Source organism: Plectrocnemia conspersa, unplaced genomic scaffold (genome assembly GCF_051122295.1).
Source record: "Plectrocnemia conspersa isolate PC_06_02 unplaced genomic scaffold, ASM5112229v1 ptg000003l, whole genome shotgun sequence".
Classification (NCBI taxonomy): domain Eukaryota; kingdom Metazoa; phylum Arthropoda; class Insecta; order Trichoptera; family Polycentropodidae; genus Plectrocnemia; species Plectrocnemia conspersa.
This window is the reverse complement of record NW_028277167.1, coordinates 2,806,552-3,029,512: the sequence shown is the minus strand read 5'-3', so window position 1 is coordinate 3,029,512 and position 222,961 is coordinate 2,806,552. Positions and strand designations below refer to the sequence as shown.

Below are 222,961 nucleotides of genomic sequence, written 5' to 3'. Positions count from 1 at the left end.
TAAATTATAAAAAATATTTTGGCAGATAGTCAAAATCATTTTTTTCAGTTAGTATTTATTACAATTTAATCGTCAGTATTTATATTATATGACTGCACACCTCAAGGTCAGTTTTATGTTGACAGATGATGAGCATAATAATATATGGTCAATATTAAGGTGCTTTGGGCACAACTTTTATTGTTGGGCTCACAACATTATCAGAAATCAATACAATATGCTAAGCGTGTTCTCCGCCGCCGCGCTGTCGTTATTCCCTCTTCGCTCGTTCCTCTGAATACCTTTGTGTCCTACATACAATTAAATAGATTTGTTGAGCGTTATTCATGGGGTGTTCAATGTTCTGACCAACGCTCGCCCGAACAACAGTTTTGGTGTAAGCGATATATTTTGTAAAATATATCTAAACTAATAATTTATTGCTTATTTATATACATACATAAATGTTAAATTATTTTTTTATATATTTTTATTCTGACGGTATGAATTTTTTATCGTAACCATTTGATCTTTATTCTGAACCTGAATAATATAATGATGACCATTCATTATTTAAATTCTAATCGTACTATATTTTTATTTTTACCATATACTATTTTTATTCCAAGCATTTGATATTTATAATGATCCTGAATAATATAATTATGAGCAAAATTTGATTTTTCTTCTGACCCAGAGTTGATTTAAATTCTAACCATTTAATTTGTTGCTAAAAAAGACGCAATTCACCAAAATTCAATTCAAGAAAAGCTTCATATATTCGTTCATGATTGAAAATTGCTGTCCGGGGTGAAAAAAAGAGATAAGGAGTGACTCATTGATAAGTCATATAAATAAATATATGAAGTTCTGAAAACCCTTTTCTCCTTTGTCAGATATCGCACATTTTAACTTGCATTACTAATTTTTTTTTAAATGAAATGGTATGATTTAGCGGGAGCAAAATCTAATTTGGGACATCACTGCGCTTTTCTTGATTTTTCAATGCAAAAGTTGAATTTAAAACCTTATACAGGATATTATTTTATTAACTTTGGATGTGCTTACTTAAAATTGCCAAGGTTGAAATATTATTTTCTTCGATTGAATTTACTGTAGACTAAATCTTACACATAAAAAACACTTTCATTTATTTTGATTACCTTGTAAACCTCCCTCTCACATTTAAAGCAAACCAGCATATTTAATGCCATTGAACTTGTTTTCGTGAGCCTTCAAACGCATACCATTGAGTTTATCTAACTTTTGCTGCATCTCTACCCTACACATTACATAAAAAAATATTAAGTTAATCTGCCGTTGGTCGCGCGGCGGCGCAGCGCTCACCCGGGCGGAGTTTTTAATGCTATGTCTTTGTATGAAAGATATAAGTTTATGGAGCCGTATACTTTCCTAGAATTCTTTTTTAATATATGCTCAAAAACAAGCAATTTAATTTTGCGTATTAGTTGTGTTGCATCAAGATCGATTCATATTCGTATTTTAACTGAGCTGCATGTTTTTTTTTATTATAATTATTATTTACTTTATTTTTAATTATTTTTCTTTAAAATGTATTTTATATAAAAAATATTATTTTAAAACACTTGAGGTATAATAATTTTTTTTTATTGTGCTGTACTGTTTAGTAAAAAAAATATGATAATAAAATGAAATATTGGAAAAGTTGCTACTATTTCAGTGATACTGATACTTCAGCAAAATGCTAAAAAAAAACAAGAAATATTTGAGCAACTGATGGCACTGCTTTAGAATGTTTTAAAATTACAATTCGATACAGTAGTTTATACTAATACATGTTTTTAAGAGCATTGCGATTTTATGAAACCAAAAAAGGGATAAACTCGCACCGATAAGAAAAGTATTTTATGAATTTTCAAAACTTAAGTTTGATATTTTTTTTTATCGAAATTTATATTTTATTTTATTTTTAAAGCATTGAAATACAATAAAAAAAATATATTTAATTATTCTATATTATAGCTTTAAACGATAATAACGGAGGGGGCTATACGTTCAAGCGCGACCAACGGTAAGTTAAATGACATGTTTTAGTTTGATATCTAAATCAATATTTACTACATCAGTTCCTAATAAAGTTTTTATGCCGTTCCTTTCTCACTTAGTACAAAAGATATTCCGTCTCTTTCTATCGTATTAAAATGTAATAAATGGGTGCTATTTAACAGAGAATTATTTTGAGATGTGCATTAAAATAAATACTTTGTTCCATAAAACGAATTGTTTGTGCATTTATGAAAGGTAAATCTTCTAAGAGAAAGGATTCGTTGCAATGGGTGTTTATATCAATCCACAAGCAATTCGTTTAATGGAACAATTATTATATCACACTATAATTTATGTTTGTTTAAATATATAATAATAAAATTGTTACATATAATTGTTAAAAATTCATATTATTTATTGTTTGTTAATTAACTTAATTTTGTACATTTTTACTAAAAGACATCACAACTTCAGTATTATTTATTTAATGTAAATATTACTCTTTTATAAGCAATTTTTGGCTGGCGAGTGCAATATATATTTTCTACGTAAAAATGCATTGAAAACAGGCCATTCACCGTACTTAAAGTATTTTTAATTATAATTATAATATATGTAAATTAAAATTGATTTTGGTAATACAAAAAAATGTGCCAATTTATTATATATTTTACTATAAGTAAAAGTGTTCCTTTTAGAATATGAAAAAAATATTAAATATGTATTTTATGATAATTTTATATGTATGTAAAAATATTTATATTGTATGAAAGGAAATAAAAGATATTGTATCAAATAAATTTGTTTTATTAAATTATTTCATTAATTGTATAATAAAAAAACGACACTACCATCACACAAATGAGGTATTATATAAATAACATAACATCATCTTAGTCATCTTGTATTTGAACGTTTGTCTTTTATATATTATATTGATTTACAAGACATGAAATAGAAATAAGATGACGATAAATATATGTTCTTTAAAAATAATTAATTTAAATACATAAATTTGATTTTTTTACATGATAGCAATAAAATAGAGCATATTGCGAAGTAATACATTAGTCATATTTAAAAAAATATGAGCTTTAAATTAAAATAATTAATTCATATTATATTTACATTTCGTTACAAATTTGTCCTAATATTGTGTGACAATTTATTAACATTGTCTTAATTCGCGTTTATAGCTATTTCACAACAACAATCGATGAGTCAACGCTAAAAGAATTATTAATACTCTTTATTAAGCAAATTAATTTGGCCTAAGTTGCATATTTCTCAATATGCATAGATCGCGAGCCGTCGATTTTCTACCGCCGATGGTTCCCATGTCGTATAGCCTTAAAAGTAGTCCGGTGCTGAAGAGCTCCGGCATGGACTTGACTAAAGTCGGCACCAACTCGGTGGGTACGCCTTGAAGAACAATTCTAGCTCGATCGTGTCCGCAAAGAACGATGAAGTTTAAAAATTGGAAGATAAAGTGAGTTTGAGGCGAAACTTCTCCATCTCTACCGGCCAGCTGTGAGAATACTTTGAACATGTCTTGCAAAGCGGATTGTAGAGGCTCTTTGAGAATCACGCTCTTCTGTCCGCTGCTCTGCAAAGGTAAGGTGCTAGCGAAGAGAGTGCTGCTTTCGGTCGTATTGTCGTTCAGTCTCCTGACTTTGTTCGTCGGACACATCGCTTCGATATCTTCGATTTCTTCGTACCGCTGCCTTTTTTTAGAACTCTGAGCGGCCGGATTAGAGTGACTGTATTCTAAAGCGGCGTAGATGCAATAAACGCAAAGCTTAGCTAATATGGACGCTTGCGGCTCCACTAGATTTTCGCACTGCTGACTATTGTATAAATACTGAGGTAATACTTGTAAGAGCAAAGCTTGAGTGCATTGCTCGATGTTCAAATGAAACAGAGCGAATGCTAAGTCCACGGCTCTGTTGAGATCTTCCGAATATTTGAACTTTAAGACTTCTTTCACCAGATTAGTGACGAACCAGGTAGGTCCTCCGGTATTGAGCAAGCTTTCGAACACGTGGGTGGATTCAATATGAAGCCAGCCTTTATCTTTTACGCCTTCCCAAGCTGACGACAGCTGTTCGGAGATCGGCAATCTCGAGACGATACTGTGACTCAATGTCAATACTTTATTCTTAGAAGCGTTCGGCGGATGTACGTCGTACTGCATTTTTCTGATTATTTGGAACATCAATACTGATCTGTCTTTGAAATTGTCGCTCTGACCTAATTCTACTTCGCTTAACGGAGTCAAAAACTGTTGCACCATGTTCATCGGTTTCAATAAAGCGTCTTGATGAACGATGTGCATGTAAGAGCATAACCACGCCGAAGCGCAGACTGCTAAAGAAGCCATCTTTTGTCTCAATACGTCTAAGATCCGTTTAACATCAGTCGCCGTAATAGATCCTTGCTCCCAAGCAAATAAGACTTCTTTAATCGCACCGCAGACGTTGATACAAAGATCGTGGCATTTGAGTTGACTGCCTTTAAACTCGTACTCGTTGGAATTCAACTGGCAGAGTAATATATCGACTTTGGAAGAGTCGCATTTGTGAAGCATCTGATCCGGTGATTTAGGAACGCCTTTTTCGACCATACAGTCTCTGATCCATTGCTCGAAGAACGAATCTCCGCCTTCGTCTAAAACGGCTTCGGCGCCGTACTGCTGAACGATAGCGCATAGAATCAAAAACGTGATGTCGAACAGCATGGCTTTCGACTGCGAAGCTTTTCCGATCTCTCCGCTCGACTGCAACGAGCATTCGTTGAATTTGATCAACTTCGAAACGAACTGCTTGAGTTTACCTTCGACGGTGGCCACGGCCAATATGACTTCTAAGCTCTTCCCGCCTAAGACTTGACAAAGCATACTGTATAGAGCGTCTTGGATCTTCATGAAGTCGGCGCTCATCGTCTTTAAAATACCGGCAAGCGTCGGTTCGGCTCTCATTATGAACGTAGGCAACGATCCTTGCAATCCGGCCGGCTCTAACTTCTGTAATCTATTATTAGTGACCTCTCGCTTCTGACTGAAATACGTCATATGATGTTCGGAGACGAGCGATAATTTATTTAGGCCTTCTAATAAAGATTGAACACAATTACATGAACACTTTGAGTCGATGATATCTAATAATGGACTGAATTGCAGTAACAATTCGAACGCTTCTACGATATCGGTATCTTCAGTGGCGACGACTGAGTGTAATTGTTGGATGATTTGAGGTACTTTCAAGAACGTGAACGCTCCCCAGATGGATTGTTTCGATGGACTTCCGCTCACGTCGTTTAACGATATTAAAGAAGCTCTCATTAGTTCGCAGTATAATCGCGGCATTTGATAGCCTTTGATGCGCTTAACCATCAATAGTTCGTTGACGAAAACTTGGGTGTCGGCGTTAGGATTAGCTAGTAATTCGATCGCTAGTAACGATTGGAGGCAATACGTGATGGATTCGACTTTTTCGTTCAAGGGAGTGAATTTATCTACCTCTAAATAGCATAATTTTTTCAAGGCTTCTTCGATAGCAACGTTGGATTTGAACTGCGTGTTCATCATCACTAACGAGTTGATCTCTTGGCATTTCTTGATGATCTCGGCGTACTGCTCTTGATCGTCTTGCCTAGCTAGGTATAACATAGCTATTAAAAAATCAGAGTTTACGATGCAGTTAAGTAACAAGGCTGGTTTTTCGAACAGTTCCAAGTGTGGAGAATGAGTAGGGTTGGAAGTGGGATATTTGCTTAGCGTATAATGATAGACTTGTAACAACCAATACGCGATGGATAAAATCGAAGGCGCTAGAAGTCCCTCTTCGAGCTTGCCTTTGCAGGTGACGCCGTCTAAAATGCTTTCTACAAAATCTAACAAGCTGACGACGCAATACGGCTTATGGAAGGATTCGAATTTGGCTATTCTTTGCAAGACGGCTGCGTACGAGACTAACTGGGCGCTCAGAGAGTGTCTCAAGTACGAGATTACCAGCTGGTTAGCTCCGCAGCCCACCATGGCTTGCTGCAGGATACAATCCGCCAAGTTGTACACGTCTCCGCTCACTCCCCTCGGCAGGATGGTCTTGATGTTGATTCCCCATTGCAAGTCGGACCATCTTTCTCGCCAGGCTTTGAGCAGAAGGGCCTTGAGAGAACTGGTTTTGCTGGTTGTCTTCGCTTCCATCTTTAGCAGCACGAACGGTTTACGCATCTTCAGTCGGTCGACGACGCGTCAAACCCTCGATGTAGACATTTTCAACGATTCGGCAATTCAATAAGTGAAAATAACGGTATATCGGTATCGGCTTGGGGAACCGTCAACAACCGACTGACAGGTTATGTACGACGCGACTGCGCATCGTTACCGCGCATACTAAGCCCCCTACACTTTCAACACCGTGCGACGATTCTACGAAATAGTGCACCTGTTACTTAGAAATCGCCGATTAAATAGATAAAAACTAAAATAATATTACATTAAACTGATTGCAACTTCTATTAAAACAGACATAGTAACTAAGCACATTTAAATTATAGACTTTTTTAGGTTTGTATATGCATAATACAAATTAAATATTTTTCATATAAACATAAAAAACAATAGAATATTATTATTAAATGTGTATTATTTTCTATTGTTTCCATATCGACGTAAAACAGTGGCAATGTTTTTTCTTGTAAAATGTTGGAGATATTTCTTACTATATGTCCTTCATCGTTTAATTATTGTTTTGAAAATTCCTGGTCGTATGACAAACGTAAGTTTTTAATACTACTCTCTAATTTTTTTCTGTTTTTTTATATAAATGAAATTCTTTTCTTTCCTTGAATGCATTTACGGTTGTGCTACATTTATCTCCAGTTTTTAATTATATTTTAACTACTTCATTGTTAATTGTCTTGATAGTATTTATATTTCATTATTATTGAGTTTAATAACGTTAGAAAATTAGGCATCGTAAGGTGTCATCAACCGTTAAGCCTCATAATATGTTTTTTTTGTATAATTTATGGTTGAAAATATTAAAATAATTTATGGCATAAATATGTGTTCTCCACATATTATATTAGCAAAGTGCGAAATAACGGTAAAAAATAACGGGCAAAGGGTTAATTATAGATTTTAATATGTGGAAGCCCAGATTTGTTATGGCCAAAACTTGGCGGCATTTGAGTAGCACTGGCGTGACGGTTGTTCTCTCGACTGGCAATCTTTAGTCGATTCGGACGCGCGCGATGTACTTTGTAAACCATGTAAATAACTCGTATCATCAATAATACATTACTGCAGCGGCTCAATCTGTGTTTAATTGCCACCCGTCACCATCCCGTTGCCAAAAATATTTATTCCGTTGTCTTCTTCGTGTTTATTGTATCTTTTTCTAATTTGTGCTTTCCCAAGCCAGTAATTGTTTATTTTGTTTGAACTAGATGCTCTTTCAGTGATGTCATTTGGGTGGATGCGGCAGATGGGTGGCAATTAGACACAGATTGAGATGTTGCAGTAATGTTTTATTGAATTACGAAGTTGTTTACATGTTTATGTACAGAAGTACCTGGGCGAACGCGCGACACGCGTCCGAATCGCTTAAAAATTACCAGTGGAGAGAATAACCGTCACGCCAGTGCTACTCAAATGTCACCAAGTTTTGGCCATAATAAATCTATGCTCCCACACTAATAAAATTAATCATTTCAACTTTTCCATTTTAGGGACGGTGATGGTGACGGGTGGCAATTAGACACAGATTGAGCCGCTGCAGTAATGTTTTGTTGAATTATTTGTGGTGTTTACATTGTTACAAGGTGGACGCGAGACGATGCGTCCGAATGCGTAGAAGATTGACACTGGAGAGAAAATTTTTCACGCAAGTGCTACTCAAGTTCCAACCAGTTTTGGCCATAGCAAATCTAAATCGGCCCCCATACCATATATAGTATTATATTAGGTTATTCGAAAATTAATATCGCTTTTTCATATTGGTACGTTTGGATGATTAGTTGCGCTGTGCCTATCGTTGTGTTAACACGTGTCATGTTATTTTTGGGTTTATCAAAATTCGGGACATCCATTTTTACAAAAAAATAAATACAAACCACCGATTCGCGGTGGTAGAATTTATACCAACCGAAGATTTTTTTCGATATTGCATGATATTTGAGTTTTTAAAAATATCTCTTAATAGACCTCGCGCTCCACCAAAACTCTATTATCAATTTTACAGGGCAATACATCAATAAAATACACAAAAAACTATTGCGTATTGACAGTCCATGATTCGGAAATAAAAAGCGTTTCAAATTTCATCATACATTGATATTTAGCAGTGATTCGAAGACATTTTATGTTGAGCCCTTTTTAAAGTAAGCAATATTTTTAGCAAGAAATAAATTGATAATTGATAATATTTTCGTTCTACTCACACTATATTCACAATAAGTACTATAAACACAAAATCAAAAAAATAGGAACCACCAGTTTCTTTCGAATCTGATTTTTGTCAATAACTTTGACTATTATACTTCCTATCCTTAACATATATATATATATATTTTTTTGGATTTGAATAAATTACTCAGGGCGTTTTCTACAATGTTTCGTTTTCGTAATGATAACATATTTGTCCACCACTGTTTTTCTGTTTAAAAATGCGGCAAAACTCTTTAGCGTTTTTAAAATACTTGAAATCATTTTTTATAATGTCAATGAAAGATTAAATAACAGTCCTATATAAATTATATTTTTTCTTTGTATGATATATGTTTTTCACAACGAAAAAAATCACGCGATGAGCGATGCATTTTGCATATTTATTATTAATGACCGAATGTATATGGGGCGCAGATCTCGATGCCGCGGAAATCAAGAACAGTCAATAGAATTTGTAAACGTAGTGTTTTGCTTCGCGATATAGACAATACAAAACGTCAAAATATCACATTTATTCAATTGAACGCCGTTCTTTATCGGTCAATTGTCAAAAGATATTATAAATAAAATGAGTTTCGCTGGATACAAAGACGTGATCGAAGAAGGAGACACCGTCATTTTGTATATGAGCAATAACATGCATGCGATTGACGTTTATCCTGAAATAAAAAATAAAAAAGGAACCATGGTAGAGAACGTCTTCCAATCTACGTTTGGAGCCTTGAAAGTGAAAAGTTTAATCGGAAAGAAGTACGGGAGTAAGGTACGTCTAACGAGCGCCATGCGCATTTTGAGGTTATGTTTACTTTGACAGCTGCCGGCTAAATTCACGCCAAAGGTATTTTAATGCATAAATTTCAATGTACTGTTGAGTTTTCTGTGGTTTTGAATAGATTTTTCAGTGTTTATTACGACATAAACAAATGTCATTGCAGAAACGTCAAAATATTCGCCGCCGCTTGTACGACGCTGCAGTCTTAACAGCTTATTTTGTGTCCATGTTATTTCCAATATTTTCGGAGAGTTTTACTTTTTTATTACGTACAAACGTTTTAAATATAATACACATAACATTTATAATTATTTTAGGTAATAACAAATTAATACATTTTAATTATTTTTTCTTATCTTTTTGATTCAGGAATTAAAAAGATGTGAGAGGGAGATCCATGATTTATTTTGATAAATATACAAACTTTTTTGCTTCTCGTTAGCATGACGCCATGTTCGAAAACACCAGTTGTTACTTCCCAGTACATTTACCGGCTGTAGAGTCGGAGTCGAAGTCACGGAATCGTGGTATTTTTGGGGGAGTCAAAGCCGTAATTTTTTTTACACATATCATTATAATCAGTTAATAAATGTGAATTAGGTAGACGTAACCTTTTTATTCCTAATGATTTTTAAAATCCTTTTTTTTTAATTTTTTTTTATTTGAAAATCATTGACAATATTTTTGTTGCTATAAATTATATGCTAGTAAAAAATAATCTTATTAAAATCGGAGTCGGAGTCGGTTTCCTGTTCCTGTGGTCTCACTTGTGCGCATACGCATGCTAACCAAACAACGTTCGCGCGTGTATAAATTTAATATATAGAATGAAAATCCATATAAAATTTTATGGTTATCAAATTTTACAGTTACGAAACGTCCGTTTGCTGTTTGAACCCAAACCTAAACTAAACGAATATAATAGTATAAAGGTAATGATTTGATTTGTTTTGGGTTTGAACAGCATGGAAAACGCAGTGGGAGGTAGCAACTGATATCTTTCGAGCGTGGCACCGTGTTAATTAACTTGTACCACTTTTTAATATATATTTTGCAAAATAAATATTTACACTAAATTTTTTTCAGTAATATTTTTATATGTTATTAATAAGAGATAAAAAGTGGTATAAGAAATATTATCGTTACTTATTTTTTATTTAAGAATGATCGCAAAATAATTTTAAAGCTATAATAAACGGGAGAAATATAATTTAAAATTATGTTGCACTTTTTTGTCACAAAGATAACATAACTTGATTGCTTTGTGTATTTCAACAATGACAATATGCACGGACATATATTAATCTAACTTTAATTTCCGAACTCTTTTTAAAAAAACACAAATTTAATATTGACTATTTTTTTTTATTAATCAAAAAATTGATTTATTCCTTTATTTATCAAAAATAATATCAAATAAATGGCCGCCTCAGCTATAAGTTAGCATATATTGGTTTTTGTGATCCAGCGTTTCGGGGTTATCCCTTGATATTGATGAATTGTTCACATTGTTAATACAAGTATATCAAGTACAGTTTATTCAAAACCTAATTCAATACATTCAGTAAAAAATACATAAAATTTTATTAAATGATATGTCTAAACATCTATTGCAAAAAAATAATATTAAAAAATATATGATAAAAATGTCTTGAATTCAAACTTTAAATACATATATAATATTCAGCAAATATTTTATAATATTATAATTTCTTTTGATAGTGATATAATAATGTACAATATTATATATTGTATTGTTTGTAAGCTTTTATTGTTGTTTGTTGTTTATTTGTTGCTTAGATCTATATGTAAAACATGTTTACAATGATTATTTTAGGTCGACTTATCAAATGGATGGGCACACGTACTCCCACCAACTCCAGAACTTTGGACTCCAACTCTTCCTCATCGCACACAGATCATCTACACTCCAGACATCAGCATGATTCTGCACCAGCTGGAAATATGTCCAGGAAAAGTAGTGATTGAAGCAGGTCATTATCATGTACATGCATAATATGTATGAACAATAATTTTATCGATTTTTCATGTGATAACAGGTACCGGAAGCGGCTCCCTTTCCCATGCGTTTATCCGATCAATCAAGCCGAATGGACATCTGTATACTTTCGATTTCCATGAGAACCGTGTCGCGGTGGTCAAAGAGGAATTCGCGAAACACGGCCTGGAGAAATACGTCACGGTAAATCTTCGTCTAATTAATTCAATAATACTTCAGTGGCGGAACTTTCATTTTAGACTCCTATACCAAATCATAAATTATTTTTCCAAATAGTTTTATTAAAAAAATTATGTAAAGCTAATTTTTTATATATGAATAATCAAATATTAGTAAATTAATTATTGTTAAATAATGTGCGATTGAAAATGCAAAAGAAATATAGCCGCTTCTGATGTTTATTAAGTTATATTTACATGTGTATTGGGAGATGCCGATCGGCGAGACACCGATCGACGGAATGCTCTTTATCGCGGGGGTAAAATGAATTCCATTCATTGATTGATCTTTTCATCTTTCTCTACTTATTATTTTTTATTTTGAATTTCGCATCAAATGATTTTTTTCTGAATATAACAATAAAGTTTATGTGGTCTTTTGCTATGTAATTTCGCCACTATTTGCCGTTTGCTTAGAAAATTAATTCTATTGATCTTTTCATATATAGGTCCAGCATAAGGATGTCTGCGAATCTGGCTTCGGTGAAGAGCTTAACTCAAAAGCCGACGCGGTGTTTTTGGATCTTCCTCATCCGTGGCTGGGCGTACCGCATGCTGTTAAGGCGCTGAAGGAGAAAGGTAAGGCGATGAATTGCCTTTAAATATCAATCATTCTTTTGTAAAGTATCAATCTGGCGAATTGCATCACATTATTGTTTGTTCCTGAACAAAGGGTTCCCGATGAATCGACTCGATTGCTTTTGTGATAAACCTTCCATTTATTTAACCTCCGCGAGAACCGAAAAGGCAAATGGTTAAAGTCCTTTTACTCAAGTAGCCTACTTTATAGACGATTGTGTTTTAAGTCTAGAGCAGCGGTTTCCAACCTGGGAGGCGCGCCTCCCAGGGGAGGCGCGGACTATTGCCAGGGGAGGCGCCAACATTTTTTAATGAATTATTTTTTATACCATAATATCTACAAATGAATAAAACTTGATATATTAACGTAACAGTGAAAATTCAGTGCATGAATGTTAATTTTTTTACATTTACATATATTTAATTCCTATTAAAAAAATTATCTGGAGCGGAGAAATTTAAAAATGGCGCGTTTGCAAACGCTCTGTTTCGGTAATACACAAAACGACCGCTAGTTGCATAAAACAATAACCTCAAATTTAAATGTCACTCGTGTTATATTGTTTTTTTTAATTGTTTCTGACGTGATTTCTTGTTGAAAATAATCGTTAGTATATTTTAAACTTCATTTTTTTTTATTTAAACTATCATTGATTTTAATTTATATCAATAAAATATTTTTTAGACGAATGGATAAATTTTTGAGTGGTTACAAGAGAAAAGTCAACAATAATGAAGATACTGATGCTGATACTAGTGGGAATAAAATCAAAAAAGTACAAGGAAGTAAAGCTCCCAAGAAAAGACAATACAGTTCATCCTATTTATCATTAGGATTCACCAATGTGTTTGTTGTGTTCGAAAGTTTTGGCTTCAGATAGTATGAGACCAGTCAAATTAAAACGGCACCATGAAACTCTACATTCTGAATACGTTGATAAGTCCATAGAATATTTTGATGAAATTGGATGAGCTTAATAATCAAAAGCAAACGTTCAAAAATATTCTTTCTGTATCACCAAATGCATTATTGGCTTCGTACCATGTCTCTTACCGAATCGCAAAATGTAAGAAACCACATACAATAGGAGAAACTCTAATATTACCAGCAGCTATTGATATGGTTCGAATAATGTTCGGCGAATCATATGCAAAACAGTTGCAACAAATTCCGCTTGCTGATAGTACAGTCGGAAGAAGAATCAATAATATATCTGAAGATATTTGCGATCAATTAGTTTCTCGGCTGCGTACTTCGAAATTCGCCATACAAGTAGATGAGGCAACTGATATAGCTAATGATGCCCATTTAATTGCATATGTTCGATATGTTGTGGAAAATAATATATTAGAAGATATATTATTTTGCAAACCCATTCCTGGAAAGACCACATCCATTGAAATTTTTAATATAATGGACAGTTTTTTTAAAGAAAACGACATAACGTGGAGTAATTGTATTGGACTGTGTACTGACGGAGCTCACTCAATGTCCGGACACAAAGCAGGTCTTCAAGCATTAGTTAAAAAGAAAGCACCACATGCTATCTAGACGCACTGTATGCTTCACAGAGCAGCTCTAGTGTCAAAAAATATGAGCGAGGAACTTAACAACATTTTTACAAAAATTATAAAAATTATAAACTACATTAAGAACAGTCCTTTGAGATCTAGGCTGTTTGCAAAGTTGTGTGTAGATATGGAAGCTAATTATACCTCACTTCTGTATTATTGTGATGTTCGCTGGCTATCTCGTGCAAAAGCGATTCAAAGGGTATTTGAACTCAAAGAAGAAATAACAGCCTTTCTCGAAGAAAATCACCACGAAGAGGCACATTTGTGGACGAACGATAATTTCCTTGTTAAACTTGCCTATTTAGTTGAAATTTTTGGAAAATTGAGCAGTTTGAATAAATCAATGCAGGGATCACAAATGCATCCACTTGTTCAAAAAGACAAAGTAAAAGCTTTCATTAAAAAGTTGAAGTTATGGAAGTCAAATTTACAAAAGAATGAGTTGGACATGTTTTCACTGTCAAAAGATTTCTGGGCCACAGCCAATATTGAAACAAGCAAGAATCTTTTTATTGAACACTTGGATGGTCTAGTGCTGCATTTTTCAAATTATTTTAAAGACCTTGATTTCTCAAAGTTTTTGTGGGTACAGAATCCATTTATCGACGATGAAAACGACAAATTTGAGCTGACAACCATTGAAAAGGAAAAACTTATAGAATTATCATGAGATAGCCTACTAAAACAAAAGTTTCAAAATGAAACCTTAATTCAATTTTGGATGAATCTTAAAGGAGAGTATGAATCTTTGTATTGCAAAGCAATGCAAGTGCTTCTACCGTTTGTAACGTCGTATTTATGCGAAACGGGCTTTTCGGCACTGGCTGCAATGAAAACTAAATATCGCAACAGGTTAGTAGTCGAAAAAGAGATACGAGTGGCACTCTCCACATTGCCCCCAAGATTTGATAAGCTTTGTGCTAATAAACAACAACAACCGTCGCATTAAATTTTTATGCGATAGATGTAGTTGGTTTAATTGTTTAAAAAAAACTTATATATAAAAATAAATATACACGTATGTGTATGTTATAACTAAACCTTGTTATTATTCTGTTAATTGTGGTTTTCAGTTTATTTTTGTAATAAAGTTTTTATTATTTAAAACGTGTCTATATTATTTAATCTATTAAAAAAATAAAAGGTAAGGGAGGCGCGGAAAATTTTTTTTTTTTTGGGGAGGCGTAGTAACAAAAAGGTTGGAAACCGCTGGTCTAGAGAGACAACATTCCTTCTTTTGTCCAAAACGACAAAACAGAACGCTCTGTTTATGGTCATTCTTATTACACGTTCTGTACGCAAATAACCGGTCAAGTCGAAAAGATTTCCTTATGTATTCATCAATCATTCTGTCCCCAAGTGCCACATATGTTAATATCGCGGTGAGCATTCCTCGTTTTATTATTTCATATAAAATAACTATTACATGACTGAATTTATGACTTGCGTATACCATGCGTTGAATTATCGATTCTATCGCGTTTTGAATCAGGCTAAATTGGACGTTGATCGGATAAATGTAGCATAAATTTAGTTATACGTCAATATAAAGTTATAACGCCCTAGAGCAATTATACTATTCAATAATTATATGGAGCTGTGAATTTGATCTAGTTGTGGATAATAATTAAAGACAATAATACGGGAATATCGATTAAAAAAAACAATTAAATATATCATAATATCAATATTAATATAAGTTTTATTTTAAAGCTTTATTAATATAACTAAGCATAAGTGAAAGTGCGTTTATATAAGTTATATGCATATGTGTCCTGTCCCTTATTTGATTTAAAGTAATATATAAATATGTCCTGTATATGATTTATATAAAGTCTTCAAGTCGTTATTATGTATCGATTTAAACTCTTACGATTCAGATGACTGCTTAGTTAGACCTGATAGAATGGTTGAAGTGAAAAATGGCTCTTTTCTCCGACTTCTAAGGGTCGTCTCAGTCAATTTATCGTAGCTACATTTGGTATGAGTTTGACTAAACTCTCGATAGTCCAAATGAAGCTATAAGTGAAGTAATGATAACGAGAAGTTAATACAGCTGTGTGGCTTATATACTGTCAAAGAATGGGGGGAGTAAAAAATATCTAGTCCTCGAATTTTTAACTGATGCAGATACTTCGGGGAGGAACTAGAATATTTGATTTGTCCGATACATTAGCGTTTTCAAATGATTATTTTGAATCAATAAATATTAAGCAGCAAATTTTCAATTCAGATACACTTTTAGTGTTCTACGTTATAATGCGGTGATTAATAATTAATTGGAGGGGCACAAATTTAGTCTTATGATATTTTTAACAGATTTTGCGTAACTAATGACGCAACAAATAAAAATGTTCCAGACAATTCCATTTATAAAAAAAAATAAAGTACTCTCGGATAGTATAAAATAACGAACTACCTGTCAGGTTTAACGCGAGAACCGTTGTTTTAGTATATTAGCGGTATATTTTGTGAAACGATTTTCAGTTTAGTGTTTTTGTATGCATTTCTGTTAGTTCGTGGCCTTTTTATGTTGCAGCTGAGCTTCGAAAATTCATCATTTAAATATCTTATGACATAAATAGCTTTCACAGATGCTTTGTATTAAATATAAACTGACTTTTTATGATTCTTATTTTTCGAGAAATTTGGATATATAATTTAATTTAAGTAATATACAATATGTATTTATATTATTACAATATGTGTCTCTATGTATTATAGAACATATTTTCACTGATTTCGTTTACATCAATTTGGATCAATATTTTTGGATAGTAATTATAGTATAATTTAAATATAAACGAAAAAATTTGCTGAAAATTTAAGTTTTTAAATAAATTTGTCCAATACTAATTTTATGCTTGAAATATAAATTAAATTGTATGTATGAATTTTACGAAATACTTACTTTTTAAGCAAGCCTAATAGTAATTCGGCGATTAAAAGCACAATGTTCTTATTTTTTCACATTTTCATTGATGGTTGATGTGCGTGACAAAATGCGTTCTCAACCACAAACTACGCTGCCATTTTTTTCTTTCTTCTTTTAAGAAATTGATGGCGCATCTCCGATGCTTCGCACAAATACTAACATAACAGTTGCCCCCGGAAAGGGACTCGCGACCTCCTCGCCGCAAGTTGGTCAGCGTGGCCGGCTTCGTGACATCGCCATTGTTTCTTTGCCTTGTGACGCGGGGCGTACGTCAAGCACAATTGCCACCGGCCGCTCATTGCCTTTTGGCGAACAATGCAACACTTGTGACGCGGCCGTTGCTTGTCACACGCGAGAAGTCGTTCAATCAGACCCGCGGGGGAGACCCCTTTGTATCGGTGGCTGACGCTGATATTCGCAATTTCGCCATTTATGCCAGGCTAATGATGGAAATAATGCGGCCGCCGCGACGCAAAGTAATGAGAGCAATGTCGCTCTTGGACGCGTAACGAGCCGCCTTCGTTTGAATACACTCAAAGTGACTTTCGTCACGATGTGTGTGTGTGGCTGGAAGTTCCGCTAATCCAGGCGGATGCTGGGACTTTGTAACCGTGCGCCGTAAGTTAGACGCAACGACTAATTAGAACGCGGAGGACTTGTAGGCCGTAACTCGGACGCAATATGAGCTGGTGGGCATATCAATTGCAATTGAGAGCCAATGGTGGGACTTATTCCTGCTCTTCTAATGGAACGCATGATCTTCTGTGTGCTGGGCCGCTCAGAAGTTATGGGTTCATTATACCGTGGTATGGAAATTAGCCGAATTTATGTGGTTCTGGTGTGATGAAAGACCCACGATCCTCAATGTAACTATTATGGTTCGTCTCTCATCCAAAATAAATTCTCAAAGTTTGTATATGTCGTGCTTTTTTAATTTTGTTTTGATTAGTTCTTCATGTTGTTTTTTATCGTAGTACATTTTACACATATTAGAGTACGCTCGGGATAAGGATGCCGGTTTGTTATTGTGTGCGTGTACATGTATACGAGAGGGAGAAGCGATGTAGCGTGTACTTCGTTGTCTCGCTTTCTCTTTTAAGGACAGTCGCTGATTCGTCAACGCTGGTATTCGTCATTAAAGTGCAGTGTGGCACAGAAGTTCGATCTTATCTAGTGATTTATCTTAAATAATTTTGTGTTGATATTGGTTTAAAACCCAGATATGCCCACTGTCCCATGGGTAGGTCACTAAACTCGTGCCACTGTTTTTTATTTATAAATGAAATTTTAAGAGAACAAATTTCTTGGGCATATCTGGGTTAATTGATATCAAGGCTTCAAATATACACTGTAAGTTATTCGTTCTCTTACTCGTGAATTAAAATATTTTAATTATTTTTCCATTAATCCGTACGTTGTTGGTTTTTTTACACTATTCTCTGTAAGACTTAAAAAAGTGATTATTCTTATCGTTGCGCCAATGATAATTTTTTAATTTATTCATTGGACTCTAATGATTTAATAGAGTCGTCGAGCCATTAAACAATCTGCGAATAATTTCTTTTCCCATTTTATATCTTTTTGCTTTTGAAGAATAGCTAAAGACTTCATTATTTTTTTGACTAGTGAAAGATTTTGAATTTTGCAAATATTTAATTAATGAACATCAATGTCTGGTTTCTTCGATTATATAATATATTTTTAATTGTCCGTTGAAATTTTCAGCTTAGTTCAGATGTATGTATGTTAAATAAACATATATTTTCTATTAAAATAAAAAAATTAAATATTCTGAGCAAAATTGTTTTGAGCCACACAGTTCACGCACACAAAAACAAACCGGAATCTTTATTCCGAGCATACTCTAATTATATTAAATTGTCAGTTTTTATATTAAACGATCATAACTTATAATAAAAGGTTAGTTTTTTTTATATTATATTTTGACAGCTAGTTAAATGAAATTATTTAGTCAATATTAGTTAGTTTTATATTTGATGCATCAAATGCAATACGTAAGGGATTCACTGAAGTTTTGGAGGATGATAAATAAATACCTGTGTACTCATAAATAAAATTTAATCATCAGTTGATAGAAATCTTAGATTTCTAATCAAAATCTAATAAGGCGATGGAGAAGTACATCCTCTTGATTAGATAGTTATTAAATAGGGTTAATGTAGAATCTGATCCATAATACATTGTATTATGTATTATCTGCAAATGGTATTTTGCTTTTATATTGCAACCCATTTAGATCTAAAGATTAATGCAATCTTTTGAACTTAAAGGCATTCCTAAAAACACCATTCTAGTCTTACATATGTAGCATATTTAATGTTAAGTTTTCGAATTAAAATTATTGATTTTCTGTTATCTACGAATATCTGAAATACAGAAACAAGGATTTTTTATTTTTTTTTTAAATAAATACATAAAAATTATCCTCAATAACTGTGATAAAGATCATGTTTACCTGAAACCGTGTAGCAGAATCTTCATTTGGTAATTGAAAACAGGTGTTATGGTAAATATAAAATGCCATGCATTTAATTACACTTTTCGCGCCTATTGGAATTTATTGGAAAAGTGGCACAAATTAATGGGATTCAGTGTGCGTATGCACGTGAAATATAGCCGCGCTATGATTCGAACGACGCTCGTATATCAATTTATACGAGTTGCAAAGCCAGTATTTATATTATAAATTCGAACGTTGATTGAATTTCTCAATAACTCTTATGCATAAATCCAATATCGATCCGAGATGAGGAGGTCTACAATCTAGATCTCTAGATAGTTGCCTTTGAATAAAGCGTCCATATTTAATCAATGACGCGGATCTAGTTTAAACCATACGTCTCTATCTCTTGTTGTGTTATGTATTGTATTTTAACGCTCTAGCGAAACGAACGATTTATAATAAATTAATGTATACTTTAAACGTAAAATTATGAGCTGATTTTAAATTTAAATTTTGGCACTGGTTGTTGTGGCAGTATAGAGATTATAATGCTGCTTTATTATTATTTTTTATAACTAACCGTGTGGGAGGATTATAAGGAAGAAGTCCACTTGGCTATCACACTTTATCGATCTAGTGGCTCGAGCCAGGACTGCGATCGACCTGGCCATTGAGCCGTTTTAAATGAGACAATATCAATCGGAACAAATATACCAGAGCCGTTGGTTTGAGATATTGTGAACTGGCAGGACATTACATGAAACGATTATCTTGACACTGGCCGGCATTCCTGTGGCACAATTTCTTATTAGATCTCATTAATTCAGTGAAATACGCGATCAATTAACGACCAGAGATGATCGTGGGTGTGTGTAATCTCTCGAGCAAAATCTCATCGTACTCCTACTTTACAATATGTTGATCATAGACTGTATTTAAAAAAAATTAAATTTGAAAGAAGCTGTGAATATCGTAGCGTCTAGAAACTTTTTAAAAATCAGTCATTAAATAACATTTAAAAAATAAATTTTATAAGTGTGCTCTTGCCGAATAAGGTTTAGCTGATACTTATTCGTAAATACATAGTTCTTAAAAAGTCCATATTTAAGAATACATTTTGATTGATTAATGTATTGCTTATAGATGTTTTTATTCCTGTGTTCTAGTGTCTGAAAAGGTTTAAATACAAATAATGTAATTTATCTCTACATTTTTAACCCATTAAAAACTTGTAGTACTTCTTAAATTCGTTAAAATAATATTGATTTTAATATTATTTAATGTTTTAATTTTAATATGTAGTTTATATTTTGTTATTAGGTTAATATTATGTTTGATTGTAGTTTAAGGTTTTAATAAACGTTATTAGATTTCTACTTTGCAATCATTATACAGGCGGCCCTCGACTTTCGCACATAATTGGTTCCTGAAAATGTGTGCGAATGTTGAATGTACGAAAGTCGAGGGAAGTAAAAAAAATTGAAATTGTGTGTATTTTAAAATATTTATTTATCAAGTAAATATAAGATGTTTAAGACACGTTTAAGTGGGGTTTGCGGGTGTTTCCTTTGAAAAGTTATCAAGAGTTAACTGTTTTCCACTATTCTTTTTCTTTTCTTCATATAGTATTTTATAACATGCTATGTTTTTATTGATCGCCCCACGCACTTGAGATATGCGTTCTCCATTGGGATCACAATCTTTCATAATATTTAAAAATTTGTCAAGGTGCGTGAAGGCTTCATTCATATTTTTCATTGTTAAAGAGTTTTCCAAAATAAACCTGTCTCATCTACATTAAATATTTGGCTAGAGGAATATTCTACATTTTCAATAAATTTCGATAGTTAGGAAATAATTTTTTTGCAGCATCTTTATCCGCATCAGTTGATTCTCCAGTAAATTTAATATTATGAAAAGAATACCTCATTTTAAAATTGAAAAACCAAACGTTACTTGCTTGAAAAACCGTGTTAACATATTTTTTTAATCTATCCTTTCAATCTTTGTGCAAACTAAGAGCTTTTGCTTGAATAATTGAAATACTCAGAGGGAAATCTTTTTGATGTTGGTCATCGATCTACGATGACAAAGATTTTCCATTTCATCCATGTTTTTTTTTGCTGTTTTTTTGGAAACATATCATTAAAAATTGTGGAAATATATCTTTATTTTCCACAATTTTGAACGTATTCTTTAATTATATTTTTATTTTGCAAAATTAAAGATATCGTAGACCTGTTTGTATTATACGAACGTCCGATTGAAGCAAAAGATTCACCGCTATCAGAACGTTTTTAAAAAAAAAAATTGTTTTTTTTTAAATGTGCGAAAGTCGAACGTTCGAAAGTCGAGGGCCGCCTGTAACTATTTTCACTTTGATATTTATGTACATTTGTATATAACATGATTATAAATGTATTGCTGATATCAGATCTAATTAATCAGATTATTATATAAATGGTTCAATTATTATAAATTACTTTCGAGAATATTGTCACACAGTAATGTGTGCAACAAATCTAAATTTAGCACTTCGAGCGCTAGCGTTTATTATCCGACGCCTATGCAGGATTACAGACATCAGCCGCTCTACTTATCTTCTACAGGACATCTATAATTGCTTCTGGTATGAGTGCCTTGTACCGTCTTACCCTAAAGCCAATGGTGGGCGATCACGCTGGGACGTTGGCCTATTATTTATAATTGAAAGTTTGCACGGCTGTGTGTGTATTGATCATATGACAAAGTAGAAAGTAAATATTTTTTATTATGATTAGACGTATTAAGGAACATATTATTTAACACAAATCATTTTAGAGCTTCGAATCGAGGACGAATTAGTAAATAAAAAATTGTGTTTTTTGTGTTTCGTAGAAATGATGGTCTGACCAAATAAAGTGCAATAACTAACTAAATGCTGTGTAAGTTAGACACATTAAAGTCAGGGTCCGGAAAATTTATTGCTCGCAATACACCATCAGGAATTTACCGCCAGCAATCAATCGCTAGCAATTTACCGTCGCGTAAATTGATCGAATTATATGTAAAATACGCTAGCGATCATTTTTTTTATGTTATAAATTGTTCTGGTAAACTGTTAGCGACTAAAAACTAATTTAAAATATCGATATGTAAAAGCAACATATTTCTATAAAATACATATAGAGATTGTTTCATAATAATTTTTATGTAATTTTGTTTAAAAAAATTATATCAAAATTTGCGATATATAAAAAAATTGTAGTTGTTCATGATCATATACATACATGTATAAAAATATATCATATATTTAAAGTTGATTATATTTATAAAAGCTTTTAAGAATACAACTATTTATAGCTTCTGCTCTAATTTAAATAAAATAATATTTTTTTATATGTGATTGAATCTGGTGGTAAAAGATATTTTATAAACATACTGTATAAAAAAATATATTATACCAAATATTATTCATCATATTAGCAGCACGATAGACCAGTCGCTTAAATTAGTGATTTCTACGTTTTCTAATTTCTATCGTGTTTGGTAAATTAGAAGTAGTGACTTTTATTTAAATATAATTACTATCGATCTTTGCAGATAATATTTTTCTAGTTTTAGTAAATTTCACGGATAACGCAGTTATACAGTATGATAATATATTTATTAGACAATAACAAATAGTCTGTTTCCGCCCCAAATCAATAAATTTGCTCAGATCTTCGAGAACTAGAAGTGACTTATTAGGTATTTATTTTCTAAAGTCAAAACACTTCCGAACCCTATCACTATTGCCATTTAATTCAGACACCTTCCTCAGTTACTTAATCAAAATTAAGCACTTCGATTCTGACTTGAAATTAAGCAGAGTTCAACCGAATTCTCATTTATTCCAAGGAATGCTCAAATAACCCTTAAAACATTGAGAAAAGTAACCATCCGATCAGATCTTGCTAAACAAACAACCGAATTCTCTATTTTTGATATGACATATAATATGTATAACCATATTATATATTGATTATTGTAAAGAAATATAGCCATGTTTCAAAACTATTTTCATAAATAGCGTTTAATTTACAATCAATTCAATTTATGTAGATAAATATATGTTTACTCATGATATTAACAATATCTCTTTGCTTTGAATGCACGTCCTGAAAATGCCAGGGTTGACACTGCAAGTCATAACCGAATCAGTCAGGGCTTCGCCCCTTGGCAACATCCCAAAAGGAATGCGACCGTGAGATGCGATCTTTGGCGATATTTGTTGTACGCCATGTCTACGAGTGTCCGATCGCTATCCGAGGACGGCCATATTTGTAAGGGCCGGACTTAGAATGTCCGGATAGAATAAGCATGTGCCCAAACTGATACCGATCTGAGAGCGATAAATAAACAAAGCGCGTACTGCGATGCCGATTCGAGCCCAATAAAGCATCGGCATTCCGGTCAAGCGGACGTATAAATTATTTACAATCAATACTTCAACGATTGTGAATGAGTAATGTGTGTGAGAGGTGAAGCGATTTTGATTGGAATTCAGATCGAACGAAAAATGTACTTAAATAGCAATTTCTATTTGTGTTTCAATGCAGTATTAAAGAGATTCTATCCTGGTATTTATCGATGATTTTATATCAATTTTAAATTTATGTTAAAAGACTCTTTATGGTGACTAACTAATTACTTTAACATTTAATACATATTTAAGAAGACTCACTGATTTAAAAATATTTTTATTAATAATATTTAATATAAATTATTAATGTATGTATATTTTTTATTTATCAAAACCGGATTTTTTAATTGATGATACTTCCTAAATCATAATTAATTATAATATGTAGAATTGATGCTACTACTTTTACAACTTTTTCTTTGTGATTTAAGAACTAATTTTAAAAATAGTAATGAAAATATAGTAAAGTTTTGAAGAGTTATTATATTAACTTCTACGCAAAAATTTTAGGCTAAAAAAGTAATTCAGATATTGTAAACTATTTATTGAATTACATTGATTGTTTGCATAAATCAATACTTTTGATTAATCCTACGTTAACATAAAGTGAACGTATTCAAGGATGTTTACCCTCAGAATTGCAGAATCATATACATAAATATTTTTACTGTTTCAATTCTGAGTTAAGTGATATAAAATCAATCTATTGTAGGCCTTAGGAAATACGACAGAAAATGAATTTAGGCATAATTCAATAAGTGACTAGGAATATTCGGGAAGCATTTTAACATTAATAGGGGACTTTACATTTGCAAGTCTTTTATATTTTTAATTTTATGATTGATAATCAGAATTTAAGGACACTGTTGCTGTTAATTAATATATGTATATAATAAATATTGTATACAAACTATAAATATAAAATAAAATTATAAATCGTAAAGCAAGATAATATTTCCTTCTTCTTAATGTTTTTAAATTATAAATGGTTCTACTTTTTTTATTATTCTATATTTAGTTGCAGCGAGTTTTAATTTGTTCTCTAGTTATATAGATTTAAAATATTTCTGCACCATCAAAATTTTCTGCAGTATTACTGCTTATACTATTATTCAAATATTTTTTGACAGTTAAAAAAATGTTTGCCAACCTAATAAGTATAATTAATTTCAACCTAATTTAAATTTTAAAACACTGGAACACTAAAACGGCAGGTAGCACAAACTGGAGCTAAACGAAAAAAAATAATAATTTTGTTTTTGCTCTTGAAAAGTGTATGAATAGTATTAGCGTTAAAATAGTGGTCCGTGTATTTATACTTGATCTGGATGTGAAATAAAATAATAATTAATTATAACAAGTTTTGGACAAGTTAAGTTGGAAATAGTGAACACCCCATGAATAACTCATAGAGCGTTCACTGTTCTGACCAATCTGTTAATACCATTTGTACGTCATCATATTTATAGTTGTAGACTTTTTTGGCATTCTAAATGAATATAAACATCACTATAGTTAATGATTAATTTATTTTTATTTAATCAAATACTATTTAGTCTTGTTACGAAAAACACCACTAAAGCGTTACTATCTATTTTAGCCAAAGCACGAAATAGGCAAAAAAAATTCTGCCCAATTCACGCATTCGGCAGAAATTTAAATAAAATTAAAAAAGTGTGTTTTTTTAGCTAATTTTATATATTTATTTTAGCTGGCCTAATCTACCATCTTGTTTAAAATTCACAACTATTCAAAAAATCCTAAAACAAAAATATTCCTATATAAAAAATCCTCAAATGAAAAGGCCACAATTTTTTGTATTATACATGTAATAAAATAACATACAAATTAAAAAAAGAAACCATATTTTTTATACAATTACATATACAGAAATATACCCAATCCTTGCTCAATGCTCCTCTATTCATCTAGAAATAATTATGATGAAAACGAAATTTATAACTATACTTTTCATTAACTTAATGGGTATAGATACTTATACACTGATTCATCCATATTATATTACTGTTATATATTTAGTATTATTACAAGTTATTTAATTCAAATTCATAGTTTAATAGTTAGTCATAAAATGAAAGCATCTTCCCTTGGATAGCTATAATAAAAACAGTTAAACTTAACGAGCTTTATTTCCCAATGTAGAACATATATTCTTGGAATAACCGACACGTTCACATGGTATTAAAAAAGCAACATCACCAGTTATGATACAGGACCTATTCAATTAGCGTGCAAATGTATGAAACAACGCGTGGGCAGATCCTGACGACTCTTTTTCCCAAGTTGTCCTTATCGGACGTGTCTCGGTTTATCGTTCCCAGGGGGGTTTTTGTGTGCTTATTATAACCGTAACTGTATCAGGTGTTTGCGGACCAATAACCATGTTTGTTTAAACTGTCGTAAATTCTCTTATTATTTTATTCTGTATCGCATTCTTTCGAGGTTTATACGAATGTATACAACTCAATAGAGTATGAGTGGTTTTGGACGGTGTATAAAATGGTATCGAATAATAAATATATATATAGTATGGAGGTTGAAAATTCAATGATTCACATTTATTCGCTTAAATTAAATGTATATTCCTCAGCCTTTTTTTATGCAATTAAAAGCTTGTTTAATGACTCTATTATCCATTTACACAAACTTAACATGTATTCGTAATTTATCAGCACATATTTATGTGTAACAAACGCCGCTCCATAATTTATGGCCATTGTTGTTCCCGATCCGTGTGAACGCGGATCGAGCTTAGGAGCTTTCTGGCAACGAGCTTTGAAGCTCGTCCACGTCTCGCTTATATAAATCTGGTTTTAATTGGCTCGAAGCATCTTTGGATGAGAAGCTCGTTCGTTAAACGGAGGCTTCGCATCAATTGGCCGACGATAGGCAAAGTGTCGTTGCCATTGTGACACGGCGGCGTTTTCACGACTGGAAAATATATTCTGCTCCTGTTTTGTTTAGAAATCAGCGACAAAAACACTACGTTGATTATGTTTAATGTCAAATAATTAAGAATATGTGTTTTTATTGGGCATGGGTATTCCTAAGTTTCAGTGATATGTTTATTTGTGCAAAAGCGAAAAAAATTATCGCAAACTTATCATATAAAAAATTTAAAGCAAAATAAAGTAATGTCTATGATGAATACAGTTAAATGTCATTCGCCATAACTGATTAAAAAATTTGAATTGTGTTTATTGAACACGTTCTCCAATTTTAGTGATCTCCAATTGGATTGTGTAATTACCACTTAGCGATCACTTCACGATCGGAGTACGTCAAGTGATAATTACACGATCGTAAATATAAAATAAACGAGAAATTACTAGCTGTGATGTATTTTGACAGTAGAAAAGTTGACAGATTTATATTAGATATTTTTTTTACTAATGTATTATTAATATTATAATATTTTGGTTCTTAAAAAAAATTTTTCATTTCTTATAGAAATTAAAATGTTATATTTTATTTGTTATAACTCAAAACAAGTATGCCAAAAACGTGTACTGTACAGTTATTTACATAAAAAAATTTTAGAAAATTAGTTTATTTCTATGATTTTGTAGGAGGAGATATTTTTTTAGGTACGCTCATAAAATATTTTGCGATCATAGATATAAATAATTTCAATAGCAAAATCTTCTTCTCTTCATTTGTAATTTTGTAATGTCAAGGTTTCGAATAACCCCTAAACAATGAGACTATTCATTAATATTAATATTGTATTAAAATAAATTGTATGAAATCCATATTCGCACTCGTTCGACATTGAACCAAATTTCGCGATGACGCAATTCGCGCTACGGGTCAAAAACTATCTGTCCACATTCTTGCCGCTTAACCATGGTTGTGTTTAATTTTTGCCTTTGGTGTTACGTATATTAAATTAGCCATTGCTCGGTGGATTTATTCGCCATCAGCCGTTTATGGCTCGCCGACACCGTTCCTTATGGCTTAATGGCCGAGTATCGACAACGAATATTGGCTATCGCTTTTCATAACAATTTATTACAGTCATTGTATGCGAATGCGACGTACATAAGTACATACATGCATATAATAAGCAAAGCCTTGCGGTTAAATTAAATTAAAATAAAAATATCATTAAGATAATTTTATATAATGGTTATTGACGGGTTAATATTTAACATATTTTTGCAGTTTTTCTATTGGTGTAGATACTTTTGTACAATTTTGCGTTAAATATTTTTTTTATAATAAATGCAAATGATGTGTTATATCAATTCTCAGACTTTAAAGTTTTTATTGACATAAAAAAACTCATAAAGTAAATCTGTAAATTTAATCTTTATTTACCGCATATTCTCTTCTAAAACGTATTTTTAAAAAATACGTTATAGAGAAGCAAGAAACCTTCCAATAGGCTTTGTTGTGAGGTACGCGTTTCACTTCGACTATCCGTCAGTTATTTGCGTTCTTTAGTTAGCAGCATTCTTGAATCAGGATCTATAATTTTAAATCCCCGAATAACCAAATTCTCACTCTTAATCAAAAAATGTCAGAAAAGGTTCGTGATATACCTTTATAAAAGGATATTTGGTTAATATCCGTTCGCATCATAAGATTCCCTATCGATCTCGATGGTTTACCGTTACATTCTAATTAGAATCCACTACTATTTGCCTCTCAGCCATACACCGTGGGGGTGTTACCCTGCGCTTCTAAAGAAATATTTACCATTTTATTTTTATTATATAATAATGCTCTTTTCTTATAATAAATAAAAATATTTTATTGCTTTTGGAAACAAAAATAATAGGAATACATTTAATATTGACTATAATAATTATATTTATTTAAAATATCGTTAAACTTCTGCACAAAATTAAAAAAAATCAGATACATAAGTAATAAAATTATGGAATGAAGTTAGTGGTATTGTAGGCTAATCAAATTTATTCATTTAACAATCCAGAACTGACGCCGATCCCCTAGAAATAAAAGTGGAAGTGGTCCCGCATGCAACGAAGAAAGAGATAAAGCATGCTCTTTCGTGTAACGGTACTTCGTCCAGATGACATGGGAATCTTATGAAGCTATCCGTTCTTGTATTCCAGCGTTTTCGTTTAAGAATCGTCGAGATACAATTTAATGAGTTATCTCAGAAAGTTGTATGTCGCTGATCATTACCTTAAACTATTGAAATATGCTATAAACAAATTATTATCGAGGAATTCTAGTTTAAAATTCCGGAACGTCGTCAATAATCACGATCACATCCTCTTTTGATGCCCGTTAGAACCAGGACGTCGGTTCCAGCTGACTCGCTTATTGCTGTCGCCATCGTGCTCCTTAATACACTAGCATTGCACATTGATCTGCTTAATATATTAACGCATAAACAATTTTTTGCTTCAGATTTTGTTAATTATAAAAAAAATAAATCAATAATATCTGAAGCAAAAATTTGAGCCACGGTAGCAGACTCGAAATTTTATTTATAAAAATGCGCTATTATAAAAAAATGGTCCAGCTGCGAGGTGACATCTATTTAATATAAATTATGATACACATATGTATCCAATGCGCAGACTTTAATTTATTTAACCAATTACAGGCGGCCCTCGACTTTCGCACATAATTGGTTCCTGAAAATGTGTGCGAAAGTTGAATGTACGAAAATCGAGGGAAGTAAAAAAATTGAAATTGTATGTATTTTAAAATATTTATTTATCAAGTAAATATAATATGTTTAAGAGGCGTTTAAGAGACACGTTTAAGTGGGGTTTGCGGGTGTTTTCTTTGAAAAGTTATCAAGAGTTAGCTGTTTTCCACTATTCTTTTTCTTTTCTTCATATAGTATTTTATAACATGCTATGTTTTTATTGATCGCCCTACGCACTTGAGATATGCGTTCTCCATTGGGATCACAATCTTCCATAATATTTAAAAATTTGTCAAGGTGCGTGAAGGCTTCATTCATATTTTTCATTGTTAAAGTGTTTTCCAAAATTAACCTGTCTCATCTACATTAAATATTTGGCTAGAGGAATATTCTCCATCTTCAATAATTTTGGATAATTAGGAAATAAATTTTTTTGCAGCATCTTTATCCGCATCAGCCGATTCTCCAGTAAATTTAATATTATGATAAGAATACCTCATTTTAAAATTGTAAAACCAACCGTTACTTGCTTGAAAAACCGTGTTAGAATATTTTTTTAATCTATTCTTCCAATCTTGATGCAAAATAAGAGCTTTTGCTTGAATAATTGAAATACTCAGAGGGACATCTTTTTGATGTTGGTCATCGATCTACGATGACAAAGATTTTCCATTTGATCCATGATTTTTTTTGCTGTGTTTTTTTGGAAACATATCATTAAAGATTGTGGAAATATATCTTTATTTTCCACAATTTTGAACGTATTTCTTAATTATATTTTTATTTTGCAAAATTGAACATATCATAGACCTGTTTGTATCATACGAACGTCCGATTGAAGCAAAAGATTCACCGCTATAAGAACGTCTAATAATTTCCATCTTTGTCTTGAATCGTGTGAAGTTTATGAGTCCTTGATTTATTTTTGTTCGTATCAACACAAGTTTTTTCCGTTTCTCACTCGTGTTTATATTTTATTAATTTTTTTTTTAAAAAAATTGTTTTTTTTTTTAAAAAGTGCCAAATAGCGAATTGTGCGAAAGTCGAACGTCCGAAAGTCGAAGGCCGCCTGTAGTGCAAAAAATTAATTATTTACCCGTAAAAAATGTTTTAATTAAAAATTAGTAAATGATTAATAATGATTATTTTAATAATTTATTAATTATTTTCATAGTCGTTAAACTTTTTGAATATTATAATTATATTCACAAATGTTTTTCTAAGGCGTAAAAAACATTTTTTGTTGTTGAGAAGGAGCGTCTCATTGTCTCGCATTTTGAAACAAAATAATGGCGCATAAACGACCATTGATTTTGGAGCGGCACTAGTCACTCGGGTATATTGAGAAAGAAAAACGATTACCGGTATTGCTCAAGTATAAAAAATGTTTCATTTTAAGATTTTTTTAAAATTTAATTTGAGATAGTATAAAATAATATTTTATGAATATTCGATCAACTATTCGAATATTCATATAGTTAAAAATTAGGAGAATAATTCAAATAATCAAATATTCGATTGCGAACTCTATTCGCAACCCTTCGAATCAAAACATAATTAACTGATTTTAATAAGTTTGATTCTTGCAATTTTAAATGGTTAAATTTGCATCACTCGAATATAACCCATTTAAAAAATCTACGACACCATCAATATTTCTTCTAGAATCGACACCATCGGTAGGCATTTCAATGCCTACATTCAATAACATTGCATTAGATGATATCTTAAATATTTATTCTAAATATATTCTATTTTCCGCTTTGTCCACCACGCCTCATAAACATCCTGCTGCGTCCGTCTCCAATAAATTTCTCGTCGCCTCCCTTCCACCCTTCAACCTAACCGGCTGCGTCTATAAAAACATCACGTATGAGCTCAAAGTATCGCCTTTCGCCTCTGAATCCTCCGCCATCAGCCCTCCATCAAGTGGAAGCTGCGCGCAAATCTTCATTCATCACAAACCGTATCGCCGTTCGCCATCTGCATGAGAGAAAACGCCACCGGATGATAGTCGGCCGCTCAGCGTCGGCTGACTTATCGATCGGTAATGTAATAATTAAACTGCATACCACCCACGGTTGAATTGTACCGCTTTCGTGTTTGATGTGATTATTAATAATATTGTTTTTATTACCGATCATTCGTGGTACAGTAGTGGTACTATTGCTTTAATGTGTGGTACTCCCATCTCTTTCTCAAATATATTTATTCTTCTTCTTTGTGGCTCATTCTATCACTCCCACATATTATATAGTTACTACCCGTACCGCTACTTGCATCCGCAATAATTCAGAAGTCCGGACCTCTACACAGAGGTCCAACAGGTTATGCTCTCGGGGCCACCGCATTCATTCACACCCGGCAATATATTCCCTCTAGCATGCCATATGACCGTCGTTGTAGTACATATTGCCGATATTTATTAGCGCTGCCGGCCCACTACTGTTCCGTCTGATTTTTTCGCAAATGTAACACAAGGTCCGCGAGAACTGACCCATATATCGTGTGACTCACACGCGAAACGAGTTTGAAACCCGTGAGCCTCAAGATAATTTTCGATGCAAACAGATTGATTATTTGATTTGGTATCTATATGTTTTAAAGAAAAAAAAGTTTTAAGACATTTTACAATGTGGACAAATTTATATAAAGTGCCACAACCAGTACTGACACTTGGGTTAAAGGTTATGCTACCTTAGGATAACAAATTGCTATTGTAGAAGATACTCTGTCTGTATTGTGTATCTTTGTGTATGGTAGCTAAAAGCGGAATGTAACGATTTATAACCACAAGGAGAGGTCGCGTAATGTAAAATGTATTTATAAGGTTTTATTTTTTTTAGAAAAATAAAATAGGTTATGATGTAACGCAAAAATTAAATTAAGGTTGCTTTTAGATATTTTATGAAATAAATTTTTAACTATTTTGTTGTATTTTGCAATGCAAATTTTTATCTAACAAGCAAACCAAGTTGATTATGACAGAACTGGTAACATATTCTTACCTTGAGGTCCTATACTCTCATTTAAAATACATACAGAAAAAATGGACATTTAACCATATAATGTACTTCTTTGGTACTTCTGTAATCGGCACATTGAACATTCCTCGTACATCATTCGCACTACACAAACGCGATATTTACGACGAACTATTTATCCCCTTCAGCCGTAAATCATAACCGCATGAAACGCGAATAACTATTCAAACATCGAATTTACAAGAGCATTATTTAACTGCCGCAGAGTACCATTAACTGCTTTGTTGTATCTGCATATTTCGCATTTTTTTTAGTCTTTGACCATGCGGGGGTGGAAGCGTATGCACAATCGAACGGTGTACAAAACGAGAGCGTTATTCGTTTTGATCGGTGTTAAATCGCCGACGTATTTATTTGTACCCAATATCTCGAGAGCAGATCTCGGGATGCTGTGTACGCAATAAATACGGTCGGTCTCACCAGATAAATTATGACGCTTTTTGCCGCTCCCGTGCTTTGTTTTAATATATTGTTACGAATGCACGCACGTGCCACTGTAATAACACGCTGCGAGTATATAGTAAAATCTGAGATATTTAGTGAAATCGCTCTAAAGTCGATGTTAAAGATAAAACCCGAATAATTAAAATAGCGCCTTTGAGATACACTGCAGATTTCCGTATATATTGACATGAAATTAATACGATTTAAGTGCCTTGTAAGATATCAAATGTTGGCTATCTACTAGGATGGGCTCTTTCTAAACAATTGCTAAAATGTTATTTTTGTCTTGGATGATAAGGTACATTGTCTAATATTTTTGGGGATGACACATCGCGTGATAAGATATGAAACATGCGTCTGTAGACCTTCATTTTGAAGGTTTCTAGATGCGTGATCTTATTTTCTGTGAGCGTCCTTATTTTTACTACATAAAAAGTAACCTTATCATAAATAGCAAACTCATAAAACATGCAAAGAATCTTTTTCATCCGGTGATTATTATGCTGGCTTTCTTGATCCGGCGTTTTATCTCAAGTGTGTGGACAAATATTTGTCTAAAGCAGCGATGTCCAATCTGAGGCAGTCAATATTTTACACGTAAACGTCATTAAATAAATTATCCAAGGAGAATAAAAATTCATAAAACTTTCCAACACGCGAATTAAGCCAATTTAGTGCATTATTGCTGCAGTAGAAAAAATATTAAAAAATTGTCAAATCAGTCAAAAAAATGCGAAAAATTCTTTTAAATGAAATTTGTTCCACTGATTGCTAAACATTGTTTCTAAGAAGTTTGTATATTTCTTATCAGCTTCGGATGAAATAACAGAACGGATACGGCTTAATATGCCCAACTATTTAATATGAACTATTTAATGTCAGTTTTTATGATACAGTTAACGCAATAAAAAACAATTTTTTGAAGCATCGTCAGTTTAAAAATTATCTTTAAGAACTAGAATCTGAGTACAGAGATTTAATTTTTTACTCAAAAATTTAAGTTGCAGAAAATGTTTCCTAACATACATGTTTCTTTACAGACTGGTGAATATAAATTGATCACAAATTGTTAGCAAAATATAAAAGCATTTATGGAAAAACACAAATTTCATTAATGGCAAAAAAAAAGTCAGTTAAAACCAAAAAAATATAGTTCATTTTTCAATTAAAATAATTCAATAGGAACAAAATTTTTTTTTCTGAATTTACACAAGAAATTACTAATTTATATTTTTAAAGAATTTCATATTTAAAGAATTATGAAAATATGCTCAATATTTTATATGTCTTTTTGAAATTATTGTGGAATCAGCTATAATAAATTTGCAGATGGAGTTATTAGACCTTCAGTTATCCTTTGAATTAAAATACATATTTGGAGACAATGACAAAGTTTTATGCTAAATATGTTAAAAAACTTGTAATAAGCTGAAATTGGAACAACTTATATGTTTGAATATTATTCGCAAAATTAAAGATAATTGAATTTAAGAGTCGTAATTGATTGACAGAAATTTTAAAAAATAATTATGGTTTAGAACGTCAAAAATAATAAAACATATGAATATTAAAAATTTGGGTGAGAAAATTGGATATTTATATGATTTATAATATATTAAATAAAATAAAATTAATATAAACAATATTTGTATAGATAATAATATTCAAAATTATATAATATTATGGACAATGTAGGGACGGAATAGCGTAGTCCGTAACGTTTCAGACTAGTAACTCTAAAGTGGTGGGTTCGAGCCCCACAGCGGCACTCGAATTTTTATTTATAAAAATTGGTTATAAATTATATTACATATAATAATTTTTAATTAATAATATAGATGTCACCGATTCATTAGCACTTAATACTTATGTGTAGGTATTCATTATATCTGATTGACTTACTCAGTTGGTAGAGATTTACCCCGTTATAACACATTGGGCTTACACCCGTCAGGTTAGAACGGAAGACTTAATACAAATAATAATGTAATATAGAAAAAAATATGGAATAAGTTATTATTTATTATATATTATATATTCAATTAAAACTTATATGTAATTATGTGTAATACTATGAATATAGCAAACATTAGAATGAGGTTATTAAAAGTAAAACTAAAAATGGGATTGTAAGTGTATACAGAAGTGTTAATATATATAATCAATTACCGAGAGAAGTCGTGGAATACAATTTCATGGTAATTTTCTCTGCACGGATACAACATCTAGATAATAGTATATTATTCTAAATAAATAATGTTATGTATTTTAGAGAAAAATTAGACATTAGCTGAATTGTATGCAAATATTAGGAGGTGTCTATATTATATATTTAATAACGCATTTTTATAAATAAAAATTCGAGATCCCCGGCAGCAGTACTAACCCGGTCCCAGCTGCAGTGACATCTATTGATTATAAATTGTATAGCACATAATATAATAATTTATAATTAATAATATAAATGTCACCGATTCCCAGACTTTCAGTTTAGTGGTTAATACTTACTTGTATGTATTCATTATGTCTGATTGACTTACTCAATTGGTACAGATTTGCCCGTTGTAACGCATTGGGCTTACGCCTGTCAGGTTACAGCGGAAGAGTTAATAAAAATAAATAAATTATCAATGATTTATCGAATCTCATCTCCATAACGGATCTGAATCATATTGTACATGTTTTCATTGTCAATATTTAACAATATTCTAAAGTCAGAACGAAGTCAGTTCGAAGTTTAAGTAAAAAGATATGATATGTAAAATATAATCTGCTATAAAAAAGCAATTTTCACTTATTTTAAAATGTCAACCACACTGAAACAATCATGAGAATAATTTAAACACTTTATTATTATGCTTCTAAAAATACCATACCAGCGGCACATATTGGTTTAACGTCGACAGTTCAAAGGCGATAATGAAAAGACAATATCGCCAATGAACCGTTCTCTCAATTCTCTCAATTGTGCCGAATCCATATTTATTTTTTTCGCATTAGACCCCCGTCGGGAAAGCCGGCCAGAGGTCCGGCACTTAACGGACAAAAAGCTGCTCTCGACTTGCGCAACTCGATTGTTATGCGGACCGAGATATGCTAAAGAGATGGAAAAAAAAACAATTATATAAATTTTCTGCGTTGCAAACGCCGAGTGTCACAATCGATAAGGGTTCAGCCCTAAGGCCCGAGATATAATTGTTATTGTTGGCCGTAATGGAATTTATTATAAACTAGTTAGTGGACCGGTACGATATGGATATGGGCTATTAGAATATGGTCAAGTTGATATTGCTGAATGAATGCTGTATTATTATACGTATACTTAGTTACGAGCCATAACGGCATTTGTTCGAATGTGCATTATTATTATAGCATTCGAAATGCTAATTTATTTTGACTCGCAGTTGTGCGTATTGGAGAAAGCTAGATTAGATAATAACCGCTTGGGGTTTTAGTGAGGCGATTTATCACGTTTACGAGAAAATAATACTGTTTTAAATTGAGTGATGAATATAACGTTAAATGCAAGTTTTAAGAGTAATTACAATTAATTGACAATGCGTGTAATTAATTTATTAATTAAATTATGCCTAACAAAATAAATAAATGCGAAATTATTTATAATATGCGGAATAAATGTTTTTTCATTGACATTTATCTAAATAAATATTTTAATAATATTTTTCAACTAAGATTTAGATTTTTACTATTAATATAATTACTTTTTTTATAATAATATCTTTTACGATTTTTTCTAAGTACTTTTACTCTAGTAAAACAAGTAGTAGTATGTAACAAATTTATAATCAGAAAATACTAGTCATTTTGCAAACATTTAAAGCATTTTTTCATATTTTAACAGCTTTCTGTAAAGAGAAATCTTCACTTATCTAAATATATATCTACTATATATGTAACGTAAATAGCCTAAAAAATTTTAATTTTTTCAAAAATATATAAATAATCTTAATCAAAAATAATCTTCCGTTGCAACCTAACAGGCGTAAGCCCAATGCATTACAAGGGGGTAAATCTGGGTAAGTCAATCAGACATAATGAACAAGTTGGTAATAACACCAACAGACTAAAGTATGGGTATCGTTGACATCTATATTAACGATTATATATCATTATGTGTAATATAATTTATAATTAATAGGACCGGTTCACTCATTTTTCATCGGTTTAGCTCATTTTTATAAATAAAAATTCAAGTGCCGCTGCCAGGACTCGAACCCGAAACCTCAGAGTTACTAGTCTGAGACGATACAAAATGGGTTATTCCATCCTTAAAAAAAATACATTTTTTAAATAATTGAATGTCTAAAGACGCATCTAGAGATAGAGTTTACCATATACTAGTCTTTTTCAAAATGTTTATTAAAAAAGTATACTTAGAACGAATTACAGAATTGCATATTTATTTAGAAGTATATTTTAATTAATTAGATATATGTTATTCAATTTTAATTTAATTTTAAAATATGTTTTAACCGAATACATATTTCAATTATTTTAGATACAAATATAAAATGTATCTAGGGGTAAATTTCACATTTCTTTTTCGTATCCCGAGTGGAAAATAATGATATTTTTATGTATTTATAAATATTTATGTAATTTTAAGATGAAATCTTTAACATAATCGAAACTAAAATCCGTGTTTTTTGTAAAACTTTAACTAATTAATTAAATTAAAGTTAATAAATGGTAATAACAATTTTTAACCACAAAGACTTAAAACTTTTAATTTGTTCGTATTAAACAAATATACAAAATTAATTTTATGGTTTGAAAATTATTTCACATTAATAATTCTCAACCGAATATATTTTAGAAATATTTTAAAAATACATATTTCAAGTAGTTTTTTAATTATTTACTTAAATATATTGATCATATCATAAAGTAAATAAAAATATATTTTTTTTATATTTTTCAAATATTCAAATACTTCTTTTTAAAATTATAGTAAAAATAAAATAAAAAACTTTATTTGTATGGTTCTAAATTAATTATTAAAATATAAGTTTTTTACACTTTTCCACAAAGATTTAATAACCTGATTATAATTTTTTTTAAATTTATACTAACCAAAATAAGCATTTTAATTAAATTTGCTGTTTTAAACATATTTTAAATTATTAATTTTTATAAAAATACATTTTTGAAGTATTATTTATATTGGTCGTATTTTTATATTTGAATGAATAATATAATACTTTTATTAAAGAATATGATTTTATAATTCTACTAAAAACAAACTAAAATACCTAGTTTTAATATCTAGGTGTATTAAATAATAATTGTAAATTTTGCTGTATTTTATATTATTAAAAAAATTAAATACTGTTATTGTAAAATATTAAGTTAAAATTTTTTTTTTTGTTAGAATTTATTACAACTTTATCACGAAACCTAATTATTAAAACTACTTTATCACAAAGGTTCAAACAACCATATATTAATTATTATTTCTTAAGTTTTAAAAATGCTTTTAAAGTTTTAGAATTGCTATAGAAAATCTTGGGCTTAAATTTTTTTTGTGTAAATTTGGTGTGTTTTCACACGATAAACATATGTATATATTATCAAATTGAAATAATGTTTTAAAATATCGATTTTCACGTATATAATTATATTTTTAATTTAATTTAGTTAATTACAACACGAATACAAAATTGCACTATATACTTTGTTTTAAATAAATTTAATATATACTGTAATTATTTATTCATGGCAAGCATTGATATTTCATGAGGAATTAAAAAAAATGTTATTCGCTATAATTCATTCGTAGTATTAAACAATTGTCAATTTGTGTAGAGTTCTTATTTTATCTGTGTGGCTGAATTGTCCAGATTAATTTTGTGTTCATAAGAAAATTATGAACACAAAATTTTCATACAGAAAAATTGCATACATAGATGATTGCGCACATGAAAATTCCATGTTTTATTTGTGATTTTATCTCTCCCACTACTATTTATATAAATTGTATCTGAAATTAAAATAAATTTTATTGTTTCCTAATCGAAATATTTTTTCTTTTTCTTGTATGTCAAAGTATCGATGACATTTTCAGAGTAAGTAAAGGATTACTATTGATTAATTTTCTGACAGTAAAATGTTAAAGTCATTAGCAAATGTTGTCGTTTCGCCTCTAGCTACGTAAGGCCAAGGACATGCTTCTAGTGTTTGTTTATTTGTTGAATTGCAGAAATAGCAGTAGTCCCTCGTATACATTGTTCGTTTCGGCTTCCGTTATTGAACGAAGCTGCCGTAAAACGGAATCGTGTTACGCGTAATTCCAATAAATACCCGCGTTCGTTTTGTAACCGCAGGGATATAAATGTTAAGTGAATTAAAACATTTGTCAAATGACTTTATCGGTCGGCAAAAATGATCTTGTATTTCATTCTACGCAATGGGGGCGACACTCTCAGCTCGAAAGCACTATAAACAAACGATTTAACGATCTGTGTCTGCGCATTGTAGTTGGACCGTTAAACTGTGCAAATTAAAATGTGTTAATGCACATTTTGCAATGTTTATGATAGTTCCTGATAATTATTTCTTGGGTAAAATACAGTACGAAAAAAAAAATACACCGGGAGACATCGACGAGTGGCTAAGCTCAAAAACTACTAAGACATGATTTGATTAATCAGTTAAATTGTTTAACATATAAAATTATTACTATAAATGTATATGGTTATAATAAAATATATTTATAATATATGTTTATAATAAAATATAAATATAATCATTATTTCATGATGCATTCTATATTAATTCAAAAAAATATTTTCTCCATTGGGTTTGAAGCTTTACCACTCATCTTTATCTTTTAGAGTAATTCATAAATAGACCAATATTATTTGGTTTATTAGATTAAATTTATATTAAACCCTTCATATTTTATTTATTTAATACAAATTTAAAAATATAAATAATGAAATATTTTAATTTGTATCAAATAAGTCAAATCAAAATATTGATGTTTATTATATACTGTTATCGCAACTTGATGTTTTATCGTGTTTATTTTATATCTAGAACGTGATGATATATTGCCCAACATCAAGATATTTTAATTATATCATTAAAATAAAATAGCTTTAATAAAACTTGATTATGCATAGTTTTGTGGTTGTTTTTTTATTGTATATCATATTATAATTAATGTGGTGCAATGATCAATGTTATGTATATTATGTGAGTCTCAGGTTTTTATCTTTAATTTATAAACTCTTAGATTACTTTTATAGCTAATTAATTATTTATAGAGTAGAGATTTTGTAGATAGTAAGTAAAGTATATCTAGTTTATAATTAATTTTTATGTATTATACTTATGTACATATGTATCTATACGTAACAAAACGATTAAGGATTATTAACAGTGCAAGATAAACTTGTTGTATTTTTTATTACAATTCCGCAGTCGCAATTGTGTTGTGAACATATTTTTTAACTACACACATCGAAAATGTGAAACGATTTCTCAGAAACAATCTCTACTATTATTGTTTAACAAACACGTTACACCATACATTATTCCGTATTATTACCATACTATAATTTTGTTTATTGTTTTACACGAAAAAACAAACACACAACCGTTCGTTTTTAATTGGATCATTGTGGTGCTGACGCATACATATTTTCAGTAGTACTGGTTTTTCTGGACTTTACTTATCTCGGGGTCACTCGGCCGTTTCATTCTTCCGACTTACGTCACACCGATTCGTGACACGCCCTGTGTGTGCGCAATGTCGAACTTATTTTTTTTGTCTCAAAGTAACAGAGACATAGCTTTTGTTACCGGTGAAATTTACAGCAAAATTAATGAAACTCTAGCTGTCCCATTTAAATTAGTAGCCAGTTGTGGCCGTTGTCCCTTTTCGTTTCATAATTTGTATTGTGTATCAAAACAAATTGCTATCACCGGTCGGTGTGTATATTATAAATATGAATTGTCTATTGTTGTAAATGAGAATTTATATCAACGCACCGCGCAATATAATGCGCCGTTAATTATCTTCTGGTCTGTATGTTGATGTCTGATTTATATAATTGTCTGCCGGTTGGTGATTACGATAAAATGTTGTTAATAACTAGTTTAAAAAATATTTTATTTTTTAAAATAGTTTATCATGTCACCATAACTACCGCTTGAATAACGAAAATAGTTGTCTTTTACACCACAAAATTATCAATTTATTTATGTAAGTTAAAACCATACGCATCATATAAAAGACAAGCGTCAACATTAGAATTCTTAATAACACAACCTTTTGTATAAGAAGACGCGCGCCAAACTAACCTCTTCTATATAGAAACAGCTTGTTTTAATTCTTTATATTTTTACCATTATTAATTTATTTTAAATTACCTTTATATATAACTACTTCTTTATAACAATATTAATAAAAAATGGTAGCAAACCTTCTGTAGTCTATTGTATATAAAATCTAAATTAATACTTGTTTCAATTTTTAATTTATTTAACTAAAATTGTTGTTAAAACACATTTTACGTGCTAATGAACATATTTTGAAAATATTAATTATATATTTTCTATATTATATTTTATCTTTGAGCTTTCAATTTATCCCATTCAACCCTATTCATATCTAGATCGTCGCGAAATTAAATCGTTAAGCGCACGCACAAAGCACGAATTAATGCGCGTTAATAAGTAATCAAAATTATCAAGATTATTATACATAAAACCAGTATCGGTTCACAAGATAAAGATATGATATGATTATTAGTATCGTTAACTCTTAATGGAAGTTACTGTTGCGTCTCGCGAAATTGCATACAATTTCGCAACGTCTTAATTGGCATCCCGATATGTTGGGCATGAGATTTTTTCGGTTAGTGAGAGATCAATAATGGCTTATAATATATATTTGTGTATGTGTTATATTTAATAAAAGGCGTAGTCGTTTTGCGTATAGATCATTCCCACGAAGCAATTTATGTGCATATCGAACGCCGCCGAGATAAATAATCATTTTGTATAGCGAAATCGAATGAGTAATTTGTAATCATGAGCAAAGTTGTTATTACTGATCGAAACTGTGTTACTTTGCCGGTTTAGATTATATATATTTTTTAAATTCGAATGTTGCATTCTAACATTTAACCTTTTGCACTCTTGTGGCAATGCTTTGATTACCATAATTTCTGGTTTAATTTTATTTTATTTGTAAAATAAAATTAAAGATCAGGTTATTATTTGTTCGTTTTAATTTTTTTTAAATCTTTTTATACATTTTATGAATGATTATAATATGATAAATCAAAGGTCAGCAATTTTAAATGTATCTTTATATGATTCTAAAAAAACACTAAATATAATTTAAGGCTAATTCATCGATTTTTCGGGTTTTAAAAAAAGTTAGCAATTATTGTTTTTTACCTAAAAAAATCAATAAAGTGTTCTAGTTAAAAAGCTAAAAAAATTTGATGTTTTACAAATTGTTGCTCTTGAGCTTGATAGAAGAAAACTTATTGGGAATTTTATTTTTATTACATATTAAAATTTGGTCGCGTGTTTTACTTCTGTATTTTAAATATTCAATGCAGCTAAATTTTTTAATATCAATTAGGTTTTTTTTTTAAATAATAGGTAATGATTTTATTTGATCATTTTATATGTATTGGAAATTAAAAATTAGTAAACTGGTATTATTATTCTACATTATGTTTAAAATATTCATGTATTAACAACAGGATGTTTAACGTTGGTAATACTTGATTTATATAGATATTCAACAGTTAATATGTAAATGGCTGTATTTATTATAAGTATTAAAATGAATGATAAATGATATAAATACAGATAATATTTCTTATGTAAGATTGATTTTTATACTATGTCAATTTTGTTTTGTATATTTATTTATACAATTATGCATTATTTTTCTCGAAAAATTATAATAAAATATGCAATACAACCAATTTCCATTTGTACACAAAGTTAAATTTAATTGTAAAATGTCATTAGCCTTAGCCTAGCCAGTTGCGTGTACTTTAATGGTTTATTGCGAAGATTGAGCGCAATTTTGGCATGACTAACGATTTCGACGCTTAACGACCGCCGGTAACGTTTTAATTGGTCCAGATATTTTATGAGTCATTCTAAATATTTTTACCAACTATGCGTATCCACATACCGGTGTCAAATGTCCGATCAATAATATTTTGATACGTCGGAAATATATTTGTGACTGATTGTGAACGCGAAAAAATGAAAGTCATTTGGAGCGCCGAATATGACAGGGCTATTAATTATTGACAATGTCGACGAAAAAAATATTTATTTAATGTGGTGCGTGTCAAAATGACACGGCATAATCGCTCCCAATGCTAAAATGTATGATATCATTCAAGAATAATTAATATAATGGATTTTATCTAATAATTATCATAATGGTATAATGTAAATTCGTTAATAATCACTAAGATGCGGGTGATAGATTAAAAGCTATTTAAAAGTTGTGTCACAATATTTATATTTGGAACAGTTTAATATTATTTCACTTAGCATACATTTAATTAAATTAAACTTAAATGGAAATATTTTATTTAGTACATTTTTTTTCCACATATTGTATTAAGATTTTACGGTAAAAAAATTTTGTTGAAAAACCGCTGTAATTCGACATTGTGCTCAAATTTATTATGCAAGTCTAAAATTACGTTGATTAGCTAATAAAAAACTTATTTTAGCATAAAAACATATAGTTGTCAAATTGAAATTCATTGACATTTTAGAACACCATATCATTTAAGTCTCTCAAAATACGTATTGATTTAAAAATTAAAACTTTTAGACTCCCTACACCGCCATTCAACCAATGAATAATCTAGTTTGTATAAACACATTTCATTTCTTCTAGACGGTAAAATATGCTAGTGATTATTTGTAGGCTATAAATGGTTTATGTAATAAATTGACGCGGCGGTAAATTGCTAGGAATTTTTTGCTGGCTGTGAATTGTGAATTAAAGGCGATAAAGTTTCCTTGATTATTTTATTTTAATATCATAGTAAATTGTAATTATATTCATCGTTATTTTTTTATTTACTGAATTGCCGCTTATGTAGAATTATAAAAAATGCACATATATGTAGGTATATTTTTGATATATTCGTAATTGAATAAAATCTTATTTAAAATTATTAGTTATATATGTTTATATGAAATTTTATTTTAATAAGATTTTTTGTATTGGCAGTTGGTTTTGACGTAGAACGCTCTCTTAAACAGAAATATTCTGTGTTTTATCTTTTTTCGTACTTCTTCATTAGATTCTCATATATTTTCTGCTCTTACTTAATAATTTCTAGTCACACCTACAGGCGGCCCTCGACTTTCGCACATAATTGGTTCCTGAAAATGTGTGCGAATGTTGAATGTACGAAAGTCGAGGGAAGTAAAAAAAATTGAAATTGTGTGTATTTTAAAATATTTATTTATCAAGTAAATATAATATGTTTAAGAGGCGTTTAAGTGGGGTTTGCGGGTGCTTCTTTTGAAAAGTTATCAAGAGTTAACTGTTTTCCACTATTCTTTTTCTTTTCTTCATATAGTATTTTATAACATGCTATGTTTTTATTGATCGCCCTATGCACTTGAGATATGCGTTCTCCATTGGGATCTCAATCTTCCATAATATTTAAAAATTTGTCAAGGTGCGTGAAGGCTTCATTCATATTTTTCATTGTTAAAGAGTTTTCCAAAATAAACCTGTCTCATCTACATTAAATATTTGGCTAGAGGAATATTCTACATCTTCAATAATTTTGGATAATTAGGAAATAAATTCTTTTGCAGCATCTTTATCCGCATCAGCCGATTCTTTAGTAAATTTAATATTATGCAAAGAATACCTCATTTTAAAATTGTAAAACCAACCGTTACTTGCTTGAAAAACTGTGTTAAACTTTTTTTTAATCTATCCTTATAATCTTTGTGCAAACTAAGAGCTTTTGTGAATAATTGAAATACTCAGATGGACATCTTTTTGATGTTGGTCATCGATCTACGATGACAAAGATTTTCCATTTCATCCATGTTTTTTTTTTGCTGTATTTTTTTGGAAACATATCATTAAAGATTGTGGAAATATATCTTTATTTTCCACAATTTTGAACGTATTCTTTAATTATATTTTTATTTTGCAAAATTGAACATATCGTAGACCTGTTTGTATCATACGAACGTCTGATTGAAGCAAAAGATTCACCGCTATCAAAACGTTTTTTTTTTTTAAAAATAAAAAAAAATGTTTTTTTTTAATGTACGAAAGTCAAACGTTCGAAAGTCGAGGGCCGCCTGTAATTAGAGCACTAAAACTGTTCTTCTTCACTTTACCCTCTAACAAACATTGCTCTCTGTGCGAACAGGGGGACGGCTGGACCCCAAATCTGTTAAAAAAATTTGGCTACTGATTAATTTTCCATTTAAGATTTTTAAAAGCACAAAATAAAAATATTTATTTATAGACAGACATATATTTATCTTCATATACTATATTTATATTGACTTTACAGAATAATAAGTTCGGGTAGTATAATTGCCTCAATTGGTTCAGTGGTGACGCTTCTTTTCTCTTCTTATTCTACATTACAATCGTGAAATTCTCTTGATAGTTTATTATAAATATATATATATTTTAGTCACTTGATAAAATTACGTTTTATCCACGCTTACGATCTTATTAGTATTGTTAAAAATACAAAGTTTTTCGGTTTTCGTACAGTATATTTGTAGTAGAGTTTTAATTATTAGTATGATATGACAAAAAAACATTAAAAATGGGGTACTAACGTACCCCGCTTCGTCCAGGATGGGTTACTAAAATAAAGTCTAGTACAAATTTTTGAATCTACCGTTACGATGTTACATACGCCAAAAAGTAATTTATTATTAATATTAATAGATTAACTAATTGTAAAAGTATGATTGATAGATTAGAATGGTTGAATGTTCAAGAAATATTGAGTATGAATGTTTTAGTATTTATATATAAGTTAGAAAATAATATTTTCCAAAAATATTTTAATAAGTATTTAATAAAGATGTACATAAATATAATACTAGAAATAAAGAAAATTTAAAGATAATTAAGTATAAGAAAACGAGTACGGCTAGGGGAATTATGTACGGAGGTTTTGATTTATATAATAGTCTTCCAAGAGAAATCCGAAACAGCAAAAATATAACGGGTTTCATAAATGGAATAAAAAAACACCTTCGTACATATAGAAATAAATTATAATATTAGGACTTTATTATTGTATATTTTTATTTTTTCTTTCTGTTATGTATTTTTTATATATTTTTATATATGTTTACTAAATTTGTTAAATGTAAAGATTAGCTATTAAGCTAAATAAATTAATAAAATAATAATAAATAAGTACATTCATTAGACAGATTAGTAGACAAAAATAAAGAGTCCTATTTTGCCCTAAATCATATGCTTTAGAACAAAACATCGAGAATTAGAAGGACTATTACATTAGACTTTCCCTATAAGAATTTTAGTCTATTTTAAACGAGTTGAAAAAGCATTAAGTATGCTATATGTATCAGGGATTAAACTACTATTTAGTACAGAAACACAAAAATAATAAATTTTGCCCAAAAATTGAGGATCTTTAAAAAATTAAACAATATAGAAAAATACTAATGATGCAGCTAAAATAAATATAAGCCGAGTCATTGTATTTTTTGTGTAGAAAATATTATTTAATTAAATATTAATTTAGAGCATAAAAATAAAGCTGTATGTGTCATAAAAATGCGATTAAAATTATTTAAAAATTTCTAATGATTTTATAAATAAGCGTATGTAAATCGAGCGTAATTAATAATAAACATCTTGTTGTACTTTGTAATTATCAAATAATTACACATAAATCACAATCTTAGTCTATTAGGCTTTAATAATTTATGCGTTTATTTTTTAATGAACGAAACGTTTCAAGCAATTCAATACAAAGTCCACAAAAAACAGCCTCAAGTACGATTAAGATTGATCTAAGTGTCAATCGCGTCATGTTAGAAATTAATTTTCGACTATGGACAACGTGTGAGTTATATTTTTTTCTCGATCAGCGATTAGCAAACATTTTCGCTATCGGTCTTATCAAGATGTGACATAGAATGCGATATTGGGCTACTCCGTGGGTGGCGTTTGAGGACCGCTGGTGTCCCGTCGATAAGTGTTAAATTAATCGCCATTTTTTAAATTCATCTCCAACGAGCGGTAGATCGACTCGTTAGAGTGACCGTCATTAAATCAGATGCGACTCGCGCTATCCGACAGATACGAGTCGATCTAATGTAATGGACCTCCGGGCGGGTTGTGTGTATTGTCAACGTTTTTGCGACGTCCACTGTGAGAAGGCGTCAATGAGTTGCCGACGTCAAAAGGAGCCGCTTCTTGAGTTTTTACACCTGTTCTTAGCTGTCCGCACTGTATTTATGTGTGTAAGCGATGCCAAAGTGGGCAATAGACCTTATTCACTGTGTCCAATCCGTACTCTATTAAGGCTATTTGCTGTGTTATAAACCGTTTAGTTGTGTAGCAGTGTTGTTTGTTTAATAAATGATAGAAATTAACTGTATCAGCAACTTGCGTTTAACTATCTAGAAGAATGATTACTGCAAATATTCATATGTAAATATAATGAAAATGTATTAATATTTTTATTGTCTTTCTACTGTCAATCCAAATTATATTATAGGTCTAATATAGTGTTATAATTTTGCCGGATAGTGAAATTGCGATATACAGGCGGCCCTCGACTTTCGGACATAATTGGTTCCTGAAAATGTGTGCGAATGTTGAATGTGCGAATGTAGAGGGAAGTAAAGAAAATTAAATTGTGTGTATTTTAAAATATTTATTTATCAAGTAAATATAATATGTTTAAGAGGCGTTTAAGAGACATGTTTAAATGGGGTTTGCGGGTGTTTTCTTTAAAAAGTTATCAAGAGTTAATTGTTTTCCACTATTATTTTTCTTTTCTTTATATAGTATTTTATAACATGCTATGTCTTTATTGATCGCCCTACGCACTTGAGATATGCGTTCTCCACTAGGATCACAATCTTCCATAATATTTAAAAATTTGTCAAGATCCGTGAAGGCTTCATTCATATTTTTTATTGTTAAAGAGTTTTCCAAAATAAACCTGTCTCATCAACATTAAATATTTGGCTAGAGGAATATTCTCCATCTTCAATAATTTTGGTTAATTAGAAAATAAATTCTTTTGCAGCATCTTTATCCGCATCAGCCGATTCTCCAGTAAATTTAATATTATGAAAAGAATACCTCATTTTAAAATTGTAAAACCAACCGTTACTTGCTTGAAAACCCGTGTTAAAATCTTCCTTTTACGATGTCCTTCCAATCTTTGTGTAAACCAAGAGATTTTGCTTGAATAATTGAAATACTTAGAAGGACATCTTTTTGATGTTGTTCATCGATCCATGATGACAAAGATTTTTCCATTTCATCTATGTTTTTTTGCCGTGTTTTTTTTTTGGAAACATATCATTAAAGATTGTGGAAATATATCTTTAATTTCTAAAATTTTGAACGTATTCCTTAATTAAATTTTTATTTTGCAAAATTGAACATATCATAGACATATTTGCTAGATTAATATGCAGCAGTCATTTTTTCTGATAAGGTATAGACTGTTGCATATTTACTCTTTTCAAAATGAAAAACACTTAACACCTAAATCGCTTGAAATAGTCTTTGTAAGTAAACGTAAAGTAAGCTGATATTGTTTGCTCTTGTCGTTTAAACATGTCCATATAATTCAAAACATTTTCCCACTGCAATGGGAACTGCTCTCGGTCACGCACACCGAGAAGCAGCTGTGCTTTTCAAATACCCTGCGCCACCAGAGTGCCTTCAGAGACCATAACCCCAGGTGCTGCGCTTTAAGCAGAGGCCATGCCCCAGAATCTTTTCCCCCGAGCGTAAAAAATATCGCTATAAAACAATTAAAATACAATAATAATTTACAAATGTAACAACTAATTAAAAAATATTATTTTATATATTTTTTGTAGTTCAGAATATTTTATTACTTCAAGACTATTTTATAGTTGTCTTGAAGTAATAAGATATTAATTATGCGGAATTTGGTGCTTGCTTTTATTTTTATAAATACCTTTTTTACATAAATTATTTTTAAAACAAAGCAATTAAAAATGTGATCTTACAATTTATGCAAAAATACATATCTGTTTTTGCCGTAGTACTACAGTAATATCAAAGATCATGTAACTACTCGGTGCTAGATCGGATGGTCGAAGTGAAATTAGTTGTTTTTCTTGGTATTTTAAAGATCGTCTCGGTTGATTCAGTGTAGCTATTCTTTGTACTAGATAGTCTTCAAATCATATCAAAGATCGAGTTATACTCTTGAGATAAATGTGACTATTTGATGCTAAATCGGAGAGTCGAAGTGAAGCTAGGTGTTTTTTTTTGTATTTTAAGGATCGTATCGGTCAATTCGGTGTAGCTATTATTACTTTAGAGAACATTAAACCCATATAATGCATTTTAATTATTTATGTAGAAATTAAGTAGTACGTGAGATAGAGCGCTTCCTTGTCGCACTCCAGAGCTAACTTGCGATTGCAGGCAATTATAGTTGGACAGAACGACATCGATAGGACCAATCGACTCATTGGCTTCGATTTGTATGGGCAAAAAAGAGTAAATTAAAGTACTCTGCAGAGAGGCAATCGCGTCCGGTTACCGCCGCCCGTTATTTATCGCCGCAAACAAGATAAATAGGGAAGATTCACACGCGATAGATCGGGATGAATCACGAGATGCACCTCAAGACATTGTACACGAGAGCTAGCAGATAAAAGTCAGGTGCTAAATTAACAGCGATAAGCTTTTCGTAAGAGCAGCGTCACGCCGAGAGCCGCTCGTGGTTTTTCTTAGTATCAAACGCAACGGTAACTGATTAAATAAATAATGAATTTGATATGCAGGATAGTCTGGATAATGACTAAGTGATGATTTAGTATATTTATGAAACAATGCATCTCTTAAAGTTATTGTGTAATATTTTATAATAATGACAGACATCTACTAGAGAAAAACTATATAATAAGTTAATTTATTTGAGATGATAGGGAGTTGTTATGGATTTCATAGATTGCGATACTAATATTTTTTTAATATCTAGGTGTCAAAAAAGGCTCTCTTCTGTATTTTGAATAAACTAGCTCAAGGAATAGTATGTCGTATTTGTCCTAATAATGTATAATCAATGATTCGACGGATTTGAATGAGAAAAAGTAGTTGTAGTCTATATTAATTTATTTAATAATCATATTAGCTTATGCTTAGGATGTTTAGACACTATTTCACCCCGACTGATGTAGATTGCCTATTATTCCGAGCACACGCACGCATTAGTGTGAAAGTTCAGTGTTTGCGCTCATATAAGGTCGGTCTGATCTCTATGTGGATTTTTGCACAAATGCAGCGTGTGTATGCGCAGACATAATGCTCACTATACTTGCGATAAAGATTAGTTAGTAGCTTGTAAGAGATTAGACTGGGGAAATTATTTACATGACATTATAGGTCCGGACGCGACCTGCATGCCGACTCCAGGTGTACGCTCTTTGGCTGCTGATGGCTACAGGGCGATCGTAATTTGAATGATGGTGATTAGTGATTTAACTTTTACTGTAAATGCTATTTTTTTCTTTTTAATAATTTATATTTTACGTCGGTCATTTAAAATAGAGTCACAGTAAAAAATTGTGGATCAACACTATGTACAACACTTTATTACCATTTTTAAAATAATATTCTTCAAGTCTAATAAAATAGCCGTTTAGTGTCGCTTCTAGCTTATTATTTAAAGAAGTACTTGCCACTAAAAAAAATAGTTTTCTAGACGGATCGAATTAGAGAATTAGGGTAGCAAATCGTGCTTTAATTCATAGATCTTTTAAATTAAATAAAAGTGCGATATCATTATAAAAAAATATGTTTTGTTATCAAATAAACACATAAAAAATATGCATTATGCTTAAACTCTAAAGTCGGAATAGCGTAGTTTGAAAGTTCTAGACTGGTAACTCAGAGGGTGCGGGTTCGAGCCACTGCATTATAAAAATACGCTATTATTATAAACCGTCCCCAGCTACACAGATTAATATATTTTTTATTATTTTTTCAGGTAGATAATTATAAGAGAACTTTTAATATCTAATATGTACGATCTAACTCGCTTTTATTTATTTAATACAATATCCATCCGTGAAAATAAGAAAAATTAGGTAAACCTAATCTGTGATAATCGATCGGAATTTATTCTGATCTCTCAGAATAAATTCCGAAATTAAAAAAAAATAAGTTCCATATGGGATTCGAATCCATGTCTTTCAGGCCAATAGTCAAAAACTCATATGATATCACCGATTTTCAGACTGAAAAGTCTAGTGCTTAGTAGCATACTCATTATAAAAATTATTAAAAAATATTTGTAAATAATTATTTGCCTCTTTTAAGCAGTGCTTTTAAAACAGTCATTATACTGAAAATATATCTAAGATACCCGACTAAATAATAAAAGTATTACAATAGTTAAAATGTGAATGTACGATTTGTGCAATAAATTACTATTGCTGCTTTTGCGATCGCAAGATATTTTTGTTGTTACTTCATCTAAATTCGATTTCAATGGAATTATCTAATATACGCAATAGTGTCATATTTTATGATGTTATTAACTTAAGTGAATAAAATATGTGTTGATGTTACAATTATACTCAAAGTTGGGAACGATATTAATTTGTCAATAAGAAACTTATATAAGTTTATATCAATGTTCTGTATATTTTAACAATAATTTGTAACCATAAATAAATATTTCGCTAAATGCTAGAAATATGATCCTCTGTTTTTAAAAATATCTTTGTTAAATATCAAACATAACAAATCACTACTTTAGTGATTTATTGCAAAGAAAAGGTAAAGTTTATTAGTAAATTCTATTTTAAAATTATTTTTAATGAAGCAATGCAGTTATTGTATTATAATCTTCGTATACTTAACTTATCTATATATTTGTTAAATTGTTATGGTCTTAAATTTTTAGCATAACTTTACATAAGAATAACTATATGTAATTTATATAGTATATTATTACATATTCTCGAGTTATTTAAGCAATCGTAGACAGTTTGTAACCTATGGTGGCCGATTGTCGAAAGAATATTTTACCCCTCGGGGGCTCCTCAAGGATCCAATCTGGGCCCTCTGCTTTTTGTGTTATTTATTATTGACGTAAATACAGCAATTACAAATTCAAGTTTTCTTCTGTACGCAGATGATTTAAAATTATATAAATGCATTCGATCTGTTGTGGACTCCTTCTCTCTACAAAGTGATTTAGACTCTATGGAGATGGGCTTCCGTTAACCGTCTGCCCTTTAGTGTCGAAAAGTGCCATACTGTGTCATTATCTCGATCCCATTCGCCATCAGCTTATTTCCACCATCTCGGAGGTAACATTTTGACTAGAGAAACTTCCACTAAAGATCTCGGAATCACTTTCGAGAGCAAATGGAAGTTCTCTCTACACATACACGACGTCTGTGATAAATCTTCCAAGATGCTCGGCTTTGTTATGAAGAATGCCTTTCACTTTGACGACCCGTCAGTTATTCGCATCCTCTATGACACCTAAGTTCGTAGCATTCTTGAATCGATATCTATAATTTGGAATCCCCGAATAGCCAAATATTCCCTTTTAGTGGAAAAAATTCAAAAAAGGTATTTAAGATACCTTTACAAATTGGTTATTATCCGTACATATAACCCAGCGCCTTTCTTTTAGGAGCGTTGGGATACGATTCGCTGAGCTCCCGCAGAAAGTTGTATGTCGCTAAGCATTTTTTCAAATTACTAAAAGGTGCTGTCGACAATCCAGCTATTCTCGAGGAATTCCAGTTTTGGGTTCCGGAACATTTTCGAGAATCACGATCGCGTCCTCTTTTGATGGCCGTTAGGGCTAGGACGTCCGCACTTGCCGACTCGCCTATAGCTGTGGTCATCCGGCTTCTTAATACGCTGACATTACATATTGACCTGTTTAATGTTAGCTACGAAGAGCTGATCCAGTTTGTATCATTTAAATTTAATATTTTATAATTTTTTGTTATGTTTAAGTATAGTTATATTTATGTATATATACGTTTTTTTATGTTTTATAAATTTAAAATTTGTTTTCGGACATCGTGGCGCATTGGGGTAACCTGTTAGGCCACGATGGTCTTAATTTAATCTAAAATAAATAAATATTGAAGCTTTATAGTAAATCTCCAATTAGAGAAACACTATTTTGGAAAAATTAGAGCATAACTTTTTCTGCATATATTACTTTTGGTGTGTAGCAGTAGATCAAAGTTATATTTTATTATAAATATACGGTTTAAAAATGTACATTTAGTTGCTTTTTATGAGCAATAGTTAACAGATGTGGCACCTATTTTGTTGCTTATTATTATTTTTTGGTAAGAATAAAAAATGCTTGTTCGTTTGAGTCTTATAAAGCCGTACCAGTCCGTGAGATTTTAAGGCATATTTTAAGCTACAGTAAATAAATCACGAAAAAAATCTGATGGCGTTATACATTTTTTACCATATCATTCCTATAAATCTTGTTTTGCAATACATTAGTAAAATTGTATGCTTTTACAACAAACTATAATATTAATCAATTTAATATTTTAAAGTCGTTAAAGACTAAACAGTAAATGTTTTAGGCATACTACCGAAATATATTGTATATATGTTATGCTACAAACTCTAAAAATAGATTTTAAAAAGTTAAAAATTAAATTATTTGTATGATATTACTATTTATTTTTAAATAAATAAACTATTACAGTTTCACGTAGCGATTAGAAAATGGGAGTCATGTTCGTTTTCTGCACGTTTTCTAACCACCGTATTAGTTGTTGCGTCGACCCCAAAAATCTTCACCGGCGAATGCGAAGTTTGCTTTATCGACTATCTGTGTTTTCCCTCGCCATGTTGGGATATTGTTACATGTTGCTGGTACAGAATTTCGCCATCAAACCTCCTCTGCCAAAGATGCGGTTGCGGAATAGATAACATGGGAAACAATATAAACCACACGAACAACCCGCTGCCGTTCTTCATTAGCGCTCCTATATGGCGTTACACGCGAATCTACTCTTAATACCATTTACACCGGATACAAACCAAAATATGCATGTTAAACTTTCTTTATTTATATATTTTATACAGAAAAAAGTTTAAATATAGTATGAATATTTTCATAAAGTAATATATTGAAACTAGAAAGCCCTAATTTTTTTCGCCTTTCGCTCAGTCGCTTCCTTAATCTTGTTCTTGGTCTTCAATTGTAAGAATCAAAATTTGAGAAGTTGATGACGGGCGTTCTTCTGTGCCTGATTTTTAAGGGTTGTGAAGTCAGTCTTGCTGATCCTCTGAAACGTATTTTTGCTTTGATTCTCGAGACATCATCATTATATAAACTTAAAAAATGCGCAAAAGTCACATTTGTTAATAAAAGAATGACAAATTGTGCATAACTATGGTATCCGGAAAGTTTCCAAGTATCTTTACTTGGAAAACGTGATTTTTTTGTTTGAATATCAATTTAGTTATTAGTTTTAAATATCTTCTTAAATCTCAACATGTAAAATTAGATTAATTCATAATTTTAATAACGATAAATAGGATGGTTGTATAGAAATATATAATATCAGCTATATGATTTTTTTATGTATTAATTTAATATGTATTTTATTTTTAATTATTAATATATATACATATAATCATATATTTAGATGTTTGTTCAATTGTATGTTAATTTAATTTAATTTTTAATAATTATAGTCAGGGCAGCTAAAAGCGAACTCTGGCCCTGAGAAAACGATGTTTCCGGACCTCATGATAAAAATTGAATTTTATATATTTTTTAACACCGTTATGTAATTTCTTGAATAAATAATAATAAGTGCGAGTTAACCCTTTCCATGCTACAAATAAACATAGAAATTAGCTACTGTTGAGACATATTTTATTCAAAATATTTTAATTAGGCATTAAAAATTATTAAAAATGTCTACTCATAATATTTACCTGATAATTAGTAGTGTTTTTTTTTTGATGCTCAGTGACTTTTTATAATGAGAGTCGAATTAAGTACATCTAAACCGAATTTTGCCTAATAGGAGAGTGCAAAAAACAATTATCTCTTCTCAGAAGTCAAAAATTCACGTCAAAAGCAATAAAATCGTGCCGTCGCCGTCACAGTGGGAACGCTCGTTACCGAGCGTTCCCACTGCGACAGCGCCGACACAATTTTATTGCTTTTGACGTAAATTTTTGCCTTCTGAGAAGTGATAATTGTTTTTGCGCTCTCCTATTAACCAAAATTCGGTTTGAATGTTCTTTGATCAGCCCTCTTATATTAGAAGTCCATATAATAGTTTTAAAACATAATGTATTATCGAAATGCAGACAAACTATGAAGCAATATGTGAGATGCGATATCTGTTTGTACTATTCTTCCGCTTATTTTCCCCTGAGAGATGAGTTGCCTTAGTTTGAATATTGGACTCGAGGTTATAGACATTTTAGAGCAGCATATTAGCGCCTATCAATTAAATTATATTTTCGCTAGTAGAAATATATATTTACTGGTGAAAATGTATTCCGATTTGATTTTACTGAAATGTCATATTTTAAAAAATATTTTCGGGATAGATTCGAGACTGTTTTCTCTAGATTTTCTTATGGGAATAATCACATGAAACTTAATGTATTATTTATTTATTTTGCTGCATTAAATCCAGTTGTCAAATTACTGATAATACAATCTATAATAACATTAAGTTTATGTAATTTATCTTGTTCTGTTGTTGTTTTTTATTTTTTCTTTGCTTCTTCCTGAATTTCCAGATCGAATACCTAAATTTACTGCTGCTAATTTACATTCATTCAATATATCTTCTCATGTCTAATATATTTTAAATGTCGAAAAAGCAATAATCAACCTTAATTTGCAAACAAATTTTAACACAAACGGAGCCGCGTCAAGAAACTAAAATCTGTCCCTTTGAATAATAATGTTTATTGTGAAAGTACTATTTAAAAAGTGGGTGCTTTTGAAGGCAATGTTCCGCTCCTTTTATTTCTTGTATGTATAAAAATCATACCTTTAAGCGTTTACTCTGTTGTTTATTTATTTATAAATTTAGGAAAATTAATTATTTTATTACGTATAAATATAATTATTTTTTAATTATTTTAATTTATTGTAATATATTATACTGAAAATAATGCAATGTATTTCTATATACTATATATGAAATAATAATATTTTTAACTCCACGATATTCCCAGGTTCAAAAAAGCCTACGATGTGCAATATTTACTATATAAATCCTTTTTACAAGAGCACTTTATTAGTTCTAATTATGCAGTAGATCATTTATATTTTAAGCAAATTATATTCAACGAATTGGTTAAACCCAAATTTAAAATTCTCTCATGACAGTATTATAATATATTACATTTCAATCTTGCATTTATGAATATTTGTAAATAGTAAAAAAATAATCTCGAATGCGCTTTCAAGTAAAAATTATCGAAAGGCAGTATTATTATTAGCTATTAAGATTACAATAAAATGATGGTAATTTTCTAGTATCTGTATAAAGTTCATGGTTATTTGGAAAACATGATTTTTTCATTTTATTAACAATTTATTTATGAATATATTCTTAAATCTTTATATGCAAGATTAAATAATTTATAATTATAATAACGATAAATAAAATTGTTATGTACTTTAAAAAATTGGAACTAGTGGTCGGTGAACTTTCATAGAATCCATAAATGTAAACCAGTTGCAGTGTTATCGCTCCTGCTAAATTGTTTAAAATAATTATCAATGTATAGTATACTTAAAATATTTGTGAGAACATTCCAGAACCTTCCACTAAAAATTTAGGAATCACTTGTAGGTTCTCTCTACATGTAAATAACGTCTGCGGTAAATCTTATATAATATACTCGGTATTGTTATGAGGAACTCATTTCACTTTTTTGTTGTAAATTCGCTAAAAGCATAATCAAGTGTCCAAATAACTGATCGTTAATGAAATATAAGTGAATTTTAGAAAATATGTATGTTAGATAAATAAATATGAATCTTAAAGAGGTTTGCGTTATATTGTAGATAGTGTTTATACATTTTTTTTTAATATTACTAATAATTTATTAAAAGAAATTCAGGCTAATGTTAGTGTACTTATGTATAACCACTTTTAGCATATATTGAGGGGGTAAAAAATCAAATTAACACCGTGCGTGTTCGCAAGGGACACCTGAGGAATTATATCATTGGGTTTCACTTATCGGTTAACACTGGCTCGGCACCGACGCGAAGCCATTATGTTTATCTTAATTGCTTCTTGTAAAATTCATGTAAATCTAAAATGGCGATTGACTGTTGGCGAAATAGAAAGTTAATCAAGAGCCTATCGCGCGACTCTTTCGACGACGTCATAATTAAAAATGCGGTTTGCTGACTATTAATCGACATTTAATTGTCGATGATGGATACGATGAATTAATGAAATCTCATCTGGGGCGTTTCCTTTGGAACGCTATGCAATAAATAATATATATTTGATTCAGTCAGATCGCGGTTAAATGGATGCAATTAAGATACGATTTTTATAAATAACTATGTATGTATAAAATTTAACAATTCCCCTAAAAAACATAGGTCTATCTTTATTTGTTTATTAAATAAACAAACCATATAATTTTTGATTATTTAATAAAAATAATAAGTACACTTTAAATTAAATCGTTATTATTTTACGCGAAAATTGCTAACTCTATTATAAAATCTTTAAAATGTTTGTATTTTAAATATTTTTTCTTGTGTAATATATATCGGGTTCATCAAATAAATCGTCCTTTAAATTCATAGCGTACATCAGGAAACGATAAATATTTTTTCACAATTATAATTTATTTATTTATTTTTAGTCTATGGATTATTATATTTAAACCCATAATAAATTTTTTTTAGAACAGATATAAATGTTAAAAAATCAGTAAAAGTAAAAATCCATGTTGTTGATCAAGAAAAATGTGATTATATTGATTTAAAGTTTACCATGTATAATCTTTTTTATGTATTTTTGTATGAATTTTTATTTGTAGGTATGTGTGTGTATTTTATTAGTATGTATTAATGTATTATTAGGTCATTATAACGCATTGAAGTAACTAGTTATTAAATTGGCCAGATTTTATATAAATTCTTAACCATCAATGTTGCATACAATAATTTATGTAGTGTTCTTATATCCCTTATCCGCATCACTCTCGCATAATAGCACATTTTCACATAATTCCGCGAATAATCTCTCACGGATCGTAACGCTTCTTTTCCCAATGCAGGGTCTCGCCCCACATAGGCTTAAGTGTATGTGAGACGTGCCACATCGTCTTAAATATCAATAATGCAACTCCGTCCGGCGTATGATTAAACTCGGCCATTGTGTGCGCGTGTTTACAAGCGTAAAGATCCACCGATCGTTTACCGGCGCAGCCTTCTTAATGTGCAAACTCATCAGCGGCGAAGCCTTAACAAGTGTTAAGTGCAGGTCCGTTTGCCGGGAACGCCCTCGGTACAGCCTCGGCTTCTCTACCGACCGAGAGATAAAAAAATGTATACGCGAAACGCAACGAGAGACCGAGAGGAGGATCGCCTTTTGAACTTTTAAGTATCTGTGTAATAATGACGGGGTCTCGTGGACCCCGGGGTGGTTTACGGGCGGATCTGCTCGCCTTTGAACGGATCTGGGTCGATCTCAAGATACTTTTTTGGAATACAATGTATTGGATTTGAGAGTATATGTAATTTAATTAATCTTATATTTGTTGCATTTATTGCAAAAGGATTGTAATGTATATTTTTTATCATATACTGTTAGAAAATTATATACCTTATCATAACTGATAATTTTCAAAGGTTTATGTCATTTTTTTTTAACTATTACTAAACTGCTCGCAGTGTATGATTAAAATAGCCGTGTAGATTGACATTTATATTTTCTATCTGAAATATAAAAACAATGTTTCTGTTGTATGAAAATTACGTTAGGAATAGTGTTGTATATCTGTAGTACTAAGAAGCTTAGATATATGATAAGGAAATGAGTAAAATGTCGTTATTTGATACTAAAATTATTTTATAAATAGCTGTATAAAACTCTACGCTTAAGCTTAAAAGGGAAGGTTTGGGTTTTTCGCTTCTTAAAAATTGTCAAATAATTTTATTTTCTTTTTTGAGAATATTACTGATTTTTATAGATTTTCATAAAGCTTTTTCGGGTTTCTAACCCTGAAGGGTGTGACTTCGCAGCCAATAAGACGCAGGTAGAAATTAGTGAGAATTTTATAAGACTATGATGGGCGAGATCGTTATTCTTTGAGCGGTGGTAGAGAACCTGGCGCAGGGATGATGTCCGTAAAAGATCCTTAGAGTTCTGGTTGGTTTTCCATTGATAGTATTGCGGAGGTTGATCCTTCTCAGGATGTGAGCGTTCATGTCCAGACTCTTCCAGTGTCTGTTGGTGTCTCCCCTCTCTTTAACGGAGACCAGGCTTAAGTATTCAGGGCTGCAAATCTTACTGATCAATCATAATCATACAGCAATCATCTTCTTAGTGACATTATTATATGTTGAAAGTGACATTTGCTTGATGGACATCTCCAAGGAATGTTGTGGCCTTATGCTGCTTTTTGTCTTCCGGTGATATATTGTTTTCTGTGACCGTTTTGTAACAAAAAATATTCATTTAATGCACAGGAGAATCCTTGCGTGTTTTTTTTATGGGAAACACTAATATTTTTTATTTGTAATGAAGGCCTTTGTGTGATTCCACTATAGTTTAGTTTATTCTTATTGACGAATGATTATTTTTGGTCACAGATTTTTTGTAACAAAATATTATTTTTAAATGTTGTACAATAGCTGTAGTTTTATACCACTGCATAAAAAAGGGTGGAGCTGTGCCAGATGTTTGAAAATATGGTTTCTTGAAGGGTTGGAAGTGTTTACCTTTAACTTTGCTTTATTAAATTAAGAAACACATTAATAATCAGATAAAAAAAACCGCTCCGCGTGGGAATCGGCAGATTGTAAAAATATATGAGGGCTTTCCAAAGAGTTACGCCATAAAATTCGTGGCGGAAAATTTGCCCGACGGACATTTCACTGAATGAAAGTTAAGTTGTTGAATTTATCTTTAATTCGAAAAAATAGATCTTAAAAAAATGTCTAAAAATCTGTACCGAAAAAAATTATCACGCATATAAAATATTCAATGAAGCATAAATGCTGAGCATTAAAAATTAAAAAAATGTTTCTAACTGAAGTGTCCGAATAAAAGGAAATTGAAACGGTAGCTTTTAGGCTTATATATATATCATATTGACGATTCTTTGTTATTAGCTAATATATTAATATTTTATTAGAAAACTGAAATCTAAAATGCGAAATTAAAAAAAAGTCTGTATCAAACAACAAATTTGACTGTAATTGATTAATTTCAATTTTGTGCATATAAATTAAAAATATATTTAAAAGATTCAATGGTAGTATATCTCACATATGTAATTTGCTTTCTAAGAAGTGTCATATGCTTAGGCATTTAAGTTAACAACCTTTGTATATAAGGAAAACGTTTATCTACAATAGTAATTACCCGTAATACTTTATAGGTAGAATAACACTATAAATAAATATATTGCCACACCGTAAACTTAAAACACTACTTATTATAATTTGCATATTGATTAGTATGTAAATTATAATCTTTTTTTACAGGAGTCAGTAATAAAAATATGATAAACACTCATCATAGTAGAAATATACAATAATAATATATTAGCTCATCCAGTTAATTAACGTTAGATTTACGCTGATCGGATATTGGAACGAATCCCACGTCTTTCATTAGCGTTTTGACATATTATAGAAGTGAGCTGCCATGCATAAAAGTTGAACGATAAATATAAGCGCAGCCCGAAACTGTCAAGCTTAAAGCTTTTCCCATTGCCCTCTTACCAGGATGGGGCGTGAGTTTACATATCACAATGTGACAATCCGACGCTGTTAATTATTCTTAACTGTTAACCGTTCCGCGGTGTGTCCGCAATTAACGTTTAATATATCAACACGTGGATTAGCCGCCTTTTATCGACCGTTAAAATTCTTTCATGTGATCGGGGGGTGGAGCATTTGGAATTGGCAAAACCTACCTATAGGAATTTTTACTTTTTTGCCTACTTAATTAGGTTCTTGGTGAGTGTTAGACGAGTTCATATTTGTTGTTTCTTTGTATGAAACAATTTATCTAATTTATTATTTTAATTTGGTGTTATTAGTACAGTGGAATAGAAGTGAAGTGCTGGGCAACTTACTTGCTTAATGCAATTATTTAGCTTATATAGCTAATTGTTTATACACTAAACAAATAGAATTAAAACATACATACAAATAAAATGGAACATAAATATTAAGAGAATAAAAAAAAATGTTTCTTTATTCCATTGAAGAAACCTGCTACATTTTTGCGAATTGTCCTAGAAATATTTTTACACAAATTCACACCTCCTAACAATATTCTGGATGTACTCATTTTCTTATACCTATTTATTCTTACATTATATTTATTTCTAGTATTCAATCTATGTATATCTGTATTTCTTTCTTAATATTTATTAAAATACTCTTGTAACATATAAATTTCTTATAAATTAATACTAAAACATTTATCTTTAATATTTCTTGAATATACTATTGCCCTATTTTGTAATTTTTAGAACATCGTATTATCTAATTTATTAAGCATATCTAATATTATAATTTAAGTGAATTATTTTACTAAAAAGAGAGTTGAGAGTTGATGTATTGTATATGAATGTTCAATAAAACTTTTTTGTTTAATGAACATCATGATGTATTGTGGAAACCTGTTAAGTCATAATAGTCAGATTTGTAATTGAAAAAGAAATCGAAAAATAATATTTTACTATATTATCATTTTTTAAATAATTAAATACGTGTTGTAGCTTTGATTTCATGATCTTTTTATTGGTATTCTATGATTAATTTTAATAAAATTTAATTGTTTAAATAATAAATATATACTTTTATAGTATACGTAGCTCTGGGGATATATCGCCGCCTCTCGAAAGGATTTCCAGCAGGCAGACATTATTAAAGGGTAGAGATTATGCCTAAAATAAAGTATAACGAACAAGATCGTCCAACGCAGCGAATGAGATAACCTTTGAAAATATATGACCATATTGCTCTCATTATTTAAAGGTTCCAGCTATCATCCGTGGCAATCGCAAGTTTCTCGTCTAATAACGCGAGCCAATCTCCATTTTTAAAGCCGAGGATTAGCAGTTTGTAATTAGGACTATATACCTCTCTTTTTCTCTCGCATTTTTTTTCTCTTTTTCCCTACAACCTACTATGTAACGCTATATAAAAATAATACAAAACACGTGTTTAGCGATATCGATCGCTAAGAGGTGATGGGAAAGTTTTTCTTAAATAGAAGAGTATGATGATATTAATAAAAAATGTAAATGTTGCGTAAATTTTGATGCGCAGGTTTGGCGCTTTACTGTTCGTCGATATCTTTTCTTTGTATATTTTAAATTAAGCTTAATAATTAGGTTATTAATATTAAAATTCTGTCTGTGTTTAATTAAATAGGTATTAAAAATAATAAATAATAGGTCTGGCTTAATTTCATAGCCATTCTTCACATTTTACTATTTTAGTTTTTTTTTTTAAATAATTATAATATATCACATATCGGCAACTCGCTACGCCTCTGCTCTGTACTCTTATTTTTTCTCATTAAAAAACGTTAAGACTCGTTTCCGTCCAGAGCTATTAATTATCGTCAGCTGTGGGTGGCTCTGGAGATGGGAAACCACCTTCTCGGTATCTCACCGAGATCGTCCGCGAATAATAGCGCTCGAGGTTCTCTACACAAGTAACCAACCGCCGGACACTACCGTTTCTCTGCACTGCTATTATTATTATTATTATTTCATTCATCACCGCACGCCGAATTTAACTTTCGAAGTTAACTGATCGAGCATCGACGTTCTTAACTCTTATCGGCGGCTTAAATCTGAAGCGAAAAGGACCGAGTAAATAAATAAGAGCGGAGTCATTGTTTCAAAGTCGCGCGCCCCTGACAGTGACTGACCAGCGATCCAATCAGTGACATAATGCGGACTGACCATTGTCCGGTCATCTGACTTATTCAATCCTCGAGATGACTCTGTCAATCATTCAGGCCCCTCAACAATGGACGAGTTGGAGAATGCATTGTGTTGGAATTATACGGTGTGTGTGCGATAAACGTACGGCGATGAAAACGATCAAATTGTCACACAATAAAAGTGGTCGATTTGATATGGTAAAAAGGTTTTCAAAATGGAATCTAAGCTAGTGCGAATATAAAGAAATATGTACAGTTAATAAAATATTTATACTAGGTAAAAAAAGGATCTCTTCAGTTATGATTAGAAAACAATCTTGTGCTATTTGATGTAGCTATTTTTATGCTTATGTGAGTGCATTAGTTCTAATTACGTGATATGATTATTTTGCCACATTTGCCATGCTCTTTCCTGTTACTTTATATTACCAGCCGCATAAAAATCTTCACACAAGTGTCGTCAATTACAGTTACATAATAATTATAAATCTCGAAAAGTTCATTTGTTGTACCAGTCATTTCTAAACAATCTTGCGAAACGCCATCTCTCAATGAATTCATTAAACATTTATTAAACGAACACCGTGGGCAAGACATGAGATAATTAAAAAGCACACCAGATTATCAGTTGTGGTTGTGTATTAACGGTCATCATTAATCACCGCGTGCGCGTTCAATTTGAATAAACAATCAATTTTGTGGGGTCGCTAAATTGTGATTGGCGCCTCATTAAATTGTTTGATCATTAAGAGGATGGTTGGTTTATGATTGAAGGCTCGACGTCGAAGGCTTTGACGGGTAGTGATTTGAAACATTGGCCTCAGAAAGTTTTTTTAATTAACAGGGGAATATGATGATCTTTCAATCATTATATTATTAGACTATAGAATAAATAATAAATATTAGTTCCAAAGATTTTAATGTGAAATAATAATCAGTCTCTAGTTAGTAATTAGACTTGAGAGATATATTTATTGCGCTAAAGCTGCTTAAAACTTTTAATAGCATCAGGATCTTATGATTGTCATGTCAAAATCAAAAAAACAGGCATACTTGTATTCCTTAAACCGAGTCTAAAATGTTGGCCATCCCTGACATATCTGACCATCTCCCGAGCGGCGTGTCGTCGCTCATTCATGAACAAATGTCACGGTTGTTCGGCGGCGACGTATCATTATCACGTGGAGAATATCTTAATTTGCCGTCCGTCGTCTCCGTCACGCCATGATCCTGGCTGCAGGACATCATCATCATCTCAAGTCCTTATCGATGGTCAAGATGCTGCACGGTGCTCGCCACCACGCTCGAAAGATAAATAATTTTGTCATGACGTCGATGAATCGACATCGGCACATCGTTTCATACATATTCATAATATGCATACGACGCAATAAACTTATTTAATATTATAGGCTTTGCATATTTAATTATCGCTGTCTTTGCGTGCGGTTTTGCTTAATTAAAATTTATTGCATATATATTAAATATTTATTCTATTTTGTATATAAAATTATGAAAGATTAATCGATGAGCCACCTCTTTTCTCATGGTGGCAAAAATTTTATTTTTAGTCATTTTTAAGCTTTAGCTTAATTCAATACCCTAGCAATTGCTTCTAAATTAAGTTTGAAAATCTATTTTATTAAATATAAACTATTGTAATAGTTTATAATGCATATTATAGTTATAATAAAATTATTTGAGAACCGTCGTCGTTTTCGTATGATTTATCCACGCACTTTTGATCCGCTGCCCTGTCTCGGGGCATTCGATGCTATCATCCACCCGATGATAATCTCGCAGCGCAAATCCATCAGGAGGTTGTCGATGATCAGGCCTCGAGGGCTCCATGGGTGGAACACCCTAGCCCCACCTCGTTGAGCCGTACATCATTCGCCCTGTCATCGGCAAAAGCCAAGATGAAATTCCCTTCCATCGATGAAATTGCAATGCCCTGTCCACATTGCCGATATTAACCACCCCGAGGATATAACCAAGGTACGTGATCTATTAGATCGATTTTCAGACAAGTGTACATCTTATTTAAAGTTGAAGGAACACATAATAAATTATGGACAGACTGACGCTACATCCGATCCTAGAGTGACCTTTGCTGTAAACATGCGGTATTTTTAGTCATTATGTCTTATAATAATTAATAGTATTTAAAAATTTGTGCTAGGAAAATTTAGAAGATTTATCCCTGAGCTCAATTCATTTACTAATTATTTTATAGGAACCAATAAGTTGACAGATTCTCAGATTCTCAGGCACTTTTGCGTGTCTAGCACTCTATCTAGTACATGGTTTAATTCCAATTCGCATTGTCTTGAATTTTATGTAATTATATTAAGAGAAAAGCATTAAAAATACTTGTACGTGCTGGCGAGTAAAATAATTTAAAAAAACATCACTATATTTCTTAAATCCCCATAATCAAACCTTATTTTATTTTATTTTATAAATCCTTGGGATTCCACAGATTTGAAAGGCTTATATTATATTATATAAATCCTAAATTTAAATATTTGATTGTTATTTTAAGGCAAAATAGATTAGGTGTTCATAATTTATTTACATGTATTAATAAAAAAAAATTATTGCACATATTTGCCTCAAAATTAAATTGAGTAACTCTTTTGTAATCGTTGATAATAAACAGCTGTTTTTTTTTCATAGTGTTATTAAACATAATACAATTAAATATTTTTGATTATTTAATTAAAAAACTCTAGTAATAAAATTATATATTTTTTCATTAAAAAGGTAATACTGTAGTTGCTTTAGTAGTTATCATCGTAGTATATCTGAAACTTTGTGCTTTAACTGCAATTTTTTCTGAAGTGAGCTTCAAATATTTATTAAAAAATAAGTTGTGCTTTAATTGAAATTTTCTCAAATAATTATTGGAAATTAAATATTATTTTTGTAATTTCTAATTCTTATTCTGATCAATTAAATCCCTAATTATACAGTTCCCTGGTTTTAAAATGTTTGTTTATGACTATATAAAACCTTACTTAGTAATTTAAGAGCTTTATTATACAATGGTCTCTTGACTTAAGAGATTAATTCCTTCCGTGACGTAGCTCGCACATAAAATTACTCGTATGTCAAATTAATTTTTCCCATAAAAATAAATTGAAATGCCATTAATTAATTTTAATGGAGAAAATTGAAAAGAATTTATGACAAAAAAAAATAGAAAATACATACGACCTAAATTAATAATAAATTATTATTTTTAAGTTACACAATACGTATTTTTCTCGTATATCGAGACGTGCTCGTATGTCGAGTCAATTGCATGTATCTCGAAACACTCGTAAGTCGATGTTTCACTGTATATTTATAATTTGTTTATTTTACATATTGTTTTAATAGTTTAGTTATATAATATTAGTTTTTAATCATAAAATAAATATAAATAAACATCGTCAATCTAAGAGTAGATCCTGGCATATCTTTTACTTGATGCTTTACATAATAGGTATTTTCAGTGTAACAAGAATTTATTATATATTGACGTGTCCTTTGTAGTTTATACCAATTTCAATTTAATTCTTAATTATACAGTTTTATAATTTTGAATCTTTGGACCATAAGAATCAAACCTTATCTAGAATTTTACCTTACTTAGTCATCTAGGAGTAGAATTTTAATTTTATATTTTATACAAGTTTACATATACTTTTTAAACAAATTATATTACAATTTAATAAATATTTTTTTTTAATAAATATTCACTTTCACCATTTGCTGCAAGCTACGATGAGCTGGTCCGATTAGTATTAATTAAATTTATTATGTCATGATTTTTTCTATTTCATACCACTTATTTATGCCGATGAATCAGACCCAATTCAAGTCATTTTGTCAAGACAATTGATTGTAAAACACCATCTATGGGTTATTGTCGCAGGGTGCAGACTTCTAGCTGACCCCTTAAGAAGGTACTCTTTCGTATATCAGGAGCTTCCACTATGGAGAATGCCTTTAATACTTTTAATGCCGAAGAGTCTATGATAAGGGCAGCTTATGAAATAGTAATCTGACGAGCGACGTTGAGGATATAAAAGAATCAGCGACACAATAATAGATGGAGTGCGTTGTCCCTTCTGGTTGACGATCTAAAATCAACTGTGGCGTGGCTCAAAAACTGTTGCTATCCCTGGCACATGTCAAAGGTTTTAATATCTTATATTTTTTTATCACGCTGTTTATCTCTAAAATCTGTTTTAAAGTGGTTCTGAAAAAATCCTTTTGTTTGGGAAACGGTCGCTAAAATATTATACTAAGATTTTTATATTAATTTATTTAGCCAATACACTAAATAAATTAAAACAAGACATGTTTATAAAACATAAACATAACATAAAAATGGGTTTAGTATTATAATTTATTTCTTAATGCACGAAAGTGTTTTTTTTTATTGTATTGAGGAAAACCGCTACATCCTATGAATTTTATTATACAAATTCACACCTCCGTACATTCTTCGTTTTCTTGTACCTAGCAACCCTAAAATTGTCTCTATTTTTAGTATTAAATCTATGTATATTTTAGTACAGGCAGCCCTCGACTTTCGCACATAATTGGTTCCTGAAAATGTGTGCGAATGTTGAATGTTCGAAAGTAGAAGGAAGTAAAAAAAAATTGAAATTGTGTGTATTTTTAAATATTTATTTTCAAGTAAATATAAGATGTTTTAAGAGGTGCTTAAGAGACATGTTTAAGTGGGGTTTGCGGGTGTTTCCTTTGAAAAGTTATCGAGAGTTAACTGTTTTCCAGTATTCTTTTTCTTTTCTTCATATAGTATTTTATAACATGCCATGTTTTTATTGATCGCCCCACGCACTTGAGATATGCGTTCTCCATTGGGATCACAATCTTCCATAATATTTAAAAATTTGTCAAGGTGCGTGAAGGTTTCATTCATATTTTTCATTATTAACAAGTTTTCCAAAATAAACTTGTCTCATCTACATTAAATATTTGGCTAGAGGAATATTCTACATCTTCAATTATTTTGGATAATTAGAAAATAAATTCTTTTGCAGCACCTTTATCGCATCAGCCGATTCTCCAGTAAATTGCAAAATAGCGAATTGTGTGAAAGTTGAACGTTCGAAAGTCGAGGGCCGCCTGTACATAAATTTGTATAATTCTATGTATAATTTTTATATATTTTTTAAGTGTTGTAATAATACGATGTATTGTTTTTCAATATCTTGACGCATTTGGGAGAAATGTTTGCTTGAGATGATCCTAATTAAATTTAAACGGAAAGGGATATTTTATTAAGCTTTTTCTAAAAACCTGAATTATTCTTTGAGTTTTTATTAAAACTACATCACATTTTGACTCTTACTTAAATGTATTATTTGCCAATTTCTCCCACTAATTTTTAGTACTAGATTATTAATATTATGAAAGCAGTAAAATAGCTTTATCACGCAATAATATCTTAGATAAATATATTCGAAGATTATATTAATTTTTCGGTCGATCTCTAAGAAAAATATCACTAGATTGAATCCCAAATATAATAACTAATATTATATAAATACAGTTAAAAATTTAAAAAAATGTAAATGCTGTTTTATTTAATACAACACAAGAATAATTAATAACCCTTTAATTAGCGTCTCTTGTGCTGTACGGTCAATAATTCCTTCACTCTTAACAATTTGCCACACTCGATATATATTACCCGAGTCTCGCACAATTTGAGGGTATAAATCATCGTCGAGTATATCACCGGCTGTCGATGAATGATTACACAGAGAGCGAACCGGTTGTGTGGACTTTAGACGAACAAAAAAAAATGGTCTCGGAATCTTCAAAGGGGCCAAAGACCCGGACGGACATTCGTCGGATATGTTCCGGTGCATTCGTGCATTGATAAAATGATGGATTAATCTAGCCAATATTGGTCTACTTTCACCGGTTGTTGACTGGATATTATATGATGTGTTATGGATACTACATTTGACGAAAACCATCAATTTAGTATATGCTTGGAATTTATTATGTGTATCCTAATATTAAAAATATAAAATAAGTGCTTATATATGTCACGTAAAAGCCGTATTAATTGTCTTATTTATGCCTAGCTATTCTTAAATATTTTTATTAAATTCAATATATAATATTATTGGCATATATTTTTTTTGTGGCTCACCATCTATTTTGTCGATAGCAAAAAAATATATAAAGACTGTATCAATAATTATGATTTTACTTTGTATTATTTGCAATGTCGTGTCAAGTTTGCGTACACTTTTCTTCACATTTTTTTTTTAAATTACTACTGTTAGAAAAAAATTGTTTTTATCATTATTTTTTAAACCTCTCGTACTAATTTTGCTTTAAGAAATTATTAAGTATTAATAAACAACCAAAGCATCGACCGAGACCTATAAGAAATTTGTTCGTATTGTTCTTTGACGCGGGGCGTGTGCTCTGCGCCCGAGGCTTTGCTCATTGTGTGTTCTTCAAATTTACAGCTACGTATTAAAAAACATATATGTGTTAATTGCCAATGACCTAGTCTTGTTTCAGTGCATGGCAATACTTTATGTTGAGATAGTTAATTGTTTAGTTATAAAAAGGTGCGCTAAAACAAATCTGAGCAACACCTTTTTGTCTTATGTTTTATGTATCCTACTGATTTACTATGGAAAGCATTTTTTTTTTAATAAATTCCTTCGCGTCAGCTTTCGCCTATAACATGTAAAGATCAGGTTTGGTTAATTTGATGATTGGATAATTATATATAATACGGTTCCGTTGCAATAACTACATATATAATAAATATACAAAAATATGATACATTGCATATTTGCTATTTATAAATATTTTTTAATGCTTTAATTAAATAATATCATCTATATATTGCATATTGAAATAAAATAATAGATTAGTGTCATATTCTTTATTACTTTATTATAAATATTTAACTATTGTACAGGTATTATAGTATTTAGTGTTGCAAACTATACGTTTATATACATATATTTTACTTGAATTTTATACCCCATTCGATATCGATCTCCAGATTCAACATGCTTACCCATTAGTTAGTGTTTTTTTTCAAGCAATAAGGTTCGTAATAAGTTACACACAATGAAAAATTGCTCTCGTATGTTATATGCATTCTTCATCATCGAACACAGCAACCAAAAAGATCGAAAGCCCTTTGTTGTTGTCGTAAAAAAATGGGTCGATCATACAGCGCGATAATGGCACCGTATCAATAGGCACTGTTTCGAGATCGGAGGTGGACACGAGCCCTCGGGGTAACTACATTGTTGAAATGGTATCAATTTGAAGTCGGAGATTCTCGAAGAGGACAACCGAGAAGAAGAAGAAGAGGTGTACCCTCGGCCTGGGCGTTCCGCCAAAGGTCCATGTAAGGCCAGAGCAGAGATGGTCTTCTCTCGTCGTGGTCCGCCCAACGCCCCTGCAGAAACAGTACTGTTGTTAATGATTTCATTTGCCAGAAGGGACGAAAATTAACAATGTGGTTGTAAATCTTGGGTGTGCGCGGCGCGGCCACAACTTACAACTATATCATCGGTAATTTTCAATAAGCGCTTTTCAATGAAGCATTAAAATAGTGGGTATATGTGCGGTGGAATGCTTGCGGTGACCATAAATATAAATGTGGTGTTTCAATATATTTTAGAAATATTGTGGTTGGTAAAATACAACAAAGTAAACCGTTACCAGTAAAAAGTATCCGGAATAGATTAAGAATATTTTTTGCTTTGACTTCTATTGTGTCGTGCACCAATTTCGACGATTTAAAAGTAGGATTAGATGAGTTAATTTACGTCGTTTTTCTTGTATATATTGTTGTGCAATCATTGAAGTTTGAAAATGTAAAAATTTGGCAACACTGCACTTGTCATACCACATTCCACTTGTCAATACAATAGCATTTGTCTGTACAAAAAACAAACAGCCGTTGTTAGCGCATTTTTAAATACTGAATCTTCGGATTTTTTCGTCGTAATTAGATGCTAAGTCGTTAAGATTAACAGCATTTTTGCTTATTATACTCTTTCACAGTCAGTGCGTATTTAAAATAAGTTCTTTCTACCTAACCGAGTGATGCCCAAATACGACCGTTCCAAATCACTTTCACTAGGAATATACAATTCAGTCAGAAACTGTATTTAAAAGTACCAATAACAAATGATCCTTAGAAGCCTGAAAAAGCAACAGCGTTCCACTTTGACCGTTGATTAGCTAAATCTCAAGAGCTTAACTTGATCTTCGAGACTATCTAAAATGTGCGTGTTGCAGTACAACGGCAAGAACAAACATATTTTGTACTATCTATAATTTTACAAATTGAATCATGAATATCAAATTTATATTTAAAATTGTTGTACTTATGGTTTTTATAATGATACGATTTAAAAGTAGTATTAAAAATTAAAGGAACTTAAACCGATGCGGTTATCGTTTAAAAAAATCAGAACTTCGTAGTACGTAAAGCAAAGACCCTTGCCCTAAAGGCTAAGGGTTCGGGTCTACGCAGTATACTTTTATTCATAAAAATGCGCTATTATTAAAAATTAACTCCAGCTGCAAAGTATCATTACTTGATTGTCAATTATATTATACATTATTGTTTCTAATTATTACATAAATGACTTTCAGTCAAATAATATTACCCAGTTGTTCCTGATTTACCTAGTTGTAACACATTGGAATTTCGCCTGTCAAGTTACAGTAGAGTACGCTCGGAATAAGGATGCCGGTTTGTTATTGTGTGCGTGTACATGTATATGAGAGGGAGAAGCGATGTAGCGTGTACTTCGTTGTCTCGCTTTCTCTTTTAAGGACAGTCGCTGATTCGTCAACGCTGGTATTCGTCATTAAAGTGCAGTGTGGCACAGAAGTTCGATCTTCTCTAGCGATTTATTTTAAATAATTTTGTGCTGATATTGGTTTAACTCAGTTATGCCCACTGTCCCATGGGTAGGTCACTAAACTCGTGCCACTGTTTTTTATTTATAAATGAAATTTTAAGATAACAAAATTTCTTGGGTTAATTGATATCAAGGCTTCAAATATACACTGTAAGTTAATCGTTCTCTTACCTGTGGATTAAAATATTTTAATTATTTTTCTATTAATCCGTATGTTGTTGGTTTTTTTACACTATTCTCTGTAAGGCTTAAAAAAGCTATTATTCTTATCGTTGCGCCAATGATAATTTTTTAATTTATTCAATGGATTCTAATGATTTAATAGAGTCGTCGAGCCATTAAACAATCTGCGAATAATTTCTTTTTCCGTTTTATATCTTTTTGCTTTTGAAGAATAGCTAAAGACTTCATTATTTTTTTGACTAGTGAAAGATTTTGAATTTTGCAAATATTTAATTAATGACATCAATGTCTGGTTTCTTCGATTATATAATATATTTTTAATTGTCCGTTAAAATTTCCAACTTAGCTCAGATGTATGTATGTTAAGTAAACATATATTTTCTTTTAAAATAAAAAATGAAATATTCTGAGCGAAATTGTTTAGAGCCACACAGTTCACGCACACAATAACAAACCGGAATCCTTATCCCGAGTGTTCTCTAATAGAATATAAATTAAAATTAAATATAATTATTTTCACGTTAACGAACCAAGTAATATTTAAATACATTATTTAATCACAAACAAATAATCTGTTAAAAGCAAAAGAATTCGGCCGAAAATGTGTTTATAAATATTTTTAAAAAGTTTATCCAAATGTGTTTTTATCCCAAAATCTCTTTCTAACTGTTTTAGTCTAGCTTTGAGGCACCGATATATACATGCGTAACAAATATTTATATAATAGCAATTGAATCTTGATTTGTAGATAAGAAATTCTCCATATTAATAATATACATACATCAATCATTATTTTAAGTGATTATTAACATATTCACAAACATAAAAATGTATTAAAACAACGAATAACGGCCGTTACCCGCGAGCGACTTACGCCAGATTTGCCCATATTAATTGTCCAATATGAGCGCCTATATTCCGTAAAGCGGTCATTTGCTCCGACAGGTTTTTAGCCGTTAAATGCGTCGTTGGCGTCTAAATTTATTAATGTCCAAACATAAATTAAGCGCTTTTATTTTTTCCGTTGTTTAATTAAAAGCCCGGAGGCTTTGCGTTTATAAAAGACGCATTTCAATCATGCCTTTTTACCTCACAACGACGCGGATTTGTTAATTGTGCATTTCTCAATTTCACATGGGTCGTTATTAATAAATATGAATGTAACGTCGGTCGGTGAAAGTGTAACAAAGTTGTGTATATGTGTGTGTGTGTGTTTGTGTCCATTGTGAGATGCCGCCCGTTGTGCTATACTCTTGAGCGGCGTTTGTCTTGTGTGTATATTTGCATGTTGGCAGATCGAAAAGTTGCGAGACTTGTGGGCGCGTGTGCTTTAACCTATAACGGTCCCGAATCACACATTATAATAATGTATTTAATAATATTTAAGGAGCAAAATCTTGTTTTAATATTTAGAGTAAAAAAGAATTAAGAATTCATGACGGTATGTTCGTAATATAAAACAGTAAAGAACTGATCTTTTAATCGTTGAGACACTCTAGATCAAGTATTTATTAAAATAGATTTCATTCTAGGTTGTAAAAAAAATTTTGCTGTTAAAAATCTATCATCCGCGAATTAATTAAAAAATATATTATTGTGTTATATTACGCTTTAATTGCAAACCGAAACTAGAGGCGTTAAAACTTTTTTATTACAATAAATCACATTGCTGGGTATTATATCATTATTAAAATTGTAATGACATTTTAACATCAACTTTGCATTTCGCAAATCAGTTAAGGGCCCTGACACTAAAAATGCGGTTTTTATATACGTTGACTTTTAACAAGAGTCTTCCCTTAAAAGATGCGCTTTTCTTATATATAATACAGAAACATTATTTCGCTGTAATAATTTTTTTATAACTTTTTTTTGCATACAATTAAATTATTGTAAATTATGTATATATTTTGATGTGGGGGATCCTATTCTTGAAACTCGCGTTAAAATCTGTGACCAAAAATAATCATTCATCAATAAGGATATACTAGACCAGGGTTTCCCAAACTTTTTCAGCGACGAAACAGCTTATTTTTTAGGTTGGGTAATTCATAATAGTATAAATAAAAACAAAAAATGGTATTAAAGAAATATTATTTATTTAATAAACATAAAAATACAAATAAATAAAACTCCTACTGACTCTGATGATTTTAGGTTCTTAAATTACAAAAAAAAATTATATCAGGCACAATATTGGTCAGTTGTATTATCATATCTGCTGTGGCGTCGAGTCTATTTCTGTATTTTGTTCTTGTAATATATTTAGAAAATCCCACTTCGCATAAATACTTCGTGGAAAACGGAAGTAAACAAACCAGAACTTGTTTTGACACATTGGGGAACTCTTCAGTCAGACTCGCCCAGAAATTATTTAATGGATGATTTTTATATTTTTGTTTTATATCATAGTCATTAATTAAATCAATTAAGTTATCATAATCCCTTGCGCTTAAGTCCACTGGTTTAACTGTCACGGAAAATGGATTCCAAACCCAGGAATCGTCCTTACTAGTTTTCGGAAAATATTCCGAAAACTAGTAGTTTTTAAGTTATATAGCTGTTTTAAAAATACATGTGAAACTTCTTTATCAACTTAAAAATTCAATTTATTTAAACATTCATCCAAGACAGGAAAACAATCAAAATTATTAGATTCAACTGACAAAATCCAAAATTGTATTTTTTTATCAAAATATTCAATTTTATCTCTCATATTAAAAATTGTAATACTTTTCCCTTGAAATGATAAGTTAACATCATTGCACTTTGTAAAAATATCCGCTAGATATGGAAGATGTATCAACCAGGAAGGATTTGTTAAAAATTTGATAAAATTTCACGGCTTCACCCATAACATTTTTTAAATTTGTGGAAATTTTTTTAGTCAAGAGTGCATGCCTATGCAAAATATAGTGACTGCTAGTAGCTCTTGTAGCTACTTTCAGGATACGTGATACAACACCTTTCATTTTTCCTACCATTGTACAAATATCAATACACTTTTCCCAGTCTATCTCTTGTTTTGTAATGTAATCATAAATACAGTTGAATATATCTTCTCCATGTAGATATGCACACCTGAGTAAATCTTTTTCAATACTTTTATCATATGTGTAACAAACAAATACCAATAGCATAGCAAGTCCTGCGACATCTGTAGATTCATCCATATGCAATGCATATTCACTGCAAAGTTCAAGTCGACGAAATAACTCTTTCTCTATGCTAGTAAAAATTTCTTAAATGCGTCGTAAAACAGTATTATTTGATAATTATATTGCATCATTTTTTTCAGTAGCCTGCTCATTAATAACACATGACACCATGTCTTTCTCACATGGCTTAATGAGTGTCTCATTTTCATTTTCAGTTTTAGCCATTTTAATCATTTGAAATTTGGACTTTTCTAGTGAGTCACATTGTCTCTTAAAAAATTGCATGTCTTTTTCTTTGTAATCAGAGTGTGTTGTTTCGAAGTGCCTGCGAAGTTTAGCTGGAGCCAAAGAACTGTTTGCGGAGTATTTTTTGACACAAAAAACACATTGCATCAGGAGCATCTGAATTGCCAATATACGTAAATCCAAAATTTAAATAACTTTCATCGTATTTCCGTTTTGGTCTGTTCATAGATGACACTTGTTCTTTAATATTTGATTTTTAAGAAATCACAGTTTTTGGATTATTTTCTTCTTCGATGATAGATATTTGACCTTTTTTTCGTCAAATTTCCTGTTTTCAACCAAAAATCCATAGGTAGTTTTTGAATAATATGTAAATTCTGTAATAATTTTTTTTGTCAAAATGGAAAAATATCTGTATTGTTAGCAATCAGACTAAATTAATGTACAAGAAAATCGATTCATTTTTATGCAAATTTTATTTAAATCATTTACATTTCCAAATTTACACCCAATCCTGTTTTAACGCAATAAATTAGTTTCAGGAATTAACATGTAGAATAAAAACGCGTGAAAAATTATCCGCAATAACCTTTTGTAAATTTGACAGATTGGATCCCAAGATTGAAAAATCACGTACAAGTGAATTTGCGTGAATTAATCGTGTAAAAAGTGGCATTCGTGGCACCAAAAAAATTGCGTAAAAGTGAAATCACATAAATAAAATTCGCATAACAAGCACTAATATCGTGTAATTAATTAACAATAAAAATATTGTTTAAATTCGATCAAATTTTAAAGTTAAAAAAAAACAACACCGACTTATGATACTTTTACCTCCAGAATTTATACACATAAATGTTGAATATTTAGCACATATTTTCAAGTTTTTTTATCAGATTTATGAACAATTTTTATGAATTAGCACGACTGACAATTTTTTTAATTAGCTCTAAATTTTTGTGAAATATCTATTTAGGCTCCGCGGAACATAGTTTTGGAAACCATGTACTAGACAATAGTGGGATCACGCAAAAGCCATCGTTACGATTAGAAAAATAAAGGTTTTCATAAATAACACGCAAGGATTCTCCGGTGCATTGAATGAATATTTATTTATAAATTTATTTGTAAATAGGAAATCGATCGTTAAATATTTTGGTAAACATCTGGCCTCCAAGCTACTATTATATTCACTAAACGTATCGCAAAACTTAGGTATATATAACCTATATTTAACTAAAGAACACATTATAAAAAAAATGTACTATATAAATAGCTAATTAGATTAAAAATAATGTACGTTTGCTCGGTTTGGATTACCACTAGTAATTCATAAGTCATTTAAATAAAAGTGATAAAAATAATATATAACACCTTTCTAAACTAACATTAAAAAACTTCATTATAGATTTATAATACCAATAATTACCAGTCACTATATTAACACTATAACAAGCTCAAACTTAAATTTAAGTATAAACATAAAATGCCTAACCACATATTGCTTTAGAGGCATAAATTTAATTAGGTAAAAAGTAAGCCTAATAAGGTTTTAATATTTATGCTTGATTTATCTTATGTTTTTTATTACTTTTAATTTAATTACTCTTGCAAATTAGAAAATAGTTATAAGCCATCAATCTGTACCTACTTGATTTTAATGTGTGTGTTTTATTATAATCCTAATCATGTAATTAACGTTTATATAATATATAAAAAAAAATATTTATTTCTAAACTATAATTATTTTTATCAGAAAAATATTTCTAATATTGATTTAATGCAATAATTTATGAATTTATCTAAAGACATAACGATCGACCGCAAAGGGTTAACCGATGATCGATTTGAAAGCGACGCTGGAAGTTTGCCGAACGCGGAATTCTCTATTATCACAGGGCGTGCAGATAAGACTTTAACAATTTATCAAACACGCCTTTCCTCTGTATCTTTGGCAGGAATAAATCTGCGGATATCTCTATTCTTCCATCTGAGCATGGCCGGCTCTCTGTGTGTACCACAGTCCTCGTCGGTCGGATATTTATTGGGTTCGGCTCATTACTGGCTAGATGGGTACTCGTTCGAAGGGTTTAGTAATCGTTTGGAAAATACGCATTCAACTCATCTTCTGTCAAATGATTTAAATGTCCTATTGCTTTTCGAAACGGTACATAAAGAGACTCTTTTTGATCTGTATTTATTTAGCTCAGAGCTATCTTCACTTTCTGCTGTGATGATTCTTGTTTTCTTACAAATATTCATATGCATTATTTCTACAAAATAATCAATACAATGATCATAATTATGGGGGAAAAAATGTAACGGATGTTATTGTAGAACGTTATTACAAAATTAACATAATAAAATATTAACTAAAGTAACATCACAAAATAACTTATTATGAATTGTTATTGGTTATTAAGCAGATATTTTTAGTTTATATTTTACATTCCTAGTAACAAGTATTATCTTTATAATAATTTTTACTTACCGGTGTCACTGTCAGATGTAACTATAAAGTTATAATAATTATAAAGATCCATATTCATTTATTTGAAATATATTTTACACTATTCTTCAACTTTTAGTTTCACAATACTTATAGAATGATAATGATGGTTAACTATGGAAACTAATTAATATAGCATGTTTTGTAATTTTTATTAAAACTATTTTATTTTAAGTGAACTTATCTCACTTTTAAAATTAACTAACAATTAATATCATTGACCAAAATAAATTACTAGTAAAAAATTTACCGTCATTTATAGATAAGTATGTAAATTGATTAAAAACAGAAATTTTTAGTTAATTTATAGTAAAAATTAGCTGTAGCTCTTTTTTTTAAACGAAATTGACTTTTTCCACTTTCAAAATCAACTGCTAATTCAGCAGTACTGGTTGCCTTTTTTAATTTATGTTGTGATTTTTTTATATACACTAAATCTTACATTCAATGTTTCCTTATTGTATTGTAATAATTTATTATACTCAGGTATAAACATATAATCAATAAAGACTCAGTATCAACATTTATATTTATATGGATTTTTCCTTCCGAAAATGAAATAAAATTGACAAATTTTTTTAATATTTTTTGGGGTGTGGTAAATAGATTTTTTTAAAGATACAGTTGTTTTTAGTATTCATATTCATATAATCACGTACATTTTGTATATGTTAGTTTTACGTGAAGTATTCCTATAGTTTGTCCGTAAGTGTAGAAGTGGGTTTAACTCTAGTCTAGCATTCTAATCGTCCAGGGGGTACGAAGAGAGAAGCGGCGGCTTCTGCGATTTATGTTGGTATAAAATTGGGTAGGCCTTTTGTTGGTTAAATTTCTTATAAACTTAATGCTTATAGTTTCGTTCTTTTCAATTCATGACGGGTAGCTTTATAAGATTCCCATGTCGTCTGGACGACGTACCGTTACACGAAAGAGCATGCTTTATCTCTTTCTTCGTTGCATGCGACACCACTCCCACATTTATTTCTAGGGGATCGGCGTCAGTTCTGGATTGTTAAATGAATAAATTTTATTAACCTACAATACCACTAACTTCATTCCATAATTTTGCTACTTACGTATTTGATTTTTTTAATTTTGCACAGAATTTCAACAATTTTTTAATAAATATAAATATTATAGTCATTATTAAATGTGTTCCTACTATTGTTGTTTACAAAAGTAATAAAATATTTGTATTTATTATAATAAAATAGCATTATTATATAATAAAAATAAAATGGTAAATATATCTTGAGAAGCGCAGCGTAACACAACCACGGTGTATGGCTGAGAGACAAATAGTAGTGGATTCTAATTAGAATGTAACGGTAAACGATTTTTAACCATTTTTATACAAATTATTAAATATATTTTTAATTCTGACACATCTAAAACTAAAGTCAAGTAATTTACCCTTAAGGCCATTGCTATGTACGTATATCTAATAACCATAATTTGGTGTAAGATTAAAAAAATAATGACTAAATAAAATTATATTGGTAATATTTTTTATATAAAATATAAAATAAACATACGTGATATATGTATTACTCATTTTTTATGCGTTACGATCACCTTGATTCTTTTCACACAACAATTTATCAATATTATTTTTTATAACCCCGTTATCATCGAGCGATATTTTTTTATATATACACCCATAAGGCATGAACAAATGTTGACTTATATCCCAAACATCCCAAGAATTTCATGTGTCCCGCAAATTAATAACGCGTAATTACAGCGTTGCTAGCAAACGCTGAGGACTGTTTATGTATCAATTAGAAGCGGCTCTGGTTGAAATTTCTCGATAATTATTTATCTAAGACGAGTGACTGTTTTCTTATATTCCTCAGACACGATAATTTCACGATGGAATTGAATAAATTCGAGAAATTAAATACTTTTATCGGAGCGGCTTGTTAACAACACCTGGTGTCTGTGTAAACGTTGGCGCATTGCCAATTATTTATAATTTAAAGCGTTTAAACCGAGCGGCGGAGTTAACTGCTAGTCATTGGCGCGGTTAATTATTTGGTGCACTGTAATCAAATTAATTTAACTGGCTCACTTCGCAATACGAATTGCTTAAAAAGTTTCCGAGTTTTAAATGCTTAAACTACAAATAAAATTAAAGTAAATAACAATTTTAAATCTTTTCTCACTAAGATATGGTTTTAATATAACATAAAATTGACGTTGGATTAGAAAGTTAAGACTCATAGAAAAATTTGAAAGACATTATCTTAGTTTTGGAGTCAGATTGCTTTTTGTAAAGGCACTTAATTTTAACAATTATAATACTTACATAAGTTTTTATATTACACAATTTAAGTATAAAAATATATGTGAGAAAAATAGGATGAAACTTATTCGAACGTTTTTTATGATGTTTTTTTTTTTGGTCCATTAAGTTTTATTTTATATAGATTAAGTAGTGTTAAATTTTTGCTCTGTAATGTTTTTTGTTAGATTTAAAATAATTTCATAAAGATTGGTTTTAAACGTGAAGGTTATCATTGAAATTTATGACTTTATGCTTGGCAATTATAAAATTACGTCCGATCTAAGTAAACGCACTTCGTATCACGTAGAAGATGTGGTTTTCGAGAAAAATTATTTTCGCAGAGTTTGCTGATTTATAGGCCGTAATCACACTCATCATCGCCGGTTCGAGCTCGCCGAGAACGATCTTCATAAACGATATGGTGGTTCGAATCCCGGCGATCGGTTTGTCGTATGTGTGTGTGTTTTAATCTTTTAATGGCAGGTTATTGATTTTTTAAAAGAAAATTGGTATGTGAGAGTGTTGAGAATTTATCATCAATATTTTCGTCAGAGTATATGATTCTTAAAAAAATCTTGCAAGCAATATTTGTGATTTTCTGGTCAAGTATCATTTGTATCACTCTTGGAAATTCCCGGGTATGATTAAGAAAAACTGCATATAGTTACAATATATAGCTTTTAAAAAAGATGTTTTTTTATTATAAATATATTTTGATTATCTTGATAGATATTTTTATAACTAAATTTCCACACGCGATTTCTTTAATATTTGTACATTTCACCATTCGAGATTGTATGAGATCTTATTTTTTTTAGATGAACTACCAAACTCTATTTTTATGAAATATTTTTATTATATTTACATGAAATGTTGACTGGGCAATAATTACGCTATTTCCTTATCACCACATCTTTTTATTATAGGCTAAAAAATTAAAGAAAATTATTTTAGGATAAATTTAAAAAAAATTGTCCAAAATATCATAATCCTAATGATATTCGTCCTGACTATCAAATTCGGGACAGAATTTTTACAAGTTAAAATTGATTCATTATTCATATAAATTATCTACTATGTGCCGAATAGTCTTTGACTAGCAAAAAAGTGAAAGCATTTTTTATTATTAATAACTGCTTTTGTCAATAGTTGATTTACTGCAAAATATTTCTAATTTATTTATAAATACAAATATAAAATTTCTGGAACGATTCGGGACAAAACCCATAAAAACATCGTTTTAACAACTTGTACATAAAAAACGACGGACAGTAGTAAACCAGCGATTCTGAAAGAAATTAACTCTAAAATGAGATGCATTATGAATTAGTGAAATAAAATATTAATAATATAAAAAAGATTTCGTTCTATATCGACATTAATCTCATTTTATCGCGGAAAATAAAAAAATACATTTTTATAAGAACTTTATTTTAATTTGGAACCTTTAAGACTATTTTAAAATAATTAAAAATACGCTTCAAATGCCAGTTTTATGTATCAATTAATAAAACCATATAAAATAAAATTATTCATAGACCTGCATGCTCTGCCAATCTATTATATAAATAATATTTACACACACATTGGTTTATAAATTATATATTGATTTTCATCATGGAGAAATCTGTTCCACTCTCAGCCTCTTCTAGAATCTAGATCGAAAAATTGCGTTTGATCCCATCCGCCAAGCATCTGCATTCATTGCGCAACGCATAATTGTGCACTAGCTCAAAATCCACACACGTTTCGCCATATCAGTTATTAAAAATAAATTTATATAATATTGTATAAAGATTCCGATTGTTGGCTAGGCTAGGTGCGTCAATTATCCGAATGGCAAAACGATGGATTATTGCAATCCTCCATTGCACGTAGTACCACCTGTGCGCAATTATTACAAGACGGTGCACTCGTCCGTCATCATGATGGCAGGTGAATTAAAATGACGAGGAAAAAAATACTCATCTCAAGCAAATTGTCTTGATCGAAGCCTCTTTCTTGTGTTGGTTTATGTGCGGAGTCGGCCTTGTGTTGGATTCCAAGATAAACGCTCGAAATTGTTCTCTGACGCGTGCCTTATCTGATGGAAGATTGATATGTTGTGCGTATCAGATTTTTTTTATGGATCCTGCAAAAAATATATATGAAAAATGGTTTTATTTGTAATATAAAATGAGGTTATAGAGATTTTTGTAAGGGGAAGAAAAAGATAAATGGATTTGATTTAGAGAACTGATTGAATAATTACTGTATTTTTTTAAACCATTCTGTGCTTTATTTTTTGCACACGTGTTGTTGCATAAAGAGAATTATAAAAAATGGTCGTTGGTAATATTTATTATATATCATAAATAGAAAAACCTTTCTTAGGTTTGGAATATCCAAAGATAGGCTTATACTTATATTTGTTAAAAAAATTTTTGAATAAAATGAGTAGGAGTTTTTTTTATAAGAACTGCAAAATGATAAGCAGCTTAAGCAATCTTTGACTAAAATATCGGCTTTACTAATTGTTTATTTTAAAATTACCAATTATGTGAATATTTTTTTTTTAATTTTCTACTGTGCGATAAAACAAACGTTTAAATACTAAAAAGTGGTAGTATTTTTAGTACTGGTGTTCGAGTTGTGTCACTTTTAAAAGAGCGATAACAACGATACAAAATATATAATTAATAAAAAATATGTAAAGAAAAATGTGGGTGTCATTATCGGGCGGCGAAGTTTAATTCTTGAGAGTCGGTCGTCAATTGGTGAGCGAGCTCAGTAATGATTCGTATTTGATTCGTGATGGTTTGTAGTATTAATATAGTTTTAATGTTCCTTTTAGTAAGTGAGATAAATGAGAATTAATGCAAAAATAAAAGTTAATTACGTAATATTTCAACTTCACCTTAAAAATCATCTTCTTTGGTGAAAGCTTGTTAAAAACAGGCCTTACGATAATTACAAAGAATAATTTAAATAATGCAAAAGCATTTGTGTTTTTAGTCAAGTTTCAAAGCTCATAAATAAAAGAGTTTTTTTGTATTAAATGATGGCTTTTAAAAGTCTGTTCAGTTATTATGTAATTTTGGATGTTCTGCTGATTTATAAAGTTTATTTCAAGTCAAACCACTGTCGTTTTGATAAATTATAATGACATTGTCAAAACCTACATAGTTAAAAGTAACAATAAATAGTAAACAGCTTATAAAAATAGCTAATTATAATAGCAACGCTTAAGAAAATATAAAAAAGTTGTACTGCGCGATCAAATTTGTATGTAAGCTTTCTTCAAAAAAATCACCTTATATTATAAATTATTGATATAATTAAGTAACTGATTTTTATTTAAATATCCGAACTTAATAATCCACCAAAATTTGGATTTGTTAAATATACTTTGCAACCAGTAATTAATTTTAGTAAGGATCACTAATCATGTACCACAGCTTTTTCTACGCTTTCGTATTTTTTTTGCAATATATGCCTAAAGAACTGAAAAATTTATTGAAGTAAATATAAAATTGCTACTTAATTGTATTTAATACGTTTCACTATCATATAAAACTTGAGACTCAAAAAGAAATATTTTGCACTACTTTTGCTTAGCTTCTGCTCGTTACTTTAGTTTTTTATTATTATTTATATTTTTAATACACATAACAATTTTGTTATCCATATTAATATTTTACTGCTGAATACTTTGATGGAATAATTTTATTTCGTGCGACTTTTTTATGGCTATTTTATGTTTCCTATGCTATTTGAAAGTTTCAATAAAAACACTTATCCATATAAATATGTGTTACTCAATTTAATATGGCTTTCTACGATTTCTGTAATTAAATAATATAATATAATTGATGACAGGATGTGAAACTAATATAAATTTGTTCTCGCACGTCATTCTTCAAATGTTAAAGCAATAATTAATCACAGTTAAAGCAATTAACGTATTTAATGTATATTTTCTTATTTCAGGTGGCAGATTTTGCGGTTTCAGTCCATGTATAGAACAAGTTCAGAGGACTTATACGGCTTTAGAAGAAGCAGGATTTCAAGAAATTAACACCATGGAAGTTTTGCAGATTGATTATAAAGTTGCTAACAAGACGTTCCAAGTCAGAGATTTAGAATTTGTGAAGCACAAGGTAAGAGTAATACTATTTTTTTATTGTGACACTATATTCAATCAATGAATAGATCCATCAGATTTCTAATAATAACGATTGCTTATGAGACATATGGTATATATTATATATTTATCTTGAAAACGCGCGGCGAGCATAAGCCCGGCTCCCGATCATGTTTTTGAGTCAGATAAATTCAGTTTTCGGACATTACACTATAGTTGTTGTAGTAATAATTGTTGAGTTTAAAGGTTTCGTTAGTTATTATGTACATATAAATTTAATTTAATTACAATTAAATCTCTTTGGCAATCAAAGCATCAGATCCTTTGTCGAAGGCTTTGTGAAAATTTGCACGTACTGTTGGTTAATATAACCATAATATATTATAATATGCGGGCAGTTATAATAAAATAGTATTATATAATTTATGCAATCAATGTCTATCGAACACGACGAAAGACACAGGCCAGCAATAAATACGACCGTAAAGAACTTTTAGACGTTTACATATCTTCATGAAACGTCCGTGTTTACAAGCCCATCGCTTAACAATTTAGCCCGTTCGTTTATGGAGGATCTAGATTTATAGTCGTTAGTTAGAATAAAATTAAAAAATATATTATACGTATGTAAAATAACATTGCGAAACCGTCGCTCTTAGATACCATACGAACATATATTTATCTTTGGCAAAGACGGCGAATCAAAGGCGATTGAAATTCAATCGGAAACCGAATGTCAACTTAAGAGATCGCAGTACCAAAGATCGAGATATAAGATACTGTCACGTCGTATACAACGGGCATTAATTATTTAATTAATTGTAATTGAAACTAAAACGGCGATTTGTGTCGATAAAGAGAAAGGCGGCCCCCGGTGTAACAATTGTTAATTTTTATTGCGCCGATCTATCAGTATGATTTACAATTTAATAAAACGTTCGAGATACGTCACCGGCCGGTGATAAATGGAGTAGTGATAGTGTATTGTAAATTATAATATGAGAGTCGAATGAGAGAAAAAAATATGTAGCAACTCGACGACGTTAATTCAGAGTTTAAAATCCATATATATTACCCGCGTCACTAAACATACGTTTGGTTAATTTATAATGCAATCTGCGATACAGTCAATCGGATTGTTATCGATGCAATTGGATATATCAGATATAATGAGCAGATTAAAAATATAGTATAGTAGCTTTCATACTCAATTTTATTGGCGTCTTATCCTATCCTTAAATATTTGTATCTCCCAGCACAAGTGATTTATTTTTATTGTGAAAGTAAAGCAAATTATAAATTTTAGTCAATTATAATAAAAAGAAGCATCACTAAAATTATAAATAAATAAATTATTTTAATATAATGTGTCAGTCAAAAACGTTACTAATTTACTACGTTATGTTACAGTTTAGTTTTACCCAAATTTCTAAGTTGTTTAAAAGCTTAGATTCTAATGCGTTTTGAGAATGACTCAAATGTATTTTATCGACTTTAGTGCTTGTTTTTTAAGCCATTCATTGTAGATATTTAAAATACGTGCTTAAAAAAGCTTGAACGCTAAAAAACACGTATAATATTTTACTGAATATTTGCTATTTACTATTAATTAATTATATTTTAAATAAAATATTTTAATTTCACAGCAAAATATTTTTTATATCGTTATAATACGAATATTCCATTCGCGAATTGTAGTAAGACAAAAAAATAAAGGTATGCTATATATACAGCATAATAAACATAAGAGCTTTCAATGCTGGTATCTTAACGTTCAGATTATTTTTTGTATAAAAAAATATTAGTTTCAATTCAATGAAAAAATTGCTAATTTGCTTTCGATGATCTAAAAAATTCCTGTTTAATATGAATTATTTTACTGGAGCAATAATCTTAAAACAGAAAGGTCATTCCTAATAAATTTAAATTTACTGGTATTTTGCTTTTGGACAGTAAATTAGGTATTTAAAATATTTTAAGGATTAGTGATTTTCATTACTGATAAAATTAAATATATTGTATATTGTTTTCTTCAACATACATTACAAATAAAATACCCTTAAATTAGAAATCATTTATTAAAATAAAAGCTTTTGAGCAAAATTTTCAAGCTTATCAAGAAATTAATTAAAAATTCCTTGTATTTTACAAGCTGTTTATAAATACCTCAAAGTAACTAGGATGAATAGTTGTTAGGGCAGTTATTTTTATTGTCAAAGATAACATTTTTTTGTCATGAAATTTGCACAATCACAAATGTTTTTCAATAAAATATCATTTTTATCATTAGCTATGAAGCTTAGCCTTTATGAATATATTATATAAATAAACAGGTAACTAAAAGTCTATACTAATTTTATTATTTTAATCTAAGGTTAAAAATTAGCTATTATTATTTTTTATAGCCTAAAAGTTGAATCTAATGATTTCTGGATCCCAGTTTATGTATGTAAACATACCATTTTATTTTATGATAAAAATAAAGGATACATTTACTTTTTTTTTGTCTAAAACGCATTTTATTGATTTTTGTGCACTGTTAAATATATTTATATTTTTATATATTGTTTGTGTATTTTATATTTTACACACTAAATTTACGTATGATTGTATCATACTTATTTTGTGAGCAATACTGATTTTAAAATATTGCTTTTTAAAAATACTAAAAAAAACGATATTAAAAATATGAAAAGCTTTCGTAAAAACTTCTAGATAATTAAAAACACTACTCGCACTAAGCGCCTATAAATTCGTATTCGTGCTTTTAAACTCGCGCTTTTTGCTCAAAACATTTTTTTTCTGTTAGTGTAACTAGCATGCTCAATTTTTAACTAAATTATTTTTAAATGTCACAATATTATAAATTAAATAAAAATCATATATAAATAAAAGTAAATAAGACTATTTATCTGGCATAGTGTTTCGTACATTTCAGAATGATATGTAAAAAAATATTTAAGCGAGGCAAAGGTTTTCACAAAGTTTTCATTCACATAATTAGTAAAATTGTTTAAATTTCTCCTTTTTTAAATTTTGGAGTGCACTAAGAATTTTATTTTAATTTTTTTTAATTCTATAAACTTCTTCTCAATTAATAACAAAAATATAATATATAAAATATCGCATAAAAAAGTGTGTAAAATCTGTAGAATTTTTATTTTTATATCAGGTATTCTTTTAGAAAATTGTTTTTACGCTTAACTGAACTGTTCGACACTTATTTTCCGGTTATCACTAGTCATTTGATCTGATTTATGTAAGAGGTTTTTATTTTTGCTTAATATAAATCCAAATATATTTTATTTAGTAGCACAGATGGCAATTTGTTGCTAATTTTTGACCCACCTTAACAGACAAAGAACTTTAACGATGTTTGATGAGATTGTTTTATTTATTTTTTCAATACTACTATTTATGGAAAATAATTTTAAATATCTTTTATTACTTAACATGATAAGTTTTAGCCAAATTCGTTATAAAGAAGTAAACCCTATCAATACCTATAAGTAAGTAATGAGATATAAGACTGAAATCAAATTCTGTACATCAATGGCAATTTACAATCAACAGATATCAGTTTGCACAGTTTAGCTCAATTTTTTTCAATATTCATTTACGAAATTAGAAAAATCTAAGAAAACTTAATCTGTGATGATTGCAATTGGAATTACCATTCTCAATCTTTTAGACACGATAGAAATCGGTTCATCTAAGATTTTAACCCAGGTTTTTCAAGTATTAGTCATCTGCTATTTTTGAGGTTTTATCTAGTTATAAAATACAATTTGTAATAGGTCAAAAAAAACATGTAGATATCACCTCATAGTTTCAACACACCAAACTCGACTAAAATTACTTGATGGCACTCGGCTACAACTTTGCTATATGTAAAATATTAACCATTGAGGTAGGGTACCGTATATATTTATTTATTAAAAGCAACATATTTTCTTGATTAAATATATAATAATTAAAAACAGATTTTTTATCACAATATTTTATTTATTTTTAAAAAAAAAATATGATTAAATAATATATGTTGTATGAATAAGATTCTAAAGATATGAGCATATAAATTTTAATCGTCTGTAAACAAATACCACAATGAAATAGGTACATGGGGGTTTTCGATGCTCCAAATGGCGTTTTGTGGGAAGCGTGTGTTTGTTGTTAGGTGTATTTGCGGTCCGCCAGTTGTTCCCTGTCATTTATTAACGCTGGCCTGCAAGCGCCGCCGGCTTGTAGGAAGACTCGCCGCGGTTGATTTATGGCTTGACCGCCGTGTGATTTATGGCAAGAGGATCGATGGCCGCGAGATCATCATCATTATGCCATGGTCCTTTGCGAGAGGGCCGGGGCGGCGCGCGCGCGAATTAGCGCCGTTTCAGGCGCCTCCGAAGGACACTGGCTCAACTAATATGAAAGTTATCCGGTATCAACCTGCTTCAGAGATTTAACATGTCCATATATATTTTAGTTTTTAATGAATTTTGCAAACATTGCTCGGGAGTGCTACCCGGTTGAGCCTAATCATAAAAGCGAATAGTTTATCATTGCTTATCTATTTAAGTGTTTTAAATTAATTATTATTATATTAGACTACATAATAAATCATATGTTGTTTCATGATTTTGAGTCTTTATTATATTTTTTTTAATTAAATTAAAAAATAGAATAATCTAAAATCAATCATCTGTCGTTTAACATCTATAAAAAACTTTTATTTTGTGAAGTTCATTAATAACAACAAGGTATTTTTAAAGTTTTACGTCAGACATGTGCGTCACTGCTTCTAATTTAAATTCACGACACTGTTTTAACATTTTGCATAAAAAAACGTTGGCTCTGAATTTTAGCAGCAATTATTCCTTACAATAGAAACTGATCATATAATGTGCCATTCGAGACTGACCCCCCCCCCAATCCCTTTTACTCCATCCGCTATTATCTCTGATACTCTTTAATTTTACTTTAAAAATGATTATTGGAGTAGAAGACCGCACTGGTTTACTCAACCGCTACTCTCACTCGCGACAGCCCAGGTAGGAGATGGGGGTCAAACTTTTTTCAGTTTTAAATGCCACAGTGTGTTTAAGCAAAAGCTCGTCTAGGTGCAAGTGCAATTAAAACACATTTCAAGCACAATTTTGCTGAAATTAAAGTATGATAAACATATACATAATGATTTTATTTTTATTAGAATCAATTTTTATACTGTATTACGCAATATGCTTTCTTATCTTTGATTGGCAAATTAACATTTAAAAGCTCCATTGCTCATGATTGAAATAAGATCATCATAACATTTCTTATGGTTTTAAGATTATCAATAATTTTATGTCGAAATGGAGTATCTCTATTTTTTTACCTAACGCTATTGTGTACAAAAAAACTGTAACAGCTGATTGCGCAAACCATTGAGCTTTCCCACGAGATGATCTATGGAATGTTATATGTATACTAGTATATGTGGAGCGTCTCTGTTTGATGTGTTGCGGAGCAGAGGTGAAATGCGTCGGATGATGTCGAATGCATCAATTACCCACAAGGTACTAGGTGGTATTGTTACCGTTTTTGGATTATGGGTATTGAGCGTTTATAGGCATGCTCGTACATACATATCTATCGGATGGAGAGAAAATGGCGAGGAGAGAGAAAACAGTAATCCTCGTCTGTATAATGCGTGTATAAAACATACAGTATTAGAATGATGGAACGCAATTATTTAATAGTAATTGAGAATGAAGAAAGAGAGTTGCATTACAAGACAATATTTTTTTTTACTCTCATCATTTAGAAAATATTTTAATGAACCAAATAAATTAAATAAAAAATGAGCAAGGGTTAAAAATATGGTGAATGTTCAATAACTGATATCACTTTATCGTCGTGACGAGCTTTATTTAACTAAATGTTTTTAATAACGTTCGACTGTAATTGTTAGCTTAAATTATCTTCAAATCATATTAAATACATTAATCACTTATATCTATTAGTAGTCAAAGTTATTATGTAACCCATTTTCATTATTGTACATTCAGTTACACAAGTATTGTTTTAAAAAATAAGTGGCTTTATTGTAAAATATATGTATTGGGTATCACCAGCTCTTTACTGATAGTTAAATGTGTCTTTAAATCTATTAAATCAAAAACTTTTATTATTTTAATGAAAGAAATAAATAGTTATTCTGAGAAATAAATCGGAATATTTTAACCATGGAATGTCGTTCAATTATAATATTTTTTATTACTATAATAATATTTAAATTGATTTATTAGCATTATATTGTATTCAAAACGGATCCTAAAAATCTTATATTAGTGCAATCGGACGATTCAGTTGAGGGTTAAGCAGCAGGGACGCCCATCTAGATTACATAACGCCAAAGGTAAATTTCAATTACCATAATGAGACCCCGAGGAAACATAAGGTCATATACATAAACGGAGACCATACAAGATGAAAAAATACAAAACCACAGGGACTTAATTTGACAGCAATATCGACTATGTTTTGACGACGATCTACCAATAATGCGCCTCTGGCTGGAATTACCAACGTAATGTATGGAATCATCGGGTTTTAGATTTTTTTCTCGTCAAAACTTGATCAGATCTAATCTGGCGGTTATGTGCAGGTGAATTTACATGTTTACGACCGTTTTGTGATCTGGAGATAATATCTGTGATTTTTATCTTTGGACGCGAAATCAAAATATTGTTCGGAGGCGGAATGACCGAATCGTCCGAGACAATGGAATGGAAATAGACGCTGTGATGTAATAAAAATGTCAGGGGAGATAAGAGGGCCCTTTACTTTGTGGTTGAACCGGTACAGGGCGTGTTTGGAATCATTGTGAGTGTGTAATGGAAAATAATTCTCGCTAATACCGCCGTGGACAAGTGTGGAATGATTGATGTTGTTCTGAGTGAATAAAAACACATTATTACTGTATAATATGCATAAATTGTATTACGAACCTATTGTTAAGTTAACAGAAAGGGTAATTTATTATATGTATATATATATAATATAATATATTTTATTATTTTTTAAATTCCATAAATTTATATGTATAAAAATGTTTAACTAAGAATTTGGGGCTTTTAAAAAATATTTATTTTACTGGCTTTCTTGAAATTTTAGTATGTTTTTAATTGTTATTTCTAAAAAATAGAAACTTGATTTATGTGTTTAATTAATTAAACGCTGATTGCATTTAAAATGTATTTTTTTTTTTTTTGACATATCACTTAAAATCATTTTTAAAACTAATTTTTGTAATTTAATATAATAGGCTACGATGTATATGTAAAAATTTATTTCATGGTTAGTTTTAATCTGTTGATTATACTTAGGTTATAAACAATTTTATATATAATACAAAAATATCGTTTAACGTTCATTTTAATTATTGTTTTTATTTTTAACAATAATATTTTGAATAAAAAATGTGTACTAAACCTATAAATAATAATATATTTCTATGCTTATATTCACAAATACGTTTTTATCAAGATTTGCACTATGAATATTAAAACTTATAAATATGTATACATATTTCTTAATTATAAACGAACGAAATAGCTAAATAATATTGAGCTAAAGTTGAACCAGGTGCTTGAAATTTTTTTTTTTAATTAATATTTAAACATTTTTTATTGCAAAAATGCGAAATCAATTATTACATTATTAAAAAAAATGCATATACTCCTGACGATGCAATAATTAAAGAAAAATCTGTTCAATGTTATCAAAGCATTTTGGTGTCACCAGATATGCATGTTAGTTATCCTTTTTAGAACTCTAATTTAAAAACACGTACACCCCAAAATACCATCCCAAATTATTTCTCTGTCGAACACTTTATATACTATATAATATATCTATCAGATAAAGGGAGATATTTATTAATTTTTCCTCTAAATAATTCCAATTGCTCAGATCAAAAAAAAAGTAAAGATGCTAATCTCCTCCCATTTCCCCAATCACTTTGCTTCAGACTTTTGTCAAACTCTTCGATCGTAAGTTTTGGATTAGCTAATCAGTCCATTATTATCCATGAGTTGAACTTGCTCCTCAAAATTAATTTAGGAAAATAGGATTTAAACACTACGATAAAAATAATATTACTGTAATGTTTTAGGCATGTATTTATCATTTATATTAATATAGAAACGTGTCATAGTTAGGTGATAATAAATATAAAACGAATAGCCGTGAATGATATTTACAGTAATACTAAGAATATTTTTGTAGCGTTTTTAGCTTAATAATATTACTATTTAATTTTAAAATCCTAATCTATACATTTAAACAGATAAAAACTTGTGTATTTCTGTGTCACACGAACTCCTCTCACGTGGTAAACAGTAGCGACGTGACATTTGCACATTTAAAGTCAAGTGTACTAATGTTAAAAGTTAAAAGTTGAGCTAAACATGATTACATATTGTAGATATCTAAATGTTGAAATAAGTTTGTATTGAAATAAGTTTGTTTGACAGGATAAATGAACCTACAAGCGGCCCTCGACTTTCGCACATAATTGGTTCCTGAAAATGTGTGCAAATGTTGAATGTACGAAAGTCGAGGGAATTAAAAAAAATTGAAATTGTGTGTATTTTAAAATATTTATTTATCAAGTAAATATAAGATGTTTAAGAGGCGTTTAAAAGACACGTTTCAGTGGGGTTTGCGGGTGTTTCCTTTGAAAAGTTATCAAGAGTTAACTGTTTTCCACTATTCTTTTTCTTTTCTTCATATAGTATTTTATAACATGCTATGTTTTTATTGATCGCCCCACGTACTTGAGATATGCGTTCTCCATTGGGATCACAATCTTCCATAATATTTAAAAATTTGTCAAGGTGCGTGAAGGCTTCATTCATATTTTTTATTGTTAAAGAGTTTTCCAAAATAAACCTGTCTCATCTACATTAAATATTTGGCTAGAGGAATATTCTACATCTTCAATAATTTTAGATTATTAGGAAACAAATTCTTTTGCAGCATCTTTATCTGCATCAGCCGATTCTCCAGTAAATTTAATATGATGAAAAGAATACCTCATTTTAAAATTGTAAAACCAACCGTTACTTGCTTGAAAAACCGTGTTAAAATATTTTTTTAATCTATCCTTCCAATCTTTGTGCAAACTAAAAGCTTTTACTTGAATAATTGAAATACTCAGAGGGACATCTTTTTGATGTTGGTCATCGATCTACGATGACAAAGATTTTCCATTTCATCCATGTTTTTTTTTTGCTGTGTTTTTTTAGAAATATATCAGTAAAGATTGTGGAAATATATCTTTATTTTCCACAATTTGGAACGTATTCCTTAATTATATTTTTATTTTGCAAAATTTAACATATCGTAGACCTGTTTGTATCACACGAACGTCCGATTGAAGAAAAAAATTCACCGCTATCAGAATGTTTTTTAAAAAAAAAAAAAATTTTAAAAAATTGTTTTTTTTTTAAATGTGCGAAATAGCGAATTGTGCGAAAGTCGAGGGCCGCCTGTATTTAGATTATTGTATGTATCATATTTTAATAATGTTGTAAAAACTAAGATTTTAAAAATAAAGCATAGGCGAAAACACTTATCTGAAAATAAATTATATAATATGTAAAAAAACAACCATTGTATAAAAAAAACGAACGAAACAAATGTCTTTTTGTAACAAAAAAATTTATGGTAAAATTATAACTTATAACTTTTTTTCTTTGTTTTCGTCATTAAAAATGATTCCTAAATTTATTTTACTGTTTTAATTTTTTAATTTACCCATACTGATTTTGATTTAAAATAAAAAACCTAGACTAGTTCAGGAACATAAAAATGTTCAAAAAAGAATATAAGTAATAAGCATTCTTAATTTAATCATAGATTATTATTAATTAATTGGTTATTTTAAAAGTATACATAAAAACACATACATGTATTATATGCTATACTAATATAAAAATTGATTTTATATACTATCTGGTTTTATAAAGTAAAACAATAGATTTTTTTAATTAATTATTTATCAATTGATAATAAATATAAAAAGCTTTTGGTTAATTTATACCACTGATCTTTTAACGAATTATTTTAATATGTAAGTGAAAATTGGCTAACTTAACTTATGATTATAAATGATTTATTAATGTCACTTTTATCTTATCATTCTGATACATATGCTATGAAAATTATACATGTCCAAAATAATAATACTATAAAATATGTTTGAGTAAAAATGATAATTAATTGACATGTGAAAAGAGTAGAACATAACTACGATTTCTTGTCCTTTATTTGAAGTTGACAATTAACTGAGTTAATTAATTTTATCTCGTATTTAACTTAGTAAATGATTCAGTATGTATTGGATTAACTAAAATAATATGGATTGAAAAATATAGAAAAATCTTGTTAGAGTCTTTATATTACGTCACACCCTTTCTCGCGATTCTCGTCCAATTTACAAAGATTTTCAGCCTTCAGTCTCTATCGCAACGTATTTATCAAGGATTATGGCAGCGATACAGACAGCTAGCGTCTCGGTTCCGGAGAGCACACGTTATAGTATCGTTCCTTTGGTAATTTGATCGGTCGTTATTGAGCCCCTGAACCGGTCCTGATTTATGCCTTAATTCCATGTTTGAACATACCAAATTGCATGTTGGTTTAGCCATTGTGTGCGATACGATTTGAAGGCCGCTCTCTTCCTTGAAATATTGCGTAGAGATTATGATGTAAAGACACGGCCGGACCTTTCTCACGTCGAGCCATATTTACTACACACAAACAGCGAGAAGGACGTGTGTTTAAATCGATCGAAAACGATACATGTTATAATTATATTTGTGTGGCCGGTTTGCGAAATAAACGACGGCTAAATAACACTTGTGTGTTAGTATAGAAAATAAAAAGATACATAAAAACTTGTAGATAATAGGATAAAGTATAACTCAGGGTCGCTATCGGAAACTTTGGAATTTTTATATGTATTCATGGTTATTGAAATTATAAAGTTAGCGTGTGAACGCGTTGAAAAGTATATAATTTAAAGATAAAGAACGTAGTAAAATACAAGGTGGTATTGTACCTGGGTTAGAGACTAGTGGATGTACATACAACTTTTCTAAGATTTTTTATAAGGTATTTAGGTAAATATTTGTTATGACTATAATACATTGGATATGTATCATACGACATAAATCGTAATTGGAATTGATCATATATTAAACAATACTGTGCTCAATTTTTTATCTAAAATCTTAATGAAATTGAAGTATAAATCACAATTTCATCATTCAATCCATTTAATAATACGTTTTGATGCATTTTGTAATGTAATGACGTGTGAAGGAATATAAACGTTTGTTTGTTTGTTCAAATGGGTGATTACATTCTTACCCGCGGGCGAAAGGTGTAAAAACCGAAGCAAAAACGGTGAAATGTTGTAAAGGGGGCGTTTATCTAATATTTCATGTATTTTGCTTTTTATAAAAATTACTTTTTAAACACAGTGTGTTCAAAGAGAACACTTTCGCGTATTGAGATGTCATGACTTGACATTGCGTGTGTGTTTTAACACTAGTAAAGAAAGTTACGATAAATGGTTAAATAATTGGTTATGGAGGTGTTGCAAGTTTTTTGAAGAACAATATCAATATGTCTTAAGTGTAAATTGTCTTATATCGTAATATCAACCAAAACTGTGGTTTATTTATATTATTGGAATTAAGTTAGAGTAATCTTCTGTTCTTCACATGCAACATTTTTTTTCTCTGTAACTGTAACTCCACTGAGATTTCCACAGAAAATGCACATATCAAAATTTGACAGCTAATATTTTTTATCAATAAGGTAATTTATAATTTACACAAATCAATCTTTATAAATATTATTTTAGTATTGCGTATCAGATAAATAATATACATTAAACTATAAAAGCTTAAACTTTTCCAAGAAAAGAGACAAATATTAGTGGCACAATGAGCTCAATTTTTTTTAAGAGCTATAACTATATATTTACCGAACCAAAGGCAATATATATTAGTTATATATAAAAAATGTTTTAATTAAATAATGGGGCACCATAATAAATATGTTATAACTTAAAAAATCGTAAAAATATAAATAAAAAAAAAATATATAGCTATAATTACAGCTGCATCCTTTTACAATTTTATCTGCATTCCATCTGCAATTTTTCTCGCAGCTTATTTTTATTTAATACTCGAATATGTAGAAACTAGAAATAATTGAGAACTCTAGTATCTATCCTAGATTCCTATGGGTTGCTGTATTTGGTGTATGGCGAAAACTCTCTGTCTCTCAGAGGCGCCATAAATAAAAGAATGAATTTTAAATTTTAATATTATTTAATAATATAATATAACATTTATTGTGTATTAATTAACGTTTTACATTTTTATATGATTTTTATTTATTTATTTAATACAAAGACTTATTGTATGTTGTAAATTTAATTTTAACCCTTTCTGCTCGTAAGGTGCGTGAGACGCACCAGCGCTCGGCTCTATATTACTCATAGGGTGCGTCAAGTGCACCATTTCAATTAATGAAATATAACGTCGATTTTTGGGTATTTCCTGTGCATGTTTTGAATGGCGTTTTTGCAGTGTTGTAGACAAGATCTTCAAGAAGCATATTTTATCAAAAAATATCATTTTTACTTGAATCAAGCCGGGGAGAGCTCATTTATCGCGATAAGTCGGGTTTTTTTTGATGACTAAATTGAAATGCAGATATGCCGTAGATTTCTCCCGAAGGCAATGGTTGGCAATCGTCCTTCGGTAGACACGCGTCGGTGACGTTTTTATTGCCTATTGGGTTTTTGACAGTGTCTCGGGTGTCCATAATTTGTGTCTAAGTAAGACTATAGTGATTAATATTTTTTTTTAATTACTAATTTTTTCATTTTTTTAAATTTAATTGTGAATTTTTTTTTTAATTTTATTGTAAAAAAAACAGTGCTATCTCTGAATATAGTGATTGTAATGATAATATGTTTTGTAACGATAGTGATAGGGAGGATTTCATGTTTGATTTTTTTCATCTTCCAGTGATGATAGTAAAGGAAGTAACGTCTAAATTAGGCCTGTTTCCTAACAGGCAATTAAAATAATAGCGAGGAAGAAACGGTACCTCAAACAAATCGCACCACATCAGAAAATTTGAGAATAATAACTAGTAATGACAATGTACCTTATAAATAGCAATATTTCCACCAAGTGACAAATATCCTGGGCCCAAAGTTCCCGCAAACTGTATACAACCTTTGATTATATTTAATTGTTTTACACTGATGAGTTGGTATACTATAATAGAACTTCGGGATTTACGAAAAATTAAAAAATATTATTTTTCCATATTTGTTTCTTTAATTTATAATAAATCAACATCCCACATATTATTAAACGTAGTGCCCTTTTTCGTTTATTACTTTGTTAATTTTTATATAAAAATATGCTATTTAAGCATTATTAGCTCGAATATATAAAATCACAAACAAATATGTACCATAAAGCTACTCAGTAAAAGTTTTGTCTATTTTTAATTAAGAAATATATAAAATAATATGACATTAACTGCAACGTTTCATTTGACCTTCGATGGGACGTATTTTAGTTTTTAAAAATATACCTAACATCATTTTATATAAACATAGATATTACTTGTGGATTTTTAAATTGTTGTAAAACGGTACAATTTTGTATTTCTGCAAGCGATGTAAGCTTTCTTCGCTCGCAGGTAGAGATATATAAAACTGAGCAGCATGTCTTTGTTATTTGTGTATATTTATTTATTTATGGTTTAAACATTTTTTGATCCCACAAATATTTTTAAATGGGTCGTCGCCCTATTTTGTTAATTTATTGTTATAGATTGTTAACCAATGGTACTTGAGAGAACCAAAAAAAATTAATTGTAATTTAGAGAAATGCAAGTATTTGTTCTGATTTCTTCGTTTTTGGTATTAGTTTATTCATATTTATGCTCTACATATATAATTTTAGTTTTTAAAAAAGAATTTAACATTTTTCATTTTTACTGAGCTGGCTACATACCTAGTACAAAAACGATTACGAGTGCAAAGGGTTAATATTTATTATAGCTAAAATAATGAGCCCTAATTTTTGTTACATTTAACATACTATTGTATATGTAACTATTTTCGAATTAATTTGACTATGCTGCAAAATTATTATTTGTATGTTTAATTGTCTTATGCAAATTAAATTTTAAAAGAAATTCTATTCAGATGACCAAATATTATGTTTTCAATTTGATAATGCTTTTATATAATATAATTATAGGACTTAAGAACAGTTCAGATTTTTTTATCGTAACACTGATGTGATCTATTGTCAGACGCTGTTATCTCAAAATCAGCCGCCGGGTAAGCCACAATCGAACCAGCTTTAAATACATATTTTTTAGAGCATTTTCACCCATATCAAATTTCAATACCATTATGCAACTCCATTAATTACAATCTCGCAACATACTGAATAGGCAACGAGTCAGCAAGGCCAAAGCCTTAGGATATAGGTCGAAGATGTGGATCTGCGGCAGATGCTTCGCCAAGATCGATCTACTATTAAAGATATAGACAATATTTTCTTTATTCTTGAGATCTGAGATATGAGAAAAGTGCACTTAGCACGCGTACGCACCTCAGATGGTAGAATCCGACACATTTCCCGTAAACACGTAATTACCACTTAATAAAGCGCGTACTATCTTCGCGAGAGGCAAGAGACTCGAGATGGTCGGAGATAGATGCATCTCGTGTGATTTTTTCCATGTCCTCACCAGCTCTGGAATGCACACTTAAGCATCAGCTATCTCGACCTGGAATCGGTAAAACCGGACTGGTCTCGAAGACCACGTGCCGAACTATATGGGAACGCATCAATAAGGTACTCTATAGGTGCGTTCAAATAGCAAGTAGTGTGCCTCCAAAAAATAGTTTATGTTTGTGGATGCACTACTATATAGTAATTTAACTTTTCGAATGATTTAACTATGTTTTTAAGACATAAATATGTTGTATTGCTATCCTTTAATGTGTAAAAGTGTAAATAAGTTTACACTATAATCAAAAATTTTTTAGAAAGGACCAAAAACAATGACTTATTTCATCAATATACTTTGGATTTAACTGTGTTTCTATCTTATGTTTTCTTTACCTATAAAAAAATCATTAGTTCCGTTCACCAATATTTTTTTAAGAACGATTTATAAATATTTTGCGGAATTGCTCTTAGCTTACAATTTAGATTTTTCTATATTTTTTTTTATTATAAGTGAGATTATTAGTATTTGTTCTTCATATACTCTATCACGAAGTCAAATCTAAGTAATCGATTTCTTGGACTTTTACTGATATTATTGGACGATTTTTGTGTTTTGTTAAAATCTCTGGTAGTTCTGTGTCTGAATAAAATCATAAAAATTTATTCCTAGTAAAAGTAATTTAGTACGGCCTTGTTCTGACTTGTACACTATTCAGAATTTGAAATAGTCCAACGTCTCTGCCAGTTATCAATCATCTAACTAATCTAGATAAAAACAGACTATTTTTTGTTGTCCAATGAAGATCTTTTTAGACTTTTTATATGCAATAATGTTTCCAAAATCAATAAAATCTTGGCCTGCAGTATCTGCACTACGGAGGTATTCAGCGCTTTTTTTCGAATTATGCACCAACCCTTCGGCTTTGTTCAGGAAGTCCCACTTTTTTTCACGATAAAAGCTTTTTCGGGTATCTTACCCTTTGGGCTGTGTGACTTCGCAGCCAGTAAGACGCAGGTGGAAATTAGTAAGATTTTTTTATATTATATTACATATTATTATATATATTATTATTATATATAATATATTATATATATATATATTTTTATATTATATTACATTTTCAAGGTCATTAACGCCGGCAAAATATTCATACCATCTAGGCGGATATTTTCTGGAAAGGTTTTCTTCAACTAAGGATTTAGGAGTGACTTTCGAAGAACGTTGCAAAATTTAGCCAGCACATTGCAGAGACTCATAGCAAATCCTTAAAAATGCTCGGTTTTATCTTGAGAAATGCGCGTTACTTCAGGAATACTTTAGTATTGCGCACTCTTTATGATACTCTAGTCCGCAGCATACTAGAAACTAGCTCCATCATTTGGATCCCAGGCGTAATGAATCAATGTAATGAATTGAAGCTGGAAAAAGTACAACGTAAATTTCTTCGATATTTATACTTGAAGGAATACGGGTATTATCCGTTCTTGTTTCCCAGTGCTTTTATTTTGGGAGCCCTGGGATACGTTTCTTTGTTGACTCGCAGAAGTGTTAATGTAATTAAACACTTCTGGAAATTGCTCAAGGGCATCGTAGACAATCCTTCAGTGCTCGAGCAGCTTCAAATGTGGGCTCCTGAAGGTGGTTATAGTTCTCGGTCGCGTCCACTATTCTTGCCTGTTAAGTCTAGAACTGGAGCACTTGCCAACTCTTCTCTGGCCAAGGCTATTTATCTGCTCAATTCTGTCCATAGAAATATTGACATTTTCTCTTGCACTTATGGAGTTTTGGTTCAGTTCGTATGGGACAATGCACACCTGTTGTGGTGATTTGTGTCTGTTGTTTTGTCTTGTTTATATTTGTATGTATTATGATGTATTTGTCCTTTCGACTATCGTGACGCATTGGGTTTGCCTGTCAGGTCACGATGGTTATAATTTTAATAAATAAATAAATAAATATTGCGACAGACTGATAGCCGAGTATCGTTTTCTCCGAGCAGTGTTGGAGAAACTGGCGCATGGATGATGTCCGTGGAAGATCCTCAGGGGTATTGTATGTGACAGTGACTTTTGATTGAGAGTCTCGGGTCGTATCTTCGCGAGGACTACTACCTTTGTTTATACAATAACTATGAAACTTTTCATGGCTCGTTTATTGTAAATAAAAGGATCATACATTTTTGCTGAAAATTTTAAATTTATTAAGCAATGTTTTAATAAATAAACCAATAATAAATAAATAATAATATAACATAATAAATAAAGGCATTTAAAGAGTCATAAAATATCTTTTATCAGTAATATTTAGTTCCCTAATAAAATGTATACTTATATGACAGATATTATATTATGTTTTCAGTTCACTTATAAGTGCATCACCCTCTATTTTTTTATACTTATTAAAATATGTTATCGTATCGTAAAATTTGAGTTACTTTGAGTTTGTAGTGACATCTATTGATGAATTTATATAACAGGTAAATAATTTATTCGATTATTATTTATAAGTATAATAGATTAAAATAGTTAGAAATAATATTATATATAATGTAAAAAACATAAATTTTGGTTGACTGTTCTTAAGATAATTGTTATATAAACAATTTATCTTAGTAATAATTTGTTTATTGATAAGAAAATAATATATTGTTATAGTTTATATTAATGTATAAGCTCTAAGGAACATATTTTATACATTATTGTTATTGTAAATCAGATAACCTGCGTAAGATTTCATCTAATAAAATGTCAATAGTTATGGATATTACAATGTAGCATTGAATCATAAAACGGGATTGTTTCGAGCAAAACGAACTTTCATACATAACTATCAATGTGTATTTGAATAACGAAATATATTTTAAAATACATATAACATTGAATTTTTTAATCAGTGAATTTCGCAAATTCGATCTCGTCCGTTCTTATCTCTCGTTACACATCGATCCTGAAATATTTCTGCGTACTTTATTTTTTCTTGGGCGTTTTGTTGGCGCGCTACTAAATATGTAATCAGCGAGCCCTGATCAGCGATTGGTATGTTTATGGGCTAATTAGTGGTGTGTGTCCACCGCACACCCAACACACACGTACAAGCATGGGGCCTCCGAGTGGTGGCCCTTATCTTGTTTGTGGCCATTCTTTAATCGGATGGTGTTGTTTTTTATTTTTTTATTTTTTTATTTCGCCTCTATAAGCACACACAATGTACATCTTTTAAAGCTTGGTCGTAATAGTCGATATTATGAGTTTATCTGTACATTTACTTTTATATATTATTTTTTAGTGTCAGAATGTCGCTGTTAGTGTGTCTATTATTTTTTTAGAATATCATAAAATATCTTGCCTACAGATAAATTATAATTTTACTTTACTGTACTCATTAATTAATAACAAAAAGAGCAGAAAACCCAAGCTAGACGATTTAGAAATCCCTGAAGGGGTGAAATATTTTTTCGAAAATCGACCATCATAAATTACTGATATTTATACAATATTTTCTTACTAATAACCAGTGATTTTTGTAGCAAAAGTAGAGCCGGAAATATTTTTTTATTTTAACAGCTTACCGCCCGGTTTTTATTTTGCTGAACTTTGCTTGGTGGCCGGGCAATTTCGCATAATAATGGAAAACAATTATATTTTATAGTTAATTCCTTATAATTTGTAAACTAATTAAGAAATTTAATATTTACCTTCTTTATGATTTTTTGCCTAAATATATTGAGAGATACCTTTTGAAAATTCATCTATTATGACGCACCCCGAATCCAGGAATTCCACACGGGTTAAAAAATGCATTTTATAATCGAAGGAATGCAGTATATTTAATCTCTTCTGAACTATCGACCGAAACGTATCGCGAAAATTATGATTTTAATTTAAAAACATATTTTCAATCACCGCAAAATGGACGAAAGCGTAACATATTTTTAATTGCTACAAAATGACAGAAAGGTTAAAACGCTGATCCAAATTTGGAATACAAATAAGAAAAGAGATTTCCAAATGATATTTACCTTTCATAACAGCCAGATGATAGACACGGGAAAAACCCAAAACGACTGACCTTATAAGCCTCAATGTATAATAGATTATAATAAATATATTAGCGCGCCGATCAATAAAATAATATTTCGAAAAACAATAGAATAATTTTTTTTTTTTATTTATTTTATTGTTTTTTCAATGCGCATTGTTTTATTCGTTCAGTGTCTATCAAAATTTTAATCGTAAAAGCAAAATTAAATTCGAAGAGGTTCTTCTGAGTTAGGCTAGAGAATAGTTGCAGCATTTAGTAAAATATATCGATTCTAAAGACATTTATTTAGTTTCTACCACACATTGCCGTGTCCGTGCTGTCGAGAGGCTTTCGGATAAGCTAAAAAACAAACAGCCAATAAAAATAAAAAGTGTAAAGAAAATGTTGTGTTTGTTCTGCACATGGAATAAGAAAAGATACAGAACACATGTGCAGAAGTTGTGAAATTCATCTTCATATTGAGTGTTTTTATACGTATCAAAAAATGTGAATAGTGTAAATAAATAAAGTGTAACAAATAAAAATAAATAGAAATAGTGATATAGTGTGGTTCATAAGTGTAGTGTTGATAAATGTGTCCGTGACAGTTGTAAGCAGAAAAAGAACGCCGAAAAATTTGGTGAGTGCAACTTATATTATATTATAAACGGATATTTTTTATAAATCATTTATACAAAAATTTATAGAAATATTTAGACATACATATTATCAAATTATAAATAACTGGTTTGTTGCCATTGCAACCATTTTCAATTTACACAAAATATTAGAAATGAAAAATACGTATAATTCGTTAATAATTTTGTATACTATTTTTTTAAATTATTTTACAATTAACTAATACGGCGATAAATTATCCGAATTGTATCTCTTTCCCCCTGGTTTCTTAATCTGTGAATCATTGCGGTTTTCCAAATTGTGAGGAATTTTCGAAATAACGAATGATATTTTTTAAAAGTTCTTTAACCCTTAGACCGCCGACCGGTAAATTCTTAATTACTCGCTGTACGCCATGCGTTTTTAGCGATATAATTTTTTTGGCTACTTACTCTGTTTAACACATCATTACAGCCAAAATACTCAATTTTTATATTTTAAAATTATATATGTATGATTAACACGATTTAAACATTCTAATTATATCAATAAACAAACATTTTTAGTCGTATTGTTGGAAATATTAAGTGAACAAAACTAAATCTATTGGTCAGTCCGCGTGCTGGCTCGCGTACACACACCTACACACACATGCACGCGCGCGGCACTATACAAGCGAACGACAAGCAGGGTCATGCTCACACTGAGACAATTTTAATATATAAATCTGCAACGCATTTTTTCTTCGTCTGATCTACATCCTGTTATAAAAATTTACAAATCGACAAGATTTCTTTGATGCATACAAAATCACATATATCGTACACAAAAATAACCCTAATAACCAAACCGTTTGTTTTTGATCAATGGTGTTTGAAATTGGTTGTTGTTGAAGGTTGTCATATTTCTTTATATATAAAAATAATAAATAATAAAACTTGATAGCAAGATACGATGTTACATTTAACTATATATAATTAGATGTATAATTTATAATATATACATATTCTTCTTCTTCTTCCACGGCACTACAACCGGTGATCGGTTTCTGCATTTCCACCTAATTTCTTGTAGGGCTTCTAGATATATCTTGAGTTTTAGTATTTCTTCCGCTATTGTTTGCATTTTTCCTGGTTGTAATATTGCACATTCCAGTTTCCAAAATTGAAGTCCAATCGTTTATCTAGATTTCGATCGTCTAGGTCATTATGAATCGGGGCGGATGTATTATTTCTTTGTGATTTTTTCATAACTATTTGGATTTATCCACGTTGGTTGGTTTGCTCCATGATAAAAACCCTCCTCCTTTATCCGGGCTTGGGACCGGCAAGAGTGCAACATATCTACACTCCAGGCGGAATATGTAATATATATTACACACACACACATATATATACAATAAATAATAAACTTTTCGACCATCGTGACGCATTGGGGTAACCTGTTAGGTCACGATGGTATTAATTTAATGTAAATAAATAAACACATTACAAATAAATTATAAAATAATAGAACAAGTAAAATAAACTGATTCTACGACAAGGAATCGTTTTTGTTATTATTATTATTATTTAATATTTACTAAGAGTTAATATTGATATTTTATTAATTATATCTAATTTATATTTATTAATAAGTATTTAATAGTAATTATTATTTAATTATAACAAACAATAAAAACCAATCACAAAAACAGTTGACAATATGAAAACAGTCGAAATAACGTATAAATATATTCACAAGTATTTACAAATCACAATTATCATTGAAATATTGATGACATAATTTAATTTCGATTCATAAATTAAAGTATAAAAAAACGAATTTTCGCGATGCGTTTGTGCTAACCCTAAAAGTGGTCTAAAGAAGCACGATCGAAACCGCGCGCGTAATACAAACGACTAAAATTAAGGCGTGACTTTATAATTATATATACCACTGTTTCATCGCAAATTCTATAAATAAAATCACTGAAATCGTTTACTAGGAACTCAAACTGATTTTTAAAACATATATTGCCAACTTTTACCTTTCCGTTTCTTTAAAAAACGAAGGTTTTAACGAGCGCATCATATCATGCGCTTGACGTTAGACAGTAGATTTAGTTGCGCATCATATCATGCGCTTGTCGTTGAAAGGATTAATTACTGTGTTATCTAATTTATATACATATACCGTAACGATTTTATTTTTTTTATATACAATAACATACAGAATTTAAGGTTGAAAAACTTTGTTAATTGATGTACTATCAACTTGGATATTTCGATTTATTTTGATTGGATTGGTTTTATGTTTACCTAACCAGACAGTTTGACCTTGAAATTTATTTCTGTTTGAGAAGTGTAACATAAATTAATATTTTTTATATGAAATAAATAAATATAGTTCACACGTTTCATAAAAACACTTGCCCCAAAAAGCAATGTCTCATTACATTGCGTCGCAATTGGATAAGACAAAAAATTTAAGTAAAATATAATTTATTTTTTTATTTTATAGTACGTGTAAAAATTTTACTACTATCTCTGATTATCATATAGAGGCAAACTTGATGGTATTCAAGTATTTTTTTAATAAAAGAAAACGCATGATTCATGCCTGAATTCACGGCCACTAAACAATGTTCTTTTAAGACTCATATACGAGTCCTCGGGCGTTAAGCTGTTAATTAAAAAATATGTATTCAGTTCTGAATACAAATTTCATTAATTATATTTAGAGAAAATATTTATAGTTTTGTCCACTTTTTGTTTAATAAATCTTCTAGATTATTTTACTTGCTGTTAGTATCTATAGCCGAATATAACTCTGAGTAACTACAGATCTACGTATTTGATCTATTTAGGATCGAAAAGTGTCAGAGTTGGTCAGGCATGTTTGATGAAGAAAAGTACTAAAATTATGGTATTCTAAGTCCGTATCAAATGCAGTTTTTCTGGATATATATTTTCGAGAATGTATTACATTTAGTTGCAGTCTGTTTTTTGCAATTTTTTTTTGATTGCATCTTTTAATTTTGTATAAAATATACTTGTGTCAATGGCAGAATTTTTGAATATTTTTTTTAAGACTCTAAGATGGCGTGCAGCATCAGCGCATTTATATATATATATTTTTTTTTTTTATTTATTTGCCTCGTACAGTTCTATATTGTGGTCCTATAGGTCCAAACCTTTTTTTAATCATTATTATAGAACGTCATACATCAATCCTAGGTCCAATGAAAATTCTATAGATATTATTGTTCATTTTAAGCCATTATAAGTGCATTTATTATTTTTTTCTTTTGTAGGATAATGCACTGTTTCTATAAAATCTCACTTTTGACTGTACTACGTTCAGTCAAAAGTGACTGATCTATTTTAACTCCGTTCAGTTTCAGTTTTAAAATGATCAAATAATTGATTTTATTTTGCTACTTTATATGCAGTTATTATTTATTATTGAGATAATGACTTTTTTTGCTATCAGCAGCTATTTTAGTGCTGCTTTATATGAAGCAGATTCTCTTTTATAATTTTTTTTAAAGCTCTATCTTTGACATCATTAGTGGTCTATTCTTTAGAAAGTTTAATTCCCATTTTTGTATAAACTCTATAACAAAGCGTATAGTAAATTTTTAATTTACAGAAACAGAGCCATTCATTTTTCAAGCAAAAATTTTTTTAATCATATTTATAGTTGCTTTTGCTTTTCAATATCGTTATTTTCTTGTGTTCCATCGTTGTGTCTGTTAATATTCTAGCATTTTTATTAACAAGACATAGACCAAATATTAAATTTCCAAGGTTGTTTTTAATACTTTTGGATTCGGACTTCCGGCACTTTTTAATCCGTCAAAAAAAGGTGCCGGAAGATGCGTTATTTTTACGGTGACCATATTTTTTTTTCTTATTAGGTCATATTATGTAAAGAATTGCTTCATAATTAAAAAAATATTTTGCATACAGCATATAGAATTTTGAGCAAACTTATTTATTACACATTAAAATGACATTCAATTTGATATTTTTCACAATTATGAACTTTTTTTAATAACACAGTTTCGTGTTTTAAGAATCATAAAATTGCTTACAGCTTATTACATAGCTGCATTTAGTGTAAATTATACTTCTAATAATCGTTTTTTTTAGCAGCAATGAAAATATTCGTTCAATTTATTAAATTCATAAGGGAAATTACACGATTTTTAAAACGCTCTTAATAGGAACCTAAAAATTATATTTATATGTAAATATTACAATACCAAATAAATATAATACGTTATTATATGAACACGTCGATATTCTTAAAAATTTACATGAGCGACTAGATGGTTATTTCTTCAAATAAAACACGATATTATTTAACCTAATAGGCTGTAATGATGTCAGATTTAATAGTCTTATTTAAATATATTGATTAATTGGACGACTATATTTATATATATTTTTTATTTTAAAGAATTTTTAAGATTTGAAAGTTCATAAAGTAAAGCATTATTACATGCATTTAAAAAATTGAATGATTGCCGAAATAAAAAATAATCACATTCATTTATGAAATTTCTATGAATACTTTGAATACCCAACTAAAAAAGAGTCTGTTTCTTCGGCATATAATATATGTTTAAATGGTTAAATTTTAGATACTTCTCAGGATTCTAATTCTGTTACAGAAGAGACAACTCTTTCTCTTACACGTAATTTATTAACTTAACTGATTTTAATATATTTTTAAATTCAGTTTGTTTAAATAATAATATTAGCATATTTTTTAAGAAATAACAGAAACACTGATGCACAGATCAATAGCAGAAATAATAAAGACAAAGTATTAACAAATTAGCTTATTCACTTAAAAAAATAGGTATTGTGTGATCTATTTAAATTGTCCAAATTATTTTTTGCACTGTTTTCAGTTCTTTAAAAGTATCTCTATGTATTTTAATATGCTTAGTTGTACTATTAGATATACTAGTAATTAAAATCTTTAGTTGTTGCACACTGCTTTATATTAATTATCCTCGCTTACTATTATAATTGTAATTAAAATTATTGTTAATTTTAATAACAAATCCGATTGATCATCTCATGGATAATCAATTAAAATTTTATTACGATAAATCACTATACAATTAGTATATTGCAATATTTAATGTATATAGTTAAATAGGTAAATGGAACACTATTTGCATTAAAAAAATTATTGTTTCGTTGTTAAGGCATTAGAAAATATTCTAATGATCTAATAGTTATGTGCTTCGATATAAACACAACCATAAAAAACTCATTTATTTTCATCCTTGTATTAAGGTAGATTTGCAAAGTAGAATTCAATACATATTTTTAATATAAATTTAATGATATCTCAAGCAGAATTATTATTAAGAGATTATTTACATTGCAGAATCCTAAATATATAATGTTTTTTTGTATAAATATCGATACCATGAGAATCCCATTAAATGTATTCAATATCGTTTCATTTTTGTTAATTAACGGTTGAAGGTTTCGCGCTTAGCCGCTCGTTTGAATCTAATAAAACCGCGCGGCGGGCATTTAACTCGTTCTACTTTATCGGATCTCTTGCGGGATAAATGTGGGCGTAAGTGTTTAGATGTGTAGATGTATTAGAAAATAAATTGTGTTGGAAGATATCGTATCATAGTTTGCGCCTTTATGCTATGTGGGATTATTGCAGTGGAGATCTGATGTGACCGGAAAACTTTTGACCTTACATTTTTTTGCTGGAATCTGATTTGTACAAGTATGATTATATCTATATAAATGTTAACTTTACATTCATTATATACATTTTATAGTGATGCTAATATAAAATAAATATTTTATTACTATATTTAAATCAAAATATATGAAAATGAAAATATTTTATACGATTGACATTAATTTGTATCGTTGGCAGGATATATAAAAAACTATTAAATCGGATTAAGCAATATTTTCACGTTCGTATTTCACTCTTGTTATTTTATATGCCCTTTATGTGTCCACACAATAAAATATCTGCAAGGATTTATGCAGCGCTGGCGAAACACCACCGTCTTTACTGTTATTGTTTTTGTTTCGTATAATATTATACAACTGACATATAATGTCATAAAAGGGCAGTTTCCAATTGCCATCTGTCACACTGGAATGGCGAGAGGTAACCTGGAGGTATTATGCCCTCTGGCCAGCTGAGAATTTGCTTACAATAATAAACAAAACTACCAGATGCTTTATTTCATCTAGTATTTTTTACTCGATACTACAAAAATTTTATTTATAATAAATATTTTATTTTTTAATTACCATCAGTTATATTGAATATGAAATTTTGTTTTTCATAAATAAGTATAGCTAATGTAAATTAAATTCTAACGACAAGGTACATATATATCTTTATATGAAAGATGACTTAAGCTATAATTTTTAGTAACAATAAATTAATTAAATGTACCTTATCCTTTGATTTACGTGATTTACGCTCCCATACTCTGCCATAAGGTTCGTCGCATATATTTATAATGCCATAATTAGATTGGAATATTTTCCATCACAATGAAAAGTTGCTCAAAATATTTTCATTTTCAAACCCGGAAATGTAACTTTATATAGATATATTAGTCTTCTGACGATCTTATCAAAAGTATTCGGATTTCACAAAAAAAAAGCTAATTTAATAACATCAATTCGGTTTTCATCACCATCACGTCACTGTTGAACAAGTACAGGAAATTAATACAAATTTAGATGAATAAAATAATTGCTTGTATCTGTATGTATCTCATATTAGACTGATGTGTCTGATGCGTTACATTTATTTTTACCTATTTTTTTCTTTTGTGAATTCGTAAAAAAAAATATTGCAAATTTATTATGAAGTTCAGCTAGTTAAACATCTGTTTTTGTTCTGTGCTTCTTAAATTCATCATAATTGCTTATGGACCTTGTACCACTGTTTATCGATCAAAATTGCTAGATCTTAAAGCACAAAAAGCTTGAAAGCTTCAACATTTTTTCAATGTATTGGCTCAATAAAACAATTTAAGTTTTCAATGTCGTCAAATGCATTAAAATCAATCGACAGAGGCGTTCTGGCGCTCGATCATCTCAGAACAATGATGAAGAACGCTCCGGCATTAGCGATCGGCCACATTATGCATATGGCCGAGGGCCAGGGCGTAGCCCGGCGAGTATAAACAATGGCCGAACCGCCGAACAGAATAAATGGGTGTGATTTTGATGGCCACGTGCAGATACCGTTAATAAATCCGGTCTAAATGACAGCGTGCGTGATCGGATCCGGGGACTTTGTTAACACTGACCGCCACGTGACTTATCGCCAATCGTTCCGCAATTAGCGACGAATCGGTAATACCACCGGAGGCTGGGTCAGTCCTCGGGTACAGTCATAGGTCACGATGACGAAACAAAACTCATAATCTACTTTAAACCAGTAACGTAAATCAAAAATCATCAATCTGGATTCAACATTGTTGAATAAAAAAATCTAAAGAAAATTTGGAGACATCAAATACAGTGGAGCTTTGGTTTACGAGCATAATTTGTTTCTGAAATGCAGCAGAGGAAGGTTCAATCTCCACTATACTGTCGCTGCCACACCAATCAGAACTTTGAGGATCTTCCACTGACATCATCCCTCCGCCAGCTTCTCCACCATACGAGTACCGCAGCAGAGAAAAGTTCAACCTCCACTATACTGTCACTGCCACACCAATCAGAACTTTGAGGAACTTCTACTGACATCATCCCTCCGCCAGCTTCTCCACCATACAAGTACCGCAGCAGAGAAAGGTTCAATCTCCAATATACTGTCGCTGCCACACCAATCAGAACTTTGAGGATTTTTCACTGACATCATCCCTCCGCCAGCTTCTCCACCACCGCTCGGAGAATAACAATCTTGCCCATCATAGTCTGTTGCAATATGTAATATAATCTAAAAAAAATCTCACTAGTTTACACTGCGTCTTTTTGGCTGCGAAGTCACACCCCTCAGGGCTATATTTTTTGATATTTCTGAATTTTTATGCTACATAGAGCGTATAAGGTTTTCGAATTCATTAAGTATCAACATTTTTCACAATTGGATAATTTAGGATTGCCACTTATAAGGATTCAAATGTACGACAGAAATGTATGACAGAAATCCAATGCGATAAGATTCCAAAATATAGTTTAGCAATTTATTGGTTTTGTCATTTGAAGGAAACACAAAAGAGAACCAAGCTTTAAATTAAATATAATACATAAGCAAGTATTTTTAAAGTTGAATAGCATTTAATTGTCTACTAGGTTGGGTTGGGTTGGGTTAGGTATAGTTTCAAGCGAAATATTTTAAGCTAGTAATTTTTTTGATTAATTTTATTATTTCATCAGAAATATAACTATGTTGTCGGTTAAATTTCTTAATTTTATATACATATATGGTTAATTGTCTTTTAGGTTTTTAATTAAGGTTCAATTGAATATATATTGACATGCAACTTTCTTTAAAGCTTTTATTTGTATGTTGAAAATGAAAAATATGTATAACTATTTGCGATGCCTGAAAACTATTTATATAAAATAAAATAGTATTTAAAATAGTGTATTTTTACAATAAAATCTGATAATACCTAGTAGTGAATATTTTATGCTTCAAACCTATTACTCAATTTAAATAATCAATCAGAAAGTTTATTACTGCATTATTTTATTATTGATTATTTTATACCTGAAACCAATTACTCAGTTTAAATAATCAATCAGTAAATTTATTACTGCATTACTTTATTATGGATATATGCAAGAATCGTAAATATTTACATGTATGTACACATGGATGCTAATAAACAAATTTAACGAGACTAGTGCCATATGTTTGAGATTTATTGGTCATATGACAACCACGTGCATATATAAAGACTATACAATTTAATAATAATATTTCGAATACCAGTATCCCGATATTGAAACAATAAAATTAATATTACAATTTTTTTTATTTTATACTCGACTTTCATACGCTTATATCTTTTTTATATATTAAAAGTGATATATTTGTATTTATTAATTATGAAAAATGTATTTATTATTATGAAAAAATATAATCCCCATAAAAATTTTATTTTTCTATAATAATATACATGGAAAGATATTTTGCTTCAGATAAGCACATTTACATTTCATTACAAACATTTGCTATTTATTTTAAATAAACTTTTATATATCGTAAATTTTAATGTTAAACATTTTTTTTAATTTCACAGTAGTTTTTATATATTATATTTAATTATTTTCTAAAATTCTAGATGTGGCTGGCATTAATAAAAAATATTTTTATAACTTGAAATAATTATTTGAAGGATTAAGTGCACTATAAAGCTTGTTTTCTTTATCATTTCGTTGAACATCATTACGATTAAATTCGTGTGTTTTTATGTTTGTGTCTTGTGGTTGATAGTTATGTGTAATGTTTCGTGTTATTGTGTTTTTTAAATGTTTTATATTTTACTCGTATGTATAATAATACTGAATGTATATGTACTTTGCTATTGAAAGCTCTATTCATGACACGCGATAGTCGAATTGAAATTTATATATAATCCTGCTTATTGATATGTTTTGTTTCTAAAGTACAACATCATAAACTAATGACTTAACAGAGAAAGCTCATATTACTACATGAATTATTATAAGATAACATTGCACACAGGAATTAAACGCGTATCGGTCACGAGTGAGTCACAACATTTTGCGCCGAATTTGCATAATTTCAGTCGTGTATAATAAATTCGCAGATAGATAGAGTACGCAACAATATTTGTACAAAGGCAGTAAAGCTGAGGCTTTATTAAAAGATTGTCATTTGGCACGCGGGGGGGAAGAAGTCGTAAATCTTGGTAATTTATTTAATCAAAACCAATGTGGGGCACGTGCGCTTGGTTGCGACAACGCCATTTGATAACAACGCTTAACCCTGATAACCGGTTAGTAAGGTAATAAAAGGTTCGATGATTAATGGCAGCTTAAATACAATTTCTGAGGTCGCCACTGATGTGAGTCATATGTCGATTACTGTTACATTTATTTGACGTCGCGAAATAGAGAATCAAGTTATAAAAGGTCGTTAAATGTGTTACCTAAGACTCACATTATATAATACTAGCTTTCGTATTTTGTATTAGCTTTGTTTATACTTACATCGTATCTTTTAATACCTCTTTTATTTTATTTCGCTAATGGCTTTATACCGTAAAATTTAAATCTAGAAAGGTTGAGGTGACTTCTTTTCTGGTTTATTTATTGCATGTCAATGTATATTGGACATTAAAACTACTTTGATCTACTTATATTTAGGAATTTATGATATATAGTATATATTAGATAAAATATTATTAATTTCACATTTTTGGAGTCACATTGTTAGTACCAAAAATATTATGTGCCTCTTGAACTTACAATATTTTTTAAAGCAGTTTGTTTTTCTCACATTAACATGCTAAGTAGTAATTTTAATTTTTAATTTAAAATTAAATGGTACAGTTAAATACATAAGAAAAATATTTTTCAATATATATATAAATTATATAGGTCTAAATAAAATACTTATTTATAGCCTGAAGAAAAGTCTTATATTTAAACTATATTTTTAGAAAACCGGCTTCCATTTTTAGTTTTTCACCGTCGATTAATATTTTAGTTCTGATTCGATAAAGCAAAATTTGAAGATTATTTATATCGTATGATAACTATTAATATAATTTTATACATATAAGATATATTGCTATAATTAAACTACAACTTAAAATATATAATATACTTATTTAACTTTAATTTAAATGTATCGCTTATTCATGAAATTTTATCGCCGGGTTTGTAACTTTACCGCTCGTTCGAATCTATTTGTTTTTTTTGCGTTTTTTCTTTATTTAAACTGAATTAATTTTAATAATCATACGTCATAATTAAACTTAATTGCTATCATTTAAATATAATAATAATATTATAAAGTCGTACTTTTGTTAAGTTTTTTAATAAAATTGCTATAAAGGTTGGGCTTCAAATGTTAAAGGAAATTGTGTATATGTTATAGTGAATGTTTTTTACAAATAAAGTTAAATTTTTATTAGTCTCATTTAAACTAACTCAACAATAGTTCCATTAAATCAAGTTGGGTTTGCTACATTCGTTTGATTAAAATATTAAATTGACATTTACTAACTGTAACATTGTGTTTCATATACATTTTAGAGCAGTTAAATTATATTTTTGCTAGTGGAAATATATACACTTGATGTGATTTCACTGAAATGCCAGTGAAAATATATGTTGTACACAATAACTGTAATACATGTATAATAATGCTTTATTAAGTATTTTAAAAATTCACAAATTAATCAGTAATAAACAAAAAAACAGTTATTTCTATATTTTTTTTCTTAGTACTTAAATGCCTACAAAAAAATAGTTCTATCATAAAATAATAATCGATTTAAAAGTCGAGAGATTTTTTTGATTAAAAATATGTTTCTACTAGTAAAACGCTAGCTTTACTCTAATAAGTAAAAATTAAACCTTAAGATTGTGCTACACAAAATTGTATTCATTACAACCGTACAATAAAACGCGAAAAGTTTTAAAAGCATTGATGAACACAAACTTATGTTATTATACTCCCAGAATCCTATTTATTCCTGTATCTTTTTGTCGCTTTTTTTATCTCAAGATTAATTAATATTACTGTGTCAGATTAAAATAAACCAAATAATGAACCAAAAACATTATATTTTTATTTATTTATTATATTTTTTTTATAATAAAAAAAATATTTTATAGCGTTGCAAAAAAAACTAACATCAAAATTTATTTTTATCAAAAGGTATATATTTATTCTTTAAAATTAGATTTAATATAAATTTACTAGCATTTCTTACAATTCATAAAATATCCATAAAACATGTGTCATTGTGTTACTATGTGTCTTGAGTTCACTCAGCGAATTTTCTGTATCTTCTCTATAATCGTAAAACGCTGTCATTTCAATGTCCCTTTAATCTGCATATATAGAAATAAAGTTGTAGAGATTCATATCTGGTGTATACAGTGACTTGAATGCGGCATCATGACGGTGTCGTTTTTGACCAAAAAAACATGATTGATTGTTTTGTAGTGCAAAATCAAAGATTTGTTTATCTACAATTCTAGTAATTTTATTTGAATTTATTTACATACTTTTTATTTACTGTATTATATTAGAAGTAAAAAATCTTAGTAAACACTGTTAGACGAACCTTTTCAATTTACCGAACTTGCTGTGCTTTTTTAGGTTCTATACCTTTGGAATTTTTTTATGTTATTACAACATTTCATTTAACAATTGCTTTACTATTTTTGAGAAAAATGTACAGTTTTAAGTCAAATTTAGCCATTTGTCATATGAATAAAATGCCAGTCAAAATTGCTTTAATTGTAAACCAAAAAATATCAATTTCTTTAATAGGGATTTGTCGATTATTAAGCATTACGTCCTTATTTTTTTCACATTTACATCTCTTGTTATTTTCAACATATTCAAAGCTATCCTGTAATCGTTTGTACCATTCATTAACCCTTCATTTGCATAAAGCATTCTCGCCAAAAACCTTCTTGAACTTTATAATACATGTTTACGCATAAAATTGGGCAAATTCTTTGTTCATTTTATTTTCAAAAAATATATTTAGAATAAGCGTGATTAAGTGCATCATAAATATTTGTCTGTCTGTAAATTTTATATTCCTATTACAAAAAGTAGTATAAATGCAAAAAAAGATGCATAAATAGTTTGCAATAAAATAATTGTATTTTATATATTTATCAGCTTGACAAGAAAAATGAAATGTTATATGTTTGTTATTATTTATAATATTTCTAAATTAACTTTGACTTATAGTTTATTTATGTAAAATGTATAATTTATTAGAAAAAATATTACTATAAATATTAGCCTACGATCTCTGCTTTCCACCGATGTCTCAATCGTTAAATTATTACACTGTTGGCCTATGCGAAAATTTCCATACGTGTATAACGCTCTTTGTGCTTGCCCTCCATTTATAAACATCTCGTAAATAGCCAGCCTTTATATTTATAAAGCCTTTGTCTTCTCTCGCACAGACTTGGCTTTTAGTGTTGCATCGGCCACATTTGGCTCGACCGGTCCAATGTGTTTACATTGTGCTATTTTTTACTTACTAATACCAATCGATCTCCTTATCGAAAGGTTCGGTTATTAACGTAATTAATTAGAGACATTGTTAATAAGCAATGACGGCTTGTAATGTCGAATGTCGAAGGATTAATAACAACACGGGTTTCGTATCGATCAAAGTTGCGCGTGGGTGTCCAGTTGGAAATTTGTCGTGTTCATTCATGAACTGTGAATGACCGTTGCTGGTAATTGCATAAGTATATTTATATGATGAATGTTTGTATAATATTGAAATAAATTATATTGTTCAGTTTGTATTTTAACTTGAAATTTAACTATTTAATCAAGTGCCCTTTAATAATCACTGATATATCATCAACGTTTAACGCGTTACTCCTTTATTTCTACTATGATTGTAGCAAACAGTGATTTTTAATCAATACCAGAAAATAAATATTTCAACACAACATTAATAGATTCTACGCATAATACACTCGTATCTGAATAATTGATTCGGAATCGATCCGATTCTAATTCTTGTGCTATCATCAAAGAATACACCACACACTAAAAAGAGACGTGATATCGAATTGTATCACGTATTGTGTATTGGATGGCATGATTTGACACCACGTGATCGCGTTTTAGATTCGCCCAACCGTTCCACGAAACACCATTTCGTGTGTAACATATTACACAGACGTTGCGACCATCTTTTCATCGACATTCCCACATCCGACGAGGAGAATCGATTTCAAGACGGAGAACCTCTGGTTCGATGTCGACTGGTAAAAAATCGACACACGCGGATAAATCACGGCAATTTCCGCCGTAAATCAAAAAGTTGCGGTGTGTGTGTGTGTGTGTGGTAGAGTATCAAACAATTGCATGTCTAGGAAGAGTATCAAACAAAGCAAAGGTCATTCGCCGTGTGTAGGAAACGATTGAAAACTAGAAAGTCATGTGGTCCAAATGTCACCCTGTACCGGCAACGCCACTTATGGTCTAAAAGGCCTCCACGATAATGGTCCTCAATGTTGGGCTCGCGTATAGAATCAATAATATTATGTGAAGCAAAATACATATTTTGATGTATTATCTAAATTAAATATTTTAATTTAAAATTAAAATTAAAAGTTAAATGTATGTACAATATAAGGCAAATGCAATGGGCGCCAGACCCACATAACAAATGTCATCGAAAAACATTCCATTACTAAAGAGGGCCAACCTAAAGTGATTTCTGATGCACTTTGATGAAAGTATTCAAGTGATCATTGTAGAATTTAATTAGTAACAGTTTGACGTCTACGTGTGATGACATGTTTATGGTGTTGGTGTAGCTGGTTCTAAATTACAATTTATTTTAATGCTTATCATTCTTTTTTTATTTTTCTAATGTTGTGTTGTAGTGGTAATAGTTTCAATAGTGTAAAATTCGTTGAAAGGTGTATTAAATCTAAAGACTCTAAGACTGATATATTAATATTATATATTATATATAAACATAGTTTCAATGTTAAATACAAATGTAAAGCGTCAGAAACTGTTCGTAAACTAAACAATGATTTTTATGTGTATATAATTAATAAACTTACGGTTTACTTATACTAAAAAAATGTAAAAAAACGTTCATCATTTGATAGCGAGCGACTATTTTTTTTGAAAGCTTAAAAAAATTGGAGCTTTCGAAAAAGTTAAGAGTCAGCAATTTAACGTTACGTTAAAATATCATGTCGTTGAGATTTTTTAAAACTACGTTTATTGACATTTATTTTTAGTATTTTTATGTAGTTTAAAGTACAATTTTTTTATTAGTGTTTGAAGTCACTGGCAATGAACTAGTTTAGTTTATATAATATAATAATATTATAAATAGTCACATTTTTGCTAAATTCAACATGACAAAAGGTACAAGATTAGTTTTTCTAAATATAGTAAAAACATTCGATACCTATTATCGTGACGGACTAATTATCTAATACTTATAATATGCTCACATCTAAAAGCTATGTTGTTTCGCTAAATAATGAATTTTCGATACCGCGTAAAATTCCAGTTAGTGTCCCGCAAGGTAATTTTCTCAAGCCGTTCCTCTTCCTTACATATACTCATGACATTTCTGTCCTCAAAAATACTGACTTATGTATGCTGATGACACAGCCGTAATATTTATTTTTTAGTCTTAAGTCAAATGCAATTTACAACAATCTTTCTAAAATTTTAATAAATGTAAAATTAAAATAAAGCAATATTTTTCACAAAACGCACAAAGTTGAACAAAAAAAACTATATTAAATGGAGGTCAAGCGTCAGGTTATAAATTATATTACACATAGTAATTAATAACTACATGTAAGTATTAACCACCAGACTTTCAGTCTGGTGGTTAATACTTACATGTAGTTATTAATTAAATCTGATTGACTTCCTCAGTTGTTACAGATTTTTCCCGTTGTAACGCATGTAATTGATTTAACTATATATGCAATTTATTGCAAACCAAAAAATAAACTAAATATGACTTATAAAAAAACAATCACTGAGGGATGTTACAAAATTTCTTGAAATAGAAAATACTCTTTCGCTGAGTAACGAAGAGGATTGAATACTTTTCAGAGCATCAAATAGAAAATCCAAATTTTTTGTCCTTTTGTTGTAGACATATATGGAAAATTCGACTGTCAGTGTTTTTGAATTAAAAAATTTTCTCGAGGTTTCTCAAGAAACTTATTAATCAATACCTCCATGGCTCCTTTGAAAGTAATGCTTTGATTAACCATCTCTATTCTGATAAATTCATTATCAAAATCTGTTTGTATTCTAGATGATTTATTTTTAGATGACGTAAAGATTTCGTTTATTGAAGCAATTAAAAATATAGTAGATCTATCTGTAGTATATAAGTATAATAATAAAGTTACTAATCCAATTTGTTTTCTCTCTTGAGATTTTCTTATAGTATTTAATAATTTGGAACTGATCTCAATTTTTAAATTTATCAGTTTATTTGATAATAATTCGAGTATGCCTTTAATCTTTAATAAATTACCATCTCTTCTGGTATCAATGCATTATGAAGATCCATGATGTTAGGATAATAATATTCATTCTAAATTTGAGTAAAAACTAAACATTATTTTAATGTTATGAACCTTACCAACATGCTTTCAAAACTATTCCATCTCAAACCAAACCAGATTTTCTTAAAAACATTAAAAAAAATATATTTTGAGAAATTGATTGTAATTATCTGACAATACAGGAAACTTCAACTTAGAAAGCTTTCTCTATATAATAATTTTCATATTCATCATCATTTTTCGCTCGTAACACAAATCGGTTTTTGTGATATTTTTATTTTTATACAACACGTGGATAGTTTAGTTGATTAATTATAATTAATAATTTGCCATTTAGTTGCAACTATATCGAATGTTAGTTCTAAGTTGAAAATTTGCATTCATCTCTCAGAAACAAATTCTAATACTTAGTTAGCATCACATAAACTAGCTATTGGAACTAATTCCAAATTGAAATCTTCCGTAATATGCTATACAATATTTAAAAACCTTCGATTTGTTTTTGCTAGTCCACTCGCCTAATGCTATAGAGAATTTTTTCCCACCCTTCTCACTGCAATCCAAATAATTTGTCATTAAATATGTAATATGTTTATCAAAGATTTCTTTATGAGATTAACTTCTTATAAATTATTCTGTTTTTAGCCTAAAAATAAATTATTTTTACTGTTTTAATAATCTAGAGTTGATATTTTTATTAATAAATTGTCTTGATAAATGAATATTTGGCTAGAAAAAAATGTTTCTAATAATTTATATTTTTATTTTTGGATATCTATTTTTGGTAATCGAGATCCACGACTTTATGAAGAACCAATACTTTTTATGATAAATTTAAATATTTTGTATAGAATCTAAATAAAACATTGCACAATAGTCGATATTGTTAAAATTTTCCCACAGCTTCCAAAATGTTTTCCCGTTGCGGCGCATTGTCGCATTCGCACGTCCACACCGAAAGCGATCTCCTGACGTCAGATTCGTCATCATAAGTGATCGTGGTGCATGGGGAATTATTTCCAAATTTCCCCCTATTGTACATCGGATCAAATCTGTATCCGATCGTGTATATCGCTTTTTTCGCTCCGATTTTCCACCATTCTCGTCATCCGTCGTTACAATGGCCGGACAACACACAACCCACTTTTTTTTCATTGATCCGTTATTTTTTTCATCGCCATCATCATCACGCCTCTGTGACTATTCAATCGGCGGATTCACATGACGGGAATCACACAAAGGACGGCCAATCTTTTGGGATTTTTTCCGAATTTCATAGCCGGCTTTCAGTCGTGATGGTCGGCTCGAATCGTGTTTCTGTAAACATTCAAGATTGACTCGTGTGACCAATCGGGCTCGAAGGGGTTAAAGGTGATATATTCTCCTTGTCGAATGGCGCATAATGCTGCGCCAGATTGTGGCAATCGTATGTGAGATTTCAATATCGATGCAGCCTAATGTTATTAAAGTACTCCCATTATGTTTGCCGTGTAACATAATTGATGTGAAATTTCAACGATACCGCAAATCTAAAATACCCTATTGAAAATTACATTAGATTAGACTATTTATAGTACTGTTTCTTATTTTAAGTCAGAGGTCAACATAGAAATAAATATAAGCATCACAGCGTCTTAAATATATTTTTTCCTAACCTGTGTTTATTTTAATTGTCAAGACAATATTTGTTATTTTTTATATTTTTGTGCAACAATTAAAATGATTACTTACAGTTTGTATATGTTAGTTATACGTATTCGAGCTGAATCAGAGGACGCGAAGAGAGAAGCGGCGGCTTCTGCGATCTTCGATTGTCTGAAGTTCGCGCGATCTTATTTAAATAATATTCGAGAGCTCTGTAAATACCCAAATAGATATTCAATTAATAATGTCTATAGAAAAGAATATTTTGGTTTTCAAATATTAAATCTAAAATAAAACAGATTTTTTTGTATATATATAAATTAAATATGTTTTATTTTGTCACAACTTGTCCTGAAAAATAATTTATTGCAAATATCAAATTAATTAAAAAAATTAGAACTATTTCGCAGTTGGATAGCATTACTATTTAATTTGTAGGTTGTGTAGTGTTGGGTCTTTTATTTACTAGATTACCGACAGATAAGATTTCTTTTGAACTTCAGCAACATCATTCGAAATGTGCCATAACATAAATTGTTCATTCTAAAATGTATAATATTTTGAATTATAATCAAAAACTATACTGATTTACAAGACCACCCTTGCAACTATAATATTTATGTAATAATAGTTTTAATAGCAACATAATTTATTTAGAATAAATTATTGTTTATTACATGTATTACAATATATAGACGCATTGTTGCATCGAGGGAGGCGTGCTAAAAGCAATCAATTACGTAGAGGATGAGTCTCAAGCGTTGAAAGGGAGGCGAATCCTTGTAAAACATGTACGGATGCTGGGCACGTACGGCAATCTCTTAATTTATTAACTAAAATTACAGTTCGACACAGATGCACGTGCCGACGAGGTGAGAACACGTGAGCCTCTGTACATGTGTACAAAAGAACGTAAGCTTAAACATTTTTAACTTTTTTTGCAAAATTCTTTGGGACTTTATTTTTCTCCAACCGTTTTACACATCACTTTCTGTTGTCGTAAATGATCCAATTTTTGACTCACGTTACAATTAATTTGACAGCATTTTTTTTTGTTATAATTCAGTTCATGCGGCACCCATTTATCAAGTTATGATTTAGAACTATTGCTTTACCAACGCTTAACTTTTATGCAAGCTCTAAAAATGGTGTGTTTGGTTCTAATTAATCTAATTATCAACTGAAGAAAGGCACCCACGACCTTCTTCATCAAAATATAATTGCATCTAATGTTTTTTAACCATACTAATACCAAAAGCATTGTTTTATTTACTAGCGGTTTTCATAGCTTTATCACCTGTTATGAACTTATGTTTTTTTTCCCATAGCTCATTTAATTTAATGGTAACAGAACACATTTGTAACGATGGTTACATATATTTATTGCAATTTATGTATTATTTATTTTATAAGAGATATGGAACCGGACAAAAGCTTAGGGAGGATTAAAATATTATTTTTTCTCTATATAGGATCACAAAAGGTGCACCCATCGACGATAATGCACACAACATATTTATAGAAGCAATCTCGTGAAAATACGAGCCTCGGATTCTCGTACCTGTCTTTATCAGACATCCTTGCGTGGATTATTTGTCAATATATCTCGTTTGTCACAAATTGTTTTTTGTGTCTGTAGCACGCGACCCGAAATCTTTGAGTATTTACGTTCTCTGACTCACTATGCAGGTATATAATAAGAAACATCAAATTAAAGTACCTACATCATGCTTTGTTCTTACATAATTAATTTATTAATTTACTAAATCGTTCATATATTTATTTTTTATTTTTTAGATAATATAGATTTTGTTTTCATAACTTTAGAGTACGCTCGGGATAAGGATGCCGGTTTGTTATTGTGTGCGTGTACATGTATATGAGAAAGAGAAGCGATGTGCGTGTAGTTCGTTGTCTCGCTTCTCTTTTAAGGACAGTCGCTGATTCGTCAACGCTGGTATTCGTCATTAAAGTGCAGTGTGGCACAGTGGTTCTTTCTTCTCTAGTGATTTATTTTAAATAATTTTGTGTTGATATTGGTTTAACCCAGATATGCCCACTGTCCCATGGGTAGGTCACTAAACTCGTGCCGCTGTTTTTTATTTATAAATGAAATTTTAAGGGAACAAAAAATTCTTGGGCATATCTGGGTTAAATGATATCAAGGCTTCAAATATACACTATAAGTTATTCGTTCTCTTACCCGTGGATTAAAATATTTTAATTATTTTTCCATTAATCCGTACGTTGTTGGTTTTTTTACACTATTCTCTGTAAGACTTAAAAAAGTTATTATTCTTATCGTTGCGCCAATGATAATTTTTTAATTTATTCAATGGATTCTAATGATTTAATAGAGTCGTCGAGCCATTAAACAATCTGCGAATAATTTCTTTCCCCATTTTATATCTTTTTGCTTTTGAAGAATAGCTAAAGACTTCACTATTTTTTTGACTAGTGAAAGATTTTGAATTTTGCAAATATTTAATTAATGGCATCAATGTCTGGTTTCTTCGATTATATAATATATTTTTAATTGTCCGTTAAAATTTCCAACTTAGCTCAGATGTATGTATGTTAAATAAACATATATTTTCTTTTAAAATAAAAAAATTAAATATTCTGAGCGAAATTGTTTTGAGCCACACAGTTCACGCACACAATAACAAACCGGAATCCTTATCCCGAGCATACTTTAACACAACTCTCAAAAATAAACCGATATTTTAGATTTTAGTTAGGTATATAATTTTTATGGTTTATAAATTATAGATCAAGGCACAAAACAAAGCTATAAATAATTTTAATATGTATGATTCAATATATTTAATAATCAATAAATAAATGACAAAAAATATTTTTACTAGCTATCTAAAAAAATGATCGTATTGTAAAAATATAAACGCATGTAATTTATCATGTAAATCTTATATTTGTGGCAAAAAAAGTAAAGCTGTTATATAGTGTAATTAATTACGATATGATTGTGATTTATTACACGAAACTTCAACTAGTTTCGCACACAATAAACGTCCTTGATTGTCGACGTTGCCTTTTGAACACACAAAACGTTGTCGACGCCTGATTAACGTTTGTTAAAAATGACCTTTTTCGTATAATGCATAATGCAGATGATTCTCAATACAAGCGGCCTTGTCAAAACCACAACAAACCCATTCATCCAATCAAAATTATATTCACTTTTTTCATACAATAAAATTAATTGATTTGAGTCAGATGATGCAATTATCGTCGCTGGAGGGTCGTGTGTCTTCTAAGTGGTTTTTAAAACGTTTGAGGTCCCATCAGGGGCCTATCGGATCATTTTTATGTCCTTAACATGTTATTTCGTGTTCTCCTTATAACTTATTCGGACCCGCTTCTGTCCGTTGAGTGAACGCTAATCTCGACGAGACACTGCGTAAATCAATCCGAAACGACATTAAAAAAGTATTTAAAAGTACAGTTAAAATAACAAATCTTTAAAGTTTTTATGTTCGAGTTTTAAAATGTATTTGTCTGAGAGTCTCAAAGCTGTCAGCAGAGGATACGATAATGTGGCAAGCGGTTCAAAGCCCTATTATTCGTAGGTCTTCTCGTTGTCAACGCGTGACACCGTTGACAAGCCCTCCCAGGAGCGACAAAGGATTACCACAAAGGGCGACATCAGAAGATTCAGATTAAATTCCAGAATATATTTATTATTATTTAAGAATGTTTAACTCAACCACATATTTGTGTAGCTATGTTTTTAGCATTATAATACATCATAAACATGATCCAAAATATTTTAACTCCACATACATGTATATTAGTTATCATAGGACATTTCAGTTAATATGGTTTATTTTTTCATATTATGCTCTAAATTACTAGGTAGTTTGATAGAATGCTGCGAACTTTATATTATACGTTATGATAGTTAAATCATAGCGTCTTTAAATGTTGCTCTATTGTCTGGGATCACTTCTAAACTAAATATTTGTATCCTGGTGAATTTTTGCTAGAAGCTTTAGAAAATCGTTTAAAAGACAAAGCCTATATTCAATGAAGCACTTTTTGAAAGGTGGTGCGATTACGTCCCTTATTCTTGACCGTTACAGCTTTCAGCGATTGTTATGAAGAGCTGAAACAATATATATATGGGATGGTACACTTCTTTAGGTGCACTCGCTGACATTTTTTATAATATTTTTTTATGTATTTGCATCTATATAAATGCATGTTTGAGCATACGTATAACATATGTATTTACATATGTGTTTTTAAATGTTAAAAACTATTTATTATCAAGGCCATTGCGAAGCATTAGAAAAACTTGTCAAGTCATGCTGTTCAGATTTATAATAAATAAATCTTCTTCTCCGTCCTACGTCTCGTGTTATTTTTGTATTGTTTATTGGCCTCTTAATCAATTCTAGCCATTTTGGTAATTTAGCTTTAATAATTTTCATATTCAAGCCGTGTGGGTTCAGATATTTATCTCGTGATTTTTATTTACTAGACTAGATGTCCCCAAACTTTTTAAGTATCGAGGCAGATTAAAATTTTAAAATGTATGGCAGGTCAAATTAAGAATCTTAATATATTTATATGTTAAGTTTGCATGTATATACATCTAATAATATACAAAAATTTACGGCGGTATACTATTATTAAGATCGCATGCTGCACGAAGAGTGGTATTATCTTGATATGTTTATATGAATAAATACTATTTGTGTATGATGGTAATAAATTTTGCTGAAATCTATATAAATCTGTTTCACAACCATTTGTTCAGACTTTTATAATATCCTAGACCCCAGAAAAATTACTAGCAATCATATTTTGAGGTTTATTGTGAATTGTATATGTAAATTTATCCACTCTGTGAAATTAATCACGTATTTATTTTTGCATAAATATTCAGTTTTTTTCATTCATTTACTTCTTTCTATATCATTTATATCTGGGTTGTATTGGAGTCTTTACAATTTTTGGAATTTCAAATAATTTTTCAGGTTATCGCATGCTACACTAAATTAAATACAATGGTAGAGTACGCTCGGGATAAGGATGCCGGTTTGTTATTGTGTGCGTGTAGATGTATATGAGAGGGAGAAGCGAGGTAGCGTGTACTTCGTTGTCTCGCTTTCTCTTTTAAGGACAGTCGCTGATTCGTCAACGCTGGTATTCGTCATTAAAGTGCAGTTTGGCACAGAAGTTCGATCTTCTCTAGTGATTTATTTTAAATAATTTTGTGTTGATATTGGTTTAACCCATATGCCCACTGTCCCATGGGTAGGTCACTAAACTCGTGCCAATGTTTTTTTATTTATAAATGAAATTTTAAGAGAACAAAATTTTTTGGGCATATCTGAGCTAATTAATATCAAGGCTTCAAATATACACTGTAAGTTATTCGTTCTCTCACCCGTGGACTAAAATATTTTAATTATTTTTCCATTAATCCGTACGTTGTTGGTTTTTTTACACTATTCTCTGTACGGCTTAAAAAAGTTATTATTCTTATCGTTGCGCCAATGATAATTTTTTAATTTATTCAATGGATTCTAATGATTTAATAGAGTCGTTGAGCCATTAAACAATCTGCGAATAATTTCTTTCTCCATTTTATATCTTTTTGGTTTTGAAGAATAGCTAGACTTCATTATTTTTTTGACTAGTGAAAGATTTTGAATTTTGCAAATATTTAATTAATGACATCAATGCCTGGTTTCTTCGATTATATAATATAATTTTAATTCTCCGTTGAAATTTCCAACTTAGCTCAGATGTATGTATGTTAAATAAACATATATTTTCTTTTAAAATAAAAAAAATTAAATATTCTGAGCGAAATTTTTTTGAGACACACAGTTCACACACACAATAACAAACCGGAATCTTTATCCCGAGCGTACTCTATTTAATGCTTTTTTGTCTAACACTACAACTTTTAGAAAGCGAATGAGAAAGAGTCCAGGTTGATTTAAAAATAGTTGAAGCAAATGTCCGGAGGAATATAGAGTAGTAAAGACATATATTATAACAGTCATTATCTATGCTTGTGGCACTGAATCAAATAATTCTATAAGTTATCTTAGACGAAACAAAGAAAAGGTTCATTTAGATCAATGGTCGTACTTAAGCATAGCCTAATAATGTACAACCCTATTAATGAAGCAAGATTATTTCTTCCGTGTGGTATTTTATATTCAAAACTATTGTGGTCGCTTTGTTAGTATATCGCTTTCTACTAAGCAATTATGTAGGAACCCATTTTTTTAGGCAAATATATTTATAATAAATACTTTAACATCTTATTTAAATATTTTATTTTTGCATAAAATGTAATAATAATTTACTTTTAACGGCAATATTAGTAATTGAAGGATTAACAGATTTTACGACGAGTTTTAGTAATTCGACAATTCCATGTGAAATGGTTAGGTATTACTAAATATTTTTACCGAAATATATTGATATAGGTATCTTTGAGTACTTAGTGAAATAAAACACTAAAAAAAGTATCATTAAGTCATTTAAAATGGCTTTAGAAAATATAAAATATGATAGGCATAACATAGATGCATTTTGACTGCAATTGTAAAATCATTTTGGGCATGACATGGATGCCTTTGGACTTCTAGAGGTTAAATATGTATGTAATTTGGTTTACATATATTCACATTCCCTAGTTTATTCCAATATTCGCTTAATATCGGTTGATTAGATTGAGTTTGACCTTTTAATTATTGTTTATTTTTACGGCGCAGTTTTGATGTTATTTCCTTGTAGATGTCATTGTTTTGTTTTGTATGTACCTATACTTGATAAAAGCAATTTTTATAATTATATTTAACCATCGCTTATTAAGGTTTATGACGCATTCACGCTTAATTTTCAACACTTGCTCATAGCGTAAAGGACACGTTAAGATCTCCGATACCCATCACCCAACAAAAATGTTTATAGCTTCATTCGCCTCTTCGACGTCTAATAATAGTTATTCCGTAACGGGTCTCTCTCAGGTGAGAATTACACATAATTAGCGTCGATGATGCTATGGCCGTCATATCCAGACAGGTGGATCACCTTCAGAGGTCGCTTCAGTCGTCAAGTGTTGATTCCCTCTTCTGATTTGTGGTTCGTCACCACCGTGGGCCAATTCGATTGCCACCGAATTGGTCGAGTGATGTTCGCGTGGGTGTACACTTAACAACTGACAGCCAATGGCCGATGGCTGGTTGGCACAATGGAAACGAGTCCAATTATTAAATTGCCTTCAATTGACGGTGCGATGATGTACCAGTTTTTTGTGCGTGACGAGTTGATTGTCACGTTCAAGGTTGGAGGCGTTGCTTGTTTGATTCCGTGTTTGGGAATTGTAATTTTATGCTTTGTATAGTGATGTCAGTGGATGGAATTGTTGGTAATTGAATTTGTTCATATTATATTATATTCTCCTTATATGTATTTTATCTTTTATATTTAATGACATTATATATTCAACAATATAATATTACTTCTGCTTTTAACTGTTTAGTTGCGTTTTTGCTTTTATATATAAAAATCGAATTAAATTACATTTTTTGTAACAAAACATTATACCAAAAACACTGCACTGACTTGGGTGTCAGTGTTGTTATTTTTTACAAAACAAAGCTATTTAATTTTAAATTATTATTGTGCGAAAAAATTTAATCAATAGTTTGTAAAAGTTATTTTTAACCTTATAGACTTGAGTTGACATGAAATGGAAGCGATCGCTTTTTAGACCTCTCTCTCTATCGATTATTGACTTTGCTTTGCCATTTAGTTTCAAGTTTGAATCAACTTTTGTGTCAAAGTTAGTGAGCTAAATAAGTGCTGTCGGAAGCGAATTCCGATCCGAATAAAATAACTGTTTGTGCTTTTATACTGAAAGAGGTTTTATGCTCTCCCATTTTCCACTGCAATAGTTAATTTCGACGATTTATGCATTTTGTATTATCGGTTTGTTTTTTTCCTAATATTATTCTTTTGTACGTCTGTTAAAGTTTTAATAGATTAGAAATCCAGACACCTAGAAATTTAGCGTATCATATCCCAATGCGCTCTTACTTTAATGTAATACAATATCATTTTTGAAAGATACCGAATGGACGTTGTAATCGTTGTAGCTAAGCTTTCTATTGTCACGCACGGTATGCATAACAATGCCCTCACAGCTTCCTGCGTGTCGTAGAATCTGATATGAATATGGCGTTAAAGTTCTAGTTTATAGACCCCTAAAATATAATAACAATAAAAAAACGGTAAAAAATACTGTTTTGTATGAATGTTTATAATATTAGTGAACGTTTAACACATAATTAGAATTAAAAATCTCAACCAGGCTTGAAAAAATAGTTTTTAATAGTCAATATTTGATTAATATTTCAATCAAATATACTAAAACTATGAATATTTAAAAAAAATAGATTTTTGTAGTAAAATCGCAATTTAAGCTCATTAATTTCAAATTTAATATAGTTGCTATGTTTTAATAAAAAAATATTGCGCAGTATTCAAGGGGCGTAAGCCCTCTGGTGACGCATGTCGATCCTCCAAATATTGTGTGAATCATCCAGGTCCTCTAGGTGCCTGTCTTAATGGCGCATCTTTAGGAAATATCTTGCTTTAAGGTGCCTAGACCGACTAAAGGTGTAGTCCTGAGTCTTTAATAACGTTCTAGGACGCCTTTTGAAATGAATTTTGAGGAACAGTTTTTAAATAGGCGATGGGCTCGACCCCTACACCCGTTTTTGCGACTGATGCTTGGATTGTTATGACATGTCTTTTTTGAAAGACTTGTTTCAATTTCCATTATGAGTTATCTCTTATCTCGCTGACTCGCCACGCTATTGAAATCGCGTTATTTTTCGTCCACCTGACATATTTTGACAGCTTCGTGTTCATGCCATAATACTGATAATAAGGTGTATTTTTTTTATTTTGATAAATTTAAAAGTTGTAAATATTTATTTATAGCTAGTTTTAAAAAATATTAATTTTAATAAAATTGTTGCAATCTAAAAAAATAGTTTTTTTAACAAATGTGTAATGTTACGTCTTAAACGATACATGAGCCCATTATTATGAAAGTGGACTAAGTCCTGTTTCTTTCATTTCGAGATATTAAAAGGTTTGCGTTTGAATTGATTAAAAAATATTTTAATATTAGGCAACACAATGTTTATAAATTTATATAATCTGCTAGATTTATTATTTATTTTGACATATAAATTTTGCATTTAGCTTATAAGGAAACATAAAAGTTTAAGGTTGAAATGACTTAGATGTTTTCAAAATTAACCGAAAATATTAAAATTTAGTTTACACAATAAAAAAGTATTTTTTTCATTTCAAAGAAATTTTTAATAAGCCATTTTAATATTCATGGTAAATTCGTGGAATATAATATATCAAATCTGTCATATTTTTAAATTGCTCTTGTTATTGATCTGCTAGTAGAGTATAATGGAAATACTTTCGAATATTTTTGGTCTTTCTTTTTTGGGTGAAAGGTCTAAAATCAAGGAAGTAGGCATCATTATCTAAAGAAGTTTTATAAAACATATTATATGGAGCCTTTTAAAAAAACTTATCCATTGTATTTTAGCCAAGAGACAGCGTTAACCATATGCCAAGTCACATAAAAGCTCGTATGTGGGTCCGATCAATTTACCACAAAACTTGTCTTTAAGAAAAAAATATATATATTTTTTTTTTTTTTTTAATGCAAATTAAGCTTTTAAACACTTTTTGTATGAAACATTTTATAGTAATATTTTATCCCGCGAAGTTAAGACACTTTAAATTTTTAACTTGGCCGATATTTTGTAAAAAAAATTTTGTTAATATTTTTTTCATACTGAATATTAAGGGGATGCCAAAGAATTCTATATAATACTAAATATTTAATTCTTAATAATTAAAACAAATTAATTAAGAGCATTAACTTTATTGCAAGTCTCAAAAAGGCTCGTTTGGGGGGTCCGATCGATCTGATACATTGCTTGTTTTAAAGCAAAAAGCTATATTATTTATATTTAATTTCGATGCAGGTTTAACTTCTAAGCGTTTTATATATAGCAATCTTTTGCGTAAGATTTAAACTTACGGAGTTATGAGTGTTTAAGTTTTTAAATTGGCCGCCATTTTGAAAAAAATTGACATATTGGATTTTGCTAGCAAACATATACAGAAGAATTCCACATTGCTACCAAAATTCAGTTTTTAGTCGGTAAAACGAAGCATATACTGACCTTAACTATATTGCAAGTCTTATAAACGTTTGTATGGTGAGCCGATCGACTCATAATACTGAACTTGTTTCAAAGCAAAAAACTATTTTTTTTAAATATATAATTTTTTTTGACAATATCATATGGGATTTTGAAAGATATATTCTGTATCAAAAATTTAAGTCTTAATCTTTTAAACGCACGAAATAACAGCGTTAACTCTATGGCAAGTCGCATAAAAGCTCGTATGGGGGTGTGATCCATTTAACATTTTATTTCGATGCAAATAAAGCTTTTAAACACTTTTTAAATAAAACATTTTTTTAGTAGGATTTTACCCTACAAAGTTATGATACTTTAAATTTTTTAAATTGCCGCCATTTTGAAAAAAAAAGCAGAAATTATTAATATTTTTAAATAAAAATACAGAAAAGTTTTAAGTCAAAAACAAATTTCTGGTTTATACATTTTACATAGATTTTTAATAATTTATACATTATATAAAAAATATTGGGTAAAATTAAATATAAATCCTACAGTTAATATATAACATTTAAACCGAAATTTAATTTACATTGGATAAAATTTTTACTGTTAGCTTATCATTGAAAGTAAATAAAGTAATTTAATAACTTTTTGAATCAAATTGTTCAAGTTAACTAGAGAGAAAACGTTTAATTAAAATAATATATTTTTCATTACAACAACAATAAATAGGTATTTTTTTCAGTAGCTAGATATGTTAGTATTAAAGTAAAATAAAATATTATTTTATTATGCTAGATAGTTCAAGAATCAATTAATCAATAAATGCTATACAATTATAAGGCTAACAAATAACAGTCATTTAACATTAAATTTTAAATTAACAAAATAATTGCAAATAAATAAACTATAAACAAGTCAATTACTGCTTTATCGTTGAACGCTGCTAATTATTGAAGCGAATCACAGAACGTCATATTTGATCATGAGAAGCTCATACTTTCAAGGATACAAATAATTACACTCAAGAAGATGATGATTATCGCGTAATTACAATGGATTATGCCAGCGTTCGATTAAAAGTTAGCGCGCAAGTGACACTATAACGTTTACCTATTAAGATTTATGGCATTAACTTTATCGTGAATTATTATTACTAAGCGATGATCTAACGCTTAAGATTTGTTTGAATTGCTTATTAAGAATAAGTTTGAATTAAAGAAACAATGTTCTATTTTGAACAATCGCCGATTCTTCTAACTTATGTGGTTCAAGATATTAAAAATTTAATAACTTTCTACAGCCAATAAGTAATGTGACAACTCTAAGCAACAATAAATAAAATAAAGATTGATATATTTATTGCGCATTGATTTAAAATTACAACAACAAAAAACTTTCACGCCCAGTTAGAATAGAAGATCTTATCTGCGCGTTTATATTTACGATCACCCTGTATAACTTTTTCTTTCGTCTGTATACTCGAACAACAATGACGTCATTGCGCAATCGTTTATCCGCGGCCGATTTGCGATAAGCTTTATTTATTACATTATAATTCACTTTTTATACGGCTGATTATAAAATAATATTTTATCGACATGTTATTTTTTATTGTTCCTATTGTGCAATATTGTTTTATTTATCTGTACCATGTGCGTAAGCTGGGAAATTTGGTGATAAAAATGATTGATAAGTTTATAGAAAAAAATCCACATCTCAAGGCAATACAATACATATATTTTATTACAAAAAGATCACTCAATAATGTATCTAGTCATTTACTATAAAAATTCTTGCCTCGTAGTGTATGTAACTCACTGAAATGAATAGTGCCGAGTCATTATCGAGTTTGGTTGACCCTCGCATTGCTCCCAAAAGTATTTTATATCAGGAATTTTTGAGGTATCTAGTCTCGAACATACTCGTCTTTAGTAACGGTACTAGAGGAACCAATTATGCACTTTACGTAATGATCGTGTATTCGTCCGTGGATTGCGGTTAACAAGTGTCGAAGCCGAAATGACCGACGATTAAACATTAGTCACCCATCACCGCCACTAGACTAGAAGAACAACATTCTGAAACGTCTTCTTCAGCTCAATGTGTGTGGCGTAGTGAAAAATTGCTTTCACCGATAATGCTAACGACAACGTTTAAATAAGAATGGTATATTAAATAAATACCAAGTTCTCAGAGCATTGCTTTAAAGCTGTATTCGTTATCTATCTATAAAGTGATACAACAAATATAATACATATATATGTATTAATATGAAAAATTATTGTTTGTAATACAGGAATAAAAATGTTGTTACTAATAATATCTAATAAGATTTTACCTAAAAAATCACATTTTGACTTGGAATTTATTATACTTTACGAAATTAAATCTTGTGATCAAAGTCTAAAATTTGTTAAGCTTTTGATCTATTTGCAAAATCGTCTAAATATTTTAATTAAGAAGTCAAGTTTTGTTTTAATACAAAAAAAAATACTATGAAAACAAATTTTAATATTAAATATGTTGGAGGAACTATAATATAAATACTTTAAAAGAATCGATTTTTTTATTAGTAAGACAACATTTTAATCTCTGTATATAAATAATATCTAATAACTTTTTAAATACATAAGCTCAAATTTAGTAAAATAAATTTTATCATTCAGTCGAAATTTTCTTTAAAGAAAATGTGATATAATTATTAATACTGGATAAAATTTCAGTATGTTTTACTCTCTAAACGTTATTTTCTGCACGTTATTTTCAGCGCAAAATTTTTTAAATGTTTCTTTTATTTAATGAATTGATTTGTGTCAACCGTTATACTCGAAATCATTTTGAAACCATTTGTGCCAGGGAGAGCAAAAGTTGTGAGCCACAAATTCAGTTGATTTTTGGTCGCAGACTAAAATTATTTTCTTTATTCTTGACCTGACTCAAAAAATGCAATAATGAATTGTTCCAAATAAAAGTAAATAAAACAGATTTAATATGACATTACACCAACGCATTTGTAATTATTAAAAAAATGGTATTGATTTATTTGAGATCTGTGTATCCCACAATTTCTTTCTTATTTTATTGCTAACACATATTTGCTCATAATTTTATATTTAACAAATATTTTCTGGAGCTCTTGAAAACCTACCCTTTTTTTAATTTGATTTGAGTTACAATACTACAGAATATATATTTTAAAAATAAAACACAATGGTGTTACCACAAAAAGGCGCAGTATTTGAGGTATGCAGGCTCTTTAATGGCACTCTGGGGTGCAGGACTACTCTATTACGAGTTTCTGGGGGCTTAACCAGACAAATTTAAAACTCCGGTTATGATCCAAGCCCTACATCCGTCTACGAGGAAGATTCAATTGCAAAAGACGCTTGGATTTTCTGTTACTATTTGTTTTTTATGTTGAATATTTTGGGGAAACAGAATTTGGCGTCTGGATGACTCACCAGATTTTTAATTGCTAATTAAATTAATTATTATTTTACCAGGCTCGTTGTGCTATTGCTATTTTCTCCTATCTGTGTGACACATGTCGGCCGCCACAGTGCGTTCCCAACGAAAAAAAATTTTTGTTGAGTACATACTGATTTTATTATCATTCAATTAAGACTAAAATGCGTATGACGTAGAAAAAATCGTAGAAAAACCCCAAAGTTATGATTTCTTCAAACCTTGAAGTCTCAATTGGGTCACCCTGTATTAAGGTTACTATTTCTTAAAGATTTACCATATCAGCCATCTTCTATCGAAGACTTCCGCGAACTGCAACTCTCTAGGAAGTAGTGTTCCAAGACATGTTCTCAATTAGAGCTCGCTTCGTGTCTCGCTCGACCTCTTGCGGTTCATACGTGTCGCAGTTTCAAAATTTGCCCGAATTGAGTGTTTAACTCAGCTTCATGACCCGCGAGAAGATGATGGAGATGACACCATGATCCATTACCGCCTCGATGGCATATTAACACGTGTCGGCACTTTACTCAGCCGGTGTGTTATCATCAATTCGCGTTAAACACCATTATCGACAGGTATAATTGCGAAACAGCGTCACGCTCTGCTCTCGTTGCGCGCTATACTCTTAAAATTAACATACGTTTCTGGGCTTCGCATCTTTTACTGAACTTTAAGGGCGATGACATTTCAACGGATACTCGAGCCAATCAATTAGTTGTGTGTAAAAAATAGCCGGTCATCGGTCAGGTCATGTCTCGAGCTATTGATTGATGAGGCCTTCCGAAGCCCATCGGCTGTCCTCGTCCGCCAAATAGTGTCATGGGTAAATCTGATCGTTGTTATGTACTCCCCAGAGGTCAGTTCTGAACTTTAGAACACCAATTAATAGCTTCCCACCATTGATATGGCGGTGAAAAAGATTGATGTCATTCAGACGATACGCCGCAGATTGATGCCTTTCGTGGCAATCATATTTTCTTATTTTTCCAATTAGCTGATGTAATTTGTAACCGACGAAATAACCGCAGGAGTTGACGCCGATAACGATCTTGACAAATTGGCGTTCACTGTATTATCGATTATGCCATCGAAAAGATCACGGAAGTTAATTAATAAAAATGCAGCATTTTTATCTGGAACTGCTCTCTTTCGTTCGCATCGCATTTTAATCTTCCGGTGACCTGTATTTTATTAATTTTCCAAAAATTATTTAAGAATAATCGCCAAATATATTTAATATTAGCCCTTTGATTGATTTAAGCAAATTTATATTTTTAAGAGTATAATTATATAAAAATCATATTATCCTATCTTCGTGACACAAATCATGCTATAATGGGAATATAATTTCATATGAGAGATGACTTTAAATTATACAACTATTCCTTTATAACAAATCAGAGTAAGCAGTAAATTATATTTATTATTAATATAACTTTTTGGAAACTTTCTGATCAACAATAAGAATTGTCTTTAAACGTCCTTTGTTTATGTATTGGAAAGTTCATGGTGATTTCTAATTTTAAACGGTTCTGGCATATCGCGTTTTGTTTAAATGTCCTTTATATAATATTTATTAAAAATTAATATTTGGAATCTTTACACGATAAAATGTTTTTGTTTATATATTATTCAAGAAAAAAATATTACAGTTTTTATGCAAAAATATATATAAAAAGTGATTGTTTTGCATATTTTTTATTGTATTTTAATGATTCATTGTATCATAAAATAAACATAGAGAAACAGTTCTTATTTTAATAATTTAAAACATTAAAAATTGCATATTGTAAGAAATACTAGTAATAGAAATACATCATTTTAACAAATTAATAACATTATTGTGTCATGTCTAAAAATACACAATTTTAGTCAAAATATAAATTAATTTGGGATTTGTATCAATCAAAAATGCAGTTTTAATATAATATCATAATTTCAAAATATTATCAATTTCACTTATTAATACTTTAAAATAAAATATGACTATTAATTACATAACTTTTCCTTTATATCAAATCAGAATAATCAGTAAAATATATTTATTAATAATACAACTTGTTATGGACTTAATCCTAAACAATAACTACTATCTAACAATTTATAGTAAAGTCTTTAAAAACTTGTCGTAAACGTTCATTGTTTACGTTTTGGAAAGTTTGTGGCGATTTCGACTTCTGAGGGTTTTCGTATATTGCGTTTTTTATAAAATATACATTATTTGGAACCATTTGGTAGATAATTTTACAGTTTTTATGTAAAAATCAATAAAAAAATATTTTTTAACATATTTTTTTTATTGTATTTTACTGATTTATTGTAACATAAAATAATAAACAACACTTTTTATGATATTTTAAGACATCAAAAATTAACATTTTGTAAAAAATAAAAATAGTCAAAAAAATCTTAAAAAAGAAAAAAATCATAACATAAATATATGTACTACTATTATCATTTATAATCACTGTGGATTTTTTTCTTAAAAATTAATCATTTTAATTTTAATCTAAATTTATTTTGTGATTTGATTTGATAAGAAATGCATTTTTAATATTTTATCATAATGTCAAAAAAATATCAGCTTCACATATAAATGAACAAATCGGAGTAACCAATAAAATATATTTAATACTCAATAAAATTTATACTATGTTTAGATCAGTGTATTTTTTTAATCTTTTTTTAACGGAACATCTTTTTTTTGGTGCAATTTAAATATTTCTTATATAATTTTAATATAGCAAATAAAAAATAAAATTGCACTGTAGACTACTTAGCGCTCACTGATGCAAACAATAGTTTTGTATGTGGTTATGTCTCCTCCGCCACTATTTTCCAATGACACCACTTTTCAAATAACATAGTCTGAATGAGAAATCTTACATTTTTAAATAAAAATATTAGTTTTCAAAGCCCAACTATATATTTTTATTGTTTTGACAGATGGTTTGCATTTAAACATTAATTTGTGCCATTGCAGTTAAAGATATAATTACATAGTTATTTAAAATAATACAAATGATCGGCATACGAGGTCCCTCCGGCCGTCGCACTCCCGTCATAGTTCACTAAAATATGAATGTTACCTTCGCTGTTTTACGAGTTCACCTATTTTTGTGGCCAAATAAATCCGCCTGCCTTTCTCCTCGCTTTGTTTATTGAAACCACATGATTTTTTTAAATATTATTTTGAAAACGATAATATTGCAGTATTCAATAAAATGTAATAGCACAAGAAAAGTATAAAAAATACCAATTAACCTTAATATAAATAAACACACCCAAAGGTTACTATCATTATCTGATCATTATAATGCTTCGCTTAAATCGACAAAATTGCACATTTATCTTAAATTGCATTCAACAATTTTATTTCATTATTTCATTAAGCATTCAAACACAACACTACATGTGAAATTATTATAACATAATGACATTACTCTGCAAAGATTAACCGTCGGCGACGTCGCTGTCGTGATCCTCTTTGTTTATCATTGTCTTTTTTTAACATCATCTTCAATTGTGTGTGGATTACCGTTTTCTATCTGCGAATTGTCTGTTACCGTCGGCCTGTAATTAGCAATGCCAGGCGCGTTCTGCGGTCTTGCGTCCGCAATCATTTGCACACAGAGATGCAGCATCCTCTTCTCTTCTTACTCATTATCCATCTAGCCGATGTTTGTTCGACTATTATAAAACGCCATTAAAAAGCAACCACAGCGGCCGTACTGATTACGGCCACAATGGACCAACGGGAGTTATTCTCAAAGGCAAACCTATTTGACCTCTGATTTATTTTTTTACTTATCAAATAACTCAAGGTTCATGATTTTTTTATGATGCTAAAATAAATATATACTATTAATAATACACTGCAAAAAATAGAGGCAAATCCGGTTGAATGACAAATTAATATAATTTAATTTAGATCCTGAACAGTAGTGATTTTCCAAATTGTAAACATTAATTATAAAGACGTAAATTATTTATATATGTACATATGTTCATAAAATATACAACATGGATATATTTTACAACCTGTCAACAAACACATTACATCTTCCATTTCCTGCTTAAGATTATCAATGACTATACATCGAATATATATAAATAACTTCATTGGTTTTATTAACTGTCAAAGATTTTTTTAAATTTAAGATAAAATTATTTATTTTCAGCAATTATGAAACATTTCTATACATTATGACTAAGACATATTTTTTATATTTATTATCTTTTAGTATCAATAAATTAAAATTAAAATTGATTGATACTAAAAGATGATGAATTTTAATTTATTGATACTTTTTTATTTAATAATGAAATTTTAGTATTAATATTGCATTTTATGTATATTTTTAAAAGTAAAATTAAGTATCTATCTTAAAAAGTGAATATATTTTTATATTGTTGCATATTTATAAATACTTATTAGTCATTAATTTTTGTAGGTTTGGCATGTCGGCAAACATTACCTTATTTTTAGCTAATTTAATTGCAGTCAAAATTTTAAAAACACTTATTGACATTTCTAAGAATATTTATAAAGGCGTTAAAACATTTTTGCTTATGCTACAATTTCCGTACGACACAATGTAAACGTGTAATTAAAACTTTAATAGTATCACCAATATTATGTTTTTAAAAAATGGTTGAAATATTTGTAGTGTTTTAAAAATATTTTTCTGTCTTTGTGTAATTTTTATATACTATAATAATATAACATTAATAATTTAATTTGCATTAAAACTTATTTATATTTTGCTTGTGTAATCATGATTGATACTTGGTATTTAATAGTTATTCTATAAAAACACCATTTAAAAATTATCTTAAATTATGGCGCAATAATTTAACAGCATTACAGTTTTTTGTACATCATTTTTTATGTGTATTCTTTCAAAGCTACTGTAAGCATTAATTAAAAATCCATTAAGAAAACACAATTAGGAATTTAATTAACTTTTTTTAAATTAAATTTTCACTAACCGATCGTAACTGCATTTAATTACTGAAAGGTTATTTTTTTATTAAAAATATCCATATATCTATCAAATGCTATTTAGAAAATATATTTCATTACATTTACAATATATATATATATATACAATTCTTCTCCAATTTGTCATATTGCTTTTATTATTTAGGTCCATAGATCTTTGAATAGATATTTTATTTGATTGTTATTGTATTTATATTGTTGTCATATTTATGATTATAATAATTGATACAACTCAATATCTATCCATATATATTTTTAAAAAAAAGAGCCTTTGCTCTAAATCTTTGCCACCATTGTAATAGTTCTTTTCGCTATACCGTTCTTTGATTCACGCACTTTTTAAAAATTGTTAATGCAGTAACATTACATATTCAGTATTTACTGTCATCATAAATCTCTCAGAACGTAACATTTGAGTATTTGAACATCCTAAACCTGTGCATATATGTTTATAAGCTTATTTAATGGCATATAATAGCAAATCTTACGTCACTTCGCGTCCTCGCAAACGACACGCGTCATTTCTCTTTGACATGTGCCAACAATGTACCGCATATTATTATCTATTCACATTCTCAGTTTCCTTCAAACACCAGATGTCCGATTGTCATCTAGGCATTTCCTAAAAAGGGCTGAGAGCCCGGTGCCCCAGTCGGCGCGACTTGCGTCTCATTAGCGGAAAAGAAAACGGCAGCATCCGAGATTGGACCTGATAGACCGGTGTCATCTTGTTCATCCGCCGATAAAGCAAATTACTATGTGTCTCTTCCTTTATATTGTGTATGCGAGTTTAATATCAAGTAGTTAGTGTCTATTTACAACTAGGTTTCTAACTGTTAATTAAGATTCTTGCGTTGAAAATGATTTATAATGTTGTAATCGATTAGATTTATAATAAAAATATGATTTCATCAAAGGTTTGATTATGTTCGCTATACCAAGTCGTAATCAATGGGTTATAAATCTGTATATTTAGTACAGACGTGATTAATATTGAATTTAGTATATAACAAGGTGGTGGCATTTTAGACATTACCTGGACGTTATAAAAAAAGAACTGAAGAATTTTATGATTTACCATATGTCAAAGGCAAACATTGTTTATAAGTTTATATCGATATTCAATCGTGCGCCAAGAGCCCCACTTTGACCCATTTGGCATCGACTTAACAACGAAGTCTAAATCTGATAAGGTAGGACATTCGCATAGCTCACTCCATCATACCATTAAAATTATGGCAAAGACCGCATTGGCTTGTCTCTTATAGCCAATAAATCACTACACGTGATCCGAAAACGTCCACAATGCCTTCATGCAAATACAATTATGATACTAATCGATGGATTGTGCAATGAGTTTGTTTTTGTAAAAAATGCTATTTGCAGAGTTACAAGTGAGACTTTGCCGGTAATCGATCCGCCGATACGTGCAATAAACAGTTGGGGGATAACATCAAACACATAATTGCACGTTTGGTTACTTAGGTTAGCGCGGTCACGTTTTCCCTTGGACGGTGAGGTCTCATCATCGAGAGAAGACTGGTGGTTGTGGCAAATTAGTTGAAGAAGTAAAAAAATAATCAACAAACTAATCAATAAATCAGCGAGAAACAACGAAAATAGTTCTATCCATATTATTTTGCACAGCTTCAACCTAAAAAAAATTATCAATGTACAATCAATGTTGGAAAGATCAAAAAATATACAATATATAATTATATTTTTTTTATCAAAAAATAAAATATTTTTAGCATAATATAATATTATAAAAGCTCCCTCGCTGTTATTTGAGGAAGCGATTTAAGAGATGTTTGAGATTGTGTTTTTTTAATAAATATTTGTATATATATATATATATATATATATATATATATATATATATATATATATATATATATATATATATATATATTAGGTAATCCCGGAATTAATGTCGTTTTTTTAATAGGCAACTTTGGCTTAGTATTTTTGGGTCCGATGAGCAGTGAAGACGTGCGTTGTAATTTTTTTCTTCTCTGTGATCCTTTGCCTTTCTTTTAAACAAAAAAAAACTTTTCTACCCCATTTACAAACAATGGCAGAGACGTGTCCTTCGGAAACACATTTAAGAAACTGTATGCTGTTTTCGTTTCATTCAAAAAAAACTGCGACAGAAGCAACAGAATGCATTTATGACATTTACAATGATATACTGGACAAAAGAAAGTGCCAAAGTGGGTTCAAAAAATTTCCAACGGGCAATCTCGATTTGAAGGACGAGCTTCGAAGTGGACGGCCCAGTCTAGTAGATAGTCCAGCTCTAAAGGCGGAAATCGAAGCAAATCCGATTATGACCATTGATGAATTATCGAAGAAAGTCGGCACATCACGGTCGAACACCCATCGTTATCTTGAGAAACTGCGAAAAGTTAAAAAATAAGGTATCTCGGTTCCTCACGCGCTCACCGACGCAACAAAGCTCAACGCCTCAACACATGCAAAATACTGCAAGAAAAGCAACATTTTACCCCGTTTCTCCATGACTTTATCACCAGAGACGAAAAATGGGTTCTTTATCATGATATAAAAAAATAGAAACAATGGTTAAATCAAGGTCAAACCCCAATTCCAACACCAAAACCAGGACTACATCCTCGGAAAGCATTATTGTGTGTGTGGTGGGATTCGAAAGGTGTAATTTATTATGATGTTTTAAAACAAGGGCAAACTGTTACTGCAGCCCTCTACTGTGAACAGATGGACAAATTAAATACGACGTTACAGAAAATTAGACCTGCTCTTGTGAATAAAAGTAATATCATTCTTCAACATGATAACGCCCAGCCGCATGTTGCCGATATTACCCGTAAAAAAATCCAGGACCTTAGCTGGGATGTTTTATTGCATCCACCCTATTCTCTGGACTTGGTACCGAGCAACTTTCACTTATTTCGCTTTTTAGAAACGCAATTAGGGAACAAAAAATTCGACAATTCGACAAAAACTGAAATCGGGTCTTTCGGAGTTCTTCGAATCTAAACCAAAAGCCTTTTATGAATAAGGAATTTTAGATCTAGTAACAAGATGGCAAAGAGTCGTAGATAACACTAGAAATTACTTTGTATTAAAAAAATATTAAATAATTGAAAAAAAAAATAAGTTTGAGTTTTAATAAAAAACGACATTAATTCCGGGATTACCTAATATATAAAGCAGTGACGTAATTATGAAACGTAATCGCTCAGAAAATCAGCTACAGACAACCATACCGAGAGAGCTTCATGACACAGTGGGAGCTGCCGGCTTCCCATACCAATAGCCGGCAGGTGTGAAATCTCTCGTACACTTTACATCCCGACGATCGTGTTCTAAATTTAAGAAATATGAGAATAAATTTCCAGAACTGATTTCTTTATCACTTCAACGCTCGTATGGAACTCTTTTTAATTTAATGAGGTTGAAAAGTGAACTAATTTATATATATTAGTCACTAGAATTCTATTTAAAATCTATAAATTGCATTAATAATGTGATTATTAAAAATTAACTAAAATATATTTTAACGGAAGTATATTCTTCTGTAGAAAAATCATTTTCTACAATAAAAAAAATAAATACATTCACTAGAAATAGTCAAAGTACGAAGAATATAGTGGGTAACTTCGGGGTTACTTCGGTCGAGTTCGGTTTTGCCCGCTCTAAAATCTCTCGGAATTTGTCCGAGGTTACTGAGAACGGGAGGTAAAGTGGGGGTAATTCAGTCGACTTGGCCAGCTTCGAGCGCTTCTGAACATTGTCGGCAAACGGACCGAAGTCGGAGCTGCACTTTCGAGCGCGAGCGATGAGATACTTCTCCTTTCGCTCTCTCGCGTGTTAAGTGACGAGAGTGAGAGAGATAATGATATGGTTTTTCGCAAACTGAGATAGAACGAGTAACTCGCTTCAATTTCAGTATGTGCGTAGGCGTCTTATGTCAACACGCATGACGAGCGCTGCATCGTGGTCACGTGGTCAAGTTATAATACCACATGCTTATCGGGGACTTCAACAGACTCTTACTGACATCTTTGAATATTTTAGGGCACCAAAAGGGATTAATTATATTTTTGATAGTATATTCCTGTAACAGATATCGTTATATATATTTTTTTCATATAAAATTAAATAATTAAAAAATAATTAGTGGTACTTGATTTTGTTAAAAAAAATATTTCGAATATCCTTATGTATTTTTCTAGATCGGTTTATATAAATGTCACACCATAATGAATTCTTATTTAGAATCGATGGCGACAAATTCTAGAATAGTCACAGATGTGGTGTTCGTATTCTGAAGTATCATTTTTATGCCTTATGGCATTTTTCAAAAGCCGACAAAGATTTTGCTTAAATTAAATATTTACGACCGAAAAGTTTTCACTGATATTGTATTGGTGAGTGCCCACACAAACTTTTATAATTATCAGTAGCGTAATTTTAATAATATGACAATTTAAAAATTGCGATTATTTGGCACATTTTTCGATCGCCCGCAAATATGTCAGCTGTACGTGACAACAGCCGCCGTGCGGACGTCGTTGATGGCCGCCATATGAAATTTGTGGCAATGTGGCCGCTACTCGGAAGTCGGCGACTTTGGCCGACTTCAGTTGAACTTCGGTTCGAACAACTTCCAGAGAGTGTAATTCAAGCATAAGACAATATATTATTTGATGAGATTATTGATGATGTAAGAAGGAGCGTCGAATAAAATTATTTTTTAACAAATAAACACATAATATGTATATCAAATAAAGAAAATAAATTTAGAAATATAGTTTTTGTCTCCCCCCCCCCCTGACTGCATGCCCTGTTTTAAAAGTCACCGCACATTACTGATATAAAGGTATTGCCTGTGTTAAAAAAGCTAACGTGATAATTTACTGAAACAAATTTAATTATAAAAGCATATGTATTAATGCATTTATTGACTTTTTAAGAAAGTATATAATACAACAACATATATATAAGTAAATATTTTATTTTTGCCGATTAAAATAAGCATATAAGAAATACTTAAGTTAGAAATAGGTTATCTGATTTAACTTTAAATTCATTGGTGTTTCTATAAGTCAGTCTCGCTGCTCCTCTAAAACTTTTCATATTTTAGATCTAATTCTTTTAATTTACTGAACTATGGAAATGCACAAAAGTCACTCATATTCATAAAAATGGTGATAAATTATGTATAAAGAACTATAGACCCGTAGCAGTGTCATCTCCCACTAAATTGTTTGCAATAATTATCTGTAGATATGTCTTTAATTACTTTCAGAAAGTTTTGTTGGACCAACAGCTACTCATTTCAAGCTTTTTTTTGTTTTTAATAATAATCATAATAATAATTGCTTTTAATAATAATCAATTTATAAAAATAATATTATGCTGCAAATCCTCTGGTGACTAGGAAGCGCTCTATTGGCATAAATCATCTAGATAGAGTAGGTGCAGTAATTCAGGCTCTCTGGTGACCTTATCATCATGGGGAAATTCTAGGGATGCCGATGATGTCCCGGATTGTCTGTTAACCTGTGTTTCGCCTATCGTGTTTCTTTGGTAAAACTAAATTTCGGGCACTCAAATGATTCATAAGTCATCCCTTATCTCGCCGCGCTTTTGTATTTTTTTCATATTTTATCGGCAACAATATAATATTAATTAGCAAAAATGGCTCACTTTCAAACTACAAATGATACCCCAAAGTTAATTCAAGTAATGAAAAATTCAATAGGTAGTTATTTTAAAAGATGTTCTATAAAAAGATATAACTAGATCGTTGTTTCTTTGCATTCATATCATTCGTCTTAAGATTCCGTTGCCAAAACCTCTACAGACTCGCCTGGCATTTGTCAAACCGGAAATTCCTCCGAATGTCACCGAATCTCGCCTCTCCCACCCCACGCCGCCTAAAAGGTTTCCATTAAGCACCTCAGCAGGACAAACAAACAAACCAAAGAGACCAAAAAAACCTTCCAGATAAAACGAGATTAGCTGGAACGGCGCACTCGTCACGGGCGGCCCCGAAAGGTCAAAACTTAAACATAAGGTCGCTCGATCTCCCCTCAGATACGCGAGTGAATTTTGAACTGGTTCTAAACTTAATTTCCAAACTGGTACTAAATAATGAAACGCATTGCGCGATGTATTCCGAGACAAATAAGAAACGCAACGCAGCGAGAAATAAGCCATTTAGTTTTCCAATAGCATTATGTATTAATCCAGAGAACGGCACACGCGCCGTTTGACGATAAATCGTTTTGGTTATAATAATCCGAATGGGATATAAATAATATAAGTAAGCGTAACTGTTGCAGGAGGTGTGCGTTATAATAATATCGCATTTGTAACGTTTCTTGGTAGAGGTTGATGTTTCAATTAAGTAAATAGGAAATTATAGAAGTACACATGTAGTGAAATACTGAAAATCATTTTTAATTTACAATTTTAGACTGATTAAAATGTGTGACTTTGTCAGTCATTAAATACTGTATACAAGTAATTATTTATAACAATGTTCAGTGTCATTATCGGGAGACAATGTCAAATGCAGAAAAGTTTTCGAAGATCTGATGTTGCTACCTCTCAAAAAATGTTGTATAGTGTTATTTAAGATTCTTCTCTCGAACTAATTGTGATGCCACGGCACATAAAGATAGTTATTTAACATTTATTTAAAAAAAAAACATATTACTGGTTTTAAAATTATTAGAATTTTAAAAATAAACAATTGAATATATCTTTGTGTAGCATAAAAGTTTTTTAGGTTAAATGAAATTGTTTTATTTTTAACCATTTAAATACCGTTACGATTCCATAAACCATATCACATATCACCTAAATGCTTATGTTGAACATTATTAAAATGATCAAATAAAAAAATCCTAACAAATGTATCACATTAATGCCCAAGATAATAATTGATCGCCGCCATTAAAATTTTACAGCTTCGCCATTAAGCGACAGAGTATACCTTACATTTTTTTATTATTATTATTTCATTTCACTCAAATAAATTAAGATACGTCTCTTAGAAGCGACTCCTGATACGGATGCGACCTTTCTATCTTAGAAAAAAAATCGAATGATTTTCATTACTTTTGATGCGACCTCCCGCAGACAGATTAATGTCTAATCATCGAAACGGCGCCAGCGGTGACAAGCGATCATCTCTCATGCATAATTTTTAATAGTAGCTGCTTTATTGGTGTCGTTAACGTTTGACGTTGTATTAATTGCAGGCAACCGAAGATCTGGAAGAAAAGACTCCCAAAGAAGTGGTTATGCTGACTGCTTCTGAGCCGCAAGTTATGCCAGGACACACTGGATATTTGACTGTGGCTAGCTTGCCACCGAGATGTAACATTCAGATAATTGGAGATAAAAAGGATGTTGAAGAACAGAATGGTGAGTAATATGATATTAACTTAGTTGTTGAAGACCTTACGCTGTATGAAATTGCTGATATACTTAAACATAATCCAACTTTTGTCGTGCCTAAAAATTGGACCTTTTCTATTCATTATTACGGGGACCAAGTGTCGCAATTCTTTGAAAATTTTGACATTTCCTTGATTCAAATAATTATTCAGATCATACCGAGCATAAAAAGAATAGAATACATAATATCTCTGGCATCTGTCCGAGGGAAGGGGTTTCTCAGAACTAAAACTTCATATATAATACAATCATTCTAAAAGTCAGTTCTTCATCTTGTTTCAAACGTGGCTTGACTTTAGGCCGGTTTCACACGTGCCGGATGTATTTTCCCGGCACCGGGCCAGCGCCGTGTAGTGGGGGTGGTGTTGTATGGGCAGAGTCGGGCTGCCGTGGGATGGATTCGTCCGGCACGTCTGAAATGGTAGGTAGTAGCCCATCCCCACTACACGGCGCCGGCCCTGTGCCGGGTGAATCCATCTGGCACGTGTGAAACCGGCCGTACAGTCGCCACCTAAATATTTCTATTACTCAAAATATCCAAAGTTTCACAATAATTTCATTAATAAGATAGCAATTAATTGTAATAATTTAATTAACAAAAAAAAAATAGAGCGTAAAGTGTTAATTTATGAATGCATATTCATTATTTTATTAAAAAATAAATATTTTTATTTTTCAGTTGAAATCCTCAAAATGGAAGAAGCATAAAAATGGTAGGAGAGAAAACAGGAATTAAAATACGAGTTTAATTTTCTACTGTTTATTTTTAAGAGTAATAGATAATTAATGTTTGTCTTTAATTATAATTAAAAATTACATTGTATATGTTTCTTAATAAAAATAAACGAGAATAAATAGCCAGTTTTATTTAAATTATTAATAAGATATAAATATATTTATGAAACATAAATACTGATGATAATAAAAGTTTATAAATATCTAAATAATAAAAATACATGCTTTGATAATTTCTTGAATTTCGTACGAAATATAATCTAATAGATAATAGATAGAACATTTAAAGATCTATTATATGAATTGTATATATTATGTATTCGAATAAATCGTCTAAATTCTATTACTAATTATTTAAACATTTATTTAATATCTTTCATACAACAGACACCCTGTTTTAGGTTATCAACAAAGTAGAGATTTTTTAATCAATATAGAATGTTCTATAACGAATAAGATACAAATACATAGATTTATTAATAGTATTTGATACTCTAAAACTTCAGTTCATTTAGATATCACTAATACGAAGATTGTTAAACTCTAATTCTATATAATTAATATTAAAAAAAATACATATCATTAAATAAATAATAAAATTAAACAAATATGATAACGTCTAAATCGTCAATAATTCAGTAAAAAAACTTATTAAACCTTGGAAGACCGTCAAAAACTATATTGGTATTTATATGCTTTTTTTTAATATATCAATACAATTATTATAAAATATCATATAGGCCTTTGCTTTGATTTGTATTTAATTCAATCAATAAAAAAATCAAACTCAAAATACACTTTAACTAAAATTGCTGAAATCAGTCTTCAACTGTATCGATGGTTTCGTTTGTCTGGTTTGTTGTCCGTTTCCTGCTAATCGTTGAGATCTGTTCTGATTCATATTTGTGACTTGTTGATTAGCTTTAACAGCATTCTCCAATTTAGTCCTTAGATCGCTCGACTGCGCCATGATCGATTTGAATTCCTATAAAAAATCATTATTAATTCCAGTCTTATGTAACCATAAAAATAAATCATACCTGCTGATATTTCGGGCCGATCTTCATCAACCATTGAAGGCTGTAATCGTGGAGAGCTTTGCCGATTGCCGAACTGTTCTGTAATTCGTCCACATCTCGCAGATAAGAAATAATGATTGGCACAAGCAGACACAGCATTTGCACTCCTGCGAATAACACACGAATCGTATGAATATGAATATTAAAAATACCAATGAAATGATGCTAGTTTTGCTCAGATTATAAACAAATCTTACCCTTCATCGAATCTCCTTGGAAAAGCGAAACAAAGAAACATACTAATGAAAAATCATAACATGAACAATGTCCGTGAAATGATCAGCGATCGACTATATGTACGAGGGTGAGTCATATGAAACCCTTAAATATTTTTCATCTCATAATGAATTGAGGGAAAAAGGTAAAAAAAAATTTTTCTAGGTAGTTTTCATAGCGTCCAATACAAGTTTTTAAGTATTTTAAAAAATTATTGAAACAATTGGAAAATATCAATTCTGAGATAAGCTTGCAGTTTCAAGAGGCAATTAAAGAGAAAGTAAATAATCAAAGAAACCAGACATTGATGTCATTAATTAAATATTTGCAAAATCCAGAATCTTTTACCAATCAAAAAAAGAACGACTTCTTTAATTATTCTTCAAAAGCAGAAATATATAAAATAAGAAAGAAATTATTCGCAGATTATTTAATGGAATAAATCATTAGAATCCATTGAAGAAATTGAAAATTTATTACTGGCTCAACGATTAGAGAAATAAATTTATTTTAGCCTTAGTGTAAGAAAACCAACTTCTTATGGATTAATGGAGAAAGAATTTAAAATAAATTGAATTACAATTTTGTAGTTGATTTTTCCACATTTATTATTCACAAGTTTTAACTTAAAAGCTTCCATATAATTGTGATATATTTAACTATATTTTTACTTTTCATGACTAATTGAACTTGACTGAAGCTTTAACCCTTTGCACTCGTAATAGTTTTCGTACTAGGTATGTCACCAGCTCGGGAAAAATGAAAAATGTTAAATTATTTTTAAAAATTAAAATTATATATGTAGAGCATAAATATGAATAAACTAATACCAAAAACGAAGAAATCAGAACAAATACTTGCATTTCTCTAAATTACATTTTCATTTTTTTTTTGTTTTCTCAAGTACCATTGGTTGACAATTCATAACAATAAATTAACACAATAGGGCGACGACCCATTTTAAAATATTTATGGGACAAAAAAATGTTTTAACCATAAAAAAATAAATATACACAAATAACAAAGACATGCCGCTCAGTTTTAGATATATCTACCTGCGAACGAAGAAAGCTTACATCACTTAAAGAAATACAAAATTGTACCGTTTTACAACAATTTAAAAATCCACATGGTATATCTATGATTATGTAAACTGATTTTAGGTATATTTTTAAAAACTAAAATACGTCCCATCGAAGGTCAAATGAAACGTTGCAGTTAATGTCATATTATTTTATATATTTCTTAATTAAAAATAGACAAAACCTTTAATGAGTAGCTTTATGGTACATATTTGTTTGTGATTTTGTATAATCTAGCTAATAATGCTTAAATAGCATATTTTTATATAAAAATAAACAAAGCGATGCACGAAAAAGGACACTATGTTTAATAATATGTGGGATGTTGATTTATTATAAATTAAAGAAACAAATATGGAAAAACATTATTTTTTAATTTTTCGTAAATCCCCAAATTCTATTAGTATACAAACTCATCAGTGTAAAACAACTGAAAATAATCAATAGGTTGTATACAGTTTGCGGGAACTTGGGGCCCAGGACATTTATCACTTGGTGGAAATATTGCTATTTATAAGGTACATTGTCATTACTAGTTATTATTCTCCAATTTTCTGATGTGGTGCGATTTGTTTGAGGTACCGTTTCTTCCTCACTATTGTTTAATTGCCTGTATTCCATCTTCGATTCAAGGCAACAGGCCTAATTTCGACGTTACTTTCTTTACTATCATCATTAGAAGATGAAAAATCAAACATGAAATCCTCCCCATCACTATCATTACGAAACATATTATCATTACAATCACTAAATTCAGCGATAGCACTGTTATTTTTTTTTTAAATAATTTCACAATAAAATTTAAAAAAATGAAAAAATAAATAATTAAAATTAATTACTATATTAATTATTAATTACTATAGTCTTACTTAGACACAAATTATGGACACCCGAGACACTGTCGAAAACCCAATAGGCAATAAAAACGTCACTGACGCGTGCTATCGAAGGACGATCGCCAACCATTGCCTTCGGGAGAAATCTACGGCACCTGACGTAGGTGCGTCAGGCGTACGTAGGGTGCGCCTGACGCACCCTACGAGTAATATAAAGCTAAGCGTTTGTGCGTCCCACGCACCTTACGAGCAGAAAGGGTTAAGTACCCCGTAATATCTGCAATGAAGGCCTAAACATACTTTTAGTTTATATATTTAAGTTGTTTAACTGACTCCTTTCATTTCTAAAAACATTTTGATTTCATTGTGAAGTTACAAAAATCGTAGTAGACAACAGAAGAGCCGACGTACTTACGTATAATAAAATAAGCCCTCATATCCACATTCGATTTCTGTGAGTAATAAAGAAAAGTGTCGTTGATTCAATCCTCAAGAATGTATAAAAATCATAATTTTTATAATAATTAAAATTTCGTGACATTACGAACTCGATATTTTACGAAGTATATATGTAAATACAGTGAATATGGTAAACGATGCTTTTAGGAAAATTTTCATTCTGCTTCGCTAATATCTAAGCTAAATCCCATTTGTCTTTCCTGTCATTGATTTTGCTCCATATGATGATTCACACACTAATTTTAATGAAGGAAGATTTTATTTCATTAAAGGCCCGTAGATATTCTTAAAAATATCCTTACCTGTAGATATAAATATCATTAAGTTATGTAAAATGGAAAACAAATGTTGAATACCTGGGGCTTACACCTAGTGGTTTAAGATTTTTATTTGACTCACTTAGTTGTTTTATATTTCAATTATTAAGGTTTTTATTTGACTCACCCTCATACGTTATTTCAAACAATGAAATAATGAAATCGTGACTATGGATTTCACTACTATAATAGACAAAAAATATGTTTAAGTCTTAAATCTTACGGTTTTCTTCTGGCGTGAACGGAATTAAAGCTTCGGCGGCGCCGATTTGTGCTGTCACTGCCTTGATATGAATCTGAGTCACCGGTTGCCGAGATGCCCGCAAGCTCTTCAATAACGGTGGAGCTAATGCTCTGGCCCATCCGCCGCCCAAAGACCATAACCCCCTTAGAAGTTGAGAGCATTGGATGACCACCTAAAATATTTTTAATTTAAAATAAAATCTTCAAACTTCAAATAAACGACGATAAAAACATACCCTTGGATCTGTATGTTGGAGACAAGCTCGGAAATGATTGATACACGGGAAATGCAGCATTTGAGTCGGAGGAGCATATGGTAATATAGCGCTCATGGACTGAAGAGTTACGACGACGTCCAGCTTTACATCTTCTTCATCTATAATCATAATTTAGAAGTAATTCATGAGAACTTATTACACAGAAAATAAATTGATTAAATAATACGAACCATTCTTTGTCAAATCTATGATCTTAGCCAACACGCTCTGCATCAAAACGCCCCATTGTTCCTTAGTATCCGGAAACTGTGAGTGCTTATCTTTCCCCATACCGTTCAGCAGTTCCACGGCAGCATTTATAACGCCCTGTTGAACTCTATCTTGTTGACCAGTCTCTTTTATCACTCCAGTGGTCAAATACAATATAGTAGGAAGAATAGCAACGGCACCTAAATTAATATTAATTGTTGAGCACAAATTTATTTGTTTAATAACAATAAAAAATTACCATGAGGACTAGCCAAGGCGGTCAAGTTCGACATGCAGCTCAAAACTTTGATCAGCAATCTATCGCCGTATTGACTGATTCTCTTAGAGACGATGCTTATGCTACTGGTTTTATTCGGGCTAAGATTCGGCAATTGTCTGACCAATAAACACAAGCAAACTTCGAGGCAAGAGAACAGTAATGATTTTCCAGGTGGAAGATCGCCCGTCGGACCTCCTTCGCCCAATATTTGCACAGCTTCTAATATTTGGATAGACGGTTCAGATTCCATGTTGCTGTCGCCTGTTAATTCTAAAAAAATATTTAAAAAATATATATAACGACAAGAAGAAACGTTACTCCGAATCAATCTCTATATATATTTATAAATAATTAGAATACCCTTAATTTTATCGAGCATCCTTTTGTCAAGCTCCTCTTTTGCGGCAATGATCGTCAAGAAAAGAACTTCAGCAGTCAAAAGTAAGGGTTGTGCTGTTTCTTGAGTCAAACCAGTTTTGTGTAATACGTGACATAGCTCAATCGCTAACGATCTGTAAAAATAAATAAAAATAGATATTCACAATACAACATATGTTTAAAAAATATATGATAATAATACCTGTCTTTTAATAATTGAGCTCTATTAAAGCTAGTGTCCAGTAATGTGTTCAACGAGAGCAAGCAAGTCATCGTACTCTGTGGCAACGTATCGCGAGATGTACACAATGCTTCCATACAAATACCTACAAAAGACAAATTGTTATTGATACTGAAAACAATTTAAATAATTTACTTTACGAATACATACCGAACAGTAAATGGAACCGCTCTTCATTTGGATCCAAAGCTTCGGCGTTACTTTCACTATCGTCAAACTTCATTTTAGTCAAGTTTTTGAGCTTTTCATCCATCGGTTTCTTTTTTAGCCCCAAATCGGCGCTTTGCTTGGTATGATTATTGAAATGGAGGGCCGTAGCGTGCAAAAGTGCTGGCCATACTTCGTGATAGTGCCCTCTAGCTCCTTCCACGGTATCGGCTGTGTAGAAAGCTCCGCCGTCATGAGGCAATTGCGAATTGAATTCTGGAGGTAAGCTCAATAGAGCGTGATCCTTCAAAGCTGCGTACCAATTGTTAGCCAAATTTTCCAATTCCGGTTCCACGAGCTTTAATAGGCTCTCGCCTTTGAATTCGAAGTTTCCGAAGTCGTCATCCGTCAAATTTTTATTGATTTCGTTGACTACGGGAGAGTCCAAGTTTAGTCTATCGCTTACGAATTGATCGTCGATTGGCGACGCCAGATCTTCGAGTTGTTTTATGGCGCTTCCTGGAGCGCTTCCGTTGCTTATCATCGCAACTATATAAATCTGAAATTATAATTCAATGAGAATGTATGCAAAAGATACACTTAATCTAATAATAATAGATGAAGCAAACCTCTGCCCACGCCTTCAATATCGCCAATTTTTCTAAGGTCGCTAAACTTTCGTTGTATAGATTGGCGCTATTGTTCAGTTTCGTGTTTAATTTGTGCAAGCTGGACACTAGCAGTTGATGTACTCTAAATTTATACAAAAATAACAATATTAATCTATACATATAATGATTTTTTCTAAAAACTTTACAAAGGTAGGGGTTCCTACATAATTGCCCAGTAGAAAGCGACAATTAAACAAAAGTGTATTGCCAAACAAGAACACAAGAAAAAACGACAATACATTATTTATGATCTTTGATACACGTCTAGATTGACATTGTCCAATACACCAAATAGTACTGTTATATGTATCCTTTTATTACATTAGAAAAATGACCACGATGGTTTTGCTTATAAAGAGCCACCCAGAAGACATACTCTTATTTAATTTTAGCGGTTCTACAGGCGGGGTTTATCAATACAGTCATTGCACTAAATAAACATTTTTGAATTATGGAAGAAATTAATCTTCATAATTGAATGTATTTAAATAAATTAATTTGTTAGTGTTTCTCAATCTGTGTTCTGCGAATTTGAGTATTTTTAGAAAATTGGTAATAAAAAACGTTATGCAGTATCTTCAAAATTTAATTTATTTAAATAAATTGCTTTTTGATGGTTCTGTGTTCCGCATACCATTTTGTAGTTTTTTTAGGAAACTTAAGAAAATAAACTAAATTCTGATGAAGATAAATATTTTTTTACGCATTTTCTGAGAAATTTATCATCATAATTGAATGTATTTAAATAAATTATTTTTTAGCGTTTCTGCGAAATTGAGTATTTTTAAATAAATATATCATAACTGGCAAATTAGGCAAAGTTCTGAAAAAATACGTGCCATCATCATAATTTAATGTATTTAAATAAATTACTTTTTTGATGGTTCTCAATTTGTGTTCCGTTTACTATTTTACAAATATTTTTAAATTTTTTACAGTGGCTGCATATTTTTATAATGCTGCATAGGAAAGGGTGAGTCCGTTCAAATTTTTTGAGTCATTTTTGAATAAGTACTGTAACCGGAAGTGGTAAAATATTTATTTTTATGAAGAAGTTGATCTTCAGATCTTCATAATTTATTGTAAAATCAATTATTTTTTTAGTGGTTCTTTAAATATATATATTTTTATTCATTTATAATGTAAGATGTTTAAGTAATTAAATAATGTGGACTCTAAGAGCTGACATGTTAAACAGAACATGTGACCAGATCAAAAAAAATAACAATATAGGATATGACAGAAAAATATTATAAACAAACCTCCGCAAATCGTTAAGATCCCTAGCAACACCAGATCCGATCCAAGTGGAGCATACTTCGCAAGCTGCAGAAGTTACGTGCGAAGGAGTGTCGGGCGAAAAAGCTGGTCTTAAAGCGGCACTAACCTAAATTACACAAACATTAGGTTATAACATAATATTTATTAAATTTAATGTAATAAAATGTATTACTTGTGCTTGGAACTGTTCCAAGAGTAAATGTCCTGGAAATTCTGGCTCAGGAACGCGACAGTATCTGTTTATGACTCGACGAAGGGAACGCAATCCTTCCAGCCTCAATGGATCCGATTCGCTGGTCGCCGCCATAAAAGCCATACGAATCAGATCGGCGAGATGCAGCACTAAATAGTCGACTGAAATTTTATTTTAGTTAGCTTCGTTGTTATGAACATGAGAGTTATTATTATAGTATGAGACTGACCATTGTTTCTGGTGAGTTGCTGTTCTTTGGCGAGCAGTAAGTCGAAGTGTGCCTCTCCAGCAGATTCGCACGCAACCATTATCCGTTGTACGCATTCCATGGCAAAAACCTATACAAATATGGGTTTTTAGCATATATTTTTTCAATTTTCGATTCTTAATTTTCGCATCTATTTTTAAACGCAACTTTTTTCATAAATACGTTACCAACTAAACTAATTAATATGTGCCCAGTGCTTAAAATGAAACATATCTTTACCTATCAAAATGATTAAACTATCATAACAGGAAGTCATATAAGGAGCTTAACCGGAAACAAACCTAAGTATGTTATTATATGAGATATGTCTACTATTGTTCAGAAACATGTACTGGCATTTTTAGAGTCCTATAAATTCAAGATACTGTAACAATATTTAGTTGATTTGATGGTAAAACCGTTTTGAATAACACTGCAAAGACTGTGTGCTATTTTGTAGATGCTTTCATCAAGCAATATCACAGCTGGCTTGTTTTTTATCATTTTTTAAATTTTTTTATATATATGTACTCGAAATCACCGGACCCTTTAATATATTTAGTAAGGTACTGACGCACTGATGGCACGTCCAATTTTTCCAGTGAAATGTTGGCTTTCAGTTACGTTTCCAGTTTCTCTAATGAATTCTGACTATCTTCATCTTTGCTTTTATAATGCCTGGGATTGTAGATTGCAGGCTGGTACGTTTAGACGCCTTAGAAATTATTTTCTGATGATTTCAGATGCTTTTCAATGTTGTCCTTCTTAAACCACTCCACTGGACAATTACAATGACTACATATCATAAAATTTGAATCATTTAAGTAAATTCCGTGGACTTTATTAAAAAAAAACAATTTTTTAAATTTTTTTTTTTTTTTAAAAAAACGTTCTGATAGCAGTGAATCTTTTGCTTCAATCGTACGTTCGTATAATACAAACAGGTCTACGATATGTTCAATTTTGAAAAATAAAAATATAATTAAAAAATACGTTCAAAATTGTGGAAAATAAAGATATATTTCCACAATCTTTAATGATATGTTTCCAAAAAAACACAGCAAAAAAAAAACATGGATGAAATGGAAAATCTTTGTCATCGTAGATCGATGACCAACATCAAAAAGATGTCCCTCTGAGTATTTCAATTATTCAAGCAAAAGCTCTTAGTTTGCACAAAGATTGGAAGGATAGATTAAAAAAATATTTTAACACGGTTTTTTCAAGCAAGTAACGGTTGGTTTTACAATTTTAAAATGAGGTATTCTTTTCATAATATTAAATTTACTGGAGAATCGGCTGATGCGGATAAAGATGCTGCAAAAGAATTTATTTCCTAATTATCCAAAATTATTGAAGATGTAGAATATTCCTCTAGCCAAATATTTAATGTAGATGAGACAAGTTTATTTTGGAAAACTTGTTAATAATGAAAAATATGAATGAAACCTTCACGCACTTTGACAAATTTTTAAATATTATGGAAGATTGTGATCCCAATGGAGAACGCATATCTCAAGTGCGTGGGGCGATCAATAAAAACATAGCATGTTATAAAATACTATATGAAGAAAAGAAAAAGAATAGTGGAAAACAGTTAACTCTTGATAACTTTTCAAAGGAAACACCCGCAAACCCCACTTAAACGTGTCTCTTAAGCGCCTCTTCAACATCTATTTACTTGATAAATAAATATTTTAAAATACACACAATTTCAATTTTTTTTACTTCTCTCGACTTTCGTACATTCAACATTTGCACACATTTTCAGGAACCAATTATGTGCGAAAGTCGAGGGCCGCTTGTTAGTATATCCAGTGGCTATAAATAACGGTATAGAAAATAAACAGACAAATTTATTTTCATATTAATATTTTACTGCATCTATTCACTTTTATTAGCATCTGTTCCGAATTTTAAAATTTATCGCAAAATGCTAAAAACACGTTTATCTACAAATAAGTAAAGAAATAAGAAACAAAGATACCTAACATGTTATTATGATCGCAGGTCGCCTGAAGAGCGATCTGAGACAAACGATTAAATTTATTTTGGCTCCATCTTATGCGTGCGCGATCTATGAGTGATTAAAATTTTATTGAGCTCTAAAAAGAAAAAGAAAATTTGAATCTTACCCGTGTAGGCCAACGTGGTTGAATTGGTGGATGTGTCAAAACTTCTTGATCGGCATGAAACTCTGCCTGATCATTATCATCTTCTCCATCAGCATCACCGTCACCCAAAGGAATGGGTTCTTCAGTGGATTCTTTAATTATAAATAAAAATCAGAAGCATTTCTATAGTTATTGCTACGCCCAAATGTGAATTTTCTACGGCAGAGTATTTATCACAGAAACTAGGACTCAGTATTTTTAAAAATTTATTTTGCTCTGCAAAAGTAAAATCGATATAATAATTTTGTTTAAAAAATTTGTATTATGCATCTTTATTAAATAAATATCTAATAAAATATTTTCAATTTGTTTCAATAAATTTTTACTTATATGTTAATTTTTAACATCAATTTTTTTCCATGATTTAAATGAAAAATAATCAAAGTCTCGAGTCCCGGGAATTGAAAAAACCTGAAACTTCATAATCCCTAGTTTTGAGCCTCTGGAATTTTTGATAGCATCTTTGGCTAAAGCTCTAAATAAATACATTACGGTAAATATGCAGTTTAACGTGCGTTTTTGTTATATGAATTTGAAATGGTAAAACGCACAAATTTGTGTTAAGTAGAATAGAAAATATCATACCTTGTTGGACCGTAAGAACAGCTTTGCATAAAGACAGCCATTGTGACAATTGTCCTGCTGATAAGACTTGAACCATTGACGTCAACGTATCATGAGTGTACTGCACTACCATTCTATCAGTTTCTGTATCCAACATGGCAAACAAAGTTCCGGGCAATCCTGACTCAGATATAGTAGCATCTAAAACACAAGTAAATCATATATTTATCTCCACACTATTAAGTAATAGAATTATATAATATTTACTATGCGTCTGATTATGCTCTCCGATCAAACTTAAAGCATGCTGGCAGACTTCTTTAGCTTCTTTCTGAGAAAGCTGACGCAAGCACGATATGGCAGCTCTTCTTAAGACTAGATGTTTGCTACCCAAATTTCTCTACAATGATTTAATCATAATATATATACATACAAATACATATAATAAATAATTTAAAGCTAGAGAACTAACACATAATGTCGGAACCAAAGTAGATAAATTTAAATGTCTAGGAGCAAATAGATGTAATTGTTGCAAACAACCGATTGCTTCCGCTTGCACTGAAGGAGCTCCGACTTCTTGCATTATAGCGCATGCGCATAGGAACATAGATCGCGCCGTACAGATAGACGCCGTGTTTCCTTGCAGTTCAGGTCCAATCGTTGTTATTAAAGCCGACAGAAGCTTTCCGATGCATCTATGGACGTCTTCGTGAGAAGGCGGTACTTGCAGCAATAAGTTAAGAGCCATTGTTAAAGTCGGCTCTACGAAACCTCTGAACATTGGTCCTCCGGCATCGGCGATCAAAGATAGAGCATGTAAAGACCAAACCTGTAAATGAAAATATGGAAATATACGGGATTCAAAAATTATTTCCAACTATGTTATTAGTCTTTTAAATACCTGAACATCAGAACTAGCTTGATCTTGAGCCAATGCTAACAGAACAGGCAGTACATTTCCGTAGTGTCCGCCGCCACCCATGATGCCACCTCGAGCCCTATACAGAGCACCTAAGGCCATGCACAAACCAGTCCTTTGACTCACTCCTCTACCAGCTTGCAACTGTCTACAAAACGAGTCCGCCAATGCCGTAACAGCTCCTTCTGCACCTCCAGTCGGAGATCCTGATAGTGTTTGTGCAAGACGACCAGCACACTGTCCCGCTAAACATCTCACTGCTGGACTCGTGCTTGAAAGACCGTTCTATAAAATAAATAGCAATATTAATCATTGTTCATCAATTGATAATAAAAATACACATACTGTAATCAAACTGCTAGCGCTCTTCTTAACATCTTCGCCGCCCAGCGGACCTTTAGCATCAGCCAATCCTCTCAATCCGCCCAGAAGAGCAGCGAACACATTGGTTTGAATTGCTTCTTGACGTGTTGATTTAGCAAGTCTTATACATTCAGAGAAGTGATCTAACATTTGCAGCCTATGCTTATTGGCAACTCTCGGGAATATCAATCCGAAGAGAACGACCGACATATCAATCACGGCGACTCCTAACGGCAACGGTCCTGGACATGTCTGATCTGGAGGTAAATCATGATACAAACAGCACGGATCGTGCTCCAAAGCTCCTGATCCGCTCGCCGATAGAGACGATAGCAGCTAAAAAACAATAGATTCAAAACTCATATCTTATACACAATATATTAATGATATTTACCTGATCTTCAACTTCCGCGTGATCTGTATCAGCCACTCTTTCAATTCCAAGTGCTGTTAAATCATCGGTTCTTCCGCCTCTACCGAGCTTATTGGTAGCTGTGTTAGCAGCACTGTCAGCCAAAGCTAGATCTGCCACTAAAGCTCTCAAAAGAGGAGCGTGGCATGGTTCTGGAGTCGGTGGCAGCATAGCTAAGCATGAATATAGCCGAAGGCGTACTAAAGCAGCAGCAGCTTTCAATCGTTGTCCGTGTTGACGCAGTACGGATTGAATACTATTTTTTAAAAACAAACATATATAGTTACCATAATATTAGTATTAAGGTTATTTTATTTATTTACTTGGTAAGCATAGCCAATGCACTTTCGACTGGTTGAGTCAATCTGCGTGTAACATCTTCCGTTGCCAATGTTGGACAATGCAATAATAGACTGTTTAAGGCAGACAAAGCACCTGCACGTCCTTCCAATGTAACCTACAATCACAAGATTTAAGTATCTTGGGCCGTGAAAACAAAATAAATAAATACGATAGATAGTCTTTGCCGAAATAGTGGAGCAACCTAATAATTAAGTTACAGTACCCAAAAATACTTATTAATTATATAAACAAATCTCAAAATTAAATTCATCAAATAAAATGATATTCACCCATTCTTCACGTGTTCAACCCCGGAGTTGTTGAACTTATTTCATGCATATTTTTTTATACATATTTTTCAAAAATCCATAGATTAGGAGTCAGCGATAGGTGTCCCGTGAGGCGTTTTTTTATGTGGTAAAATATAGATCGAAACTTAGCTACCTAAGTTTCAATCTATCCAAACATTAGTGCTCAAGTGATTGTCTTTCATTGTATAATATAATAACCTATGGTGGCCGATTGTCGAAAGAATATTTTACCCCTTCGGGGGTTCCTCAAGGATCTCTGCTTTTTGTGTTATTTATTAATGACATAAATACAGCAATTACAAATTCAAGTTTTCTTCTGTACGCAGATGATTTAAAATTATATAAATGCATTCGATCTGTTGCGGACTCCTTCTCTCTACAAAGTGATTTAGACTCTCTGTGGAGATGGGCTTCCGTTAACCGTCTGCCCTTTAGTGTCGGAAAGTGCCATACTGTGCCATTTACTCGATCCCGTTCGCCATCAGCTTATTTTAACGATCTCGGTGGTAACATTTTGACTAGAGAAACTTCCATTAAAGATCTCGGAATCACTTTCGAGAGCAAATGGAGGTTCTCTCTACACATACACGACGTCTGTGATAAATCGTCTAAGATGCACGGCTTTATTATGAGGAATGCCTTTCACTTTGACGATCCGTCAGTTATTCGCATCCCCTATGAAACTTTAGTTCGTAGCATTCTTGAATCGGGATCTATATTTTGGAATCCCCGAATAGCCAAATATTCCCTTTTAGTGGAAAAAATTCAAAAAAAGTATTTAAGATACCTTTACAAAAGGACATTTGGTTATTATCCATACATATATCCCAGCGCCTTTCTTTTAGGAGTGTTGGGATACGATTCGCTGAGATCTCGCAGAAAGTTGTATGTCGCTAAGCATTTTTTCAAATTACTAAAAGGTGCTGTCGACAATCCAGCTATTCTCGATGAATTCCAGTTTTGGGCTCCAGAACATTTTCGAGAATCACGATCGCGTCCTCTTTTGATGGCCGTTAGGGCGAGGACGTCCGCACTTGCCGACTCGCCTATAGCTGTGGCCATCCGACTCCTTAATACGCTGGCATTACATATTGACCTGTTTAATGTTAGCTACGAGGAGCTGATCCAGTTTGTATCATTTAATTTTAATATTTTATAATTATTTGTTATGTTTATTATTTTTAAGTATTGTTCTATTTATGTATATATTTGTTATTTTTTTGTTTTGTAAATTTAAAATTTGTTTTCGACCATCGTGGCGCATTGGGGTAACCTGTTAGGCTACGATGGTCTTAATTTAATCTAAAATAAATAAATAAATAATGTTTTTAACTGATATGTCGAGCTAATCTAAAAATATGTTACTTTCTTTACCCAAATAGCAACTCTTGGTGTCAGTAAGCATACTATGGGTGTTGAGTAGAAAGAAGTATATTTAATGAACGCTGGACGAACGATTATTTTTTCATACAACACAATGGAAAATTATGCTGTCTCATATGTCATGAACAGCTGTTATGAATCAATACAGGAAATATTATAGTGTTTATTTTTGGTAAAAAAAATTAAATATATAATGTATGTATTTATGATAGAAAAAGGTAAAGAAATACAAGAACTGGTATTTCGTAAAATTTAATTAGTCAGACTGGCTTCTTCAACTGTTGTTTTTGGTATACATCACATCTTTCATTAACGACTTAAATTTTGAAATGTCAACTGTGCTCGCAAAATGATACTTTCGGATCACTACCTTATTAGAAGACACACGGTAGTGCTTTCATATCACAAAATATTAGATAATGCAACATTTAAAGGTGCTCTACTATAATGTCAAAGGATGCTTAAAATATAAAAATAATGTTTACCTGCCAAGTGAAAGCATCACCACGAGCCTTTTCTGATTCTAATTCCTTATTGGAACGAGGAAAACTATTTCTCCATAAGAGTAGCATTCTTGGTAGAAGGCCACGAACCACTGGTACGCCTGTTTAAAATTTTTAAATTATTGGATGTCCAGAAGCATATGTAAGTATCATCATTCAAGCTTACCTAAAGTCATTATAGCACCAATCAACAACCACCCTGCTTGCGTCCTATTAATCGATAATCGACTATTCTGACTAGCCGATCGCAACAGTTCTTCGGCTGTGTTGAATATCACTTTGCCCCGATTGTGTGGAATACCCAACGGAGACAAACGCACAGCTCCCAAGACGGCAGCTAAAGCAGCACTATAACCAGATATAGCCTCCGGACTCGTCCTCATATTTTCAATAGCGTCTACGCATCTATCAATCAGCGGTGTGATCTGAGTGGGTACTGCTACACAAATGCACCGTAAACACCAAGCGGCGCCAAGTCGAGCAGCATGACAGGGATGCACCAGTACCTAATAACATCAGAGCAATAAGTACCTATCCAATGTTTAGTACGATCTATTATAAATGTACTTACAGCACTTATGGCATCTACAATATTCAGAGTCTGATCAGTCAATAAGTTCTGGGCGGCCGTTCCCAGTCCAACCATCAAATTTCCTATTTCCATCAGTCCGCACACCAACAAGTGCTGGCTGAAAAGAGTCTCTTGATTGCAGTCTTTAGCATTCTCGGGATTGAAATCAATGCTGTTCATTTGCTTGACGATGATTTGGATGATCTCTTTACAAGCCGAAGCTTGAGCTTTTTCTCCTAACATTTTGCCCAAAACACTTCTCAGAATGAAGTTGATGCATTTTCTGGAGTAGACGGCGTCGACATGAGAACTGGCAGCTTTTGGATTTGCTACTAAATCCAAAACGTGCATCAATAATGTAGTCAGATTGCGTTCTAGCCATAATCCTCCCATTGTTTTAACAAATACGATATACGCCTATATTTATAAAAGCAAAGTTTAGTTGTTATAGTTTTAGATATGAATTTAAAGATTTCTACTCACGTGAGTTACTCCGACTCTAACTTCTCGGTTTACACCTGAGCCTGCCTTGATAATCTCCCCTTTTAAAAATGAACTACCGCCTCTCAAAAATCCACCCATCAGAATCCCTAAAGCTTCTTCCAGTGAAGTTCCGGACTTAGATTTTTGTGCTAAATTATAAAAAAAAAAAACAGATATTAAAATACTAATATCATACTGAATTAAAAAATCATTGGAAAGTATAAAGATATTGTATAAATCAACTGTGGCGACCACACAAATAGGTCCACACACAAAAAAGGGCAATTGTCTCATTGTTAATGACCGTGACCAAAAATGTTGATGCATTAACAATGAAACAAATATCATGGCACAAGAAGGATTTCTTTTCACCACACAACACGAGTCGTTAAGAGAATCCCTTTTGTGGCAAAACGGTAGGGACGCAATCACTCACCAAATGGCGAACCCTTTCCAAAGAATTCGAAAGTATGGACAAGCAAAAAAATTCGCTTTCGAAAATGCAACATCCGATTTCTCGAGTTCTACGAAGCGACTGCAGTGATTGGCTAGGAGACCGATGCACAATTGCGATTGGCCAGCAAGCGTGCAACCCCTAAAGGATATAAGCCCGGACTCCGAGGAGGAGAGGGTAGACGGCCTGAGGCAAGAGACGGGCAGAGATGAGCCAGTGACGCAGACGATCTACCAGCAGCCATCCGGAGAAACCAGCCACCTCACCGACAAACCAGAAGATCATTCCTGGAACTCCCGAACTACCAGCCGTTCGAAGTCACACCTGACACTCGCCGCACGCAGCCACAAGAGCCCAGAGCATCATTTACGGCCATCATCACCTGCGCCACCTTCACCTTCGTCACGAGAAACGTCACGCCGTAATCGTCCATTTGTCACATGTATATATCACTTAATAAAAAGTCTATCTAGATTCACACAAGAGTCTCATTGGCCGCGATGTCAACCACCCCTAGGGCTACAACCCCTAAACAACCATAACTTTTATATTTTTATAGAGCTCGCAAACCAACTGTTTGTGATTGTCATCAAGATGTTAGATGTAATGTTGGGTATCGTGAGAAAAACATTAAATAAATAAAATACCAAATTTAATAATTATACTCGCAAGGGAAAAAGATTGTATCATTGATTTTATTTTGTCTGGTTGATTAAATCTAATTTTAAATCTTTAACTTTTTCACTGCAGATGGCCTCTATAGAAGTCATTAAAAAAATCGCCAGTACTCATTGGAGACCTAAAGGTGCCATAAGTCTAATAATATGATTATTTAGTATCATTTAAGGTTATAAATCACTTGAATTTATTGAAGCATAATATTTTTTAAGATATAGCATGAATTTGTTGACATATTAACAAATTTCGAAATGGCATACAAAAATATCAGCCGCAGTGAAAGGGTTAAAAATATTAAATCTAAATAAATATAAATAAGTCAGCGTTTATGGAAGCATTTAACCACTTAAACACCAGCGACTCACATTTATTTTTTTATTTTTTCTAAAACAAATTAAAGAATTATTAAGAAATTATATTTTTTTAATTATTAAAGATTATTGTACTAATTTAATTTATCAGTAAACCAAGAATTTTATATATATATTTAGAAATAGATTCTGACCCGTGGAGAGAAATAACAGGCGACTCACTAAACTGGCGTTTAAAGGGTTAAATCAGATTTGATTATTTTAAGTGTGGAAAATAAACGCTCTTTAGTGCACTTAACATGTTAAAGAAAATTATAAAAATAAGTCGGAATCGGTCGACTTTTTACGACTGACTCCGACTCCACGGCCCTAGTTTTAACTAAATATTTTCAGTGTTCTTGTACGCCATATAATTTCATATGCATTCCTGTCTTTTTTTGACACTGATTTACTTTGTGCAATGGCGAATTAAATTAAATTATTGTACATTAATATGTACAATAATTTAATTTATTAATGTACACATTCATGATCATAAAAATATTAAGATATTAAATAAATTTAGCCAACTTATTATTAAACACAGAGCTTTCTACGTGGATTTTGATATTTCTTATTTTAATATAGTATTGAAAAAATGAATTACTTTCACATATGACATATACCTTGATTAGCGGTGTTGCCTTTCGCCGGGCCACCGGTTAATTCACCAGCTTGTGTTGCCGCAATTAGAGAACCTAATAACTCAGCAACGGAGCACCTGTAATATTTCAAAGAGAATTAGGCAATTAACTTCATACACAAACAATACAACCGGCTCGGGTTACGGACCTGACTTCGTAAGTGCTGCCGTCGAAAGCTCTGAAACACAAAGCAGCCACGTTTTCCAGCTCTGCAGTGTACAGGAACGGAGCGTACTGAATCATGGACAGAAGGCAGCCTGCTGCCGCGCATCTGACCGGCATAGAACGGTCAGTCAAGCACTGTCTGGCCGCTTTATATATGTCCTTGTGCACGTTTGAAATGGCAGTTCCCATGCCGCAGCAGACCTTCTCGAGCGTGTTCATGATTTCGATCCTGGTCTGAGACTCGGCGCTCCTCAGAGACCGTATCAGTATGTGGACAGTTTCTTCGTACGATCGCCCCATCATCCTGCCGAGTTTTTCGTACATACATCCGACGCAGGATATAGCGGCACTATAAAGATGTTACAGAATGAGATAAATTAAAATGAAATGAATAATCTATAGAATTGAAGAACTGCAACATTTTAAGACATGAGTGAGAATAATTTGTATCTATAAAAAAACTATGAAACATTTCTTGGGACATAAAAGGCAATCTAAACTGCAGTTTTACAACTCTGATTAAAAGCAATATGTAATCTTACAGTCTTGTTGGTAGGTAGCTGGGTGAATCATCACGATTTTTTAAGATGTCGTTACATTTATTGACGGTGTCGAAGAGTAGAAATGTGTCTCCGACTGAAAATAAAGTGGCCAAGCATCTGGCAAGCAGTCGTCTTGTCGGAGGACCGACTCCTGAACCGGCTCCTCCGCCTTCCGCTACTAATCCTGTGAGCTGTGCTACCAACTTTTGCTGGCATCCTTTGATGTCGGACTAAAACGAAAGAAAATATTCAAGATTAGAAATAAACCAAGTAGCAACCCTTAACATGAAAAATATAATAAAAAAAACGGTACAATATTAAACTTTTATGATAATTGAAGTCGAATTTAATAAGAGGGGGAAGCAATTTTTATGTTACTTCACAAGCAAGTACTGAAAAAAGTAATGAAAATTTAACATGGAATTTATTTGGGACATCAAAACTTTACTGTGAAACTTTGTACTTATTATCCCGTTCTAGATTTTTTCTATATTGTCTAAAAAATAAATAGCAAAACTTCGGCATGCTCGCGATATAAAAAGGTCGATCGCAAATGTTTTCTATTTAAAAAAATCGATCGCGATAACAATTAGGTCGCCGCCAGTTTTGGGTCGCGGCTCAATAAGTTTGGGAGCCATTAATCTATGTTTCATGCCGAATTAAATGATTTTTAATAAGCAAATGAACCATATAATACACCGCAAAACCTAAAAGTACTAGGCTTAAAGCATAGCAGTTGAGTAAAAGTTATAAGCCCTTCCTTCGCTTTTAAATCTGGCAATCCGAGCGCTACATTTAGTTTTACCAAAATTTAAGATCTTAATATAAATTTCATATAGTCGGACACACGCGGAACGATTACATAATGAGCAATTTCGCGAATTTTATAATATTCGATCGATAAATTTCCATCGCGCACCCCAATAAATATTCCTTTTCGGACGTAATCCAACGTATTAAGGGGATATTTCTCTTTTTGCCCAACACTATATTTTTCCACTTCCATCCATTGATTTAGGGTGGGAAGCGTTTATTGCGCACTAGCGTATACTATGAAATTTGACATCATAAACTATGGAGACCAAGCTCGAGGAATTTTCTCATTGTGACATAAATATCGCGATTTCTAAAATAAACGATTCCCCCTTCTGAGCTTATTTCGTCTTCCTTTTCCATTCTCGTTTCTAGTTGATTTTATATTTTGGTGTGTGATGTATAAAGTAAGTCGCGAACTTGATCTAGAACTCTAAACCAGAAGTCTTCAACGTGTTTAAATAATATGTTTTGCAATGAAATATAAATTCAAGTCAGTGGCGTACAATCGCACGAGTAGCCTAGTTTACCATCGAAACTACTTTAAATTAAATTCGTCGAACGGAAAGTTCACCGATTCTACAATTGATCGCCGATGATTTATTAATTAAAAATCATGTAACGTCAGTTAACGTATCTAATTTCTTAATTTCGTCAAATACATATGAAATTTATCTTTTTAATGTTTTAAACTATTGCTCCAATTTCAGTAAAATTTAAAATGAAGCGATAAAATAAGGGTCTAGGACGTTTCATCGCCGACCGATTAATTATTTTTTTAATTCATAATTCTGTAAGCTATTCTCAATTTATTTATTTTTTATTAAATCTTCCGTTGTAACCTGACAAGCGTAAGCTCAATGCGTTAGAACAGGCAGCATCATAAGATTCCCTATCGAGCTCGACGGTTTACCGTTACATTCTAATTAGAATCCACTACTATTTGCCTCTCAGCCATACACCGTGGGGGTGTTACCCTGTGCTTCTAAAGAAATATTCACCATTTTATTTTTATTATATAATAATGCCCTTTTCTTATAATAAATACAACTATTTTATTGCTTTTGGAAGCAACAATAGTAGGAACACATTTAATAATGACTATAATAATTATATTTATATAAAAGATCGTTGAAATTCTGCGCGAAATTAAAAAAAATCAGATACATAAGTAGTAAAATTATGGAATGAAGTTAGTAGTATTGTAGGTTAATCAAATTTATTCATTTAACAATCCAGAACTGACGCCGATCCCCTAGAAATAAAAGTGGTAGGGGTGTCGCACGCAACGAAGAAAGAGATAAAGCATGCTATTTTGTGTAACGGTACTTCGTCCAGACGACATAGGAATCTTATGAAGCAAACGGGCAAATCTGTACCAACTGAGTAAGTTAATCAGACATAATGAATACATACAAAAGCAGTATTAACCACCAGACTGAAAGTCTAGGAATTGGTGACATGTATATTATTAATTATAAATTATTTTGTGCTATACAACTTATAACCAATAGATGTCACTGCAGTTGGAGCCTGTTTTTTTTTAATAATAATGCATTTTTATAAATAAAAATTCAAATACCGCTGCCGGGGCTCGAACCCACAACATCAGAGCTACTAGTCTGAGACGTTACGGGCTACGCTATTCCGTCTTTATGTTTTTTTTTGTTTAAGAAAATTTAATTTATCGAATTGTTTGGCAAAATATAAGCTTCATGATAATGCAATGTAAATAATTGTATACAATATTTACATAAACAATAAATAATTCTTTCTTTCTGATATTAGAACGCATTGGTAAGTAATTTAATAAAATAAACGGATTTGATATATATGTGATTACGTAAATGTAGTAATAAAATAATATAACGATAAGCTACGAAGCAACACATGTGTGTATAATTGGTATACGAAAAAACTACATAATACGCAAAAACATTATATATTATATATAAAAGAAGATCACATAAAAGTACAGCTAGTTTAAATCGATTACTTTGCTTAAAAGTTTTGGAGAGTTCCATTATTTTAAACATAAAGCCAAATTGTTCTTTAAAACTTATCTCGTATGGGCAAGTTTTATAATTCAATAAAAGTAAATCCTGCTTTAAATAATTTTGACAAAAATATATATTCATATTTTATGTAAATTATCCAATTATTTTAAGAATTATGATTTTACATTTCAGACTTGTATTTATGGATATTTATAAATAGTACAGGGGAGGCAGATATTTTCCCCCATTGAATTTTTCCAAAAAAATGCATGTCAATGCATTAATGAAATACCATGAATATTAATGAGATCGAAATATTAAAAAGCGGCAATTTACTGGCCAACTTTTACAACCTGTAAAAAGCTGAATTGACATCCCTGATTCTAAACCAGAATTTTTCAGATTATCCCTTAATGAAAATCTTACAAAAACTATCTCGAATCTATCCCGAAAATATTTTTTTAAATATGTCACTTCAGTGAAATCATATCGGAATACATTCTCACCAGTGAAAATTTTATTCGTCTGGCAGGTGCTAATAATATTACATGAGTTCAACTTTTCCATGCGTAATATATACTTTTACATACTTATTATTATTTATTTACATGGCATGTATAAATGTGTATTTTTCAGTGAAGCTATATTTTCACTAGTGAAGTTCAAATGCATTTTCACCAGTAGTAATATATATTTCTACTAGCGAAAATACAGTTTCACTGATAAGCACTAGTGAAATTATATGCCGTTCTAAAATGTATATAAAACTTAATTTGACAGTTGCGAAACGTACATTTGCTGTTCAAACCCAAACAGTTAGTTTTAGAACTTTCCCGTTGCACAATTCGATCTCGGAGATGTCCATCAAGCAAAAGTCACTTTCTAAAATCGTATACGTATTTCGTTGTTCTAAGAAGCGAGTGCAACGATTGGATGGATGATCACTGAAAGATTGTGATTGATCAGCAAGCTTTGCAGCCCTGAATACATAAGGCATTAGTCTCCAATGAGGACCAAGCAGACACTCGAAGACACAGTCATACGCGAATATACGACCCGAGACTCCCGAATACGATCATTGCAGCACGAGGAACTGACGTCCAGACACTGTCACTGCCACCTACAAGACCCCTGAGGATCTTCCACGGACATCATCCATGCGCCAGCTTTTCCACCACTGCTGAGAGAAAACGATACTCGCCCATCGTATGTAATATAAACAAATAAATTATTACTAGTCCACTTGCGTCTTACTGGCTGCGAAGTCACACCCCTAGGGTTACCAAACCTTAAATAACTAAATATTATCTACAAGGATAGAGTGAAACATTCGTTTTTTTGTCATTGCATTTTTGGGTAGTTTTTTGTCAGGTGGTCCCAACACCTGTAACGGGTACAGAGTACATCCTAAATAAATGGTACATAAATAATAGGTTAAAATTTTGGTGATTAAATAAATTGGACCGCAGTGGATTCTTCTTTTTTACGCAATGGTCACAACGTTACGCAATTTATCGCGGAATTTACCCCCACTTTAATTTTACCAGAAAAATGCACTGTCATTCAATGAAATACCATGAATCTTAATGAAATCGATAGAAGGGTATTTGGGCATTTGTCTTACTGACTAGCAACTTTTGCCCCCCCCCCCCTGAAAAAAGCTGAAGTGACGTCCCTGATCTAAAAATAAATTAATTGTTTTCTTGTTGATCATGCATTTGCAATTCTTCACGTAAATGTTTAAAATCGGGTAACCCTAAATTCAAAACAAAATATTTTTTAAAAATTAAAAAAAAATATCAGCTCTCACTAAACTCTTTATAGCAGTATAAAATCGGTAACAATCTGAACCACAAACCAAATCAATCTGGCGTATTGCTAATCAATAGCCATAAATTCGTCATATTAGAGTCTCACATTTAGGTCCCACGGGGGTACCAGAAAGAGAGAGCGTAAATAATTTACGCACACCGAAGAGGGTTAGAAACAATAATATCGTAAACAATGTCAAAGCGAGAAAGGCGCACTCCGCCCCTGTCTGTTCTTACTGTGGGGTGGATTTTTTTCCCTCCTCCCGTCGGGGATGCAACTCTCCCCTATTTTGTACACAATAAATATAAACATGTATGAATTATATTTGCTCGAGAAAACGTACCTTGAGACTCCGCAGCGTTATATTACAATTTATACGCAACACATTTGGTAAACGTTGTAAATATCAATTAATGACGTTAATGTTTTACGTTCATTAAACCGTATATTATAATGATGTATTTGACGGTGTAATTATTTAGCAATCTGGGTACTAAGGGTCTTCTTCATCTTTTAGAGTGTTGTATACGTTTATTACGTTTATCTGCGGTCTACTCGAAAACATCAACAATATAATGAAGGTATATTACACGAGGGATATTTGAAAAGCTTCGGCCGGTATATATGTATATTTATATTTGCCGAGATGTATGTGAGTATTTATGTATACGCCGAGTCAAAATATTATATGCAGCGTGATGATGTCACTCTTAGCATTTTTTATAATATATATTTGGCTGGATAGTATTTATTTTTATATATATATAATAATATGTATAGTATGAATTTTGTTCCGCCCGTTGCACTGTTACTAACCTTCTGTCTTTCATCAAAACAGTGATAAATATAAAGTATCATATATACGGATTTTGAGAAAGTTTTCGACAAGATTTGTCATGTGTCAATATTAACAAAATTTTCAAATCTCAGTTGCTCAGATAATTTAACTGGTTTATTCTCGAGTTATTTGAGCGATCAGAATGAAAATTCATTTTCAAAAAAATATTTCACCCCTTTGGGGGTTCTTCAAGGGTCAGACATGTGCCCTCTTTTTTCACGTTATTTATTAATGACATAAATACGCCAGATACAAAAGTCAATTTTGCTTCTGTATGGAGATGATTTAAAATTGTTGCGGAATCTTTCTCTCTCCAGTGATTTAAATTCTCTATGGAGATTAGGCTTCCGTCAACCGTCTACCATTTAGTGTCGGAAAATTTCATACTGTGTCATATTCCCGATCTTGTACGCCATCTCGATCTCAGACAATTTAAGGATAGTTAGATATAAGAATTGTAAATTCATTTTACAAAAATATTTATTAAAGAGGCATTAAATTTTTTTTTTTGTATTTTGAAATAATATGGTGCACAAATGGTCCCGGTGAAAATAAATCGAAAATGGATTCAAAAACATGCAATAAAGTAATTATACATTGCTGAAGAGGTTAAGAAACCGCTACTGAAATTCAACAATTTAAATCGAGAAACTATTATTTGAGAATCAGTTATCGAAAGATCGGAAACTATGCGCGCTTCGGGTGCCGAAAAATGAGCATGCGCGTGTCATCTATGGCGTAAGAATCAAGAAACTCGTCTCTAGGCTCGCCAAAAGCATTAGGTACATCGTGATTATGTTGTAAAATAAATAAATAGGAATTCTAGAATCAATCAGAGTAAAAATATTTTGGACTATTATCTCAATGGAGCTTTTTCAATTATCCAAAAATAAATTAATCTAAAACATGTTGCAGACGCCCACAAAATGCATGTGCGGTGTCCGTGGTTGGCTCTTGTGCCATTTATATTTTAAATTATGCAATGGATGCATCCCCTGGAGACACAGGGATGCAGTTGCTATAAATTCGACACCCCGGAGACTTTGGATAAAAGCCACCCTTCGTGAAAATACTATCTTTATTTACTTTGTATATAAAGAAAGTATTGAAATGCGCTGGTAGATTTGGTAAAATCTGTAGAAATTAATATATAAAAATGTATTTATTTATAATATTATTAAAAAATATTTTATTTATTTAGGAACAACCCTCACCGATGACAACAAATAAATCAGAGATAATCAATGTATGTATTGATTTAGGATAGTATTTTAATCGATATATTAACTGGTAATTTTTATTGTGTAATTATATGCATAAAATTGGCTTTAATTAATTACCTTTATTATCTGTGAAATTGGAAAAGGCTATGAAACTTCTATCTATATTTGCTGTACCCATTACAATTATTATCTTCCAGAGATTATCCATAATCACTGTCAGCAGCAACGCGGTTTTCGTCCGCGTCATTTTACGGTCTCTTGTGCTTCTTGAAGAGAGTTACATAGTCCTTCAGAGTATTTGAACAACTTTGCCATGAACTTCTTCGGAAGTTAAGAAACAAGCTATAGTAAATGATGCTCTTACGGGTATTTTATTTATTTTGGAGAAGCGCATGGATCAAATTTGAGTAGTTTTACTCATTTTTATCAATGACATAGTACATGCATGCGGCAATTAAGAACTCAGAATGTGTATTATATGTATTCACACAAATTCAGATTCACCTTCAATACAAAAATGCATGAAGAGCGTTTGGATATTTTATTGTGTGCATTGCATTTTCAGCATAGCGTGTATTCAATGAAGCAATTTTCTAAGGGGTGGTGTCGGCAATCCTTCAATGCTCAAGTTATATGTATGTCAAAACGATTTGATTTTAACCAAATTAACAAAACTTTGCTTTACAAAGACACTGAATACTTCCAAGCCATTTAACATTTTCGATCTTTCCAAGTGGAAACCCTTTTTTTGTTGTTAAAATTATCCAAAAAAAGTCAGTCTATACCCTTTCTTGCGGCCTCAGAGACACATTTCGATACCCGAAGGCGGTCATATAGTCGGTTTAACGACACCCGTTATTGGTGGCCGTAAACGGCGTTATTGCTTTTTACGGTTTTTTTTCAACCCCTCCTATGGTCACGTAGGTACGTTGTGTGTACACTAATAGAGATTTACTAATGCAAACAATTGCTCAACATCAATGATTACTATGGCATAGCAAATGGAATTGGTAAGTATAGAGACGGATATTGCCCCTAGGGATTGTAGCCTATCGCTCAGCATTCAAACGGTATGGATTTCAATGTAAAGGTACTGTGAAGTAATACGAATGTTATGTGAAACGTTGTGAATATTTTATAATCTCTGGACGCCGCTTGTTTCTTATGAGTGCTGTTATTTTTTAACGTAAATTAAATTATATTCGAAATGAAATATTTATTATTATTAAATAGTTTATTTTATGAGATCTCTTACCAAATCATTAATTTGACTTTAGAAATAAGCATTCTACAATAAAGCAAGTGCGTAGGTTGGAAAAATACATACTCAGCCATATTCTTAGATACAGCCCAAGCTTTTGACAAAGTGTGGCACCTTGGACTACTGAAATTAAGAATCTGTTTCCACACATCTTTTAACTGAACATTTCCAAATTAAGATCTCAAAACTGTACCAAATATCATGGACCGATGCTGTATTTGTTATATACGATAATCTTCCTCACACGAACTCAACAATAATTGATACATTTGCTGACGAGACTACAATAATGGCGTCTGATACTGACCCAAAAATAGCATCGAAAAGACTGAAAGATCATCCAAGCTTGACTTTCTAAATGGCGAAACAGAGCTAATAAACTAAATCAATCCATGTTACATTCACGCTAAACAAAGATACTTGTCCTTTGGTATCCCTTAACGAGAAATGGATGGACTCCGGAAAATATCTTGGAATTTATCTCAACAGAACACTGACCTGAAAAACTTATATTTGGCAGAAAGATCTGGGATTTGCCTTAGTGCTCCTTGGTATGTGTCTAACAATGATATATTAAGTAACTGCAACTGTCAGTGTAAAAGAAACAATTAAAAAGATAAGTGAACAATATTTGAACGCATTAAAAACTCACCCCAACATTTTGGCAAGTAATCTGCTAAAATACAATGTTATAATGCAGCGTATATACACTGCTGTGAATAAGTCTTCGAACGGTCACCTACAAAATACGCGTCAAATCGTATTTTTGAAATTTACGGGCGCGTCTATAAATATAATGATTTTTATTTCATTTTTATTGTTATATATGTACCTCAAAACTGAAATATCGACCGCCGTACATGTACGGCGATTAAGTATACTATCTACACTGCTGTGAATAAGTCTTCGAACGGTCACTTACAAAATACGCGCCGAGTCGTATTTTTTAAAGTTACTGGCGCGCCTATCCCTTTTTTGTCGGGGTTCATTCATTGGAGGAGTCATAAAATTTTATTTGAAGTTTCTACAACGTTCATGGGTTGAAAAACAATTAACAGACGAAGATGAATTTTTTGTGCTGCTATGCTAGGATATCATTCATATACGCCTATCTGTTGTCATAAATACTTACTATTTATAACATGAATTTACTTAGTTTAATAATACACAAAAAATATATCTATAAAAAAATTCAGTCCATCAAAATTATGACAGATCCAGAATCAGACAAGAAGAAATTGATTTGTAAAACCATTTCTTTTTATTTAGATTATTAGCTATTTTATCTGTAATCACGATTATCACAATATTTATACAAAGTATTAAAATATAGATGGAAACTAATGGATTTTTTGTCCTATGCACGTGTATATAAAAGTTTAAGCGGCCTGCTCAAAAGTTAAGTATTCTCTTGCAAACAGCAATTAACGGTAACACGGAATTTATTGTGAACACATGAAAAAATATGCACGCTTTTAAATTGTACCATCCGTTACTCAAACTACTATTCTCCAATATCCTGCCGTATTTCGGCAAGCCGGAGAGATGAGGATCGATATAAACTTCCACTTCGCTTCCGGTTTGGAATACAGAAGAGTTCAGACCTAAGCTATTCCGGCAGAGTTTGTTGAAAATCAACTTTGAGCTTAGAGAAAACGGCCACTTTCACTTCGATCGTCAGATCTGGTTCAACCAGGCAGTCACACTGAATCGCCAAGAGTTTAATTCGAACGCCGAGCTTATAAGACTATTTCAACTGTCATGAAATAACTTTATGAATTTTTTTATTGAAATTTTAAAGCTCTTACTGCAAACGAAATATCCACAGCTATATTTAACATTTTTACAATGAATCAGTGACTTGTAATCGTAAACTGTTGTTAAAATATATTTGATAATTATTTGTGCATTGTGTATTTTACAACAAAAAAAACATTGACATTACCCAACATTTCCGCATAGTGTGACATTTGCAAAAACGCTCTTGCGGCATTCGCGAACTTCTAGTAGAATCCTGTTTTTTTATTTATTTTCGACAGTAATTACGCCAAACAACCATAAGCTCTATACTTTTATAAAATAGTCAAAAGCACGCGATGTTATGGCGCCTGATGTCTGCTGGTATTACACCAAAACTCGTTAAAATAAAAATATAACTCAACAGGAGCAATTAAAACCAAAATCACGAAAGGTGTTAAGTAAGTTTAAATTAATTAATTGCGTATTACAAAATGGAGCAGATTGGTCACCCCTGCTTTTCCGATCGATCGGTAATGATGTTTATGCACGGCCAATATATTTTACGACACAAATAAAGCACAACGTACATTATTATTATACGTACACATAATATAAATGCAATTTTCTTTCTTCTATCACAATTTATGGCATTTACGACGATTGTTCCATTTTAAATATTACATTTTAGAATTTCTCTTTGCTCTTTGGTTCGGAACGTTTCTTTTGTGAAACCGAAATTTTTAATAAAAACGACAATAACAATTCTGGGAAATTTTCGTACAATATTAAGTGAAAAATACATAATATAAGAACGGTGCTGAACAATTGTATTATAATATAAGATTTTTTATTAATAAATGATTAAAATATAATAGCAGTGCTTCATAGGGTGATATTTGATAATGTAAAGTGCAAAAAGAATTTTATTTAATCTTCAGTTATAATCTGACAGGCGAAAGCCAACAAGTAAGCGTTAATAACTAGACTGAAAGTCTGGAAATCAGTGACATTTTATTTTAATAATCGCGCATTTTTTTAAACAAAAATTCGAGTCTGCTGCGCGGATCAGAACCTGTGGCCTATGGATAACTATTCTAGAGCTAACGAACTACGTTATTTCGAGTACTATCATAGTCATCAATCACTGCGTATGGATTACATTCACTCCGTTTATCCATCTCTCGTTAACTTTGCATCAATTTAATAGAGACGAAGCAAGTTTTTTTATAGATAAAATGGAGACAGAATTCAAAGAAATATTTTTTTTGCAGAAACCATTATACAATATTATGTCACATCACAACCACAGTAGGCGACATACAAATTAACCACAATTGGCGTTCGTTAGCGACAGCTTGTAATTTGAACACAGCGCAAATTGAAGACTCAGAAATATGATATTTACGAATGTACATGCATCGCAAAGTATCTACAAATATCTATGTATATAAAAAATATTCTTAGATTTATAATGATGTTATTTATTTTGTTGGTGTATTATGCTTCAATAAATTCTGCAAGATTGATAATTACAAAACTAAGCTTGATGCAAACGTTTTCGCTGTTTTAACAACTTTTCGCAGAAACTGTAAATGGTAGTATTCTATTTTAAAACCGGTTTTTAGTTTTTAATTCCAACAGACACGCTCTTTTTAAGTTTCGTAATCAATGACCGAGAATAAAATTATTTACGACATTACATATTACATTGATATAAAAAAGGAAGTAGAGCAACTACCACGATTAAAAACGCTTCGTTTCAGAAATATTTTCTTGGAAAATAAGCATATATCGCACTGGACGTTCTATCGAACATGTCTGTGAAACTGCAGAAAAAATGAATATAATCCAATCATGCGTTCTAACCCATTTTCATAAACAATTTTCATTTCCATGTCGTTTTGAGTGCCACGTGTTTTTTTCACAAAATAATTTAATTTATGAGCTATAAACATGCTCGCTAAATAAAATCGGACCATTCTTGACTCGTATTGAAGTGAGTTTTGTACAAAACTGAAGGAAACAGATACATTAATCCATTGAGAAATGAGTTATTTTAAATCTATATTTTTAGTAGAGATGCAGCAGAATTTGGTTTAGAAATCCATTCAAATATTTTTGTTTAAAAATTTAAATATGAAACGACAAACGCTTCAAGCTGAAAAGAACCACAGAAACGTACACCACCGAAGGGACCGCGGAGCGAATTTAGCTCGTTATAAAATATTACGTGTCCGAGGGCCCAAAGAATATTTAGATTATATCATGTTGCGCACTACACCCAAAAATTCCTTTCTTATTCTCAGTGTGCGTTGGGATGCATGTGAATAATTCAAGAAACGAAACCCGCAACATGCGCGCAGTTAATGCGTTCTTGAAAAACGCGACCCAAGCGGACCTTGAATATGAAAATGTGCCTCGGAAACCATACAAAAAACATTGTAATTCAACTTTTCGTGAAAAACATCCTGAGCTGATTATTAATAATGAATTACGAAATCCAGTAAATTAAGCAAATCATATCTCTCATCAATATTTATAAGAAAAAAACATTAACATTAAAAAACATACGCTTGCTAGGTGTGGAGTAACACCGGCAATACTTTTTTATAAACCCATAACTGTATAATTATAGTGTTTTGTGGGCGCTGATTCTTAAACCACAAAGAGCTTAAAAAATATATATTTAACCAAGGTGTAGATTGTTTTATTACCAGTAATAAAACAATCTACACACCATTTCTTCTGCAAGAAATCAGGTCCATTTGATATTTCATCAATAAATCTTGAGACACGCTCTCCTCGTAGCTAGAGCCATGACAAAGGCAAGACCTCTTTGACTTTCTGGTAGTACAAGGCGAGGTAGAACCGAAGTACATGCAAGATAAAATCGATTTACAGTCTGGAGGCACTCGAGACGCTGATTAATTTCTGCGCGGTATCTTATATAATAATGTAGAGTTTCTCGAGACAAGTTTCCGTAGAAAAAACTTAATCGAACGCAATTCAACAAAGGCTTTCGGCAAAACGGACAATATTCGCGACGACTCAAGTACCAACGAGGACAATGGAGTGCTTCCAGGAACGGATGAAAGAGGCGAGGAAAGGTCGCGAAAAGTTTTCGTTCCAAAAGCGCCTTTGTATAATATAGACTGCATGCTACGTATTGTAGAAGAGATGCATATTATACTATCAGTACTTATATGAAATTTTTGGTATATTAATAACTTTTATTTTATTTTACATACTACATATTTTAAAATTGAAAATATAATATATTCAAAATTGGAAGCGATTTTTTTACTTGATTTCTGCTGTGATGTGGTATAGCTCATTAGGATTTAACCGCAGCAACCAATGTATCAATTCAAATTCAAACCAGGTGAATCAAACCTTTTAGTAAATATAAATAGCTGAGCTTAAAAACAATAAACATTGAATGCAAAAAGATTAATACTTGTAGAACTCAGTTATCAACTTCGTGTTTTTTTATCTATTAACTTTGAATAAACATTTTTAACATTATACCAAATATTGATACATATTAGTTTATTTATTTTTATTTGATATATAAGCAAGAAAGTTTCAATTTATTCGCCTTTTTCTTATACTTTTTCAGAATTCGGGGGTCTAAATATGAAAAAAGTATAAGAAGCAATATTATAAAATTATTATAATTTAATCCCAAGATTATATTACTTTGTATCTTTACTCTCCGAATATTCTTCGTGTCATAGATACATATTATACGTAAATGGGTTATGTAATTAGATGTTCTGGAAAGTTTTTGTACTGAGAAGGGTCAAAAAGTAACATATTACTTATAAGCAATATAGCTATGATTTGACACGTATTTTCTACGCTATTATTATTTTTTTATGAACATAATTCACAAAGCTTAATGCATATCGTATCGCGTGTATCAGCCATATCAAAATACACACATACATTAAGATGTGTTGACTTTGCCACGCGTTTAATATAATAGCAAATTAATTAATCGTGTTGTATTTTTCTATCGATAACTTTTACGGTGAATAAACATAAAACAATAGCTAATTAAATATATGTATTTAATATCAAATATAAAAGTGATATACACAAGAAAACAATTACGTACATATAATGACACAATAATATTAAAATCTGATTTATAAATGAAATTCTTCAAAGAATTCGACTTTATTTTGCAAATTTTTTGACAAAAGTTATCATTTTTTAAAAGCCTTTTCGATGTAAATAAATATTTAAAATTACATTGATTTTTGTATTGTGAGGGATCCTGCATATTTTCTTAAAAGAAAGCGACAGTCGAACAAAGTTGATGAAATAGACAAGAACACAAGAGAAATAGTCATTTTCGGAACACCCACAGCCCTTTCTAAAACCATCAGCGTTATCTACCTGTATTTATTTATGATATACACCTAATAAAAAATACGCATAATCTCGCATCTTTTTTCACCATCGGGTAATGATCACAATGGTTTCGCCTACATAGGGCCACCCGGGAGACATATTTTTATTTCATTATAGGGGATTTAATAGTAGGAATATAGGTCTTGAGAAGCTTTTACCCATTTATTTAGGTTCTTAAAAATCGTATAAAAATTTAAACACTTGTTCGCATAATTTAAACTCATGAACCAACGCCTCAAACTGACGAGCAGAGGTCAGAGACCAGAAATATTCCACTAATATACACAAAAAAAGCGTTGTATATTGTATTTTAAATTAGCTAGTATACTGAAAATATACTAACTTACTCCTGAAACAAATCTTTTGTCATTGAAAGCTGATTATGTAACACTGCAAATAATGTTTTTATATAACTACAGCTTTTGTGCTTTATATAAATATGACAATCATAAGAGTTTTATTTAATAATATATTTTTAAAATCTAAAAATATTATTACATTTACAACATACAGTAAAATTTTGAATGATAAAAAATTCCGAATCGACAACACGCCATTTCCCCGTCAAATCAAATAAAAATGCCAGCGCTGAGTATTTTTCAGGCGAGAACATATAAGAGAAAATGTATTCGAATGTAAGATGTTTTTTCATCAACTGTATTTATCTCATATGTTCATATAACCATGCAAATGAAGTATCCTACCGTTTCTAAAGTTCTATACCATAATAATTATTAAATAGTTATACATACATACGTTACACTTTAGAGATTGCGACTCGGAACACTTAGTACAACAATAAGTACATAGTTATCATTGTACGGGGTAGTTGAAGCGTCACAAATACACAGTGCTTATCTCGTACTAATTTAAAGTTATCTATCCTCTTGGGAACGTATTCTAACTACCACACAACCAGATTTAAATTTTTAATTCCGCGAAAACCGTAAACCATGCATCTATGTGTACAAACTGACAATTAATCAAAACATCACCTCGGCTGTCTACGATAATTAAAAGTCGTTAATCAAAGTGAAAAGTTTTCCCATAATCGGTGTATCCTTAAAAGCTTCCGTCAAAAACGTAACAAACAATAATGTCAAGGTTCATTTCCCATATTGAGTCCAAGCGTTAAATTCAAAGGTCCCTAAATGTCACACCTGACAATGACTCAAATGGCAATGCCAAAATGTTAACGATGCAAGACTTTGCGCTTTATATTTTTATAGTAAAAAGTGACGTATGTAAATTTTCAAAATATTTTTAATAAATGTCGATAGAATTTCTATATATTGCATAACTAATGCAATTTCTTCTACTATAATTACGATACCCAAAACTACCCTAACCTACTGTCTGAGAAACACTTATATGAATATGTAATTTGACTTCGTTTTTCATATTTTGTTTTTATATAAAAATGTTTGAGAGTCGCTGCTGTTTTTCTAAATATATTATATGTATGAATACATAAAAGCAGAGCATATTTTTTAAACAAAAAAGGTGCCGGAACTCACATCTTATCAAGCTTTTTACTACAGAAAATTATATTCAAATATCATTTAAATTAAATTTAAAGCAGCTTTTTATCATATTTTTTTCTTTACTTTAGACATGTCAAATGTAAAGTTAAACGAATAAATACAAATATATAACTGAAGATTAAATGTAAAATAAAATTGTAAAACTTCATATATTTAAATAAAAGTTTATAGTGATTTCCAAAGTTTTGTCCAATTCTCGTCTGATAAATACTCTCGATTCCTTGTGAATTTTTTTAGTGTTGGTGTGTATGGTAGAATGAAATCTGAGAAAACACAAATCAACATATTTTTAAGGATCGAAAAGTGGCAAAGTGTTCCGACGAGTTTGATGAAGAAAAGTGCTGAATCTGTATTGGTCTTAAACGAAGCTAGATTTATATGCAAAAACCCGCGTTAACTTGAAAAAATCGGAATAGAATTAAGAACATATACCAAACGCAATTTTTTTCAGGATGTTTTTTTGAGAATGTACTTGCGAAACCCACATTTATCTTTTGTATAGTCGTAGTCTGATTGACATGTTCCTTAATTTCATCTCTCCAAATGTCAACGGAACATCAAAATCTTCAAACCAATATTTTTAGTCAAGTAAGTACACGTGCCCAAAGTGCAAATGCAACATTTTTTTCTATATAACATACTTTTATAAATTTACTCTTTCAATGTAGAATAAAATATTTTTGAGTCGATAGGATCATTTTTTGAAAAAAATCGTGGTGTAAAATGTACAACAATGGGTCCAAAATCAGGGACGTCATTTACCCCCTCCTTGAATTTGGATGATATCTTACCACACGCGTCTGATTCGTACTTTGTATTGCAAAAAAATATGTTCTAGTCCCCCAACTACACGCACTCAAATAGCACGACTCCAATTTACCTTGTTATTGGGGGGTCTACTGTACTATGTATCTTCATGAAATCGAAATATTAAAAAAACTTTCACTGACTGGTCAACATTTGCCTCCCCCTTCATGGAAAAAATGATCAAAACTTATTTTTCGATTTGAAATGTACAGCTTCACATCTAATAAAAAGGCTGCATATTTTATTTTTTTTCTTTAAGTCATCGTAAATACGCATCATTTCTATCTACTGTAGGATCATACATTGCTTCTTTAAAATGACGCACAAAAGATTCAGAAAAAATTATTATATTTTCTGCGTCGTTTTTGAACTTTTTTAGTGGGACTGGCGGTTGAGAAATAACTGGAATTTACTTTAATTTTTAAACTCGAGGTTAAACTTCTAGACTAAACAAATAAAGGAAATGACGTCACATTTTTGTAAAAATAAAGAAATAAATGTTCTGCACATTGTTAATCGTAACAATATGCTTTTGAAACATTAAAAAGACCGTAAAAAAAGGTGCCGTAACGCCGTTCTACCGAGCTACATAACTAAAAAAAACACCTGCATTTAAGTATCAATATATACAATCGCTAGATCGGTTTATATCATAAATATATTATGAATATTACTCTAAAGTTTTGTTAAAATCATAAAATTGTTTGTCTCGTCAAAGTAATAATAGCGAACCTTTCCAGGAATGTTATATTCTATGTACATATGTATATCAAATGAACGTATAAGTACATATAATAAGGGTTAATGGTTCAACCATTGTGTGAATGTGTGATCACTATAGCACGAGCCAGAGCATAATAAATTGAATGATAAATTTTCTAAGAATTCCCGCAGTGTATAAACATCCACTATTGAAATGCTATTTTCTATTAAGATACTTGGCTCTTTTTTCTTATTTTTTAGTCAAAGAGATTTATACAATGTTTCTGTTAAAATTTCCCCAAGAAATTATGGTTATTTCATAACGAATGTGAGATAGTTTAACTATATTATTAATTTACATAATAATAAAAATTAATAATTAGAGAAAATCTGAGAGGATCACGTCAGTTCAGACGAAGTGACTAAGGTGAAGTGATGAATGGAATTTCTCAGGCGAGGTGCCTGAGGAAAAATAATTACTGCTTCCCCAGGTTCCAGTATTTATATTTATAGCCCTTTCCATGGCAGATTTTGTTGTCCGCCATTTTTCGATGGGATAACCAATTACAGAAGGGTAGCGAATTTTTTTCAAAACGAATTGTCATTTGCCGCTAAGGCAGGTCAGAAACTGTCGTTTTGAGGATAAATCCACGGGTTTTTTTCGTACTCTTTTAATTTATTGGTATAGTTTTATATTAAAATTATTTACATTAAATTATTTTTTTTAAATATTAATATAAATATTATATTTTTTTTATTTCTTATTACTTTACTTATATATGTAAATATATAACTATCTGGGGTACCTCAAAACAATGAAAGATCGACAAGCGATACCGCTTTTAAAGCCTTTTAACAACAAAGAAAACCATCCCTACGCAAGAAACACATTCGTGTCGACAGATATAAAAATCTCTCAGACTAATTAATATATCTGTCAACGATCAAAGAGATTCCGTATTTAATAACAAGGGATCTTTCCACCTGCCACGTCACCTGGTTTATTTAAATTCTAATAAGAGCAGTGCTAACAAATTACGTCATTAATGAAAGCAGTCGACGCCCTAAATACAATTCACTGAGAAGCCGAGAAATCACTAACGATCAGCTAGGAGCTAACTCAAGACCAGAAATATACGCAAAGCTGCGCAAAGATAATCTATGTATAAATTGTAAAGCAATAAATATTATAAAATATACACCGTGTGTTCATAATGCTCAGGTGCATACCATACAATTACGTCTATCCTTATATATGTATACCAGGGGTGGGCGATGAGATATTTTCTCTTTCGATCGAGAGTAAATGAGAGATAAGGACATGCGGACCGCATGCTTTTATCTCTCATTCATTCTCATCACACATAGTGCGAGTGATCGAGAGGGAAAGTATATCAACGCCCGCGCCTGATGCATACGTTTAATGTTCATCAGCTTCGGTAAGCCTACAATTAAGTATTATTTTTTAAAACCATATCCAATAGTTCTGTTCTGTTAAATATAACACTAAATAATCCATAATATATTTTATAATCAAAAAAATATGTTTGTTGTTGATACTTCAACACAAGAAAGCCTGCAAGCGTTACCCTCCCATAAGCATTTTTCAATACCCGAGTGTGTAAGCAACATTTTCTCGATGGAAGTACGTGCGAATCAATTGAAACACGTTTCATCTTACGTAAGGGAATTGGAGATTTATCACCCAAACACAGAAGCATCCCAGAGGGCGTCGAAGGGATGCGATATCTTGATTAATAAAAACAACAAAAAATGCTCATTTTTTCCGTTCACGCCTCGACCAGAGCGAAGAAATCCATCAAAGCGTAAACGCTATCGGATGGGGTGGTATCTGGGATAAATAGGATTAGGGGGGTTATACCGAGATTGGAGAACGCTTCCTACCTTTTGCGCTGCCACTAGAACTTTGTCGAGAAAGCGGAGCCATTCGAAGATGAATAAAGGTCTCTTGGCTGCTGGAATCTGCTGGAGGGCTTCCTCGTTGAGTGTCAGTGAGTGCGACAGCTCCATCATCATGGCTGCTAGAGCCGCCTGTCTGTCAAAAAATAATTTTAATTAATTGGTGACAATATAGAAGACGATAAGACATTAATTTTAGTAACGTAATTTAACATATTAAAATAAATGTTTGTGATTCTAACGCATATGTTCATCTAAGATTAGTATACCACTTAAAGAAACACTCATATACAAAAAGAACACAGTGAATTAATAGCAAAAAAGCTAGACATTTAAGATCTATTTACCATTTTAACTGCACTTTTTTTAATTATTATATTCAATGCATAAAAAAAACTTCTATCACATCCATCAATATTGTTAAAAAAATTAATTTAAAATAATAATTTTCATTTATAAGTACATATTGTTGAGTTGAAATGTTTTTCCTTCGATCTACTGTACCGTGAAAATTGAATCCCAAGTTGAATAAATTTCAAACTTTCAGAACTGAAAGTCATACAATCATCAGAAGTGCTAACTTTTATTAATTAAATTAGTATAATTTATGTTTTTTGCATTCTAATTATATACGTATATATTAGAATTATAAATATATTTTTACAAATATAAAATCACCTCGATTAAGATCGGTTTACGAACATGCAGCCATGTGACCATCTGATTAAATATAAATGAGTTCAATCCATTGCTTGTACTACTTTGAAAATCCGAGGATGTTAAAAAATATCTGTAATATCGAGATTAAAGAGTAAGGTCAGGATATCAGGCATATTTTCATCCTTTGTTCTGTACAGTTGCGCAGTTACATTAAGGTCATTTAAACGACACTTTTGAACGTAATAAAAAAAAACATTTCGTTTGAACAAGATGATAATATAATAGCGTAACTTAATAGATTACCATTACGCTCGTATTAACTAGAAAAACAACCCTTTATTTCATAATTATACAATAGACGATGCGTCTTATCAGCGTAAAAACCACTATGGTGAGTTACCCCTTTGCATTACTATAGCCGACAAACTAAATATTAAAAAAAAATTGTAATTGCCGAAATTCCATATAGTATTCATATTTTTTAATTAGTATTGGGCTGCTGTGAAATTCCTAAAAGGCTTTTTTATTATTTTTGTTTTTTTTTTAAATAAATACGGATTATGTTTAATTTAAATTACATCGCAAGAAATTAATTATGTGTGCATTTTTAGAGCATATCGAATTGATCGTTTGGCTAGCTATAATTAAAATTAATCTTCGTTCTGATGAATGAAGTTTGAAACACTTTATGATTTTAAAAATTAAATTACTAATCTTGGCACTTTTTATTGTAAACTTGTTTTTAAAATAAGCGATAAACGACAATAAAGGGTCGACTTTCGTTTAACGAACAAATTCTGCGAGTTTCGGTCAAAGTAGACCACCGATAAACATTCAATTCATACATGTTTTTCGAAGGCGTAAAATATTTTTTTGTTGAGAAAAAGAGTCTTATTTCGAAACAAAATAAATAATCATGGATTTAGGAACGGCACTAGTCAATTATGTATATTAAAAAAAAATATTTACCATTGATGCTCAAGTATACAAAGATTTTTTTCAAATTTCATTCGAGATAGTATAAACGTAGTATTACATAGTTAAAATTGGAGCGAATAATTCGAGCATTCGAATATTTGATTAAGAACCTTACTTGCCAGGCAAACGGAGATCATATAGAAAGTGCAACAAAATACATGTAACTGAAATACACGCTAATCTAAACGAAGATGGGGACCACACACCAGAGATAAAATGCCGGATCGAGAGAGTCAGGACTACATTTACCCGAATGAAGAAAGTAATTTGCGGGGACTACTTGAGTTTGTTTTAAATAATGTGGAAGGTAATGAATTAAGACGCTCACAGAAAATGCTATGAAGTATTCGATCAAAAGAATGAATCAGGTGGTTTGACAAAATGAAAATATGTTTTTGAAAGGGCACAATCTTTCAATTTCAATACAAATGTAGCCAGAACTAAAATACCGATATTTTTATTTAAAAAAGCATGTGTCAACAGGCACTACGCCAGTAAAACACAATCAGGATTATGTTATACAATATACCTACAAGGAAATAGATCAAGATAAGAAGCACTATCTATTTTCAGCCCAATAGAACAATCTCGTAAAGAATAATGTCGCAATTTTTCCACCAAAAAAAGATTTTTCCGACTGACTGGCACACTTCTTATCCACTTTGTGCCGGAAAATTCTCCTATTACCGATTAACTGATATAGACCGTACGCCACACACGCGATGTTACCGCACATCCCTCTGGCCGAATACATACATACGAATGTTGTATCCCGATAGTACTTTTCCCGGAAAACCCTAATTGGATTACCCAACGCGTCGGGCGAGTTCTGCTCCTCCACATCGCCATGTGTCTCCTGCGAAAGTGAAAGACAAGTGAGCGGTACCGTGCCGGTTTACCGATAAAAGGTTCCGTTTCGTTGCCGGTCTTATCGACAAACGGCCGTGTCGTATTTAACAAGGAAGGAGTAAAAAAAACACCTAACAAACAATCGCGCGTGCTCGATTATGGTATTTTTTAGATAATAAAATTGTTCAAGAAATGCTGTTCGATTGATCTCGAAGTTTATCCAATCATATTTAACCAAGGCATTGGAGAACGCGTTTAAACCCTAATCTAATCTGTGAAGATCGATCAGAATTATTATATAATCACCCATATATGATAGAGATTGAAAAAACTCAAATCTTTCAGGTATAAGTCACAATTAATATTGTGACACCATGACGGTGCAAAATCCAAGAATTGTTTTTTCCTTAAATTCTAATCGTTTTCTGCAGATTACCCTAGTGGTAAGAATTCATTTTGAAAAAAAAAAACAATAGAAAAAACCTCAACATTGGATTGAACTTGGCGTGATTTTTTTTAGTCAAGACGATTAGAACGCCTTTTGAATGCCATAACCATATATTTATGATTCGGCAATTTATGACGCTTAATCGACATTGGTAGAAAAACTACCAAAATCTAATTTGAAGATCGATTCTAAATTGAATTGAAGATATTATTTCAATAAAGATTAGCGACGGTGTCAAAATTGCAATTATAAGAGTTGAAATTGTATCTGTAAAGGGTTATCAAAAGCAGATTCTCTTATAATTTTTCATGCATTTCGCTATTATATTCAGCTAAACGTGGATTTAATGCGGTTATAAATCTTTTACATAAAAAGGGGAGCACTGTCTGCAAATAATTGACCGCAGAGATTTAATGCTTTTACTGACAAAAACAAAACCTATTATCTATAGAAAATTCGTAGCACACCAGACTACTCCTTTCATTTTAAATTATTTTTAATTTTACTGATGTGATTAATATTGATTAATTAATTAAAATAAAGACACAGATTTAAAATATGTTTATTAACTCTCTTTTTAATTTTAGTTTAAAGTGTGATACTTTATTTCCATACTAACATTTTTTAAATTAAATAAATATAGGAATTCACAAATTCATTATTAATTGAGATATGTAACGTATGGTCACTTTAATGTTTATTATAAAGTTCATGCTAAGAAATCCAATCTTACTTAACCTTCTCAATTCAGTGCAAAAAATAATCAGCGGTGATGTACACTTAGTATACATGTAAAAAAAGTGTAATAAGAATTAATTTAAAATTGCAAAAACAAGAAAAATATTTAACTACAAAATAGTCAAATCGTAACAAATTTTGCAATACACAAGTAAATGACATTACAATTATTCTGTACCAAATATCTATTCACAAAAATTAATTTGAAAATCACTCCCATACGAAGCAAAAATCTCACCTAAAACACTCATTGGTGAATTGACACCCGATTTTATTGTGTTTTTTTAATATTAATTTTGAAATTACTTATATGTTGTAATTATTTTATTTAATATGCAGAGTAATACCTAAAATATTAATATTTTATTCGACATATAATATAAAGATATTTACATAAAATGACATGTACACTTAGTGTACATCACAGTAAAAAAGGTTAAAATCATTTTGTTCTTAAAAAAAAATAAAGAAAAAGTTAACTGCCATGTTTTTACTGCCATTCTGAGATAAAAATTGAATGGCCACATCACAACAGTGCGATACTATAGGTTTAGTACATTAAATCCAATACCATAGATTAATTAAAATATATAACTGATTGTGTTAGTCTTCTTAGACCCTAGCAGTTCGTTTTCTATCTTTCTTTAAAATATTATTATAAATGCACAAATGTGAATCGCATTCTTAAAAAAATAAGCAATACAACTGAACGATTCTGATTTTAGAAAAAAATACGTATATATTTGAGTGCTTGCACAGACTTACATAATTAAGTACAATTATTAAAAAAAAAATTTAATATTATATAATATTTTACATGTAAGGAAATAATGAATTATCAACAAAAACACAATCCTGACATTAAAAACCTTTTTAAATACCGGTATTAAGGTCTAATAATTGACTTGAATACCGGTATTGAAAGCCTTAACTATGATCCCTGCGAATCATTTAGGGGCGCAAATATCACCTAAAATTAAATGTTGAATGATCTAACAAAGCAATACTCATAAAAAATATGTTTTACACCCTATGGCAAACTATTAAAATATGTATTATACAAAATATTAGGTGACAACCCTATATAATTGTACATGATGTAGCAAAATTGTTGATCTCTTGTTTAATATGTGTTTCCGCATAATCCCGTGATTTATGTTTTTACATAAATTGCATAATGTATGTAAATTTTTGCTGAAAAATGTATCCGGAAAGGGCTGACCTTCGTCCTATGAGATTTTAAATGCTACTTTTATATGAATTTTACATTAATATTAAATTAATTAGTGATAAATAAGAATGCGGAAATACATAAATTATACTAGAACGAAAATAAGCGTATTTAAAAAATCTGAATTAAATTTTACAGGGGGTGAGTCAGTAAGCCCGTAATGAGGTTGGCGTATGCCTTATGAAAAAATATATGGAATCAATGGTTCTTTAATGCCAAAAATTGAAAAGCAGACTAATTTGATCTCAAATATTTCAGGAAAACATCACATACAAAATTTATCCGTTTAAACATTTGAGTATTTGAGGAAATAATATTTACACGATAACGTTAACTATACATTAATATAGCAGGAAAAGGTGGTAGATTTTTTTATGTAGGGTTATTCTGAACCAGCGTGGTGGAACTTTTGTTAAGCAGCACCGGATTTACTTTATTAAGGCTATAAGTCACAAATGAATTGCGTATCTTATATTTTATTGTAACCTATTCATTATAATAATGTAGTGGTTATTTTATCGTGCGCAATTTCTTTGTGAAAATATTTTTTTATCAGAAGAAAACATTACAGTTTAATTGGATATATCCGATTTTATCTTATGTTATTTATCTCACAAATACATTACTGCCAATCTATCCGATTTGTGAACTATCATTTAAACGTCACACAATAATTTTATTAGACAATAACAAATAGTCTGTTTCCTCTTCAAATTTACGAGATTAGCAAGACGGTCGAGAACTAAAGAGATGTTGGACTTCTTCCAGTTCTAAATCATTTCCATCAGAAACGTACACAGAATTGAAGAAAACGAAAGCTTCGAGTGGGGCTATGCTAAATCAATCAAGACCACCATTAGGCCGAAAAAAAAGTGTAAGAATTCAACCCGATATTTAAGAACACCTGTCTACCGCCTGATAGCGGCATCAACATTTCACTATTTATGTGGTAATTTATATATGTTTATTAAATAAACCGGTAGTTAAAATAATTAATTAAACTTTCGGTCTCAAACCCAAATTTTTTTAATGGTTTTATAGACAATAAACTAAGCACTGGTCGAACCGTAACAGTGACCATGTGTCATATTAGACTTTAGAAGCAGAACTTGGCAATAGATGGCGCATGGAAGGATTTTTTTGATTGAAAAACGAAATTAATACCACACCTAAAAATATTTATCATAAGAATCGAACACAAATGCTTTACTACAATACAGTTTTAACACCAGGGGCGTGCCAATTGGTTGAAATAAAATCGTAATTCTAAATGATCGCTACATAAACTTGGCGATAACTTTTTTCTCAAATTTAATTAAATTTAATAGACAACATAACGTGAGCCGGAAACCGCTACCCAGATTATATGCATTAAAATTCTATTCTACTTCAATATAGTTTAAAACGAAACGTGACGTAAATAAGTTAGATATTCGTATTACTGACGCACACGGATCGAAACGCAACTTTAAAAACCGGAAGTTATACGAGTATACGTCAGATGATACACACAGACAATACAGCCAAAGTATTTAACATTCAAAAAGGATCGTTCCTGTGACTGAACACGTCTCGCCAGTTTCCGTTTCCAGTACAGCGACACTCCAACATAAGCAAACCATGAGAAAATGCTAGGTGAGATTATGAAGCCACCCTTGATCCATCCACGAATCAATCACGACTCCTAGACGTCCATCCAATAAAGAAAATGTGACATACCCCGACGTATAGCGCACGCATGACATTCATAAAACCGGAAGGAGGGATGGATAGTGTTTTATTTACGGCCCAAGTATGAAAGTCCCTTAAATCACTCTCGGCAGAAGTTCCGAAGAATCGATATCGGGGGTTCAACCCTTCGCGTGGTTTACGATACAGGTGCAACAGTTGCTCCGAATAAATTTGCTCTCGGAGAGTGGGATTATTAATTTTGGGATAAAAAATTATATACCTAGGTAGCGGGGGCTGCTTTCGAAATCTAATTATGTAAATGTAAATGTGGCTCTTAACGAGCTGGGAAGGTATAAAGTGGAGAGCACTTGCTTAAACGACTTAAAACGACAGTGGGGAAATGAGGCGAGAAAATCTTGACAAGGAAATCGCGGAAGAGGGTCTTGAGTGTAAAATAAAAAAGGTTCATCTAAAAACATTTTAGCTTCTGCCAAGAGACGTTTATCTTGGCATTGTCGTGTTAATTAGAACCATACTGACTACTTAGATAAGAAATAGTTTAAAGACACTTTCTTCAAGCTTAAATTTGTCTTTAAGATTATATTCCGAAGCGAATACACAACGAGTAAGATATGTTTGACTTTCGATAATGAATGTTCAACTTTACTATTAAAACTTTCATCCATAGATTAGGTAATAACAAAGTCGAAAATTCTAATTTGCAATGATACATGGTCGGGCGCTTTGGTGACCTATTTACCTAATTGCCAAGAGCAAATTGCGAGATAATTCTATAATATATAGGTAGCTAAATAATCCCGTAAATAAATAAAATATATCGATGCTATTAATTTAAATATAACCGCGTGTTCTAAAATAAGATTATGAATATGAACTTACGACATTAAACCGCGTAAGTATAAAATAATATAACGAAAATACGATTTGATTGATAAAAACTAACAATTTGTATTGATAAATTTCACTCGATAGATCATCTGTGTTTAAATATAATTATATTGAATTTCATTCAGTAATGTTAATATAGTCAATATGAGGTTTCTATCAACTTTTCCATAAATAATACAGAAAGGAGCGGTATCGCCGTACATGTACGGTGGTCAATCTTTCAATGTTTTGGGGTACCCCAGTTATTTATATATGTATGTAACTGAATTAATAATAATTATAAAACATTATATTCATGTAACATTTTTTTTTAATTTGATTAAAGTAAATTATTTTCGTATAAAATAATATCAATAAAATATAGAGATGAAGAAAAAAATAATTTTATATTATTTTATAAAAAATATTGAGAGCCTCTGAAATCCACAAAAGCCGAATAACGTATAAAAAAATACGTAAAATAAATAGAAAATGTTAAAATAAATTATTAAAACATACTAACACAAAAAATGAGTAAAATAAATCAAAGCAATAAAAACGATGTGAATCAGTATTTTTTTTCTATAATTATAAATAAATAAAAACATAAATAATTATCAAAGGATATGTAAAATTAACTTATTTCCAGGTGTATACTAACAAATTAAAAATGTGTATTTATTAACTCACTACTTAAAGGGTTATAAAAACATAACTAATCGTTCATTTATGTGATTAAGGAAATATTAGTTTATACTACACTTAAATTAATAGCACATGGAAATAATAAGGATCTGGAATTTCAACAATTAGGAAACATTATAGTGATTCTATAATAAATGTAATTATTAATAACAAAGTGGGGCAGATATTTTTAAGCTTTAACGATCAAAAACAATATTTTTTTCAAAATAAAATATGAGGATCGTGTTTTTTATTGTTATCAAATATATACAGGCCAATAATTTAAACATATGTTTTAGGTATTTGACACAATACATTGCACACATATTCAAACTCAAGCGCGAATATAAAATTTTACAAACATGTAATAGTTTTATATAAAAAGAGCCATGAATGACTTCTTAGTTTTATAAATGACGCATATTTGCGTCATCGGCTCATAACGATAGTTATACAGAGTCAGCGGCATGTATAATGTTAAGATAAAGATACTTTGTTTAAATTATTTATATATTTATTTTTAGCTTAAATCATAAAGATAGATAAATTAAAAATATACGTAGTTAATAACGTATCTTCTATATTATTAAATATTTTCGAGTAATCAACTAATAAAATAAGCATAAATTACCAAAATATGAATTTTCATGTTCATTAATTGAACCGCTCTTCTATTAACAATTGAATGGAGTCAAAAGATCAGTTCGGTTTGTGATGAAGCGTTTTAACCGTTTAAGAAATAATAGGTTTCTTCGTTAAAATAGGACACCACCTTGGGAAACCTTTAAGCAGCTTAAGTCACAAGGCACGCGCTATAAATAAGAATGGATTAAATATCCGTCGCTTTGAGAAGAGATAACGCATGGACCATAAACATAGGCCGTTATGTGCCTTTAGAAATGCTATCGTTATTTGGAATTACAAGTTTTTCAATACAGCATTGCCGAATTTCCAGCTGTTCAAACTACGACCGTTACATAAAAACCTTGTTATATAAGAAAGACAGTAGATAATAATAAATTTATTTCATCCTCAAAACATCTCAATTAGTCCAAATACTGAGACTAGGCAGAGCAAGAAAATCTCCTACATAAAAAAGCGCATACATAAAATACATCAGATAATTCCATTACGAATATATTTCCATCTAGAAATTTCCACTGGATACTCCTAACTTGAGACACAAGGTTTTTTCAAAATCGCACCAAGCGGAGCTACGCCAAGATCATCAACCGAAACGTAAAGGACCGAGGAAGCAGCCGCTTTCCATTTGGCAATAACGCTAAGAATTGTACGAGACACAGACAAGTACACAAATTGCACAATTTATGATCAAAAATAATCAACAATATCCGTAATAAATCACAAAAAATTATTCACATTGTACAATATATTTAAAAAAGAGCAAATGCTCTCTTCTGCATAAAATAATGAACATCGAATGCTGGAAATATTTTAGAAGGGTTAAATCTTCAATAAATAAGTATGTTCAAAGAAGGCGCATTTCAAGGCAGAACTTAAAGTCATTATAAAGCGCTATCTAGTTAATGAAAATAGCGACTAAGTAGAAGTTTAGAAACTATGCAATACTTCTTTACGTTTCCAACTGATGTACACATACATCTTCTTTCATTCCGTTTCCTCGTATTACATAAACACACATACACATCCTCTGAAAGGCATAGCAGAAAATAGGAAACACCAATGTGTTAACCGTTTCATTCTGTCTGACCTAGATGTGGTGCTCTCCTGACATTATCCTCCTTAAGACTTTCCATCACAGTTCGAGCCACAGCACCATTTCGCCTTTTTGCTACAATTTCACATCCTTTCATGTCGGTGATTACATAGCTTAAGTCCGTGTTTGTCAAAGTCTTCGAATGAATCCATTTGGGTTACTTCCTGTGCCTTATTGTCTTTCCGGACACGATATATATTTTTATAAGGTATAACAACATATTATATATAGTATATATATATTCATACAAAATAAATGTATAGATGAATTAATATAATTTAGAATGAAAATTAAACTAATAGGAAAACCTTTTAATCTTATTTAATACATCGCGTGTCAAAATCTTTTATAATAAAAATACTTAATTTAAGAAAATTATTGATACGAAATACCCTTCGTGTTTGCCATTAATTGAAACGTGCTTTCATTACACAAATTCTATTTTTAGAATTAAAAAAGTATCGAATGACAAGCACCACTTTAATAATCTATACGAATAAAAACCAGGCATTGTTGTCGGATAACAATGCTCAAATTAGATTTTTGAAGATGGAAAACTCTGAAATGAAAAGCCTGTTCTTATAAAACGCTTTAGACATTTGTCCCAGCGATGTATACAATAAATCTCACTTATGTACTAAGCAAATTTTGAGCACAAAAATGCCACAGGCGTTTCAACTAATATATTTTACACATAGATTATTTCTACATAATACACGTAAAAAAATATGTATATGTTTCGGTGAAAATGTACCAGTAAAAATATATTTCCAAATCTAGCTTAAACGAATATATCTTATAAAAGTTCAAAAACTTTAGTTTGTTTTAGAGGCTGGGTTTGAACAGCAAATGAACGTTTCACAACTATTAAAATAAGTTTCATAGACATTTTACAACAATACATAATTTCACTAAATTATATTTTCCCTAGTAGAAATATATACTTATTATTTTATTTTATTAAATCTTTGTAAACTGACAGGCGTAAGCCCAATGCGTTACAACGGGGTAAATCTGTACCAACTGAGTAAGTCAATCAGATATAATCTGGGAATCGGTGACATCTATATTAATAATTATAAATTATTATATGTAATATAATTTATAACTAATAGATGTCACCGCAGCTGGGGCCAGTTTGTTAACAATAGTGTATTTTTTTAAATAAAAATTTGTAATCATGGATAAATCTTGAATGATTTGGTAGTGAAAAATGTATTAATTAGGACCAGTATTAATATTTATAATGCACAGTGTGAGTGATAAAATAAAAATTGCAGCAAGTTTTAAATCCAAAACTTGAATAACATAAATAAATGTTATTAATAATAAAAATTAAGCGTGCCAAAGAGAAAGGTAATGATGTAAAAATATAAATAGAATATTGTAGTTTAGGTATAGTTGATTGATTTATTTTATTTATAGGAAATAGCCTCATTTCGCTTATTATGTAACCACTTTATTTTTATACAATAATGTCTAAGCAAAAAGATTTCAGATAACTAGCGTGAAAATGAAATTAAAGTGGATGTACTTATAGTACATGGATGTGGTATATTAATTTTCATATATAAATTAGAGAGTATTTTTCATCAATGCATAATATAAAAAAAAGGATTAATAAAAGGAGGAAAAAACTAGAAATTTATTAGAATGGTATAATGATGTAAAATATTTAAAACGTTACTAATTTTATAAGCAAGTTAAGACAGTATCAATGTTTAAAATAAATAATATTTTTAGGCACATACACGTCGACGCGACTCGAAAAATTCATATCCCAACGTACCTTGCAAATATTTTGGATTACTATTTGGCACATTGCTTGTTGAATATCAAACAAATTTTTCTTTAATACTTAAATCATACAAACATAATGTTTATATATTATTACTTATTATCTAAATATCTTTTTTTACATTCAGATTCCGCCTACATATTTTAGTTATAAAAAAACTCTTTCTTGATCTAAATTTTCAGATAAAAGAGAAGGGTAAATTGAAACCTCTAAAAAAGATAAAATCGTTAATATTTTTTTTGTCATAATTCAAAGTTTCTTCGAATCTATACCTCCCTCTCTCTCTCTCTCAATTCTTCGTATACGAGAGGTAATAATAACAATACAGACACCACAATAAGGTTCATCCTATATATAGCAATATTCGCCGTATCTTTTTAATTCAAACGCAATATCCTACAAAATTATAAGCAGCACAAACCTTCTGACGGACTCCGGCGTCAAAATGTGCTCCAACTTAGACGAAGTCATGTTTAGTGTTGTTATTTATTTATTTAAATAAACTACATTATAAAAATGTCATTCAAGTCAATCCGTGAATCACTGTTTTATATTTTCACGAGTGACTCGACGATGAATCACACCGATTGAGGTTTTGATTGAATGTTATAACCGCAATTTGCGAACGCGTGCTGTTCTCTCGGCGAGCCGGGGAAAACTGGCGCCCCCTCGCTTTGGCCGCCTCACACCCAAAACACCGACGGGCGGTGTCTGAACGCCTTCGAAAGGTCGGACGCGACTTTACGCCGAATAATAACAAGATGAAAGGTGTTAAAAGACGCGGAAGAGTTCAATCAATCAAACGTGAATATTATCTTTTCCCAAAGAGATAAGGTATTGGGTATTTATGACGAGGAAATTTAATTTTTGAGAAAGCACTTGTGGTATCGAAGTTTTCGCTGAAGCGTGCGATTTTCAATGCCGTGTTTATAAATGGATATTTAGATATGTCTATATGTGCATTGCATATGCATGAAACCAGAAGTCATGAAAACATAGCGGAAGTATAGACTGCTGTTCATTACTTTCTACATAAATGTTCACCTCTCGGAACTTATTTATGTAAAATTATAGCTTTCGTTTTTTTATACACACAAACTAGTGTGAATCAATAGTTCAAAAAGTTGATGCGATGTTGGCTGGAGTGGTCAAGGTCTGTGGTTGAAACTTTAACAAAAGCACTAGAAACTATAGATTCAGTTCTAACCAGGTTGAATATGACATATTTAATAATTATTTAAATTGGATTTTTTCCATGAGCTAAAATTAATAAAAAAAAAACACAATATATAATATAATACCAAATCTATAAATTTATATTATAAAGCAATTTCTTTTACGTAAACGTAAAGGCAAGAGTCTGGAGCATTTACATTTTAAAAACTTCACTACAATAATAAAACGCGCATTTAATTGCAGAACAAGTCAAGAGATACAAAATATTTCAGAATTTGAGATGAGAAAGTGATAAAAAAAATACCGTTCTCTGCAACAACACATCTCATAAAATTCAATTTTTATATTGTATATAAAATTGAACAACATTATTACAATCGTTTTTTTATAAACGAATTTCATAATACATATTCTATCAATTTTAATGCCTTAAAGACTTTACTTTTCAGATCAGTTTTCACAGATTAGGTTTTCCTAGATGTTCCTAATCTTACGAATGTTTATCGTGATGAATAATTTGCATAAGACATATTTTTAATGTAATCTTAATTATAATTACAAAAAAAGAAATACATATGATTTATAAATATTGATTAAAAAAATAGATGTAGATATATTTTTTATTTATTTATTTATTTAAATTAAATTAAAACCACGTAACCTAACAGGTTACCCAATGCGTCACGATGGTCGAAAAAAATAATTGTATTATTTCAATACACAAAATAATATATATACAATACATATAAAGAAGCGAACAAGAAATCATAAAATATCAAAATTAAATGATACAAACTATAGCAGCTCCTCGTATATCCACAGCCGGATGGCCACAGACGTAAGTGCGGAAGTCCTAACCTCAACGGCATCAAAAGAGGACGCGATCGTGATTCTCAAAGATGTTTTGGAACTCAAAACTGGAATTCCTCGAGAATAGCTGGGTTGTCGACAGAACCCTTCAGTAATTTGAAGAAATGCTTAGCGACATACAACTTTCTGCAAAAACACAGCGAATCGTATCCCAACGCTAATAAAAGAAAGGCGCTGGAATATAAGAACGGATAATAACCAAATGTGTGAATTCTTTCCAATAAAGAGAATAATTGGTTATTCTGGGATTCCAAATTATAGATCCCGATTCAAGAATGCTACGAACTAAGGTGGCATAGAGGACGCGAATAACTGACGGAAAGGCGTTCCTTATAACAAAGCCGAGCATCTTGTAAGATTTATCACAGACGTCGTGTATGTGTAAAAAGAACCTCTACATGCTTTCAAAAGTGATTCCAAGATCTTTAGTGGAAGTTTCTCTAGTCAAAATGTTACCACCCAGATCGTAGGAATAAACTGATATCGAACGAGATCAAGAAAATGACACTGCTGCAATTGAATTAATTCAGCAAAATTGATGGAACATTTTAAATATATGATTTTATCGAATTAATTGAATATAAAATAGCTAATATTTGGAACGAATTTTATATATGTAGAATCCGTATCAGTGTTTGTTTTGTGCGGATTTGCAGATTAATTGAATAAATAGAAATAAATTAACCGCGATCGAATTATTGAACTGATCTTGAGGCAGCAAATACAAAATCGTAACACGAACTTGACAAAAAAACTGCAATGCACTCCATAAAGGGTGGGCCTTTCCAAGCATTTTGTTTCGTTCAACGAACGAATTCTGCGAATTTCGGTCATAGTAAATACAACCGATAAACATTATATTTACAAATGTTTTACGAAGGTGTAAAAGCATTTTTTTGTTGATAAGAAGTGTCTTATTGTCTCGTATTTCGAAACAAAATAAAGGCGCATAAAAGACCATACATTTATCAGCGGCATTAATCACTCGGATATATTGAGGTATATATTCTAAGATTTTTTCAAATTTTATTCGAAATAGTACAAACGAATATTCAGCAATAATGTGATGTGCCAGTGGATAAGGGCCTATGCTCGACAATAAGGAGCGTATGGGAACATCCAGAGTACCTTTACCAGTGAAGTTATATTTTCACCGGCGTTTCAGTAAAATCATATCCTAATACTTTATCAGTAGTTTTATATTTTTACTTGTGTAAATATAATTTAACTGATAAGCGCCAGTGAAATTATATGCTGTTCTAAAAAATCAATAAAAGTAAATTTGACAGATGCAAAATGATTATATGGTGTTTAAATCCAAACCTAACCTAAGCCAATTAATCAAAAATAACCTCCTAAAAAAAAAATTTCTCCGAGGCACTACTGAAATCGCTTTTAATCGCCGAAAATTGATAATCTTGTTACAAATTACATATGATATATGTAATTTGTTGTAAACAAAATGCAAACAAAACAGACGTCAACCAACGCGGAAACGGCGCATGCGCAATAGCGTCGGCAGCTCTGCGTACAGCGAACGCAGTGTTGCCAACTGCGCTCTGTCATTCGATGTTCGCCGTCCGACGGGAGTCGATTTGCTTCCGCGCCGAAACGATGAGCGCAGAGCCGAGTCCCGCCAGCATGAAGTCGGTCGTGGACCGCGACAAGATCCAGACCTGGATCCTGGAGTTGTGCAACCCGGAGACGCGCGAGAACGCCCTCTACGAGCTGAGCAAGAAGCGCGAGGTCGTCCCCGAGTTGGCCACGCTCTTGTGGCACTCGTTCGGCACCATAGCCGCCCTGCTGCAGGAAATAACCAACATATACGTGGCGATGATCCCGCCGACGCTCACCGCCCACCAGAGCAACAGAGTGTGCAACGCTTTGGCCCTCCTCCAGTGCGTGGCCTCTCACCCGGAAACGCGCTCCCAATTTCTTCAAGCCCACATACCCCTATTCCTATACCCGTTCCTCAACACCGTTTCCAAAACGCGTCCGTTCGAATACCTGCGTCTCACCAGCCTGGGCGTGATCGGCGCTCTCGTCAAGACCGACGAGCAAGAAGTGATAACCTTCTTGCTGACCACGGAGATCATACCGCTATGCCTGCGCATCATGGAGAACGGCTCCGAACTCTCCAAGACTGTAGCGACGTTCATCTTGCAACGAATCTTATTAGACGACAGCGGCCTCTCTTACATATGCCAAACGTACGATCGCTTCTCTCACGTCGCCATGATCTTAGGTAAGATGGTCTTATCGCTAGCCAAAGAACCGTCAGCGCGACAATTGAAACACGTAGTCAGATGCTATCTCAGATTATCGGACAACCCTAGAGCTAGAGAGGCGCTGCGGCAATGCCTGCCCGATCAGTTGCGAGACGCCACGTTCAACGCTTGCTTAGAAGAAGATAGATCCACGAAGCATTGGTTAGAGCAGCTCATCAAAAACTTAGAAGCGCAGCCTCCGCCGGTGAGCCCCGCGCAATAAAATATATTCCATCGTACTGATAGTAATTAAGTAAAAGTGTTACGAATGCATTTATATTTCCGTTCATTCGATACCAGTGTATATATTCATCGATTTTATTTTTATCGTGTAATAAGAAGTGTTTAGGTTTAATTTATCTTACAAACGATGCAACACTGGGTGTTAAATTATTGTTGGTACAAAATATTGATGAACTTTATACTTTTGTATCTACCGTCCTTTGACGACGGTTTATATAATGGTATAACTAGCTAATATTGTTTATTTATATTTGAGCAGTGTTCTCTATATGATTGATTTTAATAATAAAAATGTGATAGAATCAATTATTTTACTTCTATTATTAACCCTTCAATCGTGCATGTCAAATGTATTCGTAATATCGTCGAGAAACAATATTTTTTAAGTACACTGCAATTCAATTCATATGCATTATCAACACTCAAATTAAATGGTAAACTAGATTTTTTTACTGTTTGTATGACTGGTAAATTTTTTTAGTTTCATTTCATCATTTTAGATTATGTACTTCACTCGAGTACAGTAGACCCACCAATAGCACGGTAAATTGAGGACGTGTAGCTGGGCTACTAGAAAATACTCGTACAATTTTTTGCAATACGTAAGTACGAATCATGTGATGAGATATCCTCCCTATGGCTCGCTCACACATAAAGTAACGGGTGCAAGAGAGAGGAAAGCGTGCTCTTATATGGGTGACCAGCAGTAGTGTAGTGGGGCCAACTTTTTTTAGAGGCGGGAGTGCACTTCTGTACATTTTATAAATCTCCAAATTTTTAAAACGTATTGGAAATTTCACAATAAAATCAAAACTGAAAGGGGAGTTAAACTCAATTATTAAATTTGAACATAGAACTTTCATTATTAAAACTGTTTTCCATGGTGATAATATAACTATTTTTGTAAATACTATTATTATAAATTATCATTTATTATCAACAAGTTAGAAAATATAATAATTCCAAAATGCGAAAAATATGGTCACTTTAAGTAGGAGCGGCATTGGAGAACCATTACCGAAGCTAATTCACGACAAACTACCCTAAAAATATTAGAATGAAACAAACTAAAATAATGCATCTATTTTTTTCATGATTTTTTAAGTCTAATAGTTACTATAAATACAAAAATGTTGGGCTTTTCAAAACGTTGCAAAGCTTTACAGCCATTATCGGAAATAATACTACATATAATTTACCTGCATGATGGAGAAAAGGGCGGGAGTAAACTTATACCTGCTTTCGGTCAAAGCCACCGGTCGACAAAGCTGCCTAACAGAATCGTTTGGGCCATGGAGTTCGTTTTTTTACTGCGTTTTTATCTTTACTTCTCTAAAATAAAATCGCATTTTATATTCAAAATATGTTTAAAATTATTTGATAATAAATAATAAATTTTGTAAAGCCGATATATATCGGCTCAGGGTGTTTTTGACGATTTTAAAAAAGCAGATATATCGTCTCTATGGTATTAAAAGGAATAATAATAATTTTACGTACTCTGTTGATTTTTCAATGGGTAGGATGCTAATGATAATCATAATCGATTAAACTTGTAACAACGCATTTAAATTGCCAATAGATTAAACACAAAATGTTTGTTTAAGATATGATTTGGAAATCAATGCCGATAATAGATATTAAAGCAATGGTGTTATCTTAAAATCGCATTTATAATGACAAATTTTATATCATTAAAAATACTATATTTAAGTACACTTTATTCAATTTATATTTAATATACAGAAAAGTAAACTTATTATGTTCACGAGTATTCACATAGTCACACAGAATCGTGTATTGCCCAGATAATGAAATTAGTCAATAGTAAAAATTAATATTTTATTAATGGTTTTAAACTTGGCTAAAATTATTATATTATAAAATATATGTGTTATGTTACAGTGAATGTGTATTAAAATTAAAGTTATATTTTCACTCAATTAACCAGTTAAAATGTATCAAGCAATTTATTTACATCTTCACTGCTAAGTATCAGTGAAACTGTATTTGTTCACAAACAGGTGATCTGATACATGTATTTCCACATGATCATAGATTCACAGAATCGCGACGTCATAGTATTCAACAAAATAATACAATATTAAAAATAAATTAAGCCAAACCCAAATCTAACTCAATGAAAATTCAAAAAATATGGTTAGTTTTAGAACTTTCGTTAGGTCAAGTTGGTTTTGGTTAATTCGTTTAGGTTAGGTAATTTCACTGAAACACTAGTGAAAATTTAACTTCACTGATACTACAAATTCATTGTAACATATATTATTTTTTTTATTAAAACTGATGTTGCAACCACACAGGCGTAAGCCCAATGCGTTACAGCGGGATAAATCTGTACTAACTGAGTAAGACAATCAGATATAATGAATACCAGAATACCTACAAGTAAGTATTAACCACCAGACTAAAAGTCTGGGAATCGGTGACATCTATATTAATAATTATAAATTATTATGTGTAATGTAATTTATAAACAATATATGGCACTGCAAGCTGGGGCTGTTTTTTTTATAAAAGCGCATTTTTTATAAATAAAAATTCGATTGCCGCTGCCGGGCCTCAAACCCGCAACCACAGAGTTACTAGTCTGAGACGTTATGGACTGCTATTCCGTCCTTATATAACCTAATATTATAGACCAGTAGTAGATAGGTCATGCAAAGTAACATAAATCAATTATAAGCTGTAATAATAGATTATAATTAATAAAATTTAAGTCACTGATTTGACTTTGATTTCAGTCTGGTGTCTCATACTCTGTGATTGGTTGTTCGCCGGAAGGGATGCAACAGTATATATAATTTATTTTTAATTCATAAAAATGACTTCTGCCAACACCGATAATAAGTTTTATTTTATGTGGGCTTTTGAATAAAAAAAATCTATAACTACTAAGAAATGGACGAAAAATTGTTTAAATAATTATTATTTATCTTATATTTTTAATTTTTTTATTAGTGATTTATTTATTTTTTTTAGACAATTTAAACAGTCATATAAGATAATTATTCCATACAACTAATTATTTGTACATTACTATTGGACAAATTAGATGTGAGCGAGCGAGTTTTGTCAGAACGTGAACACCCCATGAATAACCCCTTTCCGAAGAAAATATCCAAAAATATACCTTACATAAATGCACAAAGAATTTGTATTATGGAACAAAGTATTTATTTAAATAATTTCCTGTTAAATCGCACCCATTTTTTTATAATATAATAATTCAATCGAAATAATGATTCATAATACATTATTTAATCTTTGCCGGATTGTTTTAATCTGAGAAATAAGACAAAATATTACTAAAATAAATTATTAAACGTAAAGGAAAAAACTTGAAAAAGGTCATATGAAAAATAGGTACATATGCAACACCCTGGTGTAACGCCAAGCAAAATCCAGCACATGTGCGGACGCCGGTATAATGCTAAGTTCGAAAATCCCGTACATGTGAGTGACCCGTTCTTAAGCGGTTAAGTATCAACCAAGATGACCCATAAAAGACAGATAATAGCCGTTTTCCACTTCCACGTCAGACTAGGTTCAGCTAGGAAGTCACCATAGCTCTAGGAATTCTATATGAATTGGAAACTACGTGACGTACACTACAGCGAAAACAAACACGTATATAAATACTACTAATTGCGTGAATTTAAAATTATCTAGTAATTGACACTACATATTAGAAATAGACATACATATATACAAAATATATTAAATATTCACGAAACTTTGATACGCCTAATAAAGTTTACACCGCACATTAGTAAATATCTATAAAATCGGAATATACTGTGTGGACTTTTCGACCAACTTTCTAGATACGTATTTAAGCAGTAAAGTAAGATATGAGTGTACTTTATTTCTGAAATAGAAATAGAGCACAATTCAATAAAAAAAATCGCAAAAAATCAATACATGATATATAAAACAAAGTATTCATTTTACAAGATATCATCAATTTTTCATATAATCGATTCACTAATTTAAAAAAAAACGATCAAATGAATCGTTAATATTTAATCACAACAATTGAAACTTGTTAAAATGATTAATGGGGTCAATAATCACAATAAGGCAACAAAAGACATAACGTCGCATCTCATATTTATCTTTACATGATGTATCATATTTATATGCACACCAGACGGTGTGGGTGTGGGTATGAGGCATTGCACTGATTAAACCACAACGTTGCGAAAACGCGGCTCGATAAATTGAAAACAATCAAAGAAAACTTACCGGAAAGATCAAGCTGTTTCAGATTAGACGTTTGGATGTGATGGTTGACATTTGAAAGCAGACGGCCATGCGATTGGGAACGAAAGCCCAGACGTGAACTGACGTCTGACAGTTGCTTTTTTTATACGCGGCTACCGAGTGCCGAGCAATTCGGCCATAACTATTTCTGTAATATATTTTTTATAATAAATTTTGAATTTGAATATTTTTTTATTGTAAGACAATTTTTTTTAATAAATATTTTATTGAATAATTATTTTAAATTTCAATATTTTTTAAAATCATCTTTAATATATTCAATATGGGCTATGATAGGTAGTACCGCAATACAATAGGTTAGGGCCTGGCAACGAGCCGAGGGCTGCCAGGCGAGAGAAAAATCGTCACGCTACCAAGTTTTGGCCATAATACCTATCTATATATAAATATAAATAGGCCCCCATAATACAAAAACTTATTTATTAATATGTCACTTTAAGACACAAATATAGACAGAATTCTACTTACAATAACACAAATAATTTAATGGCTATTCCACTAAGAAATAGAACTTCTTAGTGGAGTCCATTTGGGGCAGGCAATTACTAAACTAGCAAGAAATATTCTAAGCCTCTAATGTACTGCAGTAGTCGTATTCTGCGACCAAGAGGCGGATTCCTCAACGCCTGCGGCACACCTCGAAGGGAAATTGTGTTACTCTCCCATTAAATTTTCTTGCATTGGGCAACTTTGTCACTAGTTTAAAAAAATGCTAATTTGTCAGTATTGTTCTTTGTTTATTTTGTGTAAGCTTATACACACGACCCAAAGTGATAAATTAATAAAATCTTTTATCCTTTATTTGGTTATATTTATAATTATTTTTTTACATTATAATTATTTATTTTACATTTTAAAAAATGCATCTATTTTATAAAGAATTTTGAGCTGTCACATTATATTTAATTTGTATTTATTTTGTAATATGTTTTAAATATATATTTTATTCATTTTCGGTTGCGTTTATATTAACACTATGTAAATTGTTTTCCGTCTTACCCAAAATATTATATTTTTTAGAGAATAATACAATCTTTATAAAAAAAACATTTAACTGAGTGTATAATATTGTATAATATTTAATAATCATATTTATGTTAATTAGATAATAAAAATATATATATTTTGAATTTCAATAACATTTTAAAATAAACATAATTTATCATTTACCTCACTTTAATTTTTCAAGTATGTAAGTAAAATATTTTCTATAATACTACAAGATGTCACTTTATACGTGTATTGAAATATACAATAGAATGCACTTAATTTTAAATTATTAATATATAAAATAAATATGTTGCTTTGTGACTTTGAATTTTATAGATATTTCAGTAATTTTATTAATTTCAAAATTTCAAAATACATCTCAAATGGATAATTGAGACACAGGTACATGGTAACTTTAAATAAATTATAAAAAATATTTGCCATTTCCCATATATTGTTTTAAAAGAAATGGCAAATATTTAATATAATCATAAATAATTTATAATACATTTTATTTTAAATTCTTAATCTACAAATCCATTTGCATCTATAGTAAATACATAAAAAATCATGGTAATGTTAAGAGTTAAAAGTCATAACCTTACTCAACATTATATTTTTTGTTATTGTAATTATGCGATATTATTTATCAAGCAATTTATTTTTATCCATATTAAGTCACAATACTTGTTTTATATATACATGTATATACTTTTCGTCCTCTTGACATTGAATTTTTATATCACTTTTTTTCATAGTATGAGTATCATTTATCAAGAACGAGTGACAATCGTATCAATGTCAATTTGACTTGTTTATCGTTTGCATTGTTATTTTGAACTTTACCGATACAAACAAGAGGATGCTGCTCATAAAACGACGAGACGTATAAATTAAAATTAAACTATATATCATATAAATAATACAATCATATATATAAACGTTCATAATATAATAATTATTTCTTCACGTAAATAAACCTTGACACTAACTTTCAATATCAACTTATTATATATTATGAGGTTGTATAAATTGTACTAAACTAGTAAACTAATACGATTTTTATCTCGAGTGGAATCGTTCTTAATATATTAAACATAGAAGATATAGGTAGTTACAAATTAAATAAAATATGATACAAAGAAAATAAATACGAGTTTCTAATGTTTTCTTCTTCTGCTATTAAAACGCAAAGATCTTTCCACATTTTTTTACTCAACTATATTCTTTCAACATATTTAACAATACTATTTTATTACATATTCATTAATTAAATCGAGCTTGTAATATTTATAGACATTAGAGTAATCAACGCTTCTATGGGACCTTGCGTGTTTTGAAAATGAACCAATCTTTATGGGAAATTATAATATAAATATAATAACGCTATATTGTATGCAAAAATGTGTTTATTTAGGAAAATTGAATGCTGTTTTACATTTACTGTCCTTGACTTTGCTAATGGTTTGGTGATAAGTTATACTTAAAAGGTTTTTTATATCCTTAATGGCTTAGCATTATCTCTGAGATTATGATAGTAAATTCCGTTAAATAAGTAGGATATTCATAAAATCTATAAATCTAGCAAAATATAAGTTTCCTACTATAATATTATACATACACTGTTTAAGAGAGCATTTCCTAATATTTTTCTCAATCGCTCAACACCAACAAGAAGTATTCATTTAATTTAACCTATCGTTTATCTTGTTAACCGTAACCATCAGGGCTTAATGTTCATAATCAACTTACCCATGTGTTAAACGCATCCTAACATTTTTTATTATTTATTAATTTACATGAATCTTAAATGGTGAATGTTTAATGCCACTTTATCACAATCAATAAAGGAGCTCAGATTGTATAATGGCACCAATTTACCCTATCATTTTATCAGCAGAAACCCAAGACAATTTACTCGGCTGTTGATCCCTAAGACCAATCAACTCTTGAAGTATATAAAGGAGACCAAAGGAACTGAATGCAGATCTGAGATCATCATGAAGTCGGTGGTGCTATTCGCTTGCTTGATCGTCTTGACGAGGGTATGGATTTTTTAAATATTTCTTAGCTCAATGATTAAATTTGTACTTTTTCTAGAGTTTAACCGATGAGCAGAAGGAGAAGCTGAAGAGGCACCAGGGAGAATGTCTTCTCGAATCCGGTGTAGATACAGCGACTTTGGCTAAACTTGCATCTGGAGACTATTCTAATGAGAGCAGTGAACTGAAGAAGTTTTCTCTTTGCATGTTTGTAAAGTCTGAATTAATGAGTAGAAATGGAGAGTTTAAGAAGGATGTCGCATTGGCCAAAATTCCAGTGTCTGAAGACATGACTATGGTGGAACAAATCATAGATGCTTGCCTAACTATAGGTGGAGAAGGAGCTGAAGAAAAGGCTTGGAATTTTATTAGATGCTACCAACAGAGTAATCCTAAGCATCCGATTTTGTGATTCGAATATATTTTAAATGTATAGAAGTGATTATACAGAAACGAAATAAACCAATGGGAATATATAAAAAATATTTTCATAGTATTTTATTTTGGAATGGACCTATAATGACTGTAGAACACTCCTTTGTAATTTTGAAAAAGAATGTCTGTTTTTCCGAAAGTAATCAAAAGCATAATCATTTGATAATTGGTTAAAATAGAACTGTACTGTATACATATGTTTTTTTATATTTCTAAAATACAAATATAAGAATATTTGGATACTTTAGTGTTAATTTTGTTTTGCTGCTCCAAAATCGGCACATATAAAATTTTACAATCATATATACATACAAATAAACAAATGAATATAATACACATATATTTTACCGCGTGTTGAGAGTAACATAATCACGCATACTTGCTATTATTTTGAAATCCATTGGCTGTTGTTTTTATTTCTTTGTATACAATTAATTATACATGGTTTAAAACCGACTAATAAATACTTTCATGTTTAGGCAAATATTTATACACAGATCCTTTACTTTATAAATATATATGTATACGTAGATAGACTTCTAGTTATACGAAATGTTTTTAGGAAACGTATCTAGAAAAAATATATTATTATAGAAATTTGCTAGATTTAGTCAAATACAAATTAAAATTAAACAGAAATCCAAATAATAAAGCTTGTTTTGGCTAAAAAAATCTATTGTCGTTTCTTAAAACTTAATTTAAAAGAACAGATTTTTATTTATGATTGCCAAAAAATATTCGATTAAATCTGTTTATTTATTTTTGTGAATTTTATATTATAATGAATCTCTACTATTATTGATATTATTTATTAGGTAATATAGAAATATATTATGTTATATATTATATATAACTGTTAATTCAAGAATATATTTTACTTCTCGAATACAAAGAAAAGATAAAAAATTATCTATGTTTATATTAATAAGTATTTTATTACTATTATTTTATTATCAACATTTAAATGATTACTAAATATAATAATATGTAACCAAACTAGATTTGAAAGCTTTAAGAATTAACTAAAAACTTAAGCTATTCTATATTTTTTATGGTTAAATATTTAATTGTATAAAATTGCAATTATAATAAAGCTAGGATTATTTAAAATATTATTATTACTTTTACATATTTTCAAAGTAAAATATTATTTCATTAAAAAAAATACATAACAACAACAAACTTTTTGTATACAACCTTGAAGCAGAACCATATGTTTAACGTGTCCTTGTAATAAAACCCTCCAAGGGACAGAATGTGGATATTCATATACACAGGTATAGATATAAAAAAATATATACAGATGTACAAGAAGTAACATCTTTAATTAAATATTTTTTATCGGCATTATAAAACAAATATATTGATATTATTTTTAATTGATTTAACAAGTTTTATTTAAACTAAACTTATATACCATGCACTCTATTTATTACATACTTAAAACTGTATAATTTACTTCTCATATATGTTATTTGCATAACCTTTTATATAAATATAATTATAAAATGCAAAATCGATGGTATTTGAAACAAGTTAAAATATATATAATCAGAGTATTATTATTTATTTAATGTTTTAGCTTAATATTTTTTTATGTAAACAAAACTTTTCCGTTGCTGTATAATCTCCTCTATGTAGATAAAAGCTTTTTTTTACAACGAACGTTCAGAAATGCACTTTTTCGAATACCTTTTCTATACCATTATCATAGATTTTACCCTCCGACGTTTTTACCTGAATAGTCCTTTAAATCCACCCTATTCTTATCATTAAAAGGTATTGTGAAATTCGAGAAATCCGTTTCGCAAAAGGGTCTATCCATCACCTGTTTAACATCACATGTTTTGTTACCTGCGAATGTTTGTCAACAAACGGAGTATCGTCACTCCACTCTACGTCTTTCTAGAAATAATAAATATAATACTATTCTAATGTGTAATTTTCATTTAAATAATCTGATTCATTAATAAACGATAAGCTGATTAATGGTTGATTATCACACATGGGTATTTTATAGTAATTATTCACAGACACGCGAGAAAAAACTAATTTTGTATTCATTTAATATTATCTAGATATTATAATACAACTATACATTTATAGTTAAATTTAATATAAATCATATCAGTGTTTATTATAATGTGATTCTATAAATGTAAATATTATGTAAATATTTTCCTATATAATACAGGAGATAAAACTGGATTTTCTTTGTATTATATAGAAATTAATGCCAGCTATAATAATATTGGGTAAATTCCAGAAAAAATAGAAAACTGCATTAGTGCACTTAATATTATCTGACTTGAATATCGTATGATGTTTTCTATTGTATTCTAGGTCAGGTATTTTCAACTTACAATATTTAAAATGTACAGGGATTAAATATACATATGTATATATTTTATAATTTTAAACCTAAAATGGTCCTGAAAGTTCGATAAAAAAACATTTTATTGTATTTCTTACTATATAATGTTGAGTAATTATTATAAAATATTTTAATTAAAAGTAAAATATTTGAAAAAAAAAATATTTTATGAAAAGCTTTTTGCGATAAAGCTCTAAAAACTATTGTAGGTAAAGACTAATTATTAAAACGGGAGTTGTAAAAGAATTCCAAATTTATAATATTTGATAGATGATTTAAATAATAAAAAAAAATCAAGGACAATTAAATTCAGTACAGTGGCTTCTTAGTTGAAAACCACTGTTATAGGTCGTCACTCGTTCCAAGTTAAACAAAAAATAGATAAGCCCAGCTGCTTTCGACGGTATATAAGGCCCTCCAAAATGGTAGCCCTTCAGTTCGAATTTTGAATCTGAACAAGATGAAGTTCCTCGTGTTTTTACTCGCCACTTTCGCCCTGGCTCAGGTATGTCAAAATCTACCTTCGTTTTGATATATTTAAATTAAATTACATTATTAATATTCTTGTCTATTCCAGGCCTTGACTCCAGCCCAGAAGGAGCTGCTCAAGGAGCACTACAAAGTGTGCACTGGAAGCACCGGAGCACCGACCGAGCTGGTGAACAAGGTCCGCGGCGGAGACTACACCATCGAAGACGACAGAGTTAAGGAATTCATCTTCTGCGTATTCAAGAGGATCGGAATCATGTCAGATGATGGAAAGTTCCACAGGGAAGTTGCCATTGCAAAGGTAGAAGCTGAGATCAGAGATGTTGTTGGAAAAGCCTTCGATGTCTGCGCCATCCAGTCCGGATCTTCTAGCGCTATCAACAGCTGGAACTTCTTGAAGTGCTACCACAGGGAGAGACCCAACCACGACCTCTTCTAAACTGTCTCTAAATATTCTTTTGTAATACCGTCTTGACAAAAATCAATAAAGATTTGAACACATTCACTGCAAAAAAGTCATTTTATTTTTATGAAACAAATACCTAGTTATTATATACTATATGCTTTTTATATATTTTAATTAAAATAAGAAGCACCAAAACTCTTGAGAATTATTAAAAAAAATACACATTCACACTCGAAAGAAACACAAGAATCAGGTAAAACTATTAGATGTTTACAATTCATCTAATTTTAACAGAAAATATGTATGGTTACACACTGCAAGATCTTCAAGTCACTGAAACAATAACAATTCAATTTAAGAACACTTTAAAATGCTTGTACTTGTCGTTGAAATAAAGCTATAACATAAGTTTAAAAGTAGTCTCTGGAATTAACTACAGTTTTACTACTTTAAAAACTTAAAAATAGCAATAAGATGAAAATACACAAAATAACATACATATATATTTATCTGTTTTTAGTAGCAATTTTGATGTTTGATTTAAATTTAAAATAATAAATTAATTTAGTGTTATATATTGATATAAGATTTACTAAGATGTATACGTATATTCAAAGAGTTTATTTTATAACATACTGTTTTATGTATGTTTTATAAAATCAGAGAGTATGTTGTATTACAAATATAATAAAACATACTCTGTTTTTATAAAACACAATAATATTATCTTCACATGTGTGGACTATGTTTATATAATATGAAGTACTCCGCCATCATACAATAAAAGTATAATATTTGTATATTTATGATTATGATTTAAATTTATTTAAAGCTAGTTATAAATTTGTAAAAATATTTTTTTAGTTTAAGAATAATTTGTTTAAAATATTATTATTTTTATAATAATAATTTAAGTTATTTTAGTAAAGTGTAGACTGTAGAGTTTTAATAACTTATATTTATATGATCAGTGTTTCAATAACAAGCTAATCAATTCAAATAATCAATGGTTAGAATGAACAATAAATGATCAGTAATTATATCGGTTTTGGTCAGTATAAATATCAGAGAAAAATAAGTATTTTTGCTTAATATAAATATAAATCGGTAGCAAATTAATTACAAATAAAATTTCATTAAAAAGTACAGTTAAATATTTATAAGATATTTTTTAATATCGAATGCCAAAGTAGCAGAGTCTACAATTATTTTAGTTATGAATACATGTTCATACAAACTTCGTACCATAAAAAAAAAACAATAAAACGTATTAAAATAGTACATATAAAATATTATTATATATAGTACAAAGTTCAATATTATTTATACTTAATTCTGAATGATCAAAAAATAAAATACAATATATCAATTTAGACAGATTAAAAATAAAACATTATTTGTATAATTTAAAAGAAATTATTACTAGGCATTGAAAAGTTCTACAGCTGCACAATATTGACTCGAAACGATGAGTTATTTCTGGAATTTTTTCAATGATAAAGTTTTTTTATAAGTTGGTTGTTATGGTTCAATTGAAAAAATATTAAATCATTAAGTGTATCAGTCTTTAACTCAGTACGAAGTTCAATATTATTTATATTTAATTCTAAATGATCAAAAAATAAATATAATAAATCAGTTTAGACAGATATTATTTTTATGATTTAAAATAAAATAATTAACAGCCATTGAAAATTTCCAAGCTGCAAAATATTGACTAAATGAAAAAAATTTTAACGTCGGTTTTTATGGTCATGGTTATTATATATATACAATACATAAAGATAAGAAAATTAATTTCGCAAATAAAAAATAATATAAATAAATATTGCAACGATTCCTCAAAAAGTAATGACTACCTGCGTTGTTGTAATGAACAAAAACTTACAAAGGAAATATTAGTTTAAAGTCGATTTTTGGTGATCATAGAAATTTAAAAATTAGGATTTTCAACTACAAATATAAATAAATTGACAACTTTTTGAGGAACGAATATTTTAAAAATTTCAAAATGTAATTTATTCGGTATTTCAATACTCAAATATTAAGATTAAAGTATCTTCTTTCGCTAAATTTTGTTCCACCGGCACGAATTTGAAAACTGCCAGTATAATACTGATCATTAAATATAAATAAATTATAATCATCTTTTAAAAAAATAATACTATTACTGTGCGGTATCTAACAATTAAAAAACAAAGATTTTGATTTGAAAATATTTATTATTTAATTTAAAATATCAAATAAATATATATTTTAAAAGATAAAAACGCAAAACGTTTTAGCAAATTTAAAAATTAACATCTATGATAATATAAAATAATCATTGAGTATTTTTTTAAATTAAATAGCGACTTATGTTTGGTCAGTATTTTTTTTAAATAAAATTAGTCATTAGTCATTATCAGTGTTGTAGAAAAAAACAAATTTACTAAATTCATGGTATTTTTTAAATGTATTAGATAAATTATTAATTTAATAAAAAAAATAGAAGCATCCAACTCAATTCAGTTGCAGGATTGTTGAAAACCACTGTAATAGGTCCCTACTCGTTTCGAGTTAACAAAAAAAAGATAAGCCATCTGCTTTCGACCGTATATAAGGCCCTCCAAAATGGTAGCCCTTCAGTTCGAATTTTGAATCTGAACAAGATGAAGTTCCTCGTTGTTTTCTTCGCGGCCTTCGCCCTGGCTCAGGTATGTCAAAATCTACCTTCGTTTTGATATAATTAAATTAAATTACATTTTTAATATTCTTGTATATTCCAGGCCTTGACTCCAGCCCAGAAGGAGCTGCTCAAGGAGCACTACAAAGTATGCACTGGAAGCACCGGAGCACCGACCGAGCTGGTGAACAAGGTCCGCAGCGGAGACTACACCATCGAAGACGACAGAGTTAAGGAATTCATCTTCTGCGTATTCAAGAGGATCGGAATCATGTCAGATGACGGAAAGTTCCACAGGGAAGTTGCCATTGCCAAGGTAGAAGCTGAGATCAGAGATGTTGTTGGAAAAGCGTTCGATGTCTGCGCCATCCAGACCGGATCTTCTAGCGCTATCAACAGCTGGAACTTCTTGAAGTGCTACCACAGGGAGAGACCCAACCACGACCTCTTCTAAGCTATCAACATTTTTTTCTGTAATACTGTCTTAAGCAAAACCAATAAAGATTTGAACACATTCACTACAAAAAAGTCATTTTATTTAAAGAAATAAATAATATTTTTTAATAATTTAATAAGAATCAATATAATTTTAACAAAATGAGAAACATCTAACAAGGAAAGTCAAAGAAAAAAGTCGAAGAAATTAGAAAGTATATAATTAGGTAGAACATTATTTATTTTTACATATATTCTATTTACATTTACATTTAATGAAAAATATATGAAAATATATAAAGGAAAGGCAATGCGAAATAACTTTAGTAAATAATACATAAAAGTATATATTATAATATATAAAATTATATATTATAAGTTTTTGGTTTAAAATTTTATTATAACTTTACCGTAACGTTTATGGTTTGTTTACATTAAATTACTAACATTATTTATACCGACTTTATATTTAAATATTGATATCTATGATAAAATTATAAACAGACAAACCAAAAAAATATTAAAAACTGACCATGTTGAAGTTGAATTTATCAAATTATTATGTGCATTATTACTTATAATCATGTCACTTTATAGCTGGGTTTGATTTTCAATGAATTCACATATTTATAAATATAAAATCGAGTTTGCTGTCATGCCTCGAGCCCGTGGCCTTTAGGTTATCAGTCTAGACCTTACGGACAATGTTATTCTGACCTTAATTTTAATTATTCATCATGAATCATGATATTATCTATCAGATTATGTGAATCTCAAAACCGAATCGAATTATAATTATATTCTCAGAAACGATAGAAAAACACTAGGTTACATATGAGATTCGAAACCAGATCCTTTGTATGCATTAACCACGGACTTTTTTATGATTTATGGTGCGTTAAAACTATGCTTCAAATTATATGAAAAATATTTTTTAATATTGCATAAAGTTAAATATAAAATTATTTAGTATTATTAAATTTTGGGTTTTATTAAAGTTTTTTTGACCAAGATAAAAATATGTTTATTAACAGAATATTATAATATAAAAAATTAATTTGGAGCATACAAAAATGATTCATAACATATTCATAAAATAGTAATACTACTTTTTTATAATTGCAACTTATTGTCAAATAAACTAATATTGTCATAAATAAATAATTGATGCATGTAGCAATCGATAAGGTGACAATGGAAGGACAATGAAAATAATATTACAATAATTTGCACTATTTTAAATGCATTATTAAACCATAAAACAATAATACATTGTATTGTAGTTTATTAGTTGTAGATACATTTATAGATTGGAAATAAAATAGTAACTGAAAAGATTTTATGAGTATATTTATTTAACAATTTTAAATGAATACAAATATATTGATCTTACTCAGAATGGTTTAGCTGTACGAAACAAAGTTGTAGCCAACCATTGAAATCGATTTTTTCTGGACATCAATTATATACAGTGGGTAATATTTAATGTATCGGTTCCTTGCCATTATGATATTTACCTTTCTATCAATTATTTTTGTCTTAATAAAAGAAATATTTAGGATATAATGAATTAAGTATTAATATTATTGTTATATATTTAGTTGTATTAAAAATATATTATTATATTTAATACCCGATGGATAATCCAGTTGTGAACTGATTAAATATTTTGGAATAAAGTAAAGGGTCTTTAAAAAAATCATCGATGACAATAATTTTTATCCCCACTATACCGTTGAGACGTTATTGAAAAAGGTTTAAATTCCTTATGCTTAACATAATGGCCTTAAACCCTTTAAGAACTATCACAATCTGAACCGATTTTTACCCAAACATTCCTCTGTAAACCCATTAGGATAGTACTAAATAAAGTCTGAGAACATGTACAGCAAAACGCAATTTTATTTAGTTGGTAAATACCGTATTTTTAATTATAATTTATTTATTTCCGAGGGTAAGATAATTAATTCCAATAATATAAAAAGAGAGATTTAAGATGAGATATTCAAGCTAAAAGCGTGTTTTTTAGTATAATATAGTGCACATGAATGATCTTCACATATGCGTGTATGTAATTTAATTATGGAATATTATATTTTATTTAGAGTAAAACAGTTATATATACATATTGAAGAAAAACTTTAAAATACCTAAATAAATAAATTTTAATTTCAAAAAAAAAATTTACATGTATATTAAAAAATAAAAAACCTGATGAACACCTATAGTTTATCTGTATATCAGGTAATTGATTTGTATGCAATAAAACGGTATATCAAATAGTGCTTCCGGCGTTTAACTGGTAATAAGTTACAACATTAAAATCTATATATTATTTATATATAAAGCCCCCGATTATATATAAAAGTCCAAGATATGTTGTTTCTTTAAATAATGAACTCTTGATGACGCGTAAAATTCCAGCCCCGAAGGGTAGTTTCTTAGAACCATTTTTTTTTTAGTGTTTTTATTATTATTTTTTATTACAAATCTGATTCAAGTCATGATGACTTAACAGAGTTCACCAATGTGTCATGATGTCCATTAAGCAAATAATAATCATACAATTTATTATTTAAAAAAAATAAAACTGTTTAAACAGTGCACACCTAAAACAGATGAGAACCACCCCACATTTTATTTCTATCGCCGAAAATATGCTTATGTCTGCTAGCTCGCTGAGAAGCTGGATAGCTTATGTAAAAAAAGCGTTCTCACTGACGTTTTGGCCGCAACGGTTTAGAATAAGGGACGCGATCGCGACTCTTTAGGGCAATCTAAAGCTCGCAGCTGAAAGTTACCGAGCATTGATGGATTGTCAACATCATCTCTTAGTAAGTTTTTAATTGAGTAGACGTTACGCCAAGAATGCAATGAATCATTTCATGGCACTAAGATGCAAATACGGATACAAAATATACATTGTCAACAAAGTATGAAACACAGTTCTAGCACGTGTTTTATATACTATATATTAAACGTAAATTACTATATATCCTGGAAAAACAATTAAGCGTACCTTGTATAAAAATACATATTATATTTTATGACACATAATAAAATGCAACTATTAATATAGAGTATATAAATTATTGCCAACTCTGCTCTGGTTTAGTACTCTACGATTGAGCAACCGAATAAAATGAAATTAGTAATCTTCCTTTTGGCATTTTTTGGCATTTACAATGTAAGTATTCGTATATGTATATACATAAGTCACTAAAAACATACATAAATTCTGTTTCGGTGTACATACATATATATTATTTTAATTCAATGAATTACTAACAATTTTAATGCCAAGTGAAAAAATAATATACTGATATTACCATAAATAATAAATTGAGAACCTTTAAACCTATTAATTAAATATTTATTATTTTAAATAAATACTTTTGTATAGGCTATCCTTGGTGATGACGTGGCTCGGCAACTTTTAAGAGACAAGTGCATCACAGAAAGTAAAGCTGAACTAAATGTAGTGGCCAATATGCACCAAGGAGCTTTTCCGGAAAAACCTGACGATAAGATATACAATTATGTTCATTGTTTCGCTAAAGGATCTGGCGTATACGATACAGAATGGAAGCTGCAAAAGAACGTCGTTTTGGACAGATTGCCCCAATCTGAGCAGAAATCTTTATCTAGAGCATTCGATACTTGCATGCGTTTAGAAGGTTCCACGTTGCCAGAATCTATTTATCTGAAATTCAGATGCTTCAAGCGCAAAACTGGAGCTGAATTAATATAAAAGCCAAGTACCAGTTTTCCAGATATATCACATAAAATAGTTTGACTCTTCTTCTATTTTTATCTATATTTTTTTATTATGTTCACTAAGCATAATATTCTTGCTAGACTAGTTTTTGGTTGATTGGATGTAAGAAATAAAAAATGTGTGTAAGTCAGTTTTTTATTGCTTATACACATATGATTGATGTTTGAAACATATTTATAATGCTTGCTGTAATAATAATAATAATCGTATTCAATATTTTAAAATGAACGTTGGAACATAGGTGTAGCTCATTGTCTACTAAATCACGATCATATTTTTTTAAAGCAATCTAAATTAACATTAATAATCTATATTCGTCTATGTTGTCATTCTTAAGCCGACGCAGATCAAACTTATGGCAGAAGCAGTGAGCAGCGTAACTAGTTTCACTTAAACTGTGTATTACATTAAATATTATATAATATCTAAAATAAAATCATTTTGAAACAATTCATATTTGTGATTTTTTAACTATATACATATAGATAATATAAACAATGTATTAAAAGTTGTATTAAGCAGCGGTTTTACTTTACATGCTCAAAATTTCACCATGTGTAAATTTTTATTAGTGTAATTAATTTATAGCTATTTAATTAATTTATCTTATTTCTAAAATTTACCATTGTAAATATCAGAGTGTTTTAAACACTACGAAATAATTTTCATATTACAACCACCTGCACCATAAGTTAGAATTTAGAAGTCACCATAACGACCACTTGAACAACAACAAATAAATCTCACACACCTCTCACATCGTACAACAGAAAAAAGATATCGTGCTCACAAAAAACAATGACTTGTTTTTTACCACTAAGTAATACAATATGCATCGCTAATTTTTTTTGGAAATTTTGTCAAAAGCTACCACAATACGATCCAAACAATAGAAATAAGTTCACTACCCATTCGTCTAAGTTTCTGCGATGAAACATATATGAGGTTTGATACTCATGCAGATCAGATCATAATCTGGGCATACACGCGCGAGTACAACCAACATCTGCCCGTTGCTGGTGCCTGGCGGACAAATCCGATCGTGTGTGGTGAGAAAAGACACAGATTAGTCTGTCCGTCATCTGTCCGCTGTCCGTGCTCAAAACGAACTTTGAAAAAATTCTTCCAAATAGATAAAACCACCATATATTATAGCAAATTTTTGCTTTTTTTGAAAAAGACGTATTAAGACTGATATTTGAGTTCAGACAATTTGCGTATGTGGTGAAGCTTGAACAAATCTGTCCTGGTGTCCGTCAGATATATCTGTGCGTGTGTGCTTAGCTATACGCTGTGTGAAAGCGCCACAAGTAGGATGATATAAAGATTTTTAACACACATTCACGCATTTTAAAAAACACAAATAAGGATTTATTCAAAAACTCCGGCACTTCTGCCACATTTAATTCACATTACCTCCGCAAGAAGTACTCTATATTGGACCTTCTTCTATAAATTGTGCACCGTAACTGGCTGATAAGGACAGTCAAAATCCAAAAGCAAAAAATATTTTACTTAGCTAGATAATAATAAACTAAACATTGTACAATGAAATCTCAATTAAGTGAAGCTCACGGAACCAATGAATAAATATCGGTATACTGAAAATTCGTTATATTGAGTAAGGAAGGTGATATATTTTTATTTTATTTTTAATTACCATATTACTACAGCATCAAAATAACCTCTTATAAGGTTGACAGATCGTTTTTGGTCCATTTTTAAAGATATTGTATGAAACACAATAAAATTTGTGAAAAAAATGTTTTATAAAAAAAGTTTGAGGGTCAGCGAAACACCTGTAATGTCGCTTTTGAACACATCTGGCACACGCCAAGTCAAGGATGAACTGGATTCGGAGAAATATTGTGTCAAGTTGTAACGTCATTCTTAAATTCGGATCAAAATATTTCGTTATACTGAGATCAGTCTTCGTTTCAATGAAAAAATTTTGTATGAAAGTTTATCGGGGACA

General features: G+C 30.6%; 7 protein-coding genes and 1 long non-coding RNA gene across 10 annotated transcripts; 6 read left to right on the top strand and 2 right to left on the bottom strand.

Annotated features, from left to right (window-relative positions):
* Nucleotides 1-2,798: 2,798 nt before the first annotated feature.
* On the bottom strand, nt 2,799-6,396 carry MED24 (mediator complex subunit 24). Its single transcript, XM_088183056.1, has one exon. It carries the CDS (start codon nt 6,236-6,238, stop codon nt 3,269-3,271), a length of 2,970 nt encoding a protein of 989 aa, XP_088039182.1. The 5' UTR covers nt 6,239-6,396; the 3' UTR covers nt 2,799-3,268.
* Nucleotides 6,397-8,796: 2,400 nt separating this feature from the next.
* On the top strand, nt 8,797-148,874 carry Trmt61 (tRNA methyltransferase 61). 2 transcript variants are annotated; one of them, XM_088183637.1, is made up of 7 exons: nt 8,797-9,221; nt 11,068-11,224; nt 11,291-11,433; nt 11,918-12,047; nt 84,324-84,493; nt 147,821-147,986; nt 148,699-148,874. In XM_088183637.1, the coding sequence occupies exons 1-7, from the start codon at nt 9,027-9,029 to the stop codon at nt 148,725-148,727; spliced, it is 990 nt and encodes a 329-aa protein (XP_088039763.1). In that variant the 5' UTR covers nt 8,797-9,026; the 3' UTR covers nt 148,728-148,874. The 2 variants fall into 2 exon arrangements, 1 of the variants encoding a protein (XP_088039763.1); XR_015809184.1 differs by lacking the exons at nt 84,324-84,493; nt 147,821-147,986; nt 148,699-148,874 and adding an exon at nt 14,841-15,286 and having other exon boundaries at nt 8,854-9,221; nt 11,918-12,280.
* On the top strand, nt 12,542-13,675 carry LOC148236365 (uncharacterized). The gene is made up of 2 exons (XR_015809185.1): nt 12,542-12,654; nt 12,733-13,675. It is a non-coding gene; the product is annotated as an uncharacterized LOC148236365 (long non-coding RNA).
* Nucleotides 148,875-149,447: 573 nt separating the features above from the next.
* Nucleotides 149,448-207,464, bottom strand: LOC148236362 (HEAT repeat-containing protein 5B). Of its 2 annotated transcripts, none has more exons than XM_088183634.1 (30): nt 207,334-207,464; nt 186,814-186,964; nt 167,753-167,982; nt 167,194-167,559; nt 167,028-167,122; nt 164,920-165,068; nt 164,437-164,853; nt 164,032-164,371; nt 163,848-163,966; nt 161,650-161,783; nt 161,309-161,582; nt 160,897-161,250; nt 160,534-160,836; nt 160,102-160,461; nt 159,897-160,029; nt 159,651-159,830; nt 159,027-159,157; nt 156,874-156,982; nt 156,624-156,805; nt 156,433-156,557; nt 155,129-155,252; nt 154,503-155,058; nt 154,314-154,437; nt 154,094-154,245; nt 153,713-154,003; nt 153,435-153,653; nt 153,223-153,362; nt 152,967-153,159; nt 149,795-149,940; nt 149,448-149,739 (listed from the first exon to the last, which is right to left on the bottom strand). In XM_088183634.1, the coding sequence occupies exons 2-30, from the start codon at nt 186,943-186,945 to the stop codon at nt 149,554-149,556; spliced, it is 6,264 nt and encodes a 2,087-aa protein (XP_088039760.1). In that variant the 5' UTR covers nt 186,946-186,964; nt 207,334-207,464; the 3' UTR covers nt 149,448-149,553. The 2 variants fall into 2 exon arrangements, with proteins under 2 accessions (XP_088039760.1, XP_088039759.1); XM_088183633.1 differs by lacking the exon at nt 207,334-207,464 and adding an exon at nt 198,933-199,149.
* Rcd-1 (Required for cell differentiation 1) lies at nt 202,061-203,376 on the top strand. The gene has a single exon (XM_088183636.1). The coding sequence runs from the start codon at nt 202,127-202,129 to the stop codon at nt 203,045-203,047; it is 921 nt and encodes a 306-aa protein (XP_088039762.1). The 5' UTR covers nt 202,061-202,126; the 3' UTR covers nt 203,048-203,376.
* Nucleotides 207,387-211,081, top strand: LOC148236361 (general odorant-binding protein 56a-like). Its single transcript, XM_088183638.1, has 3 exons — nt 207,387-207,501; nt 210,263-210,407; nt 210,463-211,081. Exons 2-3 carry the CDS (start codon nt 210,363-210,365, stop codon nt 210,814-210,816), a joined length of 399 nt encoding a protein of 132 aa, XP_088039764.1. The 5' UTR covers nt 207,387-207,501; nt 210,263-210,362; the 3' UTR covers nt 210,817-211,081.
* Nucleotides 211,082-213,640: 2,559 nt separating this feature from the next.
* LOC148236360 (general odorant-binding protein 83a-like) lies at nt 213,641-214,217 on the top strand. Its single transcript, XM_088183639.1, has 2 exons — nt 213,641-213,718; nt 213,791-214,217. The coding sequence occupies exons 1-2, from the start codon at nt 213,674-213,676 to the stop codon at nt 214,139-214,141; spliced, it is 396 nt and encodes a 131-aa protein (XP_088039765.1). The 5' UTR covers nt 213,641-213,673; the 3' UTR covers nt 214,142-214,217.
* A 2,523-nt stretch (nt 214,218-216,740) lies between these two features.
* LOC148236359 (general odorant-binding protein 83a-like) lies at nt 216,741-217,301 on the top strand. Its single transcript, XM_088182225.1, has 2 exons — nt 216,741-216,804; nt 216,877-217,301. The coding sequence occupies exons 1-2, from the start codon at nt 216,760-216,762 to the stop codon at nt 217,225-217,227; spliced, it is 396 nt and encodes a 131-aa protein (XP_088038351.1). The 5' UTR covers nt 216,741-216,759; the 3' UTR covers nt 217,228-217,301.
* The last annotated feature ends 5,660 nt before the right edge of the window (nt 217,302-222,961 follow it).

What these genes read in the sequence shown, in the direction of transcription:
- MED24 (XM_088183056.1), bottom strand. Translation starts at nt 6,238, where the DNA reads ATGCGTAAACCGTTCGTGCTGCTAAAGATGGAAGCGAAGACAACCAGC.
- Trmt61 (XM_088183637.1), top strand. Translation starts at nt 9,027, where the DNA reads ATGAGTTTCGCTGGATACAAAGACGTGATCGAAGAAGGAGACACCGTC. An exon ending in AAAAGTAGTGATTGAAGCAG is followed by an intron (nt 11,225 to 11,290) that starts GTCATTATCATG and finishes ATGTGATAACAG; the next exon opens with GTACCGGAAGCGGCTCCCTT. An exon ending in TAGAATTTGTGAAGCACAAG is followed by an intron (nt 84,494 to 147,820) that starts GTAAGAGTAATA and finishes TATTAATTGCAG; the next exon opens with GCAACCGAAGATCTGGAAGA.
- LOC148236362 (XM_088183633.1), bottom strand. Translation starts at nt 198,982, where the DNA reads ATGACTTCGTCTAAGTTGGAGCACATTTTGACGCCGGAGTCCGTCAGA. An exon ending in TTCTAGTGGCAGCGCAAAAG is followed by an intron (nt 167,983 to 186,813) that starts GTAGGAAGCGTT and finishes CTTTCGTTTTAG; the next exon opens with TCCGACATCAAAGGATGCCA. An exon ending in TGTTCTTACGGTCCAACAAG is followed by an intron (nt 159,158 to 159,650) that starts GTATGATATTTT and finishes TTATAATTAAAG; the next exon opens with AATCCACTGAAGAACCCATT.
- Rcd-1 (XM_088183636.1), top strand. Translation starts at nt 202,127, where the DNA reads ATGTTCGCCGTCCGACGGGAGTCGATTTGCTTCCGCGCCGAAACGATG.
- LOC148236361 (XM_088183638.1), top strand. Translation starts at nt 210,363, where the DNA reads ATGAAGTCGGTGGTGCTATTCGCTTGCTTGATCGTCTTGACGAGG. An exon ending in GCTTGATCGTCTTGACGAGG is followed by an intron (nt 210,408 to 210,462) that starts GTATGGATTTTT and finishes TACTTTTTCTAG; the next exon opens with AGTTTAACCGATGAGCAGAA.
- LOC148236360 (XM_088183639.1), top strand. Translation starts at nt 213,674, where the DNA reads ATGAAGTTCCTCGTGTTTTTACTCGCCACTTTCGCCCTGGCTCAG. An exon ending in CCACTTTCGCCCTGGCTCAG is followed by an intron (nt 213,719 to 213,790) that starts GTATGTCAAAAT and finishes TGTCTATTCCAG; the next exon opens with GCCTTGACTCCAGCCCAGAA.
- LOC148236359 (XM_088182225.1), top strand. Translation starts at nt 216,760, where the DNA reads ATGAAGTTCCTCGTTGTTTTCTTCGCGGCCTTCGCCCTGGCTCAG. An exon ending in CGGCCTTCGCCCTGGCTCAG is followed by an intron (nt 216,805 to 216,876) that starts GTATGTCAAAAT and finishes TGTATATTCCAG; the next exon opens with GCCTTGACTCCAGCCCAGAA.